This window comes from Dermacentor variabilis, chromosome 1, assembly GCF_050947875.1.
Source record: "Dermacentor variabilis isolate Ectoservices chromosome 1, ASM5094787v1, whole genome shotgun sequence".
NCBI classification, from domain to species: Eukaryota; Metazoa; Arthropoda; class Arachnida; order Ixodida; family Ixodidae; genus Dermacentor; species Dermacentor variabilis.
The window spans coordinates 226,060,528-226,348,885 of NC_134568.1; the positions used below are offsets into that span (position 1 = coordinate 226,060,528).

The following is a 288,358-nucleotide window of genomic DNA, read 5'->3' on the forward strand; positions in this document are numbered from 1 at the left end:
AGATCTCTTTAACCGTATTTGCAATCCTGATGCCATGGAGTATGAAGACGTGGAAGATGAGAAGGATGTGTACTGTGAAGCAATGGATGAGGATCCGGATGTTGCTGATGAGGTGGAATGTGAAACTATTGAGGAGGATTGTGCTGACCGTGGAGCGCTTGTTGCAGAGACAGACCCATTGCTGAAGGCTTCTGTTAAGCATTGCGAGCACAATGAATTTTTGGATATAAGTGAAGCAGATGAAAGTGAAGTGGCTGCAGAATGTAAGGACACATTACTGCATAGTATAGAGCAGAACAGTCACCTTGCAACAACAGATGTCTTAGATGATTCAGAAACCTCAACTGCTGTTACTGATGAATGCCTGAAACAGGTGTTAAAAATGGGCATAGCCTCTGATAGGAATATTTCCTATGACATAAAGAAACTTGAAAGTAGCAGAACTGGTTGTTCCTCTAATATTGGTAGTTTGCAAGACAGTACGGCAGTAGAAGCTGTTAGTGGTCATCCATGCATTAGTCCAGAGGAATCTGCCCTGTCCAATTCGCCCATTAATCTAGAGCTGGACGAGTGTGGTTTTGAAGGTGCTAGGTACGATTTGCAGCCAGAGGGGCACAGCCCATGTGAAACGCAAAGTGAATGTGATGATTTCCCAGGACCCAGTGCTGTGCAAGACTCTAAGCAAAGTTATGTGCCATTGAGCCACTGTCAAGAGGTCAGCTTAAGTGCTCATAAAGATAATTTCTGTGTGGCTGGAGAAGACAGCAGTACAGAAGATAGGGAACCAGTTGAGTTATTGTCTAATCTGCCAAGCTTGGATGCCACAAATAAAGAACATAGCTGTCAGGAAGTAAGGGAAGGATTGGAAGGTGATGAGATTGAGCTTAGTGTAGGGCGTGGTTGCCAGGAAGGACCGGAAGCTGATGAGATTGATAAACTTCGGTTGGATGCTGATGCAGCCGCTTGCCTAGTGCCAGATGACGTAGTGGAAATTGAAATTGGTTCATCACTGCCTACCATTAAAACATATTCTGGTGATGACACTGTGCTTGTACCACAGGATGTATTTGAAATGCAGTCACCTACTGTGCTTCAGCACAGCATCATAGTTCCGGAGCCTGACCAAGGTGACGGGCTAACTGATGTAGCAGTGCAGGGTGCTGCTGTTGACTTGAAACTTTCTCCTGAGCATAGTGACAAAGGTGCTTCAGATATTGACAGTGTTTCAGGCATGCTTGATGTGGCAGTGTGATGTTGCTGTAAAAGTGGTACTACTGAAAACATTTCATGTCGCAGTAATTTGCTGTGCGTTTTAAGTGAAAGTCCAGTTATTGTTTCCTCTACTAAGTTACTTTATTTCTTGTTATTGTTTCTATCACCCCCCCCTCTCCCCAATGTACAGACCATTTATTGTTTTAGTTGCTGTCTTATGTGCACCAGTCCCCTTTACATTTCTTAGTGTAGTTAATGGGATCACTTCTGGCTGCATAGTGTTGTGGAATCAATGTCAGCTGTGCCGGCATTTGGTCATCGCAGTCACAGATTTTTATTGCCCATTTAATGGAAACACCTAAGGCCTTTTTATATATATATATATATATACATACATATAAATATATATAAAGAAAACCTACTGCTGCATTTTTTTGCAGTCGTGCTGTCTGTCTTCTTGGCGTATTAAAAGTGTGCAATGCTAGTTGCATTCTTATATTTATCAACCATTATTGTACCCTTTTATACACATATATATGCTTTGTTGCTTTTACATAATTGTGCACTGCATAGTGATTACTTGGATAACTGTTGTGTTTTGCATGGTTTACTTTGGCTAACCAGTATGTGTTGCACGTATCACTTCTAAAGAAGTTGCAGTGTATGGTTATTTATCTCTGTAATTAAGCGTCTCAGATTGTGCTATGCGGTAAAAATGAAGCAGTAGTAGCGAGAGAGTTCACTGTATGACTGTGGTTTCAGTCCCTTGAGCTTGCAAGCTTTTTTTTTTTCCCTAGTCAAGTTCATATCTGATATGTAGTAACTGGACTATTGCATAAAACTTGTGGTTGTGGGTATGTCAAAGTGCACGTATTGGTGCGCAGTGTACAATAGAATGTGTGGTTTTTACCCAAAGTGTCCGACATTTTCTTGTCCTCTCCCACTTTTTTTTTTGTATTTATCACTACTGTTGTGCTGAACTGTTGGCTGTGGTAGCCGCTCGTCTTTGAGTTGTTACAGGTTCACGCATCATTCATGCACTGTGTGTATAGCCATGTCAAGACAGCAAGTTGAAATGTATACATGTGTGTGTTGGCATGTCTTGGGGTGGGGGAAACACATGGACCACTTATTTTTTGCAGCTACAGGTTCCTTACATCGTGTGATCTGCATCAAGTTTGTGTGAAAAAAAAATACTGAAAAGAGCAGCATAATTGCTTGCAAAATTATTATCACAAGCTCAGGTTGATTGTAATATTGAATTGCTGCCGAACCTGTGGATTAAGTGAATATTGAAGATGTTATGCCACTTTCGAGGGGCTCAATATTTCATGAAAGCTAGTTCAACCAAATCTTGCGTAAAGACCAAAAAACCTTTAGAGAGAGGACTTTAATTGTGCTTGGCCATCGACAATAAAGACATCCAACTTCTTGCTTTATATTTTTCTGTGCACAAGACTGTTGCTTGGTTTTTCAGTGGCCTGTAGAGGTAACTCGCTGGTGCAACCACTTGACGGCCACTGGCATTGCCATTGATCCTACTTGCAGTGGCAAATAGACAGTATGAAAGTGACGTGTGTCTGCCATTACATTCTGCTCTTTTGATAGTGAAAGGCACTGCATAGTGACATTTAAGAGAAGGTAGAACATTTTTTTTTTAATTGTGTTCTTTGTGGTGCATCATTAAAGGCTCAAACATATTCAAACTGGACATGCCAGCATGAGTGTGGTGCCTTTCAAGGAATATATTCACAAAGAAAATTTGTTAGACACATGAATATATAATGAGTGCAAAAAGAGTGGGGTTTGGAAAGCTGCAAGAGAGAGCAAGCACTCTACTATGCGAGATTGCAGGTACTCTGCTGCATGCAGCAGAATATAAGGCTTGCATGTTCACAGCAGCATTGTCTGCAGATCGAGCATGCTTTCTTGCTGCGTTCAAGGAGTGTTTCAGTGCCTTTTTAAGCATGCAGCTTCCATAGAATTTAAACTGCAGGATGCACAAGGATTTGTTCACTATATATCAAACAGTTCCATGCACTTTGAAGCCTTGAATAACGAACTTTTGTTAATGATTCTTATACACATGGGTTCATTGTGAAGGAAAGGACAGACAAAAAGCTGCTCATTGGCGCTTTAGTCTAATAGGGTTCTTGTTGACTAGTACGACAGCTCAAAGTAAGTAGGTTTAATAACCTGCTGTTTTGTACATATTTATTGCAGTTCTAGATTCTAAAGAGGGCTAATAATGTGAGTAGACTGAACTATATTGATATTAATTTTGTCATTAGTCTATATATAATCTAAAATATTGTAAAGTTTACATGGAATTCCCAAGCCAATATGTCCTGCTTATTTGCCATACTGTTACATGTGCCGCTGCAAAAGTTTCCCTTGAGAGGAGATCAATCTAAGCATGATAGAACCAGAAAGCGTTTAATCTTTTTCTCAAGCATTTTTGTACACTGTCAATACTAATGGAAGAAACAAAAGTTGGAGCATTGTGGTGCCATTGTGGGGTTGAAAATCTGCAATGTCCATTTTTGTGTAAGCAGTAAATATATTTATATTGGGGATTCATTATAAACATGTTTAACTGTAATGTGCACTCACTGCATTTGCATGTGTGCAACAACTAGACCGAAGTAGCTTGGAAAAGGTACAGCCTTTGGAAAAAGAAATGAAGCTACTTGGGGCATGAGTTATTGCATCCTAGCTAGATCGTGGTGCCCATGGATTTCCTGGTGGCAAGAATGACAATTCATCCTTGTCTTCATCCTTGCTCATGGAAGTTCATGGAAGGCAAGGACGAGAGTTAGGCTTGCTTGCCAGATGTCTCAAGCATTGGGGATGCAATGCAGACCTCCCGGAGTTACCTGCCTTCATGCGCACAGTGGCTTCGTTTCTCATGATAGATTCTGCATATTAACATATGAAACTATGGGTTCAGATGTACTGTCGCCACTTAGAGTGACGATTAAATATATCACTGTAGAAGTAGCTTTGATCAATGCCTTGCATCTGGCACCATATAATAGCTTGTACATGCTTGCATTTCTAAGTTTAAGCTAGAACTTGGACAGTAATATGATTCTGCCATTAGTAAAGTTCAGAGAAAAAAAATTAAGTGAAGTAGTTCTCAAATGATTCAGGCTGGTGGCAAGGTGACACAGGTCTGCATGTGCCCCATAGTAATACTTGTAGGTAATGACGTCTAATATTTGTTGCCCTTCTGCAAAGTGGAAGCAACAAGGCATTCTTTTAACAGGGAACACCTGAATACTAGAGTAGGAGCAACTCATGTTGGTTCAAGTATAGTATTACATCATGAAGTTTGTACAGTAGTAGTAGTATTGTAATAAAAAAGCAGAAAAGGAGGTAGGAAATGAAGGGCCATGGGCATCGTAACTATCGCTCCTCAGTGGACCCTGAACTGTCCCGCGGCCATGAGAAAGATGTAGGTGAAGAGAAAAGGTAGGAGAGAGGAAAGTTGCACTATAACAGATGTAGGGAAATGGGAGAAAATAACTATAAAAAATGTGGATCCCAGGCACTGAGGGAATCGATGTAAGCAAAGCTTTCCGTGCTGTTTGCATCGATCAAGGACAAATAGCAGTGATGTTGACAGTAAATGTTTAATTTCTTAATCGTTTAGTCTAATGCGAAATTGGCAAGTTGATGTTAAATGTTACCTTGCGTGCATCACAGCTGTTTGCATAGTACACAGAACATACAGCAAGATGCGTTTGCTTGAGTCGTCGTCGTGCGCCATTGTTCATAACCTCGAGAAGGTTAGTATTGTCATTGCCTCACACGGCACATTGCATCATGGCTGGCAGAAGTGTTAAACTTCAATTGAATTATGGGGACATACGTCCCAACACCGCAATCGGACTGCGAGGCATGGCGTAGTGGCAGATTATGGATGAACTTCGACATGCTGGTGTTCTTTAATGTGAACCTAAATTTAAGTGCATGAGCATATTTGTATTTCTCTCCGATCAAAATGTGGCTGCTGTGGTCGGGATCGAACCCATGACTTCGAGCAATGTCAGCCGCAAAGCTACCACGGCGGGCACAGAAGTGTTGATTTGACGTGCGACCACTTCCATAGTGTTTCTAAACCCTACGGTTCTTTAATGTGGCTTTGCGTCTGCACGCCTTGCGTCAGTTGTTTTTCGCAAATTCGCATGGTGTTTCTTTTTTTCCCCAGAAATAGCAGAAAGTACAGTACCTTCACTTTGCCCATAACCAATGCTGTGTCTATAGTAGTAGCGTTTCCTCCCTTTGCCACGGCACCTTCTTCCTCACCCTCACTCGCCCCCCTCCCACCGTTATGGGAATTGCGAGCTAAGAGTGGAAAGGTGCTATTCACTCGCTTTCTGACTGCGTTGGTTGTATCCGTTCTTTGCCTCCACTCCCTTCCTGCTGTATACCCTTCTATCTACCTTCCCTCTGGACTTGCACATTAGTAGAAAGGTAAGCGCTGCATTTTCTGCAATGCTTTTGTGGGGGGTCACGAATAATTACAGCTGTCAAAAGGCTAATGTGGCAACGCCCAGAGAGCTCCTGAGAGTATTGTGTACATGTGACCTGATGGAAAGGTCCAAATGAGCTTGCATCACCTTTCTTCTCTGCCATGGTCATTCCATGTATATACATGCTCTGAACCACCTCTGGACGCGGCATGCAAGACGGCCACAGCAGCAGCACCAGCAGTTGAAAAGTCGAAGAAGGAGGCAAAGAACGCTTTGCTTTAGAAAATACATTGGAATACAAGAAATACATGAATTGTACAAGACAGTTCAGACAGCCTTTACACCCCACTATGTCTGACAGCCAGTAGGTTTCTTGATTTTTCTTTCCTGTCGGAGAGACTTGTCAGCTCAGGACTGCTGTTCGTCCACTGCATTCTCCATGCAGCTTTATTTTGACACATCTTTGCAAGAAAAGATAGGCTAGGCACAGTACTGTGGTTGATGCATTCATGGAGCCTTCGAACAACTTTTGATTATGTGAATGTGCCGAGCAAAGTAAGTGGTCATATATCTATATTCCAGATGTTCCTTATGTAGTGCAGGGTGCTCGAGATTCTATAACTTGTTAACCCTTTCTGGTCCAATGATTCCTGTAGGAATCGTAATGCTTCACACAGACTACCTGACAGTGAAAAGAAATGAAGCCATAACTAATCTGTGAATTCACAGTGCCAGCTATTGAGCTAACTATTGATCTGCAAAACTTGTGGACTGCATAAATTGTCTCTCTCAAATGTAAAAAAAAAGTCCACACCTTGCTGCACTGTGATTAGGCCTCTGTGCAGCACCTCTGGAGCCTACCGCCTAATGTTCGCTACATGACTTTTGGGGCATGCAGACAGCCTTCAAATAATTTGTGAACATATTTCGCACACTTATGACTGAAAATTTAGGCATTTGAGATGTTGCAAGCTGCTCACAATACGAGTTCATAATAGAAGGCTTCAGTATGTGTGTGTGCGTGTGTGAACGAACAAGAAAGAAAATCGAGGGGCCCGATTTTTATTAGTCATTCATATCATAAGAAGCCAACAAACAATGACACCAAGGACAGCATAGGGGAAATTATCCATAGTTCTCAATTTAACTAAAGAAATGATAAATAAATGGAAATGAAAGTGGGTGAAAAAGCTGGCTGCAGGCGGGATATGAATGCATATCTTCACATTACGCGTGAGAACGTGCATATGTGCTGCTGCTCTAAATATATATTCAGGCAAGCGGAACATACATAGTGAAACATACCTAGTGACACAAGTTTGCATCAAAGATGTTTGTTGAAGAGCGGCACATACCCAGCGACCCAAGCTGGTCCGACGGTTGTATTCGAACCCATTTCCCTTGGCACAGCAGCCCGATGCTCTACACATTAGCCCATGGACTACACAAGTTACCCAATGACCCAAGTTGGCATGAAATAGCATAGATATATGGACAGACAGACATGCAAATATACTGCAAATTGGGTGAAGTTCCCAAATAATGCCGATTGCATTTAAAAAAAATAGCGCTTACTATTGGTCATGATGTGCGACAAACTGAAACAAGATAGGTGTGCTCCAACGTGTGAAGGATGTACACAGTTTTCAACATTCGGTGATAAATATGGTGCTCAGTGGAGACAGAGAAAACAAGAAAAGGCATAGAGGTTAACCAGATGGGTGTTCAGCTGGCTATCCTGCATGGCTAAAGGGGATTGAAAGGAAGAAGGCAAACGCAAAAGGAGAGAGCATTCACGTGCACAGTAGCAGACATAGGGTGTTGCCTAAGGTCATCTCAGGTCCATTGTGCGTCTTGTCAGGTCTGTTGATGCTTCGAACAACACTATACTGATATAGCTCAGGTTCTGTGTATTGCGCTCTTGGAACCTGCTTTGCCTTGATAACGGAGCAATACTCCTCCTCAGTAGTTCCGTGCAGCACTGTGTAAGCTGCGGGCATCTCGAACAATCAGTAGGGTAAACACAACTAAAGGTATCCGTCCAGGCTTTGTTGTCATTACATGCTGTTGTCCCTTGCTTAGTTGCTCGCACAAGCATCTGCATTTGCAGGTTTTGCCGCCTTGATTTAGCTGCATGTTCGGACTAAGCTTTATCTTAGAGCAGATCACGTGCGTCATTCATAATCATCATCATCATCAGCCTGGTTACGCCCACTGCAGGGCAAAGGCCTCTCCCATACTTCTCCAACTACCCCGGTCATGCACTAATTGTGGCCATGTTGTCCCTGCAAACTTTTTAATCTCATCCGCCCACCTAACTTTCTGCTGCCCTCTGCTACGCTTCCCTTCCCTTGGAATCCATTCCGTAACTCTTAATGACCATCGGTTATCTTCCCTCCTCATTTCATGTCCTGCCCATGCCCCCCCCCCCCCCCATTTCTTTTTCTTGATTTCAACTAAGATATTAATTCGCGTTTGTTCCCTCACCCAATTTGCTCTTTTCTTATCCCTTAACGTTACACCTATAATTCTTCTTTCCATAGCTCGTTGCGTCGTCCTCAATTTAAGTAGAACCCTTTTCGTAAGCCTCCAGGTTTCTGCCCCGTAAATGAGTACTGGTAAGACACAGCTGTTATAAACTTTTCTCTTGATGGATAATGGCAACCTGCTATTCATGATCCGAGAATGCCTGCCAAACGCACCCCAGCCCATTCTTATTCTTCTGATTATTTCAGTCTCATGATCCAGATCCCCAGTCACTACCTGTTCCAAGTAGATGTATTCCCTTACCACTTCCAGTGCCTCACTACCTATCGTAAACTGCTGTTCTCTTCCGAGACTGTTAAACATTACTTTAGTTTTCTGCAGATTAATTCTTAGACCCACCCTCCAGCTTTGCCTCTCCAGGTCAGTGAGCATGCATTGCAGTTGGTCCCCTGAGTTACTAAGCAAGGCAATATCATCAGCGAATTGCAAGTTACTAAGGTATTCTCCATTAACTCTTATCCCCAATTCTTTCCAATCCAGGTCTCTGAATACCTACTGCAAACGCTGTGAATAGCATTGGAGAGATCGTATCTCCCTGCCTGACGCCTTTCTTTATTGGGATTTTGTTGCTTTCTTTATGGAGGACTACGGTGGCTGTGGAGTCGCTATAGATATCTTTCAGTATATTTACATACGGCTCGTCTTTTTTGTGCTATGTATCCCAGTCTGAAGGCTCGTCTACACCCTGATTTCGTAATGCCTCCATGACTGCTGAGGTTTCGACTGAATCAAATGCCTTCTCGTAATCAATGAAAGCTATATATAAAGGTTGGTTATATTCCACACATTTTTCTATCACCTGGTTGATAGTGTGAATATGGTCTATTGTTGAGTAGCCTTTACGGAATCCTGCCTGATCCTTTGGTTGACGGAAGTCTTAAGGTGTCCCTGATTCTATTTGCAATTACCTTAGTAAATACTTTGTAGGCAACGGACAGTAAGCTGATCGGTCTATAATTTTTCAAGTCTTTGGCATCCCCTTTCTTATGGATTAGGATTATGTTAGCGTTTTTCCAAGATTCTGGTACGCTCGAAGTCATGAGGCATTGCGTATACAGGGTGGCCAGTTTATCTAGAACAATCTGCCCACCATCCTTCAACAAATCTGCTTTTACCTGATCCTCCCCAGCTGCCTTCCCACTTTGCATAGCTCCCAAGGCTTTCTTTACTTCTTCTGGCGTTACCTGTGGGATTTCGAATTCCTCTAGACTATTCTCTCTTCCATTATCGTCGTGGGTGCCAGTGGTACTGTATAAATCTCCATAGAACTCCTCAGCCACTTGAACTATCTCATCCATATTAGTAATGATATTGCCGGCTTTGTCTCTTAATGCATACATCTGATTCTTGCCAATTCCTAGTTTCTTCTTCACTGCTTTTCAGCCACTTGAACTATCTCATCCATATTAGTAATGATATTGCCGGCTTTGTCTCTTAATGCATACATCTGATTCTTGCCAATTCCTAGTTTCTTCTTCACTGCTTTTAGGCTTCCTCCGTTCCTGAGAGCATGTTCAATTCTATCCATATTATACTTCCTTATGTCAGCTGTCTTACGCTTGTTGATTAACTTCGAAAGTTCTGCCAGTTCTATTCTAGCCGTAGGGTTAGAGACTTTCATACATTGGCGTTTCTTGATCACATCTTTCGTCTCCTGCGATAGCTTACTGGTATCCTGTCTAACGGAGTTACCACCGACCTCTATTGCACACTCCTTAATGATGCCCACAAGATTGTCGTTCATTGCTTCAACACTAAGGTCCTCTTCCTGAATTAAAGCCGAATACCTGTTCTGTAGCTTGATCTGGAATTCCTCTATTTTCCCTCTTCATCATTATGGTTTAATGGTACTTTCTCTGGCCACTGTGGCATGCATACTGACAAGGCATTCTGAATTTGTACACCAGTAGCCAAAAAAGCCCTTGACTGTATAGCCAGTTGCTAAACGTGCTGTAACTTCAGATCTTGACTTTTAAGACTGAATAACACCGGTTACATGCCCCGATTCCTGCAAAAAATGCAATGACCCATTGCAGTAGTTAATTTTGACTTTATTCACATGTTATTGCACTGTGATATTGCCCTACAACCTATAATGAAGGTTGGTTTGTTTTGTCATATCAGTGAGATGGATGGATGCAAAACTTTAATATTGTCATATCAGTGAGATGTTTTTTTTTTATTTCTTTCACCTACATCAAGCTCAGAAAATGCAGATGATTAAAACCACTGTTCCAGACCTTGGAAGCATGGGATAAATACAAGTATGTCTCCAACGTATAGGTATATATATATATATATATATAACTGCAACACTCTTGTACATTATGGGGAAAATATGTGGCTAATACTATGCGCAATGCAAATCATGAAACAATTGTAATTAAATATTTTTTTTGCTGGCAAGGATAGATTTAAAGGGGCCCTGAAACACTTTTTGAACATAGTAAGAAAGCATTGCCAATCTGTTGTAAAGACTGCTGTGAACATGTGAGCCAAATATTACTGCACTGCATGTAGCAGGGAAATCGTATTCCTGTGTCAAAAACGGCTACAAATTTCTTGCTCTAGCTTTCGCACTACCAACATGCAATGACATTGAAAGCAGCTGGCCCACCAACGCTATTGGCTCATTTCGTGATTGTGAGAGCATTCTCAGTAATACATAATTACTAATCTTGAGTTAATTAAGTGAAAAATATATACATGTCTACGATCTCAAAAAGACAGGAAAATAATTTCATCTTTGAAGTGCGCGTGGCCTCCAAGATGTCGGTGGCATGCTGTGTAGCGTAGTCTACTGCGACCGTCGCAGGGTGCCACGATGAGACCTTTCTCGGCTGCGACACTCAACTTTTGGCGTGTGCTTTGCACTCTTGGCTTCTCTGCTGTGCACCTTTCAGCGCACTAGCGGAGACGAAAAGAGAGCGAAAGCCGGATATCGGTGCGATAACTCCACTTAACGCGCCATTTCTTGACGTCAGACTCATGCTGGTTCACACGTTTCTTGAAGTTACCTGTCTCACCGATATACTTGTAATCACAGTTCTCGCACGTTATGGGGTAGACTATACCGAGGAAATTTCCCTGTGGCAATTAGTCTTTTACGTTTACTAAAACGTTTCTTAGTTTGCAGGTTGGCACATGCGCAATTTTGACGTCGTACCTGCGCATGATGCGAGCGATGGTCTCACTTGTGCCAGGGACATATAGAATGGCAGCCGACTTCTTCGGAGACGACGCAGAATGCTGTCTTTCTGGTAGTGACCCTTCTTTCCTTACTGAGGACAAGAAGGACGGAGTGTAGCCACAGGTTCTCATATCTTCACAGATGCTCCCAATATCACACGTGCAGTCCTCCTGTCTTGTGCAAATGGTTTTTGCTCGCTGCAACAGCATAGCAGGAACAGACCTTTTGTGTGAAAGCGGATGTACCAAGTTGAAATGCAGGTACCGCATGTATGTGTAGGCTTCCTGTAGGCATTGAAAGAAAGGCCAGAGTCATCGCGCTTGACAATAACATCAAGAAATGGAAGACAACTGTATGCTGCTTGCTCGACAATAAACTGAATCACCTGTTGCTGTTAAGACGAACAGTGAAGGCAGCGAGAGCATCCTTGTGAATTATGGAGAAGCAATCATCTACATATCCCAAGAAAACCTATGGAGAAGGGATAAAAGATGAAAACGCCTGACGTTTGACATCCTCCGTGACCAGATTCACAGCAGAAACTGATATAAATGCACCCATAGCCGTAGCATGCCTTTGTAGGTAAAAATTCCGTTGGAAGACGAAGTATATATTCGACAAACAGAACCTAAGGAGACGTGACAGGTCTGAAACGTCAATGGGAGACTTATCGGGCAGCGACCCGCCAGCTTCGAGGGCAGTGGAGCAAACCTTTACAGCCAGTTCTACTGGAGCGCTTGTGAATAGTGACTTAACATCAAATGAGACCACGACGTCATCATGAGCAGGAACAACGTGCCATATCTGTTCAATAAATTCGCCAAAATTGCGTACTTGAGTGCCGCTTCTTTCAACGAGTGACAAAATGATCCGGTGTAAGAAACCGGAAACCTTGTACAGAGGTGGGCGAGTGTAGTCGACAATGGGCGCATAAGAACACCTTGCTTGTGTATCTTTGGTAGGCCATAAAGTGCAGGAGCTCATCCGTTGTGACAAAGTAGTCTGTAATAGAGTGATTTATGCTGGGGCGGGACCAAATGGAAGTCGTCAGCTAGAAGCTTTTGGAAGTCCCTTTGCAGTTTTCCTGTGGGATCACGCGTCAGGTGACTACAGGTATTGGCATCACTAACCAGTGTCAGCATCTTTTTGGTGTAGTCCCCACTATCAAGCAAAACAGTTAGGTTTCCTTTGTCAGCCGGAAGAATGACGATGCCTGTATCGTGTCGAAGCCAGTCGATAGCCTCATGTTCCTCCTGCGACAGCATGGAGTTTGAATAAGGGTTTTGAAGCCTAGACGGCATCTTAATAACACGCGTGCGAGCTTCGTCACGTCTAGTGGCGTCGACTTGGCTTAGAGCCTTTTTCACAGCACAAATCGGCTACTTCGTATCTCGCGTGGGCCCTGTGCTAAAGTTTAGACCAAGGCTCAGGACAGAGTTCCACTTTGTCAGGCTTATAGGAAGAAAGATTGTGTATAGCCTCTCTTGGTAAACTTCGGGACGTACCGTTTCAGGATGGTCGCAGGCTTTCAAGCTTGGCATGGTGCATGATGTCATTACTTCGTGTTCTCACACTTGCTTGAAAGTTAGCGTGTAGCTGAATTGAAGCAAATTCGGCAGGGCACAGGAACTCTAGTTGGCGACGGGCATAGAAGGTATCATTTTCCAGCATATGGACCTTAACCTTGCACTCCGATATTCTTGCTTTTAGTAATAGTCACTCAGCCCTTGAAATCACACCGTCTTTTCGCGTTTATTCAGCATGTATTTCTCTGGCCAGACTTGCTGCCATCAAACTTTCGATTTCAGCTCTTGGAGTTTACACGGAATATGACGGCGATGGCAGGAATGCACCTGAAGTGTCCATACAATTGCTATCGCAATAATATAATAAATGTATCAGAGTCCTGTGGCCCATCACTTTCTGCAAAAAAAGAAGTAACAAAATTGAGCTTTCACCATGCAACACTTCACTGAGCCGCAACAATGTCTTTCTTTCTTTTGTGGGGCGGGGATACCGAACTGAGAAATAAAAGCAAAGGAAAGCATGTTGGCCACAACTGAATGCCTACTTTGGGCACCTAATGTGGTTACCGAAGGAATATCGAAGAGAACGTGAGACGCTTGGTCCACAGAGAACCATACGCATACTGCTCGGTATCCTAGACCGGCGAGACAAAAGACTTTACGGAGAGGTTGCAATAACATCAAAGGTGATGCTCTCAAGCGGAGGTGTTGCAATCCAACGAGTCCCCACAGTGATGGCAGCGAGCGACCATTGTTTCTTTTTCTCGTCTGCTAGCCAGAAAGTGTCACAAACTCTGGCAGGCCAAAATCAACTCAGCCCGAGAAAAATGAACGCACACCAAATTGTGTTGCGCACTGGGCAGGGCAACAACAGAAAAACGCATGCGTTCTGGTTGGCTCTGGCAGCCTGCGAATAGCGAGAACAAGAAAATTGAAGAGGCTGAATGTGTCCTCGTGAATAAAAGTCAAAGTAGAAAAAATAAATAATAAAGTAGTTACCTTTGCTGGCTTTACTGTCTTGACATCGATGCTTTGGCTCAGGTGAAAAAACTGTTGATATTCTTTTCTGCTACATGACGGTGCAAATGAAGCACCACAACGTTTCGTCTCATATGACCTCGCTGCGTGCTTTGCCAACTTGTATGATAGCGTGTTAATTTGGCTTGTCTCATCGTATGGTCGGATGTACGACTTTATACAAGTCAATGCACCTTTGGTATCAATTGTTTATAAGAATTTTATGCCCATAAAGCTTCACAATTGAAATCCATGCGCTCCATAGATTCCGGGGCCTCCGTGGGATGCCGCGACAAGCCCGCTTGCCATCAAAATGCCCTTGAAACTTTGTGCTCGGATGGGACTTCTTGCGTTATGTGACTCCAGGTGCATGGTATTTGCCGCTATATCCTGCCCGACTTCACAATATTCGTGCCGAAATGTCTTTTCGAGCATAAAAAAGACATTCCAGACAAAATCCAGAATGATGTCCGGCGCCGAGGTTGTTTTGGTAGGCGGTGCTTGACAGCACGAAAAAATTTCGGGGGGCTGAAGCCCCATAAGTCCTCCCCCGCCCTCGGCTACGCCCCTGGTGCCCAGACAAGTATATCCGGGCACAGCACTCAAAGGGTTAAATGTTGGCAGCAGATGCATGCGCTCATGGGTGGTAGTGTTCGTTTTTGTTTTCCTGGTTGTCTTGCTGTTTTTATTGCTTGTTGACTGGTGTACACAGTATACTGAAGTCAACACAATCAATTTTGACTCTGTAGTTAGCACTGCATTCTGTGTCCCACATTTGCACTGTTTCGTCACCATGATGCTATCATTGTTCAGTGCAACTTAGCTATATGAATATGATAAATGTCTATAACAAAATGTGCATTAAAGGGCTCTTATTTTGCATTTTCTCCCTTGAGTGACAATCATTTGCTTGAGCTGTGAGCAATGCTGTCATTGCGAAAGCACAGTCATTTCATTTGTGCTGTGCTCCAGTGGTTTTACTGCATACTTCTAAGCTGCATGCAAACATTGTGGAATCGCCTCTGCAAAGGTTGTTCCAACACAAATTGCACAGGCCCCTTTCTTTTTTTGTTCTTCCTTAGAAGAAGGGGCTTTGCTTGTTTCTCTGGACATTCTTTTCATTCATGATTGAGTGGAGCAAAAATAGGGAATGTGGTTTGTCTATCCTCCCGTTTAGATTAAATTTCAATTTATTTTCTTTAAATGTTTTAAGTTACAAGAGAAGGAAGAGACTAAAAGTGTGGGGTGGCTGTCAGAGGTCCCTGCTCCCACATACAGATGCAGCAGCACAGCACATACAAACAGCTCACTTTGGTATTTACATCAAATATAAGTATGGTATATAGACATTTTCTATATACAAAACAAATCACCTTGATCGCCAGTGTACATACTATACAAGACTAGTACAAAAATGACAACAAAGACAGCTGCCGCAGTATTATTAGAGGCAACAAATAATTAACAACTCCACAACGAGACAACATTTATTCAGCTTATCAAGGAGCCATCAGTCAGAATAATGTTATATTATCAGATAGTATCCATGTCAACTTGTTTAATTATGATAACATAAATTATTATTAATTACTAACTTCTTATTTGTCTAGCTTCTAAACACAGTGCGACTGGAAACAAAATCACCCTTTCCCTCAAATTTATTTACTATTTCGATCCACTGAGAGGCAGTGGAATAGTGTCATAATGTGTTCTTACCAGAGGTATGTGAGCTTTTGGTTCACATAAGAAATAGTAGGTTGACCGTTCACATAGTGATATGAGATGCCATATTCTCTTTCTTCATCATTTGTAATAATTTGAAATAACATAATTTACTCGCTTGTATCATGATATATTTGGAAAACAGTGGCACTGTTCGCAAATTTATTATACAACCAGAATAGTTGATGTAGAGGCTAAGAGCACAAGCAACAACATCCTTGTGTTTCATTCAAAATTAGCTAGAATAAGCTGAAATCTGTGGTGAGGCCTAGCTGAAAAACTAAATGGAGATATTTCATCTACTGTTATGATAATGATGCCTGTGGTATTCGGCCTTCAGGATAGGGTGACATAGTGTTAGTCGTGTTATCATCTTACGAGCCATGCTGATATCAAATCTCGGTGTGATGACAGGCAGAAGATTGTGGGCATTTCTCCATGCTGGCATAGTGGAACAAGTTCCAGCAGAGTAGGATGAACAAGGAGGGGTAAGCCATGAATGCATGGTGGCAAACATAGGACATCCCATTTGTCAATGTATTTTTCTGAAAATGTGTCTATATGTGCTTTGTTAACAGACCCTTTTGCTGTTTACAAGCAAAGGTTGTGGTCCAATTTGCAGCTTTACCATTACGTAGATAGTTATACAGTTGTGTATTGCATGATGTTAGTGATGACATTGCAAAGTCCCAAGTATTTGACCCTTTGGCAGAAGCTTGCCTTGACTCAGAGGCAGAATAAAGTGGTTGATGGGTCAATTAGATAAAGCATCCCCGGGTAACTTATGACTCTAATCAGTGTGGCACTGCTGTTAACTCTGTACAGAGAAAATTCCAGCTTGTCAATTGATTGTTGTGAACTTATCTGGACAATGGATCTGGCTCATCAAAGCGTCTTTAACTGATGATGTTCTGAAGGCATCTGTCGCTAATCTACGTCTTTACAAATGTTTAAACTGCTCCTAGATGTTCTCAGAAGGCTACACATATGGCTTTGAACAACAACTCATGGTTTTGCTACTTTTGTATCTATTGATGCTAAAGTGGTCCTCTTCTTTGACACAAATGTTGTTTCTTTGATTTGTGGCAAATGGTGCACAAGAAAGAAGATTAAGAAAATTGTTTAGACAACAAGAGTAAACATGTATCAGAGTTCATACAACTCCTTGAAATCCTTGAAAACCCTTGAATTTGGAAAACTAGATTCAAGGGCACTTCGAACTCCTTGAAAATAAACATGCTCCTTGAATTCTTTGAAAACTAGGCTTGAGAGTGATTTTTGAACATTCAACATAACAAACTCCACATAGGGGCTATGCTATCGACACTGTCTGTTGGTTAAACAACTCTAGGTACTTTCTTGACAGTGTCGCTAAATGATTACAATGTGATGTGTCCACAGCCACCAATGACAGGCTTGTTTAAATCACCGTTGCCATCGTGGAGCTAGACAAAGCCAGATCAAGCAACCATGCCATGCCACCATTTTGTTGTTTTGCTAGCTGGTTCACATCGCAGCCATCATGGCTCCATTTTCAAGCTCTAGGCTCTAGAACCTGGCAGAAAGTAAGTTTCAGCAATATGGCTTTAACTCAACTAATATCTTAATAAGGCTGAAGTTGGACACTACCAACCATCGTGTCAAAAAGTGATTGAAATCATTACAATAAGAAAGTCAACTTAAAAAAAAATGACCCTAAGAGCTCAAAATGTGTGTCCAAGTCGGCAGCTGCTTAGCTGTAAGAAACTGCACTTCAGAATAAAGCGATTTAACTATTTTTCAGTGCATGTGTGAATAAAGTTTGCTTCCCCTCCTTGAATTCTGGCCTTCAGCACCCCTAGAATCTTGAATTGTCTTTTAATTTTGACTCAGATGTACTGTATGAACCCTGTGGTATATATATGCAGTTCTGATCCATCACATGAAAAGCACCAGAGTTCCAAAGAAATAGAAGCTCGTGGTGCTGGTATATGGCCCTTGCATTCTAGAAGACATGAGCTTCAAGAGCACTGCCATTATTTTGCATAAGTATTGAACTTGGCTTTGAAATGACAAAGATATATTTACTAAGGAAGGTGTGCTTAGGATTGTATCAGCAAAAGGCAGTGCATAGTAATTATATATGCCATGCTTTTATACATCTATTGTTGCTGGCTCAAGAAGTGCTATAGTTAGTAAATTTTTATGGAAACAGTTGAACCCACCTACAATGGCCCCACTTAAGGTCACCTCTGGCCTACAATGAATTATTTCACATCTTACAACAGATCTTGCAAGAAGCAACATGGAAAGTCTTTCACTAGGAGGATTGATTTCCTACATATGACCTGTTTGCTGCTTTAGCTAGAATGAATGAAAAGAGCTACACAGTAAAGTGGAACAATGGCCAACTGAAACGTATAGTGGGACAGGCATGAGAAACCTTAAATACATACCTGAACTTCTGCAGGAAGGATACATTCACACGGGAATGCTAGGCAAAATATACAGGACTGTTTCAAGTTTCAATATGACCTACCTAGTGCAGCAGTAAACATTTCAGCATCAAGCGCCTTCAGAGGGACTGTATAGCCGTTTGCACAGTGATAGGTTGACTGGCACAAGTTCTTAGGCAGCTTTGGGCCTTTTCCTATGTTTTTCCTCACACATTCTGAAGCATATATAAGATTTTTGTAGCTGCAGGCACTGGATACACCTGACTTCTTCATTCATGACAGGATTACCATGCTACAGGTAGCCTAAAGAATTATGAAAGCCAGAAGCTAAATGTGGAATACATAAAGAAAAGTTTCACAACAAGAGTTCACAGCTTGAGTAGCACGGTTTCTATACCCATTGTGCTAGGCAAAATGCAGAAAACATGTAGATAGGCTGATGAAACTGATATGTCATATGGGTTGGGACTAATAAAGCGGATTTTAATTGCAAGTGTCAAGCAGTCAGACATTGGCAGCCTTACCCTCCATGTAGTGGAGTCAGGATTGACATTGAAAAATTGGTGAAGGCAAGGGTGACAAAGAGCATAGATGTTTAGTATAAGGTGAGGGTAATGAGAATGAGGTGAGGGCAGAGAAGGATGCTGTGGACCATGACACTATGGTTATCCACTGTTATGCATTGGTGTAAATAAAAAAATTGTAGAATGGGCACTAACATGTCCAAACGAAATGGCTAAGCAGTGTGTTAAAAAAAAAAATTGTTGCTCTTGCATGTTGGACTGACTGCCAAGCAGAAATTCAGTACGTGTTTATTGCTTCTATTCCTTTCCCACAGTGCACATTTTCTGGACTGATGTGTGCATTCAGAGAAACTGGTACTTTATACTTAGGTTATATGTTGGATTTGTGAGTAGATAAGAAGAGCTGGTGCTGTAAGGCCTTGTGAACAATGGATGGTCAGCAAAAATACCATGCCTTATTAAGCAAGTTTTCTATGCTTAAATGCTTCATATAGCACTTTCTCAGAGTATGCTTATTGTATGGATAGAATATTCATCTTGTCTTCATCATCATCAACAGCCTGTTTTATGTCCACTGCAGGACGAAGGCCTCCCTGTGATCTCCAATTACCCTTGTCCTGCGCCAACTGATCCTAACTAGCGCCCGCGAATTTCCTAATTTCATCGCTCCACCTAGTCTTCTGCCGTCCTCTACTGCGTTTCCCTTCTCTTGGTACCCATTCTGTAACCCTAATATGGTCCAACAGTTATGCAACCGGCGCATTACATGACCTGCCCAGCTCCATTTTTTTCTCTTGATGTCAATTAGAATATAGATTATACCCATTTGCTCTCTGATCCAAACCTCTCTCTTTCTGTCTCTTAACGTTATGCTTAGCAATCTTTGTGCCATCACTCTTTGCGCGGTCCTTAACTTGTTCTCAAGCTTCTTTGTCAGTCTCTAAGTCTCTGCCCCATATGTCAGCACTGGTAAAATGCACTGATTGTACATGTGCACCTTCCTTTTCAATGATAATGGTAAGCTTCCACTCAGGAGCTGACAATGTCTGCCGTATGTGATCCAACCCATTTTTGTTGTTCTATGAATTTCCTTCTCATGATCAGGGTTCCCTGCGATTAATTGACCTAGGTAAACATACTCCTTCACAGACTTTGGAGGCTGACTGGCGATCCTGAACTCTTCATCATTATGATTGAACTATTCATCATTATGATTGCCTTCTGCATATTAATCTTCAACCCCACTCTTACACTCTCCCTGTTAAGGCCTTCAATCATTTGTTGTAACTCGTCTGCATTGTTGCTGAATAGAACAATGTCATCGGCAAACTGAAGGTTGCAGAGATATTCGCCGTCGATCCTTACTCCTAAGCTTTCCCAGTTTAATACCTTGAATATCTTCTAAGCACGCAATGAATAGCATTGGAGAGATTGTGTCTCCCTGTCTGACCCCTTTCTTTATAGGTATTTTCCTGCTTTTCTTGCGTAGAATTAAGGTAGCTGTGGAACCTCTGTAGATATTTTCCAAGGTATTTACGTAAGCGGTCTGTACTCCTTGATTACGTAATGCCTCTATGACTGCTGGTATCTCTACTGAATCAAATGCCTTTTCGTAATCTATGAAAGCCATATAGTGAGGCTTGTTGTACCCTCCGGATTTCTCGATAACCTGATTAATGACATGGATGCGATCCATTGTAGAGCATCCCTTCCTGAAACCAGGCTGTTCCCTTGGTAAACTAAAGTCCAGTGTTACCCTTATTCTATTGGAGATTATTTTGGTAAATATTTTATATGATAGTGGGAGTAAGCTAATGGGCCTATAATTTTTCAATTCTTTAACGTCTCCCTTTTTGTGGATTAGTATAATGTTTGCATTCTTCCAGTTTTCTGGGACCATTGCAGTCGATAGACACTTGGTATAAAGAGCCACCAGTTTTCCAAGCATTATGTCGTCTCCATCTTTGATTAAATCAACTGTTATTCCATCTTCTCCTGCCGCACTTCCTCGTTTCATGTCTTGCAAGGCCCTTCTGACCTCATCGCTAGTTATAGGAGGAGTTTCTGTGTCCTGTTCATTAATGTTTCTAATTGAGGTATCCCGACTCCTCTGGGTACTGTACAGGTCAGTATAGAATCAGAATTCTTCCGCTACTTTTACTATATCTTCGAGATTGCTGATGATATTACCCTGCTTATCTTTCAGTGCATACATCTTGGTTTATCCTATGCCAAGTTTTTTTTTCACTATTTCGGGCTGCGTCCATTTTTGCGGCTTCTTCAGTCTTTATCACGTTATAGTTTCGAACATCACTTATTTTTGCCTTGTTGATCAGTATTGACAGTTCCGCGAATTCTATCTTATCTCTTGATTTGGATTCTTTAATTCTGTGTCGTTTCTTTCTGGGTGGACTCTCCATGGCTTTGCAAAAAATTTCTCTTGAAAATAAGCAAGTCCTAATTGTTGGTGATATTAACATAATTTACTTGATGCTGATAACGGAAATGTAACAGCTTATACAGACTGTTTTGCTGGTTTTGGACTGGAATCATTATTTCTCCTACAAGGCACTGTTCTACTCATGGTAAAACACGCTTCTTGACCATGCTCTAACATTGCGCCAACTCCAAACTCTGGTGTCATAGATACTCAGATCACCGACCATTTTCCAACATTTGTCTCCTTTCAGGCCGAAATACCTCAGTCCGAGCCTTGCTACTTTTCCTCCAATTTTGACCGAGATAGTTTTGTTAACACTATAACAAATACTGATTGGTCTGTAATTAACTCCTTGTATGATCTCACTCAAGCTCTTGAAAAGTTTTGTTCCATCTTTCTAGAAGCCGTTCGTGCTAACACAACAATCATCAGATGCAGAAAACATTTTAAGTTTCCCAGTAACGAAAAGTTTACTGACTAGTATGACAAAAAAAAAAGATCTATACAAGAAGACTAAAAAGAAACGTTTTAATATATGCTTAGTGGCACATTATAAAAATGGTTGTAACATACTGAATAACTTGCTAAGGAGTCTAAACGACTATTACGAAAATGAATTTGCAAAACACAAGAACAATAAAAAAAAAATGGCAACTTCTTAATACATTCATGAATTTACCTAAGTCCAGTAACACTGCTGATAAAATAAGTAACAATAAAACTCTTACTGATTCTTCTAGCATAGAAAATAGTTTCAGTGACATTATGATAAAAAGTTAGAGCGCTAAAAACACAAAGGACGTAGAAGAAGAAACACACCACAGATGCTCAGAAGAAACATGTCTGTTTTATTAAATTTTTTGAAAATGAGTTTTTTTTTAATCTTGTTTATTTATCTATTCTTTTCTTCTCTTGTGTTTCATGTAGGAAGATAACATTTTGCAAAAATGTTGAAAAGAGAATGTTCCATGTTTGACACTTTTTTCAAGTTTCTCTGTGAGATAGAAAACGTGCCAGACGCATCAAAGTTACAAAATTTTTTTGATTTGGGCCATGTTTGGAATTCTTAAAAATATTTTTCGTTTGTGGACCAGCATAATAAAACTCATGGGACTAATTTAATGTGAAGCAATTTAAAATGAGCAGAAACGTTTTTCGGCACAATGTTTTTAGTTTGCATTTAATTTGGCCGTGAAATCTGAAAATATTGTGGTAAGCAATAGGAGGATGCTCGCCCCGCCACCTTCAAATATTTCTTTTTCTTTCTGGGAATGCCTTTCGGGAATCAAATTTTCGGTTCCGTGCAGTTTGAATATTCCTACATAACATAAAATTACCAGACAAAAGAAAAATATCAAGCATAAATGCATGTTTGATTTCTCGTGGAATCAGCCAGAAGAGCTGATGCATATACAGACTTTCTGAACAGAATAAGAACTGTTAAAACACATAAACACATGATGGTGGACTATAAGTAGAAATGTAAAATCTTTAAGAACTGATCAGAACTCAGGCCCGCATTGTTCTGGAAGTCAACTTCATCCGACGCTTTGATAGCTTCATGAAAGGCGTTAAAACAGGCCATGCTGGGGTGAGAAATAAAACAGATCTTGCACGTCAATTGAAAAACTAAATATTCTGGTTGCCAACCTGCCTTCGCCCAAATCTTGCACCAGATCTGTCGAACTGCGCACCAAGAATGGGTCCTGCACGTCCAGGTTGCTGAGGATGCATTGTAGATAACTGCTAACTTCGTCTTGCCAAGTACTTTTCTCGGGTACTATCACTCTAAACAGAGCACTCAGGCTTATGTGTCTTACCCATGAAGAAGACTACAAGGCTATCCTTATCCGACTTGTTCACTGCCTTTCGGAGGTGCTCCAAATTTCTGTCTTAAGCAAACGGAGGGTCAAGGACTTTTGCTCCTGAGGTAGTTGCACCTATGTGAAAATCAGCAATTATAATGCAGTTAGGATTTATAGATATGTGGATGACTACCTTGTGCTTTTAAATGTAACTGAGGCCAGCCTTTATGTTGCTGTGGCAAAATTAACTAACACCTTCTTGACAGAGTCTGAGGATTAGATTTCATCTGGGAATTGTCCCCCCCCCCCCCAATAGGATAACTCAATTCAATTTCTGGAGTTGCACTTAGTTTCACGAAGGCCCACATGTGCTGGATGTATAACCCAAGAACTAAGAAAAGCCTATTATCTTTTGACAGCACACATTCTAAACTGGTCAAGAGGGGAATAGCTAATGCATGCTTCAATTTGGTATTAATAAAGTCGTCCGAGCACAATCTTGTTACAGGTTTTAGTAATCAGATTAGCCGATTGGAAGATGCTCGATTTCCTCCCTCCGTTATTAAGGGTGTGTGCGAAAGCTTCCTGCAGAAGATAAAACACGGGAAAAAAGTGCGAAAGTCAAAAGAAAAAATTAACACGCACATAATACTGTACATACACAAGCTGTCACACAATATAAAGAAGGTTGCAGCCAGTTAAAATGTGCGCATTGTATTTTCTGCCTGTGCAAACTGGCCAAGATTTGTCCTTTGATGGTGAATAAGCAGCCGGCTACATGCTCCAAGAAGCATGTCACACGCTACACCAATTGTGTTAGTGATGTAGTTTACAATATTCCTCTTAAGTGCGGCGAGGTGCATATTGGACAAACAGGACGATGCTTCAACAATCGAGCGAGAGAGCACCGGTTGGCAGACAACAGCAACATGGGCAGGCACTTCGCAGACCACTGCAAGTGCTGTGATCGTGTGCCACTCCTGGACAAAACAATCGTTCTAAGAAAAGCAAAAAAACGGACTGAAAGGGAGGGAATCGAGGCTTTCTTAATAAAAAGAGCAGGAAATAAGTGCATTAGCATGTCGTCACTAGCATTAAGTGGCAAAGAAATGTAATTTATAAATGATAGCCTGTAATCGTGGTCAAGATTAGAACATGCAGCTTCCTCATTTGGTTGGATGCTCGGATTGTACCTGTAATACATGCGTGCTCCTATGTATGGGCTATGATAATTCAGTTCAGATCACTGGCTTAAGAGGAAGCTTTAGCTCGGGCCCAACTCCGATGCGGCCAATTCAAATACATGTAAAACGCAAAAACATTTTTATGAGATAACCCCTGGACCAATTTTAATGAAATTTGTTGTACTTGAAAGAGAAAGTTAAATTCTAGTGACTGTTGGAAGCGGAATTTCGATTTAGGGCTTGAATATCTTAAAAAGATTTTCAAATATTTGACCGTTTGAAAAAAAATAGAAGCACGATGTTTACAAATTCATAGCTCTGCATCAAGAACTGATATCGTGGTTCTGTAAATGGCATCCGTTAGATCATTCAAAGCGGACAAATTTGATATGTCATTTTACATCTTACGTGAGTTTGTTACGTTGGTTACAAGGGTTCTGCAAAACTTTTATTTCCCTATTACTAAATTTTTTTATATTCATGTGTAACATATCAATTTTGTCCGCTTTAGATGTACTATTATATGCAATTCACAGAATTGTATTATTATTTTTTGTTGTTTAGTTATAGAATTGTAAACTTGATAGTTTCGTTTTTTGAAAATTTTTTATTTTTGCCAATTTTTAGTAAAAATTGATGACCTAACTCAAAAATTTGAAACCAACGGTCACTAGATTTTAAGTTTTTCTTTTAAATGCAACAAACGTCGTCAAATTTGGTGCACTGGTTGCTGAGAAAAACTAATTCTGCTTTTACATGTATTTAGATAGGAGCACCTGAGCTAAAGCTTCCTCTTAAGAGCAGTGTTAGCTCCTATTCCTCTTGCTAGTTTATCTCTACTGTGATTACATAGGACTTGGGTTTTATGTATAAAATTGCACAGTTTTTGGTGAACAAACAGTTGGAAGTTCGCGCCCGTCTATGTCACTGTGTCTCACTTCATCCTTGTCTGCTTAGCGCCGTAATTTTTGTTTTTAAGTCACGAACCAACTAGCTCAGCAACAAGTTTTGTTAAATAATATTTTTGCATTGCCACGAAAGCCTCTTTTCCACAAGTTTTAAGCACTGATGCTACAATCTGATATATAGACAAGGGTCTTTATACCAACAACCAGAGCAGCAAGACAAAAGAAAAGGAAAATTTAAAACGGAATTTAAATGAAGCAAAGCAACCAAAGAGCATGTTACAATGGCAGCTGTATGATTGTTGATTGAACCTCTAAGTCTGCTGTTCCTTTGCAGTCTTTGTCAATTAAACTGAGATGTCCTTTTCTCAAACTTGGAAGGCCTGAATAATTTAGGTAATGGAAGCTGATAGATCTTCAAGGCAAGTGAGGTATAAATTTTTCTTTTATATATCGAAGCAGTAGCCATGGCGATCGATACACCAAGAATAAATTTGAATGGTGAAGAGTTTGATTAAAGTCTTGTCTGGTGATTCATGAATGGAAACATCAAGTCAGCCTTAGTTCAGCTGTGAGAAGAGTTCTTGGAAGAATTTTATTTTTTTAAACTAATAATAATATTTGGGGTTTTACGTGCCAAAACCACTTTCTGATTATGAGGCATGCCGTAGTGGAGGACTCCGGAAATTTTGACCACCTGGGGTTCTTTAATGTGCACTTAAATCTAAGTGCACGGGTGTTTTCGCATTTTGCTCTCATCGAAATGGGGAAGCTGTGGCCTGCAAGAATTATCACTAACCCCACAACAAAGATACTATCAGTACATTTAATACGCTAAAGGTGATGGTAGGTTAGCCAACTTCCATATTCTTAATAACTAGCCCAGGCACCCAGGGTGTCTTAGCTATTATTTTATTGTGAGATTGAAAGTAAATAGTATTGCGAGATTGAAAGTAATCATATGGTGGTAACAACTATGGTAGCAACTAGCAGCATAATAGATGACCAAACGAATCGAAGCGAGCGCCAAAATCACAATGCTGTGCTCCCGCTTGACCGCCTTCTATGTCATGAAATCATGACGCATACACTTCCGAGGAAACCAAGCCGAAATCGGTTCAAGCGAAATCGGTGATGTGCACCTCCTCCACTGTGGTTGGTTGAACTATTCGACGACAGAAAAGCCACGCAGCTCCCACAATCAAGAAAACCCAGCGATTTTTGCAAAGAAAACCTTCGCTTTTAAAATGTGTGCTCTTTCTTTCACTAACTACATTATACATCTGCTCTTGTGGACGACACATAAAAATGCTAGATCTTTTAAAATAGTATTTCCAAAGATCATTAAAGGGATTGTGAAACGATTTTGTACAAATGTACTGAATCGTTAGGGTAGGTCCTTCTGATAATTAATTTGACGCATCTAAGTGCTCCGCGTAAAGCCTGTAATTTATTATAAGGTTTTAAAAATGTACATTGCTACTGATCGCAGCACACCACTCAGCTGAATTTTCAGCCGCCCCTGACCATCTGATGCAAGTTGCCCTAATGATGATAGTAGGGCAAAGTATCCGATTGGCTGCCCAGGGTGCGTCATCAATAATTTTTCCAACTTTATGATGAGCAAATGTTGTTCGTAATAGTTGGAATGTTAATTAAGTTGTCTCTATAAAAAGCAAGTAACAGAAAGAGATTACACAAGGACAATTTCTCACTACACTGAAGCACTTCTGGCACAAAGCAAGTGTTGTCTGCTTGTGTTACAACCTGCTCCGTGCTGACGAGAGCTCTGTGGTCAGTGTTGATCTCGATCATTCTTTTCGCAAGCACCATGGTTCGCCCTTGTTACGCTGTGGGCCAAAAACGTAGCGACTGGCAATATGTCAAGTTGCGACATCACGTCCCTCTGCAAGGCAGTAGAAGAGCAGAGTGGCTGCAGCGCATCATACCATCGCCATCCGATTGCCGCCAGGATTTGCGCGTTTGCGGCGGTTACTTTACACTGGAGGATTACTACCACAATAGTGTTTCGCGTGTCCGGTATTCGGGTAAGCACAAGTGCAAGCAGACTGCGACTGGCCATTCGACTGTGCCATTTCACGGGATGAGCAGAGGCACAAATGTCAATGTTCTCCACGGTGCAGCCATCTGGTGGCATAGAACTCAACCAAACACACAGTAGCAGTAACGAAGTGCATTCTTCCTTGCTGCTGGTGTAAATTTTATGCAGGAGCTTAATTGTGAACACATCGTTTTCGTAAATGTTTTACACTTGGTTAGAGCAATATTAGCTCTTTGTTTGGCTGGTTAAGCTCTGCAACACCAGGTGGCTGGACTGTGCAGACCGATCAGGCTGCTCACGTACGTTTACACTAAAGCTCCCTCATCAGCTTGAGTTTATGCCTCCACCCATCTATCGAAACGCCCATCTCACCTGTAGTTACCAGAATACCGGACACACTCGGCGCTGCGACAGTATGCTCGCATCTCTTCGCTGCTTCGATAGCTCTCGCTTGGGGTCGACTGCCAAGTGGCTGGCGGAGAGGTTGGAGAGGCTTGATGAGTTTGCTCCTAGACAACCGGAAGTAGACAATACGACGTGCCATCATGACGCAGAGCCAGTGAAGGTGGAGCTAACCTTCACCTTCGGAGGAGGAAATAGCAGATGCGAAACCACGTGACTACTGCCAACGTCCAATGTCCAACGTAATTGTCTGTAGCTCTCTTATGGTATCTTCGACTGGTCGCCTCCATCCCCTGAAGCAGAGTTGGGCAGATCCGGCATTCCCCAAGCTCAGAGGTAGAGGACAAGCGCGCAAGCCGAACGAGTGACTCGCCTTCGGAGGAGGAAATGGCAGATGCGAAACCACGTGACTACTGCCAACGTCCAATGTCCAACGTAATTGTCTGTAGCTCTCTTATGGTATCTTCGACTGGTCGCCTCCATCCCCTGAAGCAGAGTTGGGCAGATCCGGCATTCCCCGAGCTCAGAGGTAGAGGACAAGCGCGCAAGCCGAACGAGTGACTCGCCTTCGGAGGAGGAAATGGCAGATACGAAACCATGTGACTACTGCCAACGTCCAATGTCCAACGTAATTGTCTGTAGCTCTCTTATGGTATCTTCGACTGGTTGCCTCCATCCCCTGAAGCAGAGTTGGGCAGATCCGGCATTCCCCGAGCTCAGAGGTAGAGGACAAGCGCGCAAGCCGAACGAGTGACTCGCCTTCGGAGGAGGAAATGGCAGATGCGAAACCACGTGACTACTGCCAACGTCCAATGTCCAACGTAATTGTCTGTAGCTCTCTTATGGTATCTTCGACTGGTCGCCTCCATCCCCTGAAGCAGAGTTGGGCAGATCCGGCATTCCCCGAGCTCAGAGGTAGAGGACAAGCGCGCAAGCCGAACGAGTGACTCGCCTTCGGAGGAGGAAATGGCAGATACGAAACCACGTGACTACTGCCAACGTCCAATGTCCAACGTAATTGTCTGTAGCTCTCTTATGGTATCTTCGACTGGTCGCCTCCATCCCCTGAAGCAGAGTTGGGCAGATCCGGCATTCCCCGAGCTCAGAGGTAGAGGACAAGCGCAAGCCGAACGAGTGACTCGCCTTCGGAGGAGGAAATGGCAGATGCGAAACCACGTGACTACTGCCAACGTCCAATGTCCAACGTAACTGTCTGTAGCTCTCTTATGGTATCTTCGACTGGTCGCCTCCATCCCCTGAAGCAGAGTTGGGCAGATCCGGCATTCCCCGAGCTCAGAGGTAGAGGACAAGCGCGCAAGCCGAACGAGTGACTCGCCTTCGGAGGAGGAAATGGCAGATGCGAAACCACGTGACTACTGCCAACGTCCAATGTCCAACGTAATTGTCTGTAGCTCTCTTATGGTATCTTCGACTGGTCGCCTCCATCCCCTGAAGCAGAGTTGGGCAGATCCGGCATTCCCCAAGCTCAGAGGTAGAGGACAAGCGCGCAAGCCGAACGAGTGACTCGCCTTCGGAGGAGGAAATGGCAGATGCGAAACCACGTGACTACTGCCAACGTCCAATGTCCAACGTAATTGTCTGTAGCTCTCTTATGGTATCTTCGACTGGTCGCCTCCATCCCCTGAAGCAGAGTTGGGCAGATCCGGCATTCCCCGAGCTCAGAGGTAGAGGACAAGCGCGCAAGCCGAACGAGTGACTCGCCTTCGGAGGAGGAAATGGCAGATGCGAAACCACGTGACTACTGCCAACGTCCAATGTTTCACCTATCCAAAGCTCCTGGCGCTGCTGGGAAAACATTTACGAAAACGATGTGTTCACAATTAAGCTCCTGCATAAAATTTACACCAGCAGCAAGGAAGAATGCACTTCGTTACTAGCGGGTTGAGGAGAAAATGCATTTCTATGGAGGAGGGTAACTTGTAATTGTCTGTAGCTCTCTTATGGTATCTTCGACTGGTCGCCTCCATCCCCTGAAGCAGAGTTGGGCAGATCCGGCATTCCCCGAGCTCAGGGGTAGAGGACAAGCGCGCAAGCCGAACGAGTGACTCGCCTTCGGAGGAGGAAATGGCAGATGCGAAACCACGTGACTACTGCCAACGTCCAATGTTTCACCTATCCAAAGCTCCCGGCGCTGCTGGGAAAACCGGCGGACGTGCTGACGGGACGAGCGTTCGTCGAGACGCCAGCATGCAGTGGCCTGATTGCCTAGGTTATGGTGGGCCGTCGCCAACAGCAGTGACGCAGCGCTGCGATGACATTTCAATCTTGATGACTGCTCCGACGACAGGGCTCGGAGTGCCTCAGAGTGCTCGAAGATGGAGGAGAGCGATCGAGAAGAACCAGCCAAACCCAGGGTGCGCACCCTCTTTCAACCAGCCGAAGACAACGCCGTTCGTGAGAGCGCTCCAGAGCGCTCTGAAACGACCAGCCGAAGATGGCAGTAATATGAGACGCTTCAAATAAAGTGTGGTGCAAGTGATTACTTTAGCTGAACCCTGCGGGTCTACAAAATTTGTCTGAACCGTTTCAGGGGCCCTTTAAGAAGTAGAGCTTGTTATAACTAGATACTAAGGGTCTCAATTTTTACTGCACTTGAAGTATCTGGTGTGCCTTGCAATAATGCAAGAAGGTGCTGGGAAATGCTCATGGATGGACAACTGCATGCTCAGTAGTGACAACTTTCATTACAGATGTTGACAGAAAGTTGGTTGATGACCTAGGCAAGAAATGTACGTTTCCAACTTGAAGTAGGACAATAAGTTGGGCAAGTAGAATTCTATTCATGATGGCATGACAGCTCACCAGAAAGAGGATCAGTAAGAAAGAAACTGGGTGGTTCTGACTCTTAGCAGCTTAATGCATTGAAATGGCAAAATATGTGCCCTTAACAAGGGTTTCGCATCACAAAATCTAAAATCAGTGCTCGTTTCTGTGGCTTGTAGAGCTCGGGAAGTGTGCATGGTGTTTCACATCCAGTTGCTTTATGCAAACTGGTGGCAGTTCTTTTTTTGCATGTCAGGGAAATTTTGTATTCCACATACAAAGCCACACTTACACTTCCAAATTTGCACTTACGAAAGCGACTGAATGCCAGGGTGTAAATGAAAACCATCTGCAAAGCCCATCTTAAGTATAGGTACAAAATTGCGCTGGTTAATATTGGAGTCTGCATTTTTATACAGTGCAGACACCACATATCCAGAAAAAAAAAAACAGACACATAGCGATGATTCATATGCAGATGTGAACAATACATAGCAATGAAAGTAAGATACAGAGATGAAATATGCAATGGTTTATTGAGAGCGAAAATGGGGACGCAGGACTACTTCAGAGTAAGGGTGTGTGAAAAGTGATTTTTGAGACCAAATTGAATAGTACCAGAAGAGAATCGAATTGAATATAGGTTATTTTTCAAATAATCAACAGCCATTGTCACAATTAATATAAAAGAATGTTCACATCCTAGTATTCTTGAAATTAGCATGTTTCTGTCATTACACAGCACGTTATGAAGTATTGTTTATTAAAAGCACAAATGGAGCATTAGTAACAAACAAGTAGTTTCTTTGCATGTACAGGACTCTTCAGAGAGTGCAAATGATTGCTGTATAGTGTGTAAAGTATGGCTACCTAAGTGAGATAGCCTGCTCCATTATGCAAGTTCTCATGTTTTATGTCTATACTACGCCTGCAGGGGTGAAAACTTAATGCACATTTGCTCCAATGTTTAATTGGGTGCAGTTGATGTTTGAAATATTCTAAAAGTATTCGAAAAGTATTTGCATTTACAAATAGCGACTATTCGATACAAAGACTGAATTGAATAGTGTCCTATTTGAGTCTGTTAAAAAGACGAAATGCTTCTTTCATGTATTCAAATACAATGTCAACGTATATGGCCAACAGCATTTCTGATGCTGTCCTTCGTTTGTTATCTTCATGAAGTGCCAGAAATGCTGTTGGCCACATACTTCAATGCGTCTGATGCCAAGTCATGCGAAACCTCGCGAAAGAGATAGTATCTCTGAAAGTAATCACCCAAGGATACCGTCCCTGGTGTAGGTGGTGTGAGAAAGCATAGTTCTTAGTACAGTGTTTTGAGTGCTATCATACCCCTGGTAGACTGCAGTAGTTTGTTTGCACAGCATCAGTGGAGGAACACTATAATCCAAACAACCTTTTCGATAAAGTTCGAAGGAATGAAGTAGGCAGTTCATAATTAAACGGTCCCTGAAATGGTTTGGAGAAATTTTGTAGACACATGGGGTACAGCTACAGTAAAACATTGGCACCAGAATTTATGCGAAGCGCCTCGTATTAAGAGAGCTACAAATGATTACAAGTTGCCCTCTTCCCTAGCCATGCTTTTTCTCAACTCGTTCGCCAAGTGATCAGGACTAAGCTCTGCCTTCACTGGCTCTGTGTCATAATGTGACATCATGTCGTCTCCTTCCAGTGTCTTGGCGCCAGTGGACGAAGCCTCTCGAATCTCTCTGCTAGCCACCTGGCCATCAATCTCCAGTGAGAGCTATCCGAGCAGCATGCGTTGCAAGTGTTCTGTCACAGCATCGAGCATGTCCGGCATTCTGATAAACGCTGGTGAGCTGGGCGTTTTGATGGATAAGTGGAAGTGTTAACTAAAGCCACTCCATACTAATACCGCTGTAATGAAGAGGATTTAGTGTAAACGTGAGCAGCCTGAGCGGTGCAGCCACCTGATGGTGCAGAGCTTAACCAGACAAACACAGAGCTAATATTGCTGTAACGAAGAGTAAAACATTTGAAAAGATGTGTTAATGATTACACTGCTGCCGAAAATTTACGCCAGTAGCAAAGTAGAATACACTTTGCTACAATGCTATGTTGGCTCTGTGTATGTCTGGTTGAGCTCTGTGCCACCAGGGGGATGCACCCTGCAGGCTGATGACATTTGCACGGTTGCAAATAAAGAAGAAGGTGCGCTTTTGGGTCTAATTCCTGTCGTTTTTTTTTTTATACATTTAAAGCGGTGCCAAAACCCACCCTGTCGTCTGGCCCTTGAGCTCCTGCAATGGAGCAACTCTGCACCAAGTGTGGCTTTGTCCGGAGGGCCATCACCAAGGCCATTTCTACGATTGACAGCTTGCCAACAGATGAGGCCACCCCTGTGCGGGTGCTGCACCAGCACCTTGATCTCGTCTTAGCGAAGCAGGCAGAGCTCATCGAATTCGATCGCGCAACACAAGATATGCTCACAGATGCAGACCTGAAGGCAGACCCGACCACAGCTCTAGAGTATGTTAACAAAATTTGTTGCTGGGCTAGTTGGTTCATGCTTAACAACTGAATATTGGTAAGCACAGTTTCAAGACGGGACAAAAGATAGACACAGAAGCACAGGACGAGCACTAACTCGCAACTAAATTTGCTGCTGTGTCACAGCAGACACAGCAGTGTACCGCATGCAACAAGACTGTGTGTAGTGCCCCGTGTAGTACCGCGTGTGGTTACTGCCTACGGTACGCTCTTGTATAGAAGCAAATGGATAGATGGCTTTTCAGAATTCCACAGAGATTTCTGTTGACAATTTTCTAGTTTTACTGGAGTTTTACCTATGCTCAACTTTTGTTTCTTTGGCAGTGATGTGTACATCCAGCAAAAGGGAATTTGTATTTGATCATGTGTTGCCCCTGTTCTTTGTAATATTGTTTTAGCTTCCCTTGACCGCGACTTGAATAACCTTTTAGACACCAAGAAGGTACTATGAGTTTTTAGACATGTAGATGACTTTCTTGTGATTTTAAACACTAATTCCTTCCAGATGAGTACCTGTGTTGTCGATGAAATTTTGAGCCTCTTTAGACTCCATGGAAAAGGCTTAGTCTTTACTCATGAACTTCCAGACAATGACACTTTGTAGTTTTTATAGATATTAACATGTTTTTTAGTGGGCTGCACATTTGCTGGAAATACTCTCCGCGAGCTAGTAAAGAACTCTTGCCATGTGATTCAGCACATAGTAAGGTGGTAAAACGAACGATCGCAACACAATGTCTTGAGTCAGTGCTGGAAGTCTTGTGCTCATTTGGCTCAGGATAGCTTCAATTGCCAGATTGAGTGCCTACAGGCGGCTGGCTTCCCTAACTCGATTTTGACAGCTGTGTCTGAAACCCTCCTTCAGAAACTGAACGGTAAGATAATACCTCAGCAGGTTCTACGAACAAGAAAGCCGCAAGTGCTGCCCTACGTTCACAGGGTTACACACAACCTGAAGAATGTGGTAAAAAGGTATGACATGCCTATTGGGTTTTCTGTGCCACGCAAACTTGCTGGGTTGTGCCCACGCATTTTGGGACCTCCGAGGAAACCTGCCCGTGGAGAGAAGCATACCATGCCATACGACACATGCGCCGTTGGCGTTGTGTGCGAGATTCCACTTAAGTGTGGAAATGTGTGGTTCAGTCCTCACCTGCGGCAAGTTGTGTTTTCATCCACTTTCATTTCCATTAATTTATCGTTTCTTTATTTCATTTATTAAGCCCAAGTAATTTCCCCAATGTTGTCCTTGGTGTCAGTGTTTGTTGGCTTCTTATGATACGACTAATAAAAAAATCAGGCCCCTCGGTTAATCCCCTTCCTTCTCGTTTATTACATAATAAGGGTCTCAAATCCAGCAACATTGATGCCTTTAGGTAGCATGTGTGGGTTTATTGACCAGTCGCCTTCACCCAAAAAGATCATGTTCTTGTGACGCCTGCGGCAGAAAGGACGTTTCATGTCCACTGCCAAGGTCTACGAGTGGTGGTGCTGGCTAACACTCCCAGGGTTCTACTAGCAAACATAAATACCCAAGAAAGTGGATGGGGTAATGGTGCCGCAGTAGCTCAATTGGTAGAGCATAACATGCGAAATGCGAAGGTTGTGGGTTCAGTCCCCACCTGCGGCAAGTTGTTTTTTCATCCACCTTCATTTCCATTAATTTATCGTTTCTTTATTTCATTTATTAAGCACCAGTAATTTCCCCTATGTTGTCCTTGGTGTCAGTGTTTGTTGGCTTCTTATGACTAATAAAAAATTGGGCCCTTCGGTTCATCCCCTTCAGTCTCATTTAAGTGTGGGAAGGTATATATAGGACAAACCGGCCGATGTGTCAATGATCGGGCACAGGAACACGAGTGATCTGTAGCTAACAAAGCTTCTTTTCATTTGTCTATACATTGTAGATCCTGTCCTGATCCGCTCGTACTTTTGTCGTTTTGTTCCAGAATTTGCAGCAAGTGCTAGACCCCTCACTAATCTTTTGAAGAAAGACATACAATTCTCGTGGGGTACTGCAGAAGCCGCCGCCTTCTCTCGTCACGTCACTCTTCTAACCTTACCACCCATTCTCGCCCACTTCAACCCTGATGCCCCTACAGAATTGTGTACAGATGCCAGCAGTCATGGCGTAGGTGCCGTCCTAGCGCAGCGTGAGCATGGCCAGGATCGCATTATTGCTTATGCAAGCCGCCTCCTAGCACCATCGGAGCGCAACTATTCCATTACGGAACGAGAATGCCTTGCTGTTGTCTGGGCGGTTGCGTAGTTTCGTCCTTACCCTTATGGTCGCCCATTCTCTGTAGTCATTGACCATCATGCTCTTTGCTGGCTCTCATCCCTAAAAGATCCTGCAGGCCGGCGTGGTCGATGGGCTTTGAGGCTACAAGAATTTTCATATTTGGTAATGTACAAGTCCGGCCACCTGCACCAAGACGCTGACACTTGTCGCGTTACCCTGTTGACGACTCTGACTCCTCCAATATTGCCAGTGCTTCTTGCGTATTCTCTGTATCACAGCTGCTTCATTTCGCCGACGAGCAACCTCGTGAAGCCTGCACCAGAGCACTCATCGACCATTTTGAACACTCTCCGGCCGATGCTGATCTACACCTCTTTGTCCTCCGCGACGGTACTCTGTACCGTCGTAACCTTCATCCGGACGGCTTTGAGTTCCTACTTGTAATACCTAAACACCTCCGCTCCACCATTCTATATGAGCTTCACGACGAACCAATGGCCGGACAACTCTGCGTATCTCGAAACTATGACCGTGTACATCGTCGTTTTTTCTGGCCGGGCCTTGCCCGTTCCGTACGACGTTACGTTGCCGCTTGTGAACTTTGCCAACGACGCAAGAAGCCTTGCCAGCTCCCCGCTGGTTAGCTGCAACCGCTCAACATCCCTGCCGAGCCCTTCCATCATGTCGGCTTAGACCTTCTCAGCCCATTTCCGGAATCTACATCAGAAAACAAGTGGGTTGCAGTCACGGCGGACTATATGACCCGCTACGCCGTAACCCGCGCTCTTCCGACCAGTTGCACAACTGATGTTGTGGACTTCCTCCTACATGATATAATTTTGATGCATGGTGCTCCGCGTCAATTACCAACAGACCGTGGCCGTACGTTTTTAGCCATAGTCATTGACGACATCATGTGTGCCTGCTCAATACAGCATAAATTTACCACCTCCTACCACCCCCAAACGAACGGCCTCACTGAGCATTTAAACCGCACCCTTACAGACATGCTATTCAAATACGTTTCAGACGACCACCGTGGGACCTGGCTCTACATTACATTACCTTTGAATACAACTCTTCCTGTCTCGAAACTGCTGGCTTTTCCCCGTTTTACCTCTTGTATGGCCGAGAACCGACGTTACCAATGGACACTGTGCTTCCGTCCACCACAGCTTCAACTAGCAATTAAGCCCGTGATGCAATCGCCCTTGCTGACCATGCTCGCCAACTTGCACTCGCTCGTCTACAAGTGTCTGAAGACAAACAGAAGAAATGCTACGACCTCCGTCACCGTGATGTCCATTTTGTGCCTGGCACCCTCATGTTGCTTTGGTCACCATCGCGTAAAGTTGCCCTTTGTGAAAAACTGCTTTCCTGTTACACAGGCACATATTGCGTGCTCCGCCAAGTGACCGATGTCACCTATGAAATCTTTCTAGCCACGCCCACTACGTCCTCCGTTGTGACAACCAGTGAAATTGTCCACGTCGCATGACTCAAGCCCTACAACTCTCCTCACGCCTTGGATATTTAAAAGCACTGTGACGGCACTTTTGCAATTTCAAGTAAAAGCGTGCCACTTACTAGGCAAACTACCAGTGCTTCGCAGCACAGGGCACAGAGCCTGGCCGGGCTAACAGTGGCCACTGCGCCACCTGTTGAGTGGTAACGAAAAGAGGCATGCAGCGACGGCCACTGCAGGGGATTTTACAACTGAAAGTATCTAGTAATGTTGCTTGAGGTATTGTGAGGCTTATAAATGAAACTTAAAGAGCATTAAAATCATGTTGAGTTTAGTTAAGCTTTCATTCAGATGAAAAGGGAAGTAAGCAATATTATTCATTAATTTAACTATAATACCAATCTTATCAAAGACTATATCAGGAATAAGACACATACACAATAAACAAAGAAAGTAAGAAAAAATTACAGTGTCTGAAAAAAAAGAAAGAGCAAGGTTATTGGCTTATGAGAACAAACGAGATGTCATGGTTACAGCAGAGGAAAACCCATGCTTTCGCTGCTTCCACTGATAAATGCATAATTAAATTAAATGAATTATGTCATTTACAATATGCTGACGCTATATTACATTGTGCAGAGGCTGCTAATTCACTGACATTTCATCTGATAAATGATAGTCTTATTATTCATCATATGAAGAGACTGCTGGCTGCATAAACAAAGAAGTTAACTTTTCACTGTCGTGTTTGCAACGCCAGACTCTAGTCCTCAATGAAGCATGCACAAAGTGGCACATCTCGTCATTTTTAAAAATATTATTGTACCCTCAAGACCGAAGTGTTACGGAGGGGAATGGGTAGAAAACATACACATGTAAATAACAAAGCAGCAAAAAATGGTTAGTTATTACAGCAAATTGATTAGTTAATTGTATCCGGGAGTGATGATGTCTGATAAGGCCGAACGAAACTTTGAGTTGTGCTTGATTGCGACAACTGCGCCGAGAAGGTGGTTCCATTCCAGAGAGGTCCTAGGAATAAATGATTCGTTACAGGTTCTGGTGCGGCATTGAATGATTCCAACCTGGCTATGATCAGTGCGAGAGGAAATGTAGGTAGGAGATGATATAAGATTATCGCGCAGGTAGGAATTGTGGAAATATAGCTAATGAAATAAAGCAAGGCGAAAGCACTTACGCCGAGATGAGAGGAGCAAGTAGCAGATAGTTTTAGCTGCCTTTTCACTGTAGTGCGTAATCAATGCTTGCAATGTTAGCCTGTGGGATATTGCAAATAACATGCAAAGTGCTGTGTCTAATTGCTTTAACACATATTTGTTTAGCTGCATAACATTCTCCTAGTGTTCCATCACTTCCCTAGAACTAGCTGCTGCGGTGTAGAAGCAACACTGCGGGGTGGGGCATATTTTGGAGGGTATTTGACAGGTGTGTGTGTGTGTGTGTGTGTGTAAGGAAGAGGAGGAAGAAAAAGAACAGGGATGTCAATAAATCCGCATGGAATTTGTCATCCTTTGGTAGTTAGCAAGGATGGCATGCCCTGTGATCTTGTTACGCTCCTGGGTCATATACAGTGAACTCTGATGGCTGTGCAGTGTATACTATAGGATTGATGCCAGACCTGTTTGAGAACATTTTTGCATGTCTATGCTCCAGTTTATTGTGATGCAGAAAGTGCAGAGGTGTGCTGGAGTGGCTTCCAAGATTTGACCACTATATGAATGCCAATATTTCAACCACTGGTAGTCAGCCAACAACTGCTGCTGAATTAATCATAGCATGCTAATCTTGCTCAGAATCTGTAAATGCTGTTACATGCCAAAGTTTGGCAATAAAAAAAAACTGCCATGGTGCAGTGGCTAGAACACCTGGCTCACAACCAAAAAGCCACGAGTATGAACCCTACCAAGTGACAAGTTCTCCTTCTGCTCACAATGGGATTTTGTGATGACAGACTAAATGACTGACTGACATTACATGAGGACTCGTGATCTTATGGGGCAGTATAGTAGAGATGTTTAACTGAATTACAGGGGGAAAGCCTTGTTCATGCAAAGCTCACTGTATTTCTAAAAGTTTCAAATGCATTTGTTCTGTGAAAGTAAATTTCTTTCCCTACCTACAAGAACATGCTAAATATACTTTTTTCCCCTTTATCTTATAAAAATTTTTTCCTTCCAAAGCAGCTAGCTTGCATTTTTTTCTGAGTAACTTGAAAAAAGCTGCCCTGAATATAAGTAGTCTTGTCTTTGTTTCATCCTCAATTTTTCTGCCCTTTCTTATCGAATGAATAAATGAATGTGTGGTGTTTAGTGGCACAAGGGCCAGGTATGGCCAAAGAGCGCCACGCCAGTGTTAATGAGTGTGCAGTGGAGTTATGACTTCTATGAAGTTAATGTGACGCGGCTGTAAAGGGGCCTTAAAGATAGTCGCTATGAAGTGTGTACAATCTATGTGTAGTAAGATTATGGCGGTGACAAATGACAGGTACTATGAGCATTAAGATGCATAGCAAAAGAATAATATAATATACAAATTATGTCAGATGCTAAAATTGGCTGTAGCACTACTGCCCCTCCAGAGCCTTTGAAACACAAAGGCCTAGAAGCATGTGCTATTCGAAACAACTATCACAGCGGCATCCTCTGAAGAGAGGAAGCGCTACGAATGTAGGGAGTTACTAACATGTAACGCAACATCTTTCAGGAAACCTAGGACAGTGTTGGTGTCGAAGAGTGGTTCTGGGCCGAGGAACATTACAGGATGAAGGGGGATGTGCTGCCAGTATGCTAGGGGAAAATTTTTCTTTCTCTCAGATTCGGCTTCCCGACACTCCAGGAGGACAGGGAGGACGGTCAGCCACTCCCCACATCTGCCACAGGTTGGAAGTTCATTTCCAGTGAGTAAAAAATTATGGGTGCCAAATGTGTGTCCTATTCTGATATGACAGAATAGGACATCTGTTCGGCGTGATTTTGTTGCAGAGGGCCAGAAATCCAATTGTGGCTTTATTACATGCAGCTTATTATTTGTTTCCACGTCCCACGAGCGTTGCCGCTGGTTTCGCAGTTTCCTTCAGAAGAAAGGCCTGAGATCTGTGACAGGGACTGCAGCGGTAGGATTAACAGTATGCAATGCAATTAACGTGGCCATCTGGTCTGCCAGAGCGTTACCCTCGATGCCCCTATGGCCAGGCACCTAGCATATAATGACATGCTGGTTAGATATATATGCTTTACACGGGATGGAATAGAGCTCATTAAGTACTGGATTTTTGTCCTTACAGAACGACATTAAGGCCTTCACGACACTTAGGGAGTCTGTATATATAACTGATTTTTGCAGTTTTTATTTCCTTATATGCGTCACAGCCGACAATAATGCGCAGGCCTCAGCCATTAAGATACTTGTTTCCGGATGCAGTACATGGATTCCGAGATGGATGGACCGACGGCTGCATAGGACACCCCGTCATGCACTTTCGATGTGTCTGTGTAGAACTCCGTGCAGGAGTACTTGTACTGGAGTTCTAGGAAATGAATTTGGATTTCAATCTCTGGAGCGTACTTTATAACTTGTAGAAAAGATATATCACATTGTATCAGCTGCCACTCCCAAGGCAGTAGCAGCTTAGCTGGAGGCATGAAGCGATGTTTGAGGAATGGGACATCCATTTCAATGCTAAGCTCCTTCACATGGAGTGAAAAGCGCTGTCTTACAAAGGGAAGATTACAAAAGGGTGTAGCACGTCATATCGTTAACGGTATTAGAACACGGATGTTGATGATTAGAGTGAACTTTCAGAAAATACGTTAGGCTGATGTATGCTCTCTGCAGATGGAGTGACCACATTTGATTCTACGTATAAACTTTCAATGGGACATGTTCTGAAAGCGCCAGTGGGCAGCCGGATCCCTTGATGGTGGACGGGATCTAGCATCTTTAGCGCGCTTGGGGTGGCAGAATGATAGACCACGGCACCATAGTCCAATCATGATCGGATCAGGCTCTTGCAAAGATTCATTAAAGTCTTCCTGTCGCTACCCCATGTTGTGTGGGATAAAATTTTCAGTAAGTTCATTTTTTTAAGCATTTCACCTTGAGATACTTTATGTGTGGAATAAAAGTTAGTTTAGAGTCAAGTATAATACCTAAGAACTTGTGCTCTTTAATCACAAATATTTGTTGTACATACATTTTGATATTGGGATCTGCAATGAGCCCTTTGTTTCTTGTGAAAATCACACAAAAGCACACAAAAGATCTGTTTTCGTCTTCCCATTTGGACACTTTGTTCAAGCCCTGTTGTACTTGCCTTTCACACACTGCAAGGTTGCAGGATTTGAAACCTATTTGTATTTCGTCTGCGTAAACTGAATAAAAATGGCTGGCGGTAATGAAGCAGGAAACGTGTTCATCTTCACGATAAAGAGCGTGCAGCTGAGCACACCTTCTTGGGGTACACCAGTTTCTTGTATAAAAGGTTGCGACGATTCATTGCTGATTTTCACACGGAAGGTACGTTTAGACAAATAGCTTTCTAGTATGTTTAATATATTTCCTCAAGTGCCCATTCCCGACAAGTCTCGCAAGATCCTGTATCGCCAAGCTGTGTCATACGCCTCCTTCATATCGAGGAATATCGATAGGAAGAACTCTTTATGTACAAATGCATCATGGATATTTCCTTCAATGCGCACAAGATGATCAGCTGTGGACCGTTCTTCTCTGAAGCCACACTGATAGGGATCAAGCATATTGTTCAGTTCGTGGAAATGCATGAGTCAACGATTAATCATTTTTTCAAATAGCTTACACAGGCAACTATCGGGCGATAACTTGCCGCCAAGGCACGGTCTATAGCCAGCTTCAAGACGGGAACAATAATAGCTTCCTTCCATGAGGACGGGAGGTATCCGCCAGCCCAGATAGAGTTGAAAAGCGCCAGAATCATCTGTGTGTCGGTGTGCAAGTTTTTAATCATGTCATACATGATTCTATCAGTTCCAGTGCAGAGCTTCTACATGTGCGCAAAGCAGCTTTAAGCTCGGCAATATTACAAGAATGGCTGTATGGTTCATCCGGACGGCATTTATGATCAGTGCCTTAAGTTCAGCTAATTGTTTATATTTGAGAAATGATTTTGTGTAATGTGTGGAGCTTGATACATGCTAGAAGTGTCCGCCCAGAGTGTTGGCCTGGTCTTCAAAGGTAGTCCCTTGGTCGTCAACTAAGGGCAATGGGTGGATTTGCTGCCCCTTTAGCTTTCTTACAACATTCCATACTTTAGACTCTTGGGCGTAGAAAGTGATGTCCGAGAGAAATCTCTCCCAGCTAGCCTTCCTTGCCTGTCTCCATGTGCGCCTTCCCTGTGATTTCACCAGTTTAAATTCCATACGATTTTCTGCAGTCAGGGAGCGATGCAGCAAACCCCACGCTTTGTTTTGTGTCCTTTGTGCCAGTCTGCACTGCTCATTCCACCAGGGGACGAGTATTTTACATGAGACACCTTGTGTTTGTGGAATGAACTGTTCAGCTGCGTCAAGTATAAAACAAGTAAAATATGCCACTGCTTCATCTATGCTAAAATCAGTGATAAGATGTCGTGATAAGTAAGTGGATTCCTTAAAATGATTCCATTCGGGGGAGGCTAGTTTCCACCGGGGGGCGTGTGGAGGGCATTCGTGTCAACATATTAAATTTAACATTACAGGGAAGTGGTCACTTCAATAGGGATCTTTGGTTACATGCCATTACAAGTCAGGGAAAATTGAAGCAGAGCCAATTGACAGGTCTATTGACGAATATGAATTATGATGAATATTATAACATGTTGGCGTGTGTGTGGGTTTGAGATGTCTCTCTTGAACACACAGCAACTTTGGACGATGCTTTTGTAGAAGTTATGTAACATCGTCTAGGTTATGAAGAAGTCCTCTAGCATTCCGTTGTATTATTTGTGTCTCCATGACGATGTGTTTTGTGCTGTGTGTTTTAGGAGACGGATATTAGCTTACGGGCACTTTCCAGGCACCATGACGCGAGTTTTGTCTTTTTTGGAGCGATCGACAGAGGCTCGCCGCTCCTTAGGCACTGGACACGCGCTCACCTGAAGGTCTCGTCTGCCGAGGCCACCAGCCCAGAGGTCGATGGCCCCTTCTGCTGGGGTGGCGGAACAGCGCTAGCTGCAACAGCCGAGGGGGCAGATGGGTTCACTGCCGGCTCACCCCGTATGGGCTGGACAGCAGCCGGAAACTGTTGTGGTGCCGCCCCCTGATACGCCACTTTGGTAAAGCTGTTCATTGGCAGGTAGGTTACCCGCCTGCGTGCTTCTTTCAATGAAATATTCTCTTCTACTCTTATCGTCAGAATTTATTTTTCTTTCTTCCAGGATGGACACAACCGCGAGTACGTGGCATGCTCCTCATCACAGTTTGCACAGTGGAAAGAGTTCTCGCAAGCTTCAGAGGTGTGTTCATGGGCACTGCATCTCGCACAAGTTTGGCGGCCTCGGCAGCTCTGCGAACTGTGGCCGAAACGCTGGCATTTGAAACATCGGAGGGGATTTGGCATGTATGGCCTAACACGGAAGTTGATGTAGCCGGCCTCGATTGACTCGGGCAGGACACTTGAACCGAAGGTGACTATCAGGTGCTTGGTTTGGATTTGTTTGCCAACCTGCCTCATCTTAATTCTTTTGACATTGATAACATTCTGTTCAGTGAAGCCCTCCAAGAGTTCAGCCTGAGTGAGCTCCAGCAAGTCATCGTCTGAGAAAATGCCGCGGGTTGTGTTCATCGTACGGTGCGGGGTTACTGTTACTTGGGTCTCCCCAAATGATACTAGTTTCGGCAGTTTCTCATATTGCTTCTGACCACGAAGCTCCAAGAGGAGATCACCGCTTGCCATCCTCGATGTCTTACATCCTGGACCAAAAACTTCAGTCAGACTTAGAAACAAGGAATGGTGAGATAGTTCGCACTGGTTTGTCTGGTTTTTCCGAGTGAATTATATGGAAACGAGGGAAGTTGTAGACTTGGAAAAAGCTACAAAAACTGCAGAATGACAATGCCCAGCCCTCTATGGAACTATTTGGCAGTGTTCTACACTGGCACATACCACTGGCAGATGTATGAGGCAGCTTGACACAAAAATCTGAGCACTGCATTGGGAACATGAAAAATTATGAAAAAAATTATTGTTTAGTAGTTACAAAAAACAAAAGACATACAAGTGTGACAGCGGATAGCAAGGCATAAGGTCTGACTTGCAATGAATGCAGCAACTGGCAACAAGTGACATGTAAACCAAATGCAAAAAGTAATAAACGTGTTAAAGACATTAGTAAATGCTCTCGGCATTCATATTGCAGAAATAACTAGAAGAGCATAACAAAACAAAAAATTAGAAAGGATAGGCATATCATAATCATTCAACTTGCATAGTGAATGAGCAAAAAAGAAAATCATCTAAGGCTTCCCTCTGAAAAAAAAAAAAAATGAATGAAAAAGGAATGTTCAGATGTGGTTTCCAGGTTCAGTGCAATGGAAGAAAAGGTGTTTAATAGAGCAGCAGCAATGCAATACAACATTGACTGATGGCCATAAGATGTACAACAAAAGTGATCTATCCAAAAGTCTGTATTTGACATGCAATGAATCAGGTTAATTATTATAAAACCAAGTAGCTAGTATATTTAGGGGTGGTAGTGCTCAAAGTCATTTGGGAGCAATTTTTGGAGCAAGTAAAACTGCATTTTGTAGACAAAATTGCAATTGGGAGCAGCTTGCAGCAGGCCCATCTGAATTTTGGTAGAATAATGGAATGGGAGGAAAATGGCAGCAGACTTCGAAACCACGACGAAACAGAATAAACCAACGCCAACGCTGTACTGCAACTGTCTTAAGCTGAATTTTGAAGCAGATTACCCTGAGATTGAAACCCTCTAGTACAAGTGAATTTTGGTAATAGCACCTGTAGATTTTTAATTTGTGGCAGCAATCACAAAAACATGCATTTTGCAATAGTGTGTCCGAAATTTCGAAAAGTAGCCCAAGACATTTTTTATAACGCATTTTTCTTTCATGTCTAGACAGTGTGGGTGAAGTGCCTGGAAATGCGCTTCACCAACAGACCATACAGAGAAGCGAGAGTTATGAACTGTGGTGGTTTATCATTGCAATAGCAATTATATGGACACTCCAGGCACATTTTTGCAGTTATCACCGTCGTGTTCTGTATAAAGTCTAAGGGTAATAACATCGTTGCCATATGCCGTATGCGCGAGTGAAATCGTGTGACGGTAATCCGAAGATGGCAGCTCAATCGGGCACATGCAAGACAGTGGGGAGAAAGAGCACCTGTCTTCTATCATGTGCAAGGCACTGGGGTAAGGGGGAGGGGGGGGGGGGGCATTCTACTCCAAAGCACCAATGCTTACCTTTCTGGTATAACGTAAGACTATTCCAATCTGTTTTACTCCAAATCCGCCATTAGCCCTGCGTGATAGGTCAAAATGGTTCAGGCCTTGCCCATATGGGCATAAAAACAGATTGAAATACTTTTACGCTATACCAGCCTTGCACAGCGACACCCGCCAGCTGAACCCATTGCAGCGCGCGCCTCCCTAACATCTAGTTCACTTGCAGCGCCGTCAGCCTCCTTTTCGTTGTTTTGAGCCTCGGCTACAGAGCACCGCTCTGTAGCCGGCTCTGTAGGCTCTGTAGCCGAGCCGATATGGCTCGACCCGCTCAACCATATTTTAGTACACTCTGAATACAGCCGCCCTGGACGTTCCGACAGCAGCGTCGTCAGCCAGGAGTGGCTACGCCAGCCACTTCCGGCTAGTGCAGTGTTATAAGCCTGACAATTGCAACAAACTATGCAGAATCTGAACAGCTGCACTCTTTTCTGGAGAACGAATGCACTCATACTTCGCAGCCATAGCACACATGCCAAAGCCGTTCTGATGCAGCGTGGTGCAATTTTGGTCAAGTTTTTGTGTTTGGCGCAGTTTGGCGTGGGAATTAGCGTTTGTATCAAAATGGCGCGATTGGCGCTAGAGTCCCACGAGTGCATATTGTGGTAATAATGCAGGTTTGTATGCATATGTCAGATGAAATTACATAAACCATACAGACATTTTGTATTCAATAAGATAACTAGAGCTGTGCTCTCTAGAAGAAATGCAGTTGCCGATCGATAAATCGGACACCGATAATCTGGACATGCTCGGTAATTTGGACAGCTTCGAGACACTGCCAATGGACTCACAGACTTAATGTGTAAAGATGACTGATATTATGGACAGCCGCCAGCTCTATATTCGATTATCCAGACTCCATCCATGGCTGTAGCGTGCGCCGACTCTGCCAACATTATCTCCTCTGGCAACCATGACAAGACATCAAGTGTGGCCTCAGAGATTACACATTGGATGGTAATCGTAATCTCTGAGGCCTTGCCTTGGTCGCAGCACTATGCCTCAGAAATTTAACTGCAAATGCTGATCTTAGAGGCTTTGCCTGAATTATAGGTCACATCAACATTGCAATCCATCACATCCTATTCCAGCTATCCCGCACATGGCCTGCTCTCACCATTGTTTGTCGAGTTTGCCTTTCAGACAGCGTTACGCTATTCTGTACTTGTATGTTTAGTTTTTATTAGTTTTTATTTAGATTCCAGACAGCACTCTGCTGGCTCGAAGAAGTTTTTCTCGTGAACTTATTGACAAGCTGCATCAAACGGCACCCACGGTGCCCTCGCTGTCTGACTCAGAATGAGTCTTGAGTCGCAGTTCGAATGACTCCACAACAGAAGAGGCTGAACGTGCCGCCTACTACAATGTGCTCAAATGCGCACGTCATTGCTGACCTGCTAGGCTGCAGTGTGCCGATTTCTGCCACAGTTACATTTGAAGACTTTGCAGATGTCGACAGCACAGTGTTGTCGTGTGCTGAACTGAACGATGATGAAATAATTGAGCAAGTTCTCCCATTGTCAAACAGCGACACTAACTCAGACAATGATGATGTGCCATGTGCTCCGGAACCTTCAGTTGCAGACTCAAACCTTTGCAGTCCTTGAATCGGCATACAGCAACAGCACAAAACTGGTAGAAATACAGGCGAACTTGGTTGCATGAAAGGGGAAGTGCGTGCAGCAACGAAACAACCACTTATTCCTTGTACAGGGGCCTTAAAACGAAAATAAATGATCTTTTTTTTGGATACATTCGTTTTTTTTTTTTCAGACATTCGACAGTTCGGACTTATTTACATTCCCGGTGGAGTCTGAATCATTGGTTGACTGTATTAGCTATAGCATGAATCACATGTTTTGGCATACTTACAATTTAGTACTGTTTCGTTTAGAAGTTGCTGCCCATATTAGGTGGCAATAATAATGTAGACAGAAACAGTGTATTGTACAGTAGTGGACAAGATATGTCGATGCCCCATTAAGAGTCCTGTGATTCTATTAAGCTTATTGGAAAGGAGCTCGATATTGTTACGGGGAGAAAATATATGTATTTACAATATATACAGTTACAAGTAGTCAGGGTTAACACCATCTAGCGATCGTCGAGACACTTCAGCCTTTTCTTCACTTCTCAACGTCCTTTTGTCCACAGTGGCACAAACTCGTACGTGACATTAACTCCCGGCGTCAGAAGCATTGTCTCAATGCTTCCTAAAGTGGGTGCCGAATCAGTGTGCGAGTTATAGGGCTTTAGTCGCGAAATGTGCACGATATCAGTTTTTGGTGGGGTAGAAGACGTCGAAGTCACAGGTGATATCTCATATGTGAGGCTGGTGACCTGGCGAAGAACTCGGTATGGCCCGACGTATTGTGGCAGCAGTTTTTTGCAAAAGCTGCACGTGACAGGAGGGTAATCAAAGCAGGACAAGTGACCCAGGGCTGAAATGAACGTCCTGACGACAACTGTCGTAACGGTGCTTTTGGATAGTCTGAGACGCCAGAAGACGGTCACAGGCAATGCAACGTGCTGTGGCCGCGCAAACAACGGCGTCATGAGCATAGAACGTGGTAGTGGTGGCATCGGAAGGGAGTAGCAAGTCAAGAGGCAGGAGTGGGTCACGGCCATATAGTAGGTAGAACGGAGAATAACTAGTAATATCGTGACGCGATGAATTGTTGCAAACATCAGGAAGGGTAACGTGCAGTCCCAATCCCGGTGATCATCAGACATGTACATAGAGAGCATTTCCGTGAGTGTACGGTTGAGACGTTCGGTAAGTCTATTTGTCTGAGGGTGGTAAGCCGTTGTGTACTTGTGGGACGTCGAGCAAGAGCGAAGAAGGTTGTCGACAACCTTAGAAAGAAAACAGCGGCCTCTATCAGTGAGTAGCTGACGTAAGGCACCATGATGTAGGATCACTTCATGAAGAAGAAATTCAGCCACATCAGTTGTGCAGCTCGTAGGGAGGGCGCGCATTATGGCATAATGGGTGGTATAGTCCGTCGCAACAGCCACCCACTTGTTGCCCAAGGAGGAAGTTGGAAATGGGCTAAGGAGGTCCAGGCTGACGTGGTAAAATGGCTCACTGGGGATATCTAGAGGCTGAAGGTGCCCAATGTTGAGACAATGGAGGCTTCTTGCAGCGTTGGCAAAGTTTGCAGGCAGCGATGTAACTTCGAAGAGAGCGATACAGACCAGGCCAGAAAAATCGCCTGCGCACACGGTCGTACATACAGGTGATAACCAAATGGCCAGCGGTGGGCACATTGTGTAACTGCAAGAGAATTGTCGAGCGTATATGCTGGGGAACGACGAGAAGCAGCTCAGCACCATGTGGATTCATATTGCGGCAATATAAGGTCCCATCCTGGCGAATGAATATATGGAGGGAAACGTCCGTTGCTCTGAGGTAAGGCGTTCGATGATGGATCCCGAATGCGTCGAAGATCGACAAAACACGGGTATCTGTATCGGTTTCAGTGCCATCGGGAGGGTCAACAAAATAGCGGGAGAGGCAGTCGGTGTCCTTATGTAGCCGCCCAGATTTGTAGGACACAGAAAAGGTGTACTCTTGCAGGCACAAAGCCCAGCGGCCAAGACGGCCAGTCGGGTCTCTGAGTGAGGATAGCCAACATAACGCATGGTGATCTGTCACGATGGTGAAATGCCGACCGAACAGGTAAGGGTGGAACTTAGCAATGGACCAAACAAGGGCCAAGCATTCACATTCTATTATGGAGTAGTTGCGCTGTGGTGCTGAAAGAAGACGGCTAGCATACACGATCACGCAATTGGTGTCCCGCTGTCGTTAGGACAAGATAGTGCCAATGCCATGGCCGCTGGCATCAGTGCGAACTTCTGTGTAGGCATACGGACGGATCAAAATGACCCAACATGGGTGGATTGATAAGGCGACTGATAAGCGTTGAAAATGATGCAGCCTAGTCGGGTCCCCAACGAAAAGTGGTGTCCTTTTCGAGGAGGTCTGTGAGAGGATGAGCGATTTCAGCAAAGTTCTGGATAACTCGCCGAAATAGAAACAGAGCCCTAGGAAACTCCGGACATCGGTAGAAGAATGCGGAAGTGGTAACTCACCAACGGCACAAACTTCATCAGGATCAGGCTGGACGCCTGCAGAGTCAACCAAGTGACCAAGTACTCGTATTTGGCGGTGGCTGAACTGGCATTTTGCAGAATTGAGTTGTAGACCAGCTCGTCGAAAAACAGCAAGGACAGCCGAGAGTCGGTGGAAAACAATAACGTCACCAAGGTAGCAGAGTCATGTGGTCTATTTGAATCCACGCAGAAGAGAGTCAATCATGCGCTCGAAGGTAGCAGGGGCATTGCACAGTCCGAAAGGCATCACCTTAAATTGGTAGAGGCCATCTGGGGTGACGAAGGTGGTCTTTTTGCGATCTTGCTCATTCACTGCGATTTGCCAGTAGCCAGAACACAAATCAATCGATGAAAAATAACTGGCACCGTGTAAGCCGTCCAGCGCGTCATCAACATGCAGAAGCGGATACAGGCCCTTTTTGGTAATCTTATTGAGGTGACGGTAATCGATACAAAATCTCCAGGTATTGTCCTTTTAACCAATACGACAGGTGACGTCCACGGACTGCAGGAAGGCTCTATAAGATTTTTGGAGAGCATTTTGTCCACCTCCGTTTGGATCACCTGATGTTCAGCCACAGACACACGCTGGTGTATAGGAGGAGCATCACCAGTGTGGATTGGATGGGTGACGACACGGGTATGACCTAGCGGGTGATTGCCAAAATCAAAGATGTCTTCATAGGACATCAGAATGCGGCGAAGGACGTCGGCGTAAGCAGGTCGTAAATCAGTAGCTATCATTGGTGTAAACTTGTTGCGTGAAGTAGGAGGCGCAGAAGCTGCAGCAGTGTCAAATCGTGGTTCGGACGTAAGAGCAGCTACTCCACAGTCTTCCAAAGGGGACAGCACAGCAAGAGATACCCCCTCAGGAAGTACTTGCAGACATGGACCAAAGTTCAGAAGAGGAAGCCACGCTTGATTGTTGACAAGATTTACAATTGAGCTTGGTAGTGCTATTTGACGGGCCAGGAGGATGTTGCAAAGTGGGAACACCACGTAAGGACCATTTTGAAGTGGTGGAGAAAGCGACATGAGGACAAAAGTCTCAGCCTCAGGTTGCAGTTGAACAAATTCAGTAGAACGAAGTCGGGACTTGTCGTCCTCGGTCAGGTCGGCAAAGTAATGGGGCAGTTCAAGGCGAAGGGTGCTGGTTGCATAGTCAATAAGTGCTTAATGGGCAGTCAGAATGCCGATTCCAAGAAACACTTCGTGGGGACACTCGGCCAGTACAGTGAACGGGACTAACACAGGTCGGCCAACAACGGTAACACAGGCGGCGCACATTCCGATCACGGATGTTGTACTGCCATTAGCTACTCGGACGGCAGGCGACTTGACAGGTGTCAGGATTTTACGGAGACGGCTACGAAGATCTGATCGCATAACTGACGCCCGAGCGCAGGTATCGATGAGGGCTTGAACGGGTACATCATCAACAAAAATTTCAACAAGGTTCGGTTGAGCAGCAGGGGTCAGCAGAGGTTTTGCAGTCCGAGTCGTCAATGCAGCCTCACCTCCGGGGGCGGCATTGCTTAGTTTATCAAGAAGCGGCCCACGTAGAACGGGGACGAGGGACGTCGAGGTGTAGGCAAACAGGACTGACAACGCTGCGGTGAGGGCGAGCGGCTAGTGGTGTTTCCCCGAGAGGGAAGGCCGGCATGGTATGGTCCAGAGAGGGGTGACAGAGGCCGAGAGTCTCGGTCGAAGCGACAATCAGCATATGGTCAAGGCGAGGAGTACCAGCGGCTACTGCGGCAGCGGCGGGAGATGTGACCGACTCGGGAGCAAGCAAAACAAATTGGCCTGTCATCCAGTGTTCGCCACTCAGAGGGGTTCGGATATCGATTCGGGAATGACTGTTGAGGTGTAGCAGAGGCAATCAAGAGCAGTAGGGGTGGGACGTGGGCGGACGGCAGACTGGATGTCCATGTTTGCAATTTCTTGGCGGACAACAGCTTGACTGAGATGGTCATGTTGTCATGCGTATGGGGGCAGTGAGAACTTGGGAGCCATAGCCTTAAGTTCGCGACAGATGACCTGTGTCAAGCTTGGCGTTGTAGGCGGATGTGAGGTCGGAGGGTCGTTATGTGATGCCGGAGTGTTGTTGCAGGAGGAAGTGGCAGCCGTATTCGGAAGTCGGTCGAAGCGTTGTACGATGCGTTTGCTCTTCGCTTGCTCAAAATTCTGGCATTCCTTAATGATGGACTCAACCGAAGAGCAGTTCCTGCAAAGCAGGAGGTTGAATGCATCGTCCGTGATCCCCTTCAAGATGTGCCCAACCTTATCGGCCTCCAACATGTCTGCATCCCATTTATGACAGAGAGCCAGAACGTCTTGAATATACGCGACATACCATTCGGTTGATGTCTGGGCACGAGACACTAGCTTTTGCTTGGCCTCCATTTCATGTCCCACAGGTCTTCCGAAAAGATTGCATAGCTTTTCCTTGCAGGACTTCCAGCTTCTAATGTCGGCTTCATGCATCTCGCGCCGACTTCAGTGGGCTTGGTGGCACCATCCGAGACGCAATGCTCAAACCTTTGTTCGTCTTCATACAGGTGTTCGTGCAAGGGCAAGTGCGCATCGGCGATGGCCTTCCGATACTGATTGAACATCTTCCTTCGACAACGTCATCAGTACCATGCCTACACGTGCCCTACGCTGCGCTGATTCCGCACGTTGTCGAGTCGACTGACTCACCACCCGAGGCATCATGGGAGGTGGACCGCCCCTTCTGCGCACCGGCGACGACGGCGACAATGTCGAGACAGTATAAAACTGAGAGCCAACGGCGCGCCGACTTCAGTGGGCTTGGTGGCACCATCCGAGACGCAATGCTCAAACCTTTGTTCGTCTTCATACAGGTGTTCGTGCAAGGGCAAGTGCGCATCGGCGATGGCCTTCCGATACTGATTGAACATCTTCCTTCGACAACGTCATCAGTACCATGCCTACACGTGCCCTACGCTGCGCTGATTCCGCACGTTGTCGAGTCGACTGACTCACCACCCGAGGCATCATGGGAGGTGGACCGCCCCTTCTGCGCACCGGCGACGACGGCGACAATGTCGAGACAGTATAAAACTGAGAGCCAACGGCGCGCCGACTTCAGTGGGCTTGGTGGCACCATCCGAGACGCAATGCTCAAACCTTTGTTCGTCTTCATACAGGTGTTCGTGCAAGGGCAAGTGCGCATCGGCGATGGCCTTCCGATACTGATTGAACATCTTCCTTCGACAACGTCATCAGTACCATGCCTACACGTGCCCTACGCTGCGCTGATTCCGCACGTTGTCGAGTCGACTGACTCACCACCCGAGGCATCATGGGAGGTGGACCGCCCCTTCTGCGCACCGGCGACGACGGCGACAATGTCGAGACAGTATAAAACTGAGAGCCAACGGCGCGCCGACTTCAGTGGGCTTGGTGGCACCATCCGAGACGCAATGCTCAAACCTTTGTTCGTCTTCATACAGGTTGGTGATAAATGGTCCTTTTCTAAATGCTTGAGAACCAGCTCTGTTGGGTTAGTGGTGCTGCCAAGCCCCGGCTGTCTTTTCCGCTGTTGCTGTGAATCATTGCATGTTGTGCGTTTGCTATTACAACTGAGTGGAGATGTGGAGGAAAATCCGGGGCCTAAGATTGACGAAGTTCTTAAAGTGGTTACTGAAATTCAGGCCTCTCAAACGCTTCTTCAGACCGGGTTACTTAATGTGCAGACTAGGCTGACAGAAATTGAAGGAACACTCGCATCACTTAAGCTATACCAGGAGAAGGTTGATAAGTGTGAAGTAGCAATTACGGCCGTACAGAAAGAAGTATCACACATGGCCAAAAAACTGGATGATCTAGAAAATCGGAGCCGCCGCAATAACGTTGTCATCTTTGGTCTAAAGGAAGACAATGATGAAACTAATACATCCTTGGCAAAACATGTCACGGAGAGCATATTTAAAGAAAAACTCGGGGTAGAGGTGCGATCACTCGAACGCATTCATCGCATTGGTAGAAAGATTAAGAACAAAGAACGACCAGTAATACTACGCTTGTATGACTTCTCTGAAAAAGCTGCCGTCCTTCGTAACTGTTTCAAACTGGAAACCAATACCATATCTATTTCTGAGGATTTTTCGCCAGCTGTTCGGGAAGTGCGAAAAAAATTGTGGCAGTCGTCGAAGGTTGATCGCGCGAAAGGTGAAAAGGTGAGCCTTCGGTTTGATAAAATGAAGATTGGCAACAGCTGCTACGCGTGGGACTGCGAGAAAAACAGAAGAACTGTGATTAAGCGTGCACACGTTGACGATGACGCTGCTCCACCCGGAACTGATAAATGACCGCAAAACACAAGCCCCTTGACACTGTTGTGCCTTAATGCACGTAGCATTGTGAACAAAAGAGAAAAATTAGAAGAAATTGTCTTGTTGTACTCTCCTGACATCATGGTAATTACCGAAACCTGGCTGCACCCCGACATTCATGACTCTGAAGTAGCTCCAGTGGCTTATAGCCTCCTTCGCACAGACCGTGACGGTCGCGGTGGGGGCGTAGCCCTAGTAATAAAAAATAGCGTTATATTTCAAGAACACGAGGGCATACCTGGTCATGAAAGCATCTGGTGTACCGTTAACGCGTGCGGAATGTCTGTTCTGATAGGTGGTGTGTACAGGCGTCCTAACGCTTCCGTCGAATACATGATGCAATTGCACGATTTCCTCCACACCAAGGTAAATGCCAGAACCAAGCTGATAATAACCGGCGATTTCAATCTGGCAGGGATAGACTGGGATAACCTAACGTTTGGGGCTAGGGAAAAGGAAAGCTGTGACCAACTGCTGAAAATAATGTTTAGCTTCTCATTATCGCAGCTAGTTAACCATCCAACGAGGCAGCAGGGAGGCGTCGCATCAGTGCTAGACCTGGCATTTGTCTCGAGCACTATCAAACCAGAAATTAGCATAGAAGATGGTATTTCTGATCACAAAATGATTTTGTTGACCTTTTCTGGGCTGACGTCACAGGCGGGTCACCAAGATCATCCTTACACTGATTTTAAAGATTATAGAAGAGCAGATGACGTCAGCATCATAGATTATTTAGAAACTGTGCTTGAGGATTTCACACTACTGCCTTCACATGATGTTAACGGATTGTGGGAGAAATTTAAGGGTGCCATAATACATTGTGAAGAAAATTTTATCCCCACAATACGTAAACGAACAAATAGAAAAACACCCTGGATTACCCGCAGTATCATCCACTTGAAAAGAAAATTGCGAAGGATGCGCAGGAAAAAACATAACCCAGTGGAAATCGCGCATCTTTCGGCTGCGTTGAAGTTTGAATTAAAAAAGGCGAGAGATAACTTTTTCTCGAATACTCTGACGAACTTCATGCACAGTCAGCCGCACAAATTCTGGCGCTATCTGTCAAAACCTGAAAACCCAATAGTACAAATTGAAATCGCTGGTGTTCCTACCCATGATGCACACACCATTGCTAACGCTTTTAATGCCCATTTTCAATCCGTGTTCACACGCTCTCCCCGTCTAAGTGATGTTTCGTTTGCATCTGATTCAGCGACGCCTGACGTAGTTATAGCTGAGCCAGGCATACTGAACCTGCTCTTGAACATTGACACAAAGAAAACGCCCGGCCCCGATAATATTTCCAATACGTTTCTAAAAAGATTTGCTGCCCAACTGGCTCCGTTCTTACACAGGATTTTTACGGCGTCTCTTCAAGCAGCTGCATTACCTTCAGACTGGCTCGTCGCAAAAGTAATCCCGATTCACAAAGGTGGCAATAGGTTGCACATAGACACATACCGACCAATTTCTTTAACAAGCTGTTGTTGCAAATTAATGGAGCACATTATTAACAAATCCATTATTAGTTACTTGGAAAACAATAACCTGATATACCCTAAACAGCATGGCTTCAGGAAGGGCCTTTCTACAGTGACACAGCTATTGGAAATCTCGCATGACTTTGCAGAGATAATTAATTCCGGATTACAAGGAGACGCCATATTCGTCGATTTCTCCAAAGCCTTCGATCGCGTGCCTCACTGTGAACTGATCGAAAAACTTAAACTTATTGGAATTGCATCTAACACTGTTGCATGGATAGCATCTTACCTCGCACACAGATCACAATATGTATCAGTAAACAATAATGAGTCAGAGAGCCTTGAAGTCTTTTCCGGTGTGCCACAGGGGTCCGTGCTGGGGCCATTGCTCTTCCTTGTGTATGTCAACGACATCCCATCATGTGTTGAGCCTAACGTAACCGTACGCCTTTTCGCAGATGATTGTGTTGTCTACACAACTGTTCGGTCTGTGGATGATCAAATTAAGCTAAACACCTCACTAAACAGCATTGCCAACTGGTGTGATAGGTGGGGAATGAAGTTCAACATCAGTAAAACAACATGCATCACTTTTACACATAAAAAGGTACCTAACATGTTCACTTACAACATAAGAGGTACGGCTATAATAAGATCAGATACTGTAAAATATTTGGGTGTGACATTCTCGAGCTCGCTCAAATGGGACACTCATATTGACATCACATGTGCAAAGGCATTTAAGCAGCTCAATTTCTTACGTCGGAAATTGGCAACAGCACCATCCGATGTCAAATTAACTGCGTATAAAACCCTCGTTCAGCCAATACTTGAGTATGCCAGCATTGTATGGTCCCCGCAGCAGTCTTACCTCATTGATAAACTTGATAGAATACAGCGCATGGCACTCCGTTTCATTTATTCCAGATACTCTCCGTACGACAGCGTCACTGCTTTACGTGAACAAGCACATATCCCGACTCTAATATCAGGACGGCGTATCGCTGCCTTGAAGTTTCTTTTCCTTCTTTATCACGGGCACATAAATATTGATGAAACAAAGTACATTAGGCCACCCTTCCAACATTCGGAAAGAACAAATCACCGTAAGTGCATCAGACAGTTTTCTGCGCGTTGCAACACATTTAAATATTCATTTTTTCCATCTGCAATTGAAGCCTGGAACCGCCTGCCGGAACCAATTGCACATGTTGACTCCATCGAAGTATTTGCAACCAAGATACGTGCACTTTTTTATGATTAGGTCTGTTTCCGATTATGTACTGCTTTCCTACAACGTTGCGTTGCGCAACTGTGTTTTGGCCATTTCCCACCACATCTGAATTGTTCGTAGCTCTTACCACTTCCCTGTATTATATGCCTAGTACTAATTGCTTTGGTCTGTCGTTTTGTTTGCGTGTTATATCTTTGAATTGTAATAATTGGCGTGTTTCATTGCTTTCTTCTGTTTTGACCAACAATGTTTCGTTGTTTTGATTGTGACCCACTCCTGTATGAGCCTGTAAATGGCTTACAGTATTGCTAAATAAATAAATAAATACCTTCGCGCTTCCTCCCAAGTAAAAGATCACATTGGCCAGCAAAATTGTGGCATCCCACTTTTTGTGCTTACCGATGCATTCATAAGACGTCAGCCATTCTTCGACGTCGACCTTGCCAGTGCCAATGAAGATTCCCGGGTGATGTAGCTGGGTTAGCACTACTTCCGCTGGTGTCTGAGCGGCGGAGGCAGCATCGGTAGCCATAACAGCGGAAGCAATGTGACGCCTGCTACGAATATCCAGGGCCGGCTTGTGGTGAGAGTACCCCGCACGTCCACCAAAATGTTACGGGGAGAAAATATATGTATTTACAATATATACAGTTACAAGGTTGTAGCTCAGTAGTCAGGGTAACACCATCTACCGATCGTCGAGACACTTCAACCTTTTCTTCACCTCTCAACGTCCTTTTGTCCACAGCGGCACAAACACGTACATACTATATGTTAACTCCAAAGTAAATTTTCTTACAATATTACCCTAGTGTTTTCCCCTCACTAAAAAATTTTAACTTCCTTATTTATACACAGCATGTTTTCAAGAGCTAAACCTTTTTGTTGAGTGCGAAAAACAATGCCTTGCATTTTCTTCACATCAATTCTTGGGCAGCTTTCTTTAGAAGCACCAATGTGCAATATTCTGGAGCACCACGTATGGGAAACTAATAAGAGTGCCCCTGAAGAAAAGTGCAGTATTGTCAAGTTATGAAACCCATTTCTAAAAAATAATAAAATAGAGATCATTAATATAAACAATAATTAAGGAGCAGTGGCTCAAGAGTGCTTCCTTGGTGCACACCGTATGGGATCGATTTAATTTTTTAGTTCGAACTGTTGTCGATAACGTACTGAGACTGGTGCTGGAGATAGGGAAAAAAAAAATTGGCAGAGGCTTAGCTTGGCTAAGCCTAGTGGATTGCGAAAGCAATCTTCTGTTCAGGTTGTAGAGTTCCATACTACTCATCGAACGTGCAGGTGCAGTCTCGTCGCCATTTAAAGCATCCATAAGGCTTGCTGTCGAACGATCAGGTGTCGCCAAAGTCGCATCAGCATTGAGAGCATGCATGATACTTGTAGATGCACCCAGATCAAGAGATGTTGAACGCATTTGCCTGGCTGCATAATATGCATGCCATTTAGCTAAACATTGTTCCCGCTTTTCATCCGTTTCTTCCGCACGCTGCCGCTTCTTAGCTGCAGCACATCGTTGCAACTTCACCTTATACACATCATTCGATATACCGTGGAGGATTCGCTGGGATGACTGCGACGAGCCGAGTTGGGGAGCCGCTTTTCCTAAGCTGGCATGATGTCACGTAGAGCGAGCGCCTCCCCCACAGCAGCGGCGCGTGGAGGATTCGCTGGGACAATCGCGACGAGCCGAGTTGGGGGGGGGGGGGCGCTTTTCCACAGCTGGCATGACGTCACGTACAGCGAGCGCCCCTCGCGGCAGCGGCGCACAGCTGCAGCATGGAGGATTCGCTGGGACGATCGCGACGAGCCGAGTTGGGGCCCCGCTTTTCCACAGCTGGTATGTCACACATAGGTCATGCTAAAGGTCTATGGTGGATTCTCCGGGACGACGGCCAAGAGCGGAAACCTCGAGCAGTATTGCTTTCGCAATAAAAAGAATTCATTGACGATTACGATACTCCTAATGCGGAATTTGAGTGCAGCTGTTTACGTGTTTTGAATTCCTAACATACTTTGGCAAAGAATTTGATTCTGAACGACAGGGTCCTCTCGGCGGCAGTGCTGAGCCTCTGCTTGGGCAGCTCATTTTGCAGCATTGGCAGATGAAGCGTTTCCACCGGTTGTGTCACTCACTGTTCAGAAAGAAAGCGAGAACATGAGAATGCGTGGCGTGCACGGAACACATTCTCTAGTGGGAGGGGTGCAGGCGAAGTAGCGCATGTGCAGTGGGTCCGCAGCCCATGCCGGCGCTTCGTTTCCATAGTGCTCGCCGCACGCCTCTTCGCCACTGTTGAGCATGTCTCGCTTGGCACTCTGCTTTCCTCCTCACCTTTTTGCCAGACTCTCATCCTCTTTCATCCTCACGCTCTCTTCGCTCTCACCATCTTTCATCTCCCGCTGTGCTCTGTCTTCGCGGTTACATTCTCTGCTGCACTTGTTCGCTCGGTTATGAGGGACACTGACGCCAAACGCAGGAACGGGCGTCCAACACCTACGCTCTAAATATTTTTTGCACTTGAAAAAAGGGGGTACCAGCAAAACACAAAGGACGCGCACACAAGGAAAAGGCGTTAGACACGTATGGACGCTGAACTTTCAACTGTACTTTATTGGAATTCACATTGCCGCACATAACCTCCGATGCACGCGAATTTTCAACTCCTCCCAAGATATTTTTTTGCATTAGCCCATATTTCACACTACTTAACCCTTTCTATAAGTAGAATACAGTGAAAGACATTGAAGGCTCTTGAATAATCTAGACATATGCCTAAAACTAGCTCTTTCGCCTTAAGTGCAGAACTTATAAACACCTTTTGCATCAGTAAGGCCAGCTTGGTTGATTTGTTCAAGAAATTTGCTGTGCTGTCGAAATGACCAAATATATTTGTCTAAAGAAAGTGCAGAGTTCCTTGTGCATAACTTTTTCTAAGCAATTCGAAAGAACTAGTAGAATGAAAATCGGCTTAAATTAAGTTATATTTATCTCATTTTTGTCACCACCCTTGTGCATTTATATTACCTTTGCTATTTGCATTTCTTACACAAACAAACCAGTGACAACAATGACCTCCTATGGCTATCCTATCCATTGCTAGGACATAGATATCCTAGGGATGTGTCGTATATGTCCTGCAGACATCCCTATCATGACTGTTTGGCTGCATTTTCCGTGTCCTACAGACATCCCCTAAATGCCTGCGAGCAACATCGTAGGGAAATTCTGTGTACATTTTATGGACATACGCGAGGACCTTTTGCACAGTGTTTACACAGTGTTTGCCGTAATGTATATTATGGCCTTGGCACACGATGTGCGACAGGTGCAATGGGGAGAGTGCTCATGCATCAAGAACAGATACATTTTGCGTGTACATTACTCATGCCCGCATATGTTCGGAAGTGCATCATCATACTCCTCATTCTCCTAGGCCATCTGCCACGCGCAAGTGGCTTATTGAACTTGCTGAAGTTTTCAAAGTAAATTGCATTAGAAAATTTGCAAAGTACAATGTATGCGTGAGCTGAAGACATGACAGCTTCGGACTGTAATTCGAACATGCGATAAAACATAATTCTGTTACGAGGAAACTCAGACAAAGCCACAAATGGGGGACAAATATTCATGTACGTGTATGCCCATAAAAGTCCATATAGAGTAACCTTGGGACATGCGTGGTAGCATACCCGATACAGGTTCATATGCGATATCCTTGGGACATCCACGGTAGGATATCCGAAAGTGCATGTCCAGCAGATGTCCTATTTGTCTCCAAAATGGTGCCCGGACATTGAGGCACGGTTCAGACGTCCTACGGCTTGAAGTGTTCACACTGGGATGTTGGAGAGTTAGAACAGTTATGTGTAGTAGTGGTCCAGCCAGTTTAGGATTTGGAGCAATTTTTGGAGCAGTAAAAATGTTCTGGGGCAGTTTAGGAGCAGCTATACCAGCAGCAGTTTTGCAGAAGAAAAATCAGTCATTTTGGAACACTTGGAGTAGTACAGCAGTAATCTGTAGCCATTTGGCAAAGCTTACAGTGTGTTGCAAAAATGGTGATTCCAGTTGAGAACAATATTCGTATCATCCCGTACACTTTCTTTCACTGTGAGGTAGTTTTTCAGCTTCCTGTGTGTCATTTGGCCTCTACGAATAGGTACGAGTTGATTCAGCGTAAAACCGTAACTTTTGTCGCTGATACCCGACCGACCTTTCAAAGCACTACCTTTTACTGCCCTAAAGGCTCAAATCGCCCCAGGAACGTCCAAAATACTTCTGAAAGCCTGCCAGTACAATTATTAGGCGTATCGGTGTTCGTACTATGACAGGAGATGGGGGGTGCACTCATGTATAATTAAGGAATAGATACTGTGTCCCGTGACAATTGCCTCTTTCCCCCCCTCTTAATATGCTTCACTGCGTAACAACGCTCTATTGAGGCGAAGCTGACTTTCGGGAACCAGCATTACGAAACGTGTCATGCATTCCGAGCTATTGGCGAGGATTACAAAGGCGGAGTCAAGGCCATTGCAAACAGCGGCGAATTGTTTTAATGAAAAGAACCAACAGCAGGACGCTTGGTAGCGAATGCCGAAGCAGCTAGGCCTAGGCATTGCCATTGGTGGTGGCTACAGCTGCCAGCGGACCTGCGTGCGCGAGCACCAGTTCAAAGCGGCGAAATAATCAAAACGGCGGTGGCTTCGATCAGTGCCGTTTCAGACCTGCAGTCATGGCAAGAAGTCAGGAAAATAGGATGGCGAAGGGTTTTTGAGTCTGTAATTTCAGATGTTCTTATAAATTACAGTTTTAGTTTAGTGTCGTCACGGTCTGCTCCACTCCGAGTTAACCCGCTAAGCCAGAGCGAAAAATAAAGGGGGGTTTTACGTGCCAAAACCACTTTCTGAATATGAGGCATGCCGTAGTGGGGGTCTCTAGAAATTTGGACCATCTGGGGTTCTTTAACATGCACCTAAATAAAAGTACCACGGATGTTTTCGCATTTCGCCGCCATCGAAATGTGGCCGCCGTGACCGGGATTTGATCCCGTGATCTCGTGCTTAGCAGCCCAACACCATAGCCACTAAGGAACCACGGCGGGCGGCTACAGTGAAACAGTGGGCGATTTTCATGTTTTAGTTACGCATTTAGCGTAGTGGAGTGGACCTTTCTAAAGTTCCTTGATAATTTTAAAGTACCGCCACACTTTCAGCTCTGCCGCCGGACAACCTCCTCGCCTCCCCCTCGCCTCTTGCTCATCCCCTACGCGGGAACCGGTTTTGCGGCCGTTTTTCTGCACTACGATTGGTCTCCGCCCTGCCATTGCCCTTGGAAACACACGGATCTTGTGTTTTGCTTGCATTTTTCTTTTTCGTTGGCGCCACTTTTTTTTTTAGCTCAGCTGGCTTGGAGCAGCGAACATTGCCTGCTGTGTTTCCTGCATTGTGCTAGCACTATGCAGTGCTCTAGCGCATATAACTGCAGCACGTAGCCTGAAGATGGTTATGCAGCTTTTATGATACCACAAGGAAAGCGTGATGGCTTGCGCAAGAAGCAGTGGCTGTACAACTTTGGCCGAAAGAACTTTGTTCCGACAAAGAATAGTGTTACTTATGAGGTAAGGCGCCTTTCTTATTGTTAGTAGCAAAGCGCCCCCTAATGCTGCATTTTTGATGCATAAGCATTCTTTAGCGAGTACCCCAGTCCGTTACGCAAAAACTGTAATGCTTTGCATCTGCACGAAAATGCGTAATCTGCGAAGTTATAACATTTAATAGTTATAATAGTGCAAATGTAGATGCAAATGTAAATGCATGGGGAAGTCTATAGTAGGGGTGGGCAAACTGAAATTTCAGTGTGGGCCAACTTAAATTTCGGTCTGGGTGAACTTAAATTTGGGTTGGGCCAACTTGAACATTAGGGGTGGGCGAACTGAAATTTTGGGGTCAGCTAACCCAAATTTGGAGGTGGGCAAACTTGAAATTTGGGAGTTTGCAAACTTAAATTTGGAGTTGAGCCAACTTGAGTATTAAGGGTGGGCGAACTGAATTTTGGGGGTCAGCCAACACAAATTCGGAGGTGGGCCAACTTGAAATTTGGGGGCTCGCGAACCTAAATTTGGGGCTAGGCCAACCTATAGAGGGTCCTGAATATTTGGGTGTGTGCGTTAGAAAAAAGTTTTACACTCATCTCTGCACTGTTCTTACTCAAATTTTGCAGAAGGTTCGCATTTTGGCGTCGACTTCGTTTAATATAACACTTGGCACAGTTAATTGCCTGATTTAAAAAGTGCAAATTTGCCTGTGCTTATGGGGATGCAAGCGGCTGTTGTGACGGCGCAAGCATAAACTTGTGTCGCCGCCTGTCATCATCTGCAGAAAGCAGCGTTTCAGGAAGGGAAGTTACCCGTTCCAGAAGCGGGCAACACGCAACAAAGTGCGCTTGTAATTACCGTTACCATTACCAGTCCATTTTATCCCGTGGAAAATAAAGCGCCATCTTGGGAAATGCCACGTGATCGCCAGCGAGCTTGCATTCCGCATCCAACCAATCCTTTCTGGCACTAATGCGCTGCGAAGGCATCTAAATTATGGGGAGTTTCTGAAAAATTGGTTGTCGGGTGTCCGGCAACTTGGTCGTTGACAAACCCTATTGAAAACACTGCATTGCCGTGAAAACACGAAACACGTGCAGGAGAATCAGTGGCGGCATTATCGCAGCGTGCGGCATAGGGACGACAAGGGCCACCTGGGAAGCGAGAGTAGGCAGTATAAGAAGACCGGGTCAGGAAACTCCAGCGACTGCGACAGTGCCGAGAAATGTGCCCGATTCAATGGCAGTGAAAACAAACGGGCTTGTCGTCAGTAGTGCACCATTCAGATGGATTGCGGAAACGTGGTGGGTAAGAAGATGCGGGACGGGGCGGATTCGAAGAAGCCGGGTGGGTATCAGGGCGATGGGCCGAGCAGATGGCGTGAAGACCCATGTTTTCGAACTCCTGGTGGACAACTGCCTGGATCAGGGAAACCGTGACTGCAGGTGCGTTGATGGGGCTGGAGTTGAAGGCAGCCGGATAGGTGGCCTCAATTTCACGCCGGATGATCCTGGTAACATAGCCAGTGTTGTTGGGACAAGGAGTATCGGCACAGGAAGATGTCGCTGGGGTGTTGGGCAGACGGGCAAACTGCTGGTCGATACGTTGGCTTTTAGCGAGTTCCAGGCGGTGGCACTCTTTTATAACTGCATCCACCGTCGCCACATTGTTGAAAACGAGCAAGTTGAAGGCGTCATCGGCAATGCTTTTGAGGATGTGGGAAACCTTGTCGTACTCAGTCATACGTGCGTCAACTTTGCGGCACAGAGCCAAGACGTCCTGAATGTACGTAAAGTAGGGCTCCGTTGGAGTCTGCACACGGCTGGATAACGCCTTCTGTGCAGCAAGTTGGTGACCGTATGGGTTGCCGAACAAGTCTCGGAGCTTTTGCTTAAGCGAATCTCAATTAGTGAGCTCGTCTTCGTGCATCCGAAACCAAACTTGAGGTGTGCCACCGAGGTAAAAGACTACGTTGGTGAGCATGATAGTAGGGTCCCACCGGTTATTGTGGCTGACGTGTTCGTACAGGCTGATCCAGTCATCGACGTCTTCCCCATCTTTGCCCAAGAATACGCCAGGATCACGGGGATAGGGAAGAATGATGTAGGTCGTCGAAGTGGCCGCAGGTGTCGGAGCCAGCGGAGTCGAGTTGTCGCCGGGAGCCGTGAAGGAAGGCTCGACGTACCGTCCACTGTGAAGCTCCGTGACGAGGTACAGGGAATGTCCACCTCCACCAGATATGTTACGTAGGAAAACGCAGACGAAAAGCTATATACAAGTATATTTACAAGGAAATACGCCACACCTGGCTAAGAGGAAACAGCCCGCGCTAGCCTCTAATTGTCGTCGTCTTCACACTGCTTGCCTCTTCGTGATCGCAAATACTGTTCCGTAGCAATATCGTACTTTTGTGCAGTTGAGTGGGCGCAGTCAGGAGCAAGCAAAGCCAAATGGTGCAAATGGTGCAGTTGGACCACCACTGTATGCGCTATGACATTTATAACAAATCTAATTAGCCAAATCTGCATATTGATTGCATTATGTGACCTAAAATATTTTAGGCTACGGAACACATTTTTAACATCATTCTTTGTCATTGGAAGAAAACACCACACAACCAGAAAAGTTTGCTCGATTGTAATTTTTAGGCACTCTGACAACTATGAAGTAATCATTAAGACATTGAGGAGGTTTGTGCCACAGATGACAATATTTCCGGGCATGTTATTTTCATGAGTTGGAGCTTTCTGTTTTACCAGGCTATTTAGTCGCTTCCACAAAAAAGTAGAATTCTTCACTGCCTTGTTAGAATAGGCTCCATAATAGTCATTTTTGCGGCTGTTTGTTTAGTGCACAGTTTATTTCTAAACCATAAAATATGCTACTAATTATAACATTTGATCTTTTCAACTGATTATTTCATGCACTCTGCAAGAAGCTTTCACTGAAGGTTAATAACATTTGCTGCAGACTTTATGCCTTTATTTTAGAATGACAGCTTAATCAGACATTATTAATTGTCCAAACATTTATTAGCGGAAATGTGATGAAAACCACTTATTTTTCCTGTCTGTGATCTGAGTATTTAAGGCTTGCCTCCCAATCAGTATATATATATACTTGTTCATGCATTTCTTTTTCATGTCCCTGGGACCAGGATTAACCGCAGCATCATTACAAAAGTATTATTTATATGCAAAGGAAATGAAGCTATATGTTATTTTTAGCCATATCGCACTGAGTTGAAAGTTAGGACCACAACAATCACTGCATTGTGAGCTCAACCACGGAGATAAATATGCGATATATGGATATGAAGTACAGCAATATACAGGATAGATAATTGGGCTAGTTGACATTTCATTATTGGAATAAATTACAGCTCAGGAACGACAAGGCACAAATAAGGCGAAACAAACGAGCGCTTGTCTGTGTCAAGGTTTCTTGGTGTCTTGTCACTCTTGTGTGTCACTCTTGTGCTATCCAATGCAGTAGAGGGCTGGGCTTTAAACCTCAATTTTAATTCTCTTCCTCTCTATTTGTATGGAGCAGAAGAATATAGAGGGCTATAAACTCTGATTTATTCCTTTTAAATAGCAAAATGCTCATATTTGCAACTCCATTCGTCTGCATGCATTCAGGATAGCTTAAATGACCAAAGAGTGAAAGCTGCCCACAGTGATCATGACAATGACAAAAAACTACATTATATAATAACTATAGTTTGCCAAGAAACTATTACTCTTGTAAGTGACAAAGCTACGGTGAGCTTCACCGCAAAAACACAACTTCAAGCCATTCAAGGTATTTCGCACAGAAATAATGGCCGAAAACGAAAATGACCTTTTGAAACTCAGATTTTCAGCTTCTGCAACTCTCTCCCAATGCATGTGCCATGAACAAGACTGAATTTCCCATGCTCCCATTCTCACGCCTATTTCTCTATGCAATTTATGAATTTAGGTACGTGGTAGTACCCTAAAAGTCTGTTGGGTCAGCCAAGGTGGCAAAAAAAATTGTCTGCTCTCTATGTTCTCCATGTAGAGCCAGTCAATACTGACACACAGTTCTTCGTTCGCATTTGGTCACACCATATTCTGCCATCACCTTTACCGACGGTCACTGTGTCATCGACACTACAGGCATGCGGCCAATCCTTCCACGCCTAAACATCTCAGACCTGTGGCCAAGCACTTCATGCCCGGATGAAATGCCGTTAGCAAACACTGGCAGTACAATTCAGCCGTGCTCAAAGTTGGCTATTGCATCATGTGAAGCTTTTCATGAGCATGCAGAGACACTGCAAGCTTCCGTTGACAGGAAGCACGCATCTAGCTAGTAGACGTCTACCTTCTGGCTTGATCCGGCTAAGGCAAGGGCCAGTAGCTCTCTTTCATAAGCTGTATTCTAAGCCCTAGACCTCTACAAGCCAGCTGATAGCTCATCTAATGCTCCCTCCACTTACGGCTAGTAGCTACAGTGCAAATTATTAATTTTCAGGCTTGTTTTGGCTTCGCAAGTGCTATTAGCTCAATTTACCACATTTACGAGAGCAAATCAGAAAGTCTTTGCCCATACTTTTTTCAGCCAAATTACGGCTATAAATGCGAAGACAACACATCCATTCCCAGCGGTGCACCTTTCTTGGACCGGCCCAGCCTTATCTGCTGGTAGCTTTGTGGCACGGCACTGCTGTCAGTTGTTGAAGCTATGCTTCAACACGGTTGTAGTTTACACGGTTGTGGTTCACAACAAGGTTGTGCTTCACACATCCATGGCGTACGAGCCACGAAATGTGATTAATTTTCTATGGAGCAAGGAATGAACACCCATCTAAATAAACAGGGAAATGCAGCCCACGTATGAGGAAAGTGTTTCGCTTTAAGGCGTGCGAGTTGGTGGTGTTAAGTTCACAAAAGGCCATCAGGACATGTATGACAATGAGCACCCGGGGAGGCCGCGTGCGTCGCTAACTGACAACATGGCACAGAGGCATCTCAAATTTAGTGCTGCGAGGGGATAAATGTCCGAACCGGTGGGGGGCTATGTGGAAAAGTAGTGTAAAGTACGTAGAATAGTATGTATATTTGTAGTCACCTGTACGTACCTTATTTTGGCTAATAAAAAATAGGTGCAAAGACTTTCTCATTCGCCCTCGTACAATACTGGAAGGTTGAATTCTTAACTTACATGTCACAATAGCCCATGAAAGGGACTGACCACTGTAAAAGTTTCACTCAGACTGTGGTCAGTGTCTTTCTTGCGCCAAGTTCATTCTGAACCAGATGGGCTGCTGTCAAGCCCTAGATTTCATACCCCTATAATACTGTACTAATACCAGATGTCCTGATAAGCACTAATAACTACAGTGCAACAGAATATTTTTTCTGAACACACAGCATGAATATCAAAATAATTGTCCCAAGATGTATAAAGAAATGCACTTGTGTTCTATAAATTGTTCTCTTGCACCTTCTTTTTAAACTGCAGGATAACAGTTCGTGGAACAGCTACACCCTTAAGCAAAATTACACCCTTTGGGTTGTATCTTGCCACACAACAATAATTGTCATCTGTCTTGTCCGCATTTCTTTCTTTAACGCTGCGAGCCCGGTACTTCCAAGTCACTAACAGCATGCGTGTTATCAGCATTACAGTGCATTCACAACAGGAAAGTAGCGAGTCCAGCGCTTTCAAGAAAGGAAACGCAAGCCAGACCGAAGACGATTATTGTTGTGTGGCAAATATACACCCCGAAGGGTGTACATTTGTTTGGAGTGTATGTGCCCCATGGCAGATTGTGCCAAGAAATTTGCCTAAGCTCGTGCTAGTATAAGGATTTTTAGTGAGCACAGGGCACCAGCACTCACTAACTTCAATAATGTGTAGCAAAGTTGGTAATGAAACATAATTGGAGACTTTCATACAAATTATGACATCTGCTGCTGTGCATGTATGGCAGAAAAAGCAATTTTCACGAGGCCCCATTATTTAAAAGAATTCAGAGCCATTCCACTCTGTGAAAAATGGATGACCAGTGGAGCTGTATATAATTATAAAGAAAAAAAGGTGCATGCCTCGGCACATTCCACGGCAAGGCTCTTGCCCGTCGTCGGTAAGGCATAGGGCGCAACGACCGTGCTGTCATTGTTTGCATAGATCGCAATGCATCAAACAACCATTCATCAATGGTTTTGACACATCTGGCCTCAAACGCAGCTGGGACACATAAGCTGATATGATTTTGCCTTATGCTTAAGCTACTTTAACTCTATAGATGCCACCATCGTTTTTGCCTATGCACATCACTCAACGCTTAAAACTAGCCTAAGACAGCTCCACTGTAAAAAGACTTAAGATACAGCTGAAACAGATGTTGCAGTTCAGTCTAAGCACACATGCAGAGGGCACAGAGTAAATTGCAGTCCACTCATATTGCTCAGCTACTCCCATCCTTTGAACACCATGCCTGTAAATTGTTCTGCATTTACAGAGTCTGAAGGACCATTGTTTTTTTACACTAATGGATTAGTACTAGCATACTATACCGTGTATACTGGTGCACTTAATAAATAAGTTTAACTGAAATACTGCAACAAATGTACTATTCTATTTTCTTTGTTCCACATGCCGTGAGTAGATTGCACTCCATGTGCATCTTTATTAATTAACGAGTGGTCAGCGTCGGGCGGCCGATAACATGTGCCCACTAGGACGCGGGCAGAGGCTGTTGCGCACGCGACCCAAACTATTTCAGCTGGGGAATTGGTGTCTACGAGAAAGGACGAAATGCAGGTTTTTATAGCAATCAGGACACCACCACCCCTCTTCCCACTACGGTCATGCCTGTAAATGTTGTATTTGTTACTGTTGGAAAGAAGTTCTTCGTTAGTGATGTCTGTGTGCAACCAAGTCTCAGTTAATGCTACGATATCGGGATCGCCATCTTCCATATAAGCACTCAATGCATCGCGCTTGTTTAGTAGGCTGCGAATGTTCGTGTAAGATAACGACAGCGTTGACGTTAAGGAAGATTGCGATTTCTTAGCTATACCAGCAAATGTTGCTTTCTTTAGCTACAGGATTGACGGCACAACTGTGTCGGTAGCGCGGTCATAAACATAGGTGGTGTCATTAAACATGCACCAGCATACTTTCACTGGCATGAAAATGCATGGATTCATATGCAAAATCCACATATTCAATTCCCGCAACCGAATACAGCCAATCAATACCACTGTTGCCTTAGTTAAACTGCACTATAAATGGTTGCATGAAATACTAATGGCAGCAGAACCAAGTGCTACAATGTGTGAGAGTGCATATTGAGCAAGGAAAAACAGCATGCAGAAAGGCTGTTTCCTGTCTTTACACAGACACAACCTTCTATAATGGCTCATAGATACTTAAGGGAACAGTAAAAACACAGTTTATTTAATAAATACAATTGTGATGGAGTATGGTTGCCATGAACACGACTAACACAGTGGGTCCTTAGTAAGTTTGCAGAGAACTTACATTATCAATGCAACAAAAATAAAATTGTCTTAGTTACAATTGTAAATGAAATGTTCTTAAAAAGGTAAAGCGGCTGATTAGCTTTTTTTTGAGAGCATCACCATATGTAGCATACTGAATTTCCAGACAAAGCAAACATTGCTAAGTCTTAGACAGAATTGTAAGCTTTATTAAAAGACAGCAACGGTACATTTACAATGCTCTCTTTTGAATAAGTCTTTCCAGTAACCAATGTTTTAAATGACTTACTTTGCCTAAATAATGGCTGCAAAAGCTACACCACTCTTCACATTAGCTTATAGAACAATTTCTCAAAACACACACACACAACTGATTTGTGGTGCTTTCAAAAGTTACTGATTGGAATTACAACTGAACTTCAGCTGGTCTACCGCAAAGAGCTCATTGTGGGCCCTGGAGCCATGTTTTGATCAGCAGGCCTACCATTTCTGCTAACTGGAAATGCTTGATTTTCACCCTGGAATACTTGGTTGCATTCTTCTATTCACAACTGGGACTCCCACGCAGAAAGTTGGTCGATGAGATGACGGGTGTGGATCTTCCTTCTTTGTGCCATGTCAGGGAAAGATGCAGCTGCTTACACGGGGACTGGCGTACTCAATAGTTTCAGGTATTCTGCACCAGTTAAAGAAAGATGCTAAGTGTAAACCAAACTGCACATCAGAATTATTGCTCTCTTTCAAAAGCAAGCAATGCACCTAGGAAAAATTTGAGTACAGACACAAAAAATTTTGTATCCCACTTCTTTGCTTTATTAGGTAGCTGCCGTCCACACAATTAAGACATGGAGCCTCAATTCCTTGAGCAGCACTAATAAATATTACATCACATTTTATGCAAATAGTTTAAGATGTGCACCAAGTGCAGCACTAGTTTAGACTTGAAGCAGAAGACTATCCACATTACCAGAACCAGTTGGCACTCATGCGGTTCCAAAAACAACTCAAGCACAAGCCATTTGGCTCAATGCAGTAGTTGACGGTCTTACAATGACAGTTTCGCTAAAAGCTTTCAAATTGGCCCTTCCAATTGAGCGCTTCTTTTGGAATGCAGGACTCCTTCCCCTGTTATGCTGTTTAAATGTTGAATAGTCTTTGCTTTCATCAGCATGGTCGTAGTGTGCGTTAGAGCACTGCACAAGCCTGGTTTTTCAGCCTGGGCCCGGCCCGAGCATACATGACCAAGCCCAGCCCGGGCCCATGTTACTTAGCCTGGGCCTGGCCCAGCCCCAGTTCATTACTAAGCTTAGCAGGGGCTCTGTATGCATGACCAGGCCCAGCCCGGGCACACTGGAGGAAATTTGTTGTTGATGATTATTGGTCCCTTGCCCGGTGTAGCGGGTGATCAGACCGAACATGCGGTGTGTACATACATTGAAATGTTGCTTTACCTGCAATGGTAGTTTAGTGTTGAAGCTGTTGTGCTGTTAAGCTATAGGATGTGGTTTCGATTCCTGGCCACGGCGGCCACATTTTGATGGGGACGAAACGCAAAAACACCCGTGTACTTATTATGGAATGCATTGTAATCATCTCGTGGTTCTGGCACGCAATGCGTCAGAATATAAACAAAATATGTTGCTTATGCGGTACATGAAAAGTCATTACAATAAAAGCATAGCGACACCCACCGTGGTTGCTTAGTGGCGATATAGTGTTGGGATGCTAAGCATGAGGTCACGGAATCAAATCCCGGCCACAACGGCCACACTTCGATGGGGGCGAACTGCAAAAACACCCGTGTACTTAGATTTAGGTGCACATTAAAGAACCCCAGGTGGTCCAAATTATTCCGGAGTCCTTCAGTACAGTGTGGCTCGTAATAAGATCAAGGTTTTGGCACGTAGAACCCCATAATTTAAAGTATAGAGACAATAAAACATAGCAAGAAAGTTTTCAAAAGAAAGTGTACAACTAACATGAAAAAGTGGATAGAAGCAAACCCAGGGAATTCTCTTTAATGCTCGTCTACACTTCATGTTCGAAACAATAATATTACAAGTTCTTAAAAGAGGCTCCTGATTAATAATTTGTTGCAGAAGACAATAAAGCTTAAGGTGGTGGTGAACAGAAAGCAAATGCAGATGAAATGCAAACAGTTCATATTACGACTGCGACATGAAATGTAATCACAACGTACAATATAAATTACATAATCAAGCTGTCATGCACCATGCTTCAGGCTATCCGAGATAAAAGGTTCCTCCCTTTTTTATGAAATAAAGATAGAAAATACACTTAAAATAACATGCATAAAACTCTACATGTTCTTGTGTAAAAACAGCAGGTTGTCCAGGCCCTCCGGCTTCAAGCAGGTTTTCCCTCTTGGAGTACATACCCAGCTGCACTAAAATTGCGTTCGCTACTTACAGACTGTACCTTATGTGTCGGCCTCACCTTCTTGGGGTTTAATCAGCTACAGTATATAAGCAATAAGCGATCGAAAGCTTTGTTTCTATGATGAGAACATCAGTGGTCTGGCCCATTGCCTGTGCTGTTATTCTTCTGCTCGTGAGCATGAATTTACCTGGATCGTACGATTTTGTCCTGTGAGGTCCTCTAGCATGTGAATATATATATATATATAGTCAAATTCACGAGCATACAGCATAAAATAAATGCACAAGTAGAAAGAGACACCATTACGTTAGCACTAAAATAGTATTTCAGTATAGAGATTGTTAATAGTGCAATCACAAAAGCTGTAACAGGAGAACTGTATGAAGAGCAGTTTTTGCATAATTTATTTTTCTTTATGCAGAAACAACATACGGTTTTGTCAAAAAAAGAATGGGAACTTCATCTGTTTTTCTGTTTTCTTTGCTCACGTATACTAAGAGCCAGCTCTTTGCATGTATCACTTCAGCTTGGCACAAAGTATAGCACATAAATGTTATGCAATGCTTAACATTTCTGTGTGCTCAGAGGCCCGACTTATGCCCTTTAATGAGCGAACCCGGGCCGAGCCCGTGCCTGTTGAAAAACGCTTTGGACGACCCGGGCCTGTGCAGTGCTCTAGTGTGCGTGCACACGTCTGTTAAGTTTGGTATCATGAGACTGCCACATCAAGTTCCGAAGACATGAATAAACTCCTGTTTCATGTCCAAAGACATACTAGACTTGGCATATGTTTTGAATGGGGGTGGCGGGGGGTATTCCTTAAGCACCCACCTAGTGGACTGTCCATTTTGGCTGCTGGTGAAGTGCTGATTAGCTAGGGCTGGGGTACCAGTGAAGAGGAGGCATGTGCCCCCAGCAAGTCTTGCCTTCCACCTCCTCACTGGTACAGCTCCAGCGAATTAACGGTGGCCGAGACGGACAGTCCACGAATATCCCTCCTAGACACACTAAAAGGTAATCTATTAATTCTAATAATACTATATTATTGTACAAGGAATTGAGGTTCCATAGCATGATTACGAAACAGCGCTAAACCACAGGACGAAGAGAGAGAGACACAGACCATGGCGTTGTACTAGCAACCAAGTGTCCTTATTCTTTTAGCATATATGTACTCTACCACTATCCCAAAGCACAAAAGCAACAGAAATTCAGCATGCACAGGGGCAATAAATTGTAATCAATGAGATAAAAAGGCTATTTCCTTCGGGAGGAGAGAAATGGAGGGGAGGCTACATACGCTTCGCCGCTATTATGGATGTGAAAGGTTTCATAAATAAGGCATGCACGGTCATCGTGGTATTATGACAAGTGGGTCACATCTTTAAAAGATGGCTTGCAGCCACATTCATTGCAATGAAGTGAAAAGTGACTATCTCTAGCTTGTTTTCATCCTTGTTCGAGTGTTTGCGCATGCGGTCATTGATGCACCACCCTGTTTGACCAATGTAGAAACGCTTGCATGAAAGAGGAATCTTATAGACAACACAGTCACAACAGTCAGCAACAAACCTCTCCCTGTGCTGCTTTTTATAACTTTTTTTTTTTGTTCTCGGTCACCCGACTGACTTGGCGGCAAAGTCTACCTAACTTATTTTGGGCAGTGAACAACAACGTAATGCCTGCCCTGTTGACAACCTTTTTGAGATTATGCACAACCTGGTGCATATATGGTATAACCGCAACCATTTGCCGTGAGTGATTCTAAGATTGAGCGGCTGCCAATTGTTTTCTTTTAGGGCTGTTGCGAGGCTTTCAGTGATGCTAGTTTAAAAGCGGGAACGGGAAACATGCGAGCTTCAGCCTGGCTACTTGCGATTCGAAGCTTGTATTTACTTGGTGGTCACAGGATCTGATGAAAGCCCACCTTCATACAAGATTTTGCTATTACGGCGCTTGCTTATCTTTGAGTGCGCTGAGAAAAAAGGGAGAAGTCTCTTATGAGACTGAGGAGAATAACCCCAACATACATGGCTGTTTAAGAACAAGAGCTCCAAGTCTAAGAAACGCAGCTTATTGTCTGACGGATGCTTCGTGGTCAACTCAAAGACACCTAATACTGTGCGGAACACGTCATATATTGTAGCAGGAGCAGGCTGCGCATCAGGAGTGTTATTATTATGAAAAATTAAACAGTCATCAATGTGTCGCATCACTTTTACAGTGTTCATCTGGCTGAGCTTAGCTTTAAGATTGCGGTCATAGCTGGCCAATAAAATGTCACTTTGAACAGGGGCAACACATGAACCGTGCACACACCTTTCTTTTGTATAAAGAGCTTATCTTTCATGCTGATGAAAGTGGAAAGCATATAGAACTTTAAGAGTTCTAAAAACCTGTCGACATTGATGCCACATGCATTCTGAAACTTAAGAACACCATATTTGTCAATGCAATGGCCAACTTTGATGCACACATCTTCTTGAGGCAATAAGTAATATAAGTCTTTGATGTCCACAGTAAAGGCTTGGACAGCCTTTGGACATTCTTCACGGAGAAAGGTGGAGACAGTACCTGGCGTCTTTATGAGGAAGGGGTCATCGATGTCGAGGAGGCACAAAAGCTTTTGCAGGAACACCCCCACTTGTCATTGCCAGGTTCCGCACTCAGAAACAGTGGCCCAGAAAGGCACAGTTCCTTGCGAGTCTTGGCACTGAAAAACACAGAAAGGCTGATTCCTTTGCAGGACTTTACAGAGGAGGCCAGTTTTGAGAGTCTGGCTTTTCTGCAAAGCTGAACTGCCCTTGTTTTCACCTTCACAGGAACCACTCCTTGCACTTCCTTGAAGTTGCCTAGAATGGCTAAATCTGCTTTGTTCTTGTACAAACCACTACGCATCACGACAAATCCACCTTCTTTGTCAGACAGGAGCAGCTTAAGCCCAGCTTCTCGAAGGACGGTCACTGCTGTGCGGAGCCAAACTATGTTGCCTTTCTTAACCTGCTAGGGCAGGCAGTCAACACCTTCTCTGATACATCTGTCAGCTTCATTTGTTCTTCCTCTACCAGCAGCTGTCCTGACGAGGCTGAGCAGTTCCGTCTTGTCCAGAACAGGATGCTCACAAAATTTAGGGTCAAGCCCCAGTGAATCAGCCACATTCTTCGCGATTGAGGCGTCTCTGAGTATCATGATCTCTTGACCTTAACCTGTATTTTGACGTCTTTTCCTAAGCAGATGAACCACCAAGTTGCCCTACAAGAACACGACTGTCTAGGAGAGAAAAAAAAAACCCAGACCAGTGTTGTGGTCTGCATCCCTCTCTTTGGCCTGTTGTTTAGTGCTATTTTCTGCTTGTAATCATGAACACACCAGCTCAAACGCGTACTCTTCTGCAGTTCCATAGCATATTTACTGGGTTGACAGCTACTCATTATTGGTATAAAACATAACAAAAATTGTGCAACATACTCTTTAGGAGAAAAGAAAAAACTAAGTACTCTTGTCAGAACAATGACAAATAAGCTCATCATTGTTGTTTGGATATCATATTCACATTGGATATGGTAAATTTCAACAAAGAAAGGCCATTTTCCTTACTAACAAGTAGCGCAACACAAAAGTTCCTTTCCTGAAGCTGACACAGCATTTAAGGCTAAACCCCATGAGCGCGATTCTGTGCGCGACAGCGACGGCTTCGAGCGACAGATCGGGCCGTCGCGCGAACACAACGCTCGGTCTTGTCGTGCGATCACTCGGTTCCGCAAATCTAGAATTCGTCGCTCGTCGCCCGGAAGTGCTATGAGTGACTAGCCAATAGTAGGCAGCTGGAACGAGATGTATATTAGTGACGTACTACCAATTTGCTCACGTGCGCGCTTCTCAGTATACAAACGGAACGAGCGAACTACCGAATTTCGATATTTAAACGAAAAGAAACCTACTGCAAGACCCTTCAGAAATACTTTATGCTTTGTACAGACAAACAAATCAACTTAAATAATTATAGCAAGTGCCACGCCAGGTTTGGCGCTAACTCGATCCTCTAATACCGGCAACACTGGGAGCTGTCGCATGAAGCGGTCACTCGCTTGGAGTTTGACATCTGGGTGACGAGCGAACGCGACAGCCATCTCCATCGCGTCGCTTGTCGTGCGCAAGATTGCTTGCATGGGGTTTATACTTTAATAACAGTTCAAGAGACAACATTGCAATTTGGCAAGGTAGAATTCAGGTGTACTTACATCTAAATCAAAAGCTAGAAGGCTCTCTTTCAATAAATTTAAGTATTGTTCACTTCCCTATGTGTAAAAAAACAGAGCAAACAGGGCCGGATTAATAAAAATGGGGGCCCTGGGCTAATGCGCATGCAGGCCCTTTTCCCCTATACTGATCCCCCTCCCCTCCCCGTCGCCTGCTACGCTACTGGAAATATGCAGTTTCATTTTAATTTCACCAAATTAAAAAGAACGAAGTGCGATCAACAGGATTGTTATTGTTATTATTATGAGGAAAACAACAAAACTTGCTTGAAACATGCGCTGTTGTAAACACCAACACATATGTTCACTTTGCGATTAATCTGCATTCTGTTTTCAGCAAAAGCTAGGCTTTAAGGAAAAGTTTAGTGCACTCAAGATGAACAAGAACATAGAAAAGACAACACAGCTCAAATGTCGATCCTTCTGAAGCTAGGCTTTGTTTGCATCACTAAGTTTAATCCCGTGAAGAGATGCATGGTTGTATCCAAAACATTCTTTATTAAAATTCGAGTATCAGACTGCAGTAATCGTTATACATGTTACTCTATAAATATGCAATAGATATATACAATACTTAAGGCAATACAAACACCATAAAAATGCACCAAAATACAGATGAAAATTACCAACTGTAATTACAAAACATTATTTGAAAATATTTTCGTTAAAGGTAAGACAAGCAAGGACCGCGCCAAACAAACGTGGCATTATCAAGAACAACAAAAATACAGTTCTTTATAAGCACGCTAAATATCTCAAGAAGAACAAACAAGAGACGACCAACGAAGATTTGCATATCTTGAATTACACTGCTCAGCGTTTCATTGGCAACATGGAGGCTGGGAGGCGACAACGAACTTATTGGAACCATTCATGTATAGCGCAAACAGTCCTTTTCTAAAATGGCATCTTTCGTGCCTTCGCTTTTGCAAAATCAGATGTAGTCTTTTCGAAAGATAGATCGCGGAGGTCACTTTCAATGGACATGATAGCAAGCAAGCGAGTTCACCTTGTCGTCAAGGAGGTTTGAACGAAGGCGATTTCTTTATCAGCGACACCTTAGAAAACGATCGTTCGGTCTCACAGTTTGCCACGGGTATGCTTAAGTACATTTGCAAAGCAATAGAAAGGTTTAGAAACACATCAATAAGCTTTCTTTTGTGTAGCAACTTCATCATTCCCAGGGGACTCGTGTCCTGGCATACAGAGTTGTGCAGAAAGTTCGCAAACTGAACAATTTCAGCAGAAAATGCTGGCTCCAAATCATTTTTGTAGGTTTTCACCAACTTCTCAGCCTGCTGTGCCAGAGAGGCCTCGCTCCCAACTTATGTTAGCAATTTTAAGATTCCAAACCTTTCACAGAGTTCAGTGTAGGCAGCCTTTCGCACTCGCAAAGCAGAGCCTAGACTCAAGTACAACATTGTAGGTCTCTACGATAAACTTTTTTCTACCTTGTAGCGCACTACTGCTTTTTCCGTCCGGGTGCTTACTGAAAACAATGCGTTTGCCCTCATCCTGGTAACATTGATTGGTACTTAGCGTGTGTGCTCTCTTCGAAGCTATCAAAGAGAAGGTCGCAAAGAATTAACAAAACCTTCTAGAGAGCTCAGCAGGTCTACAGCAGTTGAAATGTCTAGGCCTGGTTTCTGAAGTGCTACACTCGTTTTGTCAAAGAGCTTCAAGATTTCACTCCAGAAAATCGCCATGAATGCAGTCTCTAGTTTTTTCATTTTCTTGGAGAGTGCGCTTCGTTCCTACTGTCACCGTTTTCTTCCTCATTCTTTGATATAGCTTCAAGGCAACACAAGACTGCATTGAAATTTTTCAGAATGGCCTTACATGACTCAGCGTGTCTTGACCACCTGGCCTCAGAGAGACTTCAAAACAAGCTGCTGGCCAGTTCCACCCATGCTGTCCAAAAGATACCTCCACCGCTTAGGTGAGGCAGCAAAGAACACATACAGTCTCTGAATTACAGTGAAAAATTTGACTGTCTCAAGGCAACTGTCAACGCTACACACGCCAACTAAGTTCAGTGAACGACCAGCACATGGGACGTAGACTGCCAATTCATTCAGGTGTTTGATTTGAGCTGGCAGTCCTTTGTATTTTCCTGACATATTACTCGCATTATCATAAGCTTGGCCCCTACAATCATCAATTGAGATGCCATTGGTCGTCAAGAGGGACATCACGGTATCGAAAAGATACATGCTGGTATGCGATTCAATCGGAACAAATCCAAGAAAGCATTCGTACACTTTCCCATTTAAATAGTATCGTAAAACAACTGACAGATGATCAACGTGAGTAAGGTCTGGAGTCAAATCAACAATTAGAAACAAGTATTTTGCGCGTTTCACTTCGCCAACGAGACGTTCCTTGACAGCCTTTGCCATATGCCCGATAAATTCATCACAAATGGTTTTTGACAGATACGATGGGTGACCTTTTCCTTTGTTCCCGTAGCGTTTGATGTGCTCCTCAAGAAAGGGATCAAACTTGGCAATGGCTTCAAGCACTCCCATATAATTGCCATTTCTCTGTGAACCAAAAATCTCCTCACTGCCCCTAAATGCTAGGTTGCGCTCAGCTAGAAGCTTAACTACAACGACTACGCACTTCAACACCTCTGTCCAGTAAGTGGTCTCAGTGACAAGATGCTTAACCAGCTCCTTGTCAATTGTGCTGCTAGATTTAGAGCGGGCGAGCCATGCTGCCACGCAGTTCCGGTGCTCGACGCTATTTTCATGTGTGCAAACCTTTTCTTCTGCTCTTTTCCAATCAGAAAAGCTGTGTGTGGTGAAAGCACTGGGGTTGCTTGAAATCGAAAACAGTTTGCACATGAAACAGTAAACGGAACCTTTGGACTCCGAGTACATTAACCAGTGTCGCTCGTACGCCTCCCCATTTACAGCCTTTCGCACGAAAAGATGAGGTGACATATAGCGTTTCTGAGTTTTGTATTGCATTTAGGAATACAGAAAATTTTCTGCCTGATTTTGAAAATACAATGGCCCTTTCTCAAGGCATACACTCCGAAAGCGGTCAGTAATAACGTCCGGCCACTTAGCAGGGTCACTTCAGAGAATCTCGCAACGTACCTCTTACTGCGGGGGTGTCTGTATTTCTCTGTTGCCGCAATGAGAAGCAGTCTCATTCGTCCTCTTGAGGCCCACTTTGTGAGTGGGAACATGATAATTTGAAGCCAAACTAGCAGGAAACAAGTGAGTCGGCTCTTGGAGTGTTGTTTCCTGGTGCTCGTTAGTAGAAGGAGGCTCATCGGGAGGTTTGGCACCTGTTGATCTGTAGTAGTATAAATAAGGCGTCGCGGACCGGACAGCTGGAGCTCTGTGGCAGGGGCCCGGCCGAGTAGCACAGACGTTGCTGGCTCAGGAACAGGACAGGGCTCGGTTAGCGTCGGTTGCTGAGAAATATGGACGACCAAGGTTGGCACCGTTTTCACAGGATCCAGACAACCAACATGAGTCAAACCTTGCTTCTTGTCAGGAAACCGTGGTGATGGTATTGGCAAGCCTTCACAGAAGTACAGTCGGTACTATTGGGAGTTTGACACGGATTCTAGGTAGAGTGATCATACTGCTCCATGGAAGCTGCATTCAGTAGGTACTTTGTCATCTTTGGCAGCTTCTTTTCACGCTCTTCTCTTTCTAACTTTGCCTTTCGTTTAGACGCACCACTTTGATGCTTCCGACCGAGCATTTTCGCATGAATAGATGCTATGTGTTCACCGGGCACTTTGTCAGTCCGACGTGACCGCAGGTGTCCAATGATGGCCGTCCCGATGACTGGCGCACGCTGCCTGGATGGTCCGTGGCTGGCTGAGAGTGGTGCGTTTCTCGAGAGCTCCTCAGCGGGCAGGCTTAAGCAAGCTTAACCGGCGGCTCAGGTCTGAATCGCAGCCCACGATCAACTTCCCTTTATAGACGCGCGCTACGTCAATCTGTTACTAGCGCCAAATCAGGCATTCACATATGCATATAGTTCCTTGTACAAATTCCCTCCTTCTCCATACAATCTCACTCCTCTTTTTCCGGTCTCGTCTTCCGATTGGCCAGGAGCAATCGTCTGTTCTGGGAGGTTCTCGATTTTTCTTTCGCCCCGTCAACGCCGAGCGCGAACACGAAGGGGAGAGGGTGACTCCTAGCGTGGGCGAAGTTATGCGCCCTTTGTCGCCTCTGAGTCATTTTTTTTTCTACTTTCTGGAAAGTTTGGCGGCCAGTTTGACCTACTTTTTTCGTTGAGTGCGCGCGAGGCTGCGCAGCCACTAGGCAGGAATGCGCCCTGGAGACAGGCCTTTGTGTCCAGCTCTCCAACTTCCCCCTTCACTCTTCCACAACCCCAGCCCGAGCAGTGAACACTCCATGCCCCACGGCACGTGGTCAAAAGCACGTGTGACGTCTTCTTTCCTTTCCTGCCTAGACTCTGCGTTCAGACTCATCATGATCTGCTATTGGACTCATCCTCCCTCGCCCAAATTACCATCACGGTAAAGAAAAGTCAAATGGGAGGCACTGCAGCACATCCTTTCTATGAGAAGGACAGCGGCGGAACTATTTGTGAGGTGGAGGGTGGCGTGGTGGTGACGAGGGGCAAGGGAGATTTAGGTCCTCATCCCACATTACATGTTTTAGGTGTTTCCCCCTTGCCCCTCCTCTCCAGACAGCACTGGACAGACGGACTGACAGGAAACAACGAAAACTCTTCGAAACAAACGCACCTCGCTTCGTAAGAGAGAGGGCCCCGCCGGGGTGGCGGGGAATTCCTGTTTTTGCAGCTCGACAAGCTCTCCCCGAATGATCAGGCTAAACGCATGCTGCTACATTAGGCGGGGGGCCCCGTCTGCTCGTTCTGGTTTTCTTGCTTCCTACATGTCGCTCGAAATTCCGTTGTCCATGGTTCCATATACTAAGCAGGTTAGAATAAATGGGCCCCCTTCTCCTACTGTCCGAGGTGAGGCCCTGGGCTGCAGCCCCCTTAGGCCCCCCCCCCCCCCTGATCCAGCGCTGAGAGCAAGCATTCTATGTAATTAAGGTAATAAAATGCATCACATTTATCTCTGAGTTGCAGATGATACTCAAGCAGCAGTTTTGTTAGCCATGATGCTACTGTTTTGATAGCAGAATGTGACAGCACACTGGCTCAAGTGGGGTTGTTCCTAGCAGCCTCTGAAATTCAGACAACACTAATCAACACATGCAGGTAGTACACATGATTACATAAATTAGAATGGCATAATCTGAAAGGAACAGTGCAAATGTGATAGCTCATTATTCTACAAAGAAAATGCACCTTGCGTTAGCCTTGTTCATGCTGGAAAAAATTGTCATTGCCTTTTCTGTGCAGCCAAATGAATTCTGCATACATACCTTCAAGCTCACATTGAATGACTCGCATTCAATTTCTCCTGAAGTGAGAAAGGGCACCACACTTTCTTTACTATTTGGCACAGATTGTGATTTAAACAAAGACAGCTTGCACAGAGTTTCAAATGCGACCTGCCAGGTGAAGACAGGTGCTCTGAAAGAGAGAGGGAGAAATTCATATGCTGAGAACAACGAAAATTAACGATACAGGCTACATTAACTTCCATTAAGCATTACTAAGTGACATAACACTGCAAGTGATACAGCTGTCTTGACAGCCACACAGGTTAGTGCAGCACATAAACTATAAGTAAAAATAGAATAAAGACCAACTGAAGGCTAGGATTTATTTAAAAAAATTTAAATAAATTGTATGCATTCTACAGAAACTATACATGCAAAAGTAATTTAAAGTTCACCATGATTTCCAGATAAGCATTTTACATTTCACACTGGAACACTTAAAAAGGCCAGACAGTACTAAATTTCTTAAGCTTGTAGTCTCATTTAGCTAATGCAGAAAGGTTATTGTGCACTCAGAACAGCAGTGCCTGACAGATTTTTGAACTACTGCTTTTTTCATGAAAGTTGCATGTGAATTGTGCAACTGAGAAGCCAAAACTGTTTGGTGTGCTTGATACTTAGACGAACCCGAAATATTTGGTCTGGCCCTATCTGAGATTTAACACTATTGATTACACCAGCCATGTCTCTCAAGGCAGCATAAAGTTCGTCATTCCATTATCATTTGTCTTATCAGAAACTTTGAGAGCCTTTCTCTGGGTCTGTTTACCTTTCATATGGTTCACTCACTGTGCTCTTTGTTGTCTCTGTTCGACATACATGACATTTGAAAGGAACATATTGAAGGACTTAGCAGTATGTTCAGCACAAGAAAGTGGCTAAGAGTTTAATGTGTCTTTATAGCATGTGGGGAGTCATCTTCCCAAAACCTTACAATATTAATAATTGTGTTTGCTGTCTCGTGCACCACTATTGTTATGTGAAGCTACAGCCTGAGCTGCTGAGGATTTTGTTGTGCTACATTGCGGCTGCCCTTAAAACAGCATCGCAAACTTTTCTCTTTACTGGCATCATTGTAAAAAAAAAAAAAAAGAGGCCATAGCTGTAGGCGACAGTTGGTTTTATTTGCATTGCCTTCATGTCCGAAAGTGGAGTGGATACACTTGACTTCCATGAGCTAAATGTGAGGCCATTATCAGGATCTTTCTTTCTCGATTTGCAAAGGATAACGTAAGGTGTTGAGGAGACTTGCATGATAAATTTTTATTATGCTTATTTTTCGTCAGTAGCTGCAGCCTGCATGTGATAGTTATGCGATCATGTTTTACTAGAGTGCATAGTGATGAAGAATACAATGGTTTAACATCACAATATGGCTGGTGATCGACCACCGCATATACAGTCTGAATACACAGTTCTCATAGCAGCCTCAAAGCCAGTACCACATTCACTTCGCCAAAAAGGTATTTAAAAAAAATCGTCCTAACAAACTTAATAAACTTGCACTCTGGAAGAGGTTGTGTCAATAACTACATAAACACAACAATCCAAAACGTTAAATGACATTCGTTCAAATCGTGCAACATGGTTTTCAGCAAAATAGAAACACTTCAGACATAAAAATTACGCAGATCCCTCGCACTGTGGGAATTGATGCAAGCAAAGCTTTCTGTGCTGTTTGTTTTGATTGACGATAATTAGTGTGATGTTGCCGGCAAATGTTAAATTTCTTCAATGTTTTGCCCAACACAAGGGTGGTGAGTTGATGTTAAACGTTACTTTGCGTGCACCACTGCTCTTTGCCTGCATAGCACACAAAACACAAAGGGAGAGGTGTTTGCTTGAGACGTTGCTGTGCGCCATATTTCATAGCCTCTGAGAGGGTTGAGCATTGTTACTGCCTCACATGGCACATCGCATCGTGGCAGATGGATTAAACATGAATTGGATTATGGGGCTGTACATTCCAAAACTACAATGGGATTATGAGGCAGGCCATTGGGGCGCAGTCCGGATTAATTTTGGCACCGTGGTGTTTTTAACGTGTCCCTAAATCAAAGTACGAGGGCGTTTTTTATTTCGCCCTCGTAGAAATGCGGCTGCCTCGGTCAAATCCGCGACCTCGAGCAATGCCATCGCACTGAAGTGTTGATATAACGTGCGACCGCTTCCGTTGGGTCGCCTAGACCGTGCGGTGCGCTTTAATTAATACGGCTCTGCTTCTGCGCGCCCTGCGTAAGTTGTCCACTAGACATATTTGCATGGTTTTACTTTTTAGAAATAGCAGAAACGCACCGTACCGTACCTTGAACTTATGTTTATCCAGCGTTTCCTTGCGTTCTCACGTCACCGCCCCCCCCCCCCCCACACACACACTTTGTATATGGGAACTGCGAGCGAAGAAAGACACTTGTTTCGCGACTGCGTCGGTTCTACTGGTTCTACCCATTCTCTGCCTCTTCTCCCCCCTCCTCTCTTCCATGCTAACTACCTTCCCTCTGGACTTGCTCGTTGTAGAAAGGTAAGCGCTTGCGGGGGGTCACGGATAATTACAGCTGTCAAGAGGCTAAATGGCAACGACCCGGGAGCTCCAGGGGGCATTGTGCACATTCGACGCGGTGCGGTCCAAACGAGTCCTTCGCGTCTCTTTTCTTCTCTGCCACTGAACCACTCCTCGACGCGGTGTGCCGGACAGCAGCAGTGGGAAAGTCGAAGGAAAAGGCAAAGAAAGCTTTGGTTTAATAAAAGCACTTACTGAAGTTGTTGATGCCGTTCCTCCTAACACGATCCAAAGTTCTCCACCATAGAATAAAGAACTTCTCTACTCGAATACTCACACCACAAACCACGAACGAACCGCCAGCGAAAGCATGCGAAAGTTTCAGATTTGACATTTGACGACAGAAAAGCGCGATTCACAGGGTTGCCAGATGGTACCAACAAACAATAGCCAAATGATCTTAAGAGGAAGCTTTAGCTCGAGTGCTCCTATCTAAATACATGTAAAAGTAGAATTCGTTTTTCTCGGCAACCACTGCACCAAATTTGACGAGGTTTGTTGCATTTAAAAGACAAAATTAAAATATAGTGACTATTGGTTTCGAATTTTTGAGTTAGGTCGTCAATTTTTTATTAAAAATTGACAAAAATCGTAAATTTTCAAAAAACGAAACTATCAAGTTTACAACTCTGTAACTCAACCACTAAATATGATAATACAATTGTGTGAATTGCATCTAATAGTACATCTAAAGCGGACGAAATTGATATGTTACACATGAATATAAAAAAATTTAATCGTAGGGAAATACAACTTTTGCAAAACCGTTGTAACCAACGTAACAAATTCACGTAAGATGTAAAATGACATATTGAATTTGTCCGCTTTGAATGATCTAATGGATGCCGTTTACAGAACCGCAATATCAGTTCTTGATGCAGAGCTATGAATTTGTAAACTTCGTGCTTCTATTTTTTTCAAACGGTCAAATATTTGAAAATCGTTTTAAGAAAATTTAAGTCCTAAATCGAAATTCCGCTTCAACAGTCACTAGAATTTAACTTTATCTTTCAAATGCAACAAATTTCATCAAAATCGGTCCAGGGGTTATCTCAGAAAAACGTTTTTGCGTTTTACATGTATTTGAATAGGCCGCGTCGGAGTTGGGCCCGAGCTAAAGCTTCCTCTTAATATCTAGCCATAGAAAAAGAAATTATCTAGCCCTAAAATACACTCTAAGAAAAGTTTGCACCCTTTGAGTCGTGTCTTGCCACACAACGATAATCGTCATCTGTCTTGTCCGCATTTCCTATTTTTAACGCCGCGAGCCCGGTACTTCCCAGTAACGAACGGCACGCGCGTTATCAGCATGACATAGTATTCCCGACAGGAAAGTAGCGGGCGCAGCGTTTTCAAGAAAGGAAACGCAAGCAAGGCAGATGACGATTATCGTTGTGTGCACTCTACACACTCTTAAAACGGTTGCACCCTTTGGGGTGTAAATTTGTCCCACAACGGTAATCGTCATCGGCCTTGCTTGCGTTTCCTTTCCTGAAAACTCGGCGCTCGCTACTTTCCTGTCGAGAAGCTGCGTTACACTGATAACGCGCATGCCGATCGTGACTGGGAAGTACCAGGCTCGCAGCGTTAAAGAAAGGAAAAGCGGGCCAGACAGATGATGATTATCGTTGTGGGACAAGATACGCCTCAAAGGGTGTAAATTTTTCTAAGAGTGTACACTCTTAAAAAGCTTGCACCCTTTGGGGTGCGTATTTGTCCCACACGATAATCGTCATCTGCCTTGCTGGCGTTTCCTTTCTTGAAACTCGGCTCCGGCTACTTTCCTGTCGAGAATGCTGTGTCACACTGATAACGCGCATGCCGTTCGAGACTGGGAAGTACCGGGCTCGGAGCGTTAAAAAAAGGAAACGCGGGCAAGACAGATGACGATTATCGCACTCTTGAAACAGTTTGCACCCTTTGGGGTGTATATTTGTCCCACAACAATAATCGTCATCTGCCTTGCTTGCGTTTTCTTTTTTTGAAAACTCGGCGCTCGCTACTTTCCTGTCGAGAATGCTGCGTCACACTGATAACGCGCATGTCGTTCGTGACTGGGAAGTACCGGGCTCGCAGCGTTAAAGAAAGGAAACGCGGGCAAGACAGATGACGATTGTTGTGGGACAAGATACGCCCCAAAGGGCGTAAAACTGTCCAAGAGTGTACACTCTTAGGAACATTTACACCCTTTGGGGCGTATCTTGAGCGCCGAGTTTTCAGGAAAGGTAACGCAAGCAAGGCAGATGGCGATTATTGTTGTGGGACAAATATACACACCAAAGGGTGCAACCGTTTTAAGAGTGTAGAACGGTTGCACCCTTTGCGGTGCATACACTCTTAGAAAATGTTACACCCTTTGGGGCTTATCCTGTCCCACAACAACACTCTTAGAAAATTTTACACCCTTTGGGGCTTATCTTGTCCCACAACAATAATCGTCATCTGTCTTGCCCGCGTTTCCTTTCTTTAACGCTGCGAGCCCGGTACTTCCCAGTCACGAACGGCACGCGCGTTATCAGTGTGACGCAGCATTCTCGACAGGAAAGTAGCGAGCGCCGAGTTTTCAAGAAAGGAAACGCAAGCTACACTTTTAAAAAGGTTGCACCCTTTGGGGTGTATATTTGTCCCACAACGATAATCGTCATCTGCCTAGCTTGCGTTTCCTTTCTTGAAAACTCGGCTCTGGCTACTTTCCTGTCGAGAATGCTGCGTCACACTGATAACGCGCATGCCGTTCGTGACTAGGAAGTGCCGGGCTCGCAGCGTTAAAGAAAGGAAACGCGGGCAAGACAGGTGACGATTATTGCTGTGGGACAAGTGTAAATTTTTCTAAGAGTGTTGTTGTGGGACAAGATACGCCCCAAAGGGTGTAAATGTTTCTAAGAGTGTGGTAGATATGCCCTCCAAAGGGTGTAAACTTTTCTTACACTCTTCACTCTTAGAAAATTTTACATCCTTTGGGGCGTATCTTGTCCCAAAACAATAATCGCCATCCGTGTTGCCCGCGTTTCCTTTCTTTATCGCTGCGAGCCCGGCACTTTCCAGTCACGAACGGCATGCGCGTTATCAGTGTGACGCAGCATTCTCGACAGGAAAGTAGCGAGCGCCGAGTTTTCAGGAAAGGAAACGCAAGCAAGGCAGATGACGATTATCGTTGTGGGACAAATACACACCCCAAAGGGTGCAACCGTTTTAAGAGTGTTAGGAAAATTACACCCTTTGTGGTTTATTTTGTCCCACAACGATAATCGTCATCTGTCTTCCCCGCGTTTCCTTTCTTTAACGCTGCGAGCCCGATACTTCCCAGTCACGAACGGCATGCCCATTGCGCTTACATCAAACGTATTAAAATTCATTGAGAGGCTTCTTCACCGTCGTATCATGAAATTTATTAATGATAATTCCATTCTTAGTCCCTGTCAAATTGGTTTCAGGGCAGGTTGCTCCATCTGGCATGCCCACGTCGACTTAGAAAGCCGAATACAACTCGCTCGACGTCATAAGCAATACGCTGCCTTAGTGACGCTCGATATCGCTAAAGCATACAACACTGTGGAGCACACTGTATTGATCAATCGATTAACTTCCTGTGGTGTTTCTGGGTATATAGTAGCGTGGATTCAGTCATTCTTAGGTGAAAGAGAATTCTATTGCTACGAAAGCGGCGTTTTTTCTTCTAAACACAAACAAACGAGAGGCATACCGCAAGGCTCAGTTCTTTCCTCGGTGCTTTTTAATATTCTCATGAGCACACTACCTTGTCATCAAGAAATAGCTACTTATGTTTATGCAGACGATATTGCGTTTTTTGCATCTGCAAAAGACATCCACACGCTATACCAACGACTGCAAACTTACCTTTATGATCTGGAGTGGTGGTTAGATGTTAGTCACTTCACACTCAATGCCAGCAAATGTGCTGTTCTCACTTTTCCGATATATGACATAGTGCACATTTCATTGTCTTACCACCTTCAAGACATACCACAGGTGGAATCCGTTAAATACCTCGGAATTATTTATAACGCCTCTCTCAACTGGCGTTCACACATAGATCATGTGACTGGAAAAGGTACCCATGCAATTGGCATATTGCGTAGGCTGAGCAGTCGTCGAATAGGATTGAGAAGAGATACACTCCTAATGATATATCGTATGTACGTTCGCCCTGTATTAGAATTTGGTTGCATGCTCTTCTCTGGAGCTCCAGCCTACATGTCCCGTCCTCTAATCCTCTTAGAAAGAGAAGCATTACGTCTGTGTTTAGGTCTTCCTAAATTTGTTGCAAATTCTATTCTTTATCTAGAATTCCATGTTCCTCCACTTTCGTGCAGGTTCCGGCTTTTGACGGTGCAGACGTTCTTAAGGATTTATGAATCATCGCTGCGTCATCCCCAAACAATCTTTATTTCACAACCTGCATTGTTTTTCGGTGTCATCTGTCCGCGACTACATACTCCGCAAATTATATTTGTGCAAAAATTACTTGACTCATTGGGCGTGCGCATATGCGATGTACTTCTATTCCCGACAGAGCTGTTGCAACGGATATTCAATTTGATGACATTTTTCCTAATAATGCAAAATTACTTCCACACCGTATTCTAGATGGTATATACGAGATCATCTGAAAAACCTTCAAACAAACGTTGTAATTGCTACAGATGCTTCACAATGTGAAGAAAAGTCAGGTGTAGGAATATTTTCCCCGATTCTCGATTGGACATTTTCTCTTCGGCTGCCAGATTTCGTACTGATCTTTTTAGCCGAATTCATGGCCGTGGTGCTGGCATTATGCAAATTAGGACCATCAATTACGTCAGCCGTGATAGTCACTGATTCGTTATCATTGTGCGCATCCCTTACTGCTTCTAGTGATTCTTGCGTGATGAGGACATTTCATTCATTGGTACCTGGTTACTTGAGAAGCGTGCGTTTGATTTGGGTGCCTGGCCATAAAGGACTAATCATTTATGAAATTGCAGACTCTCTAGCCAAGGCATCGATAAGTGGCCTGATTCTCCCTTGCTGCCCTTTGATTGATTATGTTACTGCTGCTAGATTTCGCAGGAGTATCATTATACAGACAGTATCAGGCTCCGCAATTACTAACTCTGTGGATTACGGACATCTCCTACACCCTTGGAACAGAGATTTTTGCCGAACACGAAAAATTGAAGTGTCCATCACGAAGCTGCGCTGCCGTATACCTGCATTGAACTTCTACTTCCACAGGTCTGGTCTGGTCCCCTCACCATTATGCTCATTCTGTGGCGAAGCGGAGACAATAGACCATTTCTTGTTGTCTTGCCGACGTTTTTCTATTATAAGAAAACGACTACTCGAAATCCCGCTTCGCTCTATTGGTCTAACTTTATCAGTGCGTGTGATCCTATCTTTTGGAGCCTCCATTATTGGGTTCAGCCACAGAAATGTTTCCTTGGCAATCTAAAATTACCTCATTGAAACCAATCGATTTCCGTATTAGATTGATCGTTCTCCCTCCCAACCATAGTTTTCTTTTATTTCTTATCTATTATTATTATTATTATTATTATTATTATTATTATTATTATTATTATTATTATTATTATTATTATTATTATCCTATACCCGGTTTTCATCTGATTATTTCTTTTTTTCTCCAAACACAAAACGTTTACTTTTAAACTCCAACGCTCAAATTGTTAACTCCCTTGTTATCATTATTATTTTTATGCACCTAATTGAACCACCCGATTCTTGGCCAATCCCCCACTGTGGGTATGTGCCACGCCCACTCAGGACAACAACAACAACAACAACAACTACTCGGCCACGCTACCCGGCCTTGGGCTCGGTTCTCCCCTGTTGGCCGCATTCTTCCCCGCCTCTGGACTGTTTTCCTTTACTTCTTTTTTATTTTCCCTTAGCCCGAGTCGGCAGAGGCTATATCAGCTTGTCGTTGGAAGTAGGCATGCGCGTTTGCTCTAACAAGCTTTAGAAGAATGAATCCCTTACATTGCTTGTTCGTTCGCACTCAAATTTCGCAATGACGTCGCATTCTTTCTTGTGTTTTTCACAGAGTGTTTAATTAGTATTTCTGCTTGGCATGGTTCATGCGAAAAGGCACCTCCAACCCAGCCGAACCGGATCAGCTGCGAACGAACTAGTTTAACAGCAATGCAAGGCGTTTTACCAATGCGGACAAACAAAAATTGTGGCCTTTTAGCAAAACGCGAGTTGAAACCACGTGCAAACTCATTAAAAATGAAAAAAAGTCCAGAGTTGCAGTCTGGGGCTTCTGCAGTCTTCATCGACTGTGGCAGCATGCAAAATGCTTGTTATTAACGTAGTTATGTACTTAGTGCAATATATTTTATGCTATCTAACAAAAAAAAAAAAAAAACGTGGATCCAAAGTTCAGTCGGCAACTAAAGCCGGCCCGATGCATTGGCGGCTTGTCGCACCGACGAGTGTTTGGCGCGCTCGGCGCCCAGCCATGCTCCGACGGAGGCCGAGCCCGTGTGGTGCCGATGTAGCTGGAAGTAAACGTCGGGCCGACTGTTTTTGGAAGGCAGGTGGCCAGATGAAGGTGGCTTCCGACTATTTCTCAACAATCGGCCAAGCATCGGCAGTCGGCTAGGGTTGCTTGGGACGGCGTTGGCCACACGAATTGCGGACGCCGTAGTAGGACGCTTTGGCGGACACCGTAGTGGCGCGTTGCCGGCACTCGTGTGTCTTGAAAGCGATCTGCGACGTGGCCTAAGTCCGCGCCCGCCTGGGCCTAATCTTCAAAGCGATCTGCGATGTTTACCGAGTGCGCGTAGCGCCGGCAGCTTCGTATGCGCTGTGTTTTCGACGTTTCGTTCGCGCTGAAGCGACACATGCATGGAGGTGAATTCGCTTGCTGCTGCCGCATTTCCGCATTTCCGCACTCAGAATTTTCACATCGAGTTTCCGCGCTCATCGGGCGAGATGTGTTCATGTTTTCCTGTGCGCGCATGACACCACGCTGGTTAATTTAGTTAAAACGCGTTGCCGGGCTAGTTGGTTTGAATCCACGATAGAACGTGTAAGCGCGACTGAACAAAGACGTAGGAAGAAGCAGAGACACAAAGACAGCGCTGTCTCTGTGTGTCTCTTTCTAGGTCCTTGTTGAGTCACGCTTACACATTCTATCATTATTCATTTACTTAGTAAGCGAATGTTTACAAGATTATACGGCCGATCAGTGGCGTAGCTAGGTCGTCTGGCACCCGGGGCCCATAGGTCTTCTGTCACCCCCCTCCCCGGAAGTAGCCGGCGGAAAGAGGGGTGTCTTCAGACGTATCTGACACCCCCCCCCCCCCTCACTGGCCCCTTGCACCCGGGGCCCACGGCCCCCCGGCCCCCCCTGTTGCTACGCCACTGCGGCCGATAGAACTACTATCCTTACTTCGTACAGCTATCTACTAATTTGCGATCGCAATCGGTGCTTCGCCTTTCGGGCGGAACCACGAATTTTTTGTTACAATGAACCGAATAATTTATTTTCCGATTCACTCAAGACGTTATTGGCATTTACTGAGCCACGTTATAGCTAACTGAAGTTCACGCCTCGCTGTACCCGAGGCATTTTTCTGTAGGAGTCGGGCAAAATATTGCCAGCTCCAACCTCCAGGATCAGCTTCGGCTGTTCACGATTGTGCCCAAGAGGTGGTCCGACCACAAGGCATTGAAATATGGATGCATTTCCTAAGTTTGATTAATAAAATAAACATGTTGTTTCTCTCCCGCTATCTCGCTTTCTTATTGAATTTACTCGAAAGCAGCTCGATGCTGAGTAATCAAATGCTGCCGCTTGGAGGCATACTCCATGGTCTCTGGAGAAAACTTGAAACCTTCTCGCGTTTTCCTCGTGCGAAGAAGCGGTAGTTGTGACTGCAATTCACCTTTGAGTGGGAACAAACGAAACGACCTGCTGACCCATAACAGAAGAGGTGAATTGAAGTTGCCAACTGAATTACGGAGCTGGCTGCTGCTATTCACAGGTTTATAGACGTTATATATATATATATATATATACATAAGCTAACTATTTTGGTCTCGGCACGCAGTACTTTTAATTTGCAATAGCCACGATCATCACATTACCGTTCCGTATCGAGCAACCCGTACAGCTAAAACGTTTTTGGTCGACGCGGTACGGTAAAACGGATCGGTAATACCATAGCGTATACCGTACTTTCCGTAGCACTGCTAAAAGACCCTAATATAAAAACGTGTACGTAAGTTTCTGTGAATGCAGGCACGAATGCGTGTGTTGCCAAATTTCCAAAGGGGGGCTGTGTACCTTACTTTCAGTGCGACTTGGGAAAAAAATAAATGTAATTGCACTAGGGAACACACAAAATCGATTTATATGGGTCGCGCACGGCTGTCATGAAATACAAAGTAAACCCCTTTGTCTGACAAATCCAAGCACTATACATCAGAATAGGAAGCCAGTAAAACACTATATATACCTTTACAAACTTGCAAGAACTCTTTGTGCAAAAATAAAATATGGGCGTAACAGTACCACAAGCACCTATTATGTTTATCGAACGCAGTTTTTTTTTTCTCATCACAGCTGGAAAATACGCGTGAGCAAACTACAATGTAATGACTTAAGAAGAACAAAGAGGAATTACAATGATGATAAAGTACGTGCATACAAAAGGTAAGCCATAATCGCAATTTCTAGTACGCACAAAATTTAAAGGAGAAAAAAATTGTCGCAGGAGTACGGTATGAAAACCGGTAACTTATCATCCTGACGTTGGCAAGGCAATCACTCACTGACCTTTGGTGGGCAATTGCCTTCTTCACCGCGGACGACAGTGGCGTAGAAAGGGGGGGGGGGGCGTGAGCCCCGGGTGCCAGCAACCAGGTGAGGGGGGGGAGGTTGTCATATACGTCTGAAGACCCCCCTCTTTCCGCCGGCTTGACTGGGCGTAAATGGCAAAGAATGCTCCGGTAACCAGCAGCCCGAGCTCACGTACCCGATGTACCAGATGTGTAGTGCCGCACAATTGTCGGCTGCAGCTTTATCATAATCTTACGTAATAATTGAACGAATGTGTGGACGAATGAATAATTAAACGAATGTGTGAACGAATGAATTATAACGTGAGAAAGACTGAGGAAGCAGTAAAAAATGGACGCAGCCTGAAACAGTGAGAAGGAAACTAGGCATCGGACAAACCAAGAAGTCGTTGATGATGATATGTGGTTTTTAATGGCGCAAGGGCCAGTTATGGCCAAAGAGCGCCATGAAAAATGGTAATTTAAAGGATTTATTGTGAATGGTGTGGACAGTGAATTCATTATGGTAGGTGTGACATGGCTGTATAAGGGCCTAACAATTTTAGCTGTAAATGGCGTAAATATATAGCTAGTAAAATAATGACACTGATTAGTTATGGACATGGACGATGGAAGTTGTGTTTTGATAAAAAAAACATACGAAAACGAAACAACAGTTACACTAGAGCATCAAGACGGCCCTCGAATACAAGGGCTGGTAATCACGTGTTAAAATTTCCTGGCCAAATTATTTTCATAGTGTCGGTTTCGGCTAAGAAATCTAAGACTATTTGCAGTTTAAAAAGCGGTTCATCACTAAAAAAAATGCAGGGTGAAGAGGTCTATTTTCCCGATATGCAGAAGGGAAATACTTTTTCCTCTCTGTTTCTATTGTAGGGCACTGGATAAGAACACGGAGGACCGTCAAGCTATCGCCGCACCTACTACAAGTAGGAGAATCCCCCCCAGTCAAGACGTAGGAGTGAGTACTGTACGTGTGTCCTATGCTTTATAATCGGCAAAGAAGTACTTCCTTGTACCGTGCTGTTTTGTCACTTATCCAATTCCGCAGTTTTGGTTTTATAATGTGTAACTTATTCAATGTTTGTGTATCCCACTCTGCTTGCCAATGATTCCTCAATTTACGGCGCAGAAAGGGCTTCAGGTCTAAGGCAGGAATGGGGATATTTCCATCTGTGTCTCACTGACGCAGTGTTTTCGTCAGCAGCTACGTTTCCTTTTATACCTTTATGGCCAGGTACCCAGCATAGGATAATCGCTTGGTTGCACATATATGCGGAGCACAACAAGCTATACAGCTCATTCAAAACGGGATTCTTATACTTTCGTAAGCTAATTACGGCTCTCACGACACTTAATGAGTCTGTAAAGAGAACAGCCTTAGCGACATTTCTGCGCCTTATGTGTTTAATAGCCGAAAGTATAGCGTATGCTTCTGCCGTAAAGATACTGGTGTGTGGGTTTAGTGCCCCAGATGTTGAAAAGGAGGGTCCGAGAGCTGCGTAAGCAACACCAGCAGCAGACTTCGAAGCATCTGTGTAATATTCGTCACAGGAACACTTCTCTTTAAGTTAAAGAAAATGTGATTGTATGTGAGCCTCAGGTGCTTGTTTCGATAATTCTAAGAAAGTGATGTCACATTGGATCGCTTGCCACTCCCAAGGCGGTGGAAGCCGAATGGGGGCCATTAAGACATTCTCTAAAAGAGGGGACCCCTGTTTTATCTGAGAGTGCTTCCAACCGAAGAGACAGAGGTGGCCGGACACCTGGGCGGTTACGGAACAGCCTGGCTGTGGACGAGTCGTGAATAATTGAATGACATGGATGATCCAAAGCTGATTTTACCTTCAAGACATACGAAAGACTTAAATATGTCCTTTGGTAGTATAGCGACCATTCATTAGATTCGACGTAAAGGCTTTGCACAGGACTAGTTCTAAAGGCGCCTGTTGCAAGGCGGATGCCTAAGTGGTGGACAGGATCTAGCATTTTTAGAGTGCTAGGTCCAGCAGAGTTATAGACTATGGCCCCATAGTCAAGGCGTGTTAATATTATACTTTTGTACAACTTTATTAGGCATCTCCTGTCGCTTCCCCAAGCTGTGCGTGACAACAGCTTCAGCAGATTCATAGTCTTGAGGCACTTTGCCTTAAGATACTTCAGGCGTGGCACAAAAGTTAGCTTACTGTCTAGAAGGATCCCTAAGAATTTGTGTTCACAGCTCACAGATAACCGTTCTCCATTGAGATTGATTACGGGGTCCGCCAGTATACCTCTCTTGCTAGAGAAGAGGACGCACGTACTTATTTGCGGGTTTAGCTTAAAACCATTTTCGTCGGCCCACTTAGACAATTTATTTATGCAAAGCTGTACTTGTCGTTCACAGATACTTAGATTACATGATTTAAAACCTATCTGGATGTCATCCACATATACAGAATAAAACATACTACGTGGTATGGCAGTCTGGATCGAGTTCATTTTGACAATAAAAAGAGTGCAGCTCAGCATACCTCCTTGTGGAACACCAGCCTTTTGCGTAAATGGACGAGACAGAACGTTACCAACTCTAACACGGAGCATGCGGTTAGAGAGGTAACTCTGAATCACGTGCAGCAAGTTGCCTCGAACTCCCATTTCAGACAGATCACGGATGATTCCAAAGCGCCAGGTTGTGTCGTATGCCTCCTCCATATCTAAAAATACTGACAGGAAAAACTGTTTGTGGACAAAGGCATCACGGATATTTGTCTTGTTGTGCCATTACCACAAGCCCGGATTCCGAATCTGCAAGATGCAGAATTTATCCTGCGAGCGCCCTTTGGACAAACCCGGGGCTGCGCCGAAAGGCACAGCGCCCTAATTCTCCCTTGACAAGTCAAGATGCTGAGCCGTCAGGCAGTGGTGTCCTCCGGAGAAGCATCGGCGGGCAACATGTTCAAACGTGTCGCCAAGTGCCAGACAGCCCGGCGCCGTACCTCCCCTTGCCTGGAGGTCACCGCGCCCGCCAACTTTGAACGGGGTGGCCAGCGTGGTCGCTGGTTGGACCTCTCCGACGACCGTCGAGTGCTCACTTTGTATTGGGCCGTTTGAGTGACAATGGTTTCTGGGGGCTTATAAGCCGCGGCGCGCCGCCTGGAAAACCGGATCCGCCGACCCACCGGGAGCAGAGTGCCGCTCTCGACTGGAGTGAGATGTGTCACGCGTTTTCGCCGGACGTCGCCGTGCGGGAACAGTCGCGTTTGCTGTGAGCTCTCGGCCCCAGTGCCGATCCCTTCATGTCCTGTATAATGACCTGTATATAGTGTATAAAGTCCCTTTTGTTATTCTCACCGACGCCTGACTCGGAGTCTTCGCTACCAACGCTCTGTCACGAAACGGGTGACGAGCGCTACGGGACCACCTCAAAGTCGTAACAGTGGATGGCAGCTACGGGATTGACCGGCATCAGCTACCTCGGCGCGGTGAGTACCTGAAGTTTACCTCAAACACCAGACTTTCTCTGACACAGGTTATAGTAGCTTAGGGAAGGATTTGGTGTTGCATTGTGTTAACCTTGTGTGTTTCAAGCCTAGTGGGAGTGTTTTGAAAACCAGGGGATGCTGAGGGGGTAAACAGGGCAGTGTGTGAAATACTTGCATATGTCTTACTAGTAGCATTATAGTAGCGTACGGCAGGTATATTCAAAAAGGGTAAACAGCAGGAGGACAGTGTGCACGATGGAGAAGTACAAGGTCAAAGAACTTCTCCAAATTTGTGAGGAGTTGGGCATTGAGTTGGGCTCAACCAAAAGAAAGAATGCGATCCTTGAGGTCATGAGGACTGGGGACGTAACGGCTGAGGAAGCCGAAGAGGCCTGGGCGGATATCAATGAACGTCGGGAGCGGCAGGCAGAAAAGGAACGTCGCGAGGAGGAAAAGAGGGAGAAGGAACGTTGCGAGGAGGAAAGGAAAGAAAAGGAACGTCGGGAGTGGCAGGCAGAGAGGGAACGTCGCGAGCACGAGCTTAAAATGAAAGAGTTGGAGACCCGAAATAACTCGCCGGCGCCTAGTCTCACTTCTAACGTTCCAAGAATACGCGATCAACTTCCACCCTTTGTCGTCGGAGAGGATATGTCCAAATACCTCGTGAAATTTGAGCACGTGTGCGAACGGAATAGCATTGAGCGATCCCTCTGGGCACAGAATCTGTTAGCCTTGCTTCCTGGCGAGGCATCAGACGTAATAACTTGCTTATCGAAAGAGGCGTTTGAGAGCTACAGTGATGTGAAGGAAGCGCTACTGCGGAAGTACAAATTGTCGCCCGAAGCTTTCCGGCAGAGGTTCCGGTATGCAAAAAAGGGCAAGGAGTCGAATGTTGACTTCGCGTTTCGTCTAAAAGCCGACCTGGTGGAATGGCTGAAGGGCGAAGAGGTTTACGACGACCGCGACAAAATCGTCGAATGCATCGCGTTGGAGCAGTTCTACCGTTGCATTGATGAGGATGTCAGGCTCTGGCAGCAAGATAGGCTAAAGGAGGTTAAGCTAAACAAGGCAGCAGAGTTAGCGGAAGAGTATTACACCCGCCGCAGCTTGCACAGCAAGGCAGTGCGCGTAGAAAAAGCAGATAGGAGAGATGGGTTTTCCGGGAAGCCCGACGAACGGAAGCAAATCACGCGTCGCGAGTTTCGGAAAGACGAGTCCCTTACCAAAGAAACTGTAAGGGAAGGACAGAATACATCTCAGAATGCTAACGATGGTCCCAAGCAGCGAAACGATACGACGCGTTCTTTTGAAAAACGGAAGCCGTTAACTTGCTACAATTGCAAAAAGCAAGGGCACATCGCTGCGAGCTGCCCAGAGAAAATTGCTTTTGCAACAATACGGGAAACTAACAAAAACATACGACTCTTGGAGCCATATATGCGGGAAATTAAGGTAAACGGCAAGAAGTGCCGAGCACTTCGGGACTCTGCAGCAACTATGGACGTTGTCCACCCGTCTTTCGTCTCCTCGAATGATTTTACGGGAGAGTGCGCTTGGATACGGCAAGTGGCCGAGGAGGAGAGTGTCTGTTTACCGATCGCAACGGTTATCATTGAAGGAGAGTTTGGGAAACTTAACACAGAAGCCGCTGTGTCTGCCGCCCTCCCGGAGCACTTTCCCTACCTCTTCTCAAATAGCTCGGAACAGCTGCTGAAGGATCAGGGCAAATCATTCTTTGCCGACGTGGCGTACATGGCCCTCACGCGATCCAAAGCGCGCCAGCTGTCGAGGGAACTTGACTTTGAGTCGGTGAGCGAACAGAGGTGCGGCACACGGACTGATCAAGGTAACTTGAGTGGCGAGCAGGCACGGGAGAGGCAGAGCGCGGAGGCTAGCCTGGTCGAGCGTGTCCTGGAAGTGACTGGGAGTGACGCGTTCCGTGCTAGCCGCGATATGGACACGACGCCGCAGTTAGGCGACGCATGCTCCATACTCGCTCCGGTTTCCGCCAGCTGGCAGGAGCTAGCTGCAGTTGAAAGAGAAACTCTGATTCGCGAGCAAAAGGAAGACTGTTCAATAGCCGATCTGATGAAGAGCGTCAAACTGGGAGTGAAAAAAAAGAGGGTTTCATTTTACGAGGAATCTGGCTTATTGTACCGCCGCTACACGGATAAGCAGGGTCGCAAATATGAACAGCTTCTGATTCCTCGGAAATATCGCCGACAGTTACTGGAACTCTCGCACGAAAACGCGTGGGCAGGGCATCTTGGCTTGAAAAAGACCAAGGCTAGAATAGCTCAGGAGTTTTATTGGCCGTATTGTTGGAAGGATGTCGAACAATTCGTGCGCTCTTGCGACACCTGCCAGAGAATCGGCAAATCCACTGACAAGTGGAAGGCACCGATGAAGTTGGTGCCAGTCATATCCGAACCTTTTCGGCGACTAGTAATCGATATTGTGGGCCCTCTGCCAGAATCAACGAACGGTTGTAGGTATGTTCTGACCGCCCTGCGTGTCGCGACCAAGTTCCCCGAGGCAGTACCTCTTAAGGAGCTAAATTCCTCCCAGGTCGTGGACGCTCTGCTCTCAATATTCGCACGCGTCGGGTTCCCTTCCGAGATTCAGTGCGACAATGGCAGCGTCTTCACCAGCTGCCTAACTTCTACTTTTTTGGAAAGATGAGGCATTAAGGTAGTGCACAGTTCCATCCATCACCCGCAATCTAACCCAGTAGAGCGTATGCACTCGGTGCTGAAGCGAATATTGAGAGCCCTGTGCTTTGAGCGTCACTGTGACTGGGAGGCCTGCATTCCCGCCGCTATGTTCGCCTTGAGATCGGCTCCCCATGAGAGCACCGGCTTTAGTCCCGCGGAGCTTGTATATGGCCGGAGCCTAAGAACTCCGTTGCGCATGCTGCGAGAGTCTTGGGAAGGCAGTGACGACGACCCAAATGTAGTCTCGTACGTCCTTGACCTCCTCCAGAGGCTCGGGAAAACCAAAGATATTGTAGAAAGCCACATGAAGGCGGCGAAAACCTTGTCAAAGGAATACTACGACAAGTCAGCAAAAAAACGCACCTTCGAAGAAGGTAGCCAAGTGATGTTGCTGCGACCGTCGAAAAAAAACAAGCTCGAGGTTCATTGGGAGGGGCCCGCAAAGGTTGTAACTAAGCTTTCCGATACCAACTACGAAGTTAAATTAGGGAAACGGCCCAACAAAATTTACCACAGTAACTTGATGAAACCCTACATTCAGCGTCGCGCGATTATAAGCATGACGATAAATGCTGACGATGAGGAAGGGGCCGAAATCCTGACGACGGCTGATATGAAGGTATGTGGTTTAGAGCTAATGGTGGAACAGCTGACGTTGGAAGCGCGTCTAAGTGCCGCCCAAAAGGAGGACTTAAAGGGAATCATTTCAGAGTTTAGGGAGGTTTTTTCGAACCGTCCCGGAAGAACAACGGTCCTAGAGCATGACATCGAGTTAACCTCTGATCAACCGATCCGCAGTAAACCGTACCGTTGTTCGCCCGTGCAGAAAAAAATCATGGCTGAGGAGATTCAGCGCATGCGTGACTTGGGGGTTATAGTACCAAGTGAGAGCGACTGCACGTCGCCCTTGATACTAGTCCAGGCTCCAGGAAAAGATCCTAGGCCATGTGTCGATTATCGGCGTCTGAACGCGATAACCCGAGATCAGACTGTTTGGATCGCACCGCTGGTACGATCTGTTGGGAACTCGGCGCTGACGCCCGTGGTTGTACCTGGGTCGCAAGCCCCAAGGGTAGCGTTGGCCTGGCGGCCTGGGGTACAACTGGAAGCATCCGAAGGTCCCGGCAAAGCATGAGTCGACTGGTAACAACGAAACAACTTGTTTATTTTAACATCGCAAAGAGTTGGCGGTCAGGTTTGACCGAAGTAGAGAGACGGGAGAGCACTTCACTCAACAGAAGAAATCGGAGCCCTCCTTTTGGCGTCCGGGGGCAGCTGTTTTTATACTCTCGCAGTTGAGGGCAAGAAGGAACCCCTCAAAAGACGAGCACGTGAATGTACAATGGGCTAATGGTGACGCACACTGTCGTAGCGCTGCCGTAGCACCATGTCGAGCACGATCTCGTAGCACCCTGTCGTAGCGCTGCCGTAGCACCATGTTGAGCACGATCTCGTAGCACCCTGTTGTAGCGCTGCCGTAGCACCATGTCGAGCACGATCTCGTAGCACCCTGTTGTAGCGCTGCCGGTCGGGCACAATGACTGTAATGAGGGGATGATCCCTGCTTTCGCATCGCCTCGTTCGGGCACAATGACTGGAATGAGAGGGTGATCCTTTGCGGTCGCATCGCCGCAGTCGCGCCTGGAAACACCTGCCGATGAGCGTTGCGGCGACGACGATCGGGCCAAAATGTCTGCCGCCCCGCCGCAGTCGCGCCGGCAAAACCACGTGTCGCAGGCGAAACGCAACAGACCGCCCCGCCGGGGGAAGGAGATCCCGATGGACAGGGGACTGCATCCGCTGTCCGGAGGGATGTCGCTCGATGATGCTCATAACCGAAGTCGGGCGTCCCTCGACGTTTCTTGAGCGCAGCGCACAGAGAAGGCCTCGTTCTCTCGTTCAGGTTCGCACGGGACACTGCAAAGTGACTTCGGGAGAGTTCACATTTTTGTTCTCGTTCCCGGCAAGCGTTAGAACTACGCTGAAACTCAACCGCTCAGTCAGCAAGCACGGCACAACCCTCACTAAGCCCTGCCAGGCTCTTTCCCCTTTTTATACCACTGCCTAGTTCCTTACAGTAGTCTAGCATCACTCAGAACGCGTCCACAAATTGAAAAATTGCACTAGAAAGCATATCGTCACTTTGAAACACTAAACAAAAGCAATATGTTAAAAAAAATCCTGCCTCAGGAAGAAAAACATCAGTAACAAACAATTTTGAGGCTGATTCCTACGTTAGGGGCTTCGACTTAAGCCATCGGCGTTACCGTTGAGACTCCCCTTTTTGTAACGCACCTCAAAGGAATATTGTTGTAAAGCGAGGCTCCAGCGCAGGAGGCGGCCATTTTTGGGAGAGATGGTCTGCAGCCATTGGAGAGGGCAGTGATCCGTCTCAATGATAAACCTCGAGCCGGCTAGATAGCATGACAATTTCTGAACGGCCCACACGAGACATGCACACTCTTTCTCGGTGGCGCTATACGCCTGCTCACGACTGGTCAGCTTACGACTAGCATACAGGACGGGGTGTTCTACTTCTCCCTTTTCCCGTTGGCACAGTACAACGCCCATGCCTCGCTCACTAGCATCGCACTGAACAATGAACCCTTTTGTATAGTCTGGCGATCGTAGCACAGGCTGGTTTGTTAGGGCACTCTTTAGGGCGCTAAAAGCGCTTTCCTTTGTCTCGTCCCAGACGACTGTTTGAGGCTCTGTCTTTCTTAGAGCATCCGTCAGGGGAGCCGCGATATCAGAGTACCTAGGGATGTACCTCTGATAGTAGCCGGCGACACCCAAGAACGACCGAATATCGGTCTTGGTGCGCGGTTGCGGAAAGTCTGGCACAGCGGCCACTTTTATTTCAGAGGGGCGGCGACGACCCTGACCAATCACGTGACCGAGGTAGACAACCTCGGCCTGTGCTAACTGGCACTTAGGAGCCTTGACTGTCAAGCCCGCTTCGCGCAGGCGGGTTAGCACTGCCCGCAAGTGTGTCATATGCTCAGACCAGGATGCGGAGAATATCGCTACGTCGTCTAGATACGGTAAAGCGAATTCTTGCTGTCCCCGCAACACTTTATCCATGAGACTTGAAAAACAGTATGGCGCGTTCTTCAAACCAAAACTCAACACTTTAGGACGGAATGTTCCCATTGGTGAAATGAACGCCGCATACCTACTAGCCTCTTCTGTAAGTGGAACCTGCCAATAACCCCTGACAAGATCTAGGGTAGAAATAAACTGAGCGCTACTAACTTTCTCAAGGCGCTCCTCGATGTTAGGGATCGGATAAATTTGATCCTTAGTGATGGAATTAAGCCTGCGGTAGTCGACGCAAGGACGAGGTTCCTTGCCCGGTACCTCAACTAAAATCAAAGGGGAGGTATAATCACTCTCACCTGCCTCAATAACACCGAGCTGTAGCATTTTCTTTACCTCAGCCTCCATAATATCGCTCTGGCGGGGTGACACCCGATACGCCTTGGATCGTACTGGCTCTGCGGAGGTAAGTTCTATATCATGAGTAAGTACAGAAGTCCTACCAGGCCTCTCAGAGAACAGACCTTGAAACTCTTGTAATAGCTGGTGTAGTTCGGTTTTCTGCTCGGGCGACAGCGGTGCTTTACTGATAAGGTCACTAATGACTTGACCGGTGTCTTCCCTGTTCGTCACTGAGCCTAGTCCCGGAAGCTCGACCGGAAGCTCTTCAGGAACGTTTACCATCATGCACACCACTGCTTCCCTTTGTCTATAAGGTTTGAGCAGATTACAGTGGTAAACTTGCTGTGCTTTCCGCTTTCCTGGCAGACTTACCACGTAGTTAACGTCCGACAGTTTCTGAACAATTCGTGCTGGGCCCTCCCACTGCACGTCTAGTTTGTTGTTTAGCGATGTGCGCAATATCATGACCTCATCGCCCACCTCAAAACGACGGGCCCTGGCTGTCCGATCATAATAAACCTTGGCCCTCTGCTGGGCCTTTGTCATTGCTTCACCTGACAACTCCTGTGCCCTTCTTAAGCGTTCGAGGAGCTTAAGCACGTACTCCACCACGACTGGGTCGTCGCCCCTACCTTCCCACGATTCTCGAAGCATGCGAAGCGGAGATCGAAGCGAGCGACCGTACACCAGTTCAGCTGGCGAAAACCCCGTAGCCGCATGCGGCGCGGTCCTTAAAGCAAACATCACCCCAGGCAGACACAGCTCCCAGTCAGTTCGATGTTCAAAACACAACGCTCTCAACACGCGCTTCATGACGGAGTGGAGCTTCTCAACGGAATTCGACTGTGGGTGGTACACTGAGCTGTGTAACAGCTTTACCCCACACCTTTCGAGAAAAGTTGTCGTCAAAGCGCTAGTAAACACTGTGCCCTGATCTGATTGGATTTCCGCAGGGAAACCAACTCGCGCAAATATGGACAGTAGTGCATTAACTATCTCAACTGAGCTGAGTTCTTTAAGCGGCACTGCTTCAGGGAACTTTGTCGCTGGGCAGATCACAGTCAAAATGTGTCTGTACCCTGTGGCTGTTACCGGCAGAGGTCCCACAGTATCAATAACGAGCCGTCTAAAAGGCTCCGTAATGATAGGTACCAATTTCAACGGCGCCCTCGATTTGTCCCCTGGTTTGCCCACCCGCTGACAAGTGTCACATGTCCTCACGAAATGGTCTGCGTCCCGATAACACCCTGGCCAATAGTACTCTTGCAAGAGACGGTCCTTAGTTTTCTTAACTCCAAGGTGTCCGGACCACGAACCCCCGTGTGACAAGCGCAACAGATCCTGACGATAGCATTGAGGCACGATCAGCTGATCGAACTTAACTCCTCTGCGGTCTAGATACTTCCGGTACAGGACTCCACCTCTTTCCACAAAACGCGCAGTTTTCCTGGCGATACCTTCTTTGACATTGCAGCGCACGTTTTCCAGGCTGCCATCCTTTTTTTGCTCGGCTATCAAAGCCGTCCGGCTGACTTTTAGCAACCTATCAAGTCCGTCTGACGTAGGCGCGAGGAGCAAATCAGTAGATAGCTCTTCTAACTTTCCCGCGTCGGGCGTTTCCTCTCCAGTATCTGGCGCCTTTAACGTTACAGACTCAAGTTTATTCAGTTCGGGCGTGCTCGGAATATCAGCTTGCTGCGCCTCTGACCCTTTTTCGTTGTTTGATAACGTCGGCCCCGCAACTACCGCCTTTGCAGCGAACTCCCGAACCTTCGATCTGGTTAAGGCCTGAACACTAGCTTCACCAAACAAAAGCCCCTTCTCGCGCAGGAGGTGATCGGACCTGTTTGAAAATAGGTACGGGTACTGGGGGGGCAGCATAGATGACACTGCCGCCTCCGTCTCAAGCGCTCCGAAAGGTCCTTCAATAAGCACTTTTGCTACCGGCAGACACACGCTATGAGCTTCCACGGCTTGCTTGATCCATGCGCACTCGCCCGTGAACATATGGGGTTCTACGTAAGACGGGTGAACTACATCCATCGTAGCTGCGGAATCGCGAAGCACTCGGCACTCTTTCCCGTTCACGAGGAGGTCTCGCATGTAAGGCTCGAGAAGCTTCATGTTCTCGTCAGTGCTGCCTATTGAAAAAAAACACAACTTTTGGTGTTGTTTCCGGACACTGCGCCGAAAAGTGACCCGGCTTCTGGCACGTATAACAAACGCGCGCTTGCCTCATCTCGAACCGCTTTCTGCGTTCGGCTTCGGCCGTCTCTTTACGTTTGGTCGGACTGCTTTCACTCGCATCCTCACTACGCGTGCTCCCCTTTGCTCTCATGGGTGTGAACTTCGGCCTCTCAAACTTCGAGCCAAATTCACCCTTTTGACCGTCCTTAGCTCCGCGAGCTCGACGCGTCACAAACTCCTCGGCTAGCTCAGCGGCTCTAGCCACCGTACTCACGTCTGGCCTATCCAAGACCCAGTACCGCACGTTCTCCGGTAACCGACTATAAAACTGTTCTAGCCCGAAACACTGCAGAACTTTATCGTGGTCACCGAACGCTTTCTCTTCTTTGAGCCACTCCTGCATGTTTGACATAAGCTTGTAGGCAAACTCTGTATATGACTCACTCTTGCCTTTCTCACTCTCCCGAAACTTCCGACGGAACGCCTCTGCTGACAGCCTGTACTTCTTTAGCAGACTCGATTTCACTTTGTCGAAATCCTCTGCCTCCTCTCTATCCAAGCGAGCGACTACGTCGGCCGCCTCGCCGGGTAACAAAGTGAGCAAGCGCTGTGGCCACGTTTCCCGAGAGAACCCCTGCTTCTCGCACGTTCGCTCGAAGTTAACCAGGAACAAACCAATGTCCTCTCCAAGCTTAAACGGCCGCATCAGGTCAGTCATTTTGAACAATACTCGTTCTCCTGCACCGTGTGCCTGACTTCCATTACGAGCGCGTTCCATCTCAATCTCGAGACGCTTCATTTCCAACGCGTGTTGACGGTCGCGCTCTTCTTTTTTCTCTTGTTGCTCTCGCTCTTTTTGTTCTTTAAGTTCGCTCTCCTGTCTTTTTGCAGTCTCCCTCTCCTCAATGGTCTCAAGGCATTCCGACAGCTCGTCATCCTCAGCTTCTAACTCAAGAATAGCCTTTAGCAGTTCTGGTTTTCTGAGTTTGTCCGAGACATCCAGACCCAACTCTCTTGCAAGCTCCAACAATTTCGGTTTGCGCAACGACTTCAAATCCATGGCTGCTCTGAATGCTGCTTTCTCTACTGCCTATTATTGTCTTGCCGCAAACTAACCCGGCAGCAACGACAACCACAACTACCAGCTCTGTTTCTGACACTAACAAAAGCCTGGCAAAGCTCAGAAGAAGAAAGTCCCGCACTCACCAAACCTCGCAGGCAGGAATTCAGCGCAGTCGTTCCGCTGCAGGCAACCAGGCATCACATAGGGCTCGTTGCACTGCTCCCGGATCGTCGTTGAGCTGCTCAGCATACAGTCAACTGCATCTCTTCGCTGCTGGCCTCCGTTGTCGCGATCTCACCGCTGGCAGACAGTTGTTTGAAGTCGGAGGCGATCTCACCGCTGCCAACCAGATGTTTGGATCGCACCGCTGGTACGATCTGTTGGGAACTCGGCGCTGACGCCCGTGGTTGTACCTGGGTCGCAAGCCCCAAGGGTAGCGTTGGCCTGGCGGCCTGGGGTACAACTGGAAGCATCCGAAGGTCCCGGCAAAGCATGAGTCGACTGGTAACAACGAAACAACTTGTTTATTTTAACATCGCAAAGAGTTGGCGGTCAGGTTTGACCGAAGTAGAGAGACGGGAGAGCACTTCACTCAACAGAAGAAATCGGAGCCCTCCTTTTGGCGTCCGGGGGCAGCTGTTTTTATACTCTCGCAGTTGAGGGCAAGAAGGAACCCCTCAAAAGACGAGCACGTGAATGTACAATGGGCTAATGGTGACGCACACTGTCGTAGCGCTGCCGTAGCACCATGTCGAGCACGATCTCGTAGCACCCTGTCGTAGCGCTGCCGTAGCACCATGTTGAGCACGATCTCGTAGCACCCTGTTGTAGCGCTGCCGTAGCACCATGTCGAGCACGATCTCGTAGCACCCTGTTGTAGCGCTGCCGGTCGGGCACAATGACTGTAATGAGGGGATGATCCCTGCTTTCGCATCGCCTCGTTCGGGCACAATGACTGGAATGAGAGGGTGATCCTTTGCGGTCGCATCGCCGCAGTCGCGCCTGGAAACACCTACCGATGAGCGTTGCGGCGACGACGATCGGGCCAAAATGTCTGCCGCCCCGCCGCAGTCGCGCCGGCAAAACCACGTGTCGCAGGCGAAACGCAACAAGACATATCCGATACCGAACCTGGAAGAAAGGGTAGAGACAGTGTCGAAGGCAAATTATATATCTACCCTGGATCTCGTGCGAGGCTATTGGCAAGTACCCCTTACGGAACGAGCTAGCCGCTATGCCGCCTTCGTTTCCCCGCTTGGAACGTTCCGGCCACTCATGTTGAGCTTCGGCCTCAAAAACGCGCCGTATTGTTTCTCGAGCCTGATGGACAGAGTGCTTCATGGTTTAGGCGAGTTCGCATTGCCGTACCTCGATGATGTTGCCATATTTTCGGACACTTGGGAATCACATCTGGAGCACTTGCGAGTCGTGTTGAGCCGGTTGAAAGAGACAGGTCTTACTGTGAAACCAGCTAAATGTCACCTAGGTTGCGGTGAAGTGACTTATTTGGGCCATGTGGTGGGGCGCGGCCGGCGTAGACCGTCCGACATCAAGGTAGCTGCTATTTTGAACTATCCCCGGCCAACCACGAAGACGGATATACGGGCCTTCTTAGGTTTAGCTGGATATTACCAACACTATGTGAGAGACTACTCTGACCTTGCCAGCCCGCTAACCGATGCACTTCGGAAGTCGGAGCCCGTTAAGGTGACGTGGGACTCAAAGAAAGAAAATGCGTTCCAAATGCTGAAGCGAGCATTAAGCCATAAGCCGGTTCTGACGGCACCAGACTTTTCGAAAGGTTTCATCATTCAATGCGACGCGAGTGATCGCGGCATGGGAGCGGTACTATGCCAAGAAGATGCTAGTGGTCATGAACGACCAATTTTGTATTTAAGTCGCAAACTAAGTTGTAGAGAAGAGGCATACAGTACCTCTGAGAAAGAGTGCGCCTGCGTTGTGTGGGCCGTTCAGAAGCTGGCTTGTTATGTCTCCGGTTCTAAGTTTGTTGTGGAAACAGACCATTGCCCTCTAACTTGGTTAAGTAGCATGTCCTCTAAAAGCGGCCGTTTGCTGAGATGGAGCATGACCCTCCAGCAGCACAGCCTCGTTGTCCGTTATAAGAAGGGAAGGTTGAACGCGAACGCTGACGCTCTAAGTCGTGCATTCTAGGCCTCGCTTCTTTCAGTGGCCTACTCGTTCCTACTCGTTACTTACCTTCTCTTGCTTCGCGACGACCTGTCCTGTTCACAGGGAGATCGGGGGAAAAATGAATGACCTCATTGGCTTCCTCAGTAGTATGTTTTCGGTCCAAGTGATTTCAAGGGGACCATTCTATTTGTCATTGTTATTGCTGATTATTAATTGTTCCTGATCTTTTGGTGTGTTGTTCATTTGAAAAAGGGTTGTTTGAGCCTTGTATACTAGATCGTACACCTGCCTCTTGTTGCAGCGGGAGCAAAAAGGGGGATAGCAATTCAGTTAGGTTGATTTGGATTATAGCCTTATCTGGTGTTTGACGGGAGACAGAGGGCACTTGTTCGTGTTGGGTGTTGCCTTTTGCCGGTCGGTTTTGCAAGCTGCAGAACGACCAACCGGGACCAGTGGCGAGAAGCAAGGGCTTAGGAACGACCCGAGCGGAGCTGGTTGAGGTGCCTTGGCGACAACGCGGTGAGCCGAGCTCCTGTCCTGGCGAGTGGGACCTGGGCACGGGAAGTGACCTGGCGTCCAGACACTGGACGTAAACTTGGACGAGCCTGACGAACGTGCGCGCCTGGCATCCGAGCCACGTGGAGGCAGCTCGTCTTCCCGGCGCCTTATCTGAGGGCGGGGATGCTGTTGTGCCATTACCACAAGCCCGGATTCCGAATCTGCAAGATGCAGAATTTATCCTGCGAGCGCCCTTTGGACAAACCCGGGGCTGCGCCGAAAGGCACAGCGCCCTGATTCTCCCTTGACAAGTCAAGATGCTGAGCCGTCAGGCAGTGGTGTCCTCCGGAGAAGCATCGGCGGGCAACATGTTCAAACGTGTCGCCAAGTGCCAGACAGCCCGGCGCCGTACCTCCCCTTGCCTGGAGGTCACCGCGCCCGCCAACTTTGAACGGGGTGGCCAGCGTGGTCGCTGGTTGGACCTCTCCGACGACCGTCGAGTGCTCACTTTGTATTGGGCCGTTTGAGTGACAATGGTTTCTGGGGGCTTATAAGCCGCGGCGCGCCGCTTGGAAAACCGGATCCGCCGACCCACCGGGAGCAGAGTGCCGCTCTCGACTGGAGTGAGATGTGTCACGCGTTTTCGCCGGACGTCGCCGTGCGGGAACAGTCGCGTTTGCTGTGAGCTCTCGGCCCCAGTGCCGATCCCTTCATGTCCTGTATAATGACCTGTATATAGTGTATAAAGTCCCTTTTGTTATTCTCACCGACGCCTGACTCGGAGTCTTCGCTACCAACGCTCTGTCACGAAACGGGTGACGAGCGCTACGGGACCACCTCAAAGTCGTAACAGTCTCGATGCGGACAAGGTGATCTGTTGTGGATCTACCCTCCCTAAAACCGCACTGTAAGGGATCGAGTATCTTGTTGCTTTCAAGAAAATGGATGAGGCGACGGTTAATCATTTTCTCAAATAATTTGCATATACAACTTGTCAGAGCTATAGGCCTATAACTGTTGGGTGAGGAAGGGTCCTTGCCCTCTTTGAGAATAGGGATTACGATTGCTTCTTTCCAGACAGAAGGAATGTAGGCGGCGGAGAACATAGAGTTGAAGAGTGACAGTAGTGTTTTTTGGGTTTCGGGGTGTAAGCGTCTTATCATCTCATACATTATTCTGTCACTTCCTGGAGCGGACTTGTTGCAACAGTTCAGTGAGGCCTGGAACTCAGCCATTGCAAATGGACGATTGTATACTTCATTAGATGTGCATGTCCGACCCAGAGTCAGCTGCTCTGCTTGTCGCTTGTATTTTAGGAATGTATCTGTGTACTGGGATGTACTGGAAACGTGCGCAAAAAGTGCTCCTAGACAATCCGCCTGGTCGTCAAGAGTGTCTGCTTGCGTGTTTACCAATGGCAGAGGATGAGTTTCGCGGCCTTTTATTTTGTTTACCCTGTTCCAGGCTTTTCGTTCGTCTGTATATGAATTGATGCTGCTAAATGTAGTTTTTCCAACTTTGCCGTTTAGCGCGGCGGCGCGTTCTTCTACCTTTGGACTTGATCGCCTTGAAATTAATTAGATTCTCTGTGGTTGGGGAGTTACGGACGAGATTCCAAGCCTTGCTTTGCTTTTTCCTGGCTTCCTTGCACTCCTCATTCCACCATGGAATACGTTGTTTCGAGGGCGACCCTTTTGTTTGGGGGATACTGATGCAGCATTAATAATGAACGCTGTTATGCATGCTACTGCGTCGTCTGGGCTAAGTTCACAGATATCATTCGAGGGCAGCTGCATTAGTTCGCGAAACTTCGTCCAGTCGGCTGAATCAACTTTCCATCGAGGAACATGTGCAGGACACTCACTTTGTTATTTAAGGTTTAGAACGATGGGGAAGTGATCACTGCCATAGGGGTTATTAATGACATCCCACTCCAGATATGGCACAATTGTACTAGACGCTATGCTTAGGTCTATCGAAGAAAATGTTTTATGCGTAGAGCTGCCAAATGTTGGCTTTTTCTTGTTAAGCAAGCAGGAACTTGAAGGGAATAGGATGTTTTCTATAAGCCGTCCTCTCGCATCACAGCGAGAGCCGCCCAACAGTGTGCTATGCGCGTTTAGATCACCGACGACTATGTAAGGGTGATGGAGCTCATCAATAAAACTTTGAAATGTTGTGCTAGAGAGTTGATAACTTGGGGGGATGTATACTCACGTTATGGTAAGTAGTTTATTGAATAGAACTGCTTCGATAGAACTTGCCTCAAGAGGAGTTTGGAGTTGTAGTTGCCGACAAGCAACGCCTCTGTCGACTATTATTGCTACCCCGCCGGATGATGCAACAGCATCATCTCGGTCTTTCCGGAAAATAGCTTATTTCCTGAGAAAGTTTGTTTGCGTAGATTTAAGATGCGTCTGCTGAACACACAGCACCTTTGGATTGTATTTGTGTAAGATTTCTTTGATATCATCGAGGTTGTGAATTAAACCTCTCACGTTCCAGTGTAATATTTGTGTATATCCATATTGTCTGTGTTTATGTGCTGTGTGTCAAGAGGAGCCAGCAGGCTTATGGAGCCTTTCCAGGCCCTATGATCCGCATTTTGTCTTTCTTGGAGCTGTCACCAGATGTGCGCCGCTCCCGAGGCTCTGTATGCGCCGCCTGGTTTGTGGTTTCGTCCATCGACTTCTGGGAGCCGCTAAACTTCCGCTCACTAGAGCGGGGTGTTTTCAGGGTAGGCCTTGCCTCGAAAAGCAGAGCCTTGGAGGCCACCAACCCAGAGGTCGATGGGCCTTCCTTTAGAGACGGCGCAGCAGCGCTCGCTACTGTCGCCTGGGGGGCTTAGGGCACTGCCGTGGCCACACTCTTTGTGGGCCGGGCTGATGGCCCAGTCTGCTGCGGTGCTGCCCCCCTACACGCCGCATCAGCATACCCTGCGGTATGAAGGAAAGAAATTCGCTTTCGCGCTTCTTGAAAAGAAATGTTCTCCTTGATCTTTAAAATGTGATGATTTCCTTTTCCTTCTTCCAAGAAGGACATGGCCGAGAGTATGCAGGGTGGTCACCCTCGCAGTTTGCGCAGCGGTGTGGCTTAATACAATTATCGGCAGGGTGTTCGTGTGAAGCGCATTTGCACATGTGGTACGGCCCCGGAAGCTCTGAGAGCCGTGGCCAAATCGCTGGCACTTAAAGCAGCGGCGCGGGTTCGGAATGTAGGGTCTTCGTTTGATTTTCATATAGCCTGTTTCAATATATTCTCGTTAAGTGCTTGTGCAGAATGTCAAAATTAGGTGTTTAGTGGGGATCTCTTTGTCATCCCGCCAGATCTTTATTCTTTGGACATTTGTCACGTGCTGTTTCTTCCAGCCTTCAAGCAGCTCGGTTTCACTCAAATCGAGGAGATCTTGTTCAGATAAGACTCCGCGTGTACTGTTCAAAGAACGATGCGGATTTATCGAGACGGGGGTACTATTAATTTCAACCAGTCCAGATAGATTCTCGTACTGTTTCTTGTCACTAACTTCGAGCAACAGATCACCACTGGCCATTTTCGTGACCTTGTAGCCGAGACCTAGTTTCTCAGTAAGAGATTTCGCGACAACAAATGGTGATAGAGTTCTTGCTGTTTTATCAGGGTTTCCACAACTTAAGACATGGTACTTTGGGTAAATTTCTTTGGTCTGGCCGAAAAGTTTCAGGGAGTCATCGGTGCGCCCTCACTTGCAAAGAAGGCGATCAGAGAGTCGGTGGAATGATGAAAAAGCCATCAAAATATTTATCTATTTATTTATTTACTTATTTATTTATTATTTTTATTTAAAAATACCTTACAGGCCTCAAAGTTAGGCATTGAGTAAGGGGGGCAGTACATAGAAAATACGTAGAATACAAGACATCTATAAACCGTATCTGTTTACAACCTACAACCGCAAGTGCAACCGAGATGAAAAAAGAATTATTTAGTTCACGATTCGCATTAGGGAAAAGAAGAAAACATAATATAATAACAAGGAATAAATCACACAGATTGTTTTCAGTGAAGTCGTGTAATAAACAATATCAGAGTGTTAAACAGTAATAATGAAAAAAAAATGACAGAAAAGTTACGGACGCGACATTCCAACTGAACGGTAAACATAGCGACATAACGGTAATAATGCGACAATAAGCTGTAAAAGATAGTGCAAGTATAGAAAGCATTGTGCGACAAACGTAAAACTTCACATTTCTTTAGTCATGAATTCAATCAAGGCATCACGGAATGAATCGTAGTTGGACTGGCATGCAATGCTGTCCGGGAGCGAATTCCATATGCTGATAGCACGAGGAAGAGCAGAGTAATGGAATGCTTTTGTAGACTCGTAAAGGCGGACATAGCTGAAATGATTATGAAGCCTATGTGACGTGGAGTAGGGTCGTTTCAAGCATGCGGGTGTTCGAGTGGAGTGAAGGAACTTGTAGAACAGTGATAAAAGGGCAATGTCTCGGCGAGTGTTCAAGGATTGTAATGAAAGCTTAAGTTTTATTTGTGTTACACTAGACTGGCAGCTGTAATCGTTTATGATGAAGCGGCTTGCTCTGTTCTGGATCCGTTCTAGCGTTTCAATGAGGTATTTCTGGTGAGGGGACCAAATGGGAGATGCATACTCCAGCTTGGGACGAACGAGAGTTAGGTAAGCTAGCTTGCGAACATTTGAAGGAACATTTCTTAAGTTGCGTCGCAAGTACCCCAACTATTGGGAGGCATTAGCTGAAATAGACGTGATATGCTCTGTCCAAGAAAGATTCGATGTGAATAGAACTCCTAGATACTTATATTGTGTAGCTGTTGTAACAATGTAATTGTTAATATAGTAGAGATACGGTGAGGTTGCCGACTTCCGGGTGAACGACATTACTTTGCATTTTGTGGCATTTAAAGTCATTAGCCATTTATTGCACCAGCTAATGAATCACTTCGGTAGCTATGCCAACTGCCCACCACCGAGCCCAACAAGGGGACGCTACGAAGTCCAAAAGCAACGAAGACGCCAGCTGTACATAGTCACTATAACATAACATACGATACCCAAGGTAGGATAACTACACCAGGTTAACCCTCGCCAACTGGAAGTCTGGAAGTGAGTAGAAGCGAAGAGAAGACAGGAGCGATTGAAAGTGAGAGAGAAAGATGAAGATTGAAGAGAAGGACAGGAAAAGGTGACTGCCGATTTCCTCCAGGTGGGTCAGCCTGGAGGTGCTGTCTATGTGAAGCCGAGGACGAAGAGGTGTGTTGCCTCCGTGGGGGGGCCTTAAAGGTCCAAACACCCAGCATCGGCTCAACCCCCAGGATTCCCTTTTCCCCAGACACGGCTAAGCCGCGCACGGCTACACGCGGAAGGGTCCAACCCTCGTGTGCTCGGGTACGTGGTGTCACAGCACACCAAGCGCCTGTTGACGAAGACGCCCCTGCGGGGCAAACCAAGATGTATGCACTGAAAGATGAGCAGGGTAATATCATCAGCAATCTCGACGGTATAGTAAAAGCAGCGGAGGAATTCTATACCGACTTGTGCAGTATCCAGAGGAGTCAAGATGCCTTCATTCGAAACAATAATGAACAGGGAACAGAAACTCCTCCTATAACTAGCGATGAGGTCAGAAGGGCCTTGCAAGACATGAAATATGGAAAAGCGGCACGAGAAGATGGACTACCAGTCGATTTAATAAAAAACGGTGGAGACATAACGCTTGAAAAACTGGAGGCTCTTTATACGAAGTGTCTATCAAATGCAAGGGTCCCAGAAAACTGGAAGAATGCAAATATTATACTAATCCACAGAAAGGGAGACATTAAATAATTGAAAGATTATAGGCCCATTAGCTTACTCCCAGTATTAAATAAAATATTTACCAAAACTACCTCCAATAGAATAAGGGCAACACTGGACTTTAGTCAACCAAGGGAAGGGATGGCTTCAGGAAGAGATACTCTACAATGGATCACATCCATGTCATTAATGAGGTAATCGAGAAATCCACAGAGTATAATAAGCCTCTCTATATGGCTTTCATATATTACGAAAAGGCATTTGATTCAGTAGAGATACCAACAGTCATAGCGGCATTACGTTATCAAGGAGTACAGAACGCTTACGTAAATACCTCGGAAAATATCTACAAAGGTTCCACAGCTACCTTAATTCTACACAATAAAAGCAGGAAGATACCTATAAAGAAAGGGGTCAAACAGGGAGACACAATCTCTCCGATGCTATTAGCTGCGTGCTTGGAAGAAGTATTCAAGCTATTAAACTGGGAAGGCTTAAGAGTAAGGATCGACGGCGAATATCTCAGCAACCTTCGCTTTGCCGGTGACATTGTACCATTCAGCAACAAAGCAGATGAGTTACAACAAATGATTGAGGACCTTAACAGAGAGAGTGTAAGAGTGGGATTGAAGATTAATATGCAGACGACAAAGATGACGATCAATAGCCGGGCACGGTAACAAGAGTTCAGGATCGCCAGTCAGCCTCGAGAGTCTGTGAAGGAGTATGCTTACCTAGGTCAACTAATCACAGGGAACCCTGATCATGGGAAGGAAGTTTACAGAAGAATAAAAATTGGTTGGAGCGCATTCAGCAGACATTGTCAGATCCCTACTGGAAGCTTACCGTTATCATTAAAAAGAAAGGTGTACAATCAATGCATTCTACTGATGCTGACATATGGGGCAGAAACTTGGAGAGTGACAAAGAAGCTCGAAAACAAGTTAAGTACTGCGCAAAGAGCGATGGAACGAAGAATGTTATAGCATAGCGTTAAGGGACAGGAAGAGAGCGGTGTGGATCAGAGATCAAACAGGGATAACCGATATTCTAATTGACAGTAAGAGAAAGAAAGGGAGCTGGGCAGGTCATGTAATGCGTAGGTTAGATAACCGGTGGACCATTAGGGTTACGGAATGGGGCCAAGAGAAGGGAAGCGCAGTCGATGACGGCAGAAGACCAAGTGGGATGATGAAATTAAGAAATTCGCAGGCGCTAGCTGGAATCAGTAGGCGCAGGACAGGGGTAATTGGAGATCGCAGGGAGAGGCCTCCATCCTGCAGTGGACATAAATTAGGCTGCTGCTGATGATAATGAAAGAAAGGCTTTATGGATCAGAATGAAGACAACTCGTAATGGCCGGTCATAGCACTGGCGCCCGCGCAGTAAGGAAGCAGGTGGCGTTTTGAGATCAGCGTCACTGACACGCTATTTCATTGGGTTCAAGGCAGCACAGCCAAAATGCTGCACGCCGTAGTACCTACGACGATCTTTGTGAAGTTGTTCGGCAACATACGACTGTCGGGATTAAATTTTGCAGATGCAATATTGCCTCTAAAATCGCTAATTAAAACTTTGTCAAAATATTTTCGTTTCTTGTGAGATATACTTTCCACGATGCCGCATCTGTATTGGCCGCCAAACCTTACAGTCTGACAGCAGATGAGCAAGTGCGCTTATCACATGTTATCAGTGCAGCAGCCTGTGGTATTTGGGGCAGAAAATAAAACAGCGTGCATATTCTGCTGCATTCGCGATCTCTGGGAACGAAAGTGAAATATAGGGGGTGGGGAGTGGGTGTAGGGACATGCGCGGTATCCAAGACAGCTGTGCTGGCGCTGAAACATCAACCCCCCCTCCCCGGAAAATTTTCTCGAATATCCCCGCCTTCCTGACTACACCCGGGGAGGGCGGGGGATGACTGAAGACCTATACGGGCCTCGGGCGCCAGATGGCCTAGCTACGCCACTGGTGGACGAACATCGTTTTTCATATATTTGCAGAGCTTATCATTGTAATAATATGCAACGTTCAAGAAGTACCACGAAACAATACCAAATTTCAGGTAATGTGTAGTTGCTTGACTAAAACAAAGAACGAAAAAAAAAACATTGCGTATAGTCATATTTGATACTTCTCACACTGGGGATTCACGGCAATGGATTAAATATACAATCTGGCCCCCCATTTCAATTAACTTCTACTGCAACTTGGACTATATAGAACTGCAGAATTGAAACGCGGCAGAAACTGTTCATCTGGCTGAAAACCTTTGCAGCAGTCCCCACTCTCTGCCAGACCAAACTTAACGTGAAGGAGAGCTGTTCATCTGGCTGAAAACCTTTGCAGCAGTCCCCTCTGCCAGACCAAACTTAACGTGAAGGAGAGCTTGCAGTGTCTCATACGCGGTTTCTCGAATCGTTCTTTGTCAATGAAACCTGGCTGAACAAGCGTTGAACTGGAACATTTGAAAAAGGCTGCGAAAGTAGGCACAAAGCAAGCTCAGACAGCAGGGGGAACATTCGATTTCTGGCAATCTTTTTTGCATTCCTGAGGCTTGGTGACACTAGGGCAGAATATTTCGCTTTGATCGCAGTCGAGACTACTGCGCCTCGCTTAGCATGTACATAAAGACTTGAACCATCGCGTCTCTCGTTTAAAGCGACTTGCGGATTTTTCATAAATTTACTGGGTAAATAAATAACGCGGTGATTTGCGGGAAAATCAAGCAATAGGCTTCGAAGAACCCTTGATAAGCATTGAAGGACCACGGGTGAAAATGACTCGCTACGACATGCATGCGAATACTTGAGCTGTTAAGTCCACGTAATAGTTTGCAGTATATCAGCGGGCAAGGAACATATACTCTACAGCTGTCAGCCCCACCGTTTTTCTTACTGAACCACACGTGAAGCGGCAGCAGATGGCGCCGAAACTTAAACAAAAGAAGAGAGCTAAAAACACAGCCTTCGAGATTGTCTACATGTCTTTGTAGCAGCAATGAACTTTTCTGAAGTTTTCATAAACTGGTGTTCCCGAATTTTGTCTGTGTTGACGTGTCCTTGGGACTCGGAAGCCCAAAATAGCCCAAATAGAGCCATGTAGCCAACTCGGAAGTTTCTACGCCAACCCGCATAAAAAAAAAGCGTGCGCAGCTTGCACTGGTGGTGCAAGGCTGGAGTCAACAGCGGAGCTTGTGATCACCTAGCTTTTACGTGGCTTGCCTAAGTTGCTTGTAGGTTTTGCGAGGTTATGCTAGGTTTCGCTAAGTTGTTGTTGCCCTCATAAACGTTTGCTGCTAAAATTGTCTCAGTTAAATTTACACCCCGACGTTCTAAAGTGGATAGAAGCATTCTTGACTAACCGCTCTCAGTTTGCTTTTGTTAATAACCATTATTCTGGCAGACTCCCCGTAACATCAGGCGTCCACCAGGGATCCGTCATAGGATCACTTCTTTCTTTAATTTACATTAACGATCTACCAACGCATGTATTATGTAACATTCGTATGTTTGCAGATGATTGTGTAATCCACCGCAATGTTACCAGCACATCTGACCACACATTCATCCAGAACGATCTCAATAGTGTACAAGAATGGTGTAATCTCTGGCTAATGAACCTAAATCCTAACAAATGTAAGCTCGTGTCTTTCACTCGCTGCCGTGACCCCTCACATTTAGCTATTCCATTTCTGATGTTCCAATAGAATCAGTCCAATCATTCAAATACCTCGGTGTCTTGTGATCCTATCTTGTGATCCCTATCCCCTATCTTGTGAACCCTATCTTGTGATCTGTCTTGGCGCTTGCACACTACTAACATCATCTCAGCTGCTAATAGATCACTGGGATTTCTCAGGCGACATCTGCGTCATACTCCACAAAAAGTAAAAGCATTGGCCTACAAATTATTTGTAAGATCGAAACTTGAATATGCAGAATATGCAGAATATGTGTCTCCCATCTGGAACCCGCACCAGATTTATATCATAAATGCACTTGAGGCTGTGCAAAATCGTGCTACTAGGTTTATTCAATCCTCATATTCGTACGATATCAGCATTTCATCCATGAAAGCGGAATCTGGCTTGGAAATGCTTTCTTTCCGTCGACAGGTTGCCACCCTCTCTCTCTTCCATTCTTTTTTTTTCAGCCCCCTAAATTATCCACCGTACATCACGCCCCCTTCATACATATCTCATCGCGCCGGTCATCCACTTCAACTTGCACGCGCACGTACCCGGACCACCACTTTTCAAGCATCATTTTTATTCGAGCATCAAAGGACTGGAACGGCCTTCCACACGCCATCGCAGCCATCTCAAGCCCATATGCCTTTACCGAAGCTGTTGTCACCCATATCTCAAAATAAACGCCTGTTTCTAATGTTTATTTTACTAACCACCCCTTATGTAATACCCCTCCAATGGTGTTTTTAAGGTAATAAAGTGGAGTGAAGTGAAGTTGGTAGGCTTGGCTAAGTCGTTTCTAGGTTTTGCGAGGTTATGGTAGGCTTGGCTAAGTTGTTTCTAGGTTTTGCGAGGTTATGCTAGGTTTTTCTTAGTTGTTGCCTCGGCGGGCTTGACGCTGGAAGTTTTCGAGCAGTCGCAGGCTGGGATCGCTTTCTCGGCGACGTCGAGCGTACAGGCGCCGACTCTCGCTTTTCCTGGACTGAAACTCGGGATCCTCGACTCGGCGTTGCCTCTTCTCGGCCGCAGCTTCGATGCGGTGTTCCGAATCAGCTCGGCGGCCACGCATTGCTTCTCGCTTCGCAGTACGGCACTCTTCCTGGTAAGCCGCTTCTTCGGACGTCCGGACTTTCTTCGGTCTTCCCATGGCACCAGCACGTACGCACGGAGTAGAGGAGGCGAGGGGTGTGTCGCCGCGCCGGCTGTTTCGAGCCTGTGACGTCACGACTCCGCCCTACGCGCTTGTCTTGCGAGGAGGTTACGTGACTCGGTGCTCTCGCCGGTGGTTGCTAGGCAACGCGAGGCGGCGCACAGCTGGGCTGAGTTTTCTGGTAACGCTCCACAATGGAACTAAAAGCTTAAAACAACTCCGCTGTTAAAGGTAGCCCAATTTGGCTATTAATAGCCCAATCGCGAAGCGAAACCGTTGCATGTGGCGCCAACTGCGCCACTCTACTGCAGAATAACTCTACCTAATATTTTCTCATGCTTACATACTTTCCCGCTGAAACAGCTTTATTGCACATATGTTCTTTTTAACCGTATATATTTTATTTTTTAACTTGCTCTTTGTGTACATTTTAAATTGCGTGCTCCTTTGAGAACTGCAAGCATGGCTGCAAGTCGCAGCACGTAATAGATGTGGGGCTGCAGATCTTAACCGGAGGAAGTGCGTGCTTCAAAACGTGCATATGAAAGGCTATGAAGAATCAGCACAGATATATGCTGATTACGCTACAAGGCGTTTGATATACTCTATTAACGCAATTCCTCCTTCTCTTTGGTTTAATTCGTTCTAGTGCAGCATTTTTACAGCCGGAAATTATGCGACTACACAGCAGTAATTCTTTTTGTGCCGCTTGAAAGGACACTGATCGGCTTACGATTGTTGGGCGATTACATTCATGTCGTCAAATGATCGAAAACAGGTATTCTAAAAACAATGAGTGCTAATCAAAATGTTATTTATTGGCCCGTACGTGAACGTAGTTTTGGTCCAAAGTTTGGAAGCTATTCGACTAACAATTAAGGTCTATAGCCAGAATATGTTGTAAGGCACCTGTAGTGCGCCTGACACTCCACACGGTGCCACAGAGGCCCGACCCGATGACTGGCACAGTCAAGCACGCAATTGCCACTAGCGTATACAGAAAGGGGGAGGGGGAGGGCTTATGCACTCCCTCTTTCCGAGTCCTGCCGACAACTTCAGCGTTTAGAAAATTGATTGTGCAGCACGCCGCCCCCTCGTTCACTGTATCGGTTGGTAAGCCTCCCACCTCACCCCCCCCCCGCACACACACAGACACACACACCATTCGTTGATGCTCGAGGCTGCCCTGGATCTGCCCTGGCAAGGCTCGGAAGTTTTCAAAATTTTGCCATATTTTTCTAACGACACGTCTTCACAATGGCTAGAAGCATATGGCTAGGATACATCAAGTGCTAGCCATGGTTTCGGAATTTGTGACATATTTTTTCTAACTAAACGTCCTCACAATGGCTTAAAGCCTATGGCTTGGAGACGTCAAATGCTAGCCATGACTTGGAAATTTTGACACATTATTTTAAGCTAAGTGTCTTCACGATGGCTAGAAGCGTATGGCGTGGATACATCAAGGGTTAGCCATCCTGAAAATGTCTAAACTATAGCTTGACTCAGCCTAAGCTGCTTCTAGCCTAGCAAGCTGTATCAAGCTAGCTATATAATAACCAACTGGTGATTCGTGGGTCTCTACGACTGAGCAAGAAATGAAGCTCGCAGGTGAGAGTGGTGACAGATGCGCAGATATGGAGCAGGCGGATGAATGTTTGGTTGTACAAGTCGCAGCATTAAATTCATTGCTCGAATGCCCCTTGGGCCAGTGCCAACAATGCTCTCAGCGAGAACTGTATGTTCATTTGGAAAAAAGACATTGTCAGCACGGATGTACGCTAACATACAGCACCTACGACATTGTTGCGAATGAAGGGTCGTTGCCACAAAAAGAGAGTGGGCTTTTGACGTCAATATAATCGCAATGCAAGCCAAACCAATTGCGCTGACGCTTTTCTTTTTTTGTTCGGTAATAATGTTTTAATTGACACCGAGGGTTGTGTCGGTATAATAAAGTATTTCAAAAACATCTAAAGACAAGATAGAGAAAGAAGGGAGGAAGGAAATGCTGGTTTAATTGCTGGTGAGGTGGCGGCAGCAAGTGTGCGTGTTTTAATGCTGTGGCGGCATGCTGTACGTTCAGTTTACATGTAGTCGTAGAGGCTGTCTCAACGACTTGTCATGCTGCTGGCGTCGTCATGCCGTCGTTCTAATAATAACATCATTGTCGCGTCATTGATTGTCATTTTTTTCTTTTTTGCATTGGGGGTGAGTGAGTGAGTGAAGTAACCTTATTTCGGTCCAGAGAAGACGCAGTGGAGACCCCGCGCCCCCCGGCTAGTCCTACGTAGGGACCGCCAAGCCGAGCTTGACGGCCCGATCGCGGGCACTCTGGAAGGCCAGGGTTTGGGAGTATTTGCACAGGACTGCAGGAGGTTTTTGCACAAAGTTGAGGGCGTTGGCGCGAGTTGAAGTAATAACTACTCGCTCATCAACTGAACTCAGAGCTGGAGAAATTTATCGAAGCTTGCTAATTTTATTATCTATGGGGGGGGGGGGGTCATGCACGTAGGCTTAGCTTTGAATACTGTGTGCATTTTCTCCACTAAACAGCATGTGCTGATTTGGAACGTTATATACTGTAGGTCTGCCAGATCAGCCTTCTCTATTAAGTGAATGTTGCGAAGATCTCGATCAGCATAGCGAACTTGGAGCCATTTGTGGCCTTTATAGCACCTGCTTGCAGGTTAGCCCCAACTGTCCGCGTCAGATGCACTGAGTTCCTTTATGAATTATGAATTACGCATTGAACTCAATCAAAATGTGACACGCTTTATAAAAATCAAATGTCAAACGACAAATTAACCTGACACATGTCCTCCAATAAGATGAACTCGAATGAATCATGAAAATGTGTTCGTCTTATCAGAAGGTCGTCTTAACAGAAGTGCCCTACAGAATTGAAAATGTGCTACTTATGTTGCGCCGAAATATCTGCGCCAAAAGGGAGATGTAAAAATGACGTTTATTAGGTTTTTTTGACACAGAAATACTAGTCGTGCGGTGCTTTTTCGTGTTTGCGGGCCTTCTGTAGCGGTTGGGGAAAAAAACCTGTGTTGCATGTATTGAGCAACAGAAAAAATGGAACAGGAATTTTTCATGATGGCCTACAATTTTCTGACTGTCAATTTTGCTCTGAATATAATATTTCAGAAATTTATTAGCAATAACTGATTACGTAATTAGTCAAAATTAAAAAAAAATATCTCTAAGCGACGGGAAACAACGTTACCGTGGTTATGTCCAGCTATCTAGCGCTCGCATATATTTACATTTTTGCAGAAGTTACGTCGGACTCCTTGTATATCAGTGAAAATTTGAACAAAGCTGTATCTCGAATGCTTGCACATGTTTTGCCCGATGCCATAATGTCTTCCCAGTTCTAAGGGTACGTAATGCTACAGACATGTGTTTTTCTAAAATGAAAATGCAATATCTTGTTTGTTTTCTGGAAAAATTATATCGGGTTAAAGTAGAATTTAAACCTGATAAACTAATCAAGCACTGTCGTGCAGAAGGGCTTCCCAAACTGCAAATTTGGCCGTGCTTGAGCAACTGTCACTAGGCAGCAGCTGCTGCTGAATCTTAGTCACAGAAATGGCGTAACTTGCCTGCTAAGATGTAGCTTCCCTTCATTTTGTATCCTAAAAAAAAAGATTGGAAAAAGGACATTTTCGGATGTTTGTCGCCATGCTCCACATGATATTCAGGTGTGCCTTCCTTGTGTTCCAATGCGAGTTGCTTTTCACACTTTGCCGGCACTCTCTTGCCAATTTAATTTTATCAGATCATAAGGAAATTTTACATCCATATACTCTTCAATATGCAAGTGCGTTGGTCTACATGCATTTGCACTTGTGTGGCGCACATAAAAAGTGACAAGCATTTCCCACAAGAAGAATCTGATTCAGGATTGTCAATTTTCTTAAAATATCTTTTGCAGGCACATTGTAAATTGCTAATTGCACTCAAAGTAAGTTACTGCAATACACTGGGTGTTCGAAAAGTAACTCTGCAGTGAGGAGATAAACCAAAATATCATAATAATTATGAATGACATTACAGTTTCACCGTGCACTAGTTATGATATCGCAAGACTTGTAGTTCCTCTGGCAACATCTGTGGCATGTACTCAAAGCGCGGGTGTACATCAACTATCCTCGCACTCTGCTGGAGCCACATGTATAGATGTACATACAGCCATTTACCCAGCACATTGTATAGGTAACTCCAGCAATCCTCCACCGAGTGCTTAACAGTATGCAGCGTCGTGTGCAGACATGTTTTCGAGCCGGTGGTGGACATTTTCAGCATATCTTGTAGTGATCACTCCACGGCCATAAGTAAGACTTCAAATTTTAAGACCACGATTTTCACTGGACAGTTACTTTTCGGACACCCAGTAATTGCAGCTAAATGCACATGTGAAAGAAAGTGTGCAAAAGAAAGGAATCATTGTGCTACTTTGTGCTGCGTAAACGAAAAGTGTAGCATATATAGTAACAAAAAAAAAAAAAAAAGACGAACGACACTCTTGAAAAGCTCGGGTAAGACTCTATAGATTTCCTCAAGTTTGATAACGTTAGCGTTAGTAATAAAAATTGATCATTGAATGCCTCTTCCCTTACAGCCTTTGAGAAATAAAGTACAGTAGAAACGTGCATACTAATAAAAAAAATTCATCTGATTTCAACTACTTCCTGCCTGCTAGTATAATTTAAACCACTTACTACAGTGTGGACAGTTGAGGGACGTATGCTAACAAAAATATAGGGTTCAAACACTAAAGGTACACTAAAGAGAAACGCTAAATCAGAATAGATTGATAAATTATTTTTCAAGAACTCTACCTTCGTTGATTACTTTGATAGGTCGATTATTAGCATAGAGAAATAAAGGTCCAACTTCTATTTTTTGAATTTCGCGCCTGCAGTCCAGTACCGGTACGTTAATGTGACGCCACGGATTTCAAAATATTTTTTTTTTTTTTGCATTTTCGCCGTTGTGGTTCAGTAAACGCTCTTGAAACTTGCTGAGTGTTGGCTTTTACTCCTTTGGAATACACAATGTAGTCAATTTTAATCGATAAAAAGATCAATTGACCCGGGCAGGCGGCGTCAAAATCCATGACGTCACTGCGAATTGGTGACAGAATTTTAAGGCGGTGTCGCCATCCATCTAGTTTTTGCGTCTTTTCTGGCTTACCAAACGTCTTCTTGCGGTAAGATTTCTTTTTTGTTACCGTAGAAGGGTATAACTATACTAGCATGTACAGTTAAAATATTTTCTGTTTAGTGTTCCTTTAATACATGACAATGAATGTTATAATTTTTACTTTAGTGACTTCGTATGCTGTGGCTAGACTTTTACCACTTCGGCTTCCTTGGATGTACGGCTGCTCATGAAATGTGAACAGCAGTGGATGCCTTTTACGCGTAATTACTTGGAAGTGCGACGTGCAATAGCTATGTAGCTGGTTTCTAAACTGGAGTAGTTCTTAACTGAGTGTACGCTTTGGAGTCTGAATTAAGCCACTGTTACAAATGCAGGTGAACCTGGAAACGGAACACTGCATTGGAGTAGTTTTGGAATTGTTAACGCATGAGGCATCGGCCATATGAATTTATGAGCCCTGTAGAATAAACACTAAGGTATCGTTTTACTGCAAAGCTGTTTATGGCTAGCCTTCCGTGAAATTTTCATGTGTACGAGCAAAAACTCAGCCGACCTCTCTTTGTCGTCCTCCCAACCGCTTGCGTGTCTAGTTTCCTTCCGATCTCCTGGGGCGGCGGCACCACCCTGCGTGTATACTTTATGTAAGCACATAAAACGAGAAGGACAAGCTGTCGTTCTCCATTTTGAATTTCGCTTCTCTTCTCTCGTCGTCATGGGGAGGAGCAGCGCGCCTACGAAGGGCGACGACGCGAACAAAGACGCGAATGTGATCGGCGGCGGCGGGCAGCAAACACTGTACGTTCCCACCGAAGGCGGAGCGGACAAGCGGATCCGACCAAGCGGCCACGGATTTTCCGCTTTGCGGAAAATACGCGGCCGCTTGGCCGGATCGCGCTTGGACCGATTTTTTCCGCGCGGATAAGTTGGCCGCTTTGGCCGCAGCCAATCAGCACTCGACACTGCGAAAGCGCTGGTGAAGGAATGTAAACGAATGTCTTTTTCTGGGCTTTTCGCTTCTGTTATTTAAAAGCGTCAAAACGGCAAGTTGGGCTAGTTGGTTGGGATTCATAGTAAGGTTTGTTACAGCGCAACACAAGACAAGGACAAAAGAAGGTATAAAACGACGACACGGCGCCGTGTCGTCGCTTTATACCTTCTTTTGTCCTTGTCTTGTGTAGCGCTGTAACAAATCTTGAAAATCGACTAGACAAGTGGCGAGTAAAATGCCAACGATCTCGTCTTCTTCGTCTGAGCTCATCATTTTGCAGAAGTAGATAGCGGACGGGTGCGCGCCGACCCACGAAGTAGAACATATCGAAAGTGCGCGCACAAACCCAAAGTGCCGCGAGATGGCGGCACGTCCCTGAAATTGCTAAAGATATTGCGAGATGCCCCGCCTTCCCGGCGGCGCGGATAGCCAGACAACGCGGCCGGTCTGAACAGGCGCGGGCGCTCGCCGCTTTGAAAATCCGCTTGTCCGCTTAGACGCTCCGCTTTCGGTGTGAATGTGCCTTAAGAGCTGGGGTCGGGCATGGAATAAGTGGTAGCTGGCCCATGCCGTCGTCCGACTCATCCGCGCTAATGACGTTGTTGAAGGGAGGGACTTGTTCTCATCGAGAACGAGGAATATGGGATTTATTTACAATATCTACATGAACGGTGGAGAACGTTACATTTCTTCAGTCCAGCATGACTGAAAAAGCACACCAAACAGCCGAAAACGGCTGCTTAAAGACCCTCTGTCCTCCCTAGATCCCTATAGTGAGGGAAAACTGCCGTTCGACCTTCGTCCAATGGGAGCGTCCAAAGTCATCGTAGTCGACCCGCCTTTGAGGGGGAGGGTTCACACACTTCCGCACTTTGGTTTCACTTAACACACCGAGGGGAGTGGGTCGTCGCAGACAGGGGTTGATACGCTTGACCCAAGCAGGCGCCTTTTGATTCCAGAGCTGACCCCGCAGCTAGCCGCCGTGTCTGTCAATTGACTGTGACGAGTTCTGTGGCCCGGGAGAAAGCACCGCAAGACACCCTTTTCCAGGAGTTCTCTTCCACCACGTAGATCGTGAAGGCGACAGCGAATCAACTAACAAAACTCGGTCCGCCGAACGGGGCTTGCCTTGCCGGTGCCGCTGGGCTGTCCGCGGAGGCGCATCGTTGCCTTTACAAAGCGAGTCGTCGTAGCGGGCCGGGAAGGGTTCGAAGGTTGCTTCTCCGAAGATCGCTACCCCCCGCAGGTCGATCGAAACAACTGCAGCGGGTTGTGAAAGGTTTGCAGTTCAGTACCCCTGCAGGCCGATCGTAACAACACCACTGAGGAAGTGTTCGTATGCTGCCGATCAATACAAATGTGTGTGTGTGTGTGTCTACGGGATGACCGCTGTCACCGCTCAAGAGAAATAATATTTGCTCAGACCTTTGATCTAAATTCTGTGTCAGGTCTACGTCGTGTGTTAAACAGCCTCGCTGGTCATCCACCTTCACAGAGAGGAATGGCCCATAATTTTCTTTTATTTTGCCGGCGATTATTATCTAAATTTAATGAGAAATGCGTATGTGACCTCAGCATAGCCTGGTTCATGTTTTGTAGCACCTGCACGGAAACAGAGGTAGCAAATATGTGGCCAGCACCAAACAGCCAGTTCAGATACAGCCAACTGTTATTTCATTGAATTATGCATGTTTGGACTTAACCTAAGTGTTGGCTTCTAACAGCATGCATATATCATAAAAACTAAAGTGGGTAAAAAAACCTGAATGTGTACAAGTGCAAGTTGTTCTTGCTTGTTGCTGACATGTGTTTTTGTCGTCGCCAACCACGAGCACGATCAGGTGTTGCGCACTCGTAAGCGAGTTTCGATCGCGGTGGCTACCTTGCAGAGTAAGGCTAGCCGAAAGTCGTTACTAGTGAGCTATCATGTGCTCCTGTATAACCGCGCAGCAGCAAGTCTCCACAGCATCGGGACACGTTAAGGCAACAAGGTGCGGCGGAAAGGGTTGGCGGTTGGGGAGGTGAATGGTTGGGTAGCGGACGTTCACTTGTTCCTCACTGTGCTGCCGAGCCGTGTACCTGCAGTGACAGTCATCCAGATACTTGGGGAGACCCCCATTGCATACGCAGTCACTGTATACATCCCATCCTCCCTTTTCTAAAGTGATAAGGAGAAGTGCTTTTGCTTCTTTGTGCAGAACAAGTTAGCCGTTCTCAAGCCGAAAGTAACACGACAACTATCTTTACCGTTTCCTCAATGACTTCCTCTCATGCCTTCTTTACTGTTGGGTTTAATGAGCCCGTTCAAGTCCACTCAAACTTGTGACATTCAGACTACCGCATGGCCCGTATGGTTCCGAAATGCTATTTTTTTTTTCTGCTCGGTTTTTTCCAATTTGCGGGGCGTACGCACTGGTGACGTGTGTAATTTCGCCCGCATTACTACCAACATTCCGTTGATTTTTCCGCCCAAGCTTTTGAATTTCTATGTCATATGCGTCGCTGACTCATGACAGAATGCTTCCTACTTCCCGTCTTCGCTTATGCTGATTTGAAAGGTACTGAATCATTCCCCTCGTTCCTTTGCTTTGTCTCCTTCCATCCTATTTCTTGAAAGCGAAGAGCACCGATCCATCTACTCTTCATGGCGGATATCTCTCGTCGTCATCTCGTCATGTTTTCAGCGTTGAATGAAATCAATTAAGGCTGAAAAAAAAAGTGAACTTGCTCGGGGTGCTATAACCGTAACCTACTTTTTACAATCCATGATACCGTACCAGACTGCTTATCGCGTTTTGTACCCCAAAGGACAAAGCGCTTAGAAAAAAAGAATCATTAGGCAACGCGGAACATTATCTATTTCTAACGGCGACTGCGCCGTGCGCGTAAGAACAAGCCAAAAAATACTGCCCCCCCCCCCCCCCCCCCCCCCAGTGACTGCAAGCTTAAGTTCTCAGGTGCGCAGTGAGCTAAAACAGCTCGAATGTATTTTATGACTTATACACTATCCGAATTCATAGGAAATGTCACCGCAGAAGTTTTGGCGGTATAAGAGTGATTCCAAAAGTGCGGCAAAAAGTGTACTCTTGAATGGAAACACGTGTAGCGAACCTAAACTGGTTGTAGAAGCATTTAATCAGTTCTTCACATCTGTTTTCTTTCCAAAAATAAGAATGCTTCAGGGCTAACTCGACTATCGAGTGATAAAAGAAACCTCGGTATTTCAAAAGAAGGCATAATGGCAATCATTCTCAAATTAGACACCAAGAAATCCTCAGGTCCTGATATGATATCCAATGAATCCTTAAAACGTTATTGTGACTGGGTATCAAGGTTCTTGGCTATTATTTTTGACTTGTCACTCCGCGAAGGAAAAGTGCCACGCGACTGGCTACTAGCGAGAGTGGTACCAGTCTTTAAAGCAGGTAATAAACTCCCTGTGGATAATTACTGTCCCATTTCAATCACTGGTACGACATGTAAAATTCTGGAACATGTCATTGCAAAGCAGTTAGTAGAATACCTAGAAAACAATAGCCTGTTTTACAGCAAACAACACGGATTTAGAAAGGGCCTATCGACAGTAAGCCAACTGTTCAAAGCACTACATAGTTTTGCAAAAACAATTAACTCCCGACAGCAAACAGATGTGATTGCAATAGACCTGTCGAAGGCTTTCGACAGGGTGTGTTATGTGAAACTGATTGAAAAAATGTGTGACCTTGGTGTTGATTCTCAGATAATTTGGTTCGAGCCTACTTGCATAACCGGTACCAATTTGTTGAAATATCTGGAAGTCTTTCAAATACATTGCCCGTGTCGTCAGGTGTCCCGCAAGGGTCAGTTTTGGGACCTGTATTATTTTTATTGTATATTAATGACATTGCAGTTGGTGTCCATCCAATGGTTGATGTGAGATTGTTCGCGGATGACTGCGTTTCGTTTTGTTGTGTCAAAAGTGTCAGTGACCAAAGAATTTTGAATGAGTCTTTGAAAGTTATCAATGAGTGGTGTCCTACATGGGACATGAAAATTTATTTTGAAAAAAACTACCTGTATGACAGTTACAAATAAGAAAACCCCCCTACAACATTCGTATACCATTAACCAGAAAGAAATCAAACGTTCCAAGCATGTAAAGTATCTCGGAATCACTATTACCGATAATTTGACGTGGAGCAAACATATTGAGTACATCTGCGTATCTGCGCAACGTAAGCTTATTTTCCTAAAAAAGGAGGCTACGGAATGCCACTCCTCACGTTAAACTCGCGGCATATAAAACTATAGTAAGGCCAGCACTGGAATATGCAGGTATCGTTTGGGACCCTCACAGTCAAACCGAAATTAGTAAATTAGAAAGAGGCCAAAGGCTAGCGGCCAGGTTCATTTTTTTTCGTGCTACGACAGAAAACAATCCGTGACTTCGCTCCTTGACAGGGCCGGTCTAAAACCCTTGTCTCAACGAAGAAAAATAGCGCAGTTGAAATTCCTGTACGAGCTTTATAATAAAAAGTTGAACATAGATCCAGACCTATATCTACGAGGTCCAGTACGAGTATCAGCTCCTACAAATCACCCTCATGCCATTCAGCCTTACACGCCAAGGGTTGACACATTGAAATTTTCTTGTCTCATTCGAACCATTGTTGAATGGAACAGAATCGATGCCAATGTGTTCACAGGATGCCACTCAGCGGAAGTGTTTCAGCAGAGGCTGGAAATGCTTTTTGTCTAAATGTGTTTAAAATGTTCTCCCACTCTGTAACAGCCCGTAAAGGCTTAACAGTATTGGAAATAAATAAAATAAATAAATTATAGGACTGCGCGTTACTTGAGGCATGACTCAGCTAATTCAAGTGAGGAATCACCTCGGAGACGGAGAGCGAGAAACAAACATAGAGGATAAGTCAAAGGCTTCCGGCCGTCCTTTTAGCAGAGGTTTCCGACCACCGTCCTTTTATCCTGGCTTGGGACTGGCCGTTCGCTAGCTGGGCGGATTTAAACAACACAAAATCACACGTATGCTATGCAGAGATATAAGAAATCGCGCACAACAGATTGCAAATTTTATGCACATCTGAATAAGTAATTAATTTTTTTACTAACACCTGAGGTTATAGAGTAACTCTATAACACATGATCATAACAAATAGTTTAGCTATAGAAGCCGGTGATAATGCAAACGCAGTCACCGCCCACGTAAGCGCGGACATCGAAAAAGGCGCATTCAGGTCGTCAGCGCGTATATTAAGCACTTCCGGCAAGGAACAAAACATTCACGGCTCCGCGCTCGTTCGAGCACGCCGTCGGTGCGTGCACGCGAAGCTTCCACTGTGACTGCAGCCCGGGTTTTGAGCCTTCTGGGTGGGGCGTCACACACAAGATGCAGTCGCAAGATGCAGATTCTTTGCTCGAATCACTCCGTATAGAGATCGTCAACAGAGAACATCGGCGTCGGCTGGGGTCGACGTTGTAAGATACGTCTGTACCTCTGGACCTCGTGAAGGCCTGACGCACCGCTTTTGGAAATATATTGGAACTATGAAATGCTGTTGGAATGACCATAACTTGCACGCAGTGCTTTCAGGCGCATCGAGACATGTTGCTATGACGCTCCATTAGAGTGGTGTCTGGAGAGTACATTGGATCCCGGGCCGTATAAAGGAATTATTTTCGGGAGAGGGTTTGACATCGCTGACATAATACTGTAAACATATTATACATTTACATTTTGACATATAACTGTAAGCACATATATGTAAGTTGTACTTAATAGCACGTCACTGCAGTGATGGTTTCGGTGGAGTCGAAACCTCCTACTCCTCCCCCTTGTTACAACCTGGGTTGGCTCCGTTTAGGGCATGGTTCATGCTTACGGATACGTCTGCATGTTCGAGCACTATAATGCACGGTTGTTGCTCGCACTCACTATGATTTGGTGCGCCGTTTGGTTGTTTCCTAAATTACGTAAATTTTAGAGTTCACTCTCCGCTTAGGAGACAAACAGAAAAGTATGGCGAGCAAGAGGTTGCGTGAATGAAATTGCCGCATCCGGCCAGCGAAACAAGCCGCGTGGGACACGGATTCTCTTGCGACACTGAAAGACTCGGTCGGCACGCGTTCGCGAGCACCTTGCCCTGTTGGTGCCGCGTTTTCGGAAGTCCTCGGCGGCGCAACGCACGCTGCATTCGCGGCTGCTCGTGCGGGGTTCCTTGGCTTCCTCGCGTCGTGCGTCGGCGGCGGGGCGAGGGTCGCTCGGCGCGCGCTCCATGCTGGCAGCCACCGCGCTGTGCGTGTCCGCGAAGCCGGACATACGGTGTCGTGGGCCCACAAAGGCGCCGAGGCGCGCCGCGGCGGCGAGGGAAGGCACAAAATGGGGCTTTCCTCGGGTCGCGCTCTCGCGGGCGGCGTTCAACCTGGTTGGCTGGCTGCGAGTGCACTGTCCTACTTTGGACGGCGTCACGGGCCCCCGCCGCCTCGGCCAGCGCCAGTCGGTTCGCTGCAGGTGCGACATCACATACACAATCGCTGCCATGGACAAGGCCCAGGAAGCCGCCGCCGCGGGCATGGCGCAGATGGACTACCCGGCTAGTGAGCTGGGCTCCATCGGCAGGGACCTCCTGCCACCCCCGGTGAGTCACGCACTGCAGGGCCCCTTCTTAGCTCTGCCGAATGTCGCACCCCGTTCGAACAGCTGAGCCTTCCTTCCCAGTACCTCCTCTTTCCAATGCCTTCCATGAAGGTACACGCGTGTCTGAAAAATCGTCATATTGCAAGGCTTAAAGACCTATTTGCCTTATGACGATGGTTTACGAGTTTTAATCACTGCGAGAAGGTTTGAGCCTTTTATTCGAGGTCTGCGTCTAACAGCTAGGTATAGTGAGCAAAACGAGAACAAGGTGAAAGCAGGAGCCAACGTGTCAACAAGTGGACTTGTCTTCTTCAAGCTAGGTATGGTGTGACATGTATCTTTCTTACGGCTTTCTCGAGTCGAGTGCTGATGTCAGATTATTCCGCCAATGAAACTTGTCGGAACCCATAGCATGCGTACCCTTGCTGAATCACAGGCCGCGTGTGTGGCATATACGTTCACGCTGCTCTCTAGAGCGCTCGATTACACTGCACGGGCTGCGGCTTCTTGCATGTCTCTCACGCCGAGCAGCAACGCAACAATATCGCTTTCTTAGCCTCGCAGCGCGCCGCTCAAGCGTTCTATACAGAAATGGGAAAATGCCGCTTCCGCGCTGCCACAACTGATAGTCTGATAGTTTCTGATAGGCTGATGTCATATTGTTGCTTGGCACAGTTAGGTGGTGAAATGGAACGCTGGGAATATCGAAACAAAGTGGTATTATGCGTCACAATGTGAGGATCTTCCCAGTCTCTGTACAGAAGGCGCGGCGCCACAGAAGGACGAGGGCTCACTGACCGGCCCGGTTCTGTATCCTTCCGTAGCGCTCAAAAGCAAACAGCACGGATACACTAAACGCTGCCCAGGGGAAGTCAACTGTGGTGCACTCTCTCCCACCACAACGTATGCGTTGTATTAAAGCACTGTCAGGCAAGAAAGAGAGAGAGAGAGAGAAACGAAGAGGAAAAGGTAGGGAGGTTAACCAAGGACGTCCCCGGTTGGCTACCCTACACTTATGGAGGGGGAAAAGGGAACAACAGACAAGGGGAGAAAAGAAAAACAATAGTCAGTCATTCACAGTCAGTCGCAGAGGAATTTACACTGTCACAAGCATTCACACAATCCAGTGTCCTTCAAGAAACGCAGAAGGGCTTTTGAGGCCTTTTGCATGCAAGAACGCATAGGCCATGGTCCAAGAACCTTTTCTTCTGAGAGCGCTCTATTGTCTACCAGGTTGAGTTTTGCTTGTAAAGTACGTCGTTGAGTGTCAAAGGATGGGCAGTGACACAGAAGGTGCTCTAGAGTCTCATCGCACCCGCACAAGTTGCACGCCGCACTGTTGGCCATCCCTATTAGGAATGAATATGAATTTGTAAATGCGTCGTCCAACCACGTACGACACAGTAAAGTTGTTTCGCGACGGGAGAGTCCAGGTGGCAGGCGAAGTCGCAAGTTAGTGTCGAGAGAGTGCAAGCGTGAGTTGGTGAAACCCGGTGAATTCTATCGTAAAAGTGTGATGTGGTGAGTAAGTGATTGAAGTTGTCGCGCAACATCAGTTCTTGAAAGTGGTATAGGAACCTGCTGATATTTTTGGTGAGCCGAACGCGCAGCTTCATCTGCGCTGTCCTTGCCGACAATTCCGCAATGGCTTGGCAACCATTGAAATACAATGTCGTGGCCTTTATCGAGCGCGTGATTATGAGCGTGCCTTATTTCGTACACTAGCTGCTCGTGTAACCCATGATGTAGGGAAAACTGAAGAGTTTGTAGGGCTGCTTTGTAATAGCAGAAAATGGTCCACCGATTCGGTGGCTGCTGGAGCACGTACTTGACTGCACCTTGAAGAGTCGCAAGTTCTGCTGCTTTCGATGTTGTATTGTGCGAATATTTAAACTGCAAAATGTAACATCCTTTGTGATATCCCCAGCTGCCATCAGCCATGGCTTAACTTTGCTGCCGTTGCGTGCCATGAAAAACATATCTGACCGGTTCGTTGAAGGCAACGGGATGCATAGTTTTCGCAACAAAGTGATAGATAATATGGGGCCCAATTCGCAAAGTGTTTTATTCGTGTTCTTTGCCATTGGCAGAGCCGCCTTCGCTAATAATATGTCCAGCATCGAGATTGGCTAAAATTTTCTATTGCGAACAATTCTCGCGTAAGAACTTTTTGTGAATACGGCGTACTGTTTGTCGAAAGGCCTCACGGATAAGAGTGAGCAAGTCTTGGTGTGGAGGAACTGTTCGATGCGGTAGTTTACATTGGTGACGTAGGCACTGTAAGGGAGTGGAGAGCAGCTCTCTGGTGTTGCGGGGTCTTTGTGAAGAACTTCAGACTTGCAAAACTATATAGGACGCACAAACTGGCGTGCGACAACGAGAAAAAAAGTCAGAGAAAAAATATAAACATTGGAACTTCGGAAATAGGCTGACAAGCTGGCACGTGACTCGTTGACCGTCCTTAAGATTCACTTATACGTACCACCTCTTCCCTTGACTTCTCAGTGACACCCAATGCCGCGAGCTGGTTCATTGGTGTTTTTTTACTTCTTTTTATCTATACGACTGCCTTGTTATACTGCATTTTTAAAAGCAACGGATATTCAACATTGCCATTTGTTGGGCGTGTTCTTTGCAACGGATATTCAACTTCGTAACTGCGTTCTTGTGTTTGTTTGTTAGTTTGTTTAGAGGCTAATGAATTAAGTTATTGTATCTTCTTCCGAGGTTATATTACTTCGTTACGTATTCTCTCGCTTGTGCACCCTCTCTTATGTCATGATTTGTGTCTATATCAAGCTGGTAGAACAAGTATGGAGTCACGTGCAAGGCTTTTAATTAAGCCATGGGAGTACAGGTCGTACGCAGGCTGTATGCAGGTTGCGTTGTTTAAGGCTCAACAACACGTCATCGCCCGTAGCTTGGGCGATGGCACAAAAGCCAAGTACCCAAAAAAAGAAAAGAAATATGCGGATCGCACGCACTGTGGGAATCGATGTAAGCGAAGCTTTCTGAGCTGTTTGCTCTGATTGACGATAATTAGCGGCGATGTTGACGGCGTATGCTTTATTTCTTCAACTTTTAGTCCAATGCAAGAGTGGTGAGTGATTTGATGTTAAACGTTACTTTGCGTGCGCATCCGCTGTTTCTCTGCGTGGTACACAGAACACTCGGGGGGAGGTGTTCACAACCTCTAAGAGGGTTGAGCATATTCATTGCCTCACATGGCACGTCGCATCGTGGCAGAAGTATAAAACTTTGATTGAATTATGGGGCTGTACCTGCCAGAATCGTGTTATGAGGCATGCCGTGGTGGCGGACTCCGGATTGATTTTGACATCATGGTGTTCTTTAACGTGTTTCAAAATCTAAGTGCATGAGCTGTTTTTTTTCTCCGCCCCCGTCGAAATGCGGCTGCCGCGGTAGGGATCAAATCCACGGCATCGAGCAATGTCATAGCCGCAAAGCTACCGAGGCGGGCACAGAAGCACTGATTTGACGTGTGACCGCATCCGTCGCGTCGCCTAGACCCTACGGTGCGATCTAATGCGGCTCTGCTCCTACACAACTTGCGTAGGTTGTCCGCTTGACAAATTTGCGTGGGGTTTATTTTTCAGAAATAGAAGAAACATACCGTGGAATACCTTCAACTTAAATTTGTCCAGTTTGCTAACAACCGCTGTCGTGTCTATAGTAGCAGCGCTTCCTTGCCTTCTCACGTCAACTTTTTCCTATCACCGACGAAGTGCCGCCGCCTCCCCCCTTGTAACTGCGAGCGAAGAGTGGCAAGGCTGTTATTCACTCGTTTCGCGACTGCGTCGGTTCTACCCGTTCTCGGCCTCCTTCTTTTCCTCCACTCTACCATTCTATCTATAGTCGGACACAACTCAAGTATGCAGTGAAGCCCCGCCCACGCCCTCATAACCGCCAGCCACTGTTCCTCCGCAAGGCTGCAAATAGTTCGTACTCCAAACTTTCCCTGTTACCTAAATTAGGCGGTAACCACAAAAATAAAATTATAAGCGCGAAATTTTGTACGTTTTTACTCGTCTATCATAGCGGAATGGTGAAAGCCCAATTCTTTATTAAACTGACATAAAACGCTTGCTTCGGTGCAACTATTTACTGTGAAGTTTCACTTCAGTTGGCATTGAAGTTTCATGAGTAAAACGGACACAGCAGTGAAATAAACTGTACCGTGGACTTTTGAAGAGTAAAATGCTCACATTCCATACACCTTGTCCCTGTCTGTTGCACACCTCATCGCTTCCGCCTATGAAAAGACCCTTCAAGAACAGCAGACGCTCCGGAAGTATCAAGTACGACGCCATTTTGAAAGCTTCACATGACGACGACTTCGTTTGCTGCTGTGATTGGTTAACGGAGTAGCATAACCACACGCGGTCCGTGTGCCTTGGTTACCAACTGCTGTTTCTTAAATTTGTATCCTGCTATAGCTTCCCTCTGGACTTGCACGTTAGTAGAAAGGTAGGCGCTGCAGTTTCTGTAATCACAGCTGTCAACAGACAAATGTGGCGACGCCTAGGGAGCTCCAGAGGGCATTGTGCACATTCGACGCGTTGCAAAGGTCCAAACGAGTTTCTCGCGTCGCCTTTCCTCTCTGCTGCTCTCCTGTCTTGTACACACACGCTCTGAACCACCCTCCGACGCGGCGTACCAGACAGCAGCAGCAACAGCAGCAGCAGCAACAGCAGCAGCAGCAGCAGTAGGAAAGTCAAAGGAAGAGGCAAAGAAAGCTTCGCTTTAAAATAAAATTAGCATTATTGCACATTTCAAGCTCGCTCCTCTATCTGTCGCTCTATAAATGTTCACACAACAAGCACAAAATGTACCGTGTGTCCCAGCTAACGTTAGCCAAGCTGTTCAACAAAAAAAAATAAATAAAATATAACGGTGTGAGATACAGTTATAAGTTCTGTGGCTACGGTGTTCGGTCGTCAGAGGTCTGACGATCGAACACCGTAGGTCCTAAAACTGTATTTTGCACTGTGCTTTTCAAATCTATCTATCTATCTATCTATCTATCTATCTATCTATCTATCTATCTATCTATCTATCTATCTATCTATCTATCTATCTATCTATCTATCTATCTATCTATCTATCTATCTATCTATCTATGTCTCTCTCTCTCTCTTCTTCTTCTGTTTGACCGCTTAGCTCACGTTATCTGGGACACCCTATACGGTGGGGCACCACGTTGCTAGCTGCTGATAGGTGATGAGCCACTTTTAGTTGGAAACCATTCCAGAAATGCGTGCTATAGCTTGGTTATATTAAATGTTAGTACTTGTAGATCTTCAGAGTGCCAAGAACAAGAAGAAAAACACTGCGGTCTCATTACTGAAATGTTCACCTGCTGTAACACGTTTCCCGCAGCACTTCATGGCGGCGCAAATTATTATTATTGTTATCATTAATATTATTAACAAGTTGCTTTGCTCGTTCTCATATTGCACGAATTCGCCTCAGCTAGATTTGTCCATGACGTGTATGAATGCGCCAGAATTAACGGCTTTTTTAACCGGTATGTCTGCCGTTAGCTGCGTGTAGGAAGAGTCGCTCAAGTCCGAGCTCACAGTGTATTCTTCCCCGTGCCAGCAGATCTTGATGCAGGGAGTGAGTTCAGCGGCGGCGTTGCGCCGCAGAAGTTTAGTTCTGCCGACACCAACGAAGCACACTGCACTGTTGCTTTCATTTTTGTTAAGTGCCTTAGAGTTGAAGGCGCACCCTTTTTAACCCATCCACACAGGGTCAGCGCGCAAACTTCGGCGTGGCGGTGCAAGACAGGACCTGAGCGCGTAATCGTCGTGCGTGCACTGCGAAGCTCCTGGTGACGTGGACCATTATTTGTTGGAGTGTCCTGAATTTGACGCAGAATGTTAAATGTCAGTAGGTGGACTGAAGTTCAAGATTGCCCCACATACAAACAAACGCAATTGATATTTTGCTCCCACTGGATATTTAGGAAGGAATAAGTGTTTCGGCTCGTCCCCGATTTCCCCGATTTCTTACACTATGCAGAGCTGGAGTGTGAATGGTGAGATGTGTGTGCGGGGTAGCAGGGCGAGGTGGAATGGATGGCGAACAGTATGTTGCGCCCTTTACAAGTTCGTCCTCACCGTATACGTCAGTCTTCTGCGTATGTGACATGACGTGGTTCAGACTCTACTACACTTGATAAACGGCGCTCGGGCGGTGGAGTTGCCGGCAGCTTTTGCTAGGATAGGTCCGCCTGCAGCATACTCCTCCTACTCCATCACCATCATCATAATTGCTTCCCCGCACAATGTCATATTTCGCAAGTATTCGCGTCGCTCACGTGCGCGAGTCACACGCCACCTTCCGATAACGGCACTCTGCAGGGGTTCGCCGAGCTTCGCAGAGATGTCGCTCGCCTTCTTGCGCGACACAGACGCGAAACATCACTCATGAACCGACCAAGTTGCTTGCGCGCGGCAGAACTCCGCGGCACACACTGTTAACTTCAGTGAGAAAGGATAATTTCTGCCACGTTGTGATTGTGCGCAATTTTTTTAAACACTCAGCGCACACGACAAAGTTGCCGTCTCATTTGAGGAGCACCATAAGCTAACTTGTCTTACTTTCTTTTTTCTGAAAAATTCTGAGCCTGTAGAATGAGCAGCTTGCCGGTTTGATGTATAAACCCGTGCATACTGCTGTATTTCTACAACGAACCAATGACATCGGACCCTGTCAATGCACACTGAAAAAAGAAAGCGTTGAATAAAATAAGTCACAGAACTATATTAAAAGGCAGTGGTCCTAATGGGTGTCATGTTCAGGAATAAAAATTAAAAAGAACGCACCATGATAAAATAAAATTTGTTGATTGATTGATTGATTGATTCATTCATTCATTCATTGATTCATTCATTCATTCATTCATTCATTCATTGATTCATTCATTCATTCATTCATTCATTCGTCGGGTTTAACGTCCCACAGCAACACTGAGGCTTTGAGAGATGCCGTAGTGAAGGACTTCCTATTAATTTTGGCCACCTGGAATTTTTTGACGTGCACCCAAATATTAGCACACGAGCGTTTTTACATTTCGCCCTCATTAGAACACGCGAGCGTGTTCTCAGCAGCAGAACCTCTGAGCCAGCACGGCAGATAAAAGAAAAGGTGTCACTTCTAGCGCGAATCAAGGAAAACGTATGTGGGCTATGGGCAGAACATATGGGTAGGTTGCACAATAAATGGGCAGAAGTACCAACGCAGTGAGTATGGCACATCGTTGATGGCGCAGTTCTTTATTTGGGCATATCCACATGGAATTGCCAGTGATGATGATAATGACGATGATGGTGGTTGGTTGGGGGGCCCCACCTCGTAGCGGCAATTAGCGCGACGCACAGCTGAGGCAAATTTCTGGACGGTAGAGCAGGAAAAAGCGAACCCTTCCCATACCTGCCGGCGCAAACGCTTTTACAGCGTAGACTATCGTGCATCAACTTCGTAACAACGTTTTGGTTTTACCCGCCGTGGTTGCTCAGTGGCTATGGTGTTGGGCTGCTGAGCACGAGGTCGCGGGATCGAATCCCGGCCACGGCGGCCGCATTTCGATGGGGGCGAAATGCGAAAACACCCGTGTGCTTAGATTTAGGTGCACGTTAAAGAACCCCAGGTGGTCAAAATTTCCGGAGTCCTCCACTACGGCGTGCCTCATAATCAGAAAGTGGTTTTGGCACGTAAAACCCCAAATATTATTATTATTAACGTTTTGGTTTGGTGAATAGAGTTACTATACTAAAAGCCGACCTGCATATTCGAAATTAGATGCCACCAAACTCGACCTTCACCACTCCTCTCCTCCTTTCCCCGTTCCCCTTTTATTAAGGCGTAAGCCTTTAGTGGCTCATGAGTGTCTGGGCGCAGTCCGTGGGGGACGCAGTAAAGCGGTGATCACCGGCCAGGGGAGCAAGGAGAGGAGGCGCCATGCCAGTAGCGCTGTGCGAGTGGGCGCGTGGGAGAGCGCGGGCATGCGCGTGGGTGTGCGCGCACAAAACCTTGCAGCCATATGGCTGTGATTGCATCCCATGCTCGCGGCCACCGCAGCGTTCGTTTGCAGAGCAGTTCAGACAACAGCAACAGAGGCAGTCATAGATGGGCTTTCGGCTATCGCAGTTTAGATCAGCAAAGTACCCATAGATATTTTTCTGCCCTTTTCAACTTCCTCTCTCGTCTTTCAAATTACCAAGAATCTTTGCACTACTGGGTGCAAAGGTTATGCATACAAACGGTTACACCTGCAAATTCACTTGTAACGATACTGCATAAACAATATATCGCGTGGAATGATCACCCGATTTAGAATTATCAATTTTTCATTGACTCTAGTTGTCGGCCATTGTGCATGCTGTTGGGTAGGGGGTGCCAAGCTTGCCCCCCGTCTCCCACACACAAACACGCACCCCCCTCCCTTCTCCTTGAATCGCACTCTTTTCAAATCCCACAACGCACAAGCACCGCATGACCGAGGTTTCAACAATCCTATTCGTGAGAAGTCTCTTTCGAGATGAGATGCTGGCATTCTGTAGCTGCCTGCGCGGCAAACGAGCCTCATATTGTATGCTGCATCACGAACAGCTTTGGCTGTTGTCAAAGGATCCCTCGAGATCCCAGGTCGCAAGACCAGCAAACGCAGCAGACGTCCGTGTTTCATGCCAGCTTAAGCAACGCTCTGCCACACATGTGCGAGCAGATTTTTGAAAACATCGTGCACTTGCCAGCCGTGGCCGGAGCATTGTGGTCAGCAGCGCCCTGCGTCGTGTTCGAGGCCGGGCATCGCGTGATGAGGCCGCTTCACGCCACCGCCATGTCGCGCGCTTTGCATCCTACCTCACTGCCGGGCAGATCGGCTGCAGGCCCTGCCCGCTTGGCTTGCAGAGCGTATAGGGGTCGGTTAGCGTGCGCCACACGTTGGCCCATCGACGCCATCCGGCGGCACGTTGACGTGCATGGCAGTTCCCGTTGCGCGCAGGTACACCTGCGCGGCGTGTCGAAGGCCGTGCGCGGCCTTCGACTTTTTACCGTCAGAGAGACGCGTTACGAAGAACGTAAGCTCAGCTGACGAATTATAACCGCGCACGCAGAACACACCCTAGGCGCTGTCAACGAATGAGCTCCGGACGACCGTCTGGCTGACCGAAACTACACGCTCGTGTCAGCGAGATTGATTGGCACGGTTAAATTTGCACAACGAAGCAAGTCATCATAATCATCATCAGCAGCAGCAGCAGCCTGCTAACGCCCAATGCAGGGCAAAGGCCTCTCCCATACTTCTCCAATTACCCCGGTCATGTACTAATTGTGGCCATGTTGTCCCTGCAAACTTCTTAATCTCATCCGCCTACCTAACTCTCTGCCGCCCCCTGCTACGCTTCCCTTCCCTTGGAATCCAGTCCGTAACCCTTAATGACCATCGGTTATCTTCCCTCCTCATTACATGTCCTGCCCATGCCCATTTTTTTTCTTGATTTCAAGTAAGATGTCATTAACCCGCGTTTGTTCTCTCACCCAAGCTGCTCTTTTCTTATCCCTTAACGTTACACCCATCATTCTTCTTTCCATAGCACGAAGCAAGTACTGCTCCTCAAAAAGAGCGTCGAAGGCAACAAATGAATGTCAGATGTCGAATGGCAAACTTCTTGACCTACGTCGCTAGGCTCGCGTTTAACGATGTCGTTTGACTACATGAAGAATGTAAATGACGGCGGCAATGCTGAAAGTTGACTAATGGAAACACAGCTCGCCTAAAGCAGCGGGGGTATAAAATGTACAGTACCTTGTTGATATTCGTCAAGACAAACCCGCGAATTCGAAATATATGCGTGAAAGATTCAGCCGAGTCATCAAATGTGCATGTATATTCGTTCTACCCCCGCCGCGCGGCGCTGTATATAAGGTTTCTTTTTTTTAAGGCTGCACCAAATATTTTAAAAATGCCAGTGCCAGATAGCACAATTCTTACCCTTGATCTAAATTACTCGATGAGGAGACCATCACTTCTGCTAGAAATAAAAATGCTTAATTGGATAATTAACGTAGTTACGCTGATCCACTTTCTAATTAATCATTTTACGGCACAAATATTCATCCACGAATTGTAGCTGGTTCGCAAGGCGTATCCACTTGGAACCAATTCTCAGGACTGCCCCACTTTCGAGACATTCATTTTCAAAGTGTCCGACGAAATGCATTGGCGTCCCAATTACGTTTTTTAAGAAAACGATGTTTTATGCATTGACGCTCAAAAGTAACTGGGACGCCAATGCATTTTCGTCGGACACTGAAAATTATTATCTCGAAAGTGGGGCAGTCCTGAGAATTGGTTCCAAGTGGATACGCCTTGCGAACTCACTAGCTACAATTCGTGGATGAATATTTCTGCCGTAAAATTATTAAACAAAATGTGGATTAGCGTAACAACGTTAATTATCCAATTAAGCATTTCGATTTCCAGCAGAAGTAATGGTCGCATCATCAAGTAATTTAGATAAAGGGTTAGAATTGTGCTATCTGGCACAGGCATTTTAAAAATATTCGGTGAAGCTTAAAAAAAAAAAAAACTCTCTATAGTATATACGCCGGGAACAAGCCCGTCGTCTACACGTTGTGTACAGTGCGCCTTTTCACATACTCCTTAATTCTTTGCTCGCACAAAATCCCCCGTGTTCCTTCCCGATTCGCTACGTTTCTGTGGAGCTGTCCATCTCTGAGCGTATTCCCGAATTCTCGAGGACTAGCATTACTCACGTATCTCATCTCCGCATGCGTTTTGCGACGATGAGTAATAGCGCCGGTGTACTTCACAGCGACGCATTGTTCACGTAATTTCCCGTCGAACGAAACTCTCGCCACGTTGCGCGTTTCCGCATGCAGAGATCTTACTCAAGTGTTCCTGCGGTTCGAGTTGCCATCTGCTATAGCCTGCCGGTTAGCTCAGATAGCAGAGCGACCGCTCCTGAATATGCGTTGGTGTATCGGATCCAACTCCGTGCCAGGCCGTTTTCCTTTTCTTTTTTTTTTCGACTGCAAACTTTTCTTTCTGAGAAAAACCTGTACATTGGTTTTTGTGTGCCCCCTAATTTCGGGTGAATTACCAATTTGATGAATTTTTTTTCTCTTTGCGGATTTCCGCAGAATTTGCGTAATCAAGGAGGGTAAAAAAAAGAAAAAGACCTCTCCCCGCCCCGTTATCTTGCGTAACTCTTTCCGGCCACAGCTTTGTTGGAGCTCATTACACATCGCCCGGCTGTCTGAACGTGTCCCCATTTGTCCAACAGCAGCCCACTGTGCGTGTCGTCCTTTCGCCACGTCCCACTGCGGACGCCGGGCGGAAGTGGTCCGGCCGAGTCCGCCCCCCCCCCCTCCCCTTGCCGCTGCTGCCGCCTGTGCCCCGTATCAGCGCGCATTTCCGGCCCGCTTGTGTTCGCGGCGGCGGGGAAATAAGAGCGAGGAACGACGGAGGAGCAAATCGGAGAGAAAAACGAACGTGGACCGATTTGGCTGGAGTGCGGCATTTCTCAACATTATTTGCCGACACTGTTGACTCGCTGCGTGCGCGCTGGGGACCCTGTGCGCAGAAGGAGAGAACCTTTAACGACTGTTCATAACCTCGTAATCGCGGAGGTATATGCAAAGAAAGCTTTGTTTTGAAATAAGTTAGTTAGGTGGTGCTAGCTATCAGTTGGCTAGTCGCGCATGGTCTCAATAACTTCGGCGAAATAAGCTAACATAAAAAAGCAGAATCCGAGTTCGCAGTAGCATTTCGCAGTCAAATTTCAGCATATATTATAGTCTAAAACACGGATGAGATATTTCTCCTATTATCGCTCAATTTGTTAGTTTAAATTTAGTTTGAGAAATGCCCGCTTCATTTCCAGGGATTGTATGTCTCTTGAGACGTATCCGATAAACGAATTTTCCCCTTTCTCGTAGTGTCCTGTGTACACAAGTTGATCATTTTTAAGTTCTGCGAATTTTTTTTTTAATGGCCTGGTGCATATAACACAATTCTAGTCCTTGAACTGAATTATTCAGTGAGGCGGACATTATTTGCAAGAGAAATCTGAACATATGTTAATCTAATGAAGGAAATATCACTAAGTTACTTCTTAATTAATTATTTTAGGCACGTATTGCAATTTACAAATCGTAGCCGGTGAGTTTGCAAGGCGTATTTTCACTTGGAATGAATTTACAGAACGACACCAGTTTGGAGATATGCGCCCCCAAACACGCCGTAAAAAATGCACGGTTGTTCCGCTTACTTTTCTTAACAAAACGCTCCTTTATGCATTGAAGCACAAAACTAACTGGAACGCCCATGTATTTCGTCCCGCACTTTGGGAAACAATATCTCGAAACTGGTGTCCCCCTGGAAATTGATTTCCAGTGGATACGTCTTGCGATCTCACCGGCTACAATTCGTAAGTTGCAATATGTGCCGTAATTATTTACGAAGTTAATTAATAATATATGTGTTTCGATTTCTCGTGCCAGTAATGTCCGCCTCTTCGAACAACCCAGCTCAAGAACAAGAATTATGCTATCTGTCGCAAACGATTTTTAATAATTACGCAGAACCTAGATATGATCACCCCGTGTAGCTTCGCTTTATAGCCTTTTGTGGAAATTCGTGGTATCGCGTCGACTTGCGACGACACTCTCGTGACACTCTCGATGCCACTCGCGGTGTTGCCATTACCGCTGTACGAACGAACGAACGAACGAACGAAAGCATGCCTCCGGGTGTCGTCCTTATTGAATGCATTTTCGAGCAGGTAGACTCGGTCTCAGTTGCTTCGTCGTTGGCGGCGTTACAGTTTGCAGGCGCCGGAGCGAAGATGACGTGGCGACCGCTGGCGACAAGCTTGAAAACAAGACTGACCATCGAAAGCGTGTCCGCCCATGCGCCCCGTTTACCTCTAGCTGTTCCTGGCCTTGGAATGCAAGGCCTGAGCACTTGCTTTCGGCAACCTCTTGTACACGACCTCTGCGTGTTTCTCTCATCGTGCTTCACAGGTGTTGTTATTCTAGCGCGTTAGAAAGGCCGTCTCGCGACCTTTGTTATCCACACAGCGAGCAGCGCGCAAAACGAGCGAGCGAGAAGAATAACATGACGGCACCAACGACAAGTCTACGTCTGTCGGTGTAAGGGTGCGAGTTATACTATATGTAGACTCGCGAAAACGCCCTTGCGGGTGTAATATATATATATTTTAAATTTACAGTGATATACACCATCTGGAAGCGGCCTCCGTGCTGCTGTGGACACGACTATGGTGATGATGGTGATGATACCATCGTTAGGCAGAGGTTGGCGAACGGAACATGATAAAAAAAAAAAAAAGAAAGACGGGGCAAGCGATGCTTAAACCACGTTATAGTCGTTTTGTGAGCTGCTGACTATATACAGGAGTATACTATACAGACTTCTGGGGTAGCTGATTTGATAAATGTACACAAGCGCCACCGTCCGTTCCTTTCTTATCTGCATCGCTTAAGCGCTATGGTCCCAGTCACTATATACACGTTCAGCTCGCCCAGTGTACCGGCGCTTCAAGCGTTGGTATTATGGTTAATTTTTTCTTTCATCATGTAGCTACGCCCTGCGCCAGAGAAGTCCCAATGTAAGGGTGTGCGCCAAGAACATTTTGCGAGTAATTCTAGCCTCGAGGGCATGAACTTCGTCTCGTGTACGCGTACGGGCGCGGTTATTTGCGACTTCGCAAGCGCACTTGGAAAATCACGTTCTCTCCTACTGGAGCCGCGCGCAGGTGATGCCGGTTCGTCCAATGAGCGCGAATTACTAGTTTTCCAAAGCACCAACCCTAATAACATTTTTGCCTGTGCGATATTCAATAGTGCTGGAACACGAGAATACAAAAATATGGACGCACGTTCCTTTTTTTTTTTTTTTAAGGCCAGAAATGCGTGATCTCTTGCGTTTGGCTTAAAGAGCGATGCGACTTGCGTGTCATGCATGGTGGCTGCTCCTGAGCACAAACAGTGCTACTCAGATGCAGTACATAGTCTTGATTTAATCTTCTCTCTCTCTCCCTCTCTTTTTTTGTCGCGAAATAAGTTTACTGTGTCGCATGTGGTTGGGATGCATTTAGAAATTCGTATTCATTCCTAATAGCAACGTCCAACAGTGCGGCGTGCACATTGTGCGGGGGCGATGAGACTCTAGAGCACCTTCTGTGTCACTGTCCATACTTTGATACTCAACGACGTACTCTAGGGGCTACACTAAACCTGCTAGATAATAGAGCGCTCTCGGAAGAAAAGATCCTTGGACCATGGAGGCCATGGCATGGCCTATACATTCTTGCATGCAAAAGGCCACAAAAGCCCCTCTGCACTTCGTGAAAAACACTGGATTGTATGCACGCTTGTGACAGTGGAGGTTCCTTTGCGACTGACTTTGTGAATGACTTATTCTTCATTATTTTTCTTCTCTCTGCTTGTCTCTTCTTCGCCTTTCCCCCTCCCCAAGTGTAGGGTAGCCAACTGGGCATGTCCTTGGTTAACCTCCCTACCTTTCCCTCTTCGTTTCTCTCTCTTCTCTTCTTTATAATCTTCTGTAATCCTTCTATAAGCTTTCTGCATAACATTCTTGTATTTTCCTTTCGAATAAGGAATACACCACTGGAATTCGTTTGCACAATCCCGGGCTGATCAGTAACAACAGAAATGGAGAGAAAGAAAAAGGGTGGGGGGGAGTTAGACTTAATAATATTTGGGGTTTTACGTGCCAAAACCACTTTCTGATTATGAGGCACGCCGTAGTGGAGGACTCCGGAAATTTTGACCACCTGGGGTTCTTTAACGTGCACCTAAATCTAAGCACACGGGTGTTTTCGCATGGGAGTTAGACTTAACATGGCTGCATGATAGCACCGCACGATGGACGAAGTGTCGCGTGTGCAGCATGCGCTGCACGGCCACCTAATCGAGCACTAACTGAAATGAATTCTTGCATTTTACTTGCCAAAGCCATCTTGATTTTGAGGCACGCAGTAGTAACTTCAGGTTATTTAACGCGCACCTAATTCTATGTACACGAGCCTTCTTGCCTTTCGCCCGTACGTAAATGTGGCCGCCGCGGCCTGGATTGAACCCGCGACCTCGAGCTAGCTCCGGGTTCCAATCGAGCACGCTTTCAATGACGAGTCCAGAGTAAAAAGCAAGGGGAGACACTTATAGGTAGGCGAGAGGCAATACCTCTATCATAGCGCGATGCATTCCGCGCGTTCAACGCGAGCTCTTTGCCTAACCTTTGGATGAGAGTGACTCGAAGACATTTAGTTTGACCTACGGGAACGGCAATCTTAAAAAAAGAAAGAAAAGAAAACGCAAGCAGGCGTAAGCGCATAAAGAAGATATGAGCCCGATAACCTTTTTATTTTTTCTCTCTCTCCACCCCGTTCCTGCATTCTCCGCCCATAGTGCATCTGTGTTTTTTTTTTTTTTCACCCGCCTACAGATGCACCCCTCTCAAATCGTCATTTTCTTCCACCACTGGCGAAACTAAAAGAGAAAGAAACGGTGACCCAAATTACGTGGGAATAAATGAGTGTGACTGCACGGTGACGGCAGGAGAAGCAGTACACGCGTCGTCGCCCCGTTTCGTGCAAGTGAGTGCCGACGTGTCATGCATCGCGCGCGCAAGGACAGGACGGGTTCCACGGGGCGCCAGGTGTTGCGGCCGCCGCACACGCTGCGCGTATCTCCTGCGCGATATTGCTCCTTCCCGCAACGGTATATTGAGGCAGAGTGAACAAATAAAAAAAAAGAAATGAAGAAATAACCCGACGAGTATTCCGCGAAGCATTGCTTCAGCGGTGGGGTCGCCTGTTGCCCAACACCCGTTTTACGTCTGTAGATGCGTAATAGCGCCGCATGTCTTCGACCACGGATGCGCGGGAAACTTATCATCTTGACGCTCCGTGTCACATGTACGAGAAGCATTTGCGTGTCATATTTATTTCTTTTGCTGATTTGTTTGAACTCTTGTGGAGGCCTCGTGGTGCTAAATGTTGCTGCCGTGGTTAAAAAAAAAAAAAGGGACGAGTACACTACGCTCCTACACTAAGCACTAGGGCCACTTATTACCTGCGCCAGTTGACAGCGACGTCACATATTCTGACAGCTAGCCTCATCGCGTGTAGTTAATCCTTCATAAGTTAATAAGGACTACACAGTCACGTTCTATAATGACTCATCCTAGCAAGCTTGCGAGAATGTTTCCTGTGCCAAGATGGCCCATCAAAATACGAGAAAATGCATTGAAACACATGAATTCACTCTGCATGAGGGCTCGGTACGAAGTTCAAGAAAGGGAAAGTTTGACCCTTAACTTAAACAATACTAATTTATTACCCCCCTCCCCGTCCTTGAGTGGAAACGAGTTTTTTTTTTTTTTTAAATACGTTACCAGTTCAACGTATAATCTACCCCCGTATTCTGGATTGTTCCTACGCTCCTCACTGCACCTCGACTCAAGAAAGTAGGTGGAAGCGCCGACTGTTGACAGAAGTGTTCAATGCGCTTCCTTTACAATCCACGAGAATTCCTAAGAAGTGTATCCATTTCTTCAATCGAGGGCGGCGCTGTACTCAACTCGGTCGAGGGGAGGGAGAGCTTCGAGTCAAGGTTCGCTTGAGAATACGAGGGTTAGTGTCTCTCTTTAGCGCCCTTTCAAATGCAACCTAAAGCACCTAATGCCCCACGACACTGAAGGACAAAAAACGACGACGATGAGAACGCGGCGACGCCGTCAGGACGGCGACGACGCAACAGCTCGCACATAGCGGATCCTGTATCGAGTCCTGGTTTGGGACAGAGAGGGAGAGAGATAGAAGGCAGGGAGGTCAAGCAGACGAGCGTCCGGTTTGCTACCCTACAATGGGGAAAGGGAAAGGGGGAACAGGAAGAGTAAAGCGGGATAGAGGGAACACTGTGTGTGCACGCAGCAAAGCGCCTGGAAATCAGTCAAGTCCAATTGAGCAAGCGCCCCGCCGATACATTGGGCTGCCGTAATTCTGCTGTCTGAAGCTAACCTTGGTGCTTCCCCATAGCTGGTGACGTACGTTGAAGTCACCTGTGAAGACCAAGGAGCCGCTGGTCGTCAGCAGTACGTTGCAGTACGTGCCAGTATATCGTTAAAGGAAACCCTAGCCTTTTTGACTTCAGTGCAAATAGAATGCTACGGGTGAACCATGACGCCTACTCAAGACTTGCAAGTACTGAATTGAGAGCATCCCCCCAGCACTTGCATTGCACTTCGCGCTGACGGAGTGTGCAGGTTATTCAAGAGCATTCGAAAAGTATTCATCAGAGACCGGGGCATCATAACCACTTGCCGGTCTTCTTCGGGCAATTTGTCAGGAACCCGCGCGGTGAACTAGGACAAATGACGTTGTTTTCTTACCTGGCGGCGTTTCCTGCGGAAAAAAGATGATGATAATTCTTCAGGTGACACGAACATTACAAGAGTATATTTGAACATCAGTGTCCAGTGAGAGGAAACACGAATAAAAATTATGGGGTTTTACGTGCCAAAACCACAATCTGATTGTGAGGCACGTCGTAGTGAGAGACTCCGGAATAATTTGCACCTCCTGGGATTCTTTAACGTGCACCTACATGTAAGTACGCGGGTGTTTTCGCATTTCACCCGCACCGAAATGCGGCCGCCGTAGCCGGGATTTGATCCCGCGACCTCGTGCTTAGCAGCCCAACACCATGGCCACAAAGCAACCACGACGGGTCGGAAACACGTATACTGCCATCAATGAGAACTAATAAAGACGAGGAACACTTTATATATAGTGCAGGTATATATAGTTATTTATATATAGAACAATGTACCTCGAGCGGCCAGTCGCGCGGCAATTTTTCGTGTATTCTCGGGCTTCCTTCATGTTTAGAAAAACACTTTTATGTAGCACGCATTAAGCAACAGAAAGCTGTATCGGGAGTTTTTCATGTTGCTCTACAATTTCCTCGTTGACATTTTTCATCTAACTATAATATTTGATAAGTTTATTATTTAATTAAGACTAATTATGTAATTAGGCGGAACGCAAAAAATAATCGGAGTATCTCCAAGCGACGGCAAACATTACCTTGGTTCTGTCCAGTCACGTGGTATTTGCATATCTTTAAAGTTTTGCTCAAGTTACGTGGGACACCCTGTATACATATTAAGGAGAACTCGACCTAAGCAGGTGCATCAAACACAGCTTTCCAGCCGAACGGCACAGTTTTCTGAATAATTAAGTATGAAGTAGATGTTATATCTAGCCACGTTTGCCTCTTCAGTGGAATTATACTGAAGAAAATATGATGAGAACGAGAGAAAGAACGAAAGAAAGGAAAGGTGAATAAAGTAAGGAAGAAAGAAGAAAAAACGACCGAAAAGAGCCGCCCTTAACAACTTCTGGCGTCTGCAGTTGAGGAATTCTCAAGCTGTGACGGGGCTCTCTACGCCGAGGTCGCTCATAACAATAAAATTTTGGTAAGGCCTAGCTTTCTTTCGCATGAGAAATCATCTGCATTGCGCAAATGAAGAGAACAGGCACTTCGTTCGTTGTAGGGAGTACTTAGCTACAACCGTAAGCTCATGCTAACGGGGTACGGTATTTAACTAGATCTGGAAAACAGTTTATTGGTATTTTTACTGCAACTACTTCTATTGCCAACTACTACTACCACCACTACTACTACTACTACTACTAGTAGCAGTAGCAGTAGTAGTAGTAGGTGTTGTTATTGTTGTTGTAGTGGTAGTATAGTAGTAGTAATTGCTGGATGCCTATTTTTTTTTGTGCCAAGGGTTATCTTGAGCGCCAAACACAAGCCTCACGAAACGAACAAGCTACGTATATACGTAGCAGTAGACGAACAATAGCACTGCATTTCGATGGGAGTGAAATGCAAGAAACGCCTGTGTACCGTGCACTGGGTGCACGATAAAGAACGCCAGGTGGTTAAAATGAATACGGAGTCGCTCTCTACGGTGTGCCTCATAATCAAACCGTGGTTTTGGCACGTGTAACCCCACAATTTAATTAATTTAAACAATGGTAACAACAGAAGACCATCAGAGACGGCACAGCAGCTTCGCTTACGGACGTCGCTACACTGAAGCTCTGGCGCCTTTTCTTTTCCCCCTCTGTCTTAAAAAAAAAAAAAAACCGGAAAAGAGGAGCGTGGCAAAATGTACAGGTAAAAAAAGAAAAGGAAAGCTAGCAAATAAAGGGGGGGGGGGGGGGTCTGGTTCGCGCTTGCTGTATTGTGCGTGCAGACGCTCCACTTTCCAGGATCCCGCGCGTTGTGCGCACCCGGGCGGACCTACTTCTTCGGGGCCGCTCTGTTCCTCGGCACTAACCAGTTTCTACCGTGTTAGGAAGGAGGATGGAGCACAATAATCTTCTTCCGCCTCGATAACGTTTCAGCATATTCTGGAAGGCGCGCGGCGATCGCCGGGGTGCACTAGCTCGTCGAGAGCGCTCACGCATGTGCGCCTGTCTGGGAAAAGGAAGGACTGGCGATAAAAAACGCGGCCCGAAATCGGCGACGATCCGCGCCCGCCGCCTTCCGCGCCGCCCCAGACGTCCTGCTTGGCCTAACGGGTCTCGGGCGCCCCGCGCGGCTGCAGTGATAGCAGTCTGCCCCGGTATTGAACCATGAAGGGCGTCGTGCATTCCCTGTCGGCCGGTCGGCAGACGGCGCGGCCTTTTTGGTGCTGTAGTCCACGGCGCACAGCGAATGCGCGGACAGCAACACGAACGGTGTTGATGTTGCCGTCCACGCATTTTCCACTGATATATATATATATATATGTATGACCGCTTCTAAGTTGTCTTGCGATAGCACTAATGGGCTGAAGTACTTCGAAAGTATTAAGCATTCGTCTGGTTGTGTGCATAAAGTAACTAACATGCTCTATACGCGCAGCGCCGAAGTTTGGCAATGCGTTTCGATGCGCGCTGGTGGTCGTCCGAGCAGGCCTCGTATACTTTCCACGAGAGTGCACGCATTTATTCCGAGTATACCGGAGAGTTTCGATTAGGGGACGCAAGCCGCTTGCGTCCCCTAATCTAAAGCTCCCTGTTGCGTGCGCACGACGAGCGTACGCGAGCATTGCGCACGCCGTGCGGTATCTATACATATTCGCTATACGGGACTTTCGAAGCTCGACGAGCAGTTTCTCTCAGGCGCCCCGTGCTTCGATATTATTCTTTAGTGACCCGCGTACAGAAGTTTCCCGTGCTCAAAGGCTGTGGAATAAATTAGAGCCGAGCACGTGCTTTCATGGAGTATAGTTGCGTGCCCGTGCATGCATTCAAATGTCCAACTTTTGATTATATAGCTCCTTCGCCTTGCTGTCGTTCGTCTGCTTCTCTCAATAAGACTAGCCAATTCACGCTGCACGGTCCCTCTTTTCTTATCTGACGTCATGAGTTAGCACGTCTCAGTGGTTGGCCTGCTAATATTTAACCGCCGCCCGCATTTAAAAACAAGAAAACAACGAAAATGCGTGCAGCATACATCTCTCCAGCATGCGCAGTGCGCTTCGAATCGGACAACTCTCTTCCCGCGGCACTGCATATTGCGCTTGCTGAATTAGCGACGAAAGTACACGATCTTCTCAGCCGCAGCACAGGGAGAGGGGCACCAAATTGGGTCAATGAGTCTCGTGTATACATCGCGCTGGGTACACACGACCCGTCACACTCTCTTCGCGCGAATAAAAGAACGTCACAGGTTCAACGACCGCTCGGCGGCTCTTACAAAGCGCAGCAACCTGTCGGTAATTAAACGCGCGGAACAAAAGGAGTGACACGACAATCGCACCACGAGACTCGATCGCAGCGCCAGCGTTAGAAGAGCGCAACCGCCCTGGAAGCAGTCGCAGGGGCCGTTTCGTGTCGTCGCAGACCTCGCGGTCATAGCCGTGCCATTCAACACTTCGGCTCGGCGTCTTATTTGCACCGTAGCAGACGTGCGATTATAGTGTTTCTACATTGTCGGGACGACAGCGAGGCGAGCGCGGTACCTTGTGGTCGCTGTCAGGCTCACGCTTACAACGCCCAGTATCGGGATGCGTGATCTCAACACATCCAGAGTACGGGCCTATAAGATAAACTATAAAGACAGTGGTAGCTGGCTCGACAACGACTGTGATGGAACGACATCTCACACATCGCGGACCTCGAACGGGGGGACAAATGTCGTTTTCTGCCATTTTCATCTTGCGCCAAGGAAACATGATGACGATAGCTGCGACAGACGCCACAAACTTTCAACAGCCTTAAAGATGTACAGAGGACTTCACACTGAGCGCGGAATAAGGTTGTATTGCGTGGTCAGGGTTGTCAAGCGAACGTGTGCAGAAGTGCAATACTGTCAAGGAGTAACGCAATGGGCGAGCGGTGAAGTCTCGCCTTGCGTGATCACGAAGGGCCACCCCGAAGCGGGAAAGGCTTTCACGCTCCAGTGCTCCAGTCATTCTTCATAGCGCAGCAGGTCTGCACAAAGGCTGTGACGCCTCTCCAAAGGTACATTCACGTGATAAACATGTCTATTCTAGGGTAGCAAACCAGTTAAGCTAAACTGGTTAACCCCCCTGCCTTTCGTTCTCCACTTTTTCCTTCCTTCCCTCTCTCTCTCTCTCTCTCTCTCTCTTGCGATCTGTAGATTCAGGTGTACCTTTGGGAGGTTTTTTTGTACACCGTTCCTGTGACTGCAGTGTTTCTTGAGGTCGCGTGTGGTCTGATGATAACTAATTGCGGTGTAATCCCCTGCTGCTGCGCTAGTTTATTATGCTGTCAGAGAGTGAGAGCGTGCTTGCTGATGTCAGACATGTGGTATCCGTGAAACCGGACATCCCCTCCGCGGTGAGAGCATTCCAGTACAAAGGCGGTTTGCAAAGAACGCCCATGTATTTAGGTTTCTTTGTATACGTTTTAAACCTTGAGCAATAAACAAAAAAAAATACCTGAAACCTTCAACTTCGACATCACGCGTCTTGCGTTGGGAAGTTAAACCGCCGATGAATCGCCAGTCAATCCGGGTGGTACGGATGCGGCTGCAGGCACTCGGGATGTCGGCGCGAGGCAACTTTGCGAAATCAGATTACGATTGGTTCGAAGACAGAAGTTGTAGCACGTGCCTGAGATTGAAACAGATTATAATATGCGATAAACGAAATGAGTGTATGCAGAACGGGTGTGTTCAAATATCGTACGCGCGTCACGTAATAGCCCGCTGGATAGTCCCACCAGTGATGCCGAGAATCCGACGCTGCGATCTACACAGACAGCGTGTCTGCGAACTCTCGCAGTGTTATATATATATATATATATATATATATATATATATATATATGTGCGTGAAACCAGGCTGACGACGAGATTAAACACGAGCAAAGAAAAAATCGTTGCCAGCAGTGCATTACAAACGAGCTATCTTCGCATGCGTCGAGGCGTGCATACGTGCAGGACCTTAGTGGGCCGGAAGCCACTTCCGCGAAGCATCACCCGATCGCAGCCTGCCTTGCCTCCATATAGCACTCTCCGCCGAACAGATTTCGTTGCACGTAAATAGCACCGTATCGTCCAAATCAATTCAGAGGCCTCGATTGCACAGCGTCCCCCATGAACGTGTATAAAGCACTTCCAGCGAGGGAACCCGGCTCCAGAAACTGACTGCATGGCTGACTGACTGAATCAATGATTGATTGATTGATTGATTGATTGATTGATTGATTGATTGATTGATTGATTGATTGTATTTCTGTATTTCCAGCGTTAAGTCTCTTGTCGTTGGGGTGCTACTTATAGTCGATATAATCTAGTGGAGGCATCCGATTAATTTAGACCGGTAGAGGTCACTAGAGGCGATACGACTAGTCAAGAACCAGTATCCAAGTTTCCAGCCGACCCCAACGGACCGAGTAATCACCTTTCAGTCGCGTCGCATGTAGCACTCTGCGTCGCCCGTCATGAGCGCCGGAAATCGAACAGGCGACCTCGTGCGCAGAAATGGAGCGCCATATGCAAGACACCGCGCGTGGGGGACGAAGCCCACACGAGAGGCTCATTGCCGCGACCCGCGCGACGTTCCGGCCTGGTGGCCTGTCGGGGCTAAATATAGTATCTTGGCTGAGCCCAGCAAAGTGGTGGCCGTGCGGAAAGAGTGGCAATGGGCTATGCGTGCCCGCAGTTCATGGCGCGGCTATGCAGCCGACGAGAAAGGGTTCCCGCCGCTGACCGCCCCGCGACGGGCTATGCAGAGGCGGCCTTGGGGTCTTCGGTCCAGCGGCTCTCGCCGGAGCGGACGAGGCCGGCCGAGAAAGCCTACGCCTGGCCCCCAGACGTTCTTTCTCTTTTTCTTGCCTCCCTCTATTTCGTTAGGCAGGATAAAAAGAAAAATACGCATCTGGCTCGGTCTCTTTGCGGCTGGAGTAACATCTAGACCAGCAGGAAACTGGCGGGCTGGAAGAACGCGATGCAACCGCCGGCGCAATCTACCACCGCGACGGAGTATTTTACTATAATTTTTATTTTCCAACCCCGCGGTATTGGGGAAGAAAAGAAACATAAGCGAATTATAATGGGCACGTGCGCAGTGCGCCGTGTTGCCGCAAAAAAAAAAAAATATATAGGAAGTGGTGAAGCCTGCGCCAATGTGGGCCGATTGTTCTCCGCTAGCTGAGGACCATTGTTTGCGCTGTCGGCTGCAGCCGGGCGTGGTGACGAGGGTTATTTTTGCGAGAAGGGGGTCAGCCGGCCATCAAAGCGAGTTGCGAGGGCCGGGACAACGGGGCCGTGACTCAATAGCCTGCGGCGGCGGCGGCGGACAAGTCCAGTCGGACCACGGGCCGCCATCGACCGCGCGCTATAGCGCCGATGCACTTTCTCGCGCCTGCCTCGATATATATCACCGGCCTCACAGGACCTTTTACGGAGGCGCTATAGCACATACTGTATATGAGCTTCTCCAAGTCTCCTTTATCGTATCCGCGCGTCATCGACAGGAAATGAACCGCCAACGACTGTTTATTACGCCACGTAGGCGTTAGCTGCGCGTCTACGGCGGTGGCGCCTTTCTCCGCTGTTTGCCCAATGTCTGCAGCCAAGGGGGCGCTTATACTGCGTGTCTCTCGGAGAGCATAGCGCCTCGTCACGACCGTCCTCGCCGAAACTGCAATAACCGGGCGCTCGCACGGCTCCCTTGATTGCAGTGTGCCTCGCTGGTAATTGCGTAGGCACCGCCGCCGCAGCGTTGCTTTGACACACACAGCGCGGAGGCCGATGCATGGGTGCCGGGATGTTTTCCCGTGCGGCGGGTCCGGTAGCCTCTCGCGGGCTGAGCGATTTGGCACGCTTCCCGGTGCGCGCCTTGGTGGTGGAGTGAGCGTCCAAGTCGGGGGCCGCTTCCATGGTCAGTGTCCAAGGATGGAATTCCGAGCGACCTTTTATAGACAAGCTCTTACGGAATCGCGCTCGACTCCTCCCGCTTGGAAACTACGCCTTCTCTGCACCGCTTGCACGCACTTCTGCACTAAGCGGTTACGTGCTTAGTGCGGTGAGCGGGAGGACGGCGTAACAAATAAGTACCTTCAGTTGCACAGAGACTCATTAACGAGAACGACGGTATATACAGGCTATATTGGTGTTGACTCGTTGGTCTTCCTTTACTGACTGCGCATACTCGTTGGAGGGACACAGTGAGAAGATGATGATACAACTCGCGGGATTGTGGTCGTCCTTGTTTCTTCTCTGTTCTTCTGTGTCCTTGTTTTGCTGCGCTGCAACTTCCTGGTGGTACGACAACTCGTCTATTAGTCCGTCCTTCTAATAGTCGCATCTAAGTTCGTTGGGCTGGTAATTCGACGTTACGCATCCCATTGTCATCGGTATATTTAGTAATATCGACACAGTTCCGGTAGGCTGCGTCCTTCGCCACCATTGCACGCCAGAAAACACGCACTTACGTGCCGTCCTCCTCAGAGATACAGATGCTTTCCCGCTGGACGCATCAGTTCGAAAGCCCTATTTTATGACTACTCGCTCATGTAAGTTTTTGCGCTTGTAAAATGTGTGGGGTGGGGGTGGGGAGGGGAAAGGGTAGGGAAGGGGATGGGGCGCGGAGATGAGACCTGCAAATATGTAATCAATGCCTATATACGTAGCACGCGAACGTCTGCGGTATACACAACGCCGACGTTAACGCGACAATTTACGCTCTAATTTAACTTCAATTCCTCGTCGAAAATCGCTGCGCACGAAATCCACCTAAATTCATCGTTTCCTAATTCTGTACGTCCTGCCCCATGCATGCGCTGTTGCTCTAACTTCAGCGTGCACCAACCGGACGAAGTTACCATTCCTTTACTATATAAATATGCAATGCCGTCGTTGTATCTCGCGCGGCAAGTGCGGGCATCCCCGCCGTGCTTGTATTCCCCAGAAAATTTCCGGCTCCACCATCCGACTAACGATTTTGCCCGTGAAAAAGGGCGAGTTTTGTTTTTGTCTAAATACAAGAAATGCGTTCTTCTTGTGTGTTTTCTAATAAGAGAAAAAAACTTTTTTTTTTATTCGCACAGCTCTTGGTGGGTACCATTGTGGCCGCATTTCGCATCGGGGGGGATTAAAAGAAAAAAAAAGGGGGGGCTGCTTAGTCTGCCTTATCCCCGTGGCTATGGCGTTGCGCTGCTGAGCCTGAGGTCGCTGGTTCGATCCCGGCCGCGATGGGCGCATAGGGACAGGTACGAAATGCAAAAAAAAAAGAGAGAAAGAAACCGCTCGTGTACTTTGATTTAGTACACGTTAAAGAAACCCAGGTGGTCAAAATTCATTCGGAGTCCCCCACTACGGCATGCCTTACAATCAGATCGTTGCTTTGGCACGCATTAGCCGAGACATTAATCATTAATTAAAGCTGGTTAGTTGCGGTGCAAAACTATAGCTGAAAGTAGAGCGTCTCGTTTGAACGCACTTTCGCGAATTGCTCTTCTGTCTGTTACTCGCTAAAATAAGCGGGCGACATTGAAAGCTTCCGCACAGCTTTTTCTTTTCTTTCTTTTTTAACGAGGAAAAAAATAAGGGGGGGGGGAGTAAATGTCGACGCGAGCGATGCTACCTGCGCGCGTGCTGTGTGAAATTGTTGCCTCATTTAGCTCGCGTTCGCAAAGTGCGCAGCAAACGCGTTCCAATGGTGACACCCTCCTGAGAAGTCTGAATTCTCCGTAAGTTCGTGGACACTCGTCTGCTTACACCGTTGGGGATACATGAGGTCTAGTTTGTGCCGAGCGGCCCCGCAGTGTGAAGTAAACCATTTCGCTTGCCGCTAGCTCATTTTGAGCAGCATGCGTATACCTTCTGCAGAATGCATCCAATACATCCAAGCACTAGTTCTGCCCGTAGAAAATTGGGTTAAACATATTTTCTGCATCCTTCGGCATCATCAAAAAACACCACAGCAAGACAGTAGTTAGGAATACTGAAAATTTCAGTGGGTTTTATTGCATCTATATATGTGGACTCCACGCCTGAACTCTCAGGAATAATTAAGGAACTCTCAGTTGTTGTTGCGGAAACAGTAGGACACCTCAGAAATTTGTCTTGTTCAAATCATCATACTTCAGATAAATAAATAAATAAATAAATAAATAAATAAATAAATAAATAAATAAATAGAAATGAAAGTAAACCAGCTCAAATCTTTTTCGCCAACACACTTGGTCCATATTAGTAAATATTAGACAAATTATATCATAAGTGTTTTAATGTGTATATGACGCGTTTGAGACGTCGTTATTTGCCTAAGTACTACTGATAGTGAGTCGTTTTCTTAGATTATATATATGTAACCTTAGCGCTTGAAGGGAACATTGCTTCGAAGAAAATTTAAGAAAACATATAATGCAAAAGTCGCAACCCAAGTAGGTCATGGGTAAACCATAGAGTTCTTTTACTGAGTCACTGGAGAGAAATGTGGCACTGCGATTGGGAATGGTGGATACTTCATGTATTTTTGTCTGACCTTCGTGCATGGGGCTTCAGACGTTCTTGTGGCTTTATTTATTGCGCCTTATCGGCCTTTATCAGCCTAAATTTCCACCCTTCACTTGTTGCCGAGGGAACTGCGTCATATGCTGCGCACTACAGGCGATAATTCGCTTCCAGGTGTCGCGATATAAAAAAAAAATGACTATTTTGCGGAGACTACCGGACTCACAGTGCTGCAAGATGGTTTTATGCTTTTTGCAATCTCGGATGAAACAAAATGGAATGTGTCGTTTTGTTACTGTTTTTTTTATTGCTTACAGATAAATAGGAAATACGGGCCCGTATTCACAGATAAAGCATTATCAAGCAAGAACTGATCGTAAGCGCAGATACCAGCCAATCGTGATGTTGGACATATCTCAAGCAAAAGCGACCGGCCAATGGCAAATAGCTCTTACGAACGAAAAACTTTCTGAATTCGGCCATCCGAAAATTGGAGCTGAAACATTGAAGCTCAACAAGAAGAATAAAATAGGAAGAATAACCAAAACGTTTCATGCTGACTTCAGCGATGTACATGTATCGCTGACAAAAGTGCGGCGCACTAAACGAAAAACAAAAGGTCGCAAGCACAGACACCATCAAACGCAGAAGCAGAAACAGCGAATAACTTTTAAACGACTATGGCGTTAGGCTGCCGAGCACAAGGTCGCGGGAATCGAATCCCGCCCGGCCACGGCGGCCGCATTTCGATGGGGGCGAAATGCGAAAACACCCGTGTACTTGGATTTAGGTGCACGTTAAAGAACCCCAGGTGGTCGAAATTTCCGGAGTCCTCCACTATACGGCGTGCCTCATAATCAGAAGTGGTTTTGGTACGTCAAACCCCATAACTTTGTATTATTAACTTTTAAACGACACGAGTACGGATTGTACTCGACCCCCACTATCAGGACGGTGCCGCTGGGATAAATAAAGCAACCATTATCCACCCCCATTTTTCCTGGAATGTTCACAGCTGTGCGGGCAAATAAAGGGAGTGGATGTGAGCGCATCTGCTTCCCCGCACCAACCGTCGGTCGTGCCGTTGATCGAGTTCGCACGATGAATGCGTCATCCTTGCGCTTTGCTTTTGCGAACGTCTTCGCAGCTGCGCAGCACGGTTGGCGGTCGCATGGCGACGGCGCAGCCACTCGCTTTCGCCCTAGAAAGCATGCGCTGGTTCAAAATCTGAAACTCCCATCTAAATTGTGCGGGAACGGAGAGGTCGTGTTGTACCGGCGTGGCTAAAATCAGTTTTGATGGTGTTTGTTGCATTTGAAAGAGAAACATGAAGAAGAAAAAAAAACACCCTGACCGTTGTGAACAAATTATTCATTAGGCCATCAGATATTTTGTAGCTATTGCCGAAAGATGAAAAACATTTACAGTTCTGTACTTTAGCAATAAAAACGGCATCACAAGTGCTGTATACGGCATGAAGTGGGAAATCTAATAATTGGTATAAAATTTATACATCATACACCACTGGGAACCCTGCCACTAATTTGTGGATATGACTTTCACAAAACTCGCATACACAATTTTGCGGTTTCGCGTAAGCTGTAAACTAGTACGTATTTGTCCGCTATATACGATATGACAGACATAGTTTATATACAGAGTTGTGATACCTGTTTCTGCACTTTTCTCTTCCCTTTTTTTCCCTTTCTTTCTTTATTTCTTTCTTTTTCAGTTACGGAGTTCTAAACTGCTTACTTCAAGTTTCTTACTTCAACTTACCAATTTTTTTGTCATTTTGTGATCATATATAGGCCCATAAAAATTCTGCTTCCTACAGTAGGTAAAACTGACCTTTCTCTACTAACTGCAATAAATTTAATTAATATCCATTCAGTGGCCGTATAATAAGAGGATTTAAGCGTTTCGTGCGCATTTGAATAGGGAAATACGAGTTCGCCCCGAGCTCAAGCTTCCTCTTAAGACGAGTCCGAATGGACCTATATGCCGGAAGAACGATTAATGCGAGAAATAACAGGGCGTGTTTCATGGAAGGAGGACACCACTGGCAGGGGGGACACCGTGAACTGTTTCTTGATAGAAGGGAAGCCATCAACATTCTCACTTGAGTTCTTTCCCAAGCACTGCTACCAAGCGCAATACTGCTTAACCCCGGTGGTGTGACGAGAACTGGGGCATTTAGAATGGCAAGGCCGATGACCATGTTTTCTAGAAAAAAAAAAACAGGGGGAGGAGGGGGGCGGAATATGGATGTCTGCGTGTCTGCTGGTAACACCATAATGACGTCATATATGTAGAGGGGTCTGTTCTTTTGCAACTCGCGACCATATACAAGGCACGTTTCTGAAGTGCCTGGGTGTCTTTCGGGCACACTGTATTTGAAGAAAGAAAGATCGTCGAGTTCCATCGTGCACTGAAAAGTAAATTGGACAAGGCCTTGTCGCCCGTCTATAATTTCCCGTCTCCCACGCATCAAGGACAAGTGTCTGCGCGAGCTCTCGATATTGCCTGTACTGAGTGGGCGTGATAGAAGGGCGTACCAGAGGGCGTATATGCTTACAAATGTAGCGTGCATAAAGAAGGGTGCACTAAAGTGCGTATACATAAAATAGCGCATGATTTAGTGCATATACAGTAGAATTGTTTACACAAGTGGGTGTGCAGAGTTGTCAACTCTCAGGGGAGAACGATTCATTAGCATTCAACCGCTCGTGTAGCAGCTTCAATTTGGAAAGAAGGTCCGCAGAACAATGCTTGATGAATAGTCATTAGGGACTTCTCAAATATATATTTTCCCCCAACAAAACTAAATAGTTCTTAAATGGTTCCCCTAAGAATGGACGGCCTTGGGCAGCGATGGCTGAAACTGCGCTTGTGAGCTGCACGCAGCTATTGGGTCTACTTGTGGCTCGCTGCCCGCTGAACATTCGGGCCGTCAGTTTCTAGATTTGATGTATACATACAAATGTTGTGCTAGTTATTGCCGAATTAGGGGTGGTTTGTGAAGACTTATTTATCTGGACGTTAGCAGCGTGTTCAATGGGGCTGGTTGGTTCACCATAGAATAAGAAGAGGAACAGCGCAACGCAGGACAGTGATCCTGTGCACTACTGTCCTGTGCTCTTTACTCGCTCGTCCTGTGCTGCGCTGTTCCTGTCTTTATTCTAATTTTATTTATCTGCTTTTCTCAGAAACTAGACCAGCGTTTCTTAGCAGGATAGACAAGTAGTCAAATGACAGTATATGACAATGAGGTTTCCAGTGTTTTGCTGTCACAGATGGAACAATGTGGTGAGCTTTTCTGTGGCTTCTTGCATATGTCTGCCTGGCACGCACGCACGCACGCACGCCCCCCCACACACACACCTGGTGCGCACATGATAATTGGCGCATAAAATGTGCCCCTGAGTTGCACCCCCTTGACGTGATGTGCTGTGCGCAGGCCTACCAGCGTCCGGGCTCGGAGCGGCTGAAGGTGAGCGTGGTGCTCGCCAGCGCCCTGGTCGCCATCAGCATCGTCGTCGGCGTGGTCGTCGTGCTCGTGGTGCACCTGCGCGCGCAGCAGATGCACTGCGCATGCGCGCCCCTGCCCCAAGCCGCCGCCCTCAAGGTATACATATACCGCCCGCACAAGAGTTGGTACAGACTCGTGCAGACCGGCGAAACACGAGGACATCAGAGTCGGGCCTTTTTTTTTCTTCTTTTTTGCTTCGGCCTTCTATACCGAGATGTGGATACATACATGGAATGAATTTTATTGGTCGATGATGGCGCTTAGGCCTATTGGAGGAAGAGAATGATTGGCATAAAGTTTATAACTCGTGATGGATGCCGGTCTCCTGCAAAGGATCACAAGCTCCGGGTACCTTTGCAGGTTACACGTGTTGCCAGCAGGCGTCCTCCAAGCCTGGGTGGTCCCAGACAAAGTGACACGTGGAACGGAAACAGAATGGGCGGGACGCCTCCCTCATTCGTGTTATCATGAACGACTGCGTAGCCGCATTTCGACTCCTACCTTCTCCAGCTTTTTTTTTTCTTTTCTTTTTCTTGCAAGTATGACTAACCTCCGAAAAGTTAGCGAATCAGAAAGAAAAAAAAATCGCTCCCCCCTTTCCACCCCATTGTCTCTTAAAATGTAGCAACCATATCGGCACCGTGACGTGCGCAAGATGACTGAATCACGTTGAGAAGACGCGAACAAAAACGAACGAAACAGCGCCTCGAGACAAAATGTTTATCACGGAGATGGCCGAGGTATTCCGCGGACAGGAAACACGGCAGATGAGAAGAGCCATGACCTCATTGCGTTGTCTGAAAATTTCTTTATTCGTTCGGAGAGTCGCGCACCTGCATTCTCGCAAGAATAATAATAATAATAAAGAATGTTCCCTAAATGGCTGCACGGCTGTGGCCGTGTTCGTGAGCGCGGTCCTGGCGCGGGAGCAGCGGCCGTGCACGCCGGGCTCCCCGCCGAGCACTGCAGGGTCGCCCGAGCGAGACGCGCTCGCTGACCTCGTGCACTGCGTGCCCACCAACGCGTGCACGGCGGACGCGTGCACTGCAACAGGTCGGACCGCGGCCGGTTTCTGCGCGTGTGAGCCGCGAAGAAGGGTGGCCGCCACGACCGCGGGGCCACTCGGCCGTGGAACGGGAATAATATCGCGCGTGTGTGCGGCCCCGCAAATAGCGCCGGCGCATTTGGAGCCGAGCGAAACTATATGTGTAGCCCCCCCCCCCCCCTCTTTTGTGGCTGCGCCGCCGCGTAGCCCGTCTAAACGGCCGATTGAAACTGCGGGTCTCTATCGCACTCTCGTTTCGTGTCGACGACCGCGCGGCGCTATTGTGTGCGCGGGCCCGTACGGTCAATTCAGCGACCGAGCGCGTACGAACACGCAGTGCGTGCGCCAAGCTTTCGCCCCAGAAACGGAAAGCAAGCTCGCGCGGCCTCGGTGCACTGTGAGATATTAAACTTCCGAAGGTGTCAGTACTATTATAGTACACGGGGGTGGTCCGTTCGTATATAGCGCGCCGAAGCTCTGCCATATACTTCCATTTCTAGTCCCTGTAGTCTCGGCCGTGTTAGGGACGTCGGGGATATTCGAGTAAGGATTAGGGCACTGCATTACCGAGACCTCCACCCCCCCCCCCCCCATCTCTGTAAGTAGGAGGTATAGGGAGCCTTATCAGACTCGAAGCATTCGCGGAAGATTGAAGGACAAGTGCATTGCTGTTTGTTTCTTGTAGCAAAATGTAACCAAGGGGCGCCTATTAATCGAACGCTCCCTCCCTCTCTATTAACTGCCGATGTTTTCCTTTAATCCGGCCCCTCCTTCAACATTACATTTTGCATTTCTCTTTTCATTAGGTCGACATTCAAGCACAATCAGATGGAATGGGAAATCTCAGAGCTTTTCCGCAAAATATACTGCAATTTCAGTGCGTTATATAGTCATTTATGAACGCTATTAAACAGGTCCAGAAATTATGAATTCGTGCGCGTAGTTAACGCTAGCTGCACAGAACAACGCAACCCATATATATATATATATATATATATATATATATATATATATATATATATATATATATATATATATATATATCATGAGAAGACAACATAGAGGAAATTACTTGTGCTTAATAAATGAAATAACGAAACGATTAATTAATGGAAATTAAAGTGGATGAAAAAACAACTTGCCGCAGGTGGGAACCGAACCCACAACCTTCGCTTTTCGCGTGCGATGCTCTTCCAATTGAGCTGCCGCGGCGCTGTTTCCCCATCCACTTTCTTGGGTATTTATGTGTCCAAGTAGAACCCTCGAACAATTGGTAGAGCATCGCACGCGAAATGCGAAGGTTGTGGGTTCGGTTCCCACCTGCGGCAAGTTGTTTTTTCATCCACGTTAATTTCCATTAATTAATCGTTTCGTTATTTCATTTATTAAGCACAAGTAATTTCCCCTATGTCGTCCTTGGTGTCAGTGTTTGTTGGCTTCTCATGACATGACATAACAATCGGGACCCTCGGTTAACCCCCTCTCTTCTCGTTTACATATATATATATATATATATATATATATATATATATATATATATATATATATATATATATATATATATATATATGGTTTGCCTTGGCGCGCTGATCCATGGCGGCGTTTCGTGTGACACGTGTCACATATAAGTCGCAACGACATGACCTTATTGCTCGCTTTACTAGCTTTCTTAACTATGCCTTGACGTCGCCGGCATTTAGGTAGCTTCACACGATGTTTGTAGCTTGAAAAACAAAACAAAGCAGCAGGAGCGAGCTGCGGACGTAAAGGTCGCCTCGTCTCATTTCGGTGCGGTGCGTTATTTAGCCGCTTAACGCAAACGTGCCGGCGTCGACGTCTCCTCCTTGACATACCGCCGTCCGGCGCGTTACTGCGATTCACCTTAATGTAGCGCATTTTCGCACTCCTATACACGATCGCAGAGCCCTATAAAGTGTTATATTCCAGCGCAAAGATAAGACAATCGAATAGACAAGGTAGCGCTCTGTTTCGTCTATTCAGTTGTCCCGATTTGCGCATGGAAAGTACAGTGTGTCCGTAAAGTCATTGTGCACTTTTGACCGGTCACAGGAAATTAACGAAACAAGATATAAATGTGGGATCTTCACCAGTTAAAAGGAAAATGCTCCATGTTTCATACCTGTTCTGTGCAGTTCGATGTGGCCTCCATTAGTTGCCCTACACACATCTAAACGATATTCAAGTTGTTCCCACACACGGTTAAGGACGTCTGGTGCAACAGAGTGGACAACGTCTGTGGTTCTCTGTTTAAAATGATTATGTGGTGGCGCTTCGTTGTACATGCGACGATGTTCACGTTGCAGTTTGGTTCCGGATTCGAATCTAGCAAGCCACAGAACTCACTGAACTTTTCCTCTGTACCGTTCGGCGTGGACTGATCCGCTGCAGCGCAGTTCGTGGTGCTGCGCCGTCGCCTTGCGCATCATACTGTGGAAACTTTTGTTTGGTGAAGATTTCCCATACCCGCCGTGGTTGCTCAGTGGCTATGGTGTTGGGCTGCTGAGCACGAGGTCGCGGGATCGAATCCCGGCCATGGAGGCCGCATTTCGATGGGGGCGAAATGCGAAAACACCCGTGTGCTTAGATTTAGGTGCACGTTAAAGAACCCCGGGTGGTCAAAATTTCCGGAGTCCTCCACTACGGCGTGCCTCATAATCAGAAAGTGGTTTTGGCACGTAAAACCCCAAATATTATTATTATTAAGCTTTCCCATTTCTAGCTTGTTTTGTTGCTTTCCTGTGACCGCTCAAAAGTGCACCAGCAGGCTGTAGCGTGCACCGAATATATGTCAAACCAACTAGCCCTGTAGTTTACGTTATTGCGATATTAAGATTATCAGTAAGCGCTGGAACGATTATGCTACGCGCCGCTGCTGCATTCGCGCATTCAAACACTTATGTCATACAGTATAGAGCACGATTTTCGTTTTCGCTGCACTGATATCGTGTTTGTCATGTGCCGCAGGGAAGGGCCGGTGACCTGTCCTCGGCGGCCAGCGGCAGCGTCATCTCCAAGCTGCCCATGCCTCTCAAGCTGCAGCTGGACCCACTCGCCGGGGTAAGTCGGCGGCGTCGCCCGCGCAGGATGCGTCGCACGACCGCCCGACATGCCCGCTCGGCTCCTCTCCCCTATCCCCACCATTCTTTCTCCCCTACTCTTTTTATCCATTTCCCCCACCCGTACAGCGCTGGGGAGGTGCTCTCGCACGAGAGGCAGTAACGGCGCTGTACTTTTCCCTTTTTCAAGTAAATCATTCGCACACACACCACGCAGCGCTGAAAGAACAGCGGTGCGATGGGCCGCCGTCTGCGGGGACGAAATGATGGACGCGCAGGCAATCGCGTCATTAACGTGAAACACATGCACGGCAAAAGTGCGTTTTCGCTGAATTAGGTTTGGTTCATTGCATAGGGCGTTGAAAGACGCCGGAAGGACAAAAGGCCGCTGAAGTTAACGTCGGTCCGCGAACTGGTTGGACTTGCCGCCGGAAAGGTGCCTCGACGAATGTGTCAATACGCGATTATTGCCTCGCACTCCAAGCCTGCGCTCTTATCGTATGCATTTCGGTACCGCTTCGCTATGGCTTGCAATACGACACCATATATATAAGCACCATGTTGGTGAACGGTGAGCAGCTGCGTCCATGACGTCACGTGCAAGCTATCTATAGGTTGCGGTGGAAACTAATGCCCGTATTTACAACTTTTACGACGATAAGTGCTCTCTGCGATTGGCCGCCGCTGCAACGATCGTCTCGTTATCATGCCGATCGCTTTCATGACTGGCGATGCCGGGATGCTGGCCAGTGAGGAGACACTCTCAGGTAAGTTTTCGGAATGCGAGCCAAAACTCGGTGTAAGCTCTCCGTCCCCCGCTCCCCAATCAGAGTGGCATATTGCAGGTGCACAGATGTCGACAAATATATCTTTATTTCTCTCTAATTACTTCGGGCAAAATAATACGTCGCCCTCCGCCGACTTTGCAAATAAATGTATTTTGTTGCGGCTTAGTTCGCACAATTACTAGAAGCATTCGACTGTATTACCGCATTAAAATGCATACCTGCGTTCAGAACCGATTAGATGCGGCGTGGTCGCGAAGTCTATCGCCGCTTCTCTAACGTCCGTTGCCGGCACGAAAATCGGCAAAGATTGCCGCCGAAACCAAGACATGCAAGCAATCGCCTAGCGTGGTGCCTGTTACGAACTAAAGTCTCGACACGCCGCGATAGCGGAGCTCAGACGAGTCGGCGGATTCGTGCTTGTTTCCACGGGGACCACTTAATAACAGACCCTGTCCGACGGCCTTTGTCGCGAGCGGGCCGTTTTCGCTTTCGTACAGAAGAAACGACATTTGCCAGCGCCAGAGTGACACGCCTCTTTGGTCGAATATGCTCCGCTCTCAGAACCGACACGTCGGACAGAAATCGTCTCGAGTTTCAAAAGTAAATGATCAAGAAGGAAAAGAAGAAATAAAGAAAATAGGGGGGGGGGGGGCGTTGGCAAGCTGTCCAGCCTGACATGCTGGACAGCTCGAAGAGACGATTGAGGGAACCACCAGCAGATTCCTTATAGAAACAGATCGAAGCGCGAGGCCGCAAACCACCGAGGAAGACTCGCCATAGGCAACGGGGACACGGACAAGCCACACAAACTGCGCTGCTTTTAGCACTCGTCACGCACTACTTGTTCTAATTATCTTTTTTTTCGCACATGCATAAGGAAACATGCTAAATTAAGTTTAAATGCAAATGTGGATCGCCACTTAATTGCTAACATTTAACGAGAAGGAGGTAGCAGAACCCAGACAGAGAGGACAACACCCCCGCTATTCTATGTGCTTTTTTTTCCCTCTTTCTCTCTAATATACTTCTTCAAACTTGAACCAATGCCAAGCTGCCCAAAATATCGATAACGCCGAGCGGCCATGGCACAAGAATAGCCGTTTGCACTACACCCGTGATAGCTGACTGGATACCCAGTGCAATTTTCAGCGCATACGCATATCGTGTTACTGAAAAACTCGCATTCTGCCTCGACCTTTGGCCAAAGACACCACTGCTTCAACAGGCTTACTAGCGCGTTAAATGTGCTGAGAGACTGGAGATGGAACATTGTTTTGCACTGAATGAACACCCGTGAGAATGATATTGAGCTGAAATATACACGAGAGTTTATTAAGGATATTTGGCTTTCTGTTTGGAACAACGCCTATCGTACGCACATCGCTTCGGATGTACAATTGTAAACTGTAGGAGGAAGCGTCCAGAACAGTGAGATGGACGAAACCTGCACAGAAAGAAAAAAAGATAGGGCTTTTGGTGTGGACGTCAGCGCAGGCATTTCGCTTACGCCCCGATAGGGGAAAAATGTCTTCAAAACAAGTCAAGCTTTGCTTACCAGTGTACGTATCTGCATTTCTTCCTAAGACGTTGTATTTTCATATGCTTATTTTTTTCCCTAACAAATAGATTTTGCAGATGCGTCGCATCTCTTTTAGATGTTATCCTTGATTTAAGTCATGCCATTTTCTTTCGGTAGAAGTAATCAAAAGGTATTTTTGTGCGAAAGCATTATATGCCCCATGAAGCGGAAAATCCGGCGTCGGGCGTTAACACCCGGTGGTGCCAAGAACCACGTGACCAGGTGGTGACGTCACGTTCCCGGCGCTCGACCTGCTGCGGCTCGCACCGCGAAATCCCGCAGCGAGCAGCCAAGGCGTCGGACGGGCACCTTTACCCAAACCGAAAAATTGTCTTCGCCAAATTCGAAAATTGGGTTGACGGACGTTCAAAACCGACCTGGCCCACTACCAAAATTTACATGAGCCACCCCCAAAATTGGCTTTGCCCAATTATAACATCTGAGTTGACCCACGTTCAAAACCGGCCCACCCGCAAAATTTGGGCGGTCCAGCCCCAAAATTTGGCTGGCCCACCCTCCAAATTGACTTTGCCCAATTCGAGCACATGACCGAGTGAAAAGTATCGCGCGGAGGAGTGATACTGCTTTCGCATTCAACGCACGCAAGGAGACATAAGTGCCTCTGTAACTTCTTTACACGGATGTTGAAAGAAAATGACGTTGGTTACTTAATGCACATTTTCTGTTAGCACAATGCTTCTTAGATCACGGCAGAGACGAGAAAAAAAAAATTTGAAAAGAACGAGCGGAGGCACTTTGTGAGGCTTTTCCACATCGTCCAGTCGTGTAGCGGGCGAGCGACGTTCGCGTCCGCTACGCCTGAAGGAACACGCTTGTTTCTGTTCGTAGAACATGTTGAAAAAAGTGAAGCAAGACGTACTCTCTGTTGGAGGCTAAATTGCAAAGCTTTAAAATAAAAGGCGACACCCTCATCGTGACGAGCACGCTGATTTGACACCGTTTCTAAGTGGCGTATTTATTATATTAAGCGCGTTGCTTGTGACAGTAACACTTTTAAGCTCAGTTTTGACCTAAATAAATGTTTTGCAAAGCTATGACTCCAGATCCGCGCTAAATTATCTGCTAAGACGCTATGCGGGACTGAAAAGCGCGTATCGTAAAGTGCGAATTTACGCTATAGTTGCTATAGGACGTGATTACAAATGACAGTGCAAAGAAATGAGCTCGAAGTCACTGCCGTTCATACCTGTCTCTTTCGTTGCCCAAGTCCGTTGGGTTAAGTCATTTGTTCGAAAAACAAGAATTCTCTATCGTCACAAAGAGCGGATACCTTGTCAGAAAAGCATACTGCGTAAAAAAAAAAAAAAAAGAAATCCGACCACGTCTGCCTTGGTAAGCAATCAGTTGCCTTCGATTAAAAAAGGAGTTATGTATCTTGACTGCCGATAAGGGGTTCATGCCTTGTATGTCGTTCCCCCCCCTTTTTTTTTGTTGCTTTGTTCTGCTGTTTGTTTTTCTAGCTCACAGCACACATGCGTGATTTCCTGTGTTATATAAGTACTGTTCTTCAAAAAGAAAATTTATTTGCGAGTCAGCGCTTGTTTTCGTCATGCTTCCACTGCCCCTTGTCGTTTGCGCTGTTCACTTTCCTGCAAAGATGCACCAACTTGCTCAACTAGCAATACTATCGCTCGCGCCGTTAGATGTAATCACGGAATGCATTTTCATACTTGCATTGGCGCAGCAGCAGTAATGTAGGCGTTGCGACCTAACCACAGGCATCTGTTCCCCCCTACGTCGCCGTCTTCAGAAAAACGAAAGAGCAGTCTGTTCGAGCAGTATACAGGGATTTAAGCGGAGAGAAAGTAATCGTGTTGCACAAAACAATGGCCCGGGTCCCAAAGCTATTTCGACAGCGGCATGGAAAGGAGTAAGTACTTCTAAACGCGCGAACGAATTACGCACCCGTGTATGACTGTTGCACAGACCGGCTAGAGATTCAGGAGAGACCACAGCTTAATAGTAGCGAAGGCTATTTGCATTGCATATCCCGTGCCGTGAGTGCGTTTCCATCAAGCTTCGTGCTGCTTCAAGGACTGTACACGTACAGTACAAGTTTCGTGGCCATGAACGCCATGCGGGAAGGCGTGCTTTGTCCGCCGTATAGTAGGCAGGCGTGTCCCTCACTCCAAAGCGGGCAGTTTGCCCGCAGGTTGTAGTGCAGAGAAATAGCGCTTGTTATTTGTGTGTGTGTGTGTGTGCCTGTGTCAAGTTAGCGGTGCGCTCGGTTTGCCTTTTTTGTGGCGGTTTTGTTCTTTATCGTTTGTTCGAACACGATGACCGACGAAGTGACGCCGCCAGCGACTCTCGAGGCTCGGCTGGCCTGCCTTGCGCCCGATCGGCAGGTGTTGGCACGTATACGAGTCGTGCAATGAACTGCATTTCAGCGTTGTTCGAGATTGCTTTCAATTAAATATGTTGCGTCAAAATGCGTCCAAATAAACCAGTATTTTGGAGTAGCATTTTAGTGAACTTCAAGAGAGTTTGGTGCATTGTGCATTGCTAGTTGGTACATGGTATTTAGAACGAAAACGATGCAGAACGGTAGGCGAGAAAGAGCGATAGTTTCTTTTGCGCTGTTTCGGTTTTGAATGCCAAGAGAAAAGTCTTTCACCGCGTTTATTCCTATGTTGTTTTATTCTTAAGGCGAAACTCTCGCATACCGGCACCGCATAGTGCACGGATAAAGCAGCCGTTAAATGTAATCTATATGCTTTTAAAAACGTCGAAAAAGTTCAGCTATACCCACACGCTCCACTAACGATTTTATTGTTTGTACCCCACCATAGAACACGCCTTGTTTATGTAACCTTTGCGTGGCGTAATGAAAACAAATTAATCCTGTTGTTTAGCCTGTTGGCCTGTTGTTTAGCGCTACTACTTCATCAATATGCGCTATCCAATCACAAGCATGCACTCACACATGCGCAACCGGACTTGCATTTCTCTCTCGCTATCGGATAGCGGCTGCAGACGTTTCGGAGATCCGCGGAGCTTATTTCAAGTTCGGCTACGGACTTGCTTGCTTCTGCCGAGCCTTTTTGCGTAGCCCTGATATTACGAGGTGATCTCAGAACAGCTGCTGCAGTGGCTGCAACTTATAGTCGCGCCGTACTGTTTATTTGTTCGTTCGGGCGGACGAACAAGGAACGAAGCTGCGTACTAAGCTAGGAAGAGAGTACATTGCACTGTGCTTGCGCAGTCTATAGGCTGCCTTAATGTTAATGCGCGAAACACTTACGTCTACATGGGGAACTGAATTCGAGCGTCCGCTACGCCACGATGTAGCGTTGCCCGCAGTGCACACATTAACTCGTTCTCCTGGGAAGGGTGAGAGAGATGGAAATAAAATATTCGATACAGAAACAGCCAAAGAACTGGGTATGCTATCTGCAAAATTTGGAGGTTGTGGAGTAATTACAATGGTGCTGAATTATTGCTAGAGTGGTATATAATCCAAGGCCAAGTAAAGCGCATATAGCCGTTCGCAACGCGGCCTCCAGCGCAGCAGTCCCATAGCGTTCCGCGCACAAACACAGCTCTTCGTTGCCCGAGACGCCAGTCGATGAAATGCCGTCGTTCCGCCACCGTTGTCGTCACTGTCGTCATCCGCATGTCGTGCCGTCGTGCACGTCCTGCTACAACCATCGTCATTGTTATGCCATTGATTCGTTCATTCTATTAAAATCATAAGCTAGAATATATCTATCAATTCTCATATGCCTATAACAAATTTTGTTTACATTACTTTTTATTATTGTTATATTGAACTACCCGGTGCTTAGCCAGTCTCCCAGAGTGGGTATGTGCCACAAACATACAGGCTCTACATCTACTGTTAACTGCTTTGCGTGGTATATGACGATGATGATGATGATGATGATGACTAAGACGACCGCAGAGGACGCGACGTTTACCCACAAAGGTAGCTTTACCTAGATTCGGGAGGCGCAGGTAAAAATGCGCCATCTGTGTAAACTATGAAGAGCGAAATAAACGAAACCAAGAATATAGCAGACAAGAAAGCGTGCGGTTGAGCCGTCAGACGCGCATCTATTAAGTTGTGTGTATGCATGAAAGAGAATAAAGAAGTCTACTAAAAAAGAGACAGAGAAAGCTTTTCTTAAAATATCTTCATTTCATATAATTTCGTTTACTTTTTTTTCATTTATTTAACTTCATTTCAGTTCTCATTTGTGTTGACAATCCCTCTCGTGGGTCTGTGCCATGTTGAAAAGGGATCATCAACAAGAACGTTCCTCTGATCTTATATACCGTCCGCCTAAGCCAAATGGCGATGATGAAACAGAAAATGGGAAATGAAGGATAAGAAACTTATATACGAGCGACATACATACATACATGCATACATGCATACATGCATACATGCATACATGCATACATACATACATACATACATACATACATACATACATACATACATACATACATACATACATACATACATACATACATACATACATACATACATACATACATACATACATACATACAAGGTTTCGTTTATATAACTTAAATCGAAGACCCCTCGAATCCTCTTACTTGAAGGCGTACGATTTTTGGCCGATTTCTTACAGTGGGTACACCGGGCAACGGTGTCTGCGGTTGTCATGATCACAGCCATAATTATAGTGACGAGAACCGCTGTGGCCAAATAATCGGTCATGATGGAAAGCTGAAGCGAAATATGCGAGCTCGTACGGGTAAAAGCAGAGAAATTCAGACTGGTACTTGCAAATAAATATGCAGCCTTAGAACAGAGAGATGATGATGACATAGAGCTAATGAATGAAACCGCAACTAGGTTGGCTTCAGAGGCAGCAACTGAAGTGGGAGACAAGGCACCAAGGCAACCAGTAGGCAAGCTCTCCCAAGTAACAAAGGACCTAATAAAGAAACGACAAAAAATGAAAGTGTCCAACTCAAGAGATAAGATAGAATTCGCGGAACTGTCACAACTGATCAACAAGGCGAAAATAAGTGATATTCGAAACTATAACGTGAGAAAGACTGAAGAAGCCGAAAAAAATGGACGCAGCCTGAAATCAGTGAGAAAGAAACTTGGCACAGGACAAACCAAGATGTATGCACTAAAAGATAAGCATTGTAATATCATTAGCAATCTAGAAGATATAGTAAAAGCAGCGGAAGAATTCTATACTGACCTGTACAGTACCCAGAGGAGTCAGGATAACTCAATTACAAACAGTAATCAACAGGATACAGGAACTCCTCCTATAACTAGCGATAAGGTCAGAAGGGCCCTGCAAGCCATGAAACGAGAGAGAGCGGCAGCAGAAGATGGAATAACAGTCGATTTATTCAAAGATGGAGGAGACATAATGCTTGGAAAACTGGCGGCTCTTTATACGAAGTGTCTATCGACTGCAAGGTTCCCAGAAAACTGGAAGAATGCAAACATTATACTAATCCACAAAAAGGGAGACGTTAAAGAATTGAAAAATTATAGACCCGTTAGCTTACTGCCTGTATTATATTAAATATTTACTAAAATAATCTCCAATAGAATAAGGGCAACATTGGATTTTAGTCAACCGAGGGAACAGGCTGGCTTCAGGAAGGGATACTCTACCATGGATCACATCCATTTCATTAATGAGGTAATCGAGAAATCCGCAGAGTATAATAAGCCTCTCTATATGGCTTTCATATATTACGAAAAGGCATTTGATTCAGTAGAGATACCAACAGTCATAGCGGCATTACGTTATCAAGGAGTACAGAACGCTTACGTAAATACCTCGGAAAATATATACAAAGGTTCCACAGCTACCTTAATTCTACACAATAAAAGCAGGAAGATACCTATAAAGAAAGGGGTCAAACAGGGAGACACAATCTCTCCAATGCCATTCACTGCGTGCTTGGAAGAAGTATTCAAGCTATTAAACTGGGAAGGCTTAACAGTAAAGATCGACGGCGGATATCTCAGCAACCTTCGGTTTGCCGATGACACTGTTCTATTCAGCAACAATGCAGACGAGTTACAACAAATGATTGAGGACCTTAACAGAGAGAGCGTAAGAGTGAGATTGAAGATTCATATGCAGAAGACAAAGATAATGATAAATAGCCGGGCAAATGAACAAGAGTTCAGGATCGCCAGTCGGCCTCTAGAGTCTGTGAAGGAGTACGTTTACCTAGGTCAACTAATCACAGGGAACTCTGATCATGCGAAGGAAATTTACAGAAGAATAAAATGGGTTGGCTCGCATACGGCAGACATTGCCAGCTCCTGACTGGAAGCTTACCATTATCAGTGAAAAGGAAGGTGTACAATCAGTGCATTTTACCAGTGCTGACATATGGGGCAGAGACTAGCTAGAGACTGACAAAGAAGCTTGAGAACAATTTAAGGACCGCGCAAAGAGCGATGGAACGAACATTGCTAGGCATAACGTTAAGAGACAGAAAGAGAACGGTTTGGATCAGAGAGCAAACGGGTATAGACAATTTTCTAATTGACATCAAGATAAAAAAATGGAGCCGGGCAGGTCATGTAATGCGCAGGTTAGATAACCGTTGGGCCATTAGCGTTTCAGAACGAGTACTAAGAGAAGGGAAACGCAATCGGGGACGACAGAAGACTAGGTGGAGCGATGAAATTAGAAAATTCGCGGGCGGTCGTTGGAATCGGCACAGGACAGGGGTAATTGAATATCGCAGGGAGAGGCCGTCGTCCTGCTGTGGACATAAAACATGATGATGATGATGACGATGATGATGACGACGATGATGATGATGCTGATGATGATGATGATGATGATGATGATGATGATGATGATGATGAGGAGGAGGAGGAGGAGGAGGAGGAGGAGGAGGAGGAGGAGGAGGAGGAGGAGGAGGACGACGACGACGACGACGACGACGACGACGTACACATGGAAAACCGTCGCAGTGCGGAATCGGGGCAACCGGTCTGCACTGAGTGAGTCCCCTGCAGCCGACGCACGTTGTGCTCGTCATGAGCGACTATGCAGATCACTCTGTTTCCCAACATTTACGTTTGACTACCATGCTGCTGAGGAGGAGAACACCCAGCAGCATTGCGGTGGCATACTCAAAATTTCGTCACACTGGTTAGACACATATTTCTGTGGGCCCCATGTGGGCCTCGCGTTTCTTTAGATGGAAAAGGACTCTTGTCCTTGTGTGCTCTTCGGTTTATGTCCGCATCTGTTACATTGCAGAACCATCTAGCCAAACCCTTCACGTGAGACTTCTGGGCATGTGTTCATTCACAATGCCGTTCAGTTAGAACGGGCCCTATACGAACAAGTGCCAGCCTATCATGATGTCCATCACGTACGATTAGCAATTACGAATGGCCGATCACTACCATGACTAGTGAAAAACTTTCTGAATTGCACCTCTGGTCTCTATGGAGTGTTGTAAGCGAGCGCGGTGCGCAGAAGCTAATTGGTAATGGCCAGGTCATGACGTCCTTTGTGTGTCTTCCGCAGCAACTACTGAAAAAGAACCAGCGGGCCCAGGTGAGCTGCGTGGTGGAGAAGAAGAAGGCCAGCGAGGTGATCGCCCACGAGCCCCGCACGGTGCGTACATGTATATATATACCGTATTTTTTTCTTCGAATACTTCTTTTTTACAGTCGCACGGAAAATATAACGCAATTCGGTCTGAACAGGCGAATTACCTTAAGAAATGGACATTGCTTATCAGTGGCAATAAAATTATTATTATTATTATTATTATTATTATTATTATTATTATTATTATTATTATTATTATTATTATTATTATTGTGTGACAACTCATAATGACGATGTGGCTAAACATAAATAAATATCTAATTAACTCTTTAATTATTCCCTGTTCGCCATATGTTCCAATTGCGAAATTGATGTCGAGCGGTGGTGAATCGTGCGTGCTTTGCAGAAACTCTCAGACTAGTATTTACGTACTTTAGAGTTATGTAGTATATTTTGGGAACGGATATCCATCCTCAAAATATACTAGTTGGAATAAGTTGAAATCAGCTAGCGCAAGACAGGGGCAATTGGATATCGCTGGGAGAGGCCTTCGTCCTATAGTGGACCCAAATGTAGAAGTGATGATGATGATGATGATTCGTATTTGGAAAATACCCGAGATGTGGAACAAATTAGCGGCATAATAACTGGTTGCTTAGGAGTTAATGTTTAACTCACTGCGAACTTCAAAATTCAAAGCAAACCATAGAATGCTGTCAAACATTCAAGCAGTACCATTGTGTTAACGTGACTGGTCTAATCGTTCTGATATACAAGAGGAAACGTCTGTCCGCATGGTAATGCAGCTATAACCGAAACACTTTCAATGTTAATATCTTCGTAAGCCACCCTTTAGTATGTCGCTATCGTCAGTCGTGCAGAGCAGTAAACGCCGCTACGATTTAAAAATATTCGAACCATACTACGTCACTGGAAAAGAAATTCTAAGCACGCTACTGTTACGGACAGTTTTTTTTCTAAAAAAGTTCCGAAGCCACTTCACGAGCGACAGCGCCTGTCTACGAGCCCTGCGGCCGTGCTTGAGTGAACAGCACTGTCCGTCCCACTCTCCGATATCTTCGTGGAAACGGAAGTATGAATCGGCAGAAGCCTCCAGCACGCAGCCCGGTATTTAAAAGATCCAGTCGAGCTTGCGCTGGCTTCGAAACTTTCGGCAAATACTGCGCCGGTGAGCCACACGCCGCGATCGGGCACTGGGGCGGCGGTGACCTGCTTTCCTTGCGAGCGGCGCTTCCTCACCGCCGCCGGCAGCGGTGATGCGTTCTCTCTTCCGGCAGTGGCCTTTCACTCGCTCCGTCCGTCCCATCCAGGAAAGGTGCACAGAGCGAGAGCGAGCGCGCTCCCATTTTGTGACTCGTTTTCGTCGACTGCGACGCCGTCGCTGTGCTGATCCGCTGTGCTGATCCGATGGACACAGGTCCGCTACACCGAAACGATCCGTCTCTCTGTCTCTATCTACTATCTCGTCTCTCTTTTACCAAATAAAACGAAAATAAAAGAACGAGGTTTACGCTCTATCTCGCCAACTCCGTGCAGTGCAGCGAAATAGACGTGCGCGTCAGCCAATCGGAACAAAGAAGCATAGGAGTCCGATACGCGCGACATCGAGTGAAGGGATAAGCGTCACGGGAGGATCCTGCTACCTTCTCTGCAACACGCAGCCGCTCGCGTTACTCACTGACTTTACACGAGAAGCCCACACATAGCCTTCGCTGCGTACCGCAAGACGTTTCAAATATTTTTTTTCTTCACATGACAATGAGGAAAAGGATATCGCAAGATCAAAAAATAAAATAAGAATAAAAGAAGACAGTCGCAGTTTGAGAAAAGCAAGTACGAGAGAGTTAAAAGGAGTTCATTAGGTGGTACGAGAACTGCTACGCCTATAAGTTTACTCCGTCTGCCTTTTCACTTTACATGTGGCATCATGATATTCATTGCGCCCGTTGGGCATGTTCTTCGAGCTGGGAAAATCGGCCCCGCTTGTTGAGGCTTGCTGTACAGAGCCGGTTTCGAGTTTGGTACCCTTTGTTGTGCTTGATGGTGGCGTGGTTTAACTATAACAAAAACTTGCTTATGGATTAATTTATTACCTTCCTTTTCATGCACGAGCAAAGGTGCAGATTCCCTTCCGATTTTGCATCTTTGAATTCCGCTGCGATTCCTCGTAGAAAACACAGCATATACCCTCGCAAGAGTCGTTGGCTGGTTATATTCGGACGAAGGTACAACCACGCAATTTACGACGTGCCGTGCCGCTCTAGCGTTACGCGTCATGCGGAGCACGTCGTCTCTATTTTTTTATTTTTTTTCAGACCGTTTATCTACTTAGTTTAATATTGCTCCCCTTTCAGGTAACGCAATCGAGCCTCATGTTACACTGGTCAAGCGAGTCCGCGTTATAGTTTTTTGTCGTAAAAGTAATGCAACCACGATTTTGTTGCTTATTCTCCTGTTGCCGTTTGAGAGTGTCCAGCGGAACTCGCAGCCTCATTTACATTCAGTGATGACATAGGGTATAATCAGAAAGCACGAAGTACATTTTACGTAAAGATCTTTTCTTTTTTTCTTTCCCGTTTCCTTCTACTTTCTTGTCCGCTGGTTGCAAAGCACCAACACGGCTCTGTCCACGTCGCGGATGCTGGAGCTTTTAAGTGCCTGCGAGCGACGACAGACATAACGATTGAACGGTGTGCCGTTCTTTTCTTTAGCGATGTTTAAAAATTGAGCGCGCGAGTCCAATACGTGAACGGCATAATGTAACCGAGTGGTACAACGATATGAGTGCGTGCACGCTTTCCAGAGCTTTCTCGTCTATATATCAGCAAGTAGGGCAGCAAATCTTGCTTACATACATATTGCTGGCGCGCTGTGTCCAAAGATAGGACCATGCCGACCGCAACATATGGGCGCCTAACTTAATTGAAACCATTTTGGTCTTTTACGCGCTACGACTGGTTCCCGAAGCAGCTCTCGACCTTGGGCCAAATTAATTTGCTGGCAGCCAGACCGGACTACATTCTTTTGGAAGTTCGGATGCTTGCTTCTTTTTCTTTTTAAATTCTATTTTATGCCAAATCTCTCTCTCGGCAGTGCACGCGGGTTTCGGCTCGTTTGCACCGGGTGAACAGAAATCGATCTCTCCGATGACTAATTCTTCGCTTCTGGTTAGGGTACTGCTGTTGCAGTGAGTGTATACGAAGGGCGATCGCTGGCGATGCCGCTGCGCACGTTATTCTGCAAAGCACGCGTTGAATAATAGGCTGCGGGCACTGATTGGCTTCGCAGATTACTTTACGCGATGCGGTCGGCTCACGGTTGAAGGGGTGAACTACAAGTTCAAGAGTATACAAGTCGATGCAACTGTAGTACAGGTGAAGAGGCAGTACAGAAGACGACTCCGACGAAGTACGAACGGAGAACGAGATTTACTTACCTAACATTTCCAGAAAAAGAAACAATACTAATGAAACATTACATATGCGACTTACATACGACTACATACGGCGTAGCACATATTATTGTTAAATACGAAAAATATTTACCTATTTGTTATACTAGTGGGAAACAAAGCCCTAAGCAAGTTCTTTCGGCAGAAGCTGGCAAATATATATATATATATATATATATATATATATATATATATCGAGAGGAAAGAAATCTATCGCAATGCAGGCTGACCCCCGAACTTCCATTTTTGTGCACGTATATCGAACATGGCAAAGCAAGAAATTGGCAGAATGAGGCCAGGCATTGCTCTTCGCGAGGCGACTTGCGCCGTAGTAAGTATATTATTGCATATCGACGCGTGGCCTCCTCGATCCTCTGAGACAAGGCCCGGCGGGCATCGCGAGGCGAAATGTGTCCCGCGATGCGAGGGCGCCGCCGAGGCGGAATCGCCTCGGCTGCGCAGCGACCAACCTGCTCGACTGACCGCGCGCACGAGCGGGAACGAGGTCGGCGATCCGCTGCGCACGCTCGAATCGCGAGGAGGTTCGCCTTCTCTTGTCCGACCAACAAGAAGGCTTCGAGTGGAACTATGCATAGCACGCGCGTAACTCACGCTATCACCACGAAACATCTGTACTATCACCGAGTCACACGCGCAAGCTCCCGCCGGCTTTGCAATTAAGCCACCAGGTTATCGTAATAACACGCTTGGACGCGCTGCGAGAGAGTGAAAAAAAGAACGACGAATAAAGCACCTTGAACTTTCTGTTTCTGTCGAGTCGCGTTTTTTTCTACACGTTGCGGCGCATTTATTTATTTATTATTTTTACAAATTTCTTTCGCGTCCTCTCTCGTTCGTCCCTTAACCGATGCTGGCACTGAGCGAGCAAAACAACGGGAGAAAGTCGTTAGGACACGTGCTCAGCGTTTAATCTTCGCTCAGGCAGCTTCTGCATCGACGGACGCCACCGTGGCGGTCGAGTCGGTGATAACGATCGAAGCCTTCCGCGCAAGAGTGGCATATCCGCATCGGCGCATCGCCATTGTGCAGCCGAGAGTTATGCTTCGGAGTGTGCAGATACACTGCTTAAAGAGCTGCTCGACTAATTTTTTTTTATTTAAGATAAGCGTTTGCTGTGCGCTATAGTACTGCCGCGTCCTTCGCAACCTCGACTGCTGCCATGCGAGCGCCGTTCTTGGTTTGAGGGGTAGCGCAGTCGGTGCCGTGCGCCGCTTTGTGGTCGCACGGTAAAAGCGCGTGCTTCGTCCGAGAAAACGGGGATGGCCGAGGATTTTCAGATATGACAGACCACCGCAGATTCGAACGCATCTGCTCACCGACCGGTGCATCTCAGCGCCCAATAAGATAAGGAAGCTTTTGCGAGCTACAGGTATACGTCATATACGCACGCTGCGGTCTTGAATGCTCCAAATTACCGTCGCTTCCGTCGAGCAGGGCACAGAAGGAGAGAGGGAGAGAGAGAGAGGAAAGAAATCCCAACGCAGCGCACTGACACAAAGCCCCGCACAAACGCACAATAATGAAATGTTTTGAAACACGTGTCGTACATAGGCTCTGTGCAGTTTCCTACTTGCGGACTTCACGAGGAGCGCGATATGTCCAACCGTATAACGCCTGATAGCTGCTTTGATTCATTAACGGACGACGAGGTCGAGTAACGAGGTGATTGATTGTTGGCGTCTGATGGCCCAAAGTGACGCAAGAGCTATGAGAGACGTCATACAACGTAACAATACTTGTTGCTAGGATAGTTGGTTTATCTTATTCCACCAAGTTAAGACGCAACCAAGGGCGGAAAGAAAGCTTTAGGACAGGAAAGACCGTTCTTTCCTGTCCTAAAGCTCTTTTTCCTCCCTTCGTTGCGTCTCAACTTCGGGGAATAACACGCCATATAGTCGAGGGCTTCGCGTTAATCACCACCTGGTGTTTTTTTTTCTTTTTTTTTAAGGGCACGTAAATCTCGGTACAACAGCGTTTTTGGTTTCTGTATTCTACTCCCATTCTAATGCCAGGGTGACATTCACTGGGTTAGTTGGTTCCGGCTGAAACACGCAACATTGTACTGTAGATGTAGCTACGTGTTTGCGTTGTCGTTCACTCCTGTCCGTGTTGTTTCTGCTATACAGTGCAGTGCGCAGTCCAAGAGCGGGTTGTCTCGGACTGTCACATCCACAGTAATCAGTCCTCGTTGAAGCTACAAGGACCACAATTGCAACAAGCTACAAAGCTAAGCGAAAAGCAAGCTCAACGCATTCCCGTTACGTACGACTAAGAATGTTGTCCCGCAGCTTGTTGTCACAGTCCGCGAGCACCTGACGCCACCGCCGGTATATATAATTTCGGTTACCATGCGTACCCGCGGTGGTTGCTTAGTGGCTTTGGTGTTGCGCTGCTAAGCACGAGGTTGCGGGATAAAATCCCGGCCATGGTGGCGCATTTCGATGGAGGACAAATGCAAAAACACCCGTGTACTTAGATTTAGGTAAACGCTAAAGAACCCCAGGTGGTGAAAATTAATCCGGAGTCCCCCACTTTACGGCGTGCCTCATAGTCAGATCGTCGTTTTGGCACGTAAAATACCATAACTGTTTTAAATGTACATGCGTGTATACCTTGGCTACTGGCACCCCCCCCCCCCCTTTTTTTTCTTCTTCTTTTTTTCTTTGATATGAGCGCGCCTTTAGGTGGCGCCGGTTGCTCCTCGTCTGTCCCTGTATGTGGGGACCACTCGTCACGAGCTCGTCATGAACTCGTCACAGAACAAACAATCCTAAAAAAAAAAAGAAGATAAGAAAGAAAACTGAAAACGCTCAAGGAAATCCTCGAGCACGAACGAATGTATGCGCAAGCAATCTTTTCTTTTCCTCGATCACAAGTGAAACAATTAGGCACAGAGAAAAGAATACAGGAACGCGTTCAGAGATGCAGGCTCTGTGTGAATTATTGAAACAAATAAAGGAAAACAAGAGGTTGTGCCCACGAAAGCACTAATTTAAGTTACGTTATTCCCGTCCTAAATGTCCTGGTGAAGACAAATAGCGAGAAGAATCAGGAAAATCAAGGCGCTCAATATTTTGTGCCAAATACATAAAAAAAAAGCCATAGCCAGTGCCGCGGCGGATTCGACGAATATAAAACGTGCTTTAGTCCCCAACGAACGGGATAGACACGGCAGTCTCAAACCGAGGGGCGCGTTGGCAGGCGGCCCTGCTCAGCCACGACCTCGCCGATCAACTGTGGGCCGTCCGGCACGCCGAGGAAGCCGCCCGAGTCCAAGGACTCGAGGCCGTCACCTAGGCTGGGGTGCTTATGGCCCCACCCCGCCCAAATCGCCGGACATTTCGAATGAAGATTTCACTCACTCACTTACACCGCAGGTTTCACGCGTACGGGGTGATAATTTTTTAAGATTTCCGGTATCTTTAAATATCGCCTCCGGCAGATAACATAATTGTTGTCCTTGAGCTGGATTATTCGAAGAGGCGGACATTACTAGCACGAGAAATCGAAACACGTATTCAACTAATTTTAAAAAATTACTTATTAAATTCTTAATAATTAATCACTTTACGGCGCATATAGCCATTTACGAATTGTAGCCGGTGAGTTTGCAAGACGTATCCACTTGAAATGAAAATGAATCTCCAGGATGACGCCAGTTTCGGTATATTATTTCCCAAAGTGTGGGGCGCAATACATGGGCGTTTCAGTTACTGTTGTGCTTCAATGCATAAATGAGCGCTTTGTTGAAAAAGTAAGTGGAACAACGGTGCATTTTTACTTCGAGTTTTACGACGTACATGTTCAAACTGGTGTCGTTCTAGGAATTCATTCCAAGTGGATACACCTTGCTGATTGACCGGCCACAATTAGTAAATTGCAATACGTGCAGTAATGTAATTAACTGAGAAGTGAATTAGCGTTCTTTAAATTAGTTGAATATGTGTTTCGATCTCTTGTGCAAGTAATGTCCGCCTGTCCGAATAATGCAGCTCGAGGACTTGAATTACGTTATCTGCAACAGGCGACGTTTAAAGATTCCTGGAAAACTTAAACATGATCACCCCCGTATGGTAAGTGCATGACGAGTTGTATAGGAGCACGGAAGCGGACAATAAGCCCTCGCGTGCTACGACGCCTCCCGGCATGGAGGCTTCCAGAGTCGAGACCCTCGCGATTCGACATGCTCCACATCCACCGCCACGGCCGGTGAGTGTCTGAAGAAGACACGATGCTCAGGCGGCAGAGATTTGGAATCGTGTCCCGAGCCCCCAAACCAAGAAAAGGAACTCGTTAGGAAGTGATTGCGGCTAATCGTTCCAACTACACGAGGAGGCGTGGATTATCGCGCGTCTGTTTACTGCGCACCGCCGTTCACATCTATTATACTGCAAACACTCCTGGCAAGGGGTCACGACTTCCCTGCGCGCAGAAGCCGGGTCTTATCGGTAAGCCGGGCATGACAAAGTGGCGCTCACCCCGTCGCGTACGTTGGCGCCGAAAGCCACGGCCCTCTCGACCGCGGCCGTTTCGGTCGTTTCTCCGGCATATAGATAAGGCGGGACTGCAGTTGGCGCCCTTTGTTCGGCAGGAAGCGCGCGACGGGCTCTTGTTTTGTGCACACAACCGCGGAATGTCGCAACAACCGTCGCTCGACACGCGGAGCACGCGGCCCGCCTTCACCGGACGCTGTTAAGACGTCGGGCTCGCTGCACATAGCGCGAGGCCTCGAGGCGCGGCGGGCGTGGTGGCCAAGCGAGACGCCATAGTTTTCTTCCAGTTAGCAAGTCTACAACTACGTGCGGGGTCGACCAGTTTGAAGCTGAACACATCATTTGCGCTAGAGGCCTTTATCTGCCCTCAAAAAAAAAAAAAAAAAGTCTGGCGTTTCACTTGCCAAAACCACGATCGGATTAGGAGGCAGGCCATATAGTGGGGGGCTACGAATCAATTTCGACCACCTGGGGTTCTTCAACGTGCACCCGATGCGCGGTACACGGCCGTTTTTGCATTTCGCCCCCATCGAAATGCGGCCGCCGCTGCCGGGACTCAATCTTGCGACCTTGTCCTTACCAGCTATATAAGCAGCCACGGCGGGTTACCTGTCCTTGTTTTGGCATTGAAAAAGAAGAAAAAAATCGGGAAAAAAATGAAAATGCTCGTGGCACATTCTTCAACACGAAGACCTTCAAAGTGAGTTCGAACCTCACTGCCGCAGCGATTCAGTTTTAATTCCGATTGGGCGTTCGCCTTTCTTATATTCTATTTCGTCCGGGGTGCATCTACTGATGCTGGCATTCGACGTTTTCCTTTTCTTTTTCTAAGAAAAACCTTGAAAAATTGTACGGCTCCAAAACGACCACAAGATCGCGCAGCAGTTCGCGCAGTATCTCAGCGCCCCAACTTTCTGCGCAACGTGCGCGAACAGATCACTGTACTATAGGCTCCCTGTTGAAGCGAAGCGTATACGGGCTAAAAAAGGCAACTTTAACGCAAAATAAGAAGGTACAGAAGTGTATAGCCAACGCTTAAACACCTGCGCACGTGCGAGAACAATCTCGCCACCAGTCTGTAAGAATTGATATTCCCCACGTTCGTTTGATGCGATTTTTGCTGTTTTACTCGAAAGTTTATGTCACATCCAGTGCAGGTTTCTGATAATTTGCACACATTCATAGTTGCAGAAGGTTCAAGAACGCTTAGCACACGGCACTTAAATGCGACTACGTGCGTTATCTCGGTGCACTAACGTGTGTGACATATAGTACACAACGCCAAAGGCCGAAATGCAACAGGCAGGACGGTTATGTGCTCGTCTTTAGTGCTTTGAATGCGCTGCGCGCAAGCGAGCAACCAACCAGCTCATGGAAGGATATTAAAGAGAAATATTCTGTTTACTTATATAGCCAACGCGCACGTTCGTAATGCCAAATGTGTCAATCTTAGATTCAGCTGAGGGCCTGTAAGCCAGAATAGACGCAAAAATAGAGGACACGTGGCAACGCCACGTTCAAATTTCCGCACCAGCTTCACGTGACGTCATAGCTTTTGACAGCGTTTTCCCGGCGCTATAGTGTTTGTCACAAAGAAGGATTTGAATACGCACTGAACCCTCCCTTCCCCCACCTCCCCCTCCTAACAACCTATAGCCTCTCAACTTTTGGAAAATTGGCGAGAACAGTTGTAATAAAAAAAAAAAAAACATACGGTGAAATCCGTGACGTCGCCCTTACGTCATTGGTACCCTGATCTGGGCACGAAATTAAGGAAATGGAAAATTTGGCGTCGATTTTCTCCGCCGATAAAAAGCCCTTCGAAAATGTAATTTTGATTTAATATACTAGATAACCCGCAGCGGTGTATCTTTGCCGATGACGTTGTGCAACTGCATAAAGCACGAGGTCGTCAGTTCGATTACTGTCCGCGGCAGCCGCATTCCGATAGGGGCGGAATGGAAAAATTCTCGTGTGTCGAGCATGGGAATGGCTGCACTTGAAGAACTCCGGGCGGTCAAAATTCATCCGGAGCTCTCTGCTCTACTTAGAAGAGATCAATCAATAATCTTCTAAATTGATTTTCTTTCTGTGTAGTATCCCTGTAACTAACGCAATTGCTTTATAGAGGCGGCAACTGTACTGTACATGACATTAGAGAACATTCCTGTTAGCTGCTCAAGGCAATCTGGCCATTTATTGCGCAGCTATGGGCTATTATAAACAGGCCGCCTAACACGGTCGCCCCGCTACAGGTGCTCTCGAGGTGCGCACTTGAGCTGTCCCTGAACGTCCGCATTTGCGTACGCGCATGCGATAAAAGCGGCGCCCGAGGCAGCTAGCTCAAATGCAAGAAAAACGCTTGTACGTGAAAATGTAGAACATATTCCGCAACGTAGACATCTCTTTGTCTCGCTATAAGCTGATGAGACACGCAGATTTCAGGATATGAAATGTACCTCCGCCACCGAGGCTGACTTATTATTTTATTTCTTCGTAACTGTATAGTTCGAGCTTTAGGTGTAGTCGCCATCGTTCAACAGCGGCAAAGCTTCTCGCCCACTCTTCCCACAGCGATACTGCCAGTTCAACGTGGTGGATCGTAATTTAATAACCTAACTTGCGCTTGCCAAATGCAAGTTCAAAAAGAGCTTGCCGGCACGACGGTTATATATATATATATATATATATATATATATATATATATATATATATATATATATATATATATATATATATATATATCTTAGAAACGTGGATGGGAAAACGGCAACGCGGTAGCTCAATTGGTAGAGCATCGCACGCGTAATGCGAAGACATGGGATCGCTCCGCAGCTGTTGCAAGTTGTTTTTTCATCCACTTTCAATTCCATTAATTTATCGTTTCTTTAATTCATTCAGTAAGTACAAGTTCCCCTGTGTTGTCTTTGTTTGCTGGCTTCTTATGATGTGATTACGTATATTTTCTTTCTTTTTTTACTCGGTCCTGAACACTTCACCGTTATATTCGTCGCTACCTCATCACCCTCTGTTCCTTCCCTTTGTGTGCACACGTGTGCATCCGGTGATATTTACGAACACAGCTCGGAAGCCGCGTGGTTCTTGCGGCGGTCGCCGACTTTAATGTCGTGCGGCGCATTTCCGTTCGCTTATTCCGAGCATCAGCACCAGGGCCAGCGTTTAATTCACCGATGCCGGCGGGAGCTCGCGCGGCTTGCCGCCGAAGGAAAGCTCGGTGCCGGTCAGGTCCACCGAGTCAGGTGACGAATACAAATACGCCCATTTTTTGTTCGCGCTTATTCTGCGCAGTAGATGAAGGTAAAACTTCTCGTCTTGAATTTCAACGCCAAATGTTCGACGTGTTGTCATCTTCAGCGTGACATTATTGAGAAATCTACGGATTCTATGAACAAAGAACTCGAGAATGCGAAAGTCGCGCCGAAGAAACAAAAATAATAACATACGGAAATAACGGCAAGCAATCAAGGTGGTTAAGAAGGAACTCACGAAATTTACGCACCGACAAGGAATGCAAGGCTGTGAAGGCGCAAAAAGTTCTGATCCCATCGTCAAAAACAAAAGTGTTGCCGAGTGCAGTGGGCGCTTTTACATCGCAACGAAGCTGAGAAGTTATCGCGTTTGAGTAGCGCTGATCGACATAAGTATTTTATTACATGCGCTGAGACTGGGCTTCATGCTTTGACGGGAAAGCAGCCTTCGCAGCGCGGCTGTCCGGCATTCCGTCTCTTGTTCTGCAGTGGAATGTCGTTGTAACCACGGCACCGAATGGTAAATAGATAATGATTTTTTTTTTTACTTTATTATAACCGCAGCTCCTGGCTTGGAACTGTCAGGACATATAACTGCTCGCCTCGAGCGGAAAAAGAAAGCAAGATCACCACTCGAAGCACTAATGATGTAATTTCGGCTGCTTGAGCCAAATTGAAGTGCAATTCGACAAGTGCTTTTCTGAAGCCGGCCGCTTCCTCCCGCAAGGTGCATGCAACCTTCTTGGCGTCCTTAACGGGGACATACGAGTGCCGAGGATCAATTGTTTTCTCGCGAGGCAAAAGAACAAAGATAGCTGTCACTACCCGCAGAATAAGCACACGTGTGAAGTGTTATCCTGAGAAGAAGGTAAGCAAACAGAACAAACGGAGGAAGCGAAAGTCGCATACAGGTCGACTGGAAATGCCGGGTGGTGCGGCGCCGAGGCACTTCTGAGCGTCCTTTACTCAATCCGTCGCCGCATCCGATGAGGCCACCCGGCGCTTTGAGCTGGCATTGTGCGCCCTAAATAGAGGTGACGAAAGAAAAGACTATCCGAGTGCTTCGCACTTCGAGCAGGGCGTCACCCCGATCACATTCATCCTGGCTCGATATCTGAGCGCACCTGCCGCGATGGATCAGTGGCTATCACGTTCGGCTGCTGAGCACGAGGTCGCGGGTTCGTTTGCCAGCCGCGGAGGCCGCATTCCGATGAAAACGGAATCCAAAAAACGTTCGTGCACCGATCACTGGGTGCAGAACCCCAGGAAGCCGAAACGAATCCAGAGCGCTCCACAGTCTTGTCTCGTGTAACCCCTGCGTTGTTTTGTAACGTTAAAACCGATCGACCGATCAATCTGTATCTGCCTATCAGTCGATCTTATTTTAAGTACAGAAACTCACAACACGTACGTCTCGCGAATGAAACGTGTGTGGTGGAGCCAAAAGGACAGAGATGGGAAAACATTTTCGTTAGTGACGGTGCCATGTAGAGCTACACTATAGAGCATGGGATATATACTCATTGGCATTTCGACTAAAGCCACTTCTAGCAGCTCATTTAGGCACCTTCTTATAACCAACCTGAATTTCTTGCATGACAGGCATGCGCTGTGCACAAATGAGCACTTTTTTAGATCCTGCGGCCAGTCCTCAATTTCGCGCTGTCCACGTCATGGTGTCTACACTGCTGTCCGTTTTGTGCGAGCAGATGGGTCTGCGTTCCTACTTTTCTCTCGTCATGTGATCTATTGTTATATGTTAAACTACTTGTAGCAGCATGACGAACGTTTTGTTCGACTAATCTCCGCAACCATCATTAAGATTTCCCTCACCAGCGCGCACGTATTATCAATATTCAGCATTATCAGCATTAATGCTGGTTGATGTTACGCTTTCCTTGCGATACATTAATGGAATAGGCAAATTGCGTAACCTGCGGATGGGCTGTGCAGCGTGAATAAAGTACGATGACAGTGTGTGTTCAAGAGACTATTGCTCTAGGCCAGCGGTCTTGCATAACGCAGCGCTCGTTAACATTCTGAACAGTTGAGCACACGGGACCCAAATGCCAAACGTGATATATTTTTTGTTCACTACATACACAGCGAGCGTGGTTACAGGGGGTGCTACAGCGGCGCTTATTAAGCCTGTTATGCGTACCGATGCCGGGGCGCCGGCACAGGAGCGGATGCAATGCATGCTTCCTCAGCAAGCAGGGACCACGCTATGCTGATTTGGGTCGCTCAGGCGCACACGTCTGCCATCGCGGAGCAGCAAGGCGGAGGGCGAAAGAGGCCTGACGCCGTCGCGCGGTTCTCGTCTCTCGCAGCTCATGACGCCGTTCGGCAACATGACCACCGAGCCACGCATGGTGCACCTGACCGGCGAGCGCATGATCTTCTCGTGCCTGACGGGGACCCGCGACGAGCCACGCGGAGCGGGCGCCGCGTCGCGCGGACCAGCGGGCGCTGCCGCACCGGGCCAAGGTACGTGCGCTATCGGTGCTCTGCGCCGTTCGCGTGTACGTATACAGTGTGCCGCCAATCGACCCCGTACGTGGGCACAGGAGGTGAGTTGGTATATTGCAGAGTGACCCGCGGACTCTTTCCGACTCGCCGGCTCCCAGCACACAAAAAAACAAAGCCCTTTCGTATGAGCACTGTATAGCGGGTCTGCCTCGCTGCTGCCATTAATGAGTGAAAGATTAACTCGCAAACAAGAACGAGGCCCATAATTCGGCTCGACTGCCATCGGCCGCGAGCGTCCGATGGCGGTCGGTCCGGTCGGTCGAGCTCGAGCGCTCGGTCGGCGCCCGCCGAAGAACTCTCTCCCCAGACTTGCAACGCGCTGCTTTTGATATCGTACAAAAAAATGTGCAGCGCCATTTGGCAGCAGCTAAATTAGCATATAGCGGCGGAAATGGCACCGGACAGCATCGTATGTAAAGCTCTGGGTATTCTATGTTAAAAAAATAATTAAAATGTGTTGCGCTGTCCGGTCCTTCCCCTTCAGAGGTTCTTGTCCCTGTTTTTACTGTGGGCGCTTGTCTTTTAACTATATACTTCTGCCCCTAAAGAAAAACGTGAAAATAAATTAGTACCTCACGGAAGGACTCCGAAGATCTTTTTCATCCCACCGAAGGAACACGTACGGTTTTGTGGTTTGCATGGTGGTCTCTCATATATAGGTCATTCAGGGAAAGGAAAGCCGCTTGTTCAAATAAAAGAAAATGCCTGGTGGAAAACCAACGCAAGGTGGGAAAAAATATTTCTTGCGAGGTTAATTTGAATGCTTTCGTCCTTCCTCATTTCTGTCTCCTCCTGCCTGCTTCGAGAGAGCACGCAAATGATATAACGTCGCCTGAAGCGCCCTTGTTCGCGCCCGATGCAGCGCGCCCTCATATTTGTTTGGGGCCTTCTAACAAAGGGACAATATATGAATGGCAGGTGTGCGCCGAGTCGGATGGCTCGCTTTCGGAATCACCGCCCAAGCTTTGGCTCTGTTCAAAAGAGAAAAAAGAAAGAAAATCAAAAGAGGAATGGAAGGGAAAAGTAAGGAAATAAAGAAAAGAAGAAGGTCTCGTATCATCCACCGCGGATCTCCTGCGGCAAGTGTTAAGAGTTGTGCGAATTCCTATTGTCTGCTCTTTTCTGCCCTGCGAAGCGCACCTATAGCGCAACATCAGGTAATAATGAGATGACGCGCACGCTATGCACCGGCCCGTATATATGGATGCACAATCGAACAATGTACTCCAGTTGTGTCGCTGTGTATGTCTCTTCTGTGCTCGTCCCTCATTCTATATGCGCATTGTTATTACATGATTCATGAATATCCAACTAGCCCGAAGTTCCGCCATTGTTCAATTTACCCTACGTCAAAGGCACGCAGTTTCAGGCGCTTTTGGATGCGTGCGGACAGAATATTCCTGACCTTCTTATGCTGCGCAGCCGACGCTCGTGAGCTTCGTACAGTGCGGTCGGCTACTCAAGTCTCGAGAGCATAGCTTTGTAGAGCACGGTGTTTTCAGGATCCTCACCGCGGTTTTGGGCGAAAGCTACGGTAACTCTCGACACATTCTTCCACGCTTCTAGAACTTCCTTGATTCCTTCTTACCGGCTTCGCATATTTCACAGAAGCGGCGATACATTACACTTATATGCTATTATTTATTTATTTATTTATTTATTTATTTATTTATTTTACCTGCAACAGCTACCCGCCGCGGTAGCTTAGTGGCTATAGTGCTGCGCTGCAGAGCTAGAGGTCGCGGGTTCGATGCCGGCTGCGGCGGCTGCATTTCGACAGAGGCAAAATGTGATTTAAAGAAACACTCCTGCACTTAGGTTTAGGTGCACGTTAAAGAACCCCAGGTGGTCAAAATTGACCCGGAGTCCCCCACTACGGCGTGCCCCATTATCGGAGTGTGGTTTTGGCACGTAAAATTCCAGAATTTCATTTTCATATTCTACCTGCAACAGCTTGCATACGGCTCAGACTGCGACGCACCTTTTTTCAAAAGGGTTCGTGAAAGTTGGCTTATCTGCAGTAAGAGCGCTCGTAGGGAGAAGCTCGCTTTAGTGGATCACTTGGTTTCATCGGTGACACGGCCGGTATATAGAACGTGAACAGCGCAAGTATGGATTACCAACTAGCCCAGTCAGCCACATTCTATATTGAACTCACGCTTGCCTGCTTAGCCGAAAGTTTTACCATGCTAGCGGGAAACGCTTTTTTTTGAAGGAAATTATAACTTAAACAAAGCGCTTCAGATAGTATCGAACTTTGACTCTCTCGCTTCCGAGATGGGCTGTCAACCTGCTGCACCGTTAGGACGTCGGCTATCTCAATGCGTTTGAAAGGAACCAATGCTTTGCGGCACAGCGTGCATGGTGCCGGTGCGCACGCCGCACGCCCTGGAGGAAAGAAACAAAATAGGAGAGGCCCTGACGTCACGTTTTTGAAGCCGGAACTGCAGCCATGTTGATGTGCCATCTCCCTTTGAACTTCCAATCAGCTCGCCGGAGCAGATAGGCGTGAGCTTTGAACTTGCATTGCTACGAGCCGCCGAAAGTGGGTGCTGCTGACGCGCGTCAGAACAAAGCCTACGAAACTTCTGTAACAATTTCAGTGAAGCAGCCGCGCTCCGTTTTTTTTTTTTTTCCGTGGCACGTTGAAGAAGACGACGATAGCCCGCGCCGTGATTGCTTGAGTGTCTCTGTTGCCTGTTGACACTCACACACACACATACCTAAAACGCAACTGTCAAGCTTACACACCACGCTCCAAAGTAAGCTTGTCTTGCGAACAGAAAACTTATCTCACTTTCAGAGACCTAGAGCAGCAGCGAAAGCTTCAAGACCCGGTTGCTATATGGCAAGGCTGACGTTCGGGGCACCAATCTCAGTGCTCCTTTGCGAAAAACAGCAAGTGACTTCCGCCACGCTTTATCCAACACGTCCGTGCTGGCCGTGGCCACTCCTACGCTTTCATTCCTCCATGCTGCACGCTGATAATGCCTGCCGCATCCTGTAGCAAGTTAATCACATGACAAATGGAACGCGGCGGCAGTGGCGAGAGAGTGAAAACGCGCTCGAAAACGCGCGCAGCCATCGCTTGTTACGTTTTGTAATGCTTGTAACGCCATTAAAATGCTGCGAATATATCTGAATTTTTGCTTAAGTAAAAAAAGCACCGCGTAAATTGGCTGGGAAAAAAAGGGGGAAAGCTGAAACAACCGTCGTCTCCGTCGAGTGTTCACAGAAAGCTTGTCGCCAACCTTGCACATGCAGCCGGCAAGGCGTTTCTATATACTTAGCGTTTCCACGTGCATGTGATCCAGCGGGCCTTCGCGGAAAACATTTGCTTCACTGCACGACACACGGAAACTATTGCGCTGCGGCACATTTGTCATGCGAGGAACGGTGGCCGTCGCTTCCTGAAGCGTCGGACCCGGCCCCCGCTGTAATGCGCTCGTGCCTGTTATTTTCTCGGCGCGAACGCCAAGCGCTGCTCAGACAACCCCTAAATTTAGATAGGAAACGCAGGCGCTGTCAAAATGCCGCTGCAGTTTGAACGTGTGCCTGTCGTTGGCAGCTTGTACACGTCGGTGATATATATATATATATATATATGTATATATATATATATATATATATATATATATATATATATATATATATATATATATATATATATATATATATATGTGTGTGTGTGTGTGTGTGTGTGTGTGTGTGTGTGTGTGTGTGTGTGTGTGTGTGTGTGTAAATTTCCTGCCTGCTTGCCGGGAGCGGAAGGCTCCCTGAAAGAATTTGTCACCAGCTCAGGACGTCAAAATGACTTGTAATTTAACCTAATGAACTTCGCCTACTTAACTGCAAGTCTGCAAAACAGTGTGGTATTACAAGCACGAAACATTTCCCACGCACGGAGATTTCCAGACGCTTCCGCAGCACGTAACGCTGAATGCGCGTATGATATTTCACTGCTATAAAGTGACTCTGAATAAGGGGCCGGAGACACAAAGCTTTTTGTTCGCAAGTGATTTCTTTCCACTGGCCGGCCGCCTTCACTAATACGTCCAGCTATATGATTGCCATAAGCCGCATTTGCTCCTACGAACAGTTGTAGCGTGAAAACATCTTTTTTTTTAATACGGGGCCAAGGCTCTTGTAAGCTGTCTTGAACACACGTCGTAAACGCATTCTCGGCGGCGACCCAGAAAACCTTGAAACTAAAGCACTATACTGCCGCTAACGGAGGGCGGAGGCGTCGTAACAGTGCAGCACGGGAATGGGGAGACCTAACTCACGCCGCACCATTGCCTGCTGCGCAGGTGCCGTTATCGAGATTGCAAAAGCTGCACGCAAGGGTAACAAAGGCACCCATTCGAATATGGCGCAGAAATCTCCATGTCATTTCGCGCAGTTCCCGAACAGACAGAACTAGTTTGCCGCCAGCTGTTTATCACTGAAACGGTCACTCACTAAAGTTTTACTCGTGTTTACGCTTTAAAAGAGAATAAGCGATCTCCTTTAGCATTTTTTTTCTCTCACAAGTTTGACTTAGCGAAAGTATAGCCGGCTAAAAACAAGACGGAATGACGCGAGCACTATAGTGGCCAACCGACCACTGTCACATAGAGGTATATACTTTCGCATGTTTCTCTATGCTTTAAATAAAATACGCCATCGAAAATAATACATTGCGCTGAAGTACATAAGAAGCACGAGCCTACGATGTCAAGCAAGCTCGAAAACTCTACAAGGTTATCCACAATACTCTGTCGTAGAAGCGGCCTGAGACTAAGCGAAAGCCGTTTACTCAGTCATTTGCTACGAACGAAGTGAATTTTACAAAAGCAACGCCAAATTCAATTCGAAGCGGGCAGCCGGGACCACCGCCATGTTTTACGCAACCTACGCAAACAACGCAGACACGCTAACGCTAAATCTAATAGAAATAGCGTGCGTACGCTATATACGCTGTGGGTCGTTTAGCGTTCTGCGCATGCGCAGTGATGACCCGCTATATTATATCGTACGCAATGGTTTAGCGCACACTAAACTAAAACTGTCTATACTCCGACAGTGCCTATATTTCACCTGCATTAACCAAGCTGTGTCTACTACATTCAATCTCACCAACAACCTGCATTGGAGCGAAAGCGACAGGTCTCACCAGCCAACGAGAAACGAGAACCGGCTGACTTTCTGCCATCCTATTGATGGCAGAAAGAAGAGCTCATTGTCCGCCACTAATCCTACCGCGGTTCCTTTTAACCTACATCCACCGCGCGGTGTTTTTTTTTTTGTTGTTGTTGTTGTTGCTGTTGTGCGATATTGTGCTAATTCTCCTATAATCAGCACTAATCTGCGATAGCCTTTCCATGCGAACCGCCGTCCTTCTTTTCCTCGCTCTTCATTGGCTGACGCCTTTGCCGACACGGCTTGTAGCTTTCGCCGCATCGGCGTAGAGTATATGGTATAGTATACTTAGGTGCGTGGGACCGCCCACGCCGCCGTTGAAAGCGATTGTGTGACGTTTGCTTCCCTCTTCCCAGGCCCAAGCCGCATGAAGCGGGGCATCGCCGAAGAGAAGGACTGCGCCTGCAACTGCTCCTGCTGAGCAGCAGGCACCGAAGCGCTCTCCGCTGGCCAGTGCGCCGGCGGCGACCGGACCGCGGCACGACACCGCGTGACCAATATCCTATCACCCCACAATGAGAGAGATGCAACAAACGACCGGCCCAAAGAGGCATCTGCCCTAACCACAGGCGCCACATCTGTGAAGTACATTTGTGTATACGTTCGGACACCCTTGGCAAATAAAACAAATGCGGTTGGGAATTGGCGAACGAGACAGACCAGGTTGATTTCCCAAGGCTTCCCTCAACTGAAACGCTATCATTGTTATCAGCTATACGGCGTGTGCTCCTATGTCGACAGGGCGGCGAATGCGCTCATCTATTTTGATGAACGCAATCACAGCCACACAATGGGGACGCCTGGCTGTGCGCCTGATGATATCCTCGCGGTGACCCTCGTCACTTTCGGAAGAAATTACTCATTGTCGCTTGTACAACGGCTATCCAGACTGTGCTGCGCGATCGGTGGTTTCCCAACGCCACGAAAATGTCTCAGCCAACAATACCTGTGCCCACCAAGTTTTCTCTGTAAGTTCCCGGCGACTATACCTGGGAAGTTCACGCAGTTTTGAAGGCATGAACTACAGACAACGCGCTAACAAATAACTCTACTGGTTACACCTATTTCAGATAAGTAATATAAACAAAAATATATATATTTATTGGAATCTCCGGCCTTATATACTGCAAGCAAGAGCCAGGTATAAGCAACATATATAGGGGAAAAAAGGAGGGGGGGGACAATCCCCCTCTCCCCATTAACGTCAACCTACAGAAATATAAATCGGATTCATGTCGTCATCACCGCAGCCCACTCAAGTCCGGGCAAAATTAGTTGCTGATGCACCGCCCATACCCGGAAACATGTTAATTTTTTTTTTCGTTTATCCCAAGCTGTTCAAGAATTTCATAGAAACTTTCGGCTAAATGGGTATCGAAATGTTTGGACGCTGACGAAACGCGACGTAGAGTGGACAAATAAAATTTTGTTTGGGGGGACATTTAGCGGCTGGATCGCAACTTTGTGCAGCGACTGATCGCTGCAGACGAGCAATGAATGAATATGTTCAGAAAAGCGAAACCACTGTAACGGTGGCAGCCCGATTCTCAGCAACCCAAGAATGCCCCGTATCAAGGACAAGTCAAAGAGCTGAAGGTTAGAGATTTTTACGAATAAATAAGGCGTTCTAACGATCATCGATGTATGTAATTTTGACATACTGAAGACATTATTTATGCAATTCCTTAATTCAAGAGAGCGCTGAAAGTATCAAGGTGATGGAAGTTCCGAGGAGTTTTCGCTTTGGAAGGACAATGCGCCAGCTGCTAGAATTTCCGAAACAATTAGCTTTTTTGAAATAATTTTCCATGCAGTGACCCTTCTCGTTACCGCCAAATAGTGGTCTTTCTATTTTCTGTTTCTTAATCGCTATATAGATCGATTGAAGGGAATGAATTTTTAGAATAATATTAAAGAGATTGTTACAGCGCAGAATGTCAGCTACCAGTGATCATAACTTCTTTCAGATTGTCTAAAAAAATATTTTGCGAACAATTTCATAAGAGCATTTTGAAATGCATAAAGGGTATGCGAGGTCAGCTGATATTTTCGCCGCTTTATTACGCCTCTTATTTCTCGGTCTGGGTGGGAACTTTTCAACAGCCATGCATGTTTTCTTCGCGTTATGCTTATATTATTATTATTATTATTATTATTACTATTATTATTATTATTATTATTATTATTATTATTATTATTATTATTATTATTTTAGGTAAACTCTTTGGCATCCCATTTAATAACTATATTTACCGCGAAGTAAATGGCAAGGAACAAAATACTTTCAAACAATGCCCTGCAGTTTCCTTCACTGACCCGTATGTTTCGTATACGCTCTCGCACATACTACCACTCATTTCACGGTGTGGGTTTAGCATGCACTTCGCAGAACGGTAGATGGGTTGTTAACTGGTGGATTAGGTCGGCTACTTCATTTCACTTCCGAAAGGACACGAAAATCCAACTACGCACTAAACGGATGCAACACATGCTAGAAAGAACTCGGAAATGAGAACAGTTAGTAACCACGAATGTTTGGAATTATTGAAAGCGAGCACTAAATCTAACCAAGGACAAGAAAGAAGAGAGAGAGAGAGAGAGAGAAAAGCGGCGAGCGAAAAGTCAGAAAAGCCCAGCGAGCCGCTCGTGCCAGTGGGGCCCTGGAATAGGGGCTCCAACCATCGTGCCTTATTTTATTTACATTGAATAAAGTTTTACTCTCTCTCTCTCTCTCTCCCCTCCGTGCGAAAGAGAAACGCGTTCCGCACAGTGCTCGATTTGCCCGTGTATATTCCTCACCTGCGTATCTTTCGCGCTGTACATTTGATCGCGTGAATATTTTGATGACTGCAGCTACTTGTCGCCCGACCTGGTGCGTTGCCTGCACCGAAAAAAAAAAAAAATGCGCGCTCGCCTTGACATCTTGAAACAATACGAACACACGGAATATACCGACGTCCCCTCCGTTTCCAATTCGCATCGGCGAAGCGTTACTGTCGAGATGCTGCGCTCTCAACAACATCTGCAGCAAGGATTAAGACAATATTGCCTGTTCGTAACCTTCAACCCGTATTTTGAGCGCATTTCAGGTGAATCGTGATTGCGCTACAACTTATTTTTTTCTCCGCCCGCTGAAGTCATGCAAAGCGAAATGTCAGCCAAATTATAATGTACATAACTGAATAAACTTCGCTCTTAATGTTTCGAGATATTAATTCCTAAAGTGCGTGACGACACACATGGGCTCGCGCGATATTAATTAAAAAGAAATTGCAAGGGTGTGCGCAGCCGATCACTGCCGAGGCAACATTCCGTTAGTACTGAAGCGTCAGCCTAAAATTTACCGAAACATTTTTGAAAAAGAAATATTCATTAAGAGTCGCATTGAATACTCCCAAAGTACACGCGAAGAAACACATGGGCGTAACAATGACTTTCGTGCTTCAATGCATAAAACGGCGTATTGTAAAAAAAGAAAGTCGAAACACAGTGCGTTATTACCGCGAGCCTTGATAGCGCATATCTCGAAATCTTAGTCGTCCTCAGAATTCTTTCCAAGTGGATATGCCTAGAACCCCCACCAACTACAATCAATAAATTGCGATACGTGTCCTGAAAATGATCAGTTAAAAACTTAATTAGTGAAATTTTCTTAATTAGTAGATTGTGCATATCGATTTCACGTGAAAGTAATGTGAGCATCCTAGGACAATCCAGCTCAAAGACTACGATTATGTTATCATGCCACAGGAAGATCTTTCAAAATTGTGTACAGTCTAAAAAAAAGTATTAGCATCGTACGTTGGCGCATACTTCTCGTTCGTTATGTGCCACCAGTTTCGTTGGACAAGTATGTAACTACGTATATTTTATAATAAGCGCCACAGGAGAAACATTCAAATACGCGGCCAAGTTACGGATGCCGTTAGAAATATGACAGAAATGATTAAGTTTAGCTGCATAGAAAATGGAGCAAATAGCAAGTTTGTCATCTGAAATATACATGGCAAATTATACATGCGCACAGAAAGAACTGCGTGCGACTGCCGTAACTTCTACTTGCTTGTGTATACGTTGTTCGCAATATATCGGAGTGATCGGACGGAGGAATGCATTGCCTGAAAGGAAGCAGAACTCATTCTGCGGAAAATTTGCAGCCGTGTGAATTTCCTGGCAATAAGTACACGTCTCTTAACCGTGCTCATATTAAGCAGATATTTGCCGCAACACGCAAGTATCCGTCTGCCAGCACGTGACCAGCACCACAGATTGACTAAGACCATTCCGTTAATACATTGCACATACAGGGTGCCCAACTATCATATGCACCAAGATTTAAAAATATGCAAATGCCACGTGACTGGAAAGAACCAAGGTAATGTTGTTTGCCGTCGCTTGAAGATACTCATTATTTTTTGCGTTCCACCTAATTACATATAATTAGGTGAAAAAGGTCAAGGAGAAAATTGTAGAGCGACATGAAAAACTCCCGATACAGCTTTGTGTTGCTCAATACGTGCTACATCAGTCAGTCAGTCAGTCAGTCAAGAACTTCAGTGAGGTCCTGAGGAGTTTTAAGCCGTTAGAGATCCCATGCGGGGAGCTCCTCGGGCCGAAACCGTAGGCGACGCCCAAGTCGGGACGGGAACGTGGTGACGCTCCGCCAGTTCTTGGGCCCTCTGGACGGCCTTGAGCTGGAGTTTGAGGTCCGGGCTTTTGAGGGCTTCTTCCCATTCGGGCTCACTAGAGAGAGGGCCCTTTGGTAACGCGGTACATTGCCATAGCATGTGCGAGAGTGAGCAATAGAGTACTTGGCAGTCTGGGCAATTTGCCGGGATGTCTGAGTTATAGTGACTCAGTAGGCCTCGTGAAGGATACGAGTCCGTTTGTAGCATTCGAAACGCGGCCGCCTGCGCGCGTTCGAGTTTGGAGTGCGGGAGCGGATATTTCATTCTGCCTTTTCGATAGTATGAGGTGATTTCGTGATAAGTGAGTAGCGGGTCATTAAACTGAATGTCCAGCCCCTCGGAGGCCGTAGGACCGTCGCGGCGGGCAAGTTCTCGCGCACGGTCGTGGGCCGTTTCATTGAGGTTTGGTTTAAAAGTATTTTTCCCTAGCGTGAAAGAAGCCCGCGAATACGCGCTAAGTGCCTCGAGCGGTCAGTCGAGCGCCAATTTCGCGCGTATTCGCGGGCTTCTATCAGGATCGGAAAAACACTTTTATGCACCACGTATTGAGCAGCACAAAGCTGTATCGGGAGTTTTTCATGTCGCTCTACAATTTTCTCACTGACACTTTTAATCTAACTATAGTATTTGAGAAATTTATTTATTTAATTAAGACTAATTATATGCAATTCAACGGCACGCAAGAAATAAGACGAGTATCTCCAGGCGACGGCAGAGAACATTACTTCGGTTCTGCCCAGCTACGTGGCATTCGCATATCTTTAAATCTTGGTGCACGATAGTTGGGACACCCCGTATATAGTGGATTGCGGCATTATTTTTCGCATAACAACTGCAACGTGGGAAACAAAAAGGCCAGACCACTCTGGTTCCTTAGAATCAATCGCAAGTTCCGTTTTAACTCATTTCTCAGACAGCACGCCGCTAAGCTCGCGCATTCGATCCCGGCCGCGGCGGCCGCATTGCGCCAGGGGCGGGATGCAAAAGGCGCGCGTGTGCCGTCCGTTAGAGAACACCAGGCGGTGAAAATTCATCACGATTCCGCCGCTACTGTGGGCCTCATAATCAGACCGTGGTTTTAGCGCGAAAAATCCAAGAATATATTAATTTTTTTTTCAGTTATCAGAACGAATGCACCAGGATGACAACCTTCGAATGTTCCCAGCCGTCACACAGCTGGAGAAAAGCAAAGGTAATTGCTGTATAGAATCGAAGCCACAAATATTCTCGGACGTAACGCGCGGCGTCTTCTCTCGCCAGTACTTCCTCGATGTCTCTCACGGAGCGGTTGGAAATAACACGCGTACAACCGTGCGGGTCACCTATATATCGGACTTTTTTGTGATCCCTTTCAGATTCGATATATCCGGGTTCGACTGCATTCTTTATTTTTTCTAAATAAAGTCTGCTACTACTACAGCGGTGGCTACAGGGCCGACGCCCTCGTGCGTCGCACTGTCGGTTCCGCAGCTCACACAACTCGACGGTTTACATTGAGACGAGATTCACTGGCAGTGTATAAGCGGGGAGGCAGATGAGGGAGCCAGCGAAGTCCAATGTTGCCGTCGAAGGGACGCCAAAGGGGAGAGAGACAAGTGCGTCCAGCGTGGAGCAAGCGGCGTACAGTGTTTCGCGATCTCCCGAGCGACCGCGCGCCGATGAACGGTCCGTTCCAGCGGCAGCGATAAATAAAGGTGTTCAATATCGATTATACCTTCTGGAGGCGCGAGATCTTGCAACTTGCTCAGCATGACAGGGAGGGGAAAAAGAGGACTCTGACGTGTGCCCGCAGAAATCGACCATTCGATATGCGCATCAGCCGTTGGACGACGACCGACTAACTCCTTCGATGGTAGGAGCGGATTCGGTGTCCTTCCTCGGGGACAACTATTCGCGAAGTGCCGTAGACCAGTGATGTTCCGTGCAGGGAATTCTCGGCCACAATTTTGGACGAAAGGAAAAGAAAGAGAAGGAATCTTTGCGATATCGCGGGGAATTGTAATATTGGTTAATATTACAATTATGCCTTTGAGCAAGCCATCACTTCGACAAAGCACAGCGCACCCTCCTCTGCGCACGGGCCAAACGTGGAGTCGGTCGGCTTCAAGTTCTAATAGCCATTGTTGTTGAAAAGCTGATGTGCTGTTTCGGTACAACACGCGAACTGCAATTTGTTGCACGAATATTCGACAAGGCGACCTACCCAGTATCGCTAAACAGCTGCGAGCCACCAGTGTTAGTTGAGGCTATAGAGCTCTGTCTACGTGATAGATATGTCGGGAACTGACATTAGAAAGTGACACATCAAAAATCGACTTCTGATATTGCTGTTCGGCCGACATGTCGAATAAACTGTGTAATGTTTTTGAACACACACACACACACACACACACACACACACACACACACACACACACACACACACACACACACACACACACACACACACACACACACACACACACACACACACACACACACACACGTGTGTGTGTGTGCGTGTGCAGGGAAACTTGCGGGGTTTTTTCCCTTTTTTTGAATAATACAGGGAGCATTGTCGGGAATAGGGAATTTTCGTGCATGGGAATTCTGCTGCAACGTATGCAGAACATCACTACTGTAGACTGCTTTCGGCGTATACTGAATGCAGCGAGCAGGTGCACAACTTGGCGCAAGGAACTCCATTCTGTCCCGCTAAAAGCAGACAAAAGAAGACGGTTTATTCCCGTTTCTTCGTGCAAATGCTAATGACACAAGCTGCAGTGGCTCGAGTAGTCATGTGCCTATGCACATTATAAGTTGCTAAGGTGCACCGATAGAGAAACTATATATATATATATATATATATATATATATATATATATATATATATATATATATATATATATATATATATATATATATATATATATTAAAGCCAGCGCATGGTGTAAGATATTCTCTTTAGGGTGTGGACAGTGCTCCTAGCAGGAAGGCCTGATAATGCCCCCTATTTTGAAATCATAGGTATGTCACGTGGCAATGCTTTTCTATTAGCCCCGAGAACGACCTAGTAGGGCCGCTGCGAGCAGCGCTCGCGTGACGTCAGGGCACGGACTCGCGCCTGTCGTCTGCTGCAGTTCGGGCAGTGCCCGGGCGCCTTCTGCAGTGTTTCCGTTTGTTCGCCCTCGTTCTCTATGCTTGTATACTTATGACGGGCCTCTCAAATATATCTTTTGCGAAGTCTTCGTTCGCGAAAATGTAATCAAGGAGCTTATTTCCTAGACGACAATATATTTCTCAAAGGCAACGGTATAGTGCCACTCACCCGCCGTGGTTGCTCAGTGGCTATGGTGTTGAGTTGCTGAGCACGAGGTCGCGGGATCGAATCCCAGCCACGGCTGCCGCATTTCGATGGAGGCGAAAACACCCGTGTACTTAGATTTAGGTCACACTAAAGAACCCCAGGTGGTCGAAATTTCCGGAGTCCACTACGGCGTGCCTCATAATCAGAAAGTGGTTTTGGCTCGTAAAACCCCATAATTTTTATAGTGCCACTCGAAGGAGCTCAGACCAGACAATACGGGTTTTTCATGCACGGATCTACACTTTGCAGCGGTAGGTCACGTGAATAATAAAAACATAGACGCAAAATCCCAGCAGATAAGAATCCAGTTAGGATTTCATAGCCATCATGGTGCAAAATGCTTGTCACAATCAAACGCTGGCTATATATGACTTGTACAACATTTATCTTGATTTTAACCCACTAAAACATTTTGCTGACGACGAGTAGTTCATGGTATAATATTGAATTGTTCTATTTATTCGAAGAAACGCTCGGCAGTAACACAAGGACTTAACACTGCAGTTTAGATTCTGCCAGCACCACGTGCGTTTTTAACTGCTTCTCAAAAGGCCGTTCTGCACCGGTTAAACGTAAGTGGGGGTAATTTGAAGCAAAGCTGATTGAGGCTTACAGCTCTTTGCAGCACACGGAAAGGAATGTACCAATATTTATTCCTTTTCCATGCTACAAGTTCAGCTCACTTGAGCAATTTACTGGTGCTTCTTGCTTGAAAAACAGACATGATGAACCTCTTTGGAGAACTGACACAGGTTGCTCGGGCCAAATATGTGAGTGAAATATGCCTTTTGTGCCGTTTCGCTGCAGCCAGCAAGAAGCCGAAGCCTCATTCATTAGTAGTGCGGCACCTATTGAAGATATCATCGTTCCCCAGTGGAGGTCAAAAGTCAAGTGAATTCGTGTGAGGCTTGTGGTGTCTTCTTTATGAAGCGGGTATGCGAGGTCTTCTTGTACGTACTGACGAAGCGAATAGTTTTCAGTTTGTATAATTAAACAACGCAGGATCGAGACATGGTGAGGCAGAATGTGTTTGAATTTTGTATTTCAAGAGAGCCTAAGCTGCGCTGTAGTGCCTCGAGTATGCTATAAGCATGGTAATTGGTGCTGTAAAGAGCTACTTCATGGTTTCAATTGGAAGTTGTAGTGAACGGCTCGGTTTCGCGAACAATGCGTGCCTCGCCGTAACGACAGTCGGTCGCTTCCGTTGCGGGTGGGGTGTGATATATCGTCGATAAAAGCTAGCGAGGGCCACTATGACACATTTCATCGCTCGCAGTTGATTGGTTCTCAATCTTAACCATGAAATTTTTTTTCATGTGATTGCTGTTATGGTATTCGTTAAGCATATACATATACAATACATGATGAGCCGTCGTGTTAACAGCCAATGCGTTTCTGGGTGCCTGTTTCAGAGAACGGTGAAAGTAGTAGCAAATATTTTCACAAAAAATGTGCGCCTAACTCTTCCTTTTAGGCCTTAATACAGTTGCCACATTTGACTAAAACTCATCAGAGTAATAAGAATTATGATGAAAGCTTCCTTCTAACACTATTTTATAATGTTGACACCAAATATCAATGTTTCCTTCCATGTAAAATGCGATGTCTCTCACAGCTACTAAGTACTAAGAGAATGTTAAGTGTTTAGAGGAGCATCATACACAACTTCGCGTGTTGAGCTTGCAGACATTCTTTTTAAGCAACATTTATGGACAGACACGGCGCATATATGCATCACAGGAACAGTAGACCCCTTCAGCGCTACATAGCTTGCGATATCCAAGTCGCAAATTTTCTCGATTCACGCGGCTTTGAAGAAGAAACTGCGGTTCAGTCATGGCAGCAGAAATAATCCGACATATTCCTCTGTAAGTACGGCTCGAGCCACCAATACCCCATGCATGCACGAAGGGAACGAGCGAGCCGGAGCGAGCTGCGTTCTTGCCGTGACGTCACTCGCGAGAGGGCGCCACTCCAAATTCTCGCCGCTAATAGGAAATTTCCGCAGTCCTGTCACTGTTCTGTTGTTGATCCGCGCCGGTCCTGTGCAGGATGAGCGAGCGGACTGTCTGCTAGATACCCTGACAACGAAACATTTGCTTTCTTTTTATACGTTTCCCTGGTATGTTGCGCCTATTTTTCAACAGTTGACACTGCAATCATCGGTCTGTTTGAGAGCAGCATGAAGGGTCATTATCTAGGGCCCTATAAAGTAAAACTATTCCAATATGTTTTTATTTCAATCTCCTGACGTCAAGTTTGCGTAACCGCCAACGCAAGCATCGGGCGCTTACCCGCAGGGTTGTCTGAGCAGACCAATCAAACGTTCTCCTCGTTCACAGGAGGTTACGTTTGTTTGCTTGAAAAACAAATAACATTGCCTACACTGAGCGGCTTGTCTTACCTAATTGGCTGGCAAGAGGCAAGGAGCACGCTCAAGTGGAGAAGGATTCGATGGGGCTGAGCCACTGCATTGAAAATCGATAACCGGATGAAGAGGGTGGTGCCGGCGCCTGCGATTGGTCCGCTTTCCCTTAATTAGCTTGCGGTGGCTGGTCGAAAATCGTGGCGGCATGTAACGGAAGCTTAAGAATGACGCTAAAACGGATCCTCAGCAAAGAAAAGTTGTCAGAGAGAGGTCGTAAACGTGCCGAAAGTGCTCGAAAACGTTACGCGGCCACGCAAGAAGCTTTATTATACGCAAATAAAACCATGCTCTCCGGCAGGTGCGAGTAGCCAATGCCTGAGCGATCGGCGGCAGCTATATTTTATTCCTTTCGGAACGGGGCAGCCTGCGGCTATTCAGAATAAAATTCAGTTTTGTTCGGCATATTGATGAACCTTTAACGCGTACACGTCACTTTGAGGCGGTGCCTTGCGGTCTTGTGACGTCGCGTGATAACAGGCGGAGTGGGTGCAGCCCGAAAGCTTTTTACCAATAGCCGAGGGCTAATGGCTAAAAGGCGTCGAATCAGAAATAACTATTTTTCTTTTGTTCGGTCAAATTATGCATAATCAGTGTGTACACGTCATATAAGATGGGGAGCTATCGCGCTTTTCGTGACGTCGCGTGATAGACAGGTGAAATGGGTGCAGCCCGAAAACTTTTGACCAATAGCCGAGGGCTATAATGGCTAAAAGGCGTCGAATCAGAAATAACTATTTTTCTTTTGCTCGGCGAAACCATGCATAATCAGTGTGTACACGTCATATAAGATGGGGGGCTATCGCGCTTTTCGTGATGTCGCGTGACAGACAGGTGAAGTGGGTGCAGCCTGAAAACAAAAAAAATTGACTAACAGCCGAGGGCTGATGACTAAAAGGCGTCGAATCATAAATATTTTTCTTTTGTTCGGTCAAATCATGAATAATCAGTGTGTACACGTCATATGAGATCGGGAGCTATCACGCTTTTCGCGACGTCGCGTGACACAAAGGTGAAGTTGGGGTGGTCCAAAAAAGTTTTTGACCATTCGTGGAGGGCTGATTTCAGAATGGGAATAGAAAACTTTGGAATAGTTTTACGTTATAGCGCCCCTCGACGCGCTCGAGATGGCATTCATTGCAACCTTAAGAGTATAAAAATTTTACACAGTGGCACAGATTGTAGCACGCTGCGATATGACACGCGTTGTCGCCGCCAAAGCGAGTGTTGCGAGCATGTCAGACGACGGATAAAGGAATACCAAGTAGTAATTCTTTCCTAGGGCACTTGTGTTTTCTATCCATCAACTGCTAGCCTTTCAGCCCTCAAAGGTTACTAGCCAACATTTCAGCAAGTGTGGCGCGACAGCGCTTGGCGAGCTGCGTCCAGAAGAAAGCTGACCTTTGTGTCTAGTAGCAGCTGCGCTGACTGCATCGCGGGAACATTGATCGCTGATATAGACCCTTGACAACTGCGTTTTGCTTTGCGTAAAAAAAAACTGGGTAGGTGTTCGCCGTTCAGGAGTTGTACTCCCGCTGCTTTTTAAGATCATCTAGAATACCCAAATAGACGATGAGGAAGCACTTGAGGAAGGACCTCCGACTCGGTGTTGTTGGAAATAAACTTGACACTTGCAGAAATGCACCACAGTAAAGGGTTGGCCGACTGCATCGCGTAGGTAGCGGAAATAAGGCCAATCGAGCTCGCAGTCTGTCCACGGTTTGGTTTTAGTGCGCGCGCGCGTTTCGTTCGCACTCGTTAGAGCCCACCTGTGGCTGTTGACAATGCCAAGAACACGACCTCGAGCTTGACTCACGCTAGTACACTCGACGTTTTTTGACATTCGCAAGGATAATGAAAACGAGTTCCTGCACTGTCAAGAACTGAGAAAAAAAAATTTTTTTTTCATACCAAGTTGGTACTCGGTGCTTTCACAAATGCAGTACAAACGGGATATATTTCCTTCTATGTAGATTTAAGGAGGCCCACGACAGATCACAAGACAAATAAGAGTGAAGACCAGAGTTCACACTCATATAGCAATATAAGGTGCAATTCTGGCTCTAGTGCTAGTAAAAATTGGACAATATGGGCTCCCACAAGAAAGCGCCATGGTCACACCTGACCAAGCCTTATTTAAGGAACATTTGTAAAAAGCAATAAAAGAGTGTGCCTAGTCACTGCAGTTGCAGGATACAGCTGTATCCAACTATAAGCATGAATGAAACAAACAAGTCTACACAAATTTGCTTATGCTAGTTTATTTGTTTTTATAACAGGAAAGTATGCATCTAAATAATTTGTTTGAACATTCGGCTACAGTGACACAGACATAATAAACACACTTCTGGTCACCCTGAAGCATCAAAAATACTTTTGTGCTTCTTAATAAGTTTCAGTACATATGGGCCATTTTAAAAGCTCACCAGCCACATGTTTAAGTACCAATCATAGTTGTACATTCCTTGTAGCTTAGCTTACCAAAGGTAATGATGCCACATGCAACAATGAAAACACTCCCAGCTGCAGAATGCAAGGTTCATGAAGTGAATGCACAATTGAGATGATTTGTTTCTAACTGACAGTATTAACCAGCCAGAAGTCAATTCGTTAAACTACAGCCTTTAAGAAACGCCACTCCTTAAGTGTGCAAGTAGTTAAGAAATGGAGCTACAAGAACAGTGTTTATAGAAGTAAAACTATATGATGGCCCTTGATATTCACTTATCACCATGATTCCGACAAATATAAGAGCAATTCTTTGAACACCAATGACAGAAGGCAATGAAAAGTGTTCAAAGAATCACCTGGAAACATCATTGAGGGCTCAGAATAAGCCAAACACTTGGGACTCACTATTTGTTCACAGCACAGCACAGTGTAAAGCATACTGCAATAACTCCTTTCAATAACCACAACAACAGGAACAGAGCTATAAAACCCATTTTACATGCATGGTTAGCAAACATGCAAGCATTGAGAAGTAAGGAGCTAACGTATCCTACAAAAGGCTTTGTATGAAAAGGTAGATTGCACCAGTTGACTGGCTCGGATCCCAGCAGCCAGGCAAGCTAATTCCTCTTCTGTTCAGTGGATGGCGTAAAAGGGTTGACCACTTGTCAAGGACCAGCTGCAAGCTCCACTGCTAGGACATGCAGTGATGCCAAGTCACGAGATGGTCCCTAGGAGAGTCAACAAGGACAGGGCCACACAAAGAGAAAACCGACGCAGACAAGAAAAAAAAAAAAAAAGAGAGAGAGAGAGAGAGAGACCGGTTAGTAAAGCAGTCATTCCGTTTCTTTCTTTCTGCATTTTTCATGTGCACAAAGTCATCCCACTGCATTAGCAATCTGCCTGGATTCCACACTGATAGAGGAAGACAAAATATTTGCTTTTCCACACACAAAAAAAAAGATCACTACAAGAGAAAATTACCAAGAGGAAAATTGAAACGTATTCTGGTCTCCCACCTTGCCATCAGAAAGAGCTTGTCAGGCTTATCCTTGAAGCTACTATGCAGAAGCATGGTGTTACAAAGCTGTTTGTTAGTGAAGCACCAAGCACAGAACAGCTAAAAAACAATAAAAAGGACTCTATAGAGGCCAAGCTGTGCTACGTGACAAAGATCTGAAGAATGCTAATACTAATGTTTTCACAAGATAATGTGTAGCACTCGCAGGCTTCCATGTCAGTATTTCAATACTATAACAAAATGAAATATCAAAACAAAACAAAGAAACAATCAAACACTGCTTCAAACAGGCTAACAACTCACCAAACACAAGGACAAAACAAAAGGAAAAGAAAATGAAAGTCAGCAGAGCCACAAAACACGCTAAGCAGCACTAAAATAAGGCAGACAGCAATCCGCACGTATCTGGTTCCCTGCTCCATGAAATCAGTCAGACAGTAGCGGACTATCCAACTTGTCGTACCGCACCTGAAGATCAAAAAGAAAGATAGTTGGAAGAAAGAGAATTTTGTAGTGCCCCCCTCTCATTCCAGAACCGATAATTGAAATGTGTAACTGAGGCAATTTTTTAGCGGTACACATTTTGTCATTCATTGAAGGAGCAAGAGCTAAGGCACTCATGACTTGAACACATGGAACATTAACCAGTATGGATTTTACTGGCTACAGAACAGTGTACTCGACAGCCACTTGCTATTGTTGCAGTTGTCACACAAAAGCTAACCTTCTACCCCTACCGCTGAAAGTCATCAATGATTGCTTCACTGTGGCATGAGACACGCATTAGAAAAACTATCATCTTAGTGTTTAAACCACCTCGGACCACCAATAGATGAATATTCCCTAGCAAGTTTCTACAAAGACAGACTGGATTTTTTTTTGCATATATCTACAGCCGCTGAACGATTTTTCGGACACAGAGAAGGCAAGGGTAGTACCAGGATTTTTCAGTTAGGGGTGCAGAGACAGAGCTTCTTGTTGGGGGTGCAGGTGCGCACTTCATTACTTGGCATACCGTGGTTGTAGGAGAAGGCCATTGCAAGGGGGGGGGGGGGTGTCGGTCGTCCCCTTTAGAACTACCCCTGAGAGGAGGCTGTAAAAATGTCATAATTAGGCAGTCTAAAAAAACTAATTTTGAGAGAAAAAAAGTCTTGCTTCTTTTTTTTACAAGGCCAGCAGCACGGAAAATTTGTTTAGACTTTTGTTTGGCATTGTGCTTCAGTGACGTAACATCTACATGAAATTTTGTGGAGGTCGATGTTGAATAGATGTTTCACCACAGAACATTTACGTTTCGCGTTCCCTCATTGCATGCCATCGTAGGGCCACTATAATGTGAGGATTTCTTTAGCTCGATCAGATTCTATGTGCTTCTTATTACCCCCCTTTACAACCAGCCGATCCTGCTGATAACGTGGGCTGAGCGCCACTTAACCCCTCATGAGATGTGTTTGAATACAACCGTTACATTATCCCGGCCTAAATGTCGCTTGCAACCATTTCTGTACGATGCCAGCAGTTTAGCCTGTTATGCAAAAATTCAGTTTGGAACTGTCCATACACACGAGTGCTTACACCTTTCCCGTAAGTAGGCGTACACATGAGTAAGCACACGCTCGCGGTAGTTGCCAGCTGGTCACTTGCCAACTGGTTACTCAGGGACCTGAACGTGGCTTCTGCGACTGTCAGTCTAACCCATGCACGCAATCTCTGCCCTCATCACTGATGGGCTGCTCACATGAACACTTTATAGCAGAAAGCTTCGATAATCATCGAATTTTGGTCACGGCCACATAGCCATGATCATAGGCGTAATCATCGCTGCTTCATCGCATGTCAATGAAAGTTATGGTTTGGCACCGAATTGGCACAGGACTATTAGCAGCAGCTGCATGGCATTTGGAAAGCCGTAAAACAAGCTTGTCAACAAAAGTGAGGGTACTTGAATGGTACCAACCATTCACAGCTGCCATCGTTGCGACATCACATGCACAGATCATATCCGAAAGGCTGAATGAGGTGTCCATGAAGCACCATACAACATCCGAAAGTTCAGTTGTTGTTATACATTAGTTCTACGGAGAAGGTGGCTCCGCCGTGGAGGATGTCCGAAAATTCGGTTAGCGACTATATGTATGTGTATCTATATATAAATCAGCAGTTATTTCCGATATACTTCCATTTTAATGGCAGCATGACCTATTCATATGTCTCTATTAAGCAATCTGCCAGACATAACTTAATGGCCTCATAGTGCTTTTGCCACAAACTTTGGGTGCTGAGACAGACATAATAAAGACCCCACACAACAAAAAAAGCACAGAGCACTGCAAGCAATAGTTGTTAGCCAGTGTTAATTCAAACAAAGCAAGAAAAGCCAGCAAGCAAAAGCAACCACGATGCAAGTTTATCCTCCACCACATCTCTCTTACAAGTTCTCAAGTGGTGCTGGAAAAAGGCTTGTCATGTGGGAAAAAGTTGGCCATCACTACTAAGTACTAGATTATTAAATTAAAAAGCAAGGATTTCAATTTGGTGTCAAAACATGGTGCACTATGAATAACAATGTAAACGTGAGCCAGAAATCAAATATGAACAAAACAGGCTATCACAGTGTACTGAGAGATTTCACAAGCGCTTTAAATTATATTAAAAAGAAATAAAATGGTTCCTGCTGATACGAGATTCTTCAAAGCCGTCAGTACTACGTTAAAAGTCAGATCATCGAACTAAATTTCCTCTGCATTTGCAAAGCAAAATGCACGACAGCTATTTGTAGTGCAGTGAACAAATGAAGCTGTCCAGGCTTAAGTTTTAAGTTTCAGAGATCTCTGTAAAAGAAGTACGCAGGCATAAAATACAAAGTGACATTCTTGCACACTAACCATAGCATTCTGCTAGCTACCAGGTCGCTCCTGTTCTTTTTTTCGATATAAGAATGTTTGGCACACACTATAAGATATGCCTGTTGGGTCCACCATAACAGCATGCCCCCTGCATTAAATTGAAGCATAAAAATGCCTATACAAATATATCGCTCTTAAACATGTCAACAGCTGTACATACTGAAATGAAGCTCGAACCACATAACTGCACTGAGCCCACTGCAGCCAGGAAGAAGGAAAAACAGAGGCCAGAATAGGCCACTTACAATGTAAGCAACACACATTGCTCCTGAATGCAAGTAGGCAGCATGCGCTAAGAAAAAAAAAATCAAATGCTAACAGAAATTTGTTAGTTCTAAGGGGGGATGCGGGGCTAAAATTACAATTTTCATCAGAACCACACATTTCCCAATTTTGTGCGTTTTTCATTTCTAAGCATATAAAGGAGGTTCTTGCCAAGTTTGCTTATTTGCATGATAGAAGAGAAGAAAACGAGCTTCTTATCCAACAGTTGAATATGTTTTGGCATGTTTTGAGACCTTTGAGGCGATTTTTCTCTATTCGCACTTTTTGGCCAATTCACACTTTTAGGAAACTACTGTTTTGAAATAGCAAAGGTGAAAACTGTTTCTAAGATTGTTTCTAGGCTGAATACATGTGGGGAACATGACTATGGACATTTTTAAATTCTAAATTGCCTCAAAAAAAAAAAAAGAAACAAGTAAACATTTCTCGATTACCAGTTTAACAAAATAAACACCACTTTAGCTTTCTAGCGATGCAGTTCCTACAAAAGGCATAAAATTGCAAGCAGCTGCTTCTATCTAGTAATATAGGGTGTCCAGAAGATATTTATTCAAAAAATCTTCATGTAGCTTTATAATTTTGAAAATTAATAGTTTTCCTAAGATGACACAATCATTTGCTCAATGGGACATGCGTAACTTTTTTTCTATTTGTGCTAGATTAATCAAATTTGCTACATGTTCTAATAACAAGACAAAGCCTCCTGCAAAATTTCATTAAAATTGGCACATCAGCTCATAAGTTCACCTTTCGGCCCCGCATCACCTCTTAAATGTTTTATTTTTTACTCACATTATCATGCTTCAAAACGTAAATAGATTTTACTATCTTATCACTAGGTTCAGTAAGCATGTGTGTCCCTATATTTGGCAAAGCAAGCAGGTTAGGGAAGCTAATGAAGAAGTGGTAAACGTAAGGGGGCATGATTAAATGCATAAGCCTTTTCTCAAGGTCATATAAAATATGAAATATGATGAGCAAGCGCTTCTTGTCTCTCAATAGAATTGACTCATAAAATAAGCAAGACACATATAAAATTGAGAATACTTCTGACTCATAATTTCAGCTTGCTCTTGGGCACACTTATTGGTTAAAATATTGTGCAGGCCAACAGTGTCAGTAGTAAGCAACTGAATCTCCTCCCAAGTGTTCAAAGCGTGTGCTTGTAGGGAAAGGATGGAAAGACAAGCAACCCCCAAAACAAGGCCACAGCAGGTGCACAGGGAACAGGAGCGAGGGACACCAAGTCACACCAACAACACATCACAGCCGCTCAGGATCGTCACCGTAGCTGGCCTCAGCAGCCTTCCCGCCACCGAGCGTGCCGTTGGCTACTGTTCCGTTGCAGACTGTCAATGCCCGCTTCTCCTCCACATCACCCGCGGCGCCTACCTCAGCAAAGGCTGCCACACCTTTTGCGTCCGCCACTGCGTCGGCCCGGTGACAGCAGCGGCTGTACACCTTCTGCCCCAGCAGCAGCAGCAGCAGTGGGATGGGAGTCACAATGGAGGCCGCCACAGGCACCACTGATGCAATGTCTGCCTCTGGCTGAGGCAGGGAGAAGCCCAGCAACACAATGGCAATGCCCGTGTTCTGGACACCAGTCTCTATGGACACTGCGAGCACGTCAGCCCACGGGAGGCCTGCACATCGGGTGGCCAGGGCACCCACTGCAAAGCCTACCCAGACGTTGGCTGCTGCAGCCAACAGTACTTGCCAGCTCATCAGCTGGAACATGTACAGGTTGGCATATGTGCCAAACACAACTATGTATACTATCATGGCCACGGACACTGGGGCCAGCAAGCGCTTGCACACATCAGCAGCCTTGGGCCGCCAACGCTGCAGGGCCAGACCAACACCGAGTGGCAGCGTCATTGACACCAATGTGGTGAATATGTTGCGGAAGGGAATGCGCAGCGATGCCTCTTGGAACAGGTTGCGTCCAAGTGTGAACAGCCAGAGGGGCATGGTGCCTGCAGTAAGGAAACAAAACTCTCACAAACACAACTTTGCCTCTACATGTGAGATGCACATCTGCTGCAGCTCTTCAAGCAGCCATCAAATATATTAATAACAATAAACCTGCATCTCGGCATTCACAGATTTGGCACAAAAAAATTGTATATGTTGGCCACAGAGTACCAAGTGCATTTCCCAATTCAATGTCACCCGCTAAAATGTGGCATCAATTATGAGAATTCCATTTTCCATGCAAACTGGCCCAGGTAGTACCTTTCAATATTTTCTTGCCTAATTGATTTAGTCAGCTTACAGAGTCAGTTCAATGGCTAATATCGACTTTCTCTTTATAAATATATTTAGATGTATCAAACCATTTCCCGATAAAAAAAAATGATGTTCAAAACCAATCAAAGGCTTCAGTGGTCATTTTTAATGCATTGCTAAAATAGCAAGGTATAATAAACAGTCTTGCAAGCTAAGTACATTTCAAAATTGTGCAGTGAAAAATTTGCTGTTGTACAAGCTGAAATAATATCCTAGATGCCTCAGTTTTCACTGTAAGTACATTTTCTATGCAAATGAAAGTCACATTTACAAAATAAAACCAAAATCAAGAAGGGAGCTGACAGATGGAGTAGCACACTGCGGTATAAAGGTTATAAACAGGCATAAGGTGCCTCAGAAAGGCTGGGCAATGTCTCAATAGGAGGACCTATGACAAACATCTTATCGAAACGTTGGCCAGCCTTTCTGAGGCACCTTATCCCTGCTTATAACCTTTATATCACAATTTACAAAAGAAAGTCCGCCTAAAAATATGCAGCAAGAGCCTATGGAATATAGAAATCTTCCACAAAATGCACATGCTGCATTTCATGTACATTGTTAAACAACCTGTTAAAGAGTTAACTTCTTACAGTTTTTCATACTACATATTTCCACAGTGCAGAAACCCATTAGCTGGAACAGCCATGCATACATATCATGGAACACTTAAGAGTCCACATTTCTCAAAACATGTAGCAGGCACAATGTTTCTAATAAAAGCTTGTGCTCTGAGTGCTGGCCAATTTCAATTCTGCCATTATAACACACCTCCTAAAGTAAATAATTAATAAGTTAATTACCAAAACTGTTAATCAATAACCGCATTGACAATTATCCTCCAAATAATGATGTTTGCCACTGCTGCGATGCTTGCCCAGCTGAAATGACTATCTTGTCTTGAATTCCCTATTTTTAAAAATCCAATACCGTTGTCGCAGAAACATGTGGAATAACAAAGTGCTCTAGAATGCAAAGAAAAAAACCTTACCTAAAGAAGCAATAGTGCTGATGAAGGTCATGGCAATGCTTAAGTTCAGGTTACCACCAAGAAGAACCGTCCACATGTTGCTAGCTCCTCCGCCAGGGGAACAGCCAAATGTGAAAAGTCCTAGCTGCAGGTAAGCTTCTTCGAAAAGCCACTGTGCCATTCCATAAGCCACCTGCAGCAAGGAAAACAGTTCCATGCCAAAAGGAGACTAATGGATGAGGTGCATCGCAGGCATAATGTGGAAAGCTAACGTGACCAATGGAGGGCAATATTTCAAAGCAACATGGCAGCTGCAAGAGATGCTGCAATGGGATGCTTCAGATTAATTTTGATCTTTTGCAATTCTTTATGAGCACCCAAAGGTCAGCACATGGATGTTTTTGCATTATGTCCCTATTTGAATACAGCGAGTAATTGAACCTGCGACTCCAGGTAAATTAGCTAAGAATAATGCTTATCTGGTGACCAACAAGCACAGCAGAAAGAAAAATTTACCTTCTATGAGGAAATAAGTTTCACTGAAGCCAGGCTCATCATATAGCAGCAGTATCAAACTTGCAGAGAAAAATATAATTTGTTTCAAATACTGCAAATTCTTGTACAAGTAGTATTTACATGTCTTGTCAGAAAAGAATGAATCCATCTCAAGGCTGGTCTCAGAGGAAGCATGATACTCCAGAAATGTTAAAAATATTGGCACTGCAGCAAGTAGGCAGGACTGAATGAAAATACAATGAAAACACTAAGAAACAAAGAGAGGTTGGCTCAACATATTTTTGTGAAGCTTTCTCAATTTTTGTAAAGATTTTGTTGCCCCGGAGGGCAACAATACCTACACAAAAAGTACCCAATTTTGCTCAAAAGGCAGGGAGTCCTGCAGTTAAATCAGCAGACGTTTTGATAGTTTTGCCCTTGCAAGTGCATGGAATCAAGGCAAGGGTGCCTCAAACCCACTGACCTCACATCCTGCATTAGCACGCCCCAAAAGCATACGAGAGGTACCAGGTGAGGCAGCTCGGCACTTCTCATAAGCTCAATCAATCCAGAAAAAAGAAATAAAATCAGAAGTAATAAGAAAACTGACAAAGAAAAAAAGCCCCAACCCCTTCCACCTAAAACAGACTATGAACAAAGGTTTGCACAAGAGTGATGCTAAATACATCCCAGGAAAGAGGAATCACTTGGCACAGTGCTCAAGGGGTGCACTTTGGAAGCCAAGTTTACCCCTTCGCAAATCCACTCAACACAGTAAAGCATCTGCTGTGCCAATCATTGCTTGCACATTCAAGTGTGACTCAACATGTCAGTTCTGTACTCTTAATGTAATGAATATTGTGTAGTTGTAACCAGTCATACTTGTGACGTGGTGTTAGCTGGAATAATTTTTTTTTCATGCCCCAAAGTCATGCAAGAAATTGTGCGTGGAATACTATAATACTGCAAACAGTACCAATAACGCACATACTGCAAAAAATGTAAGATAGCTACTCAACATGCAAGGCAAGAGGACTATAGAAAGGAAACTGTTTCTACAGTGAAATACCTCAAGGTGAAGAGGAAACAAAGTGTAGTTCGCACACAGCTTATGCTCTAGCAACAATTTGGAGCTTTTCTTTCAGAATGAGGAGGAATAAAAAAAAACAAGGTTGCATGACAGTCCAGTACAACTACCTCTTTCGGTACAGCCTCCAGCAGAATTGTCTTGAGCTCACTTTTCACGTGCGCTAGACAAGTGTGCTGAGGGCTGTGCATATTTCAGTTCCTTGCACTCGCTTTTTTCAACCGCTTTTGAACCATTATTTAAGAATAAACAATGTATCACATAGTGGGCAATAAAACTGATCGTACACTGAATGAACATGGGATTTATATTGCACAAATTGTCAACATCACCATACCTTTGCCCGTTTAACGTGGTGGAAGCATGACAATGAAAGAACAACCCATGCCACATTGAAAATATGTGGTTAAAATCGATCATTTTGTCATGATGTGCAACTGCAATGGGCCTCCCTCACTCGTGCCAGATCGAAAATAACTTCTTGAAAGCGATCATTTTGTAGTGAATTATGTAACTGCACGAAACCTTCAAGGAACTCACAGCATCCACGCGAAATACCTGCTATCTAGTGACAACAAGCTATAGGAAACCAGTGGCGACCGACAAACCACATCCGCCACTCAATTCAAGACCTCTTGCGACAGGTTTCCTAGAAGAATGGGTGGCGTCAAGGTCCGTCTCTAGACAAGGCCTCTGGCGTTCACTCTCGCGTGCCACAGGCGCGGTCTTGTTGCCGGCGCGCGAGGGTCAACCACTTTCAGCCAACGCCGTGAGCGTGTGTTATGCCAATAACGTCGCTCAATCATCGGCTGCCTCAGGCGGCGCCGTTCAGCGAGCAGTGCACGGCAGTCGCTGGGATTAAGTGCGCACACAAGCAGCACTTTCGCACGACAAGCGCCTGGACGGAACAACCACTATGTAGGGCAGTGGAACTCACCAAAGGCATGGCAAGATACTGGCTGAAGAAGCCTACCACTGGGCCTATAGGTCTTCGCAGCACATCTTTCACAACTTCCATGTCTAAAGCACAACCCATGTTGATGTAGTTTAATGAAACTAGCACGGCCACGGATACCGTGAATATTAAGGAGAGTCTGTTCTGCTTCCGCACTACGCTGACGGGAAGAAACTCGTTCGACTCAGTGCCATTGGTCACAACGCGCACCTTAGCGTGACCCAGAAAGTTCCCTTTCACGGCAAACGTCCCGTTGACAAAAGCGCCAGTTTCAGTCACATTTAGATCGGCCACCGATGCCACATACGGATTGTCCGAGGCGACGCTGAAGAATCGTGGCTCCAGAGCGGGTGCGGAAAACGAGACACGCGCCAGGTCGCCCTGTTTCAACTTCTCCACGCGCGCTGGGTTGAAGGCCACGGACAGCGCGGCCACAACCTCGAGCAAAAGCAACAGAAGGCTCAACAACAGCGCCAGCAGAACCACGGGACACATGGCTCAGGATAGGTCACGACAACAGCTTGATGGAGACACACTTGATGTTCCAAATGCCGGCGCCACTTGAAAAACCAGTCTCCACAAACGAGGCCGCGAGACGAAGCACCGCTGCCTCGACTGCCCGGCAGCTGAAGCAAGGACGCTGGTGTGCGCGCCTTCCACCGCTGAACACGAACCAAATGCCGAGCTGACGTCACGCGGCGCCAGAGACGACAATGAACGTAGGCGCTCGGGGGGAAGCGGAGGGGAAACGAAGCGCGCACACCTGGCGGTGGCGGTAGTAACTAAGCACTGCGCTGCCGGCATGTCGAGGCGTGCGTCGTCAGCTAGGTTTCGCCCGAAAAACACGACGCGTCCGAACGTTGGGAAAACTTTCAAATTCATTATTGGTTCATCCAGTAAATGCTCATTATGACTCGCCGATACTTAAAATGAACTGCAGAACACACGCTGGCTTTACCGATGTAGAACATATGGGAATTGTTTAAGTAGGCCAGAAGTTCCGGCGCTTAGAGGCGAAACTTTCACTTTCGGAGAGAAATCACGACTTTGCGCGGATAATTCATTCTTGGTGGCATCTCACGCTTTACCGACGACAGAAACACACCCTCGTAAAAAATAATTGTTTGCTGTGATTAATGTAACGGTTGAAATGACTGTAATTTTACAATCACTCGCACAAACATTTAAAAACTTGCTTGAGGTAGACGCCTGTGGATTTCGATATAACATTTTTGCCTTCTTCTTACACAATAAGATACTTTCTAACGGGTACATTTTTCTTGAACAGATAGAATGTCAGGGGCAAAATTTTAATTAGATTTTTAAGTTTCAGTTTGCTGGCATGAATTAGTATACTTTACTATATGAGTGTCGTGTTAGTAGGAATCTCCGCGCGATAGGCTCTTTATTGCCCTGCTTGTGAACAGTGTGGTCGCAATATTCATCCATAATATTAATGACACCCTACAAATAAGGCAGAGCAGCGGGCCGGGAGATTAATTTATGCGTGATGAATATCCCGCGGTACAATAACCGTGTAAGAAAATAATCAGCAAGAAGGGAACAACTTAAATCAAATACTGTAATGGAGACAAGTAGTTAAATAAATATTGTTTTAGAAAAAAAGATTTGTTTCATAGGCTTGTATGGCTCCATATCTGCCAGATTTTGTATTCGCACAGACGCAGCCTCCGTAGATACTGAAAAAGCAGCTCCAGCTATTACCTGGTGGTGACGGTGCTCAGAAAAAAGAAGAAAAAAAAAAGAGCACCAGCCCAAAGAAACATTTAGAGGAATATACGTGGCTCCCTATGCACAAAGATATTCGTACGCTCTAATTGTTCGTAATAGCATGTGCCTGCCAATCGTGATGTAGGACATGCTATTAGCGAAGGCGGCCGGCGAATGTGAAACATCTGCACCACTTGCGAATAAAAAGCTTTGTGAAAGCGGGACCTGTTCGTCGGGCGCATTCGCTCCCAGGAAGCGAAGCAACACTTAGGTGACAACGATAGCGGCGAACACGGTCGGCGATCGTCGAATCGAATCGCACCCCTGCGCGAGTCAACAGCGATCGCTGCCGGCGGCACCGAGGATTGTAACCGCAGGTTCGAGGTTCGAGGATTGTAGCCGCAGCGTTCGCGACGCGCGTGCAATCTGATTGGGAATGGATCCACCGAAAGTGCGCGAACGCGATGCGATTGTTCGGTAAAAGCCAGTCACGGGCCAAAAAAAAAAAAAAAACAGAAAAAAAAAAACAATGCACGCGTAGCAGTCTGTGTGCCTTTTGATTGCTGAGTGTAAGTACGCACTCACGGTAATTGTTCAAACGTGAATAATTAGGACCCAGGATACTTCGAGTAATTTAGTTCGAGCGTTCGAGTTCATAGTGTTGTCACGAGACGCCTGCGGTGCTATACGGCCGAATGAGGACGGCGTCTCGTCTCGAGCGCCTCTGCGAGTGCATTAGGACACCATCTCCTCGTTTGCCGGCCGTTTTCTACTCTAAGAAAGGGTTATTTGTAATTCTCGGACAATGTACTTAACCTCTCTGCTCTTACTTTATCCTTTCGTGCAAGCAGCCTGGGTCGTCACCCGCCGCGGGGGGCTGCAGAGAGGTTGACATTTATAGAAGCGTTCTGCCACATTATGAATTCGGTTTTCTCCATCCCTCTCTCCCTCATCTATCTATCTATCTATCTATCTATCTATCTATCTATCTATCTATCTATCTATCTATCTATCTATCTATCTATCTATCTATCTATCTATCTATCTATCTATCTATCTATCTATCTATCTATCTATCTATCTAATCTAATCTTTCAGCATTCAAAATTTTATGAATCTTAATTTTTTCAGCCGCCACTTGATACTGGGTCCGTTCCTCACAGTTTCAATGTGCGCGCGTATAATACCAACATGCAAATCTGGCAGTAGTTCGTCCTCGTAACGATTACCGCTCCATTTCACTTACCTATATTACCAGATTAATTATTCCGTCTACCGCCCACCTCCTCCCGCATATCACGGGTCACCTTAACTTATATAACTGGCTACTTGAAAACCAGAATGGCCTCAGATTGAAATATTCATGCCAGAGGCAGTTACTTGTATTATGTAAATATTTTACACGACATATGCATATGTCGATTGATTAAGATGACGATATATATCTGTCTATTTCGCAGAAAATCCGGTGTCAGCATCCGGCGCCGGTGTCCCAGTGAGCAAGTATTCCCGTATACATTTAGGTATATGCCACGCCTTGCTATATGACAGGCGGCATATGCGGGTTATATCGCTACACCATTCTATCACTAAAGTTGCTCATACCTTGTGTCACATTCTTCACAAAGAATTCAAGAAGATAAAGAATCTGGGGAGATGCCAGGACCAGACTGCACGCGAACTGATGGAGGCATATCACACAAAAAAGAGAGGCGAAGACTGTGTTAGTGACACTTCCATTCTGTTGTTTCAATCGGAGATAGATTTTTTTTATAATTGGTTGCCCCGCTAGGCTGATGAGTGTTCTTGTTGCTGCGTTCTAATCATGTTCTATTTGTCTATATATTGCCACGGGTTGCCGTGAATCAACCAGTTGAAACTTACCGCCCGCGTCGCTTTTGTGTTTTCTTCCGCTGTCCCCGTCTTTATTTGCGGTCAATATGATATGCATTAAATGTACATGACTGCCCAGGTGAATCATGATATCATCGGGTGCGTAAATTGTAGCTATTGAATTTATGCATCTTACTCTCATGTTCAATTACTGAGTACATCATGTGTATATAAAGTTGGTGTTATGTTCTAATCATTTTTCCGTCGCACTTCAACAGCATCACACAGGCAGAGTTAAAAAAGAATGATGTAAAACTTGACAATGTAGCTGCTAGCCGAACTTCAAGTACTAATTATTTTTTAAAAATATTTGTATGAGGGCTACAAGGGCATACAGCGGGTGTCGTCTACCTGTGTATTATGTTATTCGTTTATCACAAAATTAGGCAGAAGGCTAGGCAAGGCAGCTTCTCCCTCGTGTCCGCTCTTCCTGCTCTTCCCCTGCCGAGTGCAAGACACCGGCTTCTCGCTCTTGTTATACACTAAGTTGTCCGCGAGATAAAAGAAAACAAAACATAGGAGAAATACAAGTTATATAATAGAAAGCGAAACTGTGAGTGCTATGCAATTATTTGAAACAAAGTTACCCGATGTTTACAAGCTTGTACGACACACACATATAATACAGCCAAGGAAAGAGCAAAGTAAAAAAAAAAGGAATAAGAATAAAAAACAGTTGGGGGCAGCAGAAACCATCGCTCACCATTGTAAGCTCGTCTTTAGTAAATGCAACAGAATCAGTTTGAAATAAATTAAGATCGACCATGTTGACAATGCTCTGAGGAACGGTAGTTCCTTCGTCTATACAATATACTATCCAACAGAAAAGCGTTTTCTTTCTTTTGTTTTTTCGGTGCGCACTTGGTGTAGTAACTCCCGAAACGTTGTATGGAAGTATTTCTGCTCGTGATTTCCTCTATAGCAGGCCGTCGCCTTCCAATTTAATATTCCAGTAGTTGAATTGATTTAAAATGATACCATTTCATCGTTTCAATTCCTTGCTGCTGCGGTTTTGACAAATGAAGTCAACGAACTATTCACCCATATTTTGATTCTCTCTATGATATAGGTACCTGCGTGCGCTGTGTGTAACGAGAGTGAACTACAGTTCGAGCGTAAGTAATTAATACTAGTGTACATTGCCACGCGAATGATAAGCAACGATACATGCGTGTGACACTCGATTCATCTACCGTATGTACTCTCATAATGCTCGCACGTCTTCTTTTCGCGAAAAATTGAATTGAAGTTGGGGGATGGCGATAAATGCATGGGCAAAATTTTTCGATAGAACGTTATAGGTGCTAAATAGAAAAATGAAATATAAAGGGGCTGTAAATGGGAATGATTGCACCAGCCATTGTAAACTCAACCAAAATATTACTTCCAAACAACACTTACCTTTGTAATAAAAGCACAAGTTTTACACAAGCAGCAACTACAAGGCGCCCTTATTTGCAGACACTATAGGCGAACCCAGAGTCACTAAACGAATAAATAATGTCACCCTGGCAAGGTCTATTCAGGGTCGGTGTCAACACTGACGTTGGAGCAAGCAGACGACGGTGGGAGCGCTATTACGTAAAGCTATTCCAAACTGTTTTTATTCCATGTATGCAATCAGCCCTCTACATTTGTACAAAATTTTTTCGGGCTAACCCGGCTTCATTTGTCTGTCGTGCGACGTCATGAAAACCGCGAAAACTTTCCATCTGATATGGCGTGTGCACACTGATTATGCGTGATTAGACCGAACAAAAGAAAAAAATATTTGTGGTTCGACACCTTTTTTGCCATTAGCCCTCCGCTATTCGTCATATGTTTTCAGGCCGCGCCCACTTTGCCTTTCTGTCGCGCGACATCACAAAGCCGCGAAAACTCACCCCGCCAATTAAGTAACGTGTACGCATAAAGATGCACTATAATACGCCGAGTGAGTGAGTCAGAAAACTTTATTTCGAATCAGAACGATTCGCGTCTGGCGAGTTAGTGAGCTGGGGCACCCACCGAGGTTACGGCCAAGAGTTCTTGCCTCCCGGCGGCTTCCTTGGCCCGCTGGACTGCCCAGAGTTGGTCTTCTAGGTTCGAAAAAAATTAAATTATGGGATTTAACGTGCCAAAACCACTTTCTGATTATGAGGCACGCCGTAGTGGAGGACTCCGGAAATTTCGACCACCTGGGGTTCTTTAACGGGCACCTAAATCTAAGTACACGGGCGTTTTCGCATTTCGCCCTCATCGAAATGCGGCCGCCGTGGCCGGGATTCGATCCCGCGACCTCGTGCTCAGCAGCCCAACACTCTAGGTTCGAACTGAGCAGCGCGGCCTGCCATCACGCGCGGAGACTGTCGATTGAGGTGTCGCTCTCATTGTCGTGTATTAGTCCCTGGCATTCTCATAGCATGTGTTCTAGAGTGGTTCTGGCGCCACACACTTTGCATCTATTTGTTGTGTATATGTCCTGATAAATAGCGTGCATTAGTATCGGACTCTTGTATGATTTGGTTTGTAGTTGTCGCCACTGGACAGCTCGCGATCTACTGAGTTGTGGATGGGATGGTGCAATAAGTGCATATCTGCATCTTATAATGGTTGGTGATGTCGTCGAACCTGGTCATTCTGTCTTCCCATTCCCATACTTCGGAGGGCCCTGTCGAGGGGCCTACGTTCGTCGCAGCTCGGAAAGTGAGTCCTCGAGCTACTAATATATAATATATAATATAATAGCCATTCCAAAAGGAATAGAAGACGTCTGCTTACCAATTTCTCTGGCACTGGCTGCTTGGAGCTGCTGGGGAGAACGGATTTATTTGCGCATAGTAAAATTTTTTACGTGGCACTATAACGTTGTCGAGCCCTTTCGGCACGTATATGACGTCACGCTGACAACTCTTCTTCGCGAAGGGTCCGTTTTAGCGAAATTTTTAACCTTCCGTTTCACGCCGCCGCGATTTTCGACTAGCCATCGCAAGCTAAGCAAGGGGAAGCGGGCCAATCCTAAACGCCGGCACCACCCTCCTCATCCGATTATGTATATACACTTTCATTAGCTATCCATATAATACTTTCACTGCGCTCACTCAGCGTCATCCTAAGAATTCATTCCAAGTGCATCCGCCTTACGATCTCCCAGGATAGATTTTTGTAAATTGCAATATGTACCATAAGGTAATTCGTTAAAACTTAATTAGTGAACTTGTGTTAATTAGTAGATTATGCATTTCAATTGTTTGCGTAAGCAATGACCGCCTCTTCGAGTACGTAGACGAGCTCGTGGACTAGAATTGTGCTATCTGCCCCATACAATTTAACGAAAATATTTTGAAAGTGCCCGCTGAAGCACTCGGTATAGTATATGAAGAGTGATTGTTCGCTGCTGCGCGCTGCAACATTGCCAAGTTGCTAATTGACTGAACATAGCCTGTTCTCATAATAAACTTTCGATTCTGCATACTGTTTAGCAGTGTCAACGTATATAGTCAGTTTTCACTAGAAGGAGAAGTAAACTATCATATTTAAACGCAGGAAATCGAGTGTTAAGATGGGCGAAGCATTCCAGACAGCTGACAGTGAGTGAGGGTGGAAGGGCAATTATGTACTGAGGGCGAGCATGAATGGCTGGTAATGGAGGGGCGAGATGGAACGTTTGCACAAGTCGTTTGGCGGGCTACTGACGAAGTTTCATTGGAACGCGTTAGGCACGACCGCGCCGTGCCTTTTCTTATGCCATAATTATTTCTTTTTCTCTTTTATTTTTTTTTCTTTGCATCGCAAATGGTGGTACCCTGCGAACTGCGCCCGAGTTGGCGAACTGTGCGTTTGCGTGTTTGCCTTTTCGGTGTACACGCAATACCTGCCCACGCGGCAGGTGTTGCTCCAGCACGCACACCCCCGTACGTCTTCTTGAAATGTGAACAAATAAAGAAACATCTACTTGTCATATACCATCGGTGCGTCCTCGGCGGTGCTGTAACTGCCGCACCCCTTCCCCCAGCCGCGCGAGCGTTGGGCGACGGACGAGGAAGCATCGTCATCCGGCGGATGTCTCGGACGAGCTGAGTGGCTCGCCCATCCAGGGTCGCTGTTCGCATCCAAGGAAGGCCGCCATTGTCGTTTCGCTCCGCACCGCGCGCGTCCCCGCCAATCTGCTTTCAGAGGAGGCAGCGCCGATGCTGCTCCGTGGCAGTGTGCAAGAGGAGCCGTGCTGTTGCGCGAGAGGCGCCGGGTTCGCTTTCCAGCCGCGTTTCAAGCGGTGCGCAAATAACGTCTGTCTACGAAATTTCAGATCCTCTTATTAACGGACGACCCCTCAGAGGTCGAAATTCACCCGCAGCGCTCCGCTGCAGCCGTTCCTCGTAGACCAGACGTAGGTTTCGCACATCAAAATCAATCAATTGAACCAAGCACCCGTTGCAGAACGCAACCACTCTGAGAAACCATGTCCAGAAAACGAATGTGAATTGTGTCGAACACATATAACCATTGTGCGCGGCAAAATAAACAACAACAACAACAACAACAACAATAATCAATCAACCAATATAGAATAGAATTTATTGATAGGAAAGACAGAGAGGTCGACCTGAGCTAGTGCGCTCTAGTCTGCTACTCTGCACTGGGGAAGAGGGAACAACTTCGAGAGTCTTGGTGCTGGTGCACTCGGCAAAACAATGCACAGGAAGAACAATGCAAGCTCAGACACACATACACACGCGTGCACACATAAAAAAAAATAATTTCGCCACTACAGTTTTTAACAGAGCATAAGATGTGTTCACGAAGAGAATACAAAGCAAAAGAGGAGAAACAGGAAAAAGGATTACAGAATGACGGAACACACAACAGATATGAGAGTTTTCGTCCAGTTATTGAAATTCATCTGCAACACCTTTCAGGAAAATAATAAAATTAGGCACGACGATATCCAGACACTCTGAATGGGCGTTATATGTCGCCTGCAATATAGATAGGGGGTCACAAAAATCCGAAGGCTGAGACGCGCGCTGTTTCCATGTGCCTTTCTGCGGAATGTAAAACCGCACATTGTAGAAACCAAGTGCGAGCAGCAGATTTTTCCACGTGTATTAATCTGTGAAGAAAAAGAACATCCGACTTGTTGCGTGTACAGGTGAGGGTAGGTAAGGCGAGTGTCTGTGTTAGCTCTATGGAGATGGAAGGCTTTTGACAGAATCGATGTTTAATTATAGACGTGAACTTTTGTTGCACATTTTCGAGAAGTTCACAATTTGACCTACAAGTGCCGCCCCAAACTACGGAGGCATATTCAAGAACAGGAAGGCATGCGCTCTTACATAAAGTTAAAGACAGCCCAGGTTGTTTGAAGTCTCTCGTCATCCGACATACTGTGCCGAGCGCTCGAAGTGCACGCTGCCTCGTCCGTTGAACGTGGTGCGAGAAACTCAGAGAGCTATCGAAGTACACTCCAAGGTCCTTCGTCGCCTGAGCTCTTGGCAGGATCGAGAACGTCTTTAACGCTATAGGGAAATAAAGTCCTGTTAGTCTTCCGAGTGAAGCTTGCAACTTTCGTTTTTTATGCATTTATGACCAGCTCGTTTTCGGCGCACCATGACGCAGAATTTACAATGTCCTTCTGAAGAGCGGTGGAATCATTAAAATTTTTTTGCCGCTTTGAAAAGTTTCGCGTCACCAGCATATAACAAAATTGAAGAGTTTTTAATGACTGCCGAAGCGTCGTTCATAAACAGCGAGAAAAGAAGAGGGCCAGGACAGACCCTTGAGGAACTCCACTTGTAACCGCATAAAGTTCCGACTACTGACCATTTACGCTAACGTAGCAGTACCGGTCGCGTAGGTAGTAAAAATAATCAATTTAATTAACGTGTCCGGGAACAAGCTACTGATATTGGTACTGGCGCCCATGAGAATTGGTATAATATACGCGCACAGCTGGTCAAGCGTCCACCTCACAGTATATGGCTGCATACAAGAAGAAGTATTTTAATGACTGGGAAATAGAGAGGTCGGCCCGATAATGGAGCATCTGGCCTGCTACTCTACGTAAGGGAAGGGGAAGAGGGAAAGAAAAAGGGTCATAATGAAAAAGGGATGACAATTGGAGGAATGAGGTGAAGGGCACATTACACAAATGGTATCACAGGCGTGAGTCAAGGCCCGTGCCACCTAGGAAACGTAAAAGAGCCCGCATTGTCTCTGTCGTCTGCAAACTCTGTGGCCATGCACCTAGCAAGAGGTGCATACAAGAAATAAGTGCATTCAGTCAAAGCAACTGTGACTCAGAGTATAGGCAGGCACTAGAAAGATATAAAATAAAAGCAGTATTCAAGAGTCGTGACACCAAGCATGCATGAGAACCCTTTACATGAAGTAAAACGTACGGATATATACAGGGTATTTCTCGTAACTTGTGCCAAAGATTTCAAAAAAAGTGGTTAGCTGCAGCTGAATGAAAACAACGGCACATGGTTTGCCGTCATGTGGCGCTCCTTTCGAGTATATCTTATATTCAGTTTAATTAGTTGATTAACTAAGATGAATTATGCAAAATGGTTAATATTTATGTTAGGGCCAGGTGCGTTTCGCTGCGTTGTAGAGGGCATTCAGAAACGACCAATACAATTTCTTGTGGCAAGGTAGATGCTGCGTGGTGATTTCTTTCGACGTTTAAAGAAAGCCCGCGAACTATGAACTAAAGCCACGTGACAATGCTCATGCGCTATATTATTCCGTTACTCAATACGTGCTACATAAAATTGTTTTTCCGAGCGTGAAAGTAGCCCGCAAATAGACGCAATATTGCCGCGCGACTGGCCGCTCGAGACTTTGCGTGTATTCGCGGGCTGCCTTCACGCTCGGAAAAACACTTTTATGTAGCGCGTATTGAGCAACGGAACGCAATATCGGGAGTTTCGCATGCTGCTGTACAATTTTCTCGTTCACACTTTTCATCTAATTTAATATTCGCGAAGTTGATTAATTAATTAAGGTTAATTATTTAATTAAGCGATATGCAAACAAAAAATACTCGGAGCATCTCCAAGCGGCGGCAAACAACATTATCTTGGTTTTGTCCAGTTACGTTGCATTTCCATATCTTCAAATCTTGGTGCATGATAGCTGGGACACCCTGTGTATGATTTCTACTGCCTTGTGGGAGTGTACAAGTGGCTGCGATAGTATATCTGGCAGCTCTCTTTTTCTGTAATTGTAGGCTGCCTGCCATTGAATGTGAATATTATTGGCCGATGCGCTGACAGGTGTTTAATGGTATATGCGATTGCTTGAAACATGTCCCATTGAGATGGATTCTCATGATGGCGAGCACCGCCTCACCTCAGTGAAAAGAAGAAAAGCCCCAAGTTAAGCCTCCAGTGGGAAAACATCCGCCTCATATGCGCATGGTGTGTTCGAAAAGCCGAGCACATCGGTTTTCATTTATTGGTAGAGACATATCCCTAGCCTAGCGCTCAGCCGCGAGAAGAGGGCTCCTAAATAAATAAATAAATAAATAAATAAATAAATAAATAAATAAATGAATAAATAAATAGTCTTAGGAATTTTTCAGGCAGTCTCGTCGAGCCTTAGACAGCATCGTTGTGCAGCGTCCACTCCAGTTTGGGGGTGGGGAGGGGGCAGAAAAGCACACACGCTGAGCACCTATACAGATAAAATAGGTGCAACCATGTGGGCATTTGGCCACTGTGGAACCTCGCTGTTTGTAATACGGTAAAAGTGCCCTAGAGTTCTGGGTCATCCTTCATCCCAAAATCAGTATACCCGGCCTCCTCCTTACAGAACTGGTCGAGGGATCGAATACATGAATAATAACTGCATTGCCAAAGAGGCTGCAAACGAATTCTTGAACGCTACGTACTGTCAACATAAGTAAAATATGTATTTTCTATAAAAGGATATACTCGAATGTCCCAAAAATTGAGCCCGAAATAACTGATATCAATGCTTCCATGTTTATTTTTGTCTATTTATTAAGTAAAGAGAATATCACACGAACTTATGAAATATATCAGTTCGAAACCAGCAAAACAGTACAGGTGACTGATATGAAAAATGTAAAGGCCATGAAATGAACAAGTTTAGGACAAATATTTTAATGAAACTTCGTCATTCAAGAACTTGGTTTACATTTTTGTACATATGCAACGGCCAGGGAAAAATCTCAATGATGCTGTCCTTTATTCCAATGTATTGCGCAGAAGCAGCTGTCACCGGTCGTGTATTGTAATTGCACCGAAATTATAGTCGCTACAGAGAGCACATATAAAGAGCAGGAGTTCTGCAAAATGTACGAGGGCGAGGCAAATGAAAGGGAGTCAATGCGAATATATGACAAACAGGGCACTTTATTTAAAAGTAGCCTCAGTGAGCATTTAGACATTTGTCCCACTGACTAACGAGTCGGGTGATTCCCGTTTCATAAAACTCCTTGGGTTGCTGCTTCAAAAAGTCTGTAACTGACTCTTTCACGTCTTCATCAGGCACGAATCAAGTTACCTTGAGCTATTTTTTCAATTGCCCCAATATGTGGAAGTTCCAAGACGACAGGTCTGGGCTGTATGGCGGATGTTGCAGCGTTTCCCACTTGAACTTTGCCAGTTTTATGTTAACCACATCAGCGACCTGGGGACGTGCATTGTCGTGGAACAAGATGACCCCATTTGTCAATTTTCCACGTCGTTTGTTCTTGATTGCGACACGCAGTCGATCCGTCGTTTCACAATACCGGAAACGATTGATAGCCTCTCCAGGTTTAGCAAATTCGATCAGTAATGGCCCCCGACGATTGAAAAAAAAAAGTCAGCACCTTTCCGGTGGAAATGACGGCCTTTGCTTTCTTTGGACGTGATGAATTCGAATGTTTCCACTGTAATCTTTGCCGTCGTGTTTCAGGCTCGTAGTAGTGGCACCATGATTCATCACCGGTCACAACTGCAGCCAAGAAGTTGTGACCCTCATTGTGATACCGCATCAGATGAGTCAAGGCAGCGCCGAACCTCTCCGTCTTCTGGTGGTGGCTCAAAATGTTGGGCATCTATTGCGCACACAAGAGCCGATAACCGAGATGTTCATAAATTATGGTGTGAATCGAACTGTGACTGACGTTCACACGCTCTGCCAGTTCATCGATGCTTATCCTCCGTTCTTGCCTAATCAGCTCATCAACCTCTGTAATTATGTTAGGGGTGGTTGCAAAGGTTGATGAGATTGCATGGTGGCTTTGGCCCGGTCTTGTATCGTCTTTGGAACTTTCACGTCCTTTTTAGAGCTGTTTGCTCCAATGTTTCAAAGTGGCCAATGAAATGCAATGTTCAACGTAAAAGACAGTCATAAGGCTACTAATTTCTTTTTGGGAAACCACCTTCAGCTGTCAAAAACCTGACGGCACCACGCTGCTCAACTTCTGGAGAGTCCATTACGGCATGTAACCATGTTCAACCCAGTGTATGAGAGCATTAAAGAACATTTATCGTCACACCTGCGTGTCACTTTTGTAAATGAGAGATGCCTGTGTGCATCACGCATGGCTCGCAGATAATGGACCGAACCATTATTGGGCAGAGTGGGTTGGCTTACTTTCATTTGACTTGCCCTCATACATTAGAAATGCGAAGATACAATGGAATATACAAATGCGAAGATACAGCTTGATAAAGTGCAAAAGAGTGTCACTGGAAACAAAGTTCAGTGCACGTATACACAAAACCTCGCAACAAGACGATTGAATATACGTATACGTCTCCAATAAATCTAGGTATCTAAGAAAAAGTCACTATATATAATGCAAGTCAACAAACAAGTCAACTAAACATGTTGCGAAATCACAGATTCACAGATCACAGAATCCTAAGGCTTGCCTCCCCTCCCTCCACTCCCCCTGATAATCGCGCGCAACGGAAGGCGGCGCGCTTCCTCCCCGCTTTTCTCCCTTGCGAACACCAGACTGAGCCACCATCGTCGGCTCAGCCATGCCACCCCCCGGCCCCCAACACGCTTTCACTCGCACATGCAGCATGCGGCGCGCGGTCGCGATGTTATCACCCTTGGACTTTATACGGAACATGAGGGAGACGGCGACGGCAGGAACGCGCCTGGATGGTCCACATAATTGCTATCGCAATAATATAGTAAGAGTATCCGGCAATTGAAGCATGTCGTGGCGCATTACTTGCCCGCGAGAGAAGTAACAAAATCGATCTATTACCATACGACAATTCGCTGCACCCGACGTGGTTGCTCAGTGGCTATGGTTTTAGGCTGCTGAGCGCGAGGTCGCGGGATCGAATCCCGGCCATGGCGGCCGCATTTCGATGGTGGCGAAAACGCCAGTGTACTTAGATTTAGGTGCACGTTAAAGATCCCCAGGTGGTCGAAATTTCCGGAGTCCTCCACTACGGCGTGCCTCATAATCAGGAAGTGGTTTTGGCACGTAAAATCCCATAATTTTTTAACAATTCGCTGTGCCGCAACAATGACTTTTTTTTCTTTTGTAGGGCGGGGGCACCGAAATGAAAAAAAAAAAACACGAAGGAAAGCATGTTGACCACAATCGAATACCTACTTTGGGCACCTACCAAAGAAATATCGAAGAAAACGTGAGACGCTTGGTCCACAGAGAACCATACGCATACTGCTCGGTATCCTACACCGGGCGGACAAGATTTTCCGGAGTGGTTGCGCTCAAGCGAACGCGTTGCAATCCGTCGAGTCCCCACAGTGATGGCGGCGAATGACCATTGTTTCTTTTTCTCGTCTGCTAGCTAGAAAGCGCCCAAAACTCTGCCATGCGAAAATGCGCTCGGCCAGAGAAAACCGAACGCGCACCGAAGTGCGCCGCGTGGTGGTCGGGGCAACACGAGAAAAGCGTACGCGCTCTGGCTGGCTCTGGCAGCCAGCGGGTAGCGAGAAAAAGAAAACTGAAGCGGCTCAATGTGTCCTCGCGAATAAAAGACAAAGTAGGAAAATAAATAAGAACGTATAGTTACCTTTGCTGGCATTAGTGTCTTGACATGGGTGCTTTGGTGCAGGAGAAAAAAATGTTGATATTCTTTTGTGTGAGATGACGGCACAAATGAAACGCCACAACGCTTCGTCTCATCGGACCTCGCTGCGTGCTTTGTCAACTTGTCTGATAGTGTGTTGATTTGGCTTGTCTCGTTATATGGTCCGATGTACGACTTTAGAAAAATTAATGCACCTCCGGCGTCAAATGTTTGTAACAACATTAAACCCACGAAGTTCCGGAATTGAAAATCGAAAGCACGACTTTGGAAATGTCACTGCGCCTTTCGCATCAAAACTTTATAAGAACCTTATACTCATAAAGTTTCGGAATCGAAATCAATGCGCTCCGTAGATTTCGCGACGAGCCCGCTCGCCATAGAAACGCCTTCGAAACTTTGGGCTTCGATGGGGTTCCTTGCGTTATGTGACTCCCGGTGCATGGGCGTTGCCACGAAATCCAGCCAGGGTTCGCAATGGTCACGCCGAAACGTCTTTTCGAGCATGAAAAAGACCCATTCTAGAGAAAATCCAGAATGATTTCCGGCGCATGCGTTGTTTTGGTCGGTGGTGCATGGAGAGCACGAAAAAATTTCGGGGGGGGGGGGGCTGAAGCCCCTGAGGGACAGTACTACATATATTCAGGATTTGATTAATCAAAACAAATAAAAAACAAGCAAACCCTGGCCTGCCATCATTATTACTGTCTCGCTGCATAAGAAAAGTCGCAGTTTCGCCCGAAAGGGGAAGCAACTGATAGCGATATCAACGTAATCAACAATTACACGAAGTAAGGTTCGTAGTTTAATTTTATCGGCCATTTAATTTATATATAGAAAATACGTAAATATTATAGAAATACTATAGAAATATATATTACATATATAAAATATTATAGAAAATACGAAGTACGTAAAATGTTTAGGAGTATGGTTTAACGAAAACCTGTATTGGTCCATTCATGCAGAGACCATCAGAGCCGACATTCGTAGAGTGACATGAATGATTAACATGTTAAAGCATCTTATTTCAATGAATTTAAAGAAACAGCTATATTACACACTAATACACTCTCGTCTACACTATTCCCTTCTAGTCTGGGGAACTACTACCAAAACTAACCTTATGTCACTATATAGGCTGCAAAAAAGAGCCGTAAGGGCAGTTTGTAACCTAGCTGTTCTTGCACATACTAAAGCGTTTTTTGATAAGCTTGGCATACTCCATATAGACCGCCTGTTTTTGCATAAACTATCGCTCGAGGCGTTCCGTCTCCGTCAAGCTGATCATATACAGTTTAATCAGACCTTCGCCACCAAAGAAACTCCGTATAATCTCAGACATGACCCAATCTCTACACCGCTTACTCGCACGAACTACGGGAAACAGGCATTAGACTAAACAATAATCCCACAATCCTGGAACAATTACAAACCTCAAAATCAAGCTTGAGGTTCAAGAAATCTGTTAAACGTATTTTCTTCGCTGCGTTATTGTATAACTTCCTTATCTACCTCAATGTTTTTGTTTAGTTTTCCTTTTTTAACATGTTCTGATTAAGATTCGAATCCTTTATTGTTTTGATATGTTATCATATTTTGAAAATTATAACACTTGTTGTGCTGTTGTTTGCTGCAGAGTGTCAACATGCTTTGGGTGCTGCTGCCTTTGTCAGGCAAAAATACTGCCTTTTGCTGCGGCATCTGAGACAGCTGTATGCCTCAAACAACAAATAAATGAAAAATGAAATGAAATAAAATGAAAAACTGTAATGCAAGAAAAAAATTAAAATTCGCTACTAATTAACTTAACGAGCTCGGTCTCACGCGCGCACAGGCACACATGAAACGATCTCACTAGATGACCCCGAACACTCATCGTGAAAGCGCTGGCGTGATGAAGAGAGCAATCAGAGGGAAGGGAACGCATCATGGGCTGCCTCTGGCTTCAACGCCCTTCCGAAGCTTGAGATTACGCAACCTTCAACGCAAGACGTGTGGGAAGGCAGCGCGCGTGAAGCGATCAGCCATATCTCGGCTGACCCAATCTTTGCACCCGCCGCAGATTACCTCCAAGATACGACGCGTGAGCCGGACCGCCATGCGCAGCCAGGGCCGGTCTAAAGGAGGAGACACGGAGACGCGCGTTTCATTGCATTCATCATCATCAGCAGCAGTCTATTTTTATGTCCACTGCAGAACGAAGGCCTCTCCCAGCGATCTCCAGTTACCCCTGTCTTGCGCTAGCCCTTGTGCCTGCAAGTTTACCAATTTCATCACCCCACCAACTTTTCTGCCATTCTCGACTACGCTTTCCTTCCCTTGGCACCCTATCTGTAACTCTAATGCTCCACCGGTTATCTACCTTACGCATTATATGGCCTACCCTGCTACATTTTTTTTTCTGTTAATGTCATCTAGAAAAGCGGCTATCCCCGTTTGCTCTCTTGTCCATACCGCTCATTCTTGTCTCTTAACGTTACACCTAACCTTTCTCGTTCCATCGCTCTTTGCGCGGTCCTTGCTCTCGAGCTTCATTCTTTGCTAACGTCCAAGTTTCTGCTCCATATGTTAGCACCGGTAGAATGCAATGATTGTAGACTTTTCTTTTAAACAACAGTGGTAAGGCCCCGGTTAGAATTTGGAAATGCCTGCCGTATGCGCTCCGACCCATTTTTATTCTTCTGCAAATTTCCGTCTCATGATCAGGGTCCCCTGTGAGTAATTTGACTAGATAAACATACTCCTGCACAGACTCTAGAGACTGACTGGCGATAATGACTTTTTGTTCCCTTGTCAGGCTGTTGAACATTACCTTTGTCTTCTGCATATTAACCTTCAACTCCACTCTTAAACTTCCTCAGTTTAGGCCCTCAGTGAAGTCCAGGAATCCGGGACATAGACTACTGTGGCGAAGCCGACCCTGGGGCGATGCGGTCGGCGTAACTCAATGGGAAGCATTTTTTGAAAATTGATTGCTGAGCAATGCATCGTTTTTCGCAAATTGCACTTTAGGAACAGAATCCTGACAGCGGTCTCACGTTATATGTCGCATCTAGTTTAATTCCGCTAGCTTTTAAAACGTGTTTAAAATGCATGGTGTGATTATTAAAATGTTTGCAGCGCAGCGAGAATTCATCCGCTAATTGAACTCTAGTGGCATATGCTCTATGGCTCCCTCTGTATGCAGGTCCAGCTTGGCTTTATTCCACTGGTTTAATTTTTTTTTTCTTGGGGCGCTTTTGATCAGCAGCTATGCGGCAAAGCAGTACTTTAAGGGGCAAAATATTCGTCCGTCGTTAAATTGACGGGAAAGGACTCATCGATCATGTTAAAACTCGGGAACCAGAATGTGCAACTATGATGCACATTCGCGGCCTCATGTATAAGGAAAGATGACCCGGTCAGATTCTGCAAAAAGCAGCGGACCGAATGACTTTATGGAGTGACATCCAAGCATTAACAGGCTGCGCGAGCAATTTTTTCTCAGGTTTCGGTCCATGGTAAAATGTTTTATTGCATATTTAGAAAGATAAGCGTTCCGTTCCAGATTACCTCCCGAAAACAAATAATTAGTTACACTGAATTAATGAGCAGTTAACTAGGTAATTACACAATACAGTTAACCCACAGGACTATATTAGTGATCACAAGTTACTAACATAGTATGCTAAGTACTCTCGGTTTTACACACCATCGATGTCATGGATATCAAACGAAATGTAATAAAAGCAGTGATTCAATAACGAGACCGGTTGGGAACTGGCATGATGAAGCCAATAGTTATGATGAATCGCTTATTTAACTAGCACAATGGTAGTTTTGATTCGTGCACGTCGTCATTGGTGTCATTCGCACTTTAATTAAATTAACATTTTTAAGATAACCTTGCTAAGTGATAACGCAGAGTTTAACTTTCATACTGCATTGCCTCATAGATATCAAAGAAAAAGTCATTCAAACAATGATTAATTTATGATAAATAGGAGTGGTAGGACTGAGTTACTAGTGATCACGAATCACTTCGTTTAGTGTGACATTGGTAGCATTTATTCATATACGTCGTCACTGATATCAATCCAGAAGTCATTAAATGACTATTTCTGTCGTTACCGCTGCTGACCAATCACGCCTGGTTATTAGTGATCTCTAGTGATACGCTCAGTATGATGTTATCGTATTTTATTCAATGTGAGCATAAAGGATATCAAATGGAAAGTCATACAAACGATGATTCAATTATATTAACTAGGAGATGGTAGGACCGAGTCACTAGTGATCACAAATCACTTTGTTTAGTATAACAATGGCACCCTTGATTCGCGCAAGTCGTCATTCGTATTAATCATAAAGTGATTGCATGAGTAATTAGGTTACCATCGTTAATGAATGATGCCGGGTCATTAATGATGCGTTCCGTTGAATGTGCTCGTAATTTTAAGCTCCTTAGCGTCATGGATATCACATGAAAGATAATAAAAATGGTAATTCAAATAATATAACTAAGATATGGTAGGGCTGAGTCGCTAGTAATCGCGAATCACTTGGTTTAGTATGAAAGCGGTAGTCTTCATTTATTCATTGTCATTTCTATGAATCAGTTTATCTAAATTTACTTTTTCTGAACATATAGCAGACAGGGTCGAAATTGGTATCACTAGTGATTATGTGCTCTTCAGTGTTCTCGAATGGGCTCCTAACATTCTCACAAAATCTTGCTTGTCTCGTAATTCGTAGGTTCTTGAAGGACGTTCTGCTTGGACTAAAGACACTCGCGCTGGGAATACATCGGCTGGCGTTAGGATTAATTTGGGCGGGAGAACCTGCAGTCTGCAACCAAGTGCCGCTGCAAACTCGGCCTCAGTGGTGCACCTGTTTATGCCTCGCAGAATTGAGCCAAAGGTATGGTTGCTAGCAAAGGTCTGCCATTTCGTTTCAATCGTGTCGGTGAAAGCATTCCTAATAACAACACCTAGACGATGCTAAACATGGTGGTTAAGGGGAAAGGAAAAAGACGCTCGTAGCGCGCGCAGCAACTGTGTAGGTTTCTGGCGAGGGGGAAAAAAACTCACGTCGCGCCATGACGCAGCAGGCGCTTCTAGCAATGACAGTGCAGGCTGCAGCATGCTGCCGGCCGAAGTGCAAGTCGGACGTGGCGGGGGGCGCACGCCGTACCGTTTCTATCTCCTAAGTTTTGCTTCATGCCACACGCATTGTTTATTCCGTGTGCATGCTTAATTCTGAGTGCAAAAGCTTTTAAAGTGAACTGCTGCCTCTGAAGCCAACCCAGTTACGGTTTCATTCATTAGCTCTATGTCATCTTCATCTCTCTGTTCTAAGGCTGCATATTTGTTTGCAAGTACCAGCCTGAATTTGTCTGCTTTTGCCCTTAATGCCTCTAGGTTGACCTGTTTCTTCTTGACCGATTTTACTCTCTCTTCAAACTGAAGTGAATCCTAGCCCTCACTAACCTATGACCACTGCACTTTACCCTACCTATCACTTCCACAACCTGCACTATGCTGGGATCAGCAGAAAGTATGAAGTCAATTTCATTTCTTGTTTCACCATTAGGGCTTTTCCAGATCCACTTTCTGTTGCCACGCTTCCTGAAAAAGGTGTTCCTTATTCGAAGCTTATTCCTTTCCGCGCATTCTACCAGCATCTCTCCTCTAGCGTTCCTAGAATCGACGCCGTAGTTGCTAATTGCTTGCTCACCAGCCTGCTTTTCCCCCACTTTTGCATTGAAGTCGCACATTACTACAGTATAATGAGTTTGCACTTTTCTTCTCGATAATTCAACATCTTCATAAAACTGATCTACTTTCTCACCATCGTGAGCGGATGTTGGAGCGCAGGCTTGTACTACCTTTAATCTATACCTCTTATTAAGTTTGAATACGACTACAGCTACCCTCTCATTAACGCTGTAGAATTCGTTAAAATTGTCTGCTATATCCTTATGGATTAGGAATCCTAGCCCTTATTGCTTCTTATCTGGCAGACCTCTATAGCAGAGGACATGGCCGTTATTCAGCAATGTATAAGCCTCACCAGTTCTTCTAATCTCACTAAGGCTGATGATATCCCAAACAATATCCGATCGTTCCTCAAAGAGTCCTGCTAAGCTAGCCTCACTCGACAGAGTTCGGCAATTAAAGGTTGACAGGGTCAGTTTCCATTGGCGGCATGTCCGGACACAGAGATTCTTAGCACCCTCTGCGGCGTTACAGGTCTCACCGCTGCCTTGGTCAGGTGCTCCGCAGCTGCTGGGGATTGAGGGCCATGGGTTTATTGAAGGAATCATAAGGGAGGGAGTGGCCGAATGCTGCACGAGGGAGGCCAATTGCTATTCTGGTGAGGGACTGTCTTTGTTGAAGTTTAGTGGGGCTTCCTAATTTGGTTGTACCTGGATTAGTATAGCCCCACTCGCTCTCGGCACCTTTTGCCGGTGTCAGGCGTCACTCCAAGCCTGCAGATATAGTGCACTGGAGGAGGTGGATTTCAAGCTCACCATCGTCAAATAAAAAAAAAACCTAATAGAAGGATTCAAACTTTCGGCTATGGCAATGTAGTATTCCACATAGCTCAGTCAGATAATCCTGTAGGCGGCGAGGCTACCTTATCGCCAAGTACAGCCTAGGACCCTATACGTGCATAAAGACTTATTTGATTTATCCGCGATAGATGTGTTTTCCTAACTCAATAAGAACGATTTCTAAACGGTTCTGGCCTCGTAGTTCCGGAATCGCACGTGAGCAGGCGGCCGGGAAATCGGCTAGGCAAACCCTGCAGGCGTACCGACGACCTTTCACAGTTGCGAATACATGCTCGTGATCTACAGGAGTACAAACAGAAACCCGCGAAAACGACTATAAGTGCAAATATAGAAGAAATAACTGGATGCAAACGACGAATTTTTTTTTTACTTGATGAAAATCTCTATGTGAACTTTGCAACTGTTGTCCTTACGTTATCTCTTTTTTTTATAATTTGCGTGCTATACTGCAAACCTTCTCATCACTTTTTCTCTTCCTTTAGATATAATAAGGGCCACTGAAATCTGATGGTTTTCTTTTTCTGCTGTTTTTTGTGCAGACGTTCAGATTCCCAATTCGTTGCATTTAGAAGTGGTACATTTACTTACTTGAACCCATCGGTTTCGTTATTTCTCTACACGCGGGTCGCTTTCCTGTCTCTTTATTTCACTTTTATTTTTTTGCCTCGAGCGTGTTTTTGCAGCAGGTGTACACTCTCATGAAAACTAAAACCGTCACTTTAATTTGGCTTTGGTCCAAAGCAAGTTTCAGGCACGAAATACAGCTGCGCGCGCACTCTTTCGATGCGGTGCGAGCAGAGCTGGGATTTTGAAACATTCTATGCCTATTCCATTGCTTTTCGCGTTTCGAGCGTGATCAGAGCGGCGCTTCGGCCGCGTTATCAAGGGCCTTTTGTTATCAATGTAATCAGTCGGCCTTGAGAGACGGATAATAAGTGTGACGTAGAAATGAAAGGAAGGAATTGCTGTGAAATCGGGAAATGTGCGGTTGGGGCTCCTTCGGTACCACTTTCAAGGTGATGCGCTCTTTTTTCGGGTTTGAGACAATCAAAGCAGTTGGTTTCAATCAGGTCATTTGAGGCCGCTGCTTTATGATGTGGGTGGGAGCGCAGTCACGTGGTATATATTACATTCTGTGGGGTTTCTTATCAGTACGCAATTAGTATCACAATTAGTACGCAATTAGTATGCCGCTGAAAATACCGCAGTTTGCAGGGCCTGTAAGTGCCTCATTGACACTTTCGTAATTAGGACAGTGCTTCTCGAGTTAGATAAATAACTTGAACTGCCTAATCAAATCTTATTAACGAAAAAATTACTGGAGGTTACTCCACTGTACTGGAAACCACATGCACTGGCTTTTCTTCGAGTAACGTAATTCCTCTCCTTTAAGGAGATGGTGCATGATAGTAGGGACGGCCTGTACATTTTACTCAATAATAGAAATGAGGCCAAGCCGGATTCACTCGAAATCAGAATCAACAGCAGTCATGCGCAGCAGCGCCTATGATCGGGCTCACAGTATTAGAAAAGAGAGAGAGAGAGAGAGAGAGAGAGAGCCTGCAGCTTCTCTGGAAAGGCGCAGCAGTATTAGTGATAGCGAAGTATACGACAATCACACGAAGAAAGATTACACCACAGAGAGACGCCAGATACTTGGTGGTGCGAGAAGACTCAGGCTGTGAAACTGAACTGTTTCCTACTATGAGGTCTTGTAAATACTCTTATAAGGCCATCACTTCTTCGAGGTCACCGGCAGTTTCAAGTGCCACTGGTAATAAAGACATATATATATATATATATATATATATATATATATATATATATATATATATATATATATATATATATTCTTAAATACGCACACGGCATAGGGGGCCCCCCTATGCGCTTATCCACTGCCAAGTGTGTATATATACATATATATCCATGGGGTTCGGAAAGCTGGTCACCCCTCCCCCCATCCCGGGAAAATGGAAAACTCTGCGCCCACGCCCTCCTCCCCACTCGCTCGCCCGTAATCAGACGATCTCCAACATTGCGCGCGCGGAGGACGGCGCGCACCAAATAAATATCCCTTTCACCCTCACACGCTTTCGCTCACGCGCAAGGCGCGATCTTATCGTACCTGCACTTCATACGGAATTACCTCTTGGCAATGCCTACGGCGAAAATTCCTCTGAAGTGTCCATATAATTGCTGTCGCAATAGACACGAGACGCAATCCCGTGCAAACGTTCACAAAAGAGTACGCAACTCGCCTTTCACTGTGCAGCAACTATATGAGCTATAGGCGACAGGCGGCGCGTTCTCAGTTTCCATAAGGGGCAGCCATAGTCGGTGCATACATGATTACCAGCCCCATTCTGAAGCTTTGTTGAACCCTGCCACGTTAGAACAACACCTTGGACCTACGGCGTTTCTTCATGCGGGCATCGACTGATAGCTACGTTCTTGAATTATTGAAGCTTCAAACACTTTATTTTTACTTTTTTCTTTGTCGCGGCGTTCCTTGCTTCACTTGTCTCGTTAGCCGCCTATGCTGAAGCGTAGAAGTCACAGACTTCCTTTCTTCAGCCTACCGCGCTCGTACACGAGGGACACTCGTATATTGGCGCGAAGCGAATGGACCCACTTCTCTTCTCATCGTACATGTATGCGAACGGGGGGAAATAAAAAACTAGCACGTAGCCGACGCCCTGGTTCCCGCAAGCAACACTTCTTTTTTTTTTTTCCTTCTTCAGCTGTATCGCGATATCCAGCTACAGCCGCCTGAGCGTGCGATCGAAAGGAGAGGAGAAACAGCCGTCGCTGATGGCCGGACACCTACGTCCCACTTCAAAGCACAGCGACGCACCGCAGCTTAGCCTCGAGGTCTGCTGCGCTCTCGCGCGGTCTTCGGCGCCCGAAGGGGGTCTGGCTCCATCCGACAGTCTTTCTTTCTTTCCTTCTTTCTTTCTTTCTTTCTTTCTTTCTTTCTTTCTTTCTTTCTTTCTTTCCCGAGCTGAGTTTTAAAGAACCGCCTGTGGCCGCAATAGCGTGATTCCTCCTTTACAGGAGGATGGATGACTCGAAGTGGCTGACGTTGCTTGGACGACCCGTCGCAATGTCCAGTTAGGTAATTAACAGAGCTCCACTAATTGGAATCATAATTATTCTCCTTACGACATATATTGCGGCTGCGCAATTTAAAACGGGCTGTATCGAAGTTACAGTCCTACGTAGCGCTGCAGTTTTGAGATGCACGCGCCTCCAAAATACCTGCTCCGAATTACGAGCACACCGGTGCACTCCGCAGCGCCAGTGCACCCTGTAGCACATCTTGGAGACGGTTATCTTGAAGTGCGGGAATGTTATTTTGTAACAACCGCATTTTATTTTTATTTATTTATTATTTTTTCCTTTAAAATAATCTGTCTCGCCGATTGGCTTATACGGACACTAAAATTGAAGCAAACTGTTACACAACAACAACAACAACAATCACTCAATCAATCAAAGAAGTTTATTATGGTACAGTGCTCAGGAACAACCTCGATGGTCTTGGCGCGGGCGCACTCGGCAAAACAATGCAAGCTCACACGCACATACAGAGATACACACGTACGCACACACAAGAAAAAGAATAATAATTTCGCGAATTCAGATTTTAACAGAGCATAAAATGTGTTCACGAAGAGAATACAAAGCAAACGGGGAGAAACAGAAAGAAGGATTACAGAATGACGGAACACACAACAGATATGAGAGTTTTTGTCCAGTTATTGAAATCCCTCTGCAACTCCTTTCAGGGAGATATCAAAATTAGGAATGAAGATATCCAGGCACCCTGAATGGGCGTTATATGTCGCCTGCCCTCTAGATAGAGGATCACAAAAACCTGAAGGCTGAAAGACGCGCTGTTTGCATCTGCCTTTCTGCGGAATCTAAGAGCGCACATTGTAGAAACCAAGTGCGAGCAGCACATTTTTCCACATTTATTAATTTGTGAAGAAAAAGAACATCCGACTTGTTGCGTGTACAGGTGAGGGTAGGTAAGGTGAGTGTCTGTGTTGGCTCTATGGAGATGTACGGCTTTTGATACAATCTATGTTTAAATATCGATGTGAACCTTTTTTTTTTTTTGCACATTTCGAGACGTTCACAATTTGACCTACAAGTGCCGCCCCAAACCACGGAGGCGTGCTAAAAAACTGGAAGGCATGCGCTCTTATATAAAATTACAAATGGTCCAGGTTGTTTGAAGTCTCTCGTCACCCGACAGACTGTGCCAAGAGTTCGACGTGCGCACTGTTGAGCGTGGGGAGAGAAACTCAGAGAGCTATCGTAGTACACTCCAAGGTCTTTTGTTCTCTGAGCTCTTGGTAGGAGAGCGTATTTAACGCTATAGGGAAGTAAAGTCCTGTTATACTTCCGCGTGAAGCTTACAACTTTCGTTTTTTTTATGCATTTATGATCAGCTCGTTTTCGGCGGATCACGACGCAAAATTTGCAATGTCCTTCTGAAGAGCGGCGCAATCACTAACATTTTATTACCGCTCTGAAAAGTTTCGCGTCATCAGCATATAACAAAATTGAAGAGTTTTGGATGACTGCCGAAACGTCGTTCATAAACAGCTGGAAATGAACATGGCCCAGGACGGACCCTTGAAGAACTCGACTTGTAACGGGATAAAGTTCTGACTACTGACCATTTACGCTAACGTAGCGGTACCGGTCGCGTAGGCAGCTTCTTATCAGCGCTGTGACAGAGTTGTGCAGATCTAGTTGTGTCAACTTTTGAAGGCGTATTTTGTGGAATACGACATCAAACGGTCAAAATAAATGACATCCAGCTGTCCTTTCTTATACACTGCTTGAGAGGCCTGAATCATGAAGCTAACGACGTTGTTAGTTGTGGAGCGTCCCGATATGAATCCATGCTGCTGAGGAATGATAGTATATTTAATAGAGGATAAAATTATCGAGTGCAGACTTGACTGGAATAATTTAGATGCGGCGCATAGGAGATAAATAGGCCTGACGTTACTCGCTGCAGTTTTAACCCCTGACTTAAAGACGGGAACGAACCGCTCTGTCTTCCAAGCCTTTGGGAATATGTTCGTCTTTAAAGCAGAACTTAAAAAAAAAACAAGTAAACGCTGGAACAAGCAAGGACCCGTACGTCTTCATCAAAGCAGGTGAAATATCATCAGGACCACACGAAAAAGAGGGTTTTAAGCATTTGATGCTCTTAAAGACAACTTCCTCTGAGACCGATAGACTTGAATCCAGGAAATGGGTGATTGGAAAGCTCACTAACTCCGTCACTGTACCCACAGACCCGAAGTGTCAGGAGAAGGAGCCCGCGACATCTCGGACAGGTTGGCTGTCGCCAGTAAGTAGAGAGATATGTTGCATCGTATTGCTGTATAACTGTTCACGAACGTGCCTCCCAAAAGACTGAATTTTTGGAAGTACTAGCTTCCACATGTGCTATATAGGTGGAATGATCACGCTTGTAAAGACGTTTAGAGAGTGCCCTCTACTTATTAAAATCGATATGCCAGTGTTTAGCCAGTGTTCCTGATTTGTACGATGTGCCTTCCTGTGAGCACGGTCTTTTAGCTTCAAACTTGTTTTCAGTTCAACAGAAAACCAGTGGGGAAATTTAGAGCGTTTAGCATACACCTTTTAATGGTATAAAGTTCTTCATTCCATTGCGAATAATATTCGTCAATACCGTAACTTGATCATTAACATCTTTTAGTTTACTGCTGATGACCAGTCCGCATTATTAAGATAGTGGTAAAGACCCACGTAATCTCCGCTTGAGAAATTAAAAGACCGAGGTGTTGCTGTATCCTTTAATCTCCTGCTACTAGGTATCGCGAATTGTAATAAAATATGAAGCGGCGGATGATATTTATCTGGCTTAGCAAGGGGAAAGTCGCCACAGGACGCATTCACAGCTCCTGCGTTACTAAAGCATAGGTCTAGTACATTGCCACAAGAGTTCAGAATATTGTTAAATTGGCGCGGAGACATAAAATAGATAAGATCAAGTAACGAGTTGCACTTGGCATGTAAGTAAAAAGAATGGGTTGAAATTTCACCAATTTGCCAGGAAATGCCAGGCGTATTAAAATCACCAATTATGAGTATTTTATGGTTAGCATGGGTCGACATAAAATTTTCAATAGTGGCTAGAATAGTCATGTACATATCAATATTCATATCAGGCGCAACATAGAAATTCCCTATTAATAGCCTATTACTACCAGCGCCAAAAATCGCCACCCAGACACATCCCGTTGCACATTCTAAATCAGGGCGCCGAACGGATCTGAATGATTGATTAATCGCCATCAGGACCCCACCGCCATTTGATTTTGGTGAAAAAGGATCGCGGTCTCGACGGAAAACTTGATAAGTGGGCGGAAAGTATGAACTAGATAGTATTTCAGGGCACAATGACGTTGGAGAAAAATTCGTTCACCTTTGTGCGTAATCCACGAACATTCTGATAGAAAACTCTCCCATCCTCGATGCTTTTTTTTCATCTCGCTGAACATTTTAAGTACCATAGTATCGTGAAGTTAACCTCTGAAGTGAAGGGCTTGTATAAGCAAGAGCGAGGCCACAGGGGAGGATCCCTTAGACGCTGATAGCAGTTTTCATTAACTGACACATGAAATGACGCGTCGGAATCGTACTTGGTTTTTAGTGGAGTGCAGGACAGGGGCTTTGTACTAACTGCTGGTAGGTAGTCGGCGAGCTGTAAGGGATGGGTGTCAGGCGCAAGCTTTGTCACAAAGATAGCTTGAGGGCGCACAGAGCGAGAAGCAGCAACAATCCCAGCAGTGCCAGAGCAGCCAGCACTCAGTGTTGACTTTCGCTTCAACGTTGGCTGACTGGCACGTGAGAGGTACACTGAAGCAGGTAGGCACTGCAACTGGCCAGCAGCAGAAGCCTTGGACGAAGCAAGCAGGCCGATCCAGTGCAGGAGGTACGCGCGGCAGAGGGTCAACGGTCTTCGGCGAAGCCGTCCGTACAGCAAATACGTCGTTGTCTTGGATGGGTGTGCTTCCGGTGCAGCAGCAGGCGATGAGGGCTTGTGCTCTTTGGCAAGCTTCGCAGAACGCTCACCTCGGCTCGAAGAGCTTCGGCTTGATGTGCGGACGCCTGCGCGCTTTCACTGCGCAGCCATGCGTTATCATTCCGCAGCTGCGCCACTGCATCGCTGAGGTAGGATCTTTCCTCAAGCGCCTGAAAGAGGAGGCCGCGAAGGGTGGTCGGTTCAACGACCGCATCGGAATCTGTCACGTCGGGAGACGCGGCCACCGATGGGGAGGCTGGCGTGTTGACGCCGCTAAGCCTATAGCCGCAGAAATGTAGGCCTTCTGGTACAAGTTACAGTCGAATGCCTGTTCACCTGACTTCAGCAGCTCGAGGTCGTTGTCTGGCCACGCAATACATTTCGCGTGTGCACGTTTTCCGCAGGAAACACAGCGAAACAATTGCTGTTTGCCGAAAAAAGGTCGGGAGCATAAAATACGTGTGTCATTACTCGGCGCCATCATGAAAAAAAATAGATAATGCTCACTAAACATGCCCAGGAACAAGCCATATAAGGTCATGAGTGCTGGTGCACGGTAAAGAAAAATTAAATATGTAAATACAAATACAGAGGAAAAAAAGCATGAAATAGAAAACGACAGTTATGAAAATGAACAATTTACAGTTAACATAAGCCATGGTGAATTCACAACAGAAAGACGGAGAAAAAAACTAATAATGCGTGAGAGTCAATAAAAATAAATTAATCAATCCAGCCTTTAGACTATATGCACACACACACACAAAAAAAAAAAGCCATGAGGTTTTAATAGTGGCGCACAGATAATCTAACGAAACGATCATGTACAACATAAACAAATGTAAAGAATGCAAATGCAAAAGAAACAGATACAGAAAAGCCGTTTAGGTATAATATTGGCATACAACAAAGGACATGGAAAGTTGCTAAAACAAGCTGTAATCTATCGACAAAGGAAAGGTAAACCGTAAATGAATGGAAGATTGGGGAGCAAGTACAATCAGAAAAAAAAATTCTGTACAGCTCAAGGTACTAGGGAAAGTGGATAAAGAAAGGGGAAACGATTCATGTAAAGTAGATGTAAACTCAATGCGTCGAGAACATTAAATGTACAAGAAAAAATGCTGAAACATTAGACATATCGCCAGGCAAGCTGAAAATGTGATAAATCACGCAGCGAAAGCGAGCACATAGTATATATAGCGAGAAAAACTAGAACACGACGATACGAAGCTGTGAACAGAACGATGAAAGTGTCTGACGAAAAATATTGACGTCAGCGAAATAGGTATTATACAGATTTTGAATTTTATATAACACAGCAGAATGTTTGCTGTGACAAGCCAGAACGAAGAATGGTCGGTGCTCCCTTGTGACTTTCCGCGGAATCCGAAGCGCGACATAATTAAGTAGCTCAGCGCAGTTCGTGTTTCCGGGAAGGAGCTTATAAAGGAAAAAAAAAACAGGTCTGTGCGAATACGTCGGTAGGTAAAGGACGGTAGTGGGGTTAAAGTGCAAGCGCTACAAGATTGACCCAATGCAAGCGCAAAAAAAAAAAAAAAACGATCGCGGTAAATTGCTACGAACTTTTTTATGAATTCTTTCTGGTCTATCACTGTGGGATCTGAAAGTTTCATTCCACACCACCGATGCGTATTAGAATTTAGGAAGACAGAAGCCTGATACAGCATTATGAAAGGAGTGCGAGATTTGAATTCGCGTGAGAAGCAGCAAACAGAACCTAAAGAGCACAGTATGAGATGGAAAGCTTAACGAGGCATTAAAGAGTACACAGATCATTGACCTCAGCAACCCTACTAAGAGGGAAAGGGACCGCAGAATAAGAAAACAGAATACTTTCGGTTTTGCGAGTACAAATGTCATAAGTTTGGTCTTGAAATGTCGAGGCCGAGACCATTATTTTTTGCACCATTTTGCAAACGACAACAGGACTGACTGAAGAATTAGACAGTCATAACTAGTGTAAATATCTTTGAAAATCTTGATGTCATTGGCACATTGAAGATAGGACGGCTTCCGAATGACGGAAGGAACATCGTTTGAAAATATCAAGAACCGGAGTGGTACTAATACGAAGCCTTGAGTGACACCGCTAGTGACTTTGTACACAAAAGATGACCGTTCGTTAACGCTGTCATAGCAGGATCTCTCCACAAGATGGCTGCGAAGGAGAGCAACAACTGAAGCATCTACACCATGACACGTAAGCTTTCCAAGGAGCATTGGATGGCTGACCATTACAGAAGCTTTGCCGAGGTGGCAGTACACGGCCCTCCACTTGACCTCTCTGGAATACGGGTACAGAGGTCTGCGTCATGAAGCTCGCAAGATTGGCGACTGTTCAGCGACCACAGAGAAATCCGCGTTGGTTTGCTCTTTACAATATAAGTCCCTATGGTGTGAAGGGCAAGCTCAAAAATCTTGGATGAGGCACTTAGGAGTGAAATCGGCCCGTAGTTCGAGACATCTGTTTTGGAACCAGACTTAAATACAGGCAAACCACGAGCAGTTTTCCAAATGCATGGAGAGGAGGAAGAAAACGAAGAAGAAAACTTAAAAAGAAAGGGAGGAGGGGGGCGTGTAGCATTATGGGTGGGGCCCTATGTCCAGCGCCCCAGTGGCCGTAGCCGCCCGCCTGATTTGATCCAGAAGTGCTAGCTGCACCTCTGGGTTGGAGGTGGCAAATTGTGCCTCCCACTGCTCCGTGTTAGAATTTATCTTATTCCCTAGGAAGTACGCCATCTTTTCTGGTTTTTTAGTGCACCCCACGAGATGTGATATAGTGTCGGTCTACGGCCGCATCACAAAGAAGTATCCGGGTAGAGCGTCGGATAAATTTTGTTTAGCCTTCATAAATTTGGATTAAGGTTTGTTTGGATTTTTCGGAGGTCTGCGCCTCCCTACTTTTGAGGGATTTATGGGGAGTTTCGTATCTTTTGCGTGTGAGCTAGAATATTCCTGGCTGTTGTCGGTATTGCCATTTGGCTCGAGGGAGCTGAGGGCTCTGCTCGGTTACTGAACTGTCTAGCTAGAGCGTCAGCTCTCAAGTTCCCCTCGAGCTTAAATATAGATGTCAGTACTAGGGCAAATATACTGCCGTAAGCTTTTATAATTGCGGAGGGGATGCCATCAGGGCCGCAGGATAGGGAAGGCTTCAAGCGCTTAAGGCAATCGCTGATGATATTTTCAACAAACAACACAGCGCTAGAGGCATGAACCGTAGTGTGCTGCTGACTGACACCAGCGTTGAATCCTAAAGTCTTATATAAGGCTGAGAAATGGGCAGCAAAACAATCAGCGGCTGCTTGGAGTCCTATACTCCTCTAAAAATCGAGGAGGCGAAAATACTCATCAGGTTTACTAGTGTGCTTGCGGATATACTTCCAAAATTCCACCAGCCGGTCGGAGGCGCTCTTTCCCAAGAATGCAATATATGAATCGTGGTACCATTTATAGAGGTAAGTTTGCAGAGAGTCCGAAAAAACAAGCGTAATTCTTCTCTCCACTCATTGTGAACAGCACTTCTGGATTTACAGTGCGCGCGATCTTTATACTTTAGGGCAGTTATAAAGTCAGATGAGGACCAGTGGGGATATTTAGAGCGCTTAGGACTGTCCTGGGAAATGTATTTGAGCAGGCTGCTCAAAACAAGTTTCGTAAACTGATCTACTTGGTCATCAACATTGGTTTTCTCAGTGACCAGTGAGCAATCAGTCTTGAACAAGAAATCATACATACCAACATAATCACCACACTTGAAAGCAAAGCGAAATGATTAATTTATGCCAGGGGAGGAGCTCTGCCTCAGGGCTGACACAGAGGCAGTTATATCTTTAGTGACGGGTGAAACTTATCGGGATGCACAAGGAAAATGTACGAACGAGAGACATCTACAACTTGATGCATTCGAGAGGCAAAGGTCTAAGACTTTGCCACAGGAATTCGCGATCAAGTCCTGCTGCTGAAGGGTACAGAAGGACAGAAAGTACAGCAGCAGGCTGCATCTGTTCTCTATGTAATGATTGTAATGTGGATATCTAAGCGTGCTCCCATCAATTCCAGGTGTATTAATATCACCAAGAAGGATTACTCTGTGCTTGCTATGGAAAGATATTACAACGACAACGACGACGACGACAAAACAGCAACAACAACAACGACAGCATCAATAACAACAATAATAGTAATAATCTGTATTGCTTGTGTTTGACCAAAATACAATTTCAGGTCTGCCAAAGCCACAATGATCTTCACGGGGCAGTGCCTGGCAGCTGCTGGACACGACGGGCAATAGTGGTGTTTGAAAAAAAAGAAATGAAAAAAAAATGTCGACACTAGCGGCGATTGAAAGTGTGAGTGTTGTACACGTGTGCACATTAGTGCCTGAATATACAGTCGATGAGTAACATTATACATACACATACATACCATAGACATGCACATGTAGACCGTATACAGATATATCATTCGCATGCGCGCATGCAAATACATTTGATACATAAATGTACACAATAACCCCTGTATTACAAAAGGTAGTCATATACACAATTGTTTGGACTTTATTTTGCTATTTAATGAAAATATTTGAAAACATACTCTTTCACCATACCGAGTACGTTCTAAGGGTACGAAGAGAGGTACTCTAAACCGTACATGGTATGCAAGACTGATTAGATCACAGATGCTTAAGAAGAACAGTTTCGATGAAAGCGGATATTACTGAAATTAAAGCAGATATTAAATTATATTTGTCGAGCAAGTAATGTCAGCGTCTTCAAGAAATTCGAGCCTAAGTAGCGCTACCTACCCTAGGTGTTCTTTAAAAAGCTGCTTAAAGAAAAGTCGGGTAGAATTTAGCTGCCGCTGATTGTCAAAATATGCGATAGCATTCTTATGAGTTTGAGAGGTATATATTTTTATATAGGTACAATGACGTCAGATCCAACATACATGCTTTAATCTAAGTGAAGCGAAGCTTTCGTGATGCTTTTATGTAAATGCTATAAACCTGTTCATCTTTTGCAGCACATTTTGCAGCATATAGGACTTGCTGGACCAGCATATATCATCACATCGTGCCAGTTCGCGAGAGCACTACTTTCAGGATCGGCCCAAGTTTTCTTTAAGACATACTTAAAGTGGGTGAAGTCCGCTTATAATGCTGTCAGAATAAATTTCGCGCCGGGTCAACCCTTCCACCAAGCATCACTTGTACGTGGGGTAGGGTGGCACCCTATCTCAGATAAATCATTGAAGACTATGTCCAGCATCCAAAGTACTCCGCTCTTGCGTCCGCAAGAGCGGAGTACTTCCCAGGACGCGCCCTAGCGCAATGACAGTCCGCAGAAATGTATAGTTAGGGATGTGAACTTGAGAAATGGAGACTATCAACGATGGCTCATGTGCAATACATTCATAATTCATTAATCGCTGTTGCAATATCTGTATGAAATCGGCCCCCATGCTTACACGTAATTTCATTGCCACACTACGCCGTGCGGCCACCAAGGCGAATAAAAACAAGAAACAGGAAAAAAATAAACAAAAATACGTAGTGTAATACTCGAAGTGTAACAAGCTTACGTGTGTAAATGTAAGAGTAAATTAAAGGGGTAAATCGGGGCTGTTGGTTACTGATGTCGCACGAATGACGATGATCTTAGTTCGTGAGCAAAAGATTAGGATGGGCAGAGAGCTAGGGTTGGTAGAATATCGATTGTACGGAAGCGATACAGTGGGAACCAGGAAGGATCCGAGATATAGATTAAAATCGTATCTGCGATATAAAAAATGCTGCAGCAATTCTTAGAATTGTCTACTAATGCGTAACCATTCTTTTGCTGGACTACAACTTCGCTTTTGCCTACTTCTTGAGCTAGCTTATACATGTCCACTCGTCGCTACCAATAATCTATTATTGCACTATTATAGCGATTACATGTGATAACTTGACAAATTATGTATTTATTTTGCAAGTATATGGTACCTTCTGAGCCAAAGCGCTGTCAAAGCCGTTGGTTTTACGACCTTTTGTTTGTTTTTTCTAACGCTACCAACCATCTACTATTACACTGTTGTAACGATTGTATGTGTTAAGTTCTTTATTTTTCTTTTTTTCTAACGCTACCAATCATCTACTATTACATTATTATAACGATCACATGCGTTCACTTCTTTATTTTTCTTTTCTGTTACGACCTTGACGCGGCGTCGGTGACGTAACCATATTTTCTTATTTTTCTTTAATTTTTTTCTAACGCTGCCGATCATCTACTATTACGCTATTATAACGAGTGCATCTGTTAACTTTACCAATTATGCATTTATTCTGCAAATATAAGGCGTCGCGAGACGGACAGATTTTGCTGGGATGCTCGCTAAAGAATGCTTACGCATTAATAAGTACGCGATACGCGCGAGGAATATTTCTCGGTTACAGATGCATACAAGATAACCACCGATAATTCGCATCAGATACAAATACTCCCTTAATACTTCGACACGTCCATACAAATCTCATCGAAGCTGTATTGTCGGGGCTGCTAGCAACTATCAATGACACTGCCTTGTAAATTGATTGAATTCGAATGTAGAGGCACTCGTGAGTTGTTAAAACACGTTTTACGCGATAATGCCAACGATACGCAAAATATGTGCGTGTGTGTGTGTGTGTGTGTGTTTACACTATCCTTCGTAAAATTTTTAAATTCTGATTATAACGCTGCGCCGGTCTCCATTTTGCAAATATAGAATAAATAACTTTTTTCTTTTTCTATTACATAAGCAAATTACAGGCTTTTTCTTTCTTCTTACCGGCCTGCCACACTAAATAGTGTGTTACTCTTATCTCTGGACCAGCAAGAACATCTGGTACATGGTTCGATCACAGAGAGAAAAAATGAGGGCATCAATGTTCCAACCTTTATTATTTTTAACAGTGTTATGAGCGTGCCCCTGCAGTGGTTGCTATGAGCGATAACCGAAAGCGGGCAACTGATACAAAAAAAAAAAAAGAAGCCACGTGTTTATATTCACGCGCACGTTACAGAGCCCCAGGTGGTCGAAATTTGACTGGAGTACTTGCTTCACTAAGGGCAGCCCTTCACAGCTCGCGGGTAGTTGCTTTCAGACGTTTAAACTCTATAGACTATAGAAACTAACTACATAAAGTTCTCACAGGGCTTTCTCGCTCCCGCCTGCTACGCCATCTGTGATGGATGCCTCATTCGCACCGAGGGAGCTGCACACAACCATAGGCTCCTTGCGGCGCCGCTGTGCCCCGAGCCCGGAGAGAATCACCAGCCAGATGATTTCGAAGCTGCCCGAGGATTGGAAGAATAATCTCTTGTCGTTCTTTAACCACGCACACCTGGTTAAATGTAGATGTACCGTCATCTTGGAAGTTGGCATGGGTTGTGCCCATACATAATCCTTGAAAGAACAGAACAGCCCTGAACTGTTGTCGACCGGTTTTCTATCTTCCTGCGTGGTGAAGCTGATGGAAAAGCTCGTGTGTGTCAGACCGATATGGTAGCTCGAATATCGTAAGCTTCTTCCAACGTGTATGACTGGCTTTCGGCAATATCTGAGTGTGCAGGACAACGTCCTCGATTTGGTAAGCCACATCAAACATCAACAAGCTAACGGGTTCTCCACCATTGCGGTCTTCCTGGGCGTATTAAAGGCCTATGACAACCTCCTCCAGGGCTTAATAGTTGATCGACTATCTGGCATGGGAGTCACATGCCAGCTATTACGTTTCATTGTGGCGTTTACCAGTGGGCGGGAAATGCAGGTGAAACTAGGGATGGCACTGGGTCCAGTGAGAGCAATTTCGCGAGGTTTACCACAGGGAATTGTATTGTCACCCTGATGTTTAATGTGACCATGGTGGATTTACCAGATGTCTTGAAGAATACATTCAATACAGTACATGTGTCAATATATGCCGATGATATCTGCATTTGGCTATACGGATACCAGCACAAGCGCCTGGCAATGGTGGCTCAACGGACAGTAGTGTGCGCGCAAGCGCATGAAGATTAGCCTCGAAAGCACAACAATTCGTCAAGCATATCACGTACGGTATGGTGTAGTCCTTGATTCCAGGATCTACTAGAGACGTGCTGTAGAGACCATGGTTTCGTCACTCGAACGGTGCTTGAATGCAGTGTGAGGGATGGCCTGTGCTGGGGCAGTCATGCTTTTTCGATGTTGAAATTACACTCAGCACTGGTGGTGAATGGCGTGCTTTTCCAGTTACCGTTAATATCGCCATCCAAGTCCAAGTACGGTTGTTGGAGTCTCTACATTGGAAAGGTATCTGGACAACTCTTGGTGTGCCAAAGATAGCTGCTAGCAACAACGTCTTGCACGAGTCACAGTCGTCCTCTTTCCGCCTCCTTGCATCTCAGCGTCTGTACTTGCAACTGTGCCACCTCAGTGAGACTCAGCCAGGAAGAGCGCTTCTCCAGAGACTATGAAGGCGGACGGAATCTCCCTCTTTGTGGCACAGAAAACACTTCGTGTACTTGGCCTGCAATTTACACAAAATTTAGAACGTCAGAAGACACCGTGGTCGTGCCGTAGTGTGAAATGACAACTAAACATTCCGCATATTCGCACCAAGCGACTTTCACCTGTGGCGGAAGTAAGATCTCTGGTGCTCGAACGCCTCGAGAGAATGTATTACCGCCATATCCAATTACACACCGACGGCTCTGTTTACAAAGAGAATGGAGCTAGTGCAGCGGCTTACGTGATCGTTCCTGGTTCTCAGGGCATCATGCATGGGCTGCCAAACTTGACCGAGTCGTGAATTTACGGCATGTGAGAGTGCTGCCATTGCAGCTGCCTTATGGAAACTGAATTCCTATATCAGCATCAGCCTGTAGTTCTCTTTTGAGACAGCAAGGCTGCACTGCAACTATCACTACGCAGGTTTCCCCTCGACAAGACGTAATGCACACTGCATGCAGTGTGCATTACGTGCTGTTAGAGAACTGCAGAAATTTGGATTCATCATCGCGTTTCAGTGGATACGTTCCCATATCGGCGTAGCAGGAGACGAGGCCGCTGCTAACAGACTGACGCGCAAAGCGCTGCAAATCAAGCCCACGAAGAAGGCTCCCCAGGACGCAAAAAGTGACATGAAGAAGGCTATCTTAAGCCACTTCCGTTCGTTGGGGTCTACACCACATCAACCTTGTGTGATTAAGGACTTAGCAGAACAGATGCCGCTCTCCTTTATCGCATCCGCGCAGGGTCAGAGCAAACACAAACTTGGCGGTGCAAGACAGATCTTGGCCTATCCTTGTCGTATGTGCACTGCCAAGCTCTTGGTGACATAGAACATCATGTACTAAAGTGCTCTGAATTTGAAGCAGAACGTAAGGAATTAATAGATGGACTCAAGTGCAAGTCGGCACCACAAAAGGACATTGGATATTTAGGAGGGAGGTGCTTCGGCTTCTCCTAAAGTTCCTGCGTGATACAGGGTTGGGAAGTGGATTGTGAGCCACATGAATCGTCGAGGTTCGGAAAACGTTCAACGTATTGGGCTCCGAGTCAATTTGTTTTTGAAACCTGGCATTATTAGTTGCACTGCGAAGTATTTGAGACCGTATCGTGGTTGACAGGCGCTGTTCCGGTAGAGAGATTGCCACAACTTTTGCAAAATTACATCCGCCTACAGCAAGCAGCATGCACCAATCCGCCTCCTGCTCCTCCTCCTCCTCAGGGCATCAGTACATCAGCCCCTGTATCTTAAATATACTAATACCCACCTTCTGTCTAGCAAGAGAGAGGTTCACAGGAAGATGGATGCTTGAAGTGACTAAGAGTGGTCGAACAAGGGATTTCTCTGGAGTCGCCGTTTCCACAAGGGTACTTTCGTTCGTCAGAACAACTGCCTTCCCGCGACATTTTGTTCGACGACCACTGTTGACCATTTTTTGTTTCATTTCGATACAGATACAAGTACGCGAACGATATGCTAAGATAGCAGAGCATGTTAGCATATCGTTACCGTTGTATACCACCGGGATTTCCGATACCACCTGCCGCCGACTGCCTATGTGCGCATCATTACCACGCATATGCTATGCCAAAAATACTTAGATGCAGGTACCTTCGATGCTGTCCATCCCTGCTGGCACTGGCAAAATTTCGTCAAAATATTGTTGAATTAATGAATTCTGGCTTTTTACGCGCCAAAACAACGGTTGCATTATAAGGCTGGGGACTCCTGATTAATTTTCACCGTCAGGGAACCTTTCACGTGCCTGCAATGCACGGAACACGGACGTTTTTGCATTTCGCCCCCATGGAAATGTGGCTGCGCGGCCGCGATTCGATCATGCGACCTCGTGCTCAGCAGCACAACACTATAACCGCTAAGCCACCGCGGAGTGCCAAGGGCAGCAATAGAGGTTGGAAGCAATGGCCGACAGAATGAAGCGGAGTGGTGGTGGTGGTGATGATGATGGTAGTGGTGGTGGTGGTTAATGATGACACTTCCACAGAGATAATTTAGAACACATGCTGCGTCTCAGTGCTATTGAGTGCCTGTGTGAAAATATTATTGCCGTTCTTAATTATAGTAATGCGTTAATCTTGAAAGTTCATCGTCGGGAAATATGGGCCATCCAAATCCACGGGTTTGGCTTCAGTGGCAATGCAAAGCAGCTGAGGCAGTTCAAAGCACACATGTCATCCATTTAATTATACATAACACTACACTCACAATCCACAATGATTTACAAGGCGTTGGTAAAGAGGCCCTATTTTAATACAATAGATGGCTCATGTGGCGTATTTTTTTTAATAAAAAGGCTGATCAGATTTTTTTTTTAGGTGTGTCAATTTTCAAGTGAATAGGGCACATGTTGTCAGACAAGTCACTAATACCTCTGGCCCAAAGGCAGACCACAGGCGTTTCCGTATCGTGTTCTAACACGGGCTAGAATGAAACTCTCTATTTTCTTTATCAAAAGTATTTCAGTACGACGATTAGCCTAAAGAGAGGAGAAATTTGTCATGCGCAGCATAGCAAACATATGAATGCCTTCCTTAATATTCATACCATAACATACAGAGCTCGGAATACTTGTTAACGCAGAGTTACGTTTCTCTCTCCTGAAAGAGGAACAAAAATGATAGCAACAAATGCCATATCTTAACGCACTGTAGGTAATTAGCAGTAACAATCGGCTTAAGAGCTCAAACAGGGCAGAATGCCTTTAAACGAAAACCCAAGACATGCGGTTTTACGAAGTAGTGCACGTACCTGATATATGACCAGACTTGTCCACATTACAGAAAAATAAGTAACCTATCACAATTACAATTACTTCATTCAAAAACGTAATTGATTGCCGTTACCAATTACTGCCCCACGAAAGTAATTGACAAATTACTCAATAGTAATCGATTACTTCCACGTTACTTTCCTCCGAACGTTTGTTAACATCGCATGGATACAGTAGTTAACAGAAGGAGCTGCTTATCGGCACTAACAATTGCATTTAAAAGTTGTCATTGGTCATCGATCCTCGTTTTTCTTGTGAAGACATCAGCAGCGACACTGAAAACTTGCTCGAAAAGGAAAAAGAAAGGGAAAGACAGGAAGGTTAACCAGTTCGCTCAATGTGCGCTGGGTCTAAGGCTGTGTTCTAACGTACACTGATCTTGCACACAACATCGTAGTTACTCAGCATCTGGGCCCTTTATGAAGCGCAGCGCTTCATTGCTGCTGAGACGTGGAGAAGACGGTCCCGATTGGGCTAATGTAAAGCTGAAAAAATCGTCCGTTTGTGGTTTCCTACAAAGACATACCAGCGCTTGGGGTGCGATCAGAAACCGTTGTTCGAAACGCACGTTTAGTTTGCGTTCAGTTTCGCCTCACGCGATTGGCCTAGGCCACGCTGAGTCGTTGACGACTCGGCGCGGATTAGGTCAATTAGCCCCCCCCCCCCGCCCCCCCCACTGCGGCGAGCCTCATATTCAGGTCATGGTTTTGGTTCGTAAAACCCGAGAATTTAATTTCTTTTCTCGCTTATGCATACTGCGGCATGATACTAACAGCGTGTCCTCTGCGTATTGGAATGCGCGGCACAGCTTGAGGCTGTTACTAAGGTCATTCACATGTATAGCTTAAAAAGAAGTGGCTCCAAAATTGAGTTGGTTGGTCTGCTAATGTTATCGATGTTGTTCCAAAGTTAGTACTTAATTTATTTCGTCAGCCACTAGACTTTCTTCTTTGTTTTTGTTTTTTACCCTGGGCGCGCACCTTTTGTGGGAAACATGCGCATTTTATTGCAATAATTTAACCTTTAGATGCAGCCCAAAATCCAGAACCAACTTTGAACAACATTAATCTGACAAGCTAGCAATGACTTTTGCAGTGACTTTGATGCTGTCGATTTTACCTGGCATGGAATCTTGTCTGGTTAAATCTGCAAGAAGCAAGTATGTCTTGTTTGTTTTTGACTGCCTGAGAATTTCCGAGTATATCTTTGGAGGCAGAAGAGAAATAATTTTCGCGAACAATATTTTCCGTAAAATTTGACGCAACTTTCGTACAATCGTAAACTTACGAAAAATTCGGGAGAGTTGGCAGGTGCTTGTCGTAGATGCAACTATGATCATATTAACCGCCCGGCGATCCATTAAGGGTGCGCACGTCACGATAAAGGGCATATTTCTGAATTACTGTTAACCAGGACCATTTGGTATACTTGCACATCAAGCAACCATAACGAAGCAATGGTACAACAAATAGAAAAAATAATAACAATAAAATAACAGAAAGAAAAGAGTCACTGAAAGAGGGAACGCGCAAAAAGCCGGTCGTGCCGTCTATTTCCGTGGAGGTTCCGAATGTAATTTTAGCCTCTGCGTAATATACGTCGTATATCGCATACGCCTGCGAATGCAACATTTGTCCCTGTACGCCGACAACTCTCTGGTGCGTCGTCCCTGGGAGCATATATTACACGTTTTACCAGTCCAGCCGAGCTGGATATATAGGAGCCCGTCCGGCGTGTCTGCGCATCCTTAATGGACTGCACAGACGGATCTTGACGCGGTGACTGTGGACAAACGCGTGCCAGCCACCGCTCGTGGACGGCAGTCGCAACCGCTTGAAAGGAAACACCTTGGAGATGCCTGTTCGCCGTGCCTCGCCCGAGGTCAGCGTCTTTTCACTATCAGGCGCGCATGCAGCAAGCTGCGCCTTGGGTGTCCTTAGAGAGCCCTCTTCCGCTGTGTGCACGTGGTCCTCGCGACCCCGACAGGTGACGCACTGCCGTATTGGCGGTAGCGCGCGCTTGTCGGAAACGAAACACACGTATTCCTTGGCATTGACGCTGCGGAGAAAAAAAAATTGCGGCAGAACCCATCTCACGACGAATGACGACCATAATGCGATTAGCATTCAAGCAATGTCGCGACACGTCGCATTGCGCAAGCCCCGTTTATTTAGAATCTGTACTGGTCATTCTGAGACCTCCGATATTTCGGGTATACGCGACATTCACAGACTCCGTTATCGGCACATCTTACTGTGGCACTCGCTTGCCAAAGTTGCACATGGACATGGTGGTATGGCGACGACTGTATGACGACGATGCAGTGACTATGATGGAATGACGTCAACACCAAGAGAAAAGCGGTACGACAGCGACGACATGGCGACGATCAGACGACGATTATGAAATGATGACGATGGTTTAGCGACGACAGCGTGACGACGAGGGCATCAGAATAATGGGATGACGACAAAGGGTGACAACGACAGTATAACGACAACCGGATGACGACGATGGCACGAACCTCGACAGCATGACGACGATGGTGAGACAACGGATGTATAACAGAGACTGTGTGATGACGGCGCAATGACGTCGATGGCATGACAGTACCCGCCGCGGTTGCACAGTGGCTATGTTGTTGAGCTGCTGAGCACGAGGTCGTGGGATCGAATGCCGGCCACGGCGGCCGCATTTCGATGGGTGCGAAAAACCTGTGTACTTAGATTTAGGTGCACGTTACAGATCCCCGGCGGGTCGAAACTTCCGGAGTCCTCCAGTACGGCGTGCCTCATAATCAGAAAGTGGTTTTGGCACGTAAAACGCCATAATTTTTTTTTTGCATGACAGCGGCGGAATAACCAAAATTGAACGACGACAGCATTGTTAAGAGGACGAAGAAACAATGGCATCGATGGAACGACAAAGGTGGTATGACGATTAAGGCATCACGAAAATGGGATGATGTTTCTCAAGTGATGACGATGTCAAAACCGCAAAGTGAGGACGACGGCATGATGAGAGTCGGATGACGAAATTAGAATAGCGACGATGGAACGACCACGACGGCAATACGACGACTTAATGACAACGAATGATTTTCGACGACGCAATGACGACTGCAGCTAGTTCAGTTAAGATCGGCCAACCAAGTCTGGCCGACATTTTTTAAATTCCATGAAAAAAAAATATATAATAGTTTTTGTGGCGGCTAAAGCGATGTTTCCTAACAAAAAAATCCGAAGCCACCTAAGCACTTCTTATTGGTTGTGAAGGCGAAATTTAATGTACAATTGAACGCTGCTGAGCGGTCCTTCCAGTTATGCCCTCCTCCCGGGTAAGCGAGCGTGTTGAGACGCTTGGCGCGTTTGATTTGGCCTTACCGAAGAGCAGTTGGAACGCAGGCGAGAGACTGCGTGTGCAAGGAACGCGAGAGCGAGGGTGATTTGACGTCCGGGCAATGCCGTATCCTCTCACGCTACACCTGACGCGCAACTGCGGCAGCAGGTGTTCCCTTTCGCCCGCTCTACTCCGTCGAGCTAGCTCGTGTAGTGGCGTTGCAGCCAGTGGGAATTTAGGTGCCGTTTCGTTGCCGGCTTTTTCGCTGCAAATTATCGGCACTTTCTCCAAATTATTGCAGCAGTAGTTTTAACGCTATAAACGAAATATGTTTTTCTATATAATATTAGTTTAACGTTCACAGGCCAAAATATTTACAATTGATCTTGTCGGGAGCTTCAGCTATAGAAAAAAAATAATTGCAAAAATAGCACAAACCTCAGTGTGGCTGATATTTCCACCATTTCTTTTACATATCCAACAACAAATCCAGGGGGCTGAAATGTTTTGCACGCTTCAAATGAATTAATGTCTTATCTTATGCTGAAGTTTATACTTCTGTCCGTTTTCTTTCATGTACAAAATTGGCACCCAGTGCGCCATGTTGGAAGTTTTAAAAAAAATGTTGTAGAGGAAGCCCAATTTTATTCATTTAGAAACCTTCCCAGTGATCTAAGGCATACGCCTTACCTATTCATGAAATAGTATTTTGGTTTTTTCTGTAAGTGTACATGATATATTGGATCAATTACGACCGATTTCATAGGGAAAAACAGCTCAAAGTGAACACGGACGGGCAGAAGAAACACGAGTGCAAGTGCTGACTCGTAACTGATGCTTTATTGAAATCACGTGAACCTATATACATAGTTATCAAAAATTCCGACACCAAAAAAAAAAAAAAACAAGAAGAAAGGAAGACAACAAACAGTGCTCCTACGATGAACGGACCGATTCACGGCCATCAGCCATGGACCCCCAGAGTGGGCTGCGCCATTTCCCTAAGTAACAAGAACAAAAACCGCAAACAACACAGCAGTAGCGCAAAAACGTTTAACCGGCTCAAAGCTTACCAAGTGGCGCGAGAAAGAAAAACCATACGTGTGGCATAGCACCGTGGAACAAATAATCGTTGTCTGTCTAAAAACACCACTTCTTTTTCAGTGAGGGCGATGGACGGCTGACTTATGCAAAGGTCGTCTGTTTTGCTTGTGTGGAAAGCTTCCACAGTTTTACGTCTGTCTTGATCACGGTGTGCAGACAAAATTTCTGTTTCATTAACAGTGGCTGGTATAAACAGTCTTTAGAATAAAGGACCAAGTGCGAAGATGCGTTGCTTCTGCGCGCGTAATCCAGCTCCCTCAGTCGAATGTTTACGTTCCAGCCTCTCTGACCTATGTAGGCTTTTCCACATGACAAATGCCGCCCTTTTCCACAAATGTTGGCTGATCTTAACTGAGACCAGCCGACTACAGCATGACAACAGTATGAGGACAATGGGATGGCGACGGCTTGACAAGAGTCCGATGGCGACGACGACATCGCGACGACGCGGTATGTCAATGAACGCATGACGACTGTATGAAGACGATGACATGACGGAAGTCGGATGACAAAGCTGGAATGATGACGATGGAAAAAGCACCACGACGGATTCACCATCACGAGCACTTTCCTATAGTGGCCCAAGCTAGCAGACGACACTGAGGCTTGATGAGACAGCCAGCCAGCCAGCCAGCCAGCCAGCCAGCCAGCCAGACAGACAGACAGACAGACAGACAGACAGACAGACAGACAGACAGACAGATAGATAGATAGATAGATAGATAGATAGATAGATAGATAGATAGATAGATAGATAGATAGATAGATAGATAGATAGATAGATAGATAGATAGATAGATAGATTAGATAGATAGATAGATAGATAGATAGATAGATAGATAGATAGATAGATAGATAGATAGATAGATAGATAGATAGATAGATAGATAGATAGATAGATCTAAGCGCAAAACTCCTGAAGTGGACAAAGAATGCTAATCACATCAAAAGGCAAGAATCAACGTTGCGTTTTGGTGCGAGAGTGTACACTCCCAGGGTTCTAGTAGGAAACATAATTACCCAAGAAAGCGGACGAGAAAACGGCGTCGCGGCAGCTTAATTGGTAGAGCATCGCACGCGTAATGCGAAGACGTGAGATCGTTCCCCACCGGCGGCAAGTTGCTTTTCCATCCACTTGCGTTTCCATTACTCATCATTTCTTTAATTCATTTAGTAAGTACAAGTAATTCCCCCTATGTTGTCCTTGGTGTCTTTGTTTGTTGGCTTCTTATCATATGCTTATACATACATACATACATACATACATACATACATACATACATACATACATACATACATACATACATACATACATACATACATACATACATACATACATACATACATACATACATAAACGAGAAGAAAGTGGGTTAACTAAGGGGCCCGAATTTTAATAATCATATCATGAGAAGCCAACAAAGACACAAAGGACAACATAGGGGAACTTACCTGAAGTTTTTAACTGAAATAAATAGATTACAAATAAATGGATGGAAATGAAAGTGAATGAAAAAACAACTGGCCGCATGTGGGATATATACAGGGTGTTTCAGCGAACACTTTCAAACATCTTTAAAAGTTGCCTGTGGCAGATATCACAATTCTAGTTCATGAGCTGGTCTACTCGAAGCGGCAGACAATACCTGAAAAAAATATTGAGATACAAAATCGACTAATTAATAAAAATTCACGAATTAAGTTTTTAACTAATTACATTATGGCCCATATTGCAATTTACAAGTTCTAGCCGTGGAGTTGGCAAGGTGGGGCCACTTGGAAAGAATTCTCAGGATGACACCAGTTTCGAGATATAAATTCCCGAACTCTGTGGAGAAATGCATTGAAGTTCCAGTTAATTTGTTTACAAAACGTCGTTTCATGCGCTGAAGCACACAAGTAATTGGAACGCCAATGCACCTCTCCGCTTGGTTCGGGTATTTATATCTCGAAAGTGGTGTCGTCCTGAGAATTCGTTCGAAGTGGCCCCGCCTTGCGAAGTCCACTGCTAGAATTGGTAAATTACAATATAGGCCATAAGAGAATTAGGTAAAAGTTAATTAGTGAATTCTTGTTAATTAGTTATTTTGATATATATATATATATATATATATATTGTCGCGAAGCACTTTGAACAGTAAGCGTTCGCGACTAGAACGTTGGAGCAGCGAGAGGTAGTGTAGCCGACCGAGCACCGAAACAAGGTTGTTCTTTCTCGTCGTCGTTGTCTCTCTCCTAGCCACAGCCCCACTGCTCCCTATTTTACAGTACAGTTATCTCCCCCGCGGAAAAGGAAGCCGTCCCGGTGACCTACGGGTAGGACAGCACAGGCGGATCATAGTAGGGCTTGAGACGCTGGGCATGCACAATTTCGCGGCCACGACGGCGATGATCCAAAGGTAGCTCGAGGGGTTCCACAATATAGTTGACTGGAGACGTTTGTTTGATCACGCGGTATGGGCCTTGGTACTTCGACGCGAGTTTCGGTGACAGTCCAGTGGTAGAGGCTGGAACCCAAAGCCACACTAGCGAGCCAGGAGCATAGGACACAGGAGCATTGGAACTTTCTCGATGGTGCTTCTGGCGTTGCTGGTCTTCTGACGTAAATATACGGGAAAGCTTGCGACACTCTTCTGCGTGTGCAGCAGCTTCGGATAGAGTAGTTGTTTCCGTGGAGTCAGGGCGGTACGGAAGGATAGTATCCATTGTGGAAAAAGGTTCGCGTCCGTACAGGAGAAAGAAGGGCGAAAATCCCGTGGTAGTCTGCGTGGCGGTGTTGTAAGCGTAGGTCAGAAAAGGTAGAACATGGTCCCATTTGGTTTGGTCGGATGCAACGTACATGGCCAGCATGTCACCAAGAGTGCGATTAAAGCGCTCGGTCATGCCATTAGTCTGCGGATGATACGCAGTAGTGGTGCGATGAATGATGCGGCATTCTTTGAGGAGAGCCTCGATGACGTCAGACAGGAAGACGCGGCCTCTGTCACTGAGTAATTCCCTGGGAGCTCCGTGGCGAAGGATGATGTGGCGCAGGAGAAACCAGGCGACGTCACGTGCAGAAGCGCTGGACAAAGGGGAAGTTTCCGCATAGCGCGTAAGATGGTCGATGGCCACGATTACCCAGTGTTACGTTTCGCCTACGACGCGCGGTTTAGCCGGCGCGACTGCAACAAAGCGGCAGACATTTTGGCCCGTTCGGCGTCGCCGCTACGCCTCCCCGCCAAGCGCGTCCAGGCATGTTCCGATGCCACGTGTCTTCATGTGCGTGTGTGAGTGTATGTGCATATTTGTGCCCGACCGGCGGCGACACGACAGTGTGAGCCACCTGCTCCTCCCCATTGTGCCCGACCGGCGGCGACACGACAGTAGGAGTCACCTTCTCCTCCCCATTGTGCCCGACCGGCGGCGACACGACAGTGTGAGCCACCTGCTCCTCCCCATTGTGCCCGACCGGCGGCGACACGACAGTGTGAGCCACCTTCTCCTCCCCATTGTGCCCGACCGGCGGCGACACGACAGTATGCGTCACCTTATCCCATTGTACAGTCACGTGCTCGTCTATAGAGGGGTTCCTTCTTGCCCTCAACTGCGAGAGTATAAAAACAGCTGCCCCCGGACGCCAAAAAGGAGGGCTCCGATTTCTTCTGTTGAGTAAAGTGCACTCCCGTCTCTCTACTTCGGTCAACCTGACCGCCAACTCTTTGCGATGTTAGAATAAACAAGTTGTTTTGTTGTTACCAGTCGACTCATGCTTTGCCGGGACCTTCGGATGCTTCCAGTTGTACCCCAGGCCGCCAGGCCAACGCTACCCTTGGGGCTTGCGACCCAGGTGCAACCACGGGCGTCAGCGCCGAGTTCCCAACAACACGCGCCAGCGGCGCGACCACGACAACTGTCTGCCAGCGGTGAGATCGCGACAACGGAGGCCAGCAGCGAAGAGATGCAGTTGACTGTATGCTGAGCAGCTCAACGACCATCCGGGAGCAGTGCAACGAGCCCTGTGTGATGACTGGTTGCCTGCAGCGGAACGACTGCGCTGAACTCTTGGCTGCGAGGTTTGGTGAGTGCGGGACTTTCTTCTTCTGAGCTTTGCCAGGCTTTTGTTAGTGTCAGAAACAGAGCTGGTAATTGTGGTTGTCGTTGCTGCCGGGTTAGTTTGCGGCAAGACAATAGTAGGCAGTAGAGAAAGCAGCATTCAGAGCAGCCATGGATTTGAAGTCGTTGCGCAAACCGAAATTGCTGGAGCTTGCAAAAGAGTTGGGTCTGGATGTCTCAGACAAACTCAGAAAACCAGAACTGCTAAAGGCTATTCTTGAGTTAGAGGCTGAGGATGACGAGCTGTCGGAATGCCTTGAGACTATTGAGGAGAGGTCAAAAAGACAGGAGCGCGAACTTAAAGAGCAAAAAGAGAAACAGGAGCGCGAACTTAAAGAGCAAAAAGAGAAACAGGAGCGCGAACTTAAAGAACAGAAAGAGAAAGAAGAGCGTCAACACGCTTTGGAAATGAAGCGTCTCGAGGTAGAGATGGAACGCGCTCGTAATGGAAGTCAGGCACACGGTGCAGGAGAACGAGTATTGTTCAAAATGACTGACCTGATGCGGCCGTTTAAGCTTGGAGAGGACATTGGTTTGTTCCTGGTTAACTTTGAGCGAACGTGCGAGAAGCAGGGGTTCTCTCGGGAAACGTGGCCACAGCGCTTGCTCACTTTATTACCCGGCGAGGCGGCCGACGTAGTCGCTCGCTTGGATAGAGAGGAGGCAGAGGATTTCGACAAAGTGAAATCGAGTCTGCTAAAAAAGTACAGGCTGTCAGCGGAGGCGTTCCGTCGGAAGTTTCGGGAAAATGAGAAAGGCAGAAGTGAGTCATACACAGAGTTTGCGTACAGGCTTATGTCAAAAATGCAGGAGTAGCTCAAAGAAGAGAAAGCGTTCGGTGACCACGATAAAGTTCTGCAGTGTTTCGGGCTAGAACAGTTTTATAGTCGGTTACCTGAGAACGTGCGGTACTGGGTCTTGGATAGGCCAGACGTTTGTACGGTGGCTAAAGCCGCTGAGCTAGCCGAGGAGTTTGTGACGCGTCGGGCTCGCGGAGCTAAGGACGGTCAAAAGGGTGAATTTGGCTCGAAGTTTGAGAGGCCGAAGTTCACACCCATGAGAGCAAAGGGGAACACACGTAGTGCGGATGCGAGTGAAAGCAGTGCGACCGAACCTAAGGAGACGGCGGCAGCCGAAGCCGAACGCAGAAAGCGGTTCGAGATGAGGCAAGCGCGCGTTTGTTATACGTGCCAGAAGCCGGGTCACTTTTCGGCGCAGTGTCCGGAAACAACACCAAAAGTTGTGTTTTTTTCATTATGCAGCACTGACGAGAACATGAAGCTTCTCGAGCCTTACATGCGAGACCTCCTCGTGAACGGGAAAGAGTGCCGAGTGCTTCGCGATTCCGCAGCTACGATGGATGTAGTTCACCCCTCTTACGTAGAACCCCATATGTTCACGGGCGAGTGCGCATGGATCAAGCAAGCCGTGGAAGCTCATAGCGTGTGTCTGCCGGTAGCAAAAGTGCTTATTGAAGGACCTTTCGGAGCGCTTGAGACGGAGGCGGCAGTGTCATCTATGCTGCCCCCCCAGTACCCGTACCTATTTTCAAACAGGTCCGATCACCTCCTGCGCGAGAAGGGGCTTTTGTTTGGTGAGGCTAGCGTTCAGGCCTTAACCAGATCGAAGGTTCGGGAGCTCGCTGCAAAGGCGGTAGTTGCGGGGCCGACGTTATCAAACAATGAGAAAGGGTCAGAGGCGCAGCAAGCCGATATTCAGAGCACGCCCGAACTGAATAAACTTGAGTCTGTAACGTTAAAGGCACCAGATACCGGAGAGGAAAATCCCGATGCGGGAAAGTTAGAAAAGCTATCTGCAGATTTGCTCATCGCGCCTACGTCAGACGGACTTGATAGGTTGCTAAAAGTCAGCCGGTCGGCTTTGATAGCCGAGCAAAAGAAGGATGGTAGCCTAGAAAACATGCGCTGCAATGTCAAGGAAGGTATCGCCCGGAAAAATGCGCGTTTTGTGGAAAGAGGTGGAGTCCTGTACCGGAAGTATCTAGACCGCAGAGGAGTGGAGTTCGATCAGCTGATCGTGCCTCAATGCTATCGTCAGGATCTGTTGCGCTTGTCGCACGGGGGTTCGTGGTCCGGACACCTAGGAGTTAAGAAAACTAAGGACCGTCTCTTGCAAGAGTACTATTGGCCAGGGTGTTTTCGGGACGCAGACCATTTCGTGAGGACATGTGACACCTGTCAGCGGGTGGGCAAACCAGGGGACAAATCGAGGGCGCCGTTGAGATTGGTACCTATCATTACGGAGCCTTTTAGACGGCTCGTTATTGATACAGTGGGACCTCTGCCGGTAACAGCCACGGGGTACAGACACATTTTGACTGTGATCTGCCCAGCGACAAAGTTCCCTGAAGCAGTGCCGCTTAAAGAACTCAGCTCAGTTGAGATAGTCAATGCACTACTGTCCATATTTGCGCGAGTTGGTTTTCCTGCGGAAATCCAATCAGATCAGGGCACAGTGTTTACTAGCGCTTTGACGACAACTTTTCTCGAAAGGTGTGGGGTAAAGCTGCTACACAGCTCAGTGTACCACCCACAGTCGAATTCCGTTGAGAAGCTCCACTCCGTCATGAAGCGCGTGTTGAGAGCATTGTGTTTTGAACATCGAACTGACTGGGAGCTGTGTCTGCCTGGGGTGATGTTTGCATTAAGGACCGCGCCGCATGCAGCTACGGGGTTTTCGCCAGCTGAGCTGGTGTACGGTCGCTCGCTTCGGTCTCCGCTTCGCATGCTTCGAGAATCGTGGGAAGGCAGGGGCGACGACCCAGTCGTGGTGGAGTACGTGCTTAAGCTCCTCGAACGCTTAAGAAGGGCACAGGAGTTGTCAGGTGAAGCAATGGCAAAGGCCCAGCAGAGGGCCAAGGTTTATTATGATCGGACAGCCAGGGCCCGTCGTTTTGAGGTGGGCGATGAGGTCATGATATTGCGCACATCGCTAAACAACAAACTAGACGTGCAGTGGGAGGGCCCAGCACGAATTGTTCAGAAACTGTCGGACGTTAACTACGTGGTAAGTCTGCCAGGAAAGCGGAAAGCACAGCAAGTTTACCACTGTAATCTGCTCAAACCTTATAGACAAAGGGAAGCAGTGGTGTGCATGATGGTAAACGTTCCTGAAGAGCTTCCGGTCGAGCTTCCGGGACTAGGCTCAGGGACGAACAGGGAAGACACCGGTCAAGTCATTAGTGACTTAGTCAGTGGAGCATCGCTGTCGCGTGAGCAGAAAACCGAACTACACCAGCTCTTACAAGAGTTTCAAGGTCTGTTCTCTGAGAGGCCTGGTAGGACTTCTGTCCTTACTCATGACATAGAACTTACCTCCCCAGAGCCAGTACGATCCAAGGCGTATCGGGTGTCACCCCGCCAGAGCGATATTATGGAGGCTGAGGTAAAGAAAATGCTACAGCTCGGTGTTATTGAGGCAGGTGAGAGTGATTATACCTCCCCTTTGATTTTAGTTGAGGTACCGGGCAAGGAACCTCGTCCTTGCGTCGACTACCGCAGGCTTAATTCCATCACTAAGGATCAAATTTATCCGATCCCTAACATCGAGGAGCGCCTTGAGAAAGTTAGTAGCGCTCAGTTTATTTCCACCCTAGATCTTGTCAGGGGTTATTGGCAGGTTCCACTTACAGAAGAGGCTAGTAGGTATGCGGCGTTCATTTCACCAATGGGAACATTCCGTCCTAAAGTGTTGAGTTTTGGTTTGAAGAACGCGCCATACTGTTTTTCAAGCCTCATGGATAAAGTGTTGCGGGGACAGCAAGAATTCGCGTTACCGTATCTAGACGACGTAGCGATATTCTCCGCATCCTGGTCTGAGCATATGGCACACTTGCGGGCAGTGCTAACCCGCCTGCGCGAAGCGGGCTTGACAGTAAAGGCTCCTAAGTGCCAGTTAGCACAGGCCGAGGTTGTCTACCTCGGTCACGTGATTGGTCAGGGTCGTCGCCGCCCCTCTGAAATAAAGGTGGCCGCTGTGCGAGACTTCCCGCAACCGCGCACGAAGACCGATATTCGGTCGTTCTTAGGTGTCGCCGGCTACTATCAGAGGTACATCCCCAGGTACTCTGATATCGCGGCTCCCCTGACGGATGCTCTAAGAAAAACAGAGCCTCAAACAGTCGTCTGGGACGAGACAAAGGAAAGAGCTTTTAGCGCCCTAAAGAGTGCCCTAACAAGCCAGCCTGTGCTACGATCGCCAGACTATACAAAAGGGTTCGTTGTTCAGTGCGATGCTAGTGAGCGAGGCATGGGCGTTGTACTGTGCCAACGGGAAAATGGAGAAGTAGAACACCCCGTCCTGTATGCTAGTCGTAAGCTGACCAGTCGTGAGCAGGCGTATAGCGCCACCGAGAAAGAGTGTGCATGTCTCGTGTGGGCCGTTCAGAAATTGTCATGCTATCTAGCCGGCTCGAGGTTTATCATTGAGACGGATCACTGCCCTCTCCAATGGCTGCAGACCATCTCTCCCAAAAATGGCCGCCTCCTGCGCTGGAGCCTCGCTTTGCAACAATATTCCTTTGAGGTGCGTTACAAAAAGGGGAGTCTCAACGGTAACGCCGATGGCTTAAGTCGAAGCCCCTAACGTAGGAATCAGCCTCAAAATTGTTTGTTACTGATGTTTTTCTTCCTGAGGCAGGATTTTTAACATATTGCTTTTGTTTAGTGTTTCAAAGTGATGACATGCTTTCTAGTGCAATTTTCCAATTTGTGGACGCGTTCTAAGTGCTGCTAGACTACTGTAAGGAACTAGGCAGTGGTATAGAAGGGGAAAGAGCCTGGCAGGGCTTAGTGAGGGTTGTGCCGTGCTTGCTGACTGAGCGGTTGAGTTTCAGCGTAGTTCTAACGCTTGCCGGGAACGAGAACAAAAATGTGAACTCTCCCGAAGTCACTTTGCAGTGTCCTGTGCGAACCTGAACGAGAGAACGAGGCCTTCTCTGTGCACTGCGCTCAAGAAACGTCGAGGGACGCCCGACTTCGGTTATGAGCATCATCGAGCGACATCCCTCCGGACAGCGGATGCAGTCCCCTGTCCATCGGGATCTCCTTCCCCCGGCGGGGCGGTCTGTTACGTTTCGCCTACGACGCGCGGTTTAGCCGGCGCGACTGCAACAAAGCGGCAGACATTTTGGCCCGTTCGGCGTCGCCGCTACGCCTCCCCGCCAAGCGCGTCCAGGCATGTTCCGATGCCACGTGTCTTCATGTGCGTGTGTGAGTGTATGTGCATATTTGTGCCCGACCGGCGGTGACACGACAGTGTGAGCCACCTGCTCCTCCCCATTGTGCCCGACCGGCGGCGACACGACAGTAGGAGTCACCTTCTCCTCCCCATTGTGCCCGACCGGCGGCGACACGACAGTGTGAGCCACCTGCTCCTCCCCATTGTGCCCGACCGGCGGCGACACGACAGTGTGAGCCACCTTCTCCTCCCCATTGTGCCCGACCGGCGGCGACACGACAGTATGCGTCACCTTATCCCATTGTACAGTCACGTGCTCGTCTATAGAGGGGTTCCTTCTTGCCCTCAACTGCGAGAGTATAAAAACAGCTGCCCCCGGACGCCAAAAAGGAGGGCTCCGATTTCTTCTGTTGAGTAAAGTGCACTCCCGTCTCTCTACTTCGGTCAACCTGACCGCCAACTCTTTGCGATGTTAGAATAAACAAGTTGTTTTGTTGTTACCAGTCGACTCATGCTTTGCCGGGACCTTCGGATGCTTCCAGTTGTACCCCAGGCCGCCAGGCCAACGCTACCCTTGGGGCTTGCGACCCAGGTGCAACCACGGGCGTCAGCGCCGAGTTCCCAACAGGTCGTACCATCGGTGCGACCACAACACCAGCGATTGCCATCGGATGTGGTTGGCAGAGGTCCATAAATGTCGATGCCGACTCGATCAAAAGCACGTGCTGGGCAAGGCAAAGGCTGCAATGGGGTGGTTGAACGACGAGGGGGATCTTTACGGCGTTGGCAAACCAAACAGGAGCGGACATAATGATGGATGAATCGATACATCCCCCGCCAGTAGTAACGAAGGCGTAGACACGCGTATGTCCTCAGTACCCCTGCATGCGCGCATTGGGGAGCGTCGTGGAACGCTGCGCAAATATCCGAACGCAGGTGTCGCGGGATGACAAGCAACCATTTGCGGCCGTCCGGGAGGTAGTTGCGACGGTACAGGAGCCCGTCGCGAATGGAGAAGTGATGCGCTTGGCGGCGTAATGCGCGATTGTTAGTGGGTGTCGATGGGCTGGACAAAAAACGCAGCATGGACACAATCCATGGGTCTTTCTTCTGCTCCAGAAGAATGTCCGTGGCAGCAAGGGAAGACTCGCACAATGAGGCGTTCGGGAAGCTAGCCTCGTCTGTTAGTGGCGAACGAGACAAGGCATCCGCATCCGAATGTTTTCGGCCAGAACGATACAGTACGCGAATGTCATACTCCTGCAGTCGAAGGGCCCATCGAGCAAGACGACCGGACGGTTCTTTTAAGGATGACAGCCAGCACAGCGAATGGTGATCAGTTATGACATCAAACGGGCGGCCATAAAGATACGGACGGAATTTGGTTATGGCCCAAATTATAGCCAGGCACTCCTTTTCTGTGACAGAATAGTTCAATTCAGGTTTAGTGAGTGCACGACTGGCGAAGGCAACGACGTACTCATCGAAGCCAGCCTTTCTCTGTGCGAGAACGGCCCCAAGGCCAACGCCACTGGCATCCGTGTGTATTTCAGTTGGAGCACTGGGGTCGAAATGGCGCAGGATTGGTGGTGACGTCAAGAGACGACGCAGCTTTGTGAAGGCGGCATCGCAATCCGGTGACCAGGTGGAAAGGTTGTGGCCACCATGAAGAAGCTGCGTTAAAGGTGCTATTATAGTGGCGAAATTGCGGATGAAACGGCGAAAGTATGACGCTAATCCAATGAAGCTGCGCAGTTCTTTCAAAGTCGTTGGTCGGAGAAACTGGGCAACAGCTTGTAGTTTCGCCGGATCAGGAAGTACACCTTCTTTCGACACGACATGGCCGAGGATGACCAGCTGCCGGGCAGCGAAGTGACACTTCTTCAAGTTAAGCTGGAGGCCAGCATCGGCGATGCACTTTAGGACGCGTTCAAGTCGAAGTAAGTGGGAAGGGAAGTCCGGTGAAAAGATAGCGATGTCGTCCAGATAACACAGGCATATCTGCCATTTGAGGCCGCGCAAGATGTTGTCCATCATTCTTTCAAATGTGGCAGGCGCATTACACAGGCCAAATGGCATCACGGTGAATTCGAATAAACCGTCAGGTGTGATGAAGGCCGTTTTCGGACGGTCTGACTCAGCCACCGGCACTTGCCAGTACCCGGATCGTAAGTCTAAGGATGAGTAGAATTCAGCGCCTTGGAGGCAGTCTAGCGCGTCGTCAATACGGGGTAGCGGATAAACGTCCTTGCGTGTGAGCTTATTAAGTCGCCGGTAGTCCATGCAAAAGCGAATTGTGCCATCTTTCTTTTTTACCAGCACTACAGGAGAAGCCCAGGGACTGTGCGAAGGTTTTATGACACCGCGTTGGAGCATGTCTGCAACTTGCTCAGCGATCAGGCTATGCTCCGTGGCGGATACACGATACGGCCTGTGGCGTAAAGGCGCATGGTTGCCGGTGTCGATGTGATGGACAACAGTGGAAGTACGGCCTAAGCGAGATTGTTGTAGGTCGAATGACGTGCGAAAGCGGTCTAGAAGATGGACGATCTGGGCGTGCTGCGCTGGAGTGAGGTTGGGATCAATACTCTGGTAAAATGTTGGGTCACATGGCGGCGTGGGAGGAGAAACTTGAAGGGCCAGAGCGTCAACCGGAGGAGAAGCCGGGTCGTCAGGCACATCGTAAAGGAAGCTTGGTTCGATTTCGTCGGCGTAACCAAGACACTCATTGTGGAGCAGCCTAGCAGGGCAAGGAAACAAGTTGGATACATAAAGTGCGCTCGAACCTTGTCGAATGGCAAGAAGGGCAAAAGGAAGCAAGAAAGGATGGCGGCTAGCAACAAGCTTAGACGGCGTGAAAAGAACTATGGAGTCGGAAAGCCCAACGCAGGAAACGGGTACAAGTGCGGCAGAGTATGGAGGAATCTCGGTGTCGGCGGTGACGAACACACGACTGGAATTGTCATCAGTATCTTCAAAAACGTTGGTGCCGAATGGCGACAGCGCGAGTTCAGCACGGCCACAATCGATAACGGCATGATGAGAGGACAGAAAGTCCCAGCCTAAAATCATGGCATGGGAGCAGCGAGGCAGAACAACGAACTCAATATGGTATAAAGCGCCGCTTATAACAACACGCACTGTACACTTCCCTAAGGGTTCAATCAGCGCAGCGCTTGCTGTACGTAATGAAATGGCTGAATAAGTCGTCGCGACTTTTCTAAGGGTAAGACGAAGCTGGTCCGAAATCACTGATATTGCCGCTCCCGTGTCTACAAGCGCATGAACGGCAATGTCTTCTGCATAAACTTCAAGGACGTTCGCAGGAAATAAATGAGGTCTTGAGGAGTTCGCTGAGATCGCAGTTCTTGCCTCCGGAACTGCGGTCCTTAGTTTTCCTCTCGGATAGCTTCAGGACGACGGATAAGCGGCGACAGAGAACGCCGACGGGGAGACGGAGACCGACGGGTATTGAAGGGTCGGGAAAGAGGAGACGAGGCTTCGAAGGGCTGAGCGGCAGGAGCAGAACGGGACGGAGAGTCGAAACCGTTACTTTGCGCTCGCGGAGAATACGAAGGATACCATCCACGCCGGCGGCAAAGCCGTGCTACATGCCCAGGTAGGCCACACGAATAACAGATAGGCCGATTGTCATGGGTGCGCCATGGATTGAGAACAGCGGGCGTAGACTGTTGGAAATATTGGCGAGGTGGGCGCACGGGCTGCTGTGGCGGCCAGTAGCTGCTGTTTGGGATCGGACCGCTGGTACGATCTGTTGGGAACTCGGCGCTGACGCCCGTGGTTGTACCTGGGTCGCAAGCCCCAAGGGTAGCGTTGGCCTGGCGGCCTGGGGTACAACTGGAAGCATCCGAAGGTCCCGGCAAAGCATGAGTCGACTGGTAACAACGAAACAACTTGTTTATTTTAACATCGCAAAGAGTTGGCGGTCAGGTTTGACCGAAGTAGAGAGACGGGAGAGCACTTCACTCAACAGAAGAAATCGGAGCCCTCCTTTTGGCGTCCGGGGGCAGCTGTTTTTATACTCTCGCAGTTGAGGGCAAGAAGGAACCCCTCAAAAGACGAGCACGTGAATGTACAATGGGCTGATGGTGACGCACACTGTCGTAGCGATGCCGTAGCACCATGTCGAGCACGATCTCGTAGCACCCTGTCGAGCACGATCTCGTAGCACCCTGTTGTAGCGCTGCCGGTCGGGCACAATGACTGTAATGAGAGGATGGTCCCTGCTTTGGCATCGCCTGTTTCGGGCACAATGACTGGAATGAGAGGATGATCCCTGCTTTGGCATCGCCTGTTTCGGGCACAATGACTGGAATGCGAGGATGATCCCTAGGCGGCCGCATCGCCGCAGTCGCGCCTGGAAACACCTGGCGGGGAGCGTTGCGGCGACGACGATCGGGCCAAAATGTCTGCCGCCCCGCCGCAGTCGCGCCGGCAAAACCACGTGTCGCAGGTGAAACGCAACAGACCGCCCCGCCGGGGGAAGGAGATCCCGATGGACAGGGGACTGCATCCGCTGTCCGGAGGGATGTCGCTCGATGATGCTCATAACCGAAGTCGGGCGTCCCTCGACGTTTCTTGAGCGCAGCGCACAGAGAAGGCCTCGTTCTCTCGTTCAGGTTCGCACGGGACACTGCAAAGTGACTTCGGGAGAGTTCACATTTTTGTTCTCGTTCCCGGCAAGCGTTAGAACTACGCTGAAACTCAACCGCTCAGTCAGCAAGCACGGCACAACCCTCACTAAGCCCTGCCAGGCTCTTTCCCCTTTTTATACCACTGCCTAGTTCCTTACAGTAGTCTAGCATCACTCAGAACGCGTCCACAAATTGGAAAATTGCACTAGAAAGCATATCATCACTTTGAAACACTAAACAAAAGCAATATGTTAAAAAAAATCCTGCCTCAGGAAGAAAAACATCAGTAACAAACAATTTTGAGGCTGATTCCTACGTTAGGGGCTTCGACTTAAGCCATCGGCGTTACCGTTGAGACTCCCCTTTTTGTAACGCACCTCAAAGGAATATTGTTGTAAAGCGAGGCTCCAGCGCAGGAGGCGGCCATTTTTGGGAGAGATGGTCTGCAGCCATTGGAGAGGGCAGTGATCCGTCTCAATGATAAACCTCGAGCCGGCTAGATAGCATGACAATTTCTGAACGGCCCACACGAGACACGCACACTCTTTCTCGGTGGCGCTATACGCCTGCTCACGACTGGTCAGCTTACGACTAGCATACAGGACGGGGTGTTCTACTTCTCCATTTTCCCGTTGGCACAGTACAACGCCCATGCCTCGCTCACTAGCATCGCACTGAACAATGAACCCTTTTGTATAGTCTGGCGATCGTAGCACAGGCTGGCTTGTTAGGGCACTCTTTAGGGCGCTAAAAGCTCTTTCCTTTGTCTCGTCCCAGACGACTGTTTGAGGCTCTGTCTTTCTTAGAGCATCCGTCAGGGGAGCCGCGATATCAGAGTACCTAGGGATGTACCTCTGATAGTAGCCGGCGACACCTAAGAACGACCGAATATCGGTCTTTGTGCGCGGTTGCGGAAAATCTCGCACAGCGGCCACTTTTATTTCAGAGGGGCGGCGACGACCCTGACCAATCACGTGACCGAGGTAGACAACCTCGGCCTGTGCTAACTGGCACTTAGGAGCCTTGACTGTCAAGCCCGCTTCGCGCAGGCGGGTTAGCACTGCCCGCAAGTGTGTCATATGCTCAGACCAGGATGCGGAGAATATCGCTACGTCGTCTAGATACGGTAAAGCGAATTCTTGCTGCCCCCGCAACACTTTATCCATGAGGCTTGAAAAACAGTATGGCGCGTTCTTCAAACCAAAACTCAACACTTTAGGACGGAATGTTCCCATTGGTGAAATGAACGCCGCATACCTACTAGCCTCTTCTGTAAGTGGAACCTGCCAATAACCCCTGACAAGATCTAGGGTGGAAATAAACTGAGCGCTACTAACTTTCTCAAGGCGCTCCTCGATGTTAGGGATCGGATAAATTTGATCCTTAGTGATGGAATTAAGCCTGCGGTAGTCGACGCAAGGACGAGGTTCCTTGCCCGGTACCTCAACTAAAATCAAAGGGGAGGTATAATCACTCTCACCTGCCTCAATAACACCGAGCTGTAGCATTTTCTTTACCTCAGCCTCCATAATATCGCTCTGGCGGGGTGACACCCGATACGCCTTGGATCGTACTGGCTCTGTGGAGGTAAGTTCTATATCATGAGTAAGTACAGAAGTCCTACCAGGCCTCTCAGAGAACAGACCTTGAAACTCTTGTAATAGCTGGTGTAGTTCGGTTTTCTGCTCAGGCGACAGCGGTGCTTTACTGATAAGGTCACTAATGACTTGACCGGTGTCTTCCCTGTTCGTCACTGAGCCTAGTCCCGGAAGCTCGACCGGAAGCTCTTCAGGAACGTTTACCATCATGCACACCACTGCTTCCCTTTGTCTATAAGGTTTGAGCAGATTACAGTGGTAAACTTGCTGTGCTTTCCGCTTTCCTGGCAGACTTACCACGTAGTTAACGTCCGACAGTTTCTGAACAATTCGTGCTGGGCCCTCCCACTGCACGTCTAGTTTGTTGTTTAGCGATGTGCGCAATATCATGACCTCATCGCCAACCTCAAAACGACGGGCCCTGGCTGTCCGATCATAATAAACCTTGGCCCTCTGCTGGGCCTTTGTCATTGCTTCACCTGACAACTCCTGTGCCCTTCTTAAGCGTTCGAGGAGCTTAAGCACGTACTCCACCACGACTGGGTCGTCGCCCCTACCTTCCCATGATTCTCGAAGCATGCGAAGCGGAGACCGAAGCGAGCGACCGTACACCAGTTCAGCTGGCGAAAACCCCGTAGCCGCATGCGGCGCGGTTCTTAACGCAAACATCACCCCAGGCAAACACAGCTCCCAGTCAGTTCGATGTTCAAAACACAACGCTCTCAACACGCGCTTCATGACGGAGTGGAGCTTCTCAACGGAATTCGACTGTGGGTGGTACACTGAGCTGTGTAGCAGCTTTACCCCACACCTTTCGAGAAAAGTTGTCGTCAAAGCGCTAGTAAACACTGTGCCCTGATCTGATTGAATTTCTGCAGGAAAACCAACTCGCGCAAATATGGACAGTAGTGCATTAACTATCTCAACTGAGCTGAGTTCTTTAAGCGGCACTGCTTCAGGGAACTTTGTCGCTGGGCAGATCACAGTCAAAATGTGTCTGTACCCCGTGGCTGTTACCGGCAGAGGTCCCACAGTATCAATAACGAGCCGTCTAAAAGGCTCCGTAATGATAGGTACCAATTTCAACGGCGCCCTCGATTTGTCCCCTGGTTTGCCCACCCGCTGACAAGTGTCACATGTCCTCACGAAATGGTCTGCGTCCCGAAAACACCCTGGCCAATAGTACTCTTGCAAGAGACGGTCCTTAGTTTTCTTAACTCCTAGGTGTCCGGACCACGAACCCCCATGCGACAAGCGCAACAGATCCTGACGATAGCATTGAGGCACGATCAGCTGATCGAACTCCACTCCTCTTCGGTCTAGATACTTCCGGTACAGGACTCCACCTCTTTCCACAAAACGCGCAGTTTTCCTGGCGATACCTTCTTTGACATTGCAGCGCACGTTTTCCAGGCTGCCATCCTTCTTTTGCTCGGCTATCAAAGCCGACCGGCTGACTTTTAGCAACCTATCAAGTCCGTCTGACGTAGGCGCGATGAGCAAATCAGTAGATAGCTCTTCTAACTTTCCCGAATCGGGATTTTCCTCTCCAGTATCTGGCGCCTTCAACGCTACAGACTCAATTTTATTCAGTTCGGGCGTGCTCTGAATATCAGCTTGCTGCGCCTCTGACCCTTTTTCGTTGTTTGATAACGTCGGCCCCGCAACTACCGCCTTTGCAGCGAGCTCCCGAACCTTCGATCTGGTTAAGGCCTGAACACTAGCTTCACCAAACAAAAGCCCCTTCTCGCGCAGGAGGTGATCGGACCTGTTTGAAAATAGGTACGGGTACTGGGGTGGCAGCATAGATGACACTGCCGCCTCTGTCTCAAGCGCTCCGAAAGGTCCTTCAATAAGCACCCTTGCTACTGGCAGACACACGCTATGAGCTTCCACGGCTTGCTTGATCCACGCGCACTCGCCCGTGAACATATGGGGTTCTACGTAAGATGGGTGAACTACATCCATCGTAGCTGCGGAATCGCGAAGCACTCGGCACTCTTTCCCGTTCACGAGGAGGTCTCGCATGTAAGGCTCGAGAAGCTTCATGTTCTCGTCCGTGCTGCCTATTGAAAAAAACACAACTTTTGGTGTTGTTTCCGGACACTGCGCCGAAAAGTGACCCGGCTTCTGGCACGTATAACAAACGCCCGCTCGCCTCATCTCGAACCGCTTTCTGCGTTCGGCTTCGGCTGCCGTCTCTTTACGTTTGGTCGGACTGCTTTCACTTGCATCCTCACTACGCGTGTTCCCCTTTGCTCTCATGGGTGTGAACTTCGGCCTCTCAAACTTCGAGCCAAATTCACCCTTTTGACCGTCCTTAGCTCCGCGAGCTCGACGCGTCACAAACTCCTCGGCTAGCTCAGCGGCTTTAGCCACCGTACAAACGTCTGGCCTATCCAAGACCCAGTATCGCACGTTCTCCGGTAACCGACTATAAAACTGTTCTAGCCCGAAACACTGCAGAACTTTATCGTGGTCACCAAACGCTTTCTCTTCTTTGAGCCACTCCTGCATGTTCGACATAAGCCTATACGCAAACTCTGTATATGACTCACTTCTGCCTTTCTCATTTTCCCGAAACTTCCGACGGAACGCCTCCGCAGACAGCCGGTACTTTTTTAGAAGACTCGATTTCACTATGTCGAAATCCTCTGCCTCCTCTCTATCCAAGCGAGCGACTACGTCGGCCGCCTCGCCGGGTAACAAAGTGAGCAAGCGCTGTGGCCACGTTTCCCGAGAGAACCCCTGCTTCTCGCACGTTCGCTCAAAGTTAACCAGGAACAAACCAATGTCCTCTCCAAGCTTAAACGGCCGCATCAGGTCAGTCATTTTGAACAATACTCGTTCTCCTGCACCGTGTGCCTGACTTCCATTACGAGCGCGTTCCATCTCTACCTCAAGACGCTTCATTTCCAAAGCGTGTTGACGGTCACGCTCTTCTTTTTCTTTCTGCTCTTTAAGTTCGCGCTCCTGTTTCTCTTTTTGCTCTTTAAGTTCGCGCTCCTGTTTCTCTTTTTGCTCTTTAAGTTCGCGCTCCTGTTTCTCTTTTTGACCTCTCCTCAATAGTCTCAAGGCATTCCGACAGCTCGTCATCCTCAGCCTCTAACTCAAGAATAGCCTTTAGCAGTTCTGGTTTTCTGAGTTTGTCCGAGACATCCAGACCCAACTCTCTTGCAAGCTCTAACAATTTCGGTTTGCGCAACGACTTCAAATCCATGGCTGCTCTGAATGCTGCTTTCTCTACTGCTTACTATTGTCTTGCCGCAAACTAACCCGGCAGCAACGACAACCACAATTACCAGCTCTGTTTCTGACACTAACAAAAGCCTGGCAAAGCTCAGAAGAAGAAAGTCCCGCACTCACCAAACCTCGCAGGCAGGAATTCCGCGCAGTCGTTCCGCTGCAGGCAACCAGTCGTCACACAGGGCTCGTTGCACTGCTCCCGGATCGTCGTTGAGCTGCTCAGCATACCGTCAACTGCATCTCTTTGCTGCTGGCCTCCGTTGTCGCGATCTCACCGCTGGCAGACAGTTGTTTGAAGTCGGAGGCGATCTCACCGCTGCCAACCAGATGTTTGGGATCGGACCGCTGGTACGATCTGTTGGGAACTCGGCGCTGACGCCCGTGGTTGTACCTGGGTCGCAAGCCCCAAGGGTAGCGTTGGCCTGGCGGCCTGGGGTACAACTGGAAGCATCCGAAGGTCCCGGCAAAGCATGAGTCGACTGTTAACAACGAAACAACTTGTTTATTTTAACATCGCAAAGAGTTGGCGGTCAGGTTTGACCGAAGTAGAGAGACGGGAGAGCACTTCACTCAACAGAAGAAATCGGAGCCCTCCTTTTGGCGTCCGGGGGCAGCTGTTTTTATACTCTCGCAGTTGAGGGCAAGAAGGAACCCCTCAAAAGACGAGCACGTGAATGTACAATGGGCTGATGGTGACGCACACTGTCGTAGCGATGCCGTAGCACCATGTCGAGCACGATCTCGTAGCACCCTGTCGAGCACGATCTCGTAGCACCCTGTTGTAGCGCTGCCGGTCGGGCACAATGACTGTAATGAGAGGATGGTCCCTGCTTTGGCATCGCCTGTTTCGGGCACAATGACTGGAATGAGAGGATGATCCCTGCTTTGGCATCGCCTGTTTCGGGCACAATGACTGGAATGCGAGGATGATCCCTAGGCGGCCGCATCGCCGCAGTCGCGCCTGGAAACACCTGGCGGGGAGCGTTGCGGCGACGACGATCGGGCCAAAATGTCTGCCGCCCCGCCGCAGTCGCGCCGGCAAAACCACGTGTCGCAGGTGAAACGCAACACTGCTTGGGGGGGCAGGAGAATATGTTGCAGCTGCTTGCGGAGGTGAGGGAAAGGCGCTGGTAAGTCTGGATTGATTACCTGCAGAAGGAGGCCTTGGATTAGCGACAACGGCAGCGTACGTAAGTGGCACAGGCGTAGGAGGCGGTGGATGAGCAAGTGGTACGGCGTTAGCGACTTGTTCTTGTATCAGGTGACGGAGATCTGGAGACAAGCGCGGCTCTGAGGCTGGAGTGACTGGCTGAAGAGAGAGTTGGCGCGCCACTTCTTCTTGTACAAATTGCTTGATTCTGTCGAAAATTTCTGAACTGCAACAAGTAGAAGTGACACCATCACTCAGAGCTGAAAGCGCGACGTCCGGAGCGAGAGGTCGGCGCGTACAAAGCCGCTGTTTGCGCAGCTCCTCATAGCTCTGGCAAAGCGTTATGATGTCGTTGACCGTCTGAGGATTCCTTGCCAAGAGCATCTGGAAGGCGTTGTCTTCTATGCCTTTCAAGATGTTCTTGACCTTGTTATCTTCGGTCATATCTGGGTCTATACGCCGGCAGATGTCAACTACATCTTCAATGTAGCTCGTAAAAGTTTCGCCCTTTTGTTGGGCACAACAGCGAAGCTGTTGTTCAGCCCGAAGTTTGCGCACAGCAGGGCGACCGAATACTTCTTGAAGTGCCGTTCGGAATGCTGACCAGGTGGAAAAGTCAGCCTCATGGTTGCGGAACCAAAGATGGGCGACCCCGGAAAGGTAGAATGGGACGTAGCCAAGCTTGTCAGCTTCAGACCATTTGTTGTGGGCACTCACTGGGTTGTATGACGACAGCCAGTCCTCTACGTCAGGATCGTCAGTTCCATTGAATATGGGAGGATCCCGTTGGCGTGGCGCACCAGGACAGACGACTGGAGGCGGGGCCATGGGTGGCGCGTTAGGGCTAGTCTCCTCAGGCATGGGAGATGTGACAGGGATCGTGCGGCTTCGGAGTTCCAGGATGGCAATAAGTCCAGCACCTCCACCAAATGTCGCGAAGCACTTTGAACAGTAAGCGTTCGCGACTAGAACGTTGGAGCAGCGAGAGGTAGTGTAGCCGACCGAGCACCGAAACAAGGTTGTTCTTTCTCGTCGTCGTTGTCTCTCTCCTAGCCACAGCCCCACTGCTCCCTATTTTACAGTACAATATATATATATATATATATATATATATATATATATATATATATATATATATATATATATATATATATATCATCAGCCTGGTTACGCCCACTGCAGGGCAAAGGCCTCTCCCATACTTCTCCAACTACCCCGGTCATGTACTAATTGTGGCCATGTTGTCCCTGCAAACTTCTTAATCTTAATTTAATCCGCCCACCTAACTTTCTGCCGCCCTCTGCTATGCTTCCCTTCCCTTGGAATCCAGTCCGTAACCCTTAGTGACCAACGGTTATCTTCCTTCTTCATTACATGTCCTGCCCATGCCCCCCCATTTCTTTTTCTTGATTTCAACTAAGATGTCATTAACTCGCGTTTGTTCCCTCACCCAATCTGCTCTTTTCTTATCCCTTAACGTTACACCTATCATTCTTCTTTCCATAGCTCGTTGCGTCGTCCTCAATTTAAGTAGAACCCTTTTCGTAAGACTCCAGGTTTCTGCCCCGTACGTGAGTACTGGTAAGACACAGCTGGTTATTCACTTTTCTCTTGAGGGATAATGGTAACCTGCTGTTCATGATCTGAGAATGCCTGCCAAACGCACCCCAGCCCATTCTTATTCTTGTGATTATTTCTCTCTCATGATCCGGATCCGCGGTCACTACCTGTCCTAAGTAGATGTATTCCCTTACCACTTCCAGTGCCTCACTACCTATCGTAAACTGCTGTTCTCTTCCGAGACTGTTAAACATTACTTCAGTTTTCTGCAGATTAATTTTTAGACCCACCATTCTGCTTGGCCTCTCCAGGCATGCTCACTGATATATATATATATAATACTTTATTGATGACTTGAGAATCATACAGTGGAAGAATCGGGCCTGCCAAAGCCACAGTGGGCTTGAACGGCAGTGCCTGGCAGACAGCGACAGAGCCATCAGTAACACGTCATTAGACAACAATGAGAAAAAAAACACACACACATGACAGGCTTCCCATCATGCATTAATGTGTCTAAGAGCCTTTCTAAGACCATATTTCATTTTCACATCTTGTATGCTTTGAGGAAGTAAATTAAACATTGCTGGGACATAATAGTTACGAAGTCTTCGACCATATCTCGTCTTACAGCGGGGTGTAACGTAAGGATTCTTTGGTCTCAGGGAACGAACAGGCACATAAGGAATTTTATACTGACTTAATTATCCAAAAATGTTTTAAGATAACAGTTTCTAGCAGCAAAGAATTGAAATCAGGTAAAGACAAAGTTTTGAACACATCAGATTTGGGGGAGACATCATAAGCAACATGCTTCAGAATGCCACGAAGGACGGAGTTGACCCGGTTTACCAAATGTTGAGCGCCATAATCATATGTAGATATCCCATACCGGATTACACTGTAGCATAAGGCATGTACTACAAGCTTTCGGACAGACAATGGCATGTAAAATTTTATATTATACAAAACACAAGGCACTGCGCGAAGTTTTTGACAAATATGTGCGAAATGAGAGTTCCAGGATAAATCACTGTCAAAAAAGACACCAAGGTATTTAATTGAACAAGCGTATTGCACAGGGGCACACGAACAGGGATTGCAGTGTGATGTGTGCAAATATAATGGGGACGATAGGGTAACTTGCTTGACAGGGTTGTGGAAACAGATTAGTTGAGTTTTGGACGCATTGATATGGACTACATTATTCTGAAACCAGTCCATCACTTTTGTTGTTGCTATTTGTAAAGAAGAGATGGCGTCAGTGTAACTTCGAGCGTGTGAAATAAGGACAGTGTCATCAGCATACTGATATAATTTGACGTTCACAACATTAGATAAATCGTTAAAATATAAATTAAATAATAACAGACTTAAAATTGAACCTTGGGGGACGCCAGCTTTAATTTCGGTCTGGTTGCTACGAAATTTTCCAATAGACACACGTTGGTGCCTATGAGATAAGAAGTTTTTCAGAAGCCGCAAAAACGCACCCCGAAAGCCTAGCAAAGAATGTTTAGTTAGCAGTATACTATGGCAGACGCTGTCAAACGCTTTGCGGACGTCTAGAAACAGTGCACAAGCAATCTGATTGTGTTCAAATGCAGAGTTTAGTGTATCGGAAGAATCTTCAAGCAGCAACTGCGTACCCCGATTCGGCACAAAACCATACTGGCTAGGAGATAACACGCCATGATTGCTTAAAAAGCTGCTCATTGTCTTGAGCAGATGTTTTTCCAATATCTGCCCAATGCATGAAAGGATTGAAATAGGCCGGTAGTTTTCGATATTGTTGCGTGCGCCACTTTTAAAGAGAGGAATGACCAGCGCATTTTTTAGATTATCGGGAATGATACCAGTGGTACTAATATTGTTTAAAATGAGTAGTAGCACATCTTTTATTGCTTCGAAAGTTCTGCGCAGCTCTAATATTGAAATACCATTAATTTCTGGAGACTCATTTGGTTTTAGACTGAAAAGGATTGATTTGAGGTCACGTTCCGAAAACATGGGAAGAAGGGCGGATTCTGAAATAGTAGTTTGCAATGTGCAAATACCTGGATGAGGTCTCGCTACACCAGACACTTCTGAAAAAATGAGTTAAAATCATTAGCGGTGGCAGTACCATTTGAAGAAAAACGTGTAAATATATATATATATATATATATATATATATATATATATATATATATATATATATATATATATATATATATATATATATATATATATATATATATATATTTATTTATTTATTTATTTATTTATTTATGGGGGGGAGGTGTGTGTGTGCGTGCGTGTGTGTTGAGGTGCAACTTTGGGACATTAAACACTGAGCCCCACAAGGGTCCAAAATCACGCGAATTTCTCAAAACCTGGGTGCACACACCGGAGCGACCGCGGAGGCCCTCGCAGACAGCTGCTTGCTCGCTGTGCTGCTGCTCTCACTCCGTCGGTTGGCTGCAAACACGCGTTCTGCCGCCCGGGGTCGGGCGCCGACGTCGACAAACCGCCGAGCTGTTTGGCAGCGGCTGTTGCTCCATCGTATCGCGGAACTGTCGGTCGACGGCACTGGCTGCGTGAAGAAATGCGCAACCCTCCCACGTGGCGCTGACTCGTAGAAATTCTAACCAAACAGTTTCGAATGACGGGGGGATATGCGGGGTGGGAAAACATGCCACTCTCCACCTTCGTATATCTCCTGCACTTCAACAGGTTGAATCTAGCGTTTTTCGGTGTTGCCAGATCGGTTTTATTTACCACAATCGAGATAGGAGGCATAATAAGCAATTATATATATATATATATATATATATATATATATATATATATATATATATATATATATATATATATATATATATATATATATATATCCCGCGTAATCATTGTCTTTCTGGTGTCTGTTCGGTGGTTATGGTGGTGGGTATGTGTGTGGGTGCGCTTGAAGAAGGGGTAATTAGCTGTAGTCAAGATTGAAAAGTAGAAAATAACGAGAAAAAAAGAATTGGGTTCGCCTCTCACCGACCACAGGTTATCATTTCGTTCACTTTCATTTTATTCCTTTTGAACATTATTTTCTACATCTAAATTTCAGCCACAACTAATTATCCCTATACATGGAAAAAGGAAAAAAACTGAGAGACCCCTTCCGCGCGCTAGAATAAATGTGTGAAGGAAATCGCGTGATATTGTTCACTGTAAAGGCCATGTTGTCGGGGCTCAATGGCGGTTTTCTTATGGTGGTATGTTGTCACCAAGGAGGTTAAAGAAAAACTGCTGGAGTGGAAGCTCCCGTAGCTTCTTACCAGGAAAGGTGAAGCCAATGCTTGCCCCTCAACCTGAAGTAAAGCCTTGTGGGTTATCTCCGCTTACAGATTAAGTGATTTGGCTCTTTTATTGTAATGCTAGGCTAATTAGAAAATAAAAGCTGGTTATTCCCAACTGAAATACTAATTTCTTCTAAATACTGATGACACTCCTCCCAATACAATATACCAAGATATTCAGGTTTCCCACTAAAACCAGTGATACAGAGACACACGTAGACAAGTATCTGTCTGGTAAAATAATCCATGATTAACCAAGGAGTTTGATTAACTCGTGGGAAGTGTGCGAAAAGCGCTTCTTCACCATTTTTTATTGTTTATTTATAGTTTTATCGTGCCCCTCCTGTGCGGCTTCACCTTTGGGACATCGTTTCCACTCCAGCAGTTTTTCTTTAACCTCCTTGGTTGTCACTCACCCCGTGAACGAGGCACCAACGCCGAGCCAAATTTCAAAGCCGACTTATCAGCCTCCGAACATAACCCCCCGAAAACACGGACAATTAATAAGAGGCCTTCTGGTGTGCTAGCGAACGCCGGTTGTGGTCCAAAGACCGAGTCAGAGCCCAGAATTGTCAAAACTCAACCATGTATATTCTTCAAATAAGGCATTCACATTCACGCATACGCACTTCGGCTAGACGTATCACAATGCAATTCAGGTGGGTATTAACAAAGCTCTGGAAAATAACTGACGACAAGCACTAAAAGTTCAACACGTACAGCAGAGAATGAGCAGGAGCACCGAGTGTCCACTCGTATTCACCCTTGTGGGTCTTGAGCCAGACACCCTCGGCGTAACTCGAGGCAAATCTCGAAGGAACTTCTGGAAATGCAGACGCTCGAGAAACACGTCGGCCAGCTTGCCGGGGAATCCCCTCTTCTACAGACGCTCGGTCTACGCGCCACATCTCTTCACCGGAGCGGTCTGATCTCTTTGATTCTAGCCCGGCGTTTTTATCGCCTCCGCCGGCGTTTCTCCGTCCTGCTCCCGTAGCATGAACAAAGCGTGGGAATCTAGACATTTCTCGCGTTTTCGGCCGCGACCACTGAAACATCTTCCAGGAGAGTCATGGGAGAGTTGTGACTCATTCGTCAGCGCACGCTCGGGCTGTCATCCCCCCTCCCCCCCTCACGCTCTGCTCGTCATGTGTCGAGGACTGAGAGGGCGTTTCGGCACGCGCCCTCTCTCTCTCTCTTCTCCTTAGAGCCCCTTGTCGACGCTCTTGTTGGAATTG

At 46.1% G+C, this 288,358-nt stretch overlaps 4 protein-coding genes across 14 annotated transcripts in view; 2 read left to right on the plus strand and 2 right to left on the minus strand.

Moving 5' to 3' along the window:
* Positions 1-2,653, plus strand: part of LOC142557818 (uncharacterized) — a 9,647-nt gene extending 6,994 nt beyond the window's left edge. For both annotated transcript variants that reach the window (XM_075669972.1, XM_075669979.1), the window contains exon 3: positions 1-2,653. This exon is cut by the window's left edge and continues 5,279 nt beyond it. In XM_075669972.1, the coding sequence (XP_075526087.1) occupies positions 1-1,252 (1,252 nt within the window). In that variant the 3' untranslated portion in view covers positions 1,253-2,653.
* A 66,546-nt stretch (positions 2,654-69,199) lies between these two features.
* On the minus strand, positions 69,200-130,039 carry LOC142557868 (uncharacterized). Of its 6 annotated transcripts, XM_075670084.1 has the most exons (6): positions 129,934-130,039; positions 81,316-81,466; positions 75,908-75,964; positions 74,241-74,379; positions 70,958-71,052; positions 69,200-69,942 (listed from the first exon to the last, which is right to left on the minus strand). In XM_075670084.1, exons 1-4 carry the CDS (start codon positions 129,960-129,962, stop codon positions 74,314-74,316), a joined length of 303 nt encoding a protein of 100 aa, XP_075526199.1. In that variant the 5' UTR covers positions 129,963-130,039; the 3' UTR covers positions 69,200-69,942; positions 70,958-71,052; positions 74,241-74,313. The 6 variants fall into 6 exon arrangements, 1 of the variants encoding a protein (XP_075526199.1); XR_012822890.1 differs by lacking the exons at positions 70,958-71,052; positions 75,908-75,964; positions 129,934-130,039 and adding an exon at positions 84,092-84,250; XR_012822891.1 differs by lacking the exons at positions 70,958-71,052; positions 75,908-75,964; positions 129,934-130,039 and adding an exon at positions 83,642-83,716.
* Positions 130,040-131,315: 1,276 nt separating this feature from the next.
* LOC142557863 (uncharacterized) lies at positions 131,316-195,970 on the plus strand. The gene is made up of 6 exons (XM_075670081.1): positions 131,316-131,697; positions 162,246-162,413; positions 166,348-166,440; positions 176,333-176,422; positions 189,945-190,101; positions 195,681-195,970. Exons 1-6 carry the CDS (start codon positions 131,335-131,337, stop codon positions 195,743-195,745), a joined length of 936 nt encoding a protein of 311 aa, XP_075526196.1. The 5' UTR covers positions 131,316-131,334; the 3' UTR covers positions 195,746-195,970.
* A 12,054-nt stretch (positions 195,971-208,024) lies between these two features.
* Positions 208,025-218,944, minus strand: LOC142557888 (ileal sodium/bile acid cotransporter-like). Of its 5 annotated transcripts, none has more exons than XM_075670109.1 (4): positions 218,225-218,944; positions 215,727-215,898; positions 213,733-214,422; positions 208,025-208,965 (listed from the first exon to the last, which is right to left on the minus strand). In XM_075670109.1, exons 1-4 carry the CDS (start codon positions 218,735-218,737, stop codon positions 208,952-208,954), a joined length of 1,389 nt encoding a protein of 462 aa, XP_075526224.1. In that variant the 5' UTR covers positions 218,738-218,944; the 3' UTR covers positions 208,025-208,951. The 5 variants fall into 5 exon arrangements, with proteins under 5 accessions (XP_075526224.1, XP_075526217.1, XP_075526227.1 ...); XM_075670102.1 differs by having other exon boundaries at positions 208,025-209,723; XM_075670112.1 differs by having other exon boundaries at positions 213,839-214,422; positions 218,225-218,943.
* Between the last annotated feature and the right edge of the window lie 69,414 nt (positions 218,945-288,358).

What these genes read in the sequence shown, in the direction of transcription:
- LOC142557868 (XM_075670084.1), bottom strand. Translation starts at nt 129,962, where the DNA reads ATGTTTGTTTCTCGCTCTCCGTCTCCGAG. An exon ending in TCTCGCTCTCCGTCTCCGAG is followed by an intron (nt 81,467 to 129,933) that starts GTGATTCCTCAC and finishes TCTCTCTTTCAG; the next exon opens with AGCACCTGTCTTCACCTGGC. An exon ending in TTCTAGCTTTTGATTTAGAT is followed by an intron (nt 74,380 to 75,907) that starts GTAAGTACACCT and finishes TGTGTTTTTCAG; the next exon opens with TGCCAAGACTCGCAAGGAAC.
- LOC142557888 (XM_075670102.1), bottom strand. Translation starts at nt 218,737, where the DNA reads ATGTGTCCCGTGGTTCTGCTGGCGCTGTTGTTGAGCCTTCTGTTGCTT. An exon ending in AGTATCTTGCCATGCCTTTG is followed by an intron (nt 215,899 to 218,224) that starts GTGAGTTCCACT and finishes TCCTTGCTGCAG; the next exon opens with GTGGCTTATGGAATGGCACA. An exon ending in CAGCACTATTGCTTCTTTAG is followed by an intron (nt 214,423 to 215,726) that starts GTAAGGTTTTTT and finishes TCCTTACTGCAG; the next exon opens with GCACCATGCCCCTCTGGCTG.
- LOC142557863 (XM_075670081.1), top strand. Translation starts at nt 131,335, where the DNA reads ATGCTGGCAGCCACCGCGCTGTGCGTGTCCGCGAAGCCGGACATACGG. An exon ending in GGGACCTCCTGCCACCCCCG is followed by an intron (nt 131,698 to 162,245) that starts GTGAGTCACGCA and finishes TGCTGTGCGCAG; the next exon opens with GCCTACCAGCGTCCGGGCTC. An exon ending in CGCTGCCGCACCGGGCCAAG is followed by an intron (nt 190,102 to 195,680) that starts GTACGTGCGCTA and finishes CCCTCTTCCCAG; the next exon opens with GCCCAAGCCGCATGAAGCGG.